This window comes from Delphinus delphis, chromosome 8 (genome assembly GCF_949987515.2).
Source record: "Delphinus delphis chromosome 8, mDelDel1.2, whole genome shotgun sequence".
Lineage (NCBI taxonomy): Eukaryota > Metazoa > Chordata > Mammalia > Artiodactyla > Delphinidae > Delphinus > Delphinus delphis.
The window spans coordinates 56,447,950-56,736,307 of record NC_082690.1 but is presented as its reverse complement, the minus strand read 5'-3'; the positions used below and the strand labels follow the sequence as shown (position 1 = coordinate 56,736,307).

At 43.8% G+C, this 288,358-nt stretch overlaps 3 protein-coding genes and 1 long non-coding RNA gene across 15 annotated transcripts; 2 read left to right on the top strand and 2 right to left on the bottom strand.

Annotated features, from left to right (window-relative positions):
* Window positions 1–64,907: 64,907 nt before the first annotated feature.
* Window positions 64,908–73,551, bottom strand: LOC132429056 (uncharacterized). The gene is made up of 3 exons (XR_009520277.1): window positions 73,414–73,551; window positions 66,159–66,360; window positions 64,908–64,948 (listed from the first exon to the last, which is right to left on the bottom strand). It is a non-coding gene; the product is annotated as an uncharacterized lncRNA (long non-coding RNA).
* Window positions 73,552–77,860: 4,309 nt separating this feature from the next.
* Window positions 77,861–104,406, bottom strand: THAP12 (THAP domain containing 12). Its single transcript, XM_060018252.1, has 5 exons — window positions 104,018–104,406; window positions 90,656–90,776; window positions 86,911–87,018; window positions 82,534–82,570; window positions 77,861–81,026 (listed from the first exon to the last, which is right to left on the bottom strand). The coding sequence occupies exons 1-5, from the start codon at window positions 104,104–104,106 to the stop codon at window positions 79,093–79,095; spliced, it is 2,289 nt and encodes a 762-aa protein (XP_059874235.1). The 5' UTR covers window positions 104,107–104,406; the 3' UTR covers window positions 77,861–79,092.
* Window positions 104,407–104,600: 194 nt separating this feature from the next.
* On the top strand, window positions 104,601–135,096 carry GVQW3 (GVQW motif containing 3). The gene is made up of 3 exons (XM_060018250.1): window positions 104,601–104,654; window positions 104,834–106,179; window positions 134,605–135,096. Exon 2 carries the CDS (start codon window positions 105,102–105,104, stop codon window positions 105,729–105,731), a length of 630 nt encoding a protein of 209 aa, XP_059874233.1. The 5' UTR covers window positions 104,601–104,654; window positions 104,834–105,101; the 3' UTR covers window positions 105,732–106,179; window positions 134,605–135,096.
* A 15,073-nt stretch (window positions 135,097–150,169) lies between these two features.
* EMSY (EMSY transcriptional repressor, BRCA2 interacting) lies at window positions 150,170–230,780 on the top strand. 12 transcript variants are annotated; one of them, XM_060018249.1, is made up of 22 exons: window positions 150,170–150,255; window positions 151,968–152,076; window positions 157,324–157,423; window positions 158,906–158,980; window positions 160,317–160,358; window positions 163,824–163,999; window positions 165,616–165,765; window positions 167,703–167,962; window positions 176,416–176,692; window positions 185,020–185,274; window positions 193,222–193,371; window positions 196,422–196,592; window positions 202,563–202,699; window positions 205,166–205,339; window positions 207,287–207,485; window positions 215,405–215,569; window positions 217,293–217,448; window positions 218,526–218,567; window positions 221,242–221,393; window positions 223,372–223,935; window positions 224,903–225,403; window positions 229,162–230,780. In XM_060018249.1, the coding sequence occupies exons 2-22, from the start codon at window positions 152,007–152,009 to the stop codon at window positions 229,354–229,356; spliced, it is 4,011 nt and encodes a 1,336-aa protein (XP_059874232.1). In that variant the 5' UTR covers window positions 150,170–150,255; window positions 151,968–152,006; the 3' UTR covers window positions 229,357–230,780. The 12 variants fall into 12 exon arrangements, with proteins under 12 accessions (XP_059874232.1, XP_059874225.1, XP_059874228.1 ...); XM_060018242.1 differs by having other exon boundaries at window positions 165,613–165,765; XM_060018245.1 differs by lacking the exon at window positions 160,317–160,358.
* The last annotated feature ends 57,578 nt before the right edge of the window (window positions 230,781–288,358 follow it).

The following is a 288,358-nucleotide window of genomic DNA, read 5'->3' as shown; positions in this document are numbered from 1 at the left end:
AGCTGCAGGGAGACAGAAAAGGTGGGGTAGAGACACCTCTGGACCAATTCCTTACTGTGTGACCTAGAGGAAGACAGTCAACCTCTCTGAGAGGTGGCTGAAATGACCACATGAATACCTGTGAGAAGGCACACGTGACAGATGGCCAGGTGACCAGTACAGTCCCTTCCAAGGCCCAGTCAATTACTATGCTTTGTCTTTAATGTGTATGGATGCCTTTGGCCCACACTATGCTTTGGTTAAAAAGTGAACGCACTTTAGTCCTGCTCTCAAGGAAACTGCAGGCCTGGGGTCTAAGTCCTAGATGAGTAAACTGAGCCTCAGAGAGGAAAGGCACACTCAGCAAGGGAGTTGGCAGGGGGACGGGCTGGGCACTCCACCAAGTGCTCTACAGATGAGGAAACAGAGGCTCAGGCAGTTACACGAATGTCCCAGATTTATTGTCAGGGGGTGTGTGCAGGGTGGGGATGGAGACCCAAGAAAGGCTTAACCAGACGTCTTATCTGTCCTCTTCCCTGGCGGGCCTGAGATCAACGTCCTCAGTGCGGCTCGTGGCCTCAGCCCAGCTTTGTCCCCGGGCACCTGGTTTTCCTGCCCTTACCTCTGAATCACGTCAGGTCACCAGAGCTTCTCAGAGAGCCCCGCACTGTTCAAGCCCCTGAATGCTCACATTCGGAGAAAGCCTAGAACATGATAAGCCACAAGCTACCCACCAGCTGACTGTTCACCTAAAATTATTATGCCCTTGCTGCCATGAAACTGGAGGTCAGAAAGGCTGAGGGCCTTGTCCAGAATCGCACGTTACGGCATCATCAGAGTTGGGGTCAGACTCAGGTCTGCCTGTCACCAGAGCCTTCCTCCCAACACTGAGACGTCAGGGTCTTGTGTAGGGCAGGAGCCCCAGCTGCGAGGGCCACAGCCTTCCCTGCTTCTACTGCTGTGTGACTGTACAGAGAGTTTTCATGGTGTCTTAAACCACAAACATTTATTTCTCACAGTTCTGGAGGCTGGGAAGTTCAAGATCAAGACACTGGAGGACTTGGTGTCTGGTGAGGGTGCTCTTCCTGGTTTGCAGATGGACAGCTACTTCCTGTGTCCTCACATAGTAGACAGAAATCATCTCTCTCGTGTCTCTTCTTGTAAGGGCACTAATCCCATTGAGGAGGCTCCACCCTCATCACCTCATCACCTCCCAAAGGCCCCACCTCCAAAAACCATCACCCTGGGGATTAGGGCTTCAATGCATGAACTTTGAGGGGACGCAAACATTCAGTCCGTGGCACATGGATACCACAGGCAGTGGACTCTTGCGTCCAACCTGATGTTTTTGGCAGCACCTTGATGGAGATTCTAGGATTCCAAATGCAAAGATTCCATGTGGTAAAAGGAATCTCTGGCTTTAATGTAATATAATACTAAGATATCATTAGTGTGGCTTTCTGATTCAACAGTTCTTGAATTCTAGCATTACATTAGTCTAAGCTTCCATTATCCTGTGATTCTAAGATCCTACAATTCTAGGTTCCCCTGAAAGCTTAGGCTCTGAGGAATAGGAAAATCCAGCTGGTGGTACCAGGGTGGGTAAAGACGCAGCTTTTCCATCCTATGGACTTTTCTAACAACGATGAGCAATGTGCTGTTTGGTTTTCATTGCATTCAAAGGAAAGCTTGGCCAAGCCACATCAGACTGTGAGTTCACGCACCCTGGGCAGGACAGCCCATGGAGCCAGAGGTGAAGGAGGAGGACAGGAGGAAAGAGAAGGGGAGAAGGGGAGGACAGGGGGAGAGGGAAGAGGCAGCATCAACCTACCAGGCTGGAGGTGGCCAGTGCTCCATGCCCTTCAGTGAGGGTCTGAGTTCTGTGTAGCGCTGTGCTGGACACCAGAATCCTGTGTCACTCTTCTCTGGTCCTCACGCACCAAGCTGGGAGTGGCCAGCCAAGAGCAGGGACAGATAAGCAGACAGGAACAGATGAGAACAGGAGCAGGGGGTGCGAAGGCAGTCAGGGAGGGCTTCCCAGAGGAGGTAATATCTGCATCAGGAGTCGAAGGCAGTAGATCAGTAAGGGAAGGGTGCCCAAGAGTCTGGGGAGTGACAGCTGGTTCCATGTGGCTGGAGCCTAAAAGGAGAAGGCAGGAAGTAGTAAGAGCTGGGGTTGTAGAGTCACCAGGGGTCAGTCCATGCAGGGCCTTGACTGCCATAATAACCTTGGACTCCACTCTGAGGGCAGTAGGGAATCAGGACATTTTTTGTGGGTGGAATGGGGTCACTGGGCACCCTGAGAATGTCACAGCTGAGGGGCCTAAGATCATGGGGTCCAAACTTAACTGTACCTTCAGTTAGGAGGTGAGGACCAGAGAGCAGAATGGCTCACAGTCACCCAGCGCATCAGCCCCTTATGGTCTCACCCATGTTGCCAGGTTCCTTCCCCCATCCAGTTTTCCTGGCAATAGAGGATCTCACAGACTCTGAGCCTGTGGTTCTCCATACCCAGCTGCCCATTATGCTTTGGGTCGTGGAAACCACCCTGCAAGCTCAGCACAGCTACCAAAGCCTCCTTAGGACAGGACGGAGCCAAACCTGGGTTTTCTGGCATATTCCACCTGCAGGAAGGGGTGGCTTTACCTGTCCTCAGTCCCTTGCCAGATGTCATGGTGCTGGAGGAGGTAACCCCAGACCCCTTGGCTACCTAGGAAGACCCTTGGGATGAATCGAGTGACCAGCAATGGGAGAATGGCACTGTCAGCCAGCATATGTGACAGAGCCCAGTGGAGTCCCGCTGTTTTCCACCCCTTAACCTGAATGTCCTTAATAAGGGATAGAACCCAAGAGACAATACACTTGGCCAAACTTCAGGCAGCCAGTGGTCTTAGCACTGGATACTCTGGCCAACAAACGGTCCCATCTTCACATTTATTATAAACTCTTGGGCCATTATCTAAAAATTGTCCACTTCAAGATAGAGAACTCTGGGAATCTCTTGCCTCACAGATACTCACAGTATAAATCAAAATCACACAGATCTCAATACAAGACCTTGTCAGGCCTCTCCTTATTCACTTCCAAGTTACAGACTTACTGGTAATAACCAAGATACACGTTTCCACTTCTCAAAATACACAATTCTGGGCCCTTGGAAGAGACATTTAAGAGAACTTTCACATCCCTGTAAGGTCCCAGATAGCTAGTTTAACTGAGAGGCATAATGGCCTCCTCAGACAAATTCTTTTAAAATTCCAATTCAGCAAATAAACTCCTAAATGAGTCTCTGTCTTGCCCCAGGCCTTAACCTATCTTTGTAAATTTTCAATCTTGTCCCCATCCCAGCTGGAAGCCAAACCAAGGGTGCATACTCCCCTGGGGCCCTTTAACCATAGATTGTCCCACAGGCCTGGCAGCTACTCATTTGATATGGGACTCCTGTGAACCTAAACTTCCACTAAAATCAAAAACCTGTCAGGTGCAGTTGTACACCATTCTGGTGACTGTGGTCTTCTTGCTATCAGTCTGGGAGTGTTCATTGATTTATAATCTAGAGGCCCAAACCCTCCAAATAAGTCATGGTTTCAACCAAACATGGCAATGTTGAGGCCCACATCAGCTAGCAGGTCCCCAGTTGGAAAGGATACCCCAGTCCCACATCCCAGATGACATTGCCCTGGCCCAGAAGCTCACTGCTGGAGATGACATTGCCTCAGAAACTCAATCGCTCTAAAAATTAAAATCCTGCAGGTAATGACTGTGACATCCTGCCACCCATATCCTGCTTCTAACCTGACTCTGTCTGTCCATTCTGGGTTGGTCCGCATTGGCTTCTGATCTCTGTACTGGCCATACCCTCTCTGGGCAGCTTCTGGCCACCCAATGGGGCTCTTAGTCTTCTGCAAATGCTTCGTGTCTGTCTAGATGCCACACAGCTGGGCCTCCCAGAGCCCACCTCTCTGACTCCCAGACCTGGGTCACCAGACCTGCTGGGGCCCAAAGCAGTTGTGGCCACAGAATCGTTTGGCCAGGTCTGTTCTGCATGGGAGGTGGTGTTCTTGCCTGCAAGAAGATGGGGCTGAGCTTATAAGACAGGACTTCACCCAGGTCTGAAGGAACTGCTCATCTGTCCCAGACCATCTGCCTTCCTGGAAGCCACTGAACTTGACCCAACCATATAGCAATGTTGTAAAGGCCCTAGTGTCTGATAGTGGGTAATCCTGTCCCAGTCAACCTGCTCTTCTAGAGGACTTACTGGGGACAAAGTCACACCCTGGGGAAGCAGCTCTCAGGGTAGAATTTTAGGCCTGGATAGGCCAGAGGAGATGATACTTTTAGGTTACAGAGTCACCAATGCCCCTGAAATCACACAATAGCAAAATGTCAGTCATGGGCAGAACTTCAAAGCACATCTCCACCTACAATCTCACTGAAATCTTCCAACACTTTTTAACAAGGGCAAGAATGAATTTTCTCATCTCATGGAACCCTTGATGCAGGGAAGTGTAGTGACTTGTGCAGCATCTTGCAACAAATATAGACTGGAGCTGGACACTGAAAAGCCATGGGCTGTGGGCAGACAGATCCTTGTCAAAATCATAGGCCAGGGTGACTCTGAACTGGTTACTTCACCTCTCTGGATCTCAATCTCTTCATTCATAATATGAGGCTAATAATCCCTATTTCGCAGGACTGTTGGGGGATCAAATCAGCATATGTCTGTAAAATGCCTGGTTCATTTCCTGGTGGCTCACCTTGTAACTGGTGTCATTCTTAGAACTCAGCTCCCTCACAGCATCCATACTTGCTACTCAGGGAGCCAGCCAGAGGGCTTGGGCACTGAAAGAGGCTTGTGCCTCTCCAGCTCCACTGATGGGCCCCTAGCAGCCTACCAGTGATGTCGTGATGTCAGATGCCCTCCTCTCAAACTCAGAGTGGCTGGGCCCCAGGACTGGGTTCTGTGCCCAGTGTGAAGCAGTATCCTCTAAGGACTGACTTGATATCTCCACGGTTGGATATAAGATTCCCGTGCCAGCTGACACCATACTCCAGCTTAAAGTACCTTCAGAATGTGGCACAGGCTCCTCCCATGGGTCCCTGGGTATGGGTCCTGGATCTGTTGTGGGATCCAGGACAAGCTGTTAAAATTCTCTGAGCCCCAGTTACCTTGTCATTAACATAGGAAATATAAAACCTAGCTTGAAGGTGGTTGTGAGATCGAAATGCAAGAAGGCATGGACAGCAATTGGCTCAGCACCTGGAACGTGGTAAGTGTGAACTTTGATGATGGGCGCTCAGTAGTTTCATTGACTGGATGAGCATCCTTCCCTCTGCCCATTTTACAGAAGAGGAAAACAGAGGTCTGGACGAGGGAAATGACTGGCTCACTCTGGTGGCTAGTATCTAGAGTGCTCAGAAGTCAAAGCTCTGGCCACTTCCTTCCCAGTCTTTATTCCTTCTAAGAAGGCCCTTTCTGATTGGATTTGGGGAAAACCTTTGGTGTCTCTGCCCATCTGGCAAATCCCAGAGTGGCTGGATCCACCCACATAGCTGCAAGTGGACAGGCCTGGGGAAGGGGAAAGGAGACACGAATCCTGGTCTCTCTCCAGCTCATCCCCAAGTCTGGACTTTCCGGAAGCCACACCCTGTCCCCAAGTCCCTCTGGAAGGCTTGGCAGCCTTATCTGCAAAGGGGAGGAGAAGGGGTTCTGAAGTCTGCCAGGGCATGTTAGAGGGAGGAGAAAAGCAGGTCAGAGAGGGACACAGAACACCCCACGTGACCCCAGCCATGCTCACAAGCACTTGCTGTCCTCCCAGACTGTGGACAGCCAGCAAGAACTGGCTCCCAGCCCTGACTCTGTCTTGAATTTTACGGTGACCTTGGGTGAAAAACCATTTCTCCCTTCTAGGCCTTGGTTTCCCCATCTATGAAATGGAAAGCTGAAATTGAGCAGGGGGTCCTCAGCCCACTAGTGGGGAGCAGAGTTTCCAGAACGAGGCCTGTGACCTCCCTGCTCACAGGCCCCACACCCACCCTCAAGGGTCCAAGAATTTGGCTGTGGTATTTCATTTGTCATCCTTGCGGTTTGCAGGTACCATGGCTGGCAGGCTGATTACTCAACAGGCTTATTACACTCCTCTGTGACTAATAGATTCTTTTTCTGTTTGTGTTTTAAAGCCATAGCAATAACATTGGCTCTCAGGGACACCGCTGAAATCACCATTATTCAGCCGGACCCTACCTACACAATAAACAGACCAGCAGAAACATCCCTTCTAGAAAAAGAGAGCCTCTGCTTCCCTCACGGTGGGAGCAGGTTCTTTGAGAAGCTGGTATATGTCGGGGTGGAGGGTGGATTTATGAAGTGTTGAGAATCATAGGATTAGGTCAGTTCTCTGGTCCCTTCCAGCTCTGACCTGCACATTGGACCTCATCAAAGTGAGGAGCTGAACAGATACCATCTTCCTTTTGAAAGTCTGAGTGTGGGAGCCTGGCTGGGAGTCAGCACGGCTTGTGGTCCCGGCTCCACCAACTGCTGACTGGGTGACCTTGGGCAAGTCCTGTCCGCTCTCTGAGCTGGTCTTCTTATCGGAAAAATGGGGGAAAAACAATGACCTGTCATGGGAGGTGGAGAGGGCAGAATACCAGGAAGTCATGCGTGAGAAGCACTTAGCACAGGGCTTGGCGTGCAGTAGGAGCTCACAAGCTGGGCATTGTTACCATTAAATGTGGAGCCCCGAGTAGTGGGCTGGAGCGCAACAGGATGGGGGAAGGTTACGGCCAACCCCACGGGGGACTTCATGAAGGGTCCAAACCCCCAGGAAGGCAAGTCAAGGGCTGGTCACTGTCAAGGTCGCCTGGCCTCTCCTTTTCCGACCAGTTCTGTCAAAACTGCAATGGACAGAATAGCCCAGCACAACACAGCAGCCCCAGCGTCTGTCATGCCAAATTACTGAATTCTTCAGAGGGAGGAAGCAGCGGCTGCCTATGGTCTGGCTCCTACCTCCCTGGAGCGGGTGGGGAGAGAAGAACCTTCTATGGTTGCCTGACACCCCCTCAACTCCTCCTCACAAGTATTCAAAGCTCCCTGGCTTCTTCAGGAGCCTGCTTCTCACTTGCCGTGGGCAGGAGGTCCTTACTGACAACCATCACAGGCCCATCTCCCTCCGTCTGTGGGTCTCCATCCCACGGGGCCCAATGTCCCCTTTATTATGTTGAAATAGTATCATGAAATGGTCTTCATTGATAACATAGCCTGCCTCCACACACAATGAAAAAGCCAGTGTAACCAGTGGTGGGCTGATAAATGTTTAACAATCAAATCTCTGAAGGAAGAAAATTAAATGATTTATACGGGCATACCTTGTTTTACTGCGCTTCACAAATATTGCGTTTTTTACAAACTGAAGGTTTGTGGCAACACTGCGTGCAGCAAATCTATCGGCGCCATTTTCCCAACAGCCTTTGCTCCCTTCACGTCTCTGCGTCCCATTTTGGTAATTCTCGCGATATTTCAAATCCTCCACCAGCAAAAAGATTATGACTCCCTGAAGGTTCAGATGATGTTTAGCATTTTTTAGCAATGAAAAGTACTTTTTGTTTTGCGGTACGCAGGCTTCTCACGTTGCGGAGCACAGGATCCAGACGCGCAGGCTCAGCGGCCACGGCTCACGGGCCCAGCCGCTCCGCGGCATGTGGGATCCTCCCGTACCGGGGCACGAATTCGCGTCCCCTGCATCGGCAGTCGGACTCTCAACCACTGCGCCACCAGGGAAACCCACAATAAAAGTATTTTTAATTAAGGTACATACATTGTTTTTGTAGACATCATGCTATTGCACACTTAACAGACTACAGTATAGTGTAAACATAACTTTTATATGCACAGGGAAACCAAAAAATTCGTGTGACTTGCTTTATTGCGATATTTGCTTTATTGTGGTGGTCTGGAACCGAACCCACAACATCTCAAGGTAGGTCTGTATCTTTTGCCAATTTCCATGGTGTGAATACTTCCACAATGGCTGATTTCAGACTACCAGTATGATGACACTGAATGCAGAGTTAGAAAGAAACACACACCCCATCTGCTCTCATGTGACTTGGCTCCAGCACACCACTGAATAAAAGTGAAATGAAATAAATGGAAAGTAATTTATAATAAAAATACATATTTCACTAATTTTCGTGCCCAGGGCTGGCTACTCTAAGAAGACATAACAGAAGGATCTAACTGTGGGCTCACTGTGATTGAAACTGCTGTGCCTACAGACGTGCCAGGTCACTCAAACATCGTGAGAAGTACTGCCATCAGTGATGTAATTTTTCCGAAATGGTGAATGGTGAACCAGTCTTAACAATGTTTTTTTTTTTTTTTTTTCTTAACGATGTTTTGAACAAAGGACAGCCTTCCCTCAATTTACAAGGTAATTGTATTTCTGGAAAATTCAGGTGTATTCAGGGTGTATTAGAATCATGTAAAAAATACTTTGTGCTTATACATAGAATAGAGGTAGGTTTGAGGCACAGATGATTCCGAACAGGATTTTCATTCACACAAATGTCCCACAAGACTTTCCAATGTCCTCATTCGCAAAGTGTCAGTGGAGATCCCCAATCACTGTGACATTGAAAAATCACTCCACAGATTTCCAGTACAGTCCGTTGGTTTCGTACTTGGCATCTGTCGAGATCCAGTGTCCCAAACACATACCCCTTCACCCCGGCAGGCCACTCTCCAAGACCCCTACCACACTAGCTTTGTTAATTTGATCATGTACTATCTTCCAAATTGTGACTAGAGTTTATCCATCCATCCATCCATCCATCTCCTCGGTGCCAGGCCCAGTACTGAGACATAAGGATCCAGGATGAAGCCAACCTGACCCCTAACCTCAGGGATCTTCCAGGTAAGCGGGGAGACAGACACACAGAGAGACATCACAGAAAATGACAGCACAGTGTGCCAAACGAGATGACAGAGGTGAGTGTCTTTGGCAGGTGTAGTTTACAGGCACGAGCAGCAGCTTTGGTCTTAACACCTGAGCATGAACCCTACCTGGGCAGGTAGTCACTGTGTGACCTCAGCAGAGTGATCACAGTCTCTGGGCTTCAGGTTTTTTCCGCTATAAATTGGGGAGGTAAAAAGTCTGATTTCCCCTTCTCCCACCTCAGGGCTGCTGTGCAGATCAACTGATAAAGTTCATGATGGGCCCACATGCCCTGTCAGAGGCCTCACAGAATCAGAAATGACCAGTCAATGGTCTTTCCTAGTGGACCTGTGTAGCTGGCCGCCAACCCCTGAGGTAAGAAGGCTATTCTCTGGAGACCAGATTGGGTGGATTTCCGCTGATGGGATAGTTAGGAGGTCGTCCTGGGCTTCCCAGACCAAGAGTCACAGTGACGTTAACTTCCAGGGTTGCCCCAGTGCCCTCACTGTGCCCTTGTCTGACAGGGCTGGGTAGCTGGGTGAGGGCCCACCACTCTGGGCCAGCCCTGATGTCCACTGACCATGTGGAAATCAAGAGAAGCCAGACAGTCCTAATGCCAGGGACACCTCACGCCCCGCCCCCAGTCAGTGGGGAAGGCAAACACCTCACGGGGTCATCGGCCCCTCCCCATCTTTTTGGCTTGTCTATGTCCCTCGCCAGCGACCTCCATGTTATCGGTGGCTAACGGCCACGTCTCAGTCCCTGTCATCCACAACGTCCCAGCTGTCACTGGGCCTGTGGCCTTCCTCCTCCTTGGCCCCTGTGACAGACCCCACACTTTCCTGAGGCCGGGGTGCCTCCCTCAGAGCCGGTGTCCCGGCTCTGGCCCAGCTCTCCTCTGCTGCATGACGCCACCTGGGGGAGAAGGAAATTGCCCCACTTCTCTGTCTTCCCCCAGCCCCGTGGCCTGCAAAATAGCAAACAGCTGCTGTGACCATGGGCTGCCCAGACCCCAGGGGCCCGGGGGGAAGCTGGCCAAGGGGAACTTGGAGAGAAAGCTCTTAATAACATACCTTCCCCAAGCTGCTTCCAAAGAAACTTCTCCTCACAAATCATTCCATAAACACTTAGCAGGCTCTCAGGAAAGCGTGCACGGCTCTCACCCGGCTATTAGGAGGCTCCTCACAAGTAAATTGAGACCAGGCAGCAGCGGCCTGTGCCAAATCCCCCTTCCTGCCCTCTTCCCACACGGCCCCCCTCCACCACCCCGGGCCCTTCAGCTCCAAGGGCCGGGGTCTCCTCCCTTGCTGCTCTGGCCTCTCTTCAGCCTCCGGCCCCCTCTCCCTGCTGGGCAGAGGGTAACCTGTTTCCCTGGAAACCAGCCCCCTACCACCCCCAGCTGCCGGGTTTCCAAGGGGCTGGTGTGTAGGCCTAAACCCCACTAAGACTCCTGAGGGCCACACCAGCAGGCCAGGCCTGGACAGACGGGGCCGGCCCACTCCCCACGCTGTCCCAGCCGTCCTCAGCTGAGGCTGCTGGTGCCTCTCAGGCTGGAGCTCCTCAATCGGGAAATAGCTCTGGGTTCATCCAAGTCACGAGCTGGAAAATCCCTCCCATCCAACAACTCCCCTCCAGGGAGAGTGTTGTGCAACTCAGCTGGCCAATATCCAGTGCTCGGCTAATATCCCACACGGATCGGGAATCACTTGATTGTTCGTTAAGTTGACGCATTTGCTCACAGGTTAGCAGCTTGCTCGTGTAATGACTGCCATTAGGGTCTCTGAGAACAATAGCAGGGGCTGGCACCCCGTATCGTCCTCCATTTTCCAGCATTGGCTCTGGAAAATGCTTCAGGACTGACTTCCCCTTTTTCTAGGTTTGCCCGATATCATTTTGGAGAACAAAAAGCTCTATTGCAAACAAAAATCATCAGTGAAATAAATAAAACGTTTGGATGAAAATAAACATGCAGATTTGTGGGCACTGAAATTAGCATTAGATGGGCTTTGAGAGACAGGCCCCAGTCACAGATCTTGGGTCAAGCTCAGCCCCTCACTTACAGGAAGGCTGATCTTGAGCAAGCCTCTGTAAACCTCAGTTTATTCAACTCTAAAATGGGGATAAATCCTACCTACTTCAGAGAGCTGCCAGGAGAAGCTCACCTCACTCCGCCATCCTTTACGAGTGGTCGGTGGTTCCTCCCGGGGAACTTGGAGTCTGGGGTCCTTGCCCATGACCCTGAGTACTGCTGTCTGTTCACTCTGAGAGTTCAATCACCGGTCATTCATTCAGTCTCTCTTTCAGCAAATATTTGGGGAGCTCTTTTATACAACAGGCACTAAGCAAGACACAGACCAAAGCAGACACAGGCCCACCCTGTGAGGAATGAGCAGAACAGGAGAGACAAACACAAAAGGATTAGTAATGAATCACAATTGTGGTGAGAGTTACAATGTCCCTGAGTCAAAGGACTGAATATTTCCTTACGGCAGGGTAAGAATAAGACAAACCCAAAGCTGTAGGGAAACAGAAATCCAGGCCCAAAAGGCACCAGGGAGAGGAATCAGTCTGCAGGTCTGTTGTCTGCATGGGGAGAAAGAATGGAAGGAGGAATGGGTTCAGACATGTAATAACAATAATAGTGATGATGTTGAGGATAATAATAGCTACCATCCTTAGGGTGCCTACTCTGTGGCAAGCTTCGTGCTTTACTCTCATTATTGCGAATCCTCATCGCACTCTATAACTTGCAGATGGGACACCAAAGTTCAGGAAGGTGAAGTGTGTTGCCCAAAGTCACATGTTTTAGAAGCAGAAGGGCCAAAACGCAAGCCCAGGGCTGTCAACTTTGAGGTAGGATGATAGCAGAGCCCTTCCCAGATCTGAAACAGCGGGGTCACCACTGGAACCTGAGCAAAGTGGCATCACTCCACAGTGTGTGATCTAGGGGAGTCAAGACAGACCCTCCTGCCTCTTCCAAATCCCATCTTCTCAGACATCAGGGGCCTAATTTCCACCCGTGGTACCCTGCCTCAACCTCTGCACCTGTCCTTAGTGGGTCCTAAGTCGCCCGTCCCTCTCCACCACACCTGCCCCTTCCACCTCCAGGCTTTTTCTCATGTGTTATTTTCCCCCCTGAAATATCCTTCCCAACTTCTTCTATTGGAATCTTACCCATTCTTCAAGGGCCAGCTCAAATTCCACTTTTTCTGACTCTTCACCTTCTGGGAAGGGGAGAAAAAGCATAAGTTTTCATCTTAGGAAATCTGTCCCTGGCACGTAAATAACGTGCCACCATGAACAAATGAAATCAAATCAGGCTCAGTTTTCTTATCTAAAAATAGGTGCATAATCTTGATGTTACGAGCTTAGCGTGATTATCACATAGAATCGTGGCTATAAAAGTTCTTTGTAAATGGGAGAGTACTGTAAGGATATTATTTATAATCACAATCCCATTGCCATACAACAGTCCCATTGCCCAAAAATTGGCTTAAGCAAAAATTAAAAAAAAAAAAAAAAAGTCTTGACCCATGTCACCAAAAAATCCAAGGGTATGAGAATTTCAGACATGGCTTTTTTCAAGGGATCAAATTCTGTCCCCAAGACCTGCTTGCCCCATCTCTAGATTCTCCTAGTTTCCATGCTGGCTTCATTCTTAGGCTCTATGTGGAGGAAAGATAACTGGAGTTATCTTCCAGGTTCAGATCCAGCTCTAAAAAAAGAGTACTCCTTTCTCAGCAGTCCCAGCAAGTATTGCAATAGTTCACCTTTTTGGTTCTGAGGTCACGTGTCCATCCCTGAACAAGACCTTGTGGTTAGGAACATGTGGTGCTCTGATCGGTCAGGCCTGAGTCTCTAGAGTTGGAGGGTGGAGGAGAGTGGATGAGAGGAATGATTACCCTCAAGCAAAATCAGAGTGTTGTTACCAGAGTAAAAGGGGAAAGGATGTTGCTGGCAAAAAGAATAACTGCCCCACACAGTTCACCCCTTTGATGGACTAACATCCACACACGCCCTTATTCACATACAAGATACCTTCCCATCTCCTCCTCTCCCCCAAATGGAAGACAAATCAAAGACTCCCATATTTACTGAGTTCCAAATCTCCAGGTGACTTACATTCTTTTACTAAAGAATTACATGTGTTCTCAAGGTCCTGTAAACTGTGGCCTGAATGATAACCTCCCCAGCATGCCATTGCTCCACAATGGCCAAGAGAGAATAGAGTAACTGCAATCACAACTCCTATCTGAAAGAGGAAAGAAAGGAAACAGCACACAGGGCCCCTCGTCTACAGCATCAGTCAGTTCCTGATGAACAGGAATAGCATAGTCTCCCTGTCCTGATGGAGGAAACAGTTACTTGGACAGAGCAATAGGCAGAATAATGGTCCCCCAAAGGGGTCCACATCGTAACCCTCTGAACCTATGAATATGTTATATTACATGACAAAGGGAATTAAGATTGTAGATGGAATTAGGGTTGTGAATCAGCTGATCTTAAATAGGGAGGTTAGCCTGGATTACCCGGATGAGCCCACTGTAATTGCAAAAGTCCCTGAAAGTGGAAGAGGGAGGCAGAAGAAGAGTCAATGTCAGGGCAATGGGACGTGAGGAAACGCAATCAGCCACGGCTGGCTTTGAAGAGAGAAGGTACCATGCGCCAAGGAATGCAGGCAGCTTCTAGAAGCTGGAGCGTGGATTCTCCCCAGAGCCCCCAGAAAGGAACGCAGACTTGAAGACAACTTGCTTTTAGCTCAGTGAGACCTGTTTTGGATGTCTGGCCTACACCATTGTAAGATCAAGCTGTGTTGTTCTATGCCACTAAATTTGTGCTATTTTGTTACGGGAGCCATAGAAAATGAATAGAGAGCAAAACAACAAAGCCCACTCCCCCAGGACTTCTCTGGATCCTATTTTTATGCCTCTGGCTGGGCATTTAACAGATACCGCCACTTTCACTCCCCTCGCCATCTTGGGAGATGGGTGTGACCATCCTTACATCACAGCTGAGGAAGCTGAGACTCTGGTAACAGCCCACTTGTCCAGAATCAACCAGCTAATAGAAGAGGGAGCCAAAATTCAAACTCTCGTCTGTCTGGCCTTGAGCCTGGCTGGGTCCCCATAAAACTTCTTTGTCCAGTGGGCCTCTCATCTCTGCCCGAACCCTCCAGTGATGGGGGCTCACGCCCTGCAAAGCCGCCTTCCTGCCCCAGGACTCCCGGCTCCTTCTTGGCTTCACTCCCTGCCCGGTCCTGATGTGCGAGACGGCCCAGTGGATGGCGGCTAGAATGTCGGACTCCGGGCCAGCCAGTGGGCAATAAATCCAGGACGGAGTTGCCTGGATAGCGGGACTGCGGCTGAGCTTTCCCATCCCCGGGGGAGCAAGTTCTTTTTATCAGAATCTAGATTTCTGCTCTCCTCTCTCCTCTCCAGCCTCCAGCCTCCCTCAGCTGTAGGGAGAAGGGCCTGGAATGCACCACTTTGTATCAAACGGAGGAAAAGTGGAGCTCTGTCTTGCAGGATTTATTCTTCTCTCTGTTGTCACCTTCACTCTGTTCTGACCCAAGAATGTCCCAGGAGTGGCTGAGGTGAGGAAGGGCAGATCTGGTTCCTCCAGTTTCTCCCTGACAAATGTGAAATGGGTCGGGGGCCTCAGGGGAGGTAAACAGATTCCTAAAAGCGCCTTGTGTGTAATTTGGGGCTGAAAGTTCACGCAGAGATAGAACTCCGTGTGTGCATCCCCAGGGCCTGGCCCAGCTGACTGCCAGCTCCCATACCCCAACACACACAACCCATGCAGAGGCCAGGCCTAGCCCCCCAGTGACTGAGTGGAAACACTCAAGGGCTCCCCGCTTCAGACCACAGCACCTAAACACAGACTCCAAAGGATCAGATGAGACCCAGTGAGCTTCTAATTTGATTCCTTCATTGGCCCAGAGAAGGGAGGTGATTTTCCTAAAGTCCCATAGCAAAGCCAGGGCTCGTGCCTCCTCAAGCCTCAGTTTCCCCAGGGGTAACGTGCAGGCCTGTGGTGAACTCAGATGAGGCAGAAATTGCCAAGTGTCTGAATGGGAGAGGGAAATAATAACAGCCCCCCATGGACTGAGCACACTCTGTGTACCAAGCACCACGCTAAATGCCTGACAAGCTTCATCTCATTTTGTCTTTGTAACATTCTATGGAGCTATTGCTTCCCCATTTTGCAGATGAAGAAACTGAGACTCAACAAGGAAACCTTCTTGGGGGATAAAAATCTGTATCTTAATTCAGGTGGTGGTTACACAGGTATATACATCTGGAGATGTATACTTAAAATTGGTGTACTTTATTCTCTGTCAATGACGCTTCCATTTAAAAGTGCTGTGATGAAAAAAGAATAAACTGAGGCTCGGAGAGGTTAAGCGACTTTCTCAAACTCATCCAGCTGGCAGGCAGCAAAGCTGGGTGGGCCTTGAACTGGATCTGTCTGACCACAGAGGCCACAGTCTCTACCCTTGCCATATTGTTGTGTCACATATCTGCCTCACAGTGACTCTCCCCATACCTCAAGTCTGCAGCCCTGTTCCAATTTGCTGAACCCAGACTCAAGAGAGTGACTGGGGGGCCTGAGAGGCTCTGAAGAGAGGTCTGAGTCTGGACAAAGGGCAAGGGCAGGGCTGCTGCTGCCCCATGTAGTGGTGCCTCAGTGCAAATTAGGACAATCTTCTTTCCCCTGACAGTGCAGCCTCACACCAGGGTGCAGGAGCATGGTATGGACTATAGCCCCCAGCCCCTCAGTTCTTTGTGCAGTGCACAACCTGAACCATTGTACATGGCCCTGGCAGGGTGCCTCACGCTGTGGGCGTTGGCCTTGGGGGACTGACCTTCCTTACCCACTGCACTCTCCCACCTAGCCATTTCTGATGTCCCCCCATCTGTCTGGGGCTTGAGGGCCCTCTCTTTTGAGTTCAGGCCCTAACAAAGGTCTTCAGCTGCAGGGCACATGGGAGGAGGGGTGGTGGCAGCACAGGGGTGTCACTCAGTCACTTGGCAAATGCTTGGCAAGGGTCCTTTCTGTACTAGGCTCTGGACAGAGATGATCAGACCTAGTCCCTGCCTCGGAGCAGTCCCGTGCAAGTTCAGGAGATGCAGGAAGAGATAATGACGAAAGGAGAGCTAGCACCTTCACACGTATATGAAAGGTGTCTTTTCCTCAAAGCAGAAAAGCGTCTTAATAAATATACAGATCCCTGGGGCTTCCCTGGTGGCGCAGTGGATAAGAATCTTCCTGCCAATGCAGGAGACACAGGTTTGATCCCTGGTCTGGGAAGGTCCCACATGCCGCGGAGCAACTAAGCCCATGCGCCACAGCTACTGAGCCTGTGCTCTAGAGCCCACGAGCCACAACTACTGAAGCCTGCGTGCCTAGAGCCCGTGCTCCGCAACAAGAGAAGCCACCGCAATGAGAAGCCTGCGCACCACAACAAAGAGTAGCCCCTGCGCGCCGCAACTAGAGAAAGCCCGCATGCAGCAACGAAGACACGATGCAGCCAAAAATAAATGAATAAAGAAATAAAAATTTAAAAACAGTTTTTTAATTAAAAAGAAAAAGAAATATACAAATCCCAGATGACAGTAATGCAAAGGATGGCCCCCAGAGTGGTACAGGGCCAGCCTGCCTAGCTGTATAGCCCTCCTGCACCCCATACCTCCAAGCCAAAATCTGACCTGAGGTCTGTCTGACTCCAAAGCTGTACTTGCCCAGCAGCGTGTCCCCAGCTTCTCTCCCTGCAGCGCACATGCTTTCCTGCACTTGCTTCTCCCTGACCTAGGCTGGTAGCTTCCTGACCAGGCCCCTGTACCTCCACTGCACGAGCAGGGTCTGGATGAGGGATCCCCAAGGCCCCCGCCTGCCTGGGATGGTCTGGGTTCTCTGTGTGGGAGAGTGTGCAGACCTGGCCCTCAAGCCAGGGTAATGGTCCTTGAAGCACCCGAGAGCATTCCTCTTCAATGTGACGTGACCACAGGGGTCACTAGGAAAGGGCAGGAGAAATGGGTCATGCGAGAGCGAGCGAACATAACGGGAGCCCCTCCCATCCACACAGGCTGTGCAAAGCCGATTTCCACACCTTGGTTCACTGAACCTGCAAAAGAATGGGTGAGGCAACAGAGACTCAGAGAGCTCCAGTAACTTGCTCAAGGTCACACAGCCATGCTGCAGCCCAGCTGAGCCAGGAATGCCAGCCTGCCTCTCTGTTCCAGGCCTCCTTCACCACCCATGGCCCCTCTCTGGCTCGCACGGGTGGGCTCAGGGACGCAGGGGACTGAGCCTGGGGCCTGGGCCCCACCAAACGCACTGAGGCATTGGAGCTGGCGATGATGACAGAGCTACAGTCTGCTGGGAGGAGGTCACGGTCTGTAGATGCCACGGTCTGTTGGCTTTGCGAGCAGGATGAACTGGTGAGGCCCACCTGGGGCTAGGCAGGCCTGGGCCAGGGGCTCTTACCCCAGGTTGGCCGGGGGGCTCTCGGCAGAGCCAGGGGAGACAGCAGCACCGCCTAGGCCCTCCTGCTTCCCCTCTCCTGTTGGGGGAGGGGGTGGCCACAAATAACCCCTCAAAGCCTCCTTTGCTGGGGCAGCTGGATGGGTGGCGGGCTGGGCAGGGGATGGGTGGAAGTGGACTGGAGAGGACCAGGGGGACCTCAGGCCCAGGGCAGCTTTCCCCAGCACCCTTGGGGGGCCAGCAGGCAAGCTCCAAGTAGGTTCCAACTAGTGAGGACAGAATAGCTAAGCCCGAGGGCTCTCTAGCTACACTCCTAGGTTCAAATCCCAGCCACCTCTGTGTGACCTTGGGCAAGCCACTTCACCTGTCTGTGTCTCAGCTGATATACAATATCTTGAGAGCTGATATCAGTGTTTACCTCATAAAGTTGTTAAGACGATTAACTCCTAACCCTCACAACTTGCAAGTCAGGGCCAGGGCTGCTACTTCCCTCTCAAAAACAAAAGTGTGGCAAAGTCTTCCTCTCTGCGTATGGATTGACAAAGATTACAGTGTGTTGGGGCCAGATAAATGTAGGTTCCCAGCCCACTTCCACTTAATGCTGTGTGACTTTGGGTAAGACACTCAACCTCTCTGTGTGTCCATTTCCTTGTCTGTAAAATGAGAATAATATCCCCTTGCTCACAGAGAAATGACACATGGGAGAGCTCTCAAACCAGAGTTGGTGCTCAGAAGACAATGGTTGCTTTCCCTCCTCTTGGTGATTCAGTCCAACCACCTTGATGCCCCCTAAAATGAGCTAGGCCCAGGTGTAGGCTGCGTACCCATATAGACCAGCCTCAGTCCCTGCTTTCCAGGAGCTCAAAGGACCCTGAGGAGGCCAACGCTGTGGCCAAAATGTTGGGATGAGTGAAGGCTTCCTGCTGGAGGTGGAGGTGACTGGATGTTTCCTCATAATTGTTGAAGTTGGGTGATCAGTACATAGAAGTTCATTATCCTATTCTAATTGTGTGTATGTTTAAAATTTTTCCATAATTAAAGTTTGTAAAGCTTTTTCATTAATCACCTAAAATTATCTCAAGTACCACCAGCTATATGTAAAGTCTTTAAGAAAAACTAGACAATCTCTCTCTTCCCCAGTTCACTGCCATTATCCTTGAATCCAGGGGTTATCAATCCATGAGCCATGAGCCAAATCCTAGCTTGCTGCCTGTTTCTGTAAATAAAGTTTTATTGGAACACAGCCAGCCCATTCATTTGCATTTTGCCTGTGGCTGCTTTTGCCCTAAAGGCAGAGTTGAGTAGTTGCAACAGAGGCCCTATAAGACCCGGGCTGCCAAACCTAAAATGTTTACCATCTTCCTTTTAGAGAAAAGTTTGCCAACCCCTGTTCTAATCTCCCACCCATCCTCCATTATTCACAGACAACTCTGCTATCAGGATTGCAATCGTGCTCTCCAGCCCTGGGGTGATCCTGGGTGATTTCCAGGACCAAGGAGATGATGATCCACCCCCCGGCCCCTCAGTCCTTCCCACTGTTGTCTCCACTCCCTTTCTCCACCCCCTCCAGCCTTCATTCCCACAGTCTTACCTCAGACCTTGCCACCACCCACTATGGCTCCACCTTCAAAGCACTGATTTAAACCCCGACTCTTCCTTCCCGTTCATCTGTGCTGTCAGTGCCCTAGTTAATGGTTCTCTGACCTCACAGCGCCTTTCCATCAGTTGATCTCTCTACTTCCTCCCAGTCCATAAGCTTTCTCCTTTCTTTGCTTTCCTCCTGATCCACAGTCCATCATTTCAATAACACCCTTGCTAATACCCCAGCCCTGTTCCCTTTTCTCTTTGCACCAAATCTAAAATAAATCCAGTGGTGGATGAACCCAGCTATCCCCTTTTTAATGCCTAGACCCAAGCAACTGTTGAAGAAGAAACCACACAGGGGCAGAAATTGTTTTCACTAGTTTCATACCACACTCCAAACAGTCAACAATGACTCAAACTCCAAATAGAATGACCTAGTTAACTCATTTCCCCTCTATCCACAGTGCCTATTTCAAGCCTTCTCCAGTCTCTGGTGATGGGATTTTTAACAGGCTGAGATGGAGTGCAAAGGGCATTGCAAGTGAAGGGAACAGCAAGAGAAAGGACCAGGAGGTGCCCAGAAGAGATGGAGCTGGGTGTGGCCAGAGTGAGGATGGAGAGGGAGGCCAGGCCCAGGAGACAGCTGCATCCTATAGATTTAGAAAAATGCTGTGGGCACTGGAGAGCCACAGAAGGCTCTGGAGCAGGCAGTGGTCAGATGGGAGATGGGTTTCAGCAGGGGCAGGGGTGGGGAATCAGGGAAGAGGTGTGGGGGGAAGGGGTGCTCATCCACCTCCCACTCTGCATTCATCTGACAGGTTGCAACTTCCTTCTGAGGAGAGAGTACGCTTCCAGGCACCCCCAATGCAGAACTGCTGCCCATCCCCAGGGAGGCCCAGCCCATCTGCAGCACACAGCTTCCATGTCCCTCAGTCAGGGAGCACCAGCGGCAATGTCCTCTGGAGGGAGAGCCTGGCCCAGCGGCTGGGCGTCCTAAAACAGATCATCAAACCTAAGAGTTTTATAAAGCAGGAATGATGACATTTTCACGTACCAGCTTTTCTGTGGGGTAGGGTAGGCATTCCAGAGCACCTACTGTGTGCTGCGCCCCATCTCATAGACTGTCCCACGGCCACGAGAGGTAAGCATGAGCACACCCACGTTACAGATCAGGAAACTGAAGCTCAGCAGGACGGGGGACCAGCGTCCAATCCCACAGTCCATGATGGCGCCAGACCTGGAGGCCACGGGTTAGGCTCCCTTGCAGCGCTTTCCCTGCAACCAGCTGCCCCGTGGGACTCACCAACTGTGAGGATTCAATACGCTGAGGCAGGAATTCACATCCATCGCCTTGCATGGCTTCCATGGAGGGAGGTCAGCCTCCCAGGGCCCCTTCCCACTGTGAGCTGGCTCCATCCAGGAGAATGTCATTTATCACGTGGAGCTGTGATATGACACGCTAGGGAGTCCCAGTTCATCCAGAGAGAGACAGCTGGCAAGGGTGGCCTCCCACCCTCTCCTCCAAGACTGCCCTTCTCCAGGCGGGCACCCCTGCCGTCTCAGCCACATTTCACAGGATACACTTGAGGACCTAGCCAACATTTTGTCTCCTCTGAACAAGCTCCAGTGTGTCCGCGGAGCCCAGAGGGGGCAGTTTTCCAGAGCAGGACATCCCCTCTTGTGGTCCTGGTCCCTACGCCTCTGGTGATGGAGCCAGAGGTTACTGGCATCCTTTGCAGCCTCACACTGTTGGCTTGTGGCCACCCTCCCCTCTGCCCCCATCCTGGGTGGCCTGCAGATGCGCTGAGCCACAGGCAGCAAATATTTGCTGACCGAGGGAATGCACTGTCACTGAAGCCACTCAGCAGGTGTCTGCCTGCGTAGGAGGTGAAACAGGGAGCAGTGGCTGGGGAAGGAATTGCCCAAAAACTCACACCTGTGGGGAGGTCCAGACAGTATGTGACCCACCTCCAACCCCAGTCAAGTTCAAAGACTGAGGGAGAAGACCGGGCCAGATGGGACCCTTAAGCAACGGGGTACGAGTGAAGATGACATCAAAGGCCAGGATGACAGCTCCACAGCTGCGTCTGAGCAGGGAAGAGCTGGGCATGAGAAGACAGCTCCAGATCAGAGGGAAGGGCACCAGCAGCCCCCTGGGAAAGCCTGGATATCCAGAGACCCCAGGGGTGCTGAGCACAAGGGGCCGGAGGGAACAGGACATATCAGTGTCCGCCTGGGGAAGGGCTGTGGCTGCGCTGTGTGCTGGACAAAGTGTCCCATAGACGCCGCATTCCACCCCGCACATCTGTTCCGCCTCAGCCAGGACACTCCCCCTCTCTGAGGTCCTCCTCCCCTACAAGGTCATCCGACCAGAGGTGACGAGGGAAATGCAGCGGGTGTTCAGTAGAGAGGAGCTTCTCTAAATCAGGCCCAGCCTTCACCTCTGGGGCTGCACCTGAGTGAAGCTGGCCTGTTTACCACTTGTTTAAAAATATTCATAATCTTAGTAGCTACATCCAGTAAGCGCCACCGCTCGTTAAGTGCTTGGCAAGCCCTCACACTGGATCCTCAAGGCAAGGTCATCAAGTAGGCGCTGCTATTACCATCCCTTTAAAGACAAGGATCCCGAGACTGGGAGCTGGTGGGACTTGCCGCGGTGCAAAGCCAGCCTGTGACAAGGGACTCTGGGGCCTGTCATGCTGCAGGACCCTGTCCATCCTGTAGCAGTTCGCCCCCTGCAGCTGGCCACCTGGGTCACTCGTCTGCCCCAGAACCACCTACCACCATAGAACAATTCAGAAGTGGTGTCCTGGGTTTCCCACTGGTCCTGTGGGCAGAGACTCTGTCCACTCCCCCGCCCCGCCGCTCTCCCACTCTCGACGGGGAGAAACTGGGCGGCCTCGCGTCTCTGTGGAGAGATGAGGGCCTGGGTGTGGGAGGTCATGGCTGGGGAGGGGTCTGCAGAGCAGCCAAGAGTCCAAGACTCAGAGAGGAGCTCCCACAGCTGCGCGTCCGGGGACGGGTGAGGACCTGGCCTCCTGCCCGCAGCTAGCTTCCAGCCGCGCCCAGGGAAGGAGAGGCAGGGAGGAGGGCCAGCCAGGTCTTCAGCAGTGGGACCGAGGCCCCTGCATGGAACCTCCCCTGCTCAGCATCTGGGTTGGATGCAGAGGAAAGGGTGCCAGGCGTAGGTCTCGGACCCTGGGACCGGTGAGGTGGCCTTGGCAAGCCCTGCCCCCTCTCAGAGCCTCAGTTTCTGCCCGCTGACGCTTTGAGCTGCAGAAGTGTCCAGAGAGACAATGTGTGTGAATGCCCCTGGGGGGATGGGGGAGCGCCCTCTCTGTTTTCTTACTGTCATTGTTGTTGATACGTAACCTCAGGGCACTCTTGAGTCTGTCCGGGCAGGGCTCAGATGGGGGGCAGAGGTATGCTCTGCTCAGATAAGGGGTCCCCTGGCTCCCTGACCAGATGACAGGGGCACCACCGTGTGATTATAGGGGCCGTCAGAACAGTCAGGTGAGCGAGGAAAATAATAACACGGCCTGCTCCTTCCTGCCGCCAGAGATCGCAGCTGGGAGAGAGCAGGGTGGGACCGCGTGGCACGGCGGGAGTGGGGTGTGCCGGTGAGGGCCACTTGCCCTTGTGCCTGCCTGTTCCATAGGTGGATATCCATGGGGAAAGCCCCAGCCCAGGGCTGGTCTCAGCTAATTGTGCCTCCCGCCTCCCACCCCCAGGATGGGCCCCAGTGCGTGAGAGGGGGCTGGGCTGAGCTGGGCTGGACTAGGATAGACCCCTGTCTCTGGAGGGACCTTGGAGGTCCTCGGCCCTCTCTGGACATTAGGGTTCCCACCTGTAGATGAAGGATTTCTTTCTGACTACTTCTCCAAGATGGGTGATCCTGACAGAGGCTGAGGGTTGATGTTTGCAGGGCCCTGCGCTGGGAATAGGCTGAGGTGGCGAGTTAGGGCCGCCCGTTCAGGCCTCTGCAGATCACTCCAGCCCCACGTCTGTGGCCTGTTCCTTAATGCCCCTCATCTGGACTTTGCCACATCGTCCCCCAGAGTCCCTGTCTCCCTGCACCTGCCTCACCCCCTCCAGGGTGTGCAGACCTCACCCCCATGCAACAAAAAGTGCTCCTCAAGGGCAGGTCTCTGGCAGGTGCCTGGCACGGAGGACGTACTGGGAGATGTTTGCTGAAGGACCAACTCCAGGCAGAGAGAACAGCACGGGAAGTGCTCAGAGCCGGAGGAGACCTGGCCCACTTGGGCCCCAGCATGTCCCTGGTACAGTTCAGGGACCGAGATGGGCTGGGCACAGAAGTGGGAGAAGAAGGAGCTAGAGTGGGCATTTGGAGTAGACTGAGAGGGCCTTGAATGCTGGGCTGAGACCTGGTGTCGGGGAGGCCGCTGCACAGGACACATTTGTTCTAGGAAGGAGCCCCGTGTCCACAGTGTGGAGCCCACAGCACGGAGCCAGGAAATGAGGGAGAGACCAGGGGCAGTGGGCCTGGAGAGTATGGCGGGCGTGGGAGAGATTCCAGAGCCTTCACAGAAGTGCTAGGATGGTCACAGAATTGGTGCCCACCCCGCTGGATGGGGGCCTTGCTGGGCCCTGGGGTCTCCCACCTCAGGGCAGAGACAGGAATGGTGTTGGGGTTCAGTAGCTTCGGTGCCTGGAGCCCGATGCAGCCCTGGGGGGGGGCTTAGTCTAGGGAAGACCACCTGGGGTGGCCTGGGGCAAGGGCAGTCACCAGCCACCCCAAGACAAGCTTGGCCAGTGTGGGGTTGGGGTTCCCTGGGCTGAGGGCTTCTGCTTCAGCTGGAGACTGACACAGCCCCTGTCCCATCCCTCTCTGACACCCAGAGCCTCCTGCCCACCAGCGCCTCCCCCCCGATCTCCCCAGAACTCATCTCCATGCTTCAAGGCTGGGAATAATGATATTTCTTCCAGGCAGCCTCCCTTGAGCCTTCCCTGCTCTGGGTTCCCAGGATTCCTGGGCTTCCAGCTCTGTCATACTGTGTTGGCAACATCTGAGTCTTTTTAAAAATTAATTAATTAATTGTTTTAATCATTCATTATTAAATTAATTATTAATTTTAATAAATAATTGATTAATTATTTTTGGCTGCATTGGGTCTTCATTGCTGTGCAGGGGCTTTCTCTAACTGTGGCAAGCAGGGGCTACTCTTCGTAGTGATGCGTGGGCTTCTCGTTGCAGTGGCTTCTCTTGTGGTGGAGCACGAGCCCTGGAGCACGTGGGCTCAGTAGTTGCGGCACATGGGCTTAGTTGCTCCGCGGCATGTGGGATCTTCCCGGACCAGGGCTCGAACCCGTGTCCCCTGCATCTGCAGGCAGATTCTTAACCACTGCGCCACCAGGGAAGTCCAAAATCTGAGTCTTTGTCCTTTGCCCTGTGCTCCCAGGATCACCCTGAAGTCTGGGACTCCTGGGTGTGACTGAATCAGGGGTGTGTGTTCCCAAGGTACTGGGTGACTGTGGGTAATTCGTGCGTCTCTGAGCCTTAGTTTCTCAGTCTGTAAAGTAGTGTGATGGTCATCCTCAGGCCCATCGCACAGGCTGCCCAGGGCCTGTGCAGACTGTAGGTGAGAGCGTTTCTGGGTGTTCTAAGTATCCTGCCCAAGGAGCCATGTCATCACCAAGCATCCCCTGGGGTGCAGGTGCTACATGTGCCTGGCACCCACTGGGACCAGAAGAAGGGAGGCTGCTCCCTGTCTGGTCTGTGGTTTCATCTGAGCCACCCGCACCCTGAGGGCTCTGCCCAGCTCGTGCCCTGCCCTGTCTGTCCCAGAAGCTGCCCCCCACCCAGGCCCCCATTGTCCTCAGGGCCCTTCCACCTGGGATCCTGCTCTCAGTCTGGAGCTCTGGAGAAAACACTCAATCCAAGGATTCCATAGCCCCTACCTCTGCCCTCAGCCTCCTTCAAAGAGGGCACTGGAACTGGGGTCCTCTTCACAGAGGTGCCAGGCCGCATGCCCCTCCCACGCCCCTCAGGCTTTACCAGCTCAGCTGCTTCTGAAGTTCTTCCAGGGGTGCTGAGGAGGGGCCCGTGCTGCGGAGGGTGCAGCTAGGGAAGCCTGGCTGGGATGGTGGAGCTCAAGCCAGGCCCAGAGCTCGGGCAGCCCCAGTGAAGCCACTGCGCTCTTGGGAACTCAGTTTCCCTGAGATTTACAGAAATAAAGCCTGTCAGAGACAGCAGGGCGTGGTGGTCCCAAGGTTCAGCTTCAGCTTCGCAGTCAGATGCCTCGGGCCCTGATCCTGGCTTTGACCGGTGCAGGTCGTGAGGCCTCTGTATGCCTCAGTTTCCTCCTTCATCAAATGCGGATGGTACCAGCACCTACCTCACAGGTGGCTGTGTGGTTTAGATGAGTGATGTAGACACGCCACCCAGCTCAGGGCCTGGTCTGGTGAGCGAAAAGGGGAACAGCCATCCCTAAGGGGCCTTACAAAAGTACCCCTCACCCGTGTCACCTCCTGCCACTCTTTGCTCCCCATCGCGGACTGTCCATGCGGTCCTGCCCTGTGCCTTTCCCCACACTGTCCCCCTGCCTAGCATCCTTTTCCCCTCTACAGCATTTGTCTCCCCAGAGCCTTGCTGGCCCTGCCCATCCCACCCTGACCTCTCCCACGTCGACCTCCCCGTCTCTTCATTGAGCCCCATGGACCTAGCACAGTACACACCACACACACACACACACCAGGACACATACCCCCTCCAGCACACCTCCTTGACCGGAATCCTGGCTGACAGAGACATTCTCTGCTTTACAATTCAGCTCTCCTGCTGAGCTCCTCTCCTGGAGCTGCCCTCAGGTTCCTCCCTGCTGGGAAGGAAGGGGAGTTGGGAGGTCTGTTGGGAAGACAGGCACGTGACACCTTCTGAAACACGATGATCTGAGCATGTGGGAGGCCAGGAGCTCCCCAAGGAGGGGCCTTAACTCTGTCCCGGGAGGGGATGATCAAAGAAGGCTTCTCAGAGGAGGCGGTGCTGAGCTCGATTTTGAGTGGTGAGCACGACTCTTCAGGCAGACAAGGGGTGAGGGGTCCTGCCTCACAGTGGGAGAACACAAGCAATGCCCCAAAGCCTGAAGCCACAGGGAGGGCTGAGGTGCACAGGGTGGAAGGGCTGGGAGAAGGGGGAGGTCTGGGGAGGCAGTGGAGGCTGGATCGAAAAGGGGGGCATGGGACAGGCTCAGGCACTGGGGAGCGGCTGGACAGATGTGATTGGCTGCTGGCAGCATATGGGTCGGAAGGGGTGAGACTGGAGGCCCGAGGGGGGGCAGGGGCCCAGCCCAAGTCCCACTGTGGAGGGAATAAGGGAGCTTAAATAAGGGAGGAAATAAGAAGCATTCATGGGAGCTTCTCAGGCTCTGGGCTGAGCCTCTTCTAGACTCTCCTGGCACTTCTCCTCCTGGGCAATCTCATCCCCACCCCTCACCTGGACCTGCAAAATCCTCCTCACTCGTCCCTCTGCCCCTGCAGGCTGCTCTACCCAGGAGTCCAGGTGAATTTTTTTAAGTCTCTTTTCCAAGCCTCAGTGTCCCATCCAGGCTGGCGAAGCCTTGGGGCAGGGCTGGGGCATCACCTTCGTGCCCATCTGGGCAGTGGCAGCGAAGATGCAGTCACAGAAAAAGCCTCCAGTGATTCCGACGCCACCTAGGATGGCGCCCCGCCTCTGGCGCCTCTCCCCAGGCTCCGCTCTCCAGCTGTGCCGGCCTTGAACTTGCACTGCCTGCTCCTTCTTCTTCAGCCTCCACAGGCTTTTGTGAGGTTAGATGACGGCTCCCTCCAGGGTGTAAGTCCCACCGGGGCAGAGAGCAGTACAGCTTGGGCCACAGAGCAAGTTAGACAGAGCGGGGAGCTGAGCCTCACACTCCTAGGCCCTTGCTCAGGGATGTTTCCAGAGCCCCTCTCAGCCTCCACGGGCTGCACTGGGCAGGGTCCTCCTGGTGGGCCTCACAAAGACACTCGGGCAGAGGCGGGACTGAACCCAGGCCAGCCCAGGGCCATACGGCCACCTTCCTGCCCCTAGTTCTCCCTGAGGCCTGAGGCTTTCCACCCACACTGCCGGGAGGGCCACATCCCCACCTTCTCCTGTGACATCTCCTTTTCCCACCAAGACCCAACTCAGATGGTACCCTCTCCCTGAAGCTGTTGCCGACCTCCAGGCAGGGTTGGCCACCCCTGCCTCAGGACACCCCTGTGTCATTCATTAGCTGTCTACCAGTCAGCCTCTCCTCCCCATATGAGGTCTGGGGCCTCTTGACGGCAGGGCCTGAGCCTGCCTCTGTCTCCGAGTTCCCCACTCCCAGCCAGGGGACCTCAGTTGGGTTTAGTGTTGACTGTGGTTGGATGGGGGAAGGCGGACGGATGAGTGGGGTGACAGAAGGAACACACCCATCTCCAAATGGCCTCCAGCCAGTCCTCCCGGCCCCTCCCGGTGAGTGGGCCTCATCCTGCCCTTGCTGGCCTGATGTGTGGGGGTCCCTGAGGTGGTGAAAGGAGCCTGGGCCCCCTTCCCCTTCCTGCTTGGCCCACATGCACCTCTTGGAGGCTCTGAGACAGAGAACCTCCTCGGAGGAGGCATCTCTCAACAGCGTCAGGAAAGGGACACGGTCAGCTCAGTCAGCCCATTTGTCATCCCCCTGGTCGACACCTGCCTGGCCCTGGCCTCCCTCTGTGGCCTGTTTCCCTTGGAGCCCTTTCCCAGAGCTGTCTGCTGCCCATGAACAAAACCCACTCATTTCCTTCTGAAAATACAAACCACTTCCTGGCTTTGCAGAGAACTGCCCGGGTGAAATGGGCCATGGTCTCAGAATAGTCTGTGCGCCCCTCTCCACTGCCCAGCTGGTCAGGGATGTGACCTGGCCCTTTTCTCTCCTCTCCCCATCACCCCCTCCCATCCCCCATCCCGGCTCATATACCTCCCCACAGGCATACACACTCAGCCCCTCCCCAGTCTCGACCCCAGGCCTCCCAAGTGTCCAGCCCTACACAGAGGACTGGGACAGGTGCAGAGTGTTCTTTTATTCAATAGACTCTCACCAAGCATCTTTTCCATGCCAGGGCCTGGGCTGGGCACTGGGGTGTCAGGTGGGCATGCCCTGGCCCTGCCCTAAGGCTCTGTCAGTCTGGATGGGAACACTGAGGTATGGAGAAAAGTCAGATCCTGTAACCCCACATCTGGGTTTGCATCCTGACTTGGCCACTCACAGGGCTGTGTGGCCAGGACAAATCCCAGGACCTTGTCCCTGAGTGCCGATGGCACAGGGCTGGGCTGTGTGGAGGAGCAGAGGCGGTGAGCAGATGCCACAAGGTGTTCTCAGGGGGGCTTGTACCCCGTACAACCTACACAGTCCTTAGTTACTGAGCAGGCTACAAGGCGACAAGTACTCGGGGCTGAGGGAACAATTCACTCTAGGAAGTACGGAAGAGTTTCCCAAGTGGGTGAGATTGCCCAGAACCCCCGGAGGTGGGAGCCTGGAGTCTGCTTCTCACTCCCTCCAGGAGGGCCCGCAGCCCAGGCCTCCCATTGGACAGAAGGGAGAACTGAGGTTCAGAGAGGAGCGGGAACTTGTCTCAGTAGATTGTGGTTCAGAGCGGCTGGGGCAGGAGGGGCACTGAACCCGGGTTCACTGTAGGTGTCCCCACAATGCCAGGTGAGGCGGAAGAGGAGGGTGAGAAAGGAGGGGGAGATCTGCAGAGGAATCGGTGGCAGGGTGGCCGCACCGGCATGGAGTCCAGGGGGCTGATGAAAAGTCTAACAGCCCCTGGACATCCCACAGGCCCTGCAGACCCAACCTGTCCAAAACCCTCACCACCCACCCTCAGCCCCGCTCTCCCGGGGTTCTCTCTCTCTCGGCAGGGTGATCCTACCCTCCCGAAGCCCAGCCAGAGTTCAGCCATTCCCTGAATATACTGCCTCTCCCTCCCACCCCACAGTGAGGCTGGTGGCTCCGCCTCCTGAAAACCTCTGGATGGTGAAGGTGGGAGCACCCGTAACTCTCACTCGCTGCTGGAGGAGCAGGAACTGGCACAAGCACTTTGGAAAACAGTGCTGCCATTCAAGATGAATATTGTGAGTTACGGCTCCTGTGAGCCAGCACTGGGGATGGACCCAGCGAAGGGCTGGTAAATGTTGACCAGCCAGCTCTTTTTAAAAAGCCCCAATCTGTAGCATTTGCTAATTCCTATGGTGTAAATATTTCCCCAGGGTCCGTTTTGAACTATGTACCAAGGTGATGTCACCGAATGCAGAGTTGGGGAGAGAAGCACATAACGGGCCCTAGTGCTGGCACCACGAGATACATCCCACACAAAGGACTAGAATATTCACACAGCACTACTCCTAATAGCCCCAAACTCACGCTACCACATGCCCACCTGCAGTAGAAACAGTAAATAAACTGTGGTCTGTTCACACAATGGAATATCATGCAGCCACGCGAGGGGACAAGCCACTGGGGCTACGTGCAGCATCCTGGGTGACCGCCACTTGTTCTGTGTTGAACAAGAGCAGCCGGACACAAATGGGTACACACTGTGCTAAGAAGCCCCAACACGGACAAAATAAACCTGCAGTGACAGAGGGCAGGATATCGGTCACCCTGGAAGGAGGTCCTGCTGGGACAGGGCACAGGACGCTGTCCTGTTTCTGGACCTGCTTGGTGGTTACTCAGGTGTGTTCACTTTTGATAATTTGCTGAGCCCTGTATCTATGATTTGTGCACTTTCCTGTATCATGTTATACTTCAGTAACGAGTTTTCGTGAAAACACCACCACCACCCAACCCCCTCGGCTGCCCCAGGCCACCCACGCTCTAGCTCCACCAAACTTCTTTTTTTCCTCATAGCATATCAATGGACAGAGCTTTTATCCATTTTTTTTCTTTTTTTATATTGAGATATAATTGGCATATGACAGTATATTAGTTTCAGGTGTACATAATCATTCACTACTTGTATCTATTGTGAAACGATCACCACAGTAAGTGGAGTTAGCATCTGTCACCATATACTGTTACAAAATTTTTTTTCTTGTGATCAGAACTTTTTTTTTTTTTTTGCAGTATGCAGGCCTCTCACTGCTGTGGCCTCTCCCGTTGCAGAGCACAGGCTCCGGATGCGCAGGCTCAGTGGCCATGGCTCACGGGCCCAGCCGCTCCGCGGCATGTGGGATCTTCCTGGACCGGGGCACGAACCCGTGTCCCCTGCATCGGCAGGCGGACTCTCAGCAACTGCGCCGTCAGGGAAGCCCGTGATCAGAACTTTTAAGATCTACTCTCTTAGCCACTTTCAAATATACAATACAGAATTTTTAACTATAGTAGCACCAAATTTCTTAACATTCATTCAAGAGATAGTCACTGAGTGCTTACCATGCGCCAGGCCCTCTTCTCCAGCCGCGCTGTGCCCTCTTAAGGACTGTCATTTTGCACACGCTGTTCCTCTGTCGTAAGGGCCTTCCATAGCTCAGCTGCCTGAGAACTCATCTTCAAACTTCAGGCCAGGCTTCATCTCTCCATCCTCCCACGGAACTCCCTGACCCCAGGTTGTGTTAAGGGCCCCCCTGAGCTTCCCTTTGTCCCAGCACTGAGCACCCCGGTTTGTCATTGTCATTGCCTGTGTCCACACCTGTCTCCCCACCAGACTGTGACCTCATCCTGGACAAAGGCCAGGTCTGACTCATCTTGCGGTCCCCAGCCCCACCTCAGGGCCTGGAGTGGAGCTGGCATCAGGAAAGGTGTGTGGAGGGACTTCCCTGGCAATCCAGTAGTTAAGACTCTGAGCTTCCACTGCAGGGGGCCTGGGTTTGATCCCTGGTCGGGGAACTAAGATCCCACATGGTGCATGGCGTGGCCAAAAAAACAAATAAACTGTGTGGAGTGAGTGGAGGAATCGGGTGATAAATGAGCCAAGGGAGCAGAGTCCTGGAGTTTTCTAGGCAGTTCTGATTTCACAGTTTCTTTCCAGTTGTCCCCATAAGAACTCAGCTATTGGCAGACCATGTGTCTCTACTGATGTTTCGGAAAGCACCGTCCCCATCTCCAGGTGGGCGCAGGGCCTGGGGTCGTGGGGTACACAGTGGGCTGTGTGGCTTGAGTTGAGGTTTGAGCTCTGGTTCTGCCTCAGTGGGTCCCCATTCCCTCCACTCCCCAAAACTTCAGTCCCCGATCTGTGATTGGAGACCAGAAAGTGTCTGAGGGTCCTTGCCAGGCAGCCATTTCTGCCCTTGCCATGTCTTCTCCAAGCTGCCCTTGGGCCTCACGCTCCAGCGCCTGTGGCTCTGGGAGGTGAGACCGACAGCAGCAGAGGTGGAACCCCTGGCGCATTAATGGCGCTTGTGTTTACCCAGGCTGGGCCCATAAAATGTCTCAAGCGGAACTGAGCTTGGCTTGGAGCTATCTGGCATTGTCCGTTCCAGCTCTTGAACCTTGGAATGGACCACCTGGGTGGACATCTCATTCCCTAGACACCTTGAAAAACTCCAGAGGGAAGCCTGGCAAGGCCTTGGAGCAGAGGAGTAGACAAGGTTGGGTTTGCAGGACTTGGGGACCTGAGAGGTCAACTTGTCCAGCCCCCGGTCCCATGCAAGGATCCCCTGCAGGCTGCATTATGGCCTAAGGGAAGAAGGACCTGTCCTGCGTGCTGCCTCTCAGCAGAGCCCTGCACTAGTACCCAGGAGGCATGGCTCTCTGACACGCCACCTCTACCCAGTCTGTGGCTTCTTTCCGTACTGAGTTGCTGAGTTCCTGAGGTCAGGAACTTGAGTCTCCTTATCCCTCTGTCCCCAGCCTGGCCCTTTTCTAAGTTCCTCCTCTGTGCCCTGCCCTGTGCTGAGCTCTTTGGACCGAGGAAGCATCAGACTCAGTCTTTCCTTTGGGTCACTTATGTCTAGGAGGAAAAGCACCTGGGTACCCAATGCATCAGAGGATAAGTCAGGAGTCCATCCCTCCATCCATCCACCCACCCACCCTCCATCCCTCCATCTACCCATCCATCCATCCATCCAACCATCTATCCATCCATCTCTTGACAATAGTCCCATCAGCTTCTGGGGAGCAAAGCTATAAGCACAGGCTTTGGGGTCACGTGGTTCTGAGTTCAGAACTGTCCCCCATTGCATGACCTCACTGGGCCTCAGTTTCCTCCTCATTGAAAAACCTACCTCAGAGGGTAGTTATGAGATTCCCTGAGACAAGACAGGCGAACTGATGAGAACAGTGCCTGCACTGAGGCAGACTTACCTGGAAGGTAATGAAATCTGCGTTTAGGGGCCCTTTGCTTACACTTGTCTCTTCTCTGGAGGATACTCTCGAAATGTGTTCTCATGGTCATATATTTTTATAAAATTTTGTAAGAAGTAAGAGTTTTTAGCCACCAACGGTTGATGGTACTTTTTCTTCCTGAATCCCCCTCCGTCTTCCTTTCCTGTTGAGTAGTGTTGAGTGGCAGAGGCATTTAGGGATCCGGCTAATGGGAAGTTGAGTTGAGGGTATATTTACTGTATTGGGGGATTAGTGGCGTATACGTATATGCTTTGCAGTCACTTACGGGTATAGTTATTGTTAGCCGTCCTAGCATAGGAACAGCTTCCGGCATGAAGAACCCTGCTGCGCACCGTGCAGACTCATTTAGCGTTGGAACTGCAAGCGGCCCTGGAAGCATGTGGATGGTGGGAGAGAAACAAGGTTTGACACGAATGCACCCAGAGGTTAGTCTGTGGAATATTCTTTCAAGCATCGGTTGTGCCAAACTGTAGGCGAATAATTTGGGCCTTATCAAAATAGAAACTCTCTCCTGTCAGTAATGGCACTGTGGCCTGAATAATTAGAAATGATAAATGTATCTTTTTTTTCTTGCTGGGAATCACGTGGAATAGAACTGATTAGAAGTTCTGTGTTTGCAGAGCACCATCTGTAGCAGTATACAAACAGCAAGTACCTTTGTGTCTAAAGTTGCTTATTTTATGAACCCCAACTGTTATTATGAGGAGGCAGAGAAAGAGTACGCAGTCCAAAATTACAAGAAAAAAGTGTTATGAAGGTATTTCTGACACTTAATTTTTAAAAAAGATTGTATTACTTTTCTGAATTTGTTGATGTTTGTGGTATTCAGCCGCTTTAAAAAATTTGTAATTAATTATGACTTCTTTTCTCATTCTGATTATTTACTTTTTTTTTTTTTTTTTGTGGTACGCGGGCCTCTCACTGTTGTGGCTTCCCCGTTGCGGAGCACAGGCTCCCGATGCGCAGGCTCAGTGGCCATGGCTCACGGGCCCAGCCGCTCCGCGGCATGTGGGATCCTCCCGGACCGGGGCACGAACCCATGTCCCCTGCATCAGCAGGCAGACCCCCAACCACTGCACCACCAGGGAAGCCCTGATTATTTACTTTTGTACTTGGTTGTTTTTGGTTTTTTTTTTTTTTTTTTTGGTATTTTCTTCTTAAAGAGGGCTCCCCAAATCGTATAAGTTTCGGGTCCCTGAAAACTTGATCAGGCCCTGCCTAGCACATAGTAAGTGCTCAGTAGTGCTGGAAATTTCTGACTTGGTCCTCTTGCTCTAGCCAGGAGGCCAGTCAAGGTCTTCCCCCTCCTCCCACCATTGAACCCAACGCCCCCTACCCACGTTGCAATTATAAACAGATACATGGCAGCAGATTTCAGGGCAGATGCAGTGTCAATGCTGGCACAGCCAGCCAATATCCCTGTCACACATCTGTCTCTCCCACCAGAAGGGAGGCTCCCAGGCAAAGACGTGTCTGACTCCTTTGGGTCCCCAGTGCCCAGCACAAGCCTGGCAGGGATGAGGTCCTTGATCTCACAGGAGGGATCTGTCTTGGACTCAGTGTCAGCCACAGCTGGGTGCCCCTAGCTTCCTTCACTTTTCACCTGATGGAAAGAGAAGAGTGTAGCTTGGTGGTGTTAAACTGAGCCCTCGGGACCCTCAGAGGGGCCCCAGGAGCGGCCAAGAGGGTGGAGGGAAGGCTGAGGGGTTAGGGTTCTAAGACCCCCTCACCTTCTTTCAACCAGAGCACCTTCCCTTTTGTTGGATGCATTGGCTGGGTCATAGCGTTACGGGTCACATAAGCGTTCATCTGGAAAATGTGTTGCAATGTGAGAAACAGGATGGAAAAGCACTGGTGTGCTCCTCCCTCCTGTGCACTGTAGGAAGCACAGAGCTGTGCTCCAGGCTCGTGCTTGGTAAGTAGAGAGACACTCCCAGCAGGCATTTTGTGAGTTGACCTCACCCCTTGCATCCTTGTATTTTTTTCTTCCCTTTTGGTCCCTTGTTCCTTTAAAAACTGGTTAAATTCTGTATGTCTGCAGTCCACCTCCTTTTGAAATGAGGTGGGCTAGAAATAAATTCATCTAAAGGTTTAACAAAAGTGTGTTGAATGAAGGATCCTCCAAACACATGTCCTCTTGCCCAGCCCAGTCCTCTTCACAATTCTCGTTCCCTCCCTCCCCGCTTCATGGGATTTTCAGCTCCCTGTCTGCTTTCCCCACTGGATGATGAGCAGGGGCCGTATGTACCCATCTAGCACTCTCCCCAGACAGGGCAAGTTCTCACTACATGATTATGGAAAGAAGGAGGGGAGGGAGGAAAGGATGGCCTATGTCACAACCCGTCACGCAGGGTGTGTGTCAGAGCACTCTCGGGCTCTGGACTGACACACACCCAGGTTCGAATCTTGCCTCCACAGCCTGCCAACTATGAAACTATGGGCAGGGACTTCCCTGGCGGTCCAGTGGTTAAGACTCCGTGCTCCCAATGCAGGGGTTCCGGGTTCAATCCCTGGCCAGGGAACTAGATCCCACATACCGTAAAAAAATCCCGCAGGTGGCAACAAAGATCCCGCGTGCCACAACTAAGACCCGGTGCAGCCAAATAAATAAATATTAAAAAAAAAAGAAACTATGGGCAAATCACTTTCCCTCTCTGAGCCTCGTCTCTAAAACAGGAATAATAGGTGCTCAGGAAAGGGCTGGAGAATGAACTGAACTGGCTTGGAAAGGGACGGAGCCTCTGCATGCAGAGCCTGTCCCAAGCTGGGGCCTCCCCTCTCCCACGAGTTCCTCAGCCCCGCAGGCTCCAAGTCCAGTGGGGCAGAACCTTTTAATTGGGCCAGGCCCGGAGGGTGAGTGGAGGCAATCAAGCCTGCCCAGGCTTGGCAGGCGGCCTGGTCCCCCGAAGCCTGCCCGTGTGGCTGCCAGCATCCAACAACAGGGCATTCCAAGGCCTGTCTGCCACTGGCCACGCAGCCTGCATGGAGTTCTTGAGGCTTGGTGTACATGGTTAGGAGCCCAATGTGACAGGATGGACACAGAGTGGGTACCAAGCCAATGCCAGGTGAGTTGAATAGTTACATTCTATGGGCACATAGATACATCTGGCCCTAAATGGGAAAAGTGAAATAATACAATACCAGCCATTTATTGAGTGCCTACAATAACGAGACATATTTGTATTATTTAACACTCTCTCTGAGTACTATTCCCATTTTACAGGTGGAGAAACTGAGGCTCGGGGAGGTTAAAATTTGCTCAAGGTCACAGAGAAGGCATGTACTGTGGTCAGGGTTTGAGCCCCACCACGTACTCCTCAAGTGTGCGCTGTTGCCCTTCCAGGGCCACCCAGCTCTCAGTGCACATCCATGTTAACGAAACCCTCCTCTGCCCAACCTGGTGCTGGGGCTGGAGGTACAAGATAAACCTGCAGGGCTCTGCCAGGGAAGGTTAGCCTCATACACAGACAATGCTAAGAGGAGGTAGCCACTCCCAGAGAAGGAACTGGAAGAATCTGAACTGGGGGCATTAGAGGGCTAGAGGTGGCCTTTGTGCAGAGCTTCGAGGGCCGGGGAGAGAGGATGACCCCTCAGGACCATCTGCTTTGGATCACCCGTTATACAGAAGAGAGACATACATGCCCCACAGAGGGATGCAGGGAGCTGGAGCAGAGCAGCACCTGTAACCCCAGCCCTCACATCCCGCCTAGGGGCCTGGCCTGTGCTTCGCCTGCAGCTTCCTCTGGGCCTTTGATAACTGTTCAGAGGTGCAGCCAGGGGGCAAGAAGCTGGGGCAGAGAAAGAACTGACCGTTGACACTGGGGGCAGCCTCAAGAGGGCCCAGTCGGGGTGCTCATATCCCAGAGGGGCCGACTGGGCAAAGGGGATGGCAGACACAGGCGCTACCCACACTAGGCTCATAATTATTTGCTGAAGGACTTACCTGGTGGTCCAGTGGCTAAGATTCCATGTTCCCAAAGCAGGGGGCCCAGGTTCGATCCCTGGCCAGGGAACTAGATCTCATGTGCCACAACTAAAGATCCCACGTGCCACAACTAAAGATCCCGCATGCCGCAACGAAGGTCGAAGATCCCGCGTGTGGCAACTAAGACCGGGCACAGCCAAATAAATACATAAATATTGAAAAAAAAAGTATTTGCTGAATAAATGAACGAATGAATGAGTGAGTGGGGTCCCAGTGGGCAAAGTGAGGGCCAATAGATAGGTGGCACAGAGAGGTAAATGTCTGAACCAGTGTCTGCAAGGACCTTCTCCCAGGAGAGCGGTCCCACACGAGGGCGCTGCCCCGGGAGGAGTGAGCTCCCCATCAGGCGACAGAGGGAAAGTCACTCTGCGAAGGGCCCGTGGTCAGGACTGCTAGAGCCAGGGTTCTGGCTCCTGAGGAAATGGTATCTCTGGTTCTGAGATTCTTTCCACCTTGCTGCTGGGGACAAGAGCCAGTTCCCACGAGGAGGACGAAAGTGCTGGCAGGCTGGAGATCCAGCCAGCTGAAAGGTGACCCCGCTGAAGGTCCGGGAGAGGCGGGAGCCTGCTGAGAGCTTGAGGCCTCCATGCCAGACAGCCTCCAGCTCACTGTGTGGCTTCCTGTAAGTCTCGACCCCTCAGGGCCCTCATCTGCCCTGTAGGCTCTCAGGGCTATTCTGAGGCCAAAACAATTCCTATTTCCCTCCACACTTTGCAACATAAAAACATGTTTACATTATTCCATTTATATAGAGTGGGGAAAAAAAAACCACAACTCAGCTTTGGGTACAATTTCTTAGGTACAAGAATCTCCCACTATAGTTGGGGGTGGAGTGGGAAGCGGCCCCCAGAATAGGCCCGTTCTCATCCTCATCGTCCCCAGAGCCATCTCACTATTCAAGTCCCTTCACCTCTCTGAACATCAGTTTCATCTTCTGTGAAATGAGACTATAAACTATTTTACAAAATCAAAACAAACCACAAAAAGTTCTTAAGAAAGGGATGGGGACTTCCTTGGTGGCACAGTGGTTAAGAATCTGCCTGTCAGTGCAGGGGACACGGGTTTGATCCCTGTTCCAGGAAGATTCCCACATGCCACGGAGCAACTAAGCCCGTACGCCGCAACTACTGAGCCTGCGCTCTAGAGCCCGCGAGCCACAACTACTGAGCCCGGGTGCCACAACTACTGAGCCTGCGCTCTAGAGCCCGTGAGCCACAGCTACTGGGCCCATGAGCCACAACTACTGAGCCTGGGTGCCACAACTACTGAAGCCTGCACGCCTATAGCCCGTGCTGTACAAGAGAAGCCACCACAATGAGAAGCCCGCGCACCACAACAAAGAGTAGCCCCCGCTCGCCGCAACTAGAGAAAGCCCATGCACAGCAACAGCAACAAAGACCCAACGCAGCCAAAAATAAAATAAATAAATTTATTTAAAAAAAAAAAAGGAAAGGGATGCTCTGGGGACTTTGAGGGCTGACAAGTTGCCTGGAAGACGCCCACCCTGGGCCTGGCTGCCGTGGACACCCCCTGTGCCCCCGGGTTAGGCGCCAGCAGGAGTAGCCCCACCAAGTGACGCTTCTGAAGCTGTTTGCTTCTCTCACTTTGGCCCTGGGCTGGGAAGACATGGAAATTCTGAGAGCCTCAGACTCCATGTGTTTTATGGGCCCTGAGAACACAGCAGCCCCATAAAGTCACTTCAGATGGCTTACAAGCCCCAAGACCATCCAGGATCGCCTGACCCAGGGAATCCTGAGCTCACCGGGGAGCGACTGGGCCCCAAAACCAAAGGACGAGACTCCGGGGCCGATGGGACTGGACCACCAAGATAAATCTTCCGCCTGCCTCGCGGCCCCTGTGGCCTGACGGACTTGGGGAGTGGCTCTCAAACCAGCCAGACTCGACTGAGAAGGTGCTGCAAGACTGCTCACCTGTGTGCTGGGTGAGCTAAAGGATGGCCTTTGTCCCCAAACCCAGGCTGAGCCTGTGTGGCTCTTGGAGACCTATTATAGAGAGGGAGCCGGAGAGGCTCAGGCTTTACGGTGAGCCCCGGGTTTGATCCTGCTTCTGCCGTTAGCCCTGTGACCTTAAGGCACCAGCAAGCCAGCTCCCAATTTTCTCATCCCTTCAGTGATAATGACCAGGGCAGCTATTTCTACCTCACGTGGTGTGTGGGAGTCAAACAAGGTACCCAACTGGGGCTATTATTTGGTCCCGGCTTTCCCCTCCAGGTAAGAGGGCGCCAACCGCTGACTCAACGGATGGGCACGTCCTGTCCTCACCATGGTTGCTTCTCTCTGCGACTTACCCCACTCTCACTGACGGTCTTCTTTTTCCTGGATTGCCAAGATCTTCCAACAGAAACCTTGGCTCCAGTGTCCTCTACCCATACCCAGTAGCCCCCCCTCAAACTCTCTAACCTGACTTTCAGGGTTGTCCTCCACCCAGCCCATGTAGACCTATCATTGCCCTCCAGTTCCCCCAACCAGAAGGACCCAACGTGCTTCACTCACACAGGTCATGTTACTACTATTACTAATATTAGTAATAATAATAACTAGCATTTATGGAGTGCTCACTCCCTGTATATTACATGTGACCTATCACTGAGTTACATGAACCAATGCAATTAATCCTCACAACCACCTTATGTGGTAAGTACCCAAATTATCCCATATTACAGATGAGGTCACTGAGGCACAGAGAGAAGTAACTTGCCCAAAGGTCACACAACTAAGAGGGAGCAGAGCTGGGTTTCGAGCTGGTGAAGTCTGGCTCCAGAGCCCCAGAATGACCATTCTTAGCTCATGCTATTGTGTTCCTTCATGAGACTGGAGGGCACAGAGAACATGGGGATGAGGGGTGATGTCTGGCCTGGGCATTCTGGAGCTGCCCCGTCGTTTGCAAAGTTATTCTCACCACAAAGTCATCAAGGTGAGGGTGGTGTTTCCCAGGACGTGCTCTCTGGACCACCTACCTGCACCGGAGCCTCCCAGGTGCTTATGAAAATGCAGAATCCTTTGCCCCACTCCTGATCTGAATCAGAGTTTTGGGGAGTTGAGCTTGAAGGTCAAAAAAACAAAACCCACTAGACTAGAAAGTTCTGCCCAGGGAATTTCCTGGTGGTCCAGTGGTTAGGACTCAGCACTTTCACTGCCGTGGTCCCGGTTCAATCCCTGGTGAGGGAACTAAGATCCCACAAGCCGTGTGGCACTGCCCCCCCCCCCCAAAAAAAAGTTCTGCCCAGACACTGGAATCCATTCAAATCCTGAATCAAGGGCCCCTGGGCAAGTCACTGATTTTCTCTGAACCTCCATTTTCTCATCTGTATTAGGGAATGAGAAATTGACCCCAGGGATGGCTGTGAGAGCCAATGAAATAATGGATGCATAACTGGCATGTGGAACAGGCTAAATTCTGTGGTGTGCAAGTGAAGAAAACTTAATTTTTCACCCCTGTCTCTCAAACCTGCCCTGTGGGCTCTCCCTCTCCAGCCCTAACTGGGATTTAGGGTGGACCCCAGCCTTCCTGCTCTAGGTTAGGGATAAAGTGACAGTCTCATTCCCAGGTGGTGACAGATGCACCCAGTCTGACCTCACTAGGTCACTCTCATATCTGATTCAAAATTCCTCCTCCCCCTACTCAGGCCCATTTCCAGATTTAGCTGCTGGGAGAGGGAAGGGGCTTGGGGGCTTCTTCTATTTCCTCACCTCCCTCCACTCTGTGTCGTCCGCTGCCTTCAGAACTAGGTCTGGATGCGGGGGACAGTGTGGAGGGGGGAGTGGGAGGGTAGACGCAAAATGATGACAGTAGGACTGGCCTAAGGCTGCCGGGACCTGGCTTGGGGACTCACTCCTTTTGCAGCGGCAATGACCCAAACCCAGCTTTCTCTCTTTGGGGTATATTGTGGATTTTTCAATGACCCCCACCCTTGCTAAGAAAAATTTACTGACATGGGTAATGCCCCCTCTTCCAGTTGATGTCTCCCACTCTCCCCTCAATCCCAGGCAGACACCTTCAGTTTGGGTCACATGACACTGGCAGGCAGCAGACCCTCAACTGGACCTTGCTACATGATTCGTGTCCCGATTCATTCCAGAGCGCCCACTTGGGCCCACAGGAATCTTGTTTCTTTGTCTGCAAACCCTAGCAGGGCGTGCTTGACCCTGCAGTCCCCTGTCCTCTCTCTCCAGCCTCAAGGCTTCAGACGGTGTTTCAGGCGAGAATCAGACACACAGCCCTCTGCCCGCGAACTCCAGGACCTACACGAGGAAGGGACAGTCCTTGCACACCAAGTTTGTCCTTCCAGCCCCTAGTTGGGCTGGAAGCGGGTGCCAGACACAGAATTGGTTTGGGGCCATTCCTTTTTCTTGTCCTGCACAGATGCTTTGAAATGTGGGGTGCTGGGGATTGTGGTATGCAATCTGGGGCCTCAGCACCTAACTCAGAGAAGGTGTCCATAAAGAATTCCAGGCCCTTCTCTTCCTGAAACAAGGGGAGCTGGGGATTCAAGGAAGGAAGCAGAAGAGCCAAAAGCAGGGCTACACAAAGCATCAGGCAGCGCGGAGCCTGCCACAGGCTCCCAGAGATGCATGTAAAACCAAGGATTGGGAGGGATTCGTTTTTAATTAAAAAGCAATCGAGGCCCAGATATAAAGTATCATGACACTAATGGTCCAGGAAATCTGGAACCTTAAATCACAGCAACTTCTCCCCAGAGGGCAGGCCTGGGACCCCAGGATTAGATAGGGGGCTTGGCGTGTGCCAAGGCAGGTAATGCGGAAGGTGAGTGCAGATTCCTCCCTGCGAAAGCATTCAGATAGACGGCAGGTGAGAGCTCAGAGGCCTCTGGGTCCAGTTTGGCGCCATCACTTCAGAGATGGGGAAACTGAGGCCCAGAGAGTGGTAGGTTCTGCTGAGGGTCACACAGAGAACGGGAGCAAAGCCAGAACCAGAACCTGAGCTGGAGGCCCTGTCCCTGTACCAGCTTTGTGATCACATCCCAGGATGGACGCTTTCCCTGCCAGGGCCTTCCAGTGAGGCCTGGGGTCTGGGGATCTGCCGGGGTCACTGAGGCCAGAGATGTTTAGAATTTCCGCACGGCTCTTGGGTGGTGGTGGTGAATGGGGTTAACCTGGAAGCCTCGCAAATAGGGTGAGCCAGCTGTCAGCCCCAGGTCAGGGGCCACCTGCGCTTACATCATCCAATGTGGTCCTCACCACCTGCCTGAATTGCCTTGCATCAGGGACTCACTGAGTGACTCTAGGAAACCTGGCCAGCCTCCCTCTATCCAGCCTTGGTTTCACCATCTCTATGATGAGGAGGTTGAACTGGACCCTCTGTAGAGGCCCCTCAGTGCTGACAACCTGTGAGTCCATAAGTCTTTTAAGCCTGCTGTCCCATCCCCCAAAGAGGGGTATTGTGAAGACAGCAAGCAGCAGGGTGGGGTGATCACGAATGGGGAGACAGGAAGCATTTTGAGCTCCCAAGGAAAGCCTGCAACACAGCCCCCAACTGCAGGGATCCTTCTGCACCCCCTAATTCTCTGGATTTCCCTCCTGAGGGCTGGCCTGAGCCAAAAGTCAGACACTTCATTCATTCATCCCACAAGGATTTATCACTTCCCTGGAATGCTCTGCGCTTCTACAAATCTTGAGATGTCTGAGAGCATCTAGCCAAAGTGGGTGGGTCTCCCTGCTGCACCTGAGTGAAAGGCAGGCTGCCAAATAACCACTGACTTCTTTGGCCATATCAGTAGAGATGGTGCCAAATCCAAGGAGGTGATTTTCTCAATCTACTCCGTACTGACAACATTCCTAGAGAGTGATGACCAGTGTGGGAGTAGAACTTTGTGACCAGAGGAGGTGATCAGGGAGGTGAGAGTTCTAGAACCTGGAGAAAAGAAAACTCAGGGGACAAAGGTACTAGTCCCACACCTCTACGAGGATGTGGGGGATAGATGGCCGTACGTGTTTGGTGGCATTACAGACCTGAGAACTAGACGACTTCAGAGATTTCTGGTTCAAGCTCTCTTCCCATAGCCTCCCTGACTGATGATAAACTGATAAACTCTAATGCAGGGCACACACCTCCTGTGACACGGAGTTTAATCCCCACCTGGCAGCTGTTTCCATGGTAAGAAGACTCTGGAGGATAGAAAGCTCTGCTTACTGGTGGTGCCCCCTCTGGCTACCTCTGCGCTGACCCGGGTGGCATGCTTTACCTACCTTCTTTTATTTAATTCCCACAGCCTCGAGAAGTTAGAATTATATCCCTTTCTCTACAAACTGCTAGGCTCAGACAAATCAAACAACCCTGTAAGTCTCACAGCTAGTAACAGCAGAGCTGGGATCTGATCTTGGGTCTCTCTGGTTCCAGAGCTATTTACACCAGAAAGCAGTCACCTCTTTCCTGATTCAGCCACACAGAACTTTGTGTCCCTGTCCAAACCCACGATGTTCTTTCATGAGTCACTGTCTTTGCCTTGTGCTCCTTCTGCCAGGAATTGCCCTCCCTCCACATGCATTTGAAAACTTCTGTTCTCAGGGTTATGTCTCTCTTCATCTCTGTTTAACACACACACACACATCATCGTCATCATCATCTAGTTTGTTTTAAGACATACAGTAGGCACTCCATGTTTATCTAATCAATACACAAATGCACCAATAAGTCCAGTCCTCGGGACTTCCCTGGTGGTGCAGCGGTTAAGAATCCACCCGCCAATGCAGGGCACACCCGTTCAAGCCCTGGTCTGGGAAGATCCCACATGCCACAGAGCAACTAAGCCGGTGAGCCACAACTACTGAGCCTGTGCTCTAGAGCCTGCGAGCCACAACTACTGAAGCCCGTGCACCTACAGCCCGTGCTCCGCAACAAGAGAAGCCACTGCAATGAGAAGCCTACACACCACAACGAAGAGTAGCCCCTGCTCACCACAACTAGAGAAAGCCCATGCGCAGCAACGAAGACCCAACGCAGCCAAAAATAAATAAATACATAAATTTATTTTAAAAAATAACAATAATATTGAAAAAATAATAATAATTCCAGTCCTCAACAAAACTCTTCATCCTTGCCTCCTGCCTCCAGATGAGCCAGCTAGCTCTGGGCTCCCTCAGCCCCATTCCCTGGCCCCCCGCCTCCCCTCGATACACTAACAGGCCCCTGGCATCTCTCTAGACCCCAGCATTGGCAGAGGAGGGAGTCAGAAAGGAATGTGCAATGCAGTGGAACGTGAGATCCCTAATAATAATACAGATGACCTTTCTGATCTAACCTCCTATTGGTACAGAAAAGGAACCTGAGGCCCGGAGAAGGCAGAGTGGGGAAGGTGGGATTCCAGGCTCTGAGTCCCCGTCCATTGGCTGTCCTGACCAGAGAAACGTGGAGAGGAGGCCTGTAGAGGCAGAGGGCCGGAGCTGGCCCCAGGCATCCCCACATATCAGCCCATCCCGCAGCTCAGCTAGCCAGGCCTGGGTGAGCCGAGGGTCAGGGGAGTTACTCAGGCTCTGGCCTCCCCACAGATGCCTTTCATTTTCCAGGCCAAGGGCCTGCTCCCGCTGGCTGGAGGAAAGACCCCCGCCATGGGTGCTGAGTGTGGGGCCGAGGTTCAGAGGCTGCCTGCGGTAGGCGCCGACCCTCAGCTTCCCCCGCAAATTCACAACCCCCAAAAGGCCCAGCGTTTTCCGACGGGAGTGGGGTGGGGAGGGAGAGTTTTTCCGTGATTGGCCCCATGGCCCTACAGAGTCAACGACTTGTTGGAAAGCCTGAGGGAGATAAAGAGCTTTGTCCATGCTGGGCCTGGGGGGTGGGGTTGGCCCCAGGGACCCCATGTGGAGGAGTTGCAAAGCAGGCTTATCGCCTGAGCCCCCATCTGACCAAGCCATTTCCTGCCTGGCATGGACTCCCACATTTCTAAGGTGACATTCAAGCTCTTTTATCTGGATTCAAAAAACAGAGGGTTGGGCTGGGGGAGAGGGGAAGTTGACTCCTTACCCCCGGGCTCTCTGGTGGGCTCTCTGGGGCTCAGAGCCCTGCAGGCCTGGCCAAAGCTCCCAGTCCTGCAGATGGCAGCCAGGACCCCAAAGGGGAGTGTCCCTGGCAGAAGCAGTGCCAGGGACCAAGCACAATGAGCAATTTGAGAAACATCTGTGGAGAGAGCCCTGCCTCTGCAGGAGAAGACAGGCAGTAGGCCCAGGTCCTGGGAAATCCCTCATGCTGCCTGTGGGCTGGGACTGAGCCCCGAGGACCCACCTCTGCCATGCTCAGCTGCAAAGCATCCGCACTGGCCTCTACTTGGTGCAGTAAGACCTACACCAGAAACTGCTGCAATCCCCGATAACCAGATACAGGACACTGAGTCCCACGTTTTGCAGAATGGGAAACCAAAAGGGGCAGGAAGTAACTTGTCTCAGGCCAGTGGCTAAGCTGAGTCATGAATGAGGCCCTTGGTTCTTCACCCCATGTGGCCCGTGCAGCTCAGTGATCTCCCGGTGCCTGGACTAGAACCGTGACAAGAGTCATGGCATTAGCGCTGCAGGAGAGAGTCAAGACTATCTAACCTTCCTCGATGCTACCTCTGTGCCAGGCCTTTCCTGGCCCTGAGGCCACGGGGGTGATCAGATCTGCCCCTGCCTTCCATTTCCCGGAGAGACAGATCACCACATCCAGGGTGTTGGGAAAGGATCAGGTGCTGTCTAGGGAAAGTGGGGGGAAAAGACATCCTGGACCAGGAAACCACAAGTACAAAGGCCCAGGGGGTGTTGGGAAAGCTCACCAGCCAGAGAACCACAGGTGGATTCAGGGCATCTACAGTGTCTGGTGGGGTGGAAGGAAGAGGGTCAGGGGCTGGATCCGGAGGGCTCTGTGAGCCTGTTAAGGAGGTGGGCTTCATCCTGAGCCCAAAGGGGTTCAAATATGCTTGACGTTCACACAGCAAGTTGCCTACAGAGCCCAGACTGAGACCCACGTGCCCAGCCCTCTCTTGCACCCACCCACTTACCACAGAGAGCCACATGTCCCCTTGCCTGGTGTAGTGAGGACAGAGGCTTGGCCATGGGTGAGGACCTCTCCAAGTGACCCCTTCAAGGTTTCCCCCTTAGACCTTGGGAATCGGGCCTTAGCCAGACCTGCCAGTCCTTACCTTCTCTAACCAGGAATTCGCTTCCTGAAGTCTTTGTTTAATGAGGGTCATTTTCTCCCGACCTGCACATCAGACTGAAAACAAAAACAAAACCACAATCCTGGCCTCTCCCTCTGCAGCTCCAGCACTGCTTTCCCACCAAGGAAGGAGCAGCCCTCACAGCCATCTGCCCGCTGCCTTCCAGATCTCCCAGCGTGGGCTGGGCCCAGGGGAGGAGGTGCGGTGCCTCAGGCCTGCCCCTCCACCGAGGGAGGGGCCCAGAGCATAGAGTCCATATAAATTAATTTAATTGGGCCCTATTATCACTTTGTTCCAAGCCTGCAAGTATAATCTAGCATTGAAGTAATTCATTGAGTGTGAATGTTCTGGAGCCAAGACTTCCCTCTGTTCTCGGAACAAAACTCTCCATGCTTGGCCCAGGCTCCGGGCCACTGCAGCCTGGCTCAGCAGAGGGGCTGTGTGGGGAGCAGGGCGAGCAGGGGAGGCCTTAAAATAGCTCTTTGCTTTGGCTGCGTCCCCTGACTTTCCCAGAACGAGGCCCCGGTCCACACCTCCAACACACACGCAGTCAGCCACACAGGCACACATTGGGGTGACACTCGGGCCTTGCAGATCCCAAAGATGGCTGAAGAGGTCCCAGGAGACCTGGGTGAACCCCCAATGACTACAAGAGCTTGCACAAGTCTTTCTCTCCCTTCTGTGCCTTAGTTTCCCATCCTACCAAATTTCCTGACTTCTCACTTTAGCAGCTGTGTGACCTCAGGCAAGTTATGAAACCCCTCTGAGACTCAGCTTCCTCATCTGTGAAATCCAGTAATGCTTATCTCATTGGGTTAGTAGGGGGATTAAATGAGTTAACATATGTAAAATGATTAGAACTCTGCCTGACAAACTGTACGCGCTCCATCAATGTTCTCCCATTAGAGCTGTGAGATTCCGATGGGATAGGGGCAGGGAGCCCTTTGTGCTACTGTAATTGCTGAGGCCAAGGTACGCATCATAGTTATAATTTCAGAAAAGTAGGAGGGAGCTGGGTGGTGCAGTTCCCACGGAAGTTTTATCCCGGGAGCAGGGCACCCCGAGAGCTGAGAGAATGCGAGTTGCCCAGCTCAGTGTTGTTATGATTAGATTTACATAATTTATGGTGCAATTATTCATACCCTGATGCCAAGCTCATTAAGCAATCAGGCACCATGAACAGGGTTAGCCCCAATCTAAAGGAGAGACATGGCCTTGGGGGCCCCTGGGGCCCTGGTCTGAGGGCAGAAGCAGCATACTCATGCATGAATGCAAGCTCGCACACCACACACTCACAGGGGGCCCAAGCCCTGCAAAGGGACCTCTCAGGGAGAGGCAAGGGACACAGGCCCTAAAGGGGGTGGGGTAGCTGAGGATTTACGGGTCTGCCTGCTCCTTCCCTTAACCACCCTGAAATACCAACCAACCTTTGTAGGGCCCCCCTGTGCTCCGGGCCCTGGGCCTGCGCTAACCCCTGAGCCATATAGCATCCAGAAAGCAGAGTTTATTAGCGCTACTCCTAGTATTAATACTGATTTAACAGATGGGGAAAATAATGGTTGGCAGGTCCAACCAAAATCTCTCCCCAGCAAAAACAAAGTCAAACCAAAGGTTCCTGCCCACGGATATTTGCTCCCTAATTCAGGGATTATACGAGATGGGAGTTGTGTTTTGGGGCAGTAACTAGTAAAAGAGAGAACCTTGGGCTGGGAGTTAGGTCATCTGAGTAAGTCCCTTCACGTCTCTGTACCTCAATCTCTCCATCAGAGCAATGGGAGTGATACTCTCTCTCCCACTGGGCCCTTGTGTGGACTGGATAAGACCGCTGATTACAAACCTCCATGTAGGGCTCAGCACGCGTTAAGTACATGCAGATAAAGCAGCATGTGAGCACGGCCCCAGAGCTGCCAAGTTAGGACAATACTCAGGTTGACCTGACAAGTTCCAGCCTCTGGTAAGAAGAGGTTTCTTGATACTAAATCCCTGCCTCCTACATCTAGCCCTAGAAGGAGAATCTCCACCCAGGGCTGGGACGCGGGAAATCAGGCCCCCAGCCTCCTTACCCAGGATGGAACTTTCCTTGTTCTGTAGCTAATGGCCCTGCTGGTGGGGGGAGGGGGTCTACTCCCCCTTAGTCTCTTCCCCCAACACCCAGGACTCAGCAGAAGCAGAAGAAAGTTCAGACAAGGTTCATCTAGGGCTCTGTGGCTGAGGCAGCTTTAACCTGTCCCACCTCAACACACCTCCAGGCATGGACTCAAGATGGCCTGGCCAGGCCTGGCCTTGTGGGTCTTCCTCTCCACCCTCCCAGAGGGCTGCCAGGGCTCCAGGAAAGTGGCGGTGGCTCAAGTCAGGGACTCCCTCCTGGCTCCCACTCCTACTCTCCATTCTGAATTCTCTTCCTCCCGTCCGGGTTCCTACTGCCCACCATTTATTCACTGGACACCGCTGTGCAAGTCACTGCAGCTCTCCAAGCCTCAGTTTCTTCATCTTTAAAATGGGCTAATAAATCGTACCTCCTCACAGAGTTGTGAGAACTACCTGCAGTGTATACAGAGCTCAGGTAAAGCACTTGACAAATACTTCTAGATGGCTGGTGAGTTGGGTGTTTTGTTTGTTTTGCTTTGTTGTTTATCCTGTCTAACCCATGATCCTGGGAATGGCAGGGCCCAGCTCTGGCTCACCTGTCTTTCCGCTAAAACATATACTTACCTCACCTGCTGGCTCTCAGCCGGTACCCAGGTACAGACAAGTTGCTGAGGCCCAGAGAGAGGAAGAGCCAGGCCTGGTTCCCAGTCTAGAGTTTTTTTTCCACAAGCAGCTTCTCCATTTCTACAGGCACCTTCAGGAATACTGGGCAACAGTTATCTTCCTGAAACAGATAAAGAAATGAGCCCCAGAAGAAACCACTCACTTGCCCAAATTCACACCTTCAGGCAGATCTGGGTATTGAAGTAAACCAGTTTGGAGTTTAAGACTTGATTTCAGATTCCCAGCTGGGCCACTGGTCACTCAGTGCTAAGGGCCAGTCTGGCCCCTCCCTCTGCAGGTCCCACCTTCCTCACAGAGAGGCTGGCTCCCAGGTTGCAGGGAGGGGCACAGGCCTGGTGACCTGCCGAGCATTGCAGACACCATCGATCCTGGGAGTGGATTTCAGGACCTGTCCCCAGCAAGCCCTGGCTGCTGTCAATGGGTCCGCTGGCCAAGCAGGCTTGCTCAGGGTGGAGCATTTCTGAGGTGAGGCGAGGTGAGGCAGCATGGGGCTAAAGCAACTTGATGGGTCCTTCCCGCACCCTGCCTCGTGGAGCTCAGGGCTGAGGGGACAAGGAGGGGGCAGGGAGTAGGGGGCAGCTTCATGCTGAGCACGCACCTGTGCACGCAGCCCTGCCCTCACTCCCAGTTCCTGAGGGGTGGCTGGAGGGTCCCATCACCCCAGTGGACAGATGGGAGATTTGAAACCGGAGTGGAACAGGGCTCTGCCCCACATCACCTGGCAGCTGGTGGTAGAACTGAGGCCCAAGGCTTGCCAACTGGGGAGACTTTCGCTGCCTGTTTCTTTTATCCATCCATTCTTTCGTTCATTCATTCATTTATTCACTCATTCAACAACCTTCCTTCCTGACTGTGTCACGGGAGCTGCAGACTCAGAGAGGAATCAGTCAAGGCCTGCCCTCAGGGAACTCCCAGTCTGATGGGCAAACAACCACATAACTAGTCAATGACAACATGGAACTTTTGTGACAACAGTTCACAAGGCTGGGGAGCAGAGAGCAAAGCCCAGTCCAGGCTTGGGAACAAAGAGGCTTCCTGGAGTAGGTCGAGACTATGGGAGAGGAGGGGCCCCCAGGGGTATATTCCCAGCTGAGTGAGGGCACAGAGGTAGGAGAGCCACACGAAAGGGCAAGATACGGGAGCCCACAGAGGGGAAACCCCACTGTTAATTCAGTCCCCACGCAAATCCTGGTTCTCGGACTTGCTTTGCTTACCCCTCAATGGTGGAGGGCGAGAGAGAGGAACTGACACCCCAGCCAGATGTGAGGGACAAAGGTGGTTCTGCTCTCAGGGTCCCAAGGGGCAGCCCCCTCCCTGAGTGGGGACTGAACACCATTAAGGGCAGGTCCTCTCATCCAGCCCCCCATCCCTGAGAGCTAGTTCATTCACTCACTCCTTCCCTCAACAAATACTTCTTGAGCCCCTACTAGGTGCTAGCTGAAATATATATTTATTCTCACTAGTTCCAATCATTTTAAGAAACAGCAATAATGGTCTTTCCCTATACACGAATGGAGACAGCTTCTGATTCTGTAAGGATTTGGAGAGACTTAATTAAAGTCCTGGTTCCCCCGCTTAATGGCTTGGAAATTTGGGGTCTCACCTGGTCATTGGGAGTGGTGACACCCATACCACATAGAGTGGCTACAAGGACTGCCAGAGAAGGCCTTCACACCAAGCACGAGCAGGAGCTCGGTAACTGCTTCTCCCCTGTCCCCTGACCATCAGGGCGAGCACCTTCAGTGCGCCCTTCCCCGGGAAGGAAGAGGATGTTTCAGGGATGAGGCAGGGCCTGAGGAAGAGCCAGGAGGCCAGAAGCAGAGGCTCTGGGGCGTGTTGAGACTCGCCTGATTTCCTCACTTGGGGGGGGATGATGCTTTTCCCCTCAAGTCCCCCAAGGGGAGCTGGTGGCATCATCCCAGTGGCTGATCAGACATTTCCCCCCCAGGAAACCAGCAAGGATTCTCTCTGCAGCCCACAGCTGGGGAGCAGTGACCAGAAACCCTGTCATCCAGAAATGGATGGCTGGAAGAGGTGCCCCACCCTGAGATTGATGACCCAGGGGAAGAGTTGCCTTCTAGAAGTGGCAGGGCCCCTCGCTGAGCCTGGGAGAAGACTTGAGTGGGACCCCATGGGAGGCCCCGGGAGCAAACTTCCCAGAGAGCGGATGACCTCACCAAGCTGAGCGATGCCATTGGGTGGGCATGTGTCAGCCTGAGCTAGGCAGACACCCCTCTCCTCACCAGCAACTGCTCAAACACATCCCCAAGCAGACTGACTGCAGCTAGAGAGGGCAGGGGTAGCCTCAAGGAGGTTCTCCAGCACTGTCTGGAGTGGATTTAGGCCAGGAAGGCATTCTGAACACTATTTCCTAGAGAGTAAGGATTAAGTCCAGCCACAGGGGCTGTACCAAATGACCCCCAGAAGGTTCCCCCAAAGAATCTGAGCACAAGTCTTAGAAGAACAGGAGGGAATGTGCTTAGAGTCATCACCAAACCAGACTGGGAATCGGGAGACCTGGGTTCTGGGCCTGCCTTGTGGGACTGGGCAGGCGCAGTCCCTCTCTACACCTCAGTTTCTCCTTCAGACAACACAGGGCCCAGGATTAGACACCGAGGGCCCTTCTATCTCTGACTTCTGCATAGCTTCAAGACTGGGCACCAGACACAGGGGTCCCCGGGCGGACTCCAGGCTAGAAGTTTCCTCACTGGTACCTAGACCAAGCCAAGGTCGCACAGCAAGCTGAGGACACTCCCATCATTGATACTGTGACCCAGAAGCCTGAGACACTCTGTGGGCCCCTCCTTTTGCCCATCCCCAGCCCTGGGATTCTCTGCAGCAAATATTTGCAGCTCGTTACCACGTCCTGCCCGTCCTGCCCGCCTGTCTTCTGTGGGCAGCCTTACCTCTGGCTTCCTGGCATCTGGCCTTCTCACCACAGGGCTCCTTGGAAAATCTTGGTATTTTGGCCTGGCCTGATCTCAGACCATGAGCTGCCTGCCCCTCCCTGGATCACCAGGTCAGCCTCTTCCCCGGCCTTGGCCACTGATCTCTGCCTCATAGCCGCCACGTGAACATGTCTGGTACTCAGGCCTTAGGTCCTTGCCTGACTCAGAACGGCAGGGGGCTCCCCAAGCGCCAGGAAGGGAGCTCACTTTTGAGGACCGTCCACCCCAGGCACCCTGAGTGGCCGCCTGATAGCCCCACACTAGCCTTACTCAGACCACCGGGTACTTGTGGCTCCCGCTACCCTTCAGCTGTGGCCCGAGGCCTTGCCCTGCCCGCAGCCTGCTGAGCCCTGTTCCACTTACTCACTGCCTGACCTTCTGCACTTCTGTTTCCTGTTCTGCAAAACCGGGATAATAACTGCAGCCTCTGACCCATCCGGCTTGTGGTGTGGACAGAGAGGCTGTGAGCGTGCAAAAGCGCCTAGCATGGCGCCTGGCTCGCAGCGCGCACTGACCTGGTAACGCTCCTCCCAGAGCGTTCCTATTGGTCGTTCGGTCACCCGGAGAGGCTGCACTGAACTCCAGCTGGGGGTCCCCGCCTGGAGGCCCTCTGGGTCACCCGGCAGAGGAGCCGGGCACAGGGGCGCCCAGTCACACGGTGCAGTCACAGCCACGGGAGCCCAGGAGGGGTACCTAAACCTCCACGTCTCAGAAGCCCCACGAGACAGGGTGGGTGAAGGTTGGATCTGTGTGTGAGAAGAATCCTTGGATGGGTGCGGGCTGAGTGGGGCAGGGAGGGGCACAGGCAGGCACGGAAGAGACCACCGTGCAGGGACCTGTGAGGAGACTGGGACAGTGATCCAGGGCAGGCAGATGGTCGAGGACTGAGTGGAAAAGAGGCAGTGGGGATGGCAAGGCGGAGGCGAACTGGTGAGAGATGCAGGAAGAGGAAGGGACAGGAATACTTCCCGCGGCTGGCACACAGGAACAACCCCGGAGCTACTAACCCACGCAGGGGCTCCAGCAAGCCCCTCCCTCTCTGGACCTTAGTTACCCTACCTGTGAAATGGACCCGAGGAGCCCTGGAGGCCCTCCCTGCTTACAGGTCCTGTGGTTCTGTAAAGCAAAGCAAGTGGCCCTCTTTACTCTTGGAGGAGGGGGAGTAAAGCCCAGCCCCACCTCACCCTTTCACGGGGCCTCATCAGCAGAGATAGTGCCCATCAGCAGAAATAGGGCCCAAGCAGGGCTAGGGGGTCTCACCGCCTAGGTGAGGAGCAGGTAGCACCGCCCATGAGGCTGGATGCACAGGGATGCAGCGCCACCTACTGTCCATGTGGGAAGAGGCCACCAGTCCCAGGAGCCTGGCTCTGACCTAAACAAGTCCCAGGGGACTGAAGCATAGGCAGGGGTTCCTAATGGGCCCTCTGCCCCAGTTCCCCTTCCCCCAGGCCTCTCCAGGTGGCTTACCAAACACAGAATGTTCCCTTCTCTAATGGATTCTGACCACATCGTTCTCTTGCTCAGAAACATTTCATGGCTCCCCATTGCCCTGGGGTTCCGTGCACACTCAGCCTAACATTCAAGGCCCTTCCCATTCCCACCCCTCCTGACTACTACAGCCTCATTTCCTAAACAGCAAAACACTCACCAGCTCCCTAAACACTTCATATTTTCCCCTCCCCCATGGCTTTGCATATGTTCTTGCCTTTGCTTAAAATATACTTCTCTGACTTCTTGGCTTAGAAAACTCGTGCATAGCCATCAAAGACCACTGCAGATGTCACCGCCTCGGTGAAGCCTTCCTTAACATGCCTTTTATCCCAAGTTCACCACTGAGCCCCAAGCCTGCCCCACAGCAGAGATTCAAGCCTGTCTTCTTCTGGGTACCCCCTGCCAGTCCATGGGCCGCCCTTTATCTCTGCATAAGCCAGGAATGTTTCTGTGTACATCTTTTGGTCTTCCCAGGCTCTGAGCTCCTTGATGAAACAGAGAGTGGGTGTGACCCATTGCTTCCCAGCATAGGGTCTGGTGTTCAATTAAGTAGCATTTATTAAGCATCTACTCAGTGCCATTGGACTAGATGCTTTCCCATGCCTTATCCCATTACAGTGACTCAGTTCACCTGTGTTGAACACAGAAGGCTTTACCACTTTGTTCCTGCCAGTAGCCTGCTGCATGACCATGGTGGCTCACTTAGTTTTCATTTGGGCAAAGAGAAGGGTGTGATAACACCACTGCTATGGCTCCTTCAGCTGGGACCTACCCAAATCCTATGGCTTTGCTCACATATGTCTCATCCTGCTGTTCCCAAGATGCCTACCTCCCATGCCCTGATACCTGCTGCAGCTGCTCCGAGCCAGGCCCTTGCTAGTTTGTCCTCTTGGAACTGCAGCTCTGGGCTTGTGTTCCAAGTGCCTTGGTCTCCCAAGGAATCCCAGGCCCAATCCCACTAGACCCCAAACCCTGCTGGAGGACCAGCCCCAGCTCTGGTCTCTAGAGGTCTGTAGGAGGGGGATACTTTTGCTTCCCCATTAGGATGGCTGTAGGGGGAAGCCAGACCCACAGGCCGGGGGGAGGTCATGGCAGCCTGGGAATGAGCACCGCTAAGCCCTCAGTGCTCAGGGCTTTCTGGGAGCTACGGAACTCCACTGGAAACTGGATGGCCGAGGGGCAGCAGCGGGGACTCCAGGTGCCATCTTAACCACTCCCTGTTGTCCAAGGTGGGTAAGGGGGCCCTGACTTGCCTGAAGTCCCATGGGAAGTCCAAGCAGGGCCTCGTGCCTTCCAATCCCAGCCTTAAAATCTTTCTATTACCCCACTCTGTCACTTCTATCCAAAAGCTCCAGAAAAGAAGTTTCAGGAGATACTCTAGAGACCTTTGTTTGGTTTTCCAGGCTGACCAACTTTAGTGGAAAGGAAAGCTCGCTCACTGAGCACACGCCATATGCCTGGCACATAGAATCCTTCAAGGGAGGGATTCTTAGCCCCACTGTATGGATGAAGAAAGCAAGGCTCAGAGAGAATAAATGACTTTCCCAGGTTACAGAGCAGGACTGCTAGGATCCTAATGTGATCTTAACCACTATGCTGAGCTCCCTTGAAGGCTGATGCACACACATTAATTCCAGAACAATGCAAGACAGCATTTAACCAAACACAAGTTTTGACGTTCTGAAATCCATAAAGGAGCAGGGAATGCTTCCTGGAGGTGGAGGGGTCAGGCACTGAATGGATCCAAGCTTGGATCCAAGCTGGATGGATAGAGAAGGAGGGACACACTGTGGGAGGAAGAACCCTGCTCCCCCTTGCTTCCTACTTGGGAAAGGCTGGGCCATCCACCCATCATCTCATCCAGTTTATCACTGAGTCCTACCCATAACACTCAGAATTCTCCATCCCCTTTTTTCCATTCCCACTGTAGCTACTTTGGCCAGGCACCATGACCTCTGTCTACAGATTCCTCACTCATGTCCTGCAACCCCTCTATTCCACCTCCCACACCAAGCCAGAGTGGTCTTTCTCTCCTTTTTTTTTTTTTCTTCCCTCAGTACGCGGGCCTCTCACTGCTGTGGCCTCTCCCGTTGCGGAGCACAGGCTCCGGACGTGCAGGCTCAGCAGCCATGGCTCATGGGCCTAACCGCTCCATGGCATGTGGGATCTTCCCGAACCGGGGCACGAACCCGTGTCCCCTGCATCGGCAGGTGGACTCTCAACCACTGCACCACCAGGGAAGCCCCAGAGTGGTCTTTCTTAAAAGCAAATAATCTGGCCGAAGCACAGGTCCTGCTTAGAATCCTACCGTGCTTGCCCTGCACTGTTTACAAGGCCCGGCTTGGATTGGTCCCTGCCTCTCTCTCCAGTCCTGCCTTGTGACATTTCACCTTAACTCAATACTTCATTAACACAATATACCTGTAATTTCCCCAACTGCCACCCTCTTGGCCTTTGCATATTCTATTCCCTCTGTCCATCGCATGCGTTCACCTTTCAGAGCTTATCTTAAATATCCCCAGGAAGCCTGTCGGGTGCAGAGCCCTCCTGCAGATTTCCATGGTGCGTCTGTTTGCCTCCGCTGCCCAGGTCCCGCACTTGGGCAGCACCGGCGAGCTGGGGCGCGGGAGCTAATCCGCTGACCAGTCCCGGGTCGCACATGCGCCCCTCAGGCTTCGCGGGCCGGAGATTCGAAGACTCGAGTCCAGGCTTCTCCTCCCATGGTTCGCGCGGGGGGAAGGTGGGCCAGGGCCAGAAGGGGGGATGGAAAGTCCGTTTCCGCCCCCTCCGGACCCACGGAATATTTATGGGCTGCTGCAGGGGTGGACAGAGGGAGGCGGCCTCGGCTGCCCGGGCCGGCGGGGAGCGCCATGCCCTCGGGTCCCGGCGGGGGGCCGGCGCATGCAGAATGGGGACCCCGAGACCCCAACCTCAGGGCGCGTCAGTAGTCGATTAGAGGCGACCGCAGCCTGGAAGCAAAGAGCCCCCAGCTGTTTCCTTCCACTTGGGGCGGGGCGAAGCGGATGAAGGCGGGAAGGAGCCTGGGGAGGGAGGGAGGTGTGGAGCGTGCCTGTGCTACTGGGGCGAGCAGCCCGCGGCACGTCGGCCCTCGGAGTCTCGCGTGACTCGCCCACTTAGAAGGCGGGAAACAGAGGTGGTCCCTAGACAGAGACAAGAAGGGCAGTGCTGATTCCAGGGTCCCCGCTCTGCCCACTGCGCTGTTCAGCATCACTGTGGGCCCAGGGCGGTTCACTCTTAGGTGAGCACAAGAATCACAAGGACAGTTGTTAAAATGCGGGTTCCAGGGCCCCATCTTCTACTGATTAGGTATGTCTAGGGTGGGACCCAATAACCGGCTTTTAAAAACAGTCAGGCGGGTCATACACACACACATTGTGAAACAATGGTGAAGAGATATTTCGGAATAGGAAGTCTCCCCTCAACTGATGGCCAGGATGAAGCAAGAGTGAACAGGGTGGGAGAAGCAGGGAACCTAGAATTGGAAGGGATGGATTTGAATCCTGAAACCAACATTTTCTGCTGGGTTACCAGGAGCTGGTGCCTTCATTTTCTCTGTGCCTTCATTTTCCTCTTGCCGAAAATGGAAATAACATTCAGCCCACAGAGTTCTGTAATATCAAAGAGATCTGTATAAAAATGCTTTGCACGCTAAACCACCACCATCATTATTATTCGCTGTCGCTGCCAATCCTCTAGGCAAGGAGAGAAGCCAGCCTGAGGTGGTGGTGGTGATGAGCTCAGATGCCACCTCCTATGTAAAGCCCACCCTGATTCAGTCACTTGGGATGAAGCCCTCCTTCCTCTGGACTGCACACCACTCAACTTCTTTATCCCTATTTGGTACTCCTTTTCTGTGCCTGGGGCTGACTTTGCAGTACATGTGCCAATTTTTTTTTCACCAGAATGTGAGCCCCTCCTTTGAGGAGCCCCTGAGTTAGGGATAATGTCAGAGGGCCTGGGTAGTGGAGACAGGAGTTCAGTCCTGTCACTCATTAGTCATGGGATCTTGATCTATGGATCCACCTCTCTGAGCCTCTATAGCTATAAAGTATAAAGGTTTAAGTGGAAAAATGTCTGTAAGGTTCTGTAATATCTATCACTCAGTAAGTCCAACTTGGGTAAAACAAGATACAAGCTTGGGAGACTGAGAAAGGCATCACAAAGAGTGGCTTTTGACCTGGGCTTTTAAAGCCAGGAAAGATCTTTTTTTTTTTTTTTTAAGCCGGGAAAGATCTTAACAGGTAAAGAACTGGTGGGGAAGGCCCCTGCAGGCCCTCTTCCATATTCTGGTTACACTCTATTTACTTCTGTAAATTGGAAGCAGAGAATTCCTGCTTTGAAATATGTTGCTGTTCATTTAAAAATTGAAATGGGATAAAGATAACAAGTTGAACACACACTGTGGTCTTTCCTCAAACCAACTAAAACAACAGTAAAGGGATTTATCAAAATATTGGAAACCAGACACAGCCAACAAAGAATGGTAACTGACTGAATCCTAAACAGGCAATAAAGAAAGTTGAGGAGCAGCCCAGTTTACACTGTGAAACCCCCATATAGTTTAGGAATTGGCTGTCCCAGGTATTTCTGGAAATTGGGTGGGTAGGGAGGCTTAAAAACAGGAAAATTGTTTGAAAATATATTTAAGAAGCAATCAGACTCCAGATACCCTCCCCACCTGGTCGAATACTGAAGGTCTATTCTCAGAAGAGGTTAACAGAGGATCTCTATTCTGGGGGCACTCTGACAACAGGAATAAAGTGAACACTTTGTACTCAATATTGAGGCCTCTAGCCTTCTTTCTCCATTAGGCTACCCAAACTCTGGCTGCCAGGAGAGTACCCTCCAGGCAGGAGATTGGAAGAGATTTTCTCTTGACCAGCTCAACAAAAAAAGACATGGAATGGCCCAACAGATCCCTGTACACAGCCCCAGTCATGATCATCATGTATCAAGTCTTTTAGTGTCCCATTCTTAAATATAAGAAGACAGCAAAGGATGAATAAACATTTGAGGGAAGCCTCTAATAAGAAAGAGGTTAAGGGACTTCCCACGTGGTGCAGTGGTTAAGAATCCACCTGCCAATGTAGGGGACACAGGTTCGAGCCCTGGTCCGGGAGGATCCCACATGCCACAGAGCAACTAAACCCATGTGCCACAACTACTGAGCCTGTGCTCTAGAGCCCGCGAGCCACAACTGCTGAAGCCCTCATGCCTAGAGCCTGTGCTCTGCAACAGGAGAAGCCACCACAGTGAGAGGCCCATGCACCGCAGCAAAGAGTGGCCCCCGCTGACCGCAACTAGAGAAAGCCCGCGCAAGCAACAATGACCCAACGCAGCCAAAAATAAATAAATAAATTTATAAGAAAACGAATGAGGTTAAAACAAACATCAGGGGGAAAAGAAAAGGAACGTGAAAGATAGGGACTATGCAAAAAGCAGAAGACTTAAAAGAGAAAAATGTCATTAACGTTCTAAGAGATAAGATATTGCATCCATGAACAAGAATGGAATGCTACAGGGAAAAAAAAAAAGAAGAAGAACTCTTGGAAAACTTCAACAGCAGAAAATGAAAAACTAAAAAAATACAAAGTGGTTGGAATATAAATTTGAGAAAATAGAGCAAAAAGGCTAAGAGATGGAAAACAGAAAAGACATGATAGTTTGAGGGCTAGTCAAGGGAACTCAACATCTGAATAACAGGAATTTTAGAAAGATGGATTAGAGAAAATGTCCTAGAATTGAAATACATCAGTTTCAGATTGAAATGCCCCGTTGAGGATTTAGCACAATTGATGAAAGCAGACTGACACCAAGACATCAAAATTACAGAACCCTGAGAACAAAAACATCACAAAAGCTTCCAGATAGAAGAAAAAATAAGCAGGCTTCAAACAAAGCTTTAAGAATCACACTGACATTGGATTTCTCAATAGTAAGGTGGGAACTAGGAGACAATGTGCCTTCAAAATTCTGAGGGAAATTATTTCCATCCCAGCCAAATAATCATCAAGGGTACAGATAAAGACATATTTAGTCACGTAAGGTCTCTTTGCACATTTTGTCAGGAAGCTACTAGAGAATGTGCTTCAACAGAAATGAGTGAGTAAACCAAGAAAGAGGAGGACATGGCATCGAAGGAAGAGAAGATGCCACAAAGCAGGAGGCAGAGGAATCCCCAGGCCAATGGTAGTGATGTAGAAAGTAACTAATCCTGACTGGAGCAGGTTGAAAGACTCCAGAAGATGAAACTGGTAGACTATCCAAAGAATTTAAGCATATCGAGAGGAGATTACATAACTGTAATTGTTATGCAGGAAAGGAAAAGTAATCAGCGCGTATTACATGGCTCACTTGTCAACAGCATTTATATTGCCTAATAATGCAAACAGTGAATACTGTTCCAACCACACTTGTGATGTAATTATACTGGGAGGATGACAGGGAACACAAAATGGACATGTGGGTGTGGAGAGAGCAAGGAGAAAGGTGGTGGGTGGGTGGGAGAAAGGTACTTAAAACTAAAAAGAAATCAAGAAGTAGCATCATGAGGAAATAATTCAGAACTGAAAGCAATTGCCTCTGCAGAGTGAGAAGTGGTCTGTCTGTATGTGTTGAATGGGGGACTACTATTTTCCACTACAAGCCTTATAGACTTTCTAAACTATGTGCATGTACAACTAAAGTTTTTAAACATTGAGTGAGTTACAAAAAGCCCCTAAGCCAAGGTCACTAGTGTCAGGAGGGCAGTTGTTTTCAGCAGAAGGCTTAGGCTAACACTGACCAACTCTGAAATGCGAGCAGGAGAGGAACATTCTGGGGGACTCAGGGGAGCTAAGCTGAGTAGGTGGAATACAATTCATCTGTCGAGGGCAAATTCAAATACCACGCCTTCCTGAAGCCTCCTGTGGCCCCTGCAACCTCATGGATTCTTCCTTCTCCCTCATCCCTTAACCCATTGTCATTACTGTGATCACTGCCTGTCTTCAGCTGTAGATATTCTGTCTGTCCCACCAGGCTGTGAACTCCCTAAGGACAGTGACTTCAGCCAAGTGACACAGAGAAGCTGCTCGATACATACTTGCTGTGTGCATGAATGGTCAGCACCTAGTGAGGCCTGGGGACATCCTTATTGAACAGAATAATAATTAACTGAACAGAAAGCTCTTCTTCCTTAGAATCACTTTCACCTGTGTTTTTAGTACAAAGCAAGTCCTTGATAGATGTGCTCAGTGGAGCGAATATGGCCTCCTGGACTCCCAGCCTGCTGTATGATTTTAACAAATGTCTTAACCTTTCAGAAAGATGCCAGGATTTCCCCATAGATCAATAAAGAGAAAAAAAGAGGTCGAGAATGATTTTCTGGGTCTGGGGAGAGAGGAGGTGGCAATGATGGTGCACAAAAGAGCCCCTGGGGATTCTTAGGTGTCCAGGAGGGCGGGTGGGTAGAAGGGAAGAGTTATAGCTAATGAAAAGCAGCTAGAGAGAGGCCTGGATGGGAGGAATGATGCATCCCCGGCATCTCCTGCCCAAAGCCACTCCTCCTCACCGTCCCTTGGTCCTGGCTTCCAGCAGCCAGCAGTGCTGAGTCCCGCATCTGGAGGGACATTTGTCCAGATCCTCCCTATCCCCTAGGACTGGGCGGTGGAACCCCAGGCCAGGCCTGCTTCCCTCTGGTTGGAGCATCTCCAAAGATGCCAGTTCTAGGGACTCAGGTAGAACCACAGAGTGCTCACACTACACGGGACATGAGATCATCTAGCCAAATTTTAAGTCTTACAGATGAGTAAATTTTAAATAAAGAGGGGGGAGACCAGGGTAAAGTTGCCAACATTTTATTTTGCTCGGTAAAGAAAATTAAAAAAAAGAATTACCACAACCTTCTGTTTCTTAATCTGAGTGGTGGTTACAGAGTTTGTTCACTTAGTGGAAATGCATCAGTCTGGACACTTGTGAGTGTGACTACTCTATATGTTAGAATTTGTAAAAAGTTTACACAAAGAACTATCATGGGGACTTCCCTGGTGGTCCAGGGTTTAACAATCCACCTTCCAATGCAGGGGACGCGGGTTCGATCCATGGTTGGGGAAGTAAGATCCCACATGCCACAGGGCAACTAAGCCCATGTGCCAAAACTACAGAGCCTGCGTGCCACGACTAGAGAGAAGCCTGTGCACCGCAATGAAGACCTGATGCAGCCATAAATAAATATTAACCAAAACAATAAATAAAAAGAATATCATGTACTATCACACCATTATTCATCTTAAAAGACATTTTAATGCTATAAAATGGGTCAGTCCTTCTAAAAAGGGGCAGTGGTAAATTTACAATAGCATAGTTTGCATGTATGACAGTAAAACAAATTCCAGGGGAGAAACAAAACTTTATATTACCGTATTACTCATTCATCGGTTTTGTCAATTTAGGAGTCTATATCTAGCTTGTTCTTAAGCTTTATCATGGTTCTTGAGAAAAACCCTGTTTCATTTTGGTTATCTTGTGGGAAAGGGAAGCCATACCCAACGTGGTTCCACTGAATTTGGAATGTTCCACCAGAGCTGAGAGAGGCTGAGGACCAAGAGAGCAACCACCAGCCCCTCCTCCCCCTACTGCTTGAGGGGGCAGGTGGCCAGGTGGTGGGACTCAGAGCCAGCGGGCACCCTGATCACCCAGCACAGCGTAGCAAGACGTTTACCTGAAAGGGATGCTGCAGACCAAGGAGACTTTTGTTAGAGACCCTGGCCCATCAGTGCATCTGCAGGCTTTTGGAAACCACCCTTCTATCAGACTCCTTTATGTGAACACTGAGGCCCAGAGAGAGGAGGTGGTTTACCCAAAGTCACACAGAAAATCAGTGAAGAGCTGGGGCTAGAACCTGGGTCTCTGGCCTGTCAGCTCCATATTCTCGCCACCCCTCTGGGCTCTGGGGCTCCCGGTAGTCTCCTTTCCTGACCCTGAAAGAGGCTCACAGGTCCTGCCATGTTGCCATAAACTCTTCAGGGTTCCAGCTCTGGAGGCCAGAGATAGGCTGCTGCTGGGCTGCAGAGGATCAAGTTACCTGCTTGGAGTGGGTCCCTCCCAGGAGCCAGCCGCTCTCCAGCTTGGCAGGAGGACAGTTAGGCGAGGCTGTGCTCATGGAAGATGCCAGAGCTTCTACAATGGAGGGCTTCAGCGATCCAACACCTCCTTTGGGGCTACTGTCACCAAATCCAAGCTGACACCCTGGCTCTGGGCAAAGGATGGCGGGGGTGGGTAGGGGGGTGGGGTCTGGTTGTTCAGAAGGGTCTGCCAGGTATGGGAGGGAAGGGGGTGGGAGGGCTTGGCCTCTGCAAGGCAGCTTCTTTCCCTCCTCCTCGAGGGCTTTGCTTAGGCTATGCCTTTTTCCTGCTTCTGTTTCCTCTTAGACACGCCTGCCTCCACAAAGCCTCTTTGACTGGGGACCTGAGGTCTGGTCTACATTTAGGGCCTCCGTCACCTAATCTGTGAAATGGACAGTTGTGAGCATGGGAATATATCTAAGGGTCCTGTCAGCACAGACGTTGAGCCTCTCAGGTCAGTTCCGTGGTGGGTGCACTCCCAGATGAGGACGTGGACCCTTGGCAGCCCAGATGGCTGATTCCTACCCTGAGCGGAAGAGTAGCTACCCTTAATTTTTCTACCTTATGTCAGTGCCTCAAATCAGGAAGAAAATCCTGTTAACCATATGTTCCAGGCACCTGGAAGGTCTCAATAAATATTTGTCGAATGGATGAAAGAATATTAAGGTTTAGCATAAGGTTATTTTTAAGAAAGGTGCCACTTTAAAAAAGAGAATCAGGGCTTCCCTGGTGGCGCAGTGGTTGAGAGTCCACCTGCCGATGCAGGGAGCACGGGTTTGTGCCCCGGTCTGGGAGGATCCCACATGCCGCGGAGCGGCTAGGCCCGTGAGCCATGGCCGCTGAGCCTGCGCACCCGGAGCCTGTGCTCCGCAACGGGAGAGGCCACAACAGTGAGAGGCCCGCGTACCGCAAAAAAAAAAAAAAAAAAAAGAGAATCAAAGACCTAGTCCAGCTGTGCTCATCTGACAAAAAGGAAATAGTCCTGATGAAGGTCCTTTCTTGTTAAAGGTCACACAGAGAATATACATGGGGCCAGGCAGGTGCCCTGAGCCCAGCTCTTTGAGTGCTGCTCTTCTGATGGGTGAGAGCCCATCGAGGGTCAGGGCTGAATGAACAACCCCACTACTCCACCCTCAAATCTGTAGCTTCCAGGGACACTCTCAGTCTTCAGTGGGCACCCTGAGCTTCTTGAAAATTCCCTGTCATTCCTTGGGCTAGCTTGCTCCACTCTACACCCCCTTCTTTTGAATTTCCCCCAAGTTCCCCATCTTCTGCTGTAAGCTGTGTGACCTTGAGGAAGTTGCTCAGCTTCTCTGAGCTTGCATCATTAAATTGAGAGAAACATTACTGATCCTGAAGGGTTGCTGTGAGGTTCACAAGCTCTAGCAGAGAGAGTGCATGATAAAGTCAACATTTATGGGACACCCCCCCTTACTCTTTGCCAGACACATGTGAGACACAGGATCATTTCTTGCACAAAGCAGGGTAGGGGTTAAGCAGAAATTAGATTCACAGGCAGGCAGGGCCGACCTGAGTTAGAATTCTGGCCCTACCACCGACTCACTATGTGACCCTGGCAAGTCACGTAGCCTTTCTAGGACTCTCTTTTCTCATCTGTAAAATGGAGATATTAATAACTACCTTGCTGGGTAGTTGAGAGGATTAAACATGAACACTATAAACACCCAGTGTTTGGCATATGGTGCTCAGTGAAGGGCAGCCTTCATGCATTTCTTTCTCCATGAAGTGCCCACTGGGCCAGTGCTGTACTCCTACCCTTCCCCCACGCCCTGCACACTCCCGCCTCCCAGGTCCTCAGGTAAGCACTTGCTCCTTGTGTGTAGTAAGTCCTCAGTTCAAGGCTGTGGAATCCTACTTGGGTCTAATAAGGAGCACCAAAATAAAGGGAAATGAGGAGGCCCCAAGATGCGGAGCTTGGAGTGAGGGTGCTGTGCTTGGCTGGCAGCCAGCAGGCCTGGCCCTGAGCCCCCGGCAATCACCTTTCTAAATCATATCCTTCCCTCCAAGCAAGCAAGCCGGCCCTGGTGGAGGCCCTGGCCAAGCACAGCAGAACCTTTGTGAGCTCTTGGCTCTCCCTACAGCTCCCCGCCTCATCCTGTCATCACCTGCAAGGAGCCCTGGGGCGGGGCTCCAGGCAGGGGAGCAGAGCAGTTCCCAGGCTCCCTGGGCCCCATCACCTCCAACAATCGCTAACTGCCTGAGCCTGGCATTCAAGGCTCGAGGGTCTGGCCTCAGCCCGCCCTCCAGTCACATCTCCCTTCAGGGTCCCTCCTCCCCTCCCGGGCTGCCACCTGGTCTTTGATTCTCTGGAGAGGTGTTCACAGGGCCAGGGCTGTGGAGAGGCAGGAAGAGGCCGTCACTCCAGGAGAGGTCAGCATTGTGTCCCCATCCTCTGCTGCTCTTAGAACACCACACTTCATCGCCACCCTGGCCAGTCCTAACCACTCAGCCCTCAGTTTAAGTCTCCACTGGCTGGATGGCTGCAGGCCCGAGAGTCTCTTTCTTCCCTTGTACAGAGAGAGGAAACCCCTGCCTAGAGCAGGGCCTAGTGGAGCAGCTTTCTGTCCACTCAGGGACGCGAGGAGACCCCTTAGACTCTATCCTGGCCCCCCCACCACAACCCAGGAATGGCTGTGCCAGGTGCCTCATCACCACCCAAGGACAGCTTGGGCTCCAGAAACCTGACTCTGAAACCTCCGTCTCTCTGAGGTTTAGGCTTGTATGAGTCACTGCTCAGAACTCTCCCCCTGCAGCTTGGACCCTGGGTAGTCCCTCTTCATTCATCAGGTCCAGCTGCGGAGGTGCCCCTGTGACATTCTCGCTGAACACTGCCCTACTGCCCATCACTGCCACCGTGGCAGAGCCTCTGCCCATCTCCTTCACCACTGGATTCCCAGGGCCTAGAAGAAGGTAGGGGCTCAAAAACAAGAACAGCCTGCCTGGCCCAGGATCTCCACCCCCTTTGTTGTCAGCATCCAAACCCACCTTCACGTCACTGATAAGTAAGCGTTTCAACATGAAAAAAAATCATAAAGTCAGACAAATGACAAATGGAGAAAACATACACAAGCCAGAATGCTAATTCCCTTAACATTTTATAAAGTGATAGGAAAAATACCTTTGTTCATATTTTTTTATCCAATTGGAAAGAAGTAAAACCTACAAAAAAGAGAAAAGTAAACATTTATACCTGTGAAAAGATGCTTAACCTCACTCAAAACAAAAGAAAAATCAACTAAAAATAACAGTGAAATGTACTTTTTGAGCTGTGGCCCTCAGACTGGCTTAGATGAAATAGGATGCTATTTATGAGATCTACTTGCATGTGTTTGCAATAATGGATAAGGATATTCATTGCAGTATTTTTTAGAACAATAATGGACCAGATAGTAACCATTTTAGGCTTGAGGACCATACGGGCTCATTGCTACAAGAATAGGCAGTGGGCCAGATTTAGTCAGCAGGCCACAGTTTGCCAACCCCTGGTTCAGATTAATAAAAGATTAGAAATGATCTCCATGTCCATCAGTAGAAGAATGGCTAAACACACATGACATATCCCTAGGATGGAACATGCCTGCAGAAGAAATGTGCTCATCAGTTGTCTCCAACTACGTTGTGAAAGGAACACATCCTGTGTAACCTAGAACTCCCTAGGAAAATACAGAAGAGCCACAAATAACTTCCTCTGGAAGGAGGAAACTGGGAGTCCAAGGGAGCAAGTGTGGGAGGAAAGCTTTGCAAAGCATACCCCATTGCTCAGTTTGAAATGTACGCATACTGTAAACACACATTAACTTAAAAACAGAATTAGTCCCCTAGTCCCCCAAACAAAAATGTTCCCTGAAATAAACGGCCCTGTGGTGAAATAAGTTCGGTCCATACAGGGTTAAGCAAAGTTAAAGTGTCTTTGCGCAGGACTTGGGGCAGGGGTGTGGGGGTGTGTGTGGCCTTTAATATGCTGCTGCGCCTTGTGACTCCCAAGGAAGACACTATATGTGGCACTTCCTACGCTTATTGTGGTACCATGTTTCCACAGAGCATCTCTGGGGTCTACTATTCTGTGACTAGACCTCTAAGAGCAAGCACAAATGCCTTCACCCTCACTATATTCTCTCTCCCTCCCTCCCTCCCTCCTCCCTCCCCCTCTCTCCCCCTCTCCCTCTCTCCCTCTCTCCCTCTCTCTCTCTCTCTCTCTCACACACACACACACACACACACACACACTCACACACGCTCACACACACATAAGGTACCAAAGAACTTCCTTAAGGGCATTCCTCAGGTGACTGATCTCATGAGATGCTCTGTGGTCACATATTCTTGGGAAACGCTGTTCTGCCAATGCAGATGATAAATTATCGCTTACACTTCTCACAGATTTTACAGCTTCTCTGCCTTTGCTCACACCATCCCTTCCATCTGGACTGCTCTTTGTTTTAACCCACTTCTTCCTGCCAAGTTCCAGCTTATCTGTCGAGGCTTGGGTCTCATGCTTTCTGCACCATGATGAAGACTTCTTGGATCCTGGCAAAATCCTAGAGATGCCTGACAAGGGTCCCAGACCCTTGCTGAAAGAAAGAAAGAAATTACTGAGTGCAATAGAGGAATGCCTGAGGGAGGGAGGAGAAAGGGACAGAGGGCTGGATGGGTGGAGGGTTAGACTGCTGTGGGTGACTGTGATTGGGTTAATGAGTGGGGATGCAGTAGCTTGTTATACCTGTGTCCACAGATCTGTTCATCGTGGATGGCACCGGCAGAACTTCAGCTCTGTAGATCTGACTGATTGCCCCAAAGCAGCTTGTTGGCCTGTTCTTGGGCAGTCCCAGGAAGAGGGGAGAGGTCCCTCTCTCCCAAGCCTCTCCCCTGGGCCCTCATCCCTATCCAAAGCCCCACCAAGAAAAATGCCCACCTTTGGATGTGGATCTGGGGATGTCTTGCCACATTATGTGTTCCTGCCCTTGTCTGCATGGGCACTCCCTAGGAAGTGGGCATCCCCTGAGTTGTTTTGAACAGAGAACCTGTGGGGGTCTGTAGAAACTGAGGTTTCCTCACTCCCCACCCGACTCTGCAGCCTGCTAGACAGCCCAACACTGTGCCTCTAGGGGGCCCTATGAGAGTAGACCGGCACAGGGATCCAAAATGGAGAGGCCAATTCACCTGCTTATCTTTAAGCAAGCTTCCTCATAAGCAATTTCCTCTGGAACCTTCAGCAAAGTGCCTAACTCTTTGAACCCTATTTTCCCCTCACTCCACAATGGGCATGTCTACCTCATTGACTACTTATGAATATAAGTTAAACAAAGTAGATGAAAGTATCTGGCACATAGTAGGGTTTTTGCAGCAGTTTCTCTCTCCCTTTTTCCCCAGTGTGGATTCTGAGCTGCTAGAGACTGCTTCTTCGTTTTCCATTGTGTGGTGTCAGGACACTGAAAGAAGGATAAATTGGGACGGATGGGAGAAGGCAGCTGTGGCCCAGTCTGTGCCAAGTACAGGTAGGCAAATTTCAAAAGCAGCCTCAGCCCCAGGGAAGGCTTCCCTGAGCCTTTCCCTTCAAGGGCTGCTTTGATCATTCGGCTTGTGACCAGCTGGTTTTCTCGTCAGTCTCCCCTCTCACCCCCACCCACCTTCCGCAGATGTAGATTCCCCTCAGATCAGGTGCTGGGGATGACTCACCTCTAGGTCCCCAAGCCCCCCTCAGTGCTTGGCACAGAGCAGGCTCACCAGACGGAGTAGTGGAAAAGGCTAGTCTCTTCAGTTGTCACTGAAGGTCCCTTAAAGAACAGTTTTACTTGCTGCCGAGAGGGTGCCAAGCTCTCGGCAAGAGAGAGCAGGCGCTGGTAGCCCAGGCAAGGAGAAGGGATGAGGTTGTGAGAGGCAGGGATAGACAGAGCTGGATGAGGGACAAGCTACTTTGTGATCTGCCCTTGGGCATTCATTCATTCAACACAATGAACAAATATTAAGTGCCTAGTGTTCACCAGGCTCTCTGCACGTTCTGGCTTGTGATACTGCAGGGTATTGGTCAAGAGTGATGTGGATCTGGCTCTATGCGTTCTCGGGCAAGTTGCTTAACGTCTCTGAGCCTCAGTGATAGCATCAGCAGTAAGGTCAATGTTTCACAAGGTTGTTCTGAGAATAATATCAGTTTATTTATGTAAATTGCTTGACACAGTTCCTGCTAGATTACTGTTTACAGATATAATTGTTAAAGATAATAATAATCCTGACTCAGTCCTGTGTGGGTAGAGCCAGGGCCCCAACAAGCCTTGGAGTCCAGGCCAGCGATCCAGTTCCTTCATCTGAGAGCTGAAAAAACTGGGACCAGAGAAGACAGAGGAGGAACAGGAACAGATCCCTGGCCAGGGGCTTTCAGGGCACTCTCTCCATCTGAGCTGTTGTTTTTCCCTAAGCTTAGAGCCTGCAGAGCAGGCATGCATGCCGATTCGCCAAGTACTCCTCTGGGGAAAGTGGTATGTAAAGCTGGGGCGCAGCTTGCACATAACAGTGCAATAAAGGCAACTTCCGGGATTCACAGCTGAGGATGTACTTAAGATGCAATCCACTGCTGGGCCTGCGATATTCTGCTCTGAGCACCTCCTCTCTCTGGCTGTCCCTTCTGCTGAATTACAGCCTGGCCCAGGAGAGTTTATTACTTCAGCCCCAGAACATTCTCTTACTGGAGTCTGAGGCAATAATAATGATACAAGTGTATTTGTAAGATTTTCCAGATTCCATCGTGCTGTCATATCCTTAATTTCATCTGACCTCCACAACATTTTTTAACAGATGGAGAAACTGAGGCACAAGGAGTTAAGTAACTTACCTGAGGTCCTGGTACCAGGCAAGGTATTTTCACAAACTCTAGCGTTTATTCAATGACTTAAAATAAAAGCGGATACTCAATAGGTGCCTCATGGAAGCCAGTCTCCATTCGAAATGCTCTACCAACATTAAGTCCCGGTAACCCTCACAAGCACCCTCTGTGGCAGAAACTTACTATTCTTTCCCAGATGACAGAGGACAAGTAACTGACCCAAGGATACACAGCTCTAGCAGGTGGCAGAGCTAGGGTTCAAATCCAGATAGGTGGGCTCCATAATCCCCATTCTTAATCTCTACGTCAGGGTTTCTCAGCCTTGTGCTACGGACATTTGGGGCCAGAAAATCCTCTGTTCTGGGGGCCTATTCTGTGCGATGTAGGATGTTCAGCAGCATCTCTAGGCTCTACACACTACACGCCAGTAGCTTCCCCACCACCACTACCACCATAGTGGTGACAACCAAAAATGCCTCCAAACATTGCCAAATGTCACTTGGGAGATAAAATCGCCTCTGGCTGAAAACTACTGCTCTGTTATGCTATTCTAAAATGATAATATGTACAGTTTTTTTTTTAATATAGCAACCTCTGATTTCAGACAAAATATGTTCTGTAGACCTCTTTCCAAAATGAATCAACATTCAGATTCAAACAACCTTAACTGCTCACCTCCTATGCCCAGGCAATTTATAGACCATTTAAAAAATGAATTGATGCTTAGGAAAATCAAGCAACCTGCCCAGAATAACAAAGCTGGTATGTCGCAGAACAAGAACACGAACATCAGTCTCAAGGTCCACATGACAAACTTTTCTGGTAGTATTCATTCTAAAGTGACATATTCTGTATCTTCTCAATTCTAAGATACATTTTCTCCCCACAATTTAATAGTTTGGAAATGAGATGCAACTAAAACCAATATTTGTTTACATAGAAAATTTTTTATTCTCCCCAAAGCTGCTATTTAATTAAAATTGTGTCTCATAACTAATAGCCTCTTAGAATTGAGAATTGAGGGCAGGAGCTGTGAATGTGGGAGATGCTGATGGAGTCAGATGGGAAGGAAAGACAGAGCAGTAGCCCTTCCTGTACTGGGATGTTGCCTGGTCCTCTACGCCAGCTGTTCCACCAAAACCCTGCCTCCTTCCCTGCTGACCCCTATCCAGCCTTTGTAACCTAGCTCATACCACACTCCTCCGAGAAGTCTTTCCAGGTCCTTTGGCATGAAGCTCACCCTTTCTAATTTCATCTACAGACTTTTTTTCTTTCAGAGCATTTCAGGGACATGATGGAACATATAGCTGACTAAACACTTTCTCCTTAATCATGGGTGATACTAGCATCCTTGCTTTACAGATGAGAAGACTGAGGCCCAGAGAGGGGCAGCAACTTGCCTAGCCTCTCTCTCAAGGGCAGGGAAGAGAAGTGAGTCTCCAGGTCCTTCATATCAGTACTCAAGCTTGTTCTGGGATAGTTAACCATAACCAGCTGGTTAGCAGTCAGGTTAGCAGAGACTTTCCCTTGGAGAAAGCATTATTCCATGCTGCAGTGAGGTTTGACCACGACTGTACAATAAACGCCGTGGTATCTGTGCTCAGAGTGGTGAAGTGGTTTGCCTAAGGCCCCACAACTCCCAAGTAGCAGCCTTCAGACTGGGTCTCCTCACCCCAAACCTCTGCTCTTTCCCCTGTTCCTTACTGCTGGCTTGTCCAACCTTCTCTCACTCCGATGCTTCCAGCTCCTGGGCAGGCCTGCATCCACTCTCACAAGCAGGAAAAGGACAGCAGCTCTTCCAGGCCTCCCTCAGAGAACGAGCACCCACATCCCTGCTCTCATGATGTCACAGGGGTTGTGGTCTGGCCCCTCCAGCATTGCCCACCAATGATCTAACTCTTCTAGAGCTGGATTCGAATCCTGCATCCAGCACAGTGACGAGCACAGGACCCTGCCCAAGCCCCAGACTCCAAACCAGAGAGCAACAGGGCTGCAGGAGGTGCCCGTGATGGTGCATTTTCACAAGTCAGTTGGGGACGACCCTGCCAACCCTACAGGCTGTTATGAAGACTGAAATGACGATGCCTGTGAAGACCCTTTATGCACTGTCAAGTGCTGTGGCAGGGCTGGGGCTGGCTGTGCAGTGTATGCAAGGACACAGGCTCTGGCTTTAGACAGACGTGGACTGCGTGACGGCGGGCAAATAATTTCTTTGAAATTCAGTTCTCTCATGGGGATAATATATCAACCTCATCAAAATATGAGTCTTAAATGAGAATATACGCATAAAGCATCTCACACAGTGCCTGGCATACAGGAGGCACTCAATAAATATTCAATTCCTCCCTAAGTATAAGCAGCATTACATGAAGCACAGCAGAAATCAATACTTCAATTCTATTATTTAAGCACACTGACAAATCTCATGCTGTGGGTAGCGACGCTAACCTCAAATGAGCACTGAGATTACCAATGACTTTAAAGCACCAGCAACCACCTTTGTGTTTAGTCATCTATCTTCCAGGGGGACTGCAAAGCTGGAAAAGGAACTGCAGTCCAGAGGAAAACGCCACTATGTAATGGAGGTAAATTAACAATGTACATCTCCCTCTCCACACTGTTTCAGGTCTGCTCCGCTTCCCTATAAAAAGGCTGGAGCTGAGACACAAGAAGGTTCTAAAGAGGGCAATGAAAATTATATGGGCTGTGGTTTGAGAAGGGAAGGAAGAGAAGAAAAAAACAAGGCAGAAATTACTTGACATAGAAAGGAAGGGGTAAGACAGGTGATAAATAGAAGGGTATTATATGGCAGGGGAGGGTGGTGAGTCACATGCCAAGGTTGTTATTGTGGCAGGGCCTGGGGGGACCAAAGGGAACATGTCTCAAGACCTGGAACACTTTGGAAGAAAGATTATACAAATCACAGACATTACTAATTATGATTAACAGTGACCAATGTGGGGTTTGCTTTTTTAGTTCAACCATGTTCTCTCATTTTCTAAACATGCCCAGAAGCTGCAGGCCAGACTTCACCACACACCTCACCTTTGAAAGGCTCTATTCCTATGGCCAGTTCACACAGACAAGGGGTTGAGGTTCAGCATTTCTTGGAAGATTCCCCTGACCAGAGGGTGATGGCCAACTCCTGAGTGGGAATTTCAAGGGTTTTCATGGATTGGCCCCTAACTACCTTTACATCTTTATCTCCAGTTGCTTTCCCCTTCCCTCAATCTTCCAGCCACTCTGAATTTCCCATTGGTCCTGGAACACATCATGTGTCCATTCATTCAACAAATATGGAGCACCAGCTACCTGCCAACACTATTAAAGGCAATGGGATACAACCACAGCAAACATTACAAGGTCCCGGCCCTTGTAGAACTTATATACTAGTGCAGGAAGTCAACTTATTTTTAGAAAAGATAAGCTAGTTTCAAAAGCATCATCAGAGAAAGCTGCTCTTTGGAGATAATGTTTAAGCAAAGATCTGAATGATGTGAAAAATGAGCTAGGAACTAATTGGGCTAACAGCTGTCATGGCACAGCAAGTGTAAAGGTCGTGAACAAGCTTCTCTGAATGTGCCTGGTGAGTGGGAGAAACAAAAAAGACCATAGTAGCTGGGCAGAGTGAACAGGAATCAGACTAGGAGATGTGGCCAGGGGTAGGCATGGACTAGATTGCGTAGGGCCTTAGGGTCATGGTCGGAGTTTGGATTCTGGCCTAAGACCACTGGAAGGGTCTGAGAAAAGGAGGTTCATGATAACTCTGCCTGTTACATGGAAAACAGACTTGGAGAAAAAGACAAAGTGAGAGGTGATAGTGGTTTGAACTGAGGTGGTAACAGCAGAGGTGGTAAGAAGCAACTGGGCACAGGTGATGGGGATGCACTGGCGACAGACACTTGAGCTGGGCCTTGAAGAATCAGTAGCCTAACAACTTGCCATCAGGGCCAATGACTTATCTTTGTAGCCCAAACACTTGGAATAATGCTTGGCATGATGTGTGTTAAATGGAACTGGAAAAGTGGCAACAAATCTTTTGGAAGAAAAATATTTTCATGTAACTAATCTTGAGTTTTCCATTTCAGAATGCTATACAATCCTTCTGAAAATGAGAAAAATAAATACATTGTAGAAAATAAGGAAAAGTTTTAATCCCCCATACTCCCACCACCTACCTAGAGACGAACATTAGTATTTTGGTGTACTTCCTCCCACCCCAGTCTTTTCACACAGATTTTTCTTTAAAGGCGAGGATTTCCACTCTGAGGAGCAGCCTGCTCTACCAGCGATAGTTGGCCGGGTTGACTGCCACTCCACAGCTGCATGGCCTTTTACAAGTCACTTTCAGACCCATAAAATGAGGATAGTAACACCTACTGCCTCAGGTTACTGTGAGCCTAAATAAAATGATTCATACAAAGTACCTAATATGATGCTTGGAGCATAGTAAGTGCTCAGTACATAGTAGCTGCTATTAATAAAAGGAAGTCCAAATCCCACAAGGCACAATTATAAGGAAAGCTTTCAACATCTCATTTTTTAGGAAAAAGGCTTTGAAAACCCACACTGTAACCACATGTATCCTTCCAAAGAAAAATAATCATACCAAGAATAGGAATTTGCCAAATAAGATGTAGCAATATCAAATATTTTTAAAACCAAAATTTTACGGTATGCAAAACAGCAGTGTGCCAAGAACTAACCCCAGACCCTGGCCTGTTTAATAAACCTCTCTCCTATAAAGCTGACATACTTATGGGATTACTGTTTACATTAATAAGTTTGAAGGGTGGACACTGCTCACCTGCCAAGAAATGATTCTTTCAGGCTTTCCATCTTCAGTTTCGTCTGTGTGCTAGGACAGAGCACAGCACTGTTGGGACACTTTGGTTCTCCCCTGGCCTCTGCCACCACCGAGTGGTGTGATCCTGAGCAAGCTGTCCTGTCTAGTCCTCTGTAAAATGAAGCGTCATCTGTGTAACTCTACTGCTCTAAACTCTACCATGCAGATTTTAATTTAATATGTATAATACTGGTTTAAGGAAGAAATATCACAACTCAATCCGGTATCTTGAAAGCCTTAAATAGCAGGTGATGACTGGAGACAAGAGCGTGTCTCACACTTTTCTAGGTCTAGCTAGGGCATCACCTCCTCTAGTCACTCAGGGCCCTCCCTTCACACCGTGGGTTTTCCGCCAGCTAGGGTGACCATACGTCCTGGTTTGTTCCAGACAGTCCTGCTTTATCTGTTGTTCTGGCATAACTAATAATCGTACCCTTACACTATCAAAAGTGTCCCGGTTGGGATGATCAGTGATAGGATTACCCTACCCTTAGCCCTGCTCCTGGCAGCTCCTGGCTTGCATGTCTGGCTCCCCCATGTGACTGAGCTCACTGAGGGTATGGGCTCAGTCTTACCTTTGCATCCAGGGCATGGGATTCATCTCATTCATCTTTGTATCCATGACCCTAGCCTCATGCCTGAGGCTAAATTTAGATTAAGCACCACAGGCATTCAATACAATATTTGAAATAAGAATGAAAAGCAAATATGAGACAAGGAATTAGATTTGCAAATCTTTACATCACGTTAGAATCACGGTTCCACCTTTCACTAGCTGTGTGGCCTTCTAATCGTTAGGTTTTCACCTGAAAAAAATATGGACAATATTACCTTTTTCATAGGGTGAAAAAGTTTAAATGAGATAATTCAGGTAAAGTGCTTGAGCACAGCACTGGAATACAGCGAGCACTCTTCCCTAGCAGCAGCTGCTACCAGACAATGATGAACACTCCTCCTGCTGCCGCAACTCTGCTCTAAGAAATGTAAACCAACACCTAACAAGCATCCAGTAGGCACTCAATAAGTGTGCACTAAACGAATACTTGGTCTTATGCTAGACCAAGCTGGCAGCAGACCAGATTCTTGGATTACAAAATGCATTAATCAAAGTTATAATTTAGTGGGACTTCCCTGGCGGTCCAGTGGTCAAGACTCCGTGCTTTCACTGCAGGGGGCACGGGTTTATTCCCTGGTAGGGGAACTAAGATCCCACATGCTGCGGCCAAAAATAAAAAGAAAAAAATTACAATTTATAAGTCAAAAGGTTTGACTCTTCTAAGTCCAGTTTAAGTAATAACAAAAGAAAACCGCACCTCATATCCACAAGAACAGAACATACAACACAGCAGCACTACCTGGCCATATCCTAGACATGTTAATTAACAGCATTTAAACTTCATCCTTGTTATAACTATGACCTCTTTTAAAAGTTCTTTTTCTACAAGCATGCCAACTTGGATATTTTGGTCCATCTCTTCTCTTTTTGAACTGTCAGCCTCTCAAGTTTTATGTGATTAATGTATATAGAGAAAATTAGAAAAGGCTTCAGATTGAGTCAACAGTAGTTTTCTTTATCCCTCAATTACAATATCCTCTTTGCAGTGTATCCTTCTTGAACATTTGGAATGAATTAAGACTTTAAACTTCCAGATGTTTAAACTACTACTGTAAATTCAAACTCATTAAAAAGGGCAGATTTACTACCTCTACTTAATTTTGAAGTCTGTTGTTCACCCTGTCCGAATAATTTATGAAACCAAATACAGTGGCAGGTAGTGTATTCTATTTATATAGTATTCACAGTGAGAAATAAGGGGCATTTTAAAAGGTCTGGAAATTAACTGCCATTTTAGCCAACCTATAGATCACACTTGTTTCTAAGCTAGTAATTGTTTCCTGAAACTGATCTAGTAGAGATTTTTATGCTAATCTGTACTAAAAATTACTTTGCTTTTTCTGGCCACAAAAAGCTGGCTACAGAGGAACATTTGATTACAGCAAGAAGACAGCTGCAGCCACTCTAGTGAAGTAAATGGACCTGGATCTACAGCCCTTTGTGGTAGTGTCTTGGCAGCCAAACAAAGGTGGCAGCATTTCTACACCTAGTTTGCAAAGTCTCAGAAGTTTCAGGCTTGTTTTTTTGTTTTGCAAGGAACCCACGTTGACTATAATGAGCACATTTTAGAGATGCTGTGCTGAAAGTTGGCAATGGATAAAGCAAGAACATAAAAGAAGCCTATTCCTAAAGCAAATATTTCTCTTACAAACCTTAAGAATGAAGTGGCTTTCATAATCAGTTTTAAGATTGAAGGATTGGATTGAAGTACCTGGCTCTGGCACTTAATAGCTATAATTCGGGGCAATTCATTTACCTCTGTGAGCTTGAACTTCTCAACTGAAAAATGGGGATAATTCTTGCCTGAATTTTTCTTAGAACTTGAATGATACAATCAAGGTGCTTTGTAAGCTCTAGAGTATCGTATAAATATTAATAAACACTGCAAGTACAATTTTCCTGTTTTATGAATTACTCACTTTAAATAGCATTTAAAAAGTGGCTGTCCCTAATATGAAACAAAAACCAGATCCAACGAAGTTACTGCAGAGGAAATGGCCACAAGAGGAGTGGGCAGTGGGGGGGTCTCTTTCAACTCAATCAACTACTATTTACTTCAAGGGGCCATTGTTAAGAATTAAATAAAAATTACATAAAATTATTAATAACGCATTTGTTCTCATCAATTTACAGGTAACAAATTCTATGTTAGGCTTCAGCTTTTTTTCCCCCAAAATGAGAGTGGATATGTCAAAAGCAAAAATTCCTCCAATTATATATATTAAATCTTGAATGTATTTCCTAGTATCTTTTGAAAACTGTTTAGATATGATACAGAAAATTTTTAATATTTATTTGGCTGTGCCGGGTCTTAGTTGCTGCACGCGGGGTCTTCATTGCCATGTGTGAGATCTTTAGTTGCGGCATGTGGAATCTAACTGCCCGACCAGGGATCAAACCCGGGCCCCCTGCATTGGAAGTGCAGACTCTTAACCACTGGACCACCAGGGAAGTCCCCAGAATTTTTTTTTAAATCGCACAAGGCTTTTATAGATACCCTAATGTGTTATTTTCTTTTCATTTCAATAATCTGATCCACTTAACTATAAGGTATGTGTGTTTGTGTGTGTGTGGTTATAAATAAGTACAACTGTAGTCCTATGGGCCAACCCTAGGCTGTAAGCTCTGTAAGAAAGTGCATGTTATTGCCAGCACTTAACCCAGGAAGAAGCCTGGCACACAGTAAGCATTCAACTAATATTTGAGGAACAAACAGTCACTACATCAACCTCTTTCTGACTATCTAACTTGCAAAAACGATAATCTCTGTTTCATCTATGGGGAGACTACCATTGACTCAATCTATCTTCAAAGACCAGAGTTTGTGAAGATGCTTCTTAACAAATTAGGGTTTTCAAGCTTTCAATAAATTCGCAAATTAACTTTGAGAACATACAGAGATTATAAAAACAAGTGGTGGGCACCTTTAAAGCTTAACCAATGCTTGCAGCATGAATGTTTTGGATAAATTAGTATAGTAGACTGAAAACAGGGCCCTATTTTATAGCTCCGCCCATCAAGACAAGGTGTCTATTATCCTTACCCCTTCTGGGCCAGCCTCATGACTTGCTTTGACCAAAAGATGTGGTGAAAGTGACGTTCTGTGAGTTCTTGAGCCCAGGCTTTGAAGCTATTGCCTTTGCCTTCTTGGTACTCTGAGACCACCGTGCCATAAGCCCAAGATGAAAGACCACATGACAGGCCCAGCTGTCCCATCTAGGCCCCCAGCCAATCTACCAGCTGAATGCAGAGTCCAGATGAGACCAGCAAAAGAACCACTCAACTAAACCACAAAACTGTAAACTTTTTTTCTAAGCCACTAGGTTTTGAGGCACCAATTAAGTAGTAATAGATAATTGATAATAAATTACCTTAACCCTCATAGCACAAGCTTAAGTGTGGTTTTATAGTTGAGGAAATATACCCAGATTATATAATCTGCCAAGGTCACACCACTATTAAGTGTCCTAAGAACTGTATGCAGCGATTAAAAGGCCAGCTCTGTGTCTCTTTTTCGGTCATCCTGCCATCATGAACCCATCAGTTCTTTCTGTCAAGGACAGAGGCACCTCTTAGAGCTCTGGATATAAGATAAACTCTGTTATCTTTTTTACAGCCTGCATGGGAAATGTGTCCTGATTTGACACATCTGCCAGGTTTGTCCACAACAGGGAAATGCACTGCTATCAGTAAGACCCAGCACTCCGCAAATATACCCCCATCCTGTTTTCTGAAACTCAAATAACACTAACTTATCCCAACATAAAATAATGCAATGACATCTTTGCAATATTCATTCATTTACATTTTAGCCAGCAACAATTACGCAAACACTAACAATTTATATCAGGGGTCATACAGCATATAATACTTAAAACGTTAGATAAATCTTACATTTAATAATTTCACAATTAAAATGGCTTTTTTTATTCCCCCAAGTAGTAAACCATACACCAAAAGAAAAAAAAAAAGACCTGATCTTCAATTGTGAAGGTGAGAAATATTTTTGAAAAGAGAATTTACCACAAGAATCTGTTTTGTCCCCATCAAAAACAATGTACCTGAACTTTAAACAAAATTCACATTTTATTTAGGTTGAAATAAACTATACAAAATTGATTTTCTTCACCAAAAATAACAGCAATATTTTCTATATTATTCCTAGATAAACCACAAAACACTTATTTTTGTAGGTTTTCTAGGTTTTGTTTGTAAATCAAGATGAGGCAGTAGATATAGTCATGGAAAAAGACAGAAGAAAACAGACAAATCAGTTGTCAGTATCCATGGTCTCTGATCCTGTCTTGACCATGAAACAGAAGTGTTCAACATATACCTGTCAAAAAGCTTATGAAGATGTAGGCTCAATAAAGGAATGTAAACAGCAACAATCAGATGTGGAACAACAATGGCAGGCTCTTCCATTCAAACTTTAACTATAACCTGTTCCTTCAACTTCATTTGATAAAGGCAAAATCTACACTGAAATCCCTGTTTGGTGAGCTCACACGTTTCTCTTACAGTCTGATCATTTTAACGGTCCCTTACAGATTTTTAACAGCATACTTAAAACTCCTACTATTCAAAGGTCAGTCATGAGCTTCACTGTAATGTTTTATAAAATGTATTCCTATCTCCCATACCTCCTCAAAATTTATTTCTTCAAAGAAATGATACCTAAGTACCTGACAACTGGATCCACAGTGACAAATGTTATATCTAAAATGACTTAACTAATACAATTTCAAAGTGCCATTAGCAGAGATCACACAGAGTGTAACATGGTACTTTCAATGCTATCTTCTGGAAGAACAGTTAGGTCTCCAAAGCATGGGCCTTCAAACGGGCCATTTAAACAGGCAGATTATCAATGACTAATGTACTCAAAGGGAGGCCTACAGGTCAAGATATTCAGTGATTAAGTGGCCTACGTACACCTTACAACTTTTCTGTAAGATATTTTCAAATTTCTTACAGATTTTTTCAAATATCAAATATAAGAGAAAGCCTATGTTAAAAGTCTCTTAGGTATTTTTAATGGTTTCTGAATTATCTGTAGGAAGTTCTGACTTACTTGTATAGAGTTTGATATATGTATCCACCATTAAATCCAAATCGTGTTTTATATCAAAATTTATGTTAAGCAAAGCCAAGTTACTTGACCTTTGGTCTGTCAAAGTGTTCCTCAGGTATGCTTTGAGACGCTTTCGTCCATTTTCATAGCGTTCATTCTCAACCTTCATCACAGGAAGAATACACAGGACCTTCAGCAATGCATAAACATTAGGAAAAAACTTGATGTCTGGCAGATGAAGGGCTTCATAAATAGTGGATGGAAGTTCTATATCTTTCCCTCTGTGTTTCCACTTGATTCTCCAACAATGCAGCTCAGCAGAGAGTGTGTCAGGATTAGGTAAATCACTTCTGTACATGTCAGCATGATGCTCCTCTGATGTATTGAATTTAAGCTGTCCCATGACTGAGGGTACGAGAGATAAGCATTTAAGAGCTTTGAGGTGTTGTTCTGAGAATATATCTTTCAGTTCCTGAATAATGTGTTCCACTGTTGGAACACTTAGAGTTTCTTTATAGTAACTCTCAGAGGTTAGCTGAGATTCCAGGTTACTGTGCTGAGCTCTGCGAAATTTCCCTGGGAGTTTCATCTGAATATCAAGTTTGGCTGCCAAATTTGTGGCTTCCTCAAACCAAAATTCATGATAAACTTCGATATTTTCCATCACTTCATTTAGTGAATGCAGCACTGCAGTCAAACTACTGGCTGCAAAGAAGACATCAGAAGTTTGCCCCTGAAGATTTTTCCCAAAGGCTCTTGTAAAAGATAGAACATTTTTAAGAACAACAATGGTAACGATGAAATCAAAATCTGTTACTGCACTACAGAGTACAAATGCTCGGCCAGCTATACAGTTATTCCATCTAACATTTGTGTCACTATTTATACCATCTAAACATAAAACAAGTGCTTGTAGGAGGTCCACTAAGATTTCAAAAGCATCATGCCTGCCTGTCCACTGAGAATGGCAAATTTCCTTCAGTTCTTTGCCCCTTTCTTCATTGTTCTGAAATAGGACAGAAATTACATTGTCAAGTTCTAAAAGCAGTTGTGGTGATCGATGGAAAAAAGAACAAACTTCCTCAATTGTTCCTAACGCGACAGATACTCCCATAACAGGCACTGATTTTGCCAACCACGTATTTAAGGCACAGGAAGAGCAGAGTGTGTAGATAGCTTGGGGATATTTCTCTAAAAGTCTAGAAGCAACAACTTTCATTTTGGAAGAAAATCCACTGGACACAATGTAAGCCTGGCCACGACAGTACTCCATGTTTAATCCCCACTTCTCAGTTATCGTAGTGTGAAATTTCACAGCCAAAATTTCTGCATCAGCTTCATAAGGCAGGAAGCCCACAAATTCCTCTCTCAGGTTGTGAGCTTCGTCAACAAACCTCACCAACACAGGCAGGTGCTCTTCCCCTGCTATGTCCACCACGTCGTCAGTGACGATGGAAAAGAAGTGAGAGTCTCTCACTTCCCTGAGGGTTTCTTCCCGGATGCAGCTCTCACAGATCTCTAGCATCTGTTTCTGCTGTGTTTTTGAACAGAACAATGTGTTAACTGCTGTTGTCTCAAAGCGCTTTCTCAGAACCTCTTCACCAGAATTGATCCGGCACTCCAGCAGTGCTTGAAAGTTATCAGGAGTAAAGAGACCTTCTGGGATTTCATCAGCTTCATGTCCATCCAGAGGTATGTTCTGTTTTCCCATAAGAATCAAAATTTCAAATAAAGATTTTAAGTATTCTTTGTTTTCCTTCTCTTCAAGGGTTAAAGGTAAAATGTCTTCATCCTGCTCTTCACCCCCTTCTTCTGCACTGGGGTTCTGAGCATTGCTGTTGTTTATTTCCTTATGTTTTGGTTCCTGTTCAGAAGTTTCATCAACTGGAAAACAAAGAATTAATTTTATAAACAGGCTCATAAGGAATCATACAAACAAAAAAATTACATTTTTGATTGGTTAAATATTTAAAACCCACAAATTCATTCATTCAACACTCATTGGGTACCTACTGGACCACAGACTAGGATACACAGGTTAAGATACACTCTAGTGGAGGAGACAAACACTGTGAATGGATATATTTTAATCCTGTATGTCAATGCTATCATGAGAGGAACAATTTCTTATAAACTTAATAAGGCACATCATATATACAGAGTAATAAAAGATAGTCCACGTCCTCACAAAAAGGAAGGGGAAGAGAACTAATATGTACTGAGGCACTGCGTTGGCATTTTATACGTAGCACACTGCTCCCTGTACAGGCACGTGGTATCAACCCCATTTGACAAATGAGGACAATAAATAATTGTCCAAGGTCACAGATGGAGGTGAAATTCAAATCCAAGCTTCTCTAGCTCCAAGGTACCTGCTGACATTGTTTCTATCAAACCATTAATCTACGCTTTTCTATGGGAGATGAGACAATACAATATAAAGCATATTCATGCAATTTTTAGGGCTATATTAGAATATTAGAAATCTTAGCCTAATCTCTTCATATTTGGATGGGAAAACTGCAGCCCTGAGGTTAATAAGGCTCCTGACCATAGTCATACACACAACCCTGAAAGTCCTGACCCCTGTGGTCCCTTTAGGTTTATTTTTTAACCATCACGGGTTATTAGACACTCCAACAACAAAATGTGTGTAGTTTCCCAAATCTGGCATCCTGTTTCAAGGCACTGCACAGACTATCTTTCCCTCCTTTCTTTGCCTGAGTCCATGTCTCATCATCTATAAAGGGGGAAAATAATAGTACTTTCCTCAGGGCTACTATGAGAATTACATGAATTAATATAAGTAAAGCACTTATAATAATGACTTGGCACACAGTAAGCACTCAATAAAAAAAGTTATGTTAATAATAATAGTAGTAGGAGGAGGAGATAGGAAAGGAAGAGTAATGGTAATAACTGACAAGAACAGAAAAACCTTCCAGTCCTCATTCTTTAGTGACACAGCTCAGGCATCAGTACCTGGAGAACAGCTATTGTGACTCCTACTCTCTGTGAGCCCAAGTGTCTCAACAGCATTTATTCCTTAAATATCTACCAAGAACTTAGTATGCACTACACATTGGGTGGACAGAGATTCTGCTCCTTTCTTTCCCTACACTAGGACACTCTGCCTGTGTGCCTGCCATCCTTATCACACTGGGAGCACCTAGTGGAGAGAGAGAAGGCCAAGTCATGCCATAGTGGCACTCAATAAAGACAAACTAAGACTTTATCTCACAGACAATTCAGACCACAGGACAATGCCTATCACACTCTTACATCATTCTCACAGCAGGTTTTTGGACATAAAACATATTTATTTGTCCTTACCAGGTCAAGGCCTTTTAAAAAGGCATTCAGAAGTTGAGTCATTAACACTATCACTTACTTTTTTTCTGTTTCAGTGTCCTGATTTCATCTTCACTCTAAATGACAAGAAAAAAATATCTTTGAGAAAACTGAACTCTAGTATTATCATCACAGACTCACAAGTAAAAAGTATATTATGAGTCAAATTTAATTCTTTTTTTTTTTTTTTGGCATGCGGGATCTTAGTTCCCTAACCAGGGATCAAACCCGTGCCCCCTGCAGTGGAAGCGCGGGGTCTTAACCACTGGACCAACAGGGAAGTCCCAAATTTAGCTCTTTTAAGAGCATGAATTCTTCATAAAGAATACATTCTTCAAACAGACAGATGACAGGAAAACTGGAACAATAATTTGTTAATGACTCCAAGTTTATAATAAAATACTAGAGGGTAAAGAATACATCATTTAACTTACTTTTATACCTATATCATCATAATTTGGGGTTACAAGTGTGTATTGGCTAATATTAATAAAAGGCATGAAAGTATATGATGGCATTTGAGGTCAAATCCAAGGGGCCATAAACCATGCCCCCCGCCCAATCTAACCCCTGGGATTGCCATGTAAAAGGGAGTTGCTGGATCCCAGAACCTAATACAAAAGCTATGAGAAACCTCTGGGAAGCAGAAAGTGACAGTGTCAATATGGAAGAGAAATGGATACATATAGCATAGAGAGCCAAGTGACATATACAGGGTTATTAGACTGAGGAAGAACTTTTCAATTATGTCCTTTTCTCTCCCTCTAACCCACTAGAATTCTTAGATCATAACCCATTCCATTACTATTGTGGGGCATGAAAGCAGCAGTACCAGTGACAGCTGGAGACGTCAAGGTGCCTGCTGGGTAGCACGGGACATGATATTGATAACAAGAATGTCAGCAGGTTAGCCAATCTGGAACATTCCCTCCTTATCCTATGGGCTGTGGAGTTACAAGGATGGCATATCTGGAAGAGTGTGCCTGCTGTAAGATATCTGAGGTTCCTTGAGGGGCAGAGCAGGGAAATGGTAGCTACAGGATGGGAAGTCGTTGAGCTCTTCACCCCTGGTTCATATGACTAAGAAAAAAGCTGAGGTGGAAGACTGTTGTGTAGTGTCAGCATTCAACTATAAGAAATCCCAGAAAAAAACAAATAAATAGAGGAGAAGAAATGCATGAAGAAATAAAAACTGAAGATTTCTCAGAACTTTAAGATGTACATCTGGATAAGAAAAAAACCTCCCATCTAGATACAGTTTAGTGAAATTTGAAATATCAAATATAAAGAAAAATGCTGAAGGCTGTGAAGGAGAAAAACGCAATCACCTAAAAAGGAACAAGAATCAGGCTGGCATCAGATTTCAATACCAATGATGGATGCAAAAAAACTAGAAAGAATATCACATAGACTATACATACCCTCTATGCATCAGTTAACAACATTTGGGGGAAAAAAGTTTTAAAAAATAAACCCATGTCTAGAAACTAAGAACAAAAATAATCTTATACTAAAGAAATAGGGGAAATTACAAAATACTCACAGATGAACAATAAAAGCACTACATGTCTAAAATTGTAGGATATAGCTAAAATATATTTAGACATTTATAGCTTTGAATATACATAAATGAGTTAAACATTCAAGAAGCTAAAAAAGAGCCAAAAAGTAAATCCTTCAAATCAAGAAGAAACCAATAAAACAGCTCATAAGTAAGGCAATCAGTGATAAAACTCACTACTGTTTCTTCGAAAAGACTACTAAAGTAATTTTAGGAGCAGAGAAAGGCAAGCGTCCTAAAATCCTAGATGAAGTTCATAAACTTTTGGAAACATATAGAACACAAGAAGAAAGAGAAACTACTAATAAACAAACAGAAATGGTAATCAAAATATTCCCTCATCCACCCAAAGCGCTAATGGTTTTACCAAAGTTCAACCTAACTTTCAAGAGCAGACAATAGCTACCTTATACAAGTTTTTCTGGAAAAATTAGGAGAGGGAAAAAAGAAAAGCTATCTAAATTATTTTATGAGGCTAACAGAACCTTGATATCATAACTGGATAAAAGGAATACATGAAAAGAAATTATAGGCCAACACTTATAAATGCAAAACCGTAGATAAAATACTGACCAACTGAATCAAACAGTGTATGAAAATGAAGGGAGATATACTGCAATCAATTAGGGTTCATCATAGGAATGCAAAGATGGTTCAACAACAGAAAATCCATCAATGTTATTCACAGCATTAAAGAACAAAAAAAATGAGAACTCAACAGATGCAATGAAAGTATTGATAAGTTCAACAAGTTATGATAAAAACTGTGAATGTGAGGACTAGAAGGAAATGAAGGGAATTTCTTTAACTTGATAAAAATTATCTAACAATACCAACAAAACTATCATACTTAATGGAATAAGGCAAGTGTACCAGCAGTGACATTACTGGGACTACTCAATACAGTACTAGAGGTGATCTTGACTAAACAATAAGACAGGCTACAGAAAAAATTAAAATTGGAAGAACTGAAAGAAGAGGCAAATTTGTCCTTATTTGTAGATGATACAATCAACTACATAGAAAACTCAGTAGACTATTAGAATTAATAAAAAGGGATCTTCAAAATTGGTGGAAACAATCTCTCAACCAGAAATACATTATCTATATCAACAAAAACCATAAGGTATTTAGGAAGTAATTAATCTAAGGTAATTGGGAGATTGGGATTGACATATATACACTACTATGTATAAAACAGATAACTAATAAGAACCTGCTGTATAAAAATTAAATTAAATTAAAAAAAATTAATCTAAGGAAGGATGTACACGTTCTCTTCTAAAGAACTGCAACAGGGCTTCCCTGGTGGCACAGTGGTTGAGGGTCCACCTGCCGATGCAGGGGACACGGGTTCATGCCCCGGTCCAGAAGGATCCCACATGCCGCGGAGCGGCTAGGCCCGTGAGCCATGGCTGCTGAGCCTGCACATCTAGAGCCTGTGCTCCGCAACGGGAGAGGCCACAACAGTGAGAGGCCCAAGTACCGCAAAAAAAAAAAAAAGAACTGCAACAAAAACCCTGAATTTTTTTCAAATTTTTTACTTTTTGCACTCCTGAAAGTGTTTTAATAGTCTTTTCAAAGAACCAGTAGTTTTGTCAATGATTGCTACTACTTGATAGCTATTCTATTGGGTTTTTTTTTTCAGTTTATGGATAAGACTAATTAACATTGTAAAAATATTAATTCAAAGTACTTATAATGAAAATCTCAACAGAATTTCTAGAACATGACAAAAGGATTCTCAAATTCACATGGACAAATAAAGGTCTACAAATAGCTAAGACAATTTTGAAAAAGAAGAATTAAGAAATCATCCTTTTTGAAAATAAGATATAATATAAAGCGATGGTAATTTTTAAAAGTGTGGTATAGCTGTAAACAAACAAATCTTCCAGTGGAACATAACAGAGTTCCGAGAAACAGCCTTGCATATATGTAAACTTGGTATACGACAGAGGTGGCACCTTACACCAGACGGATTAACAGACCATGTTGGGAAAACTTGATCTCTATTAAGAGAAAAATAAAATTAGGTCTCTACTGGACACCACACATACAAATTTAAATGGATCACAGATCTAAATATGAAAGGTAAACAGAGAAGAAAATGAGGAAAATTGGACAGTTATATTAAAAAAGCGCATAGTCGGTGGACTGAAATGACATATTAAGTGCACTAGCATGGATACAAAAGGGAGGGGAGGAAAGGAAATGGTAATAATGGAAGAAGGAAAGAAAATAAACAAACAAGGGACTTCCTGGTGGCAATGATGACAGAAAGCAATGGTCTGAGGAGTCTGAGTAATTTAATTCTGTTCATTTGAGGTCAACAAAAAACAGACAGGTTTCAAGGTTATCAAAGGTTTGTAAAAACATGCAAAAAGATGCCACATACAGAGATTTAAAAGCTTTTTGTAAACCCTGTCAGTACTTAATAGTGATAGAATCCTTATTTCTAGTAAAACTACCCATGTCTTAACTTTCACTTATCCCTTTGTGCTTAATTCTGGATATATACCTCAGCCCCATTTTCTTTAGTACAAAAGAAAAGGTGGGTTTTTTTTTTTCTTCTTCCCTGGAAGAGAATGAGTTAGGAGCCTGTAATTAACAGCATACTTTGGCTCAAGTCAACGAGTATCAATTGGCTAAATTTGAAGAAGATTTTCCAACGTAAATACTAAAACAAACTAATCATCTTATGTCCACACTACTTCAACAATAACCATAGCATTAATTTCCCATAATGCTACCTCTGGAGTAGATAGTAACTTGGTCCCATTTTTACATGAATGCATCTATATTTGATTTCATAATATTATAGAGGATAGGAAATCTGGAAGCACACTGACATACCAATTCTTTTATTCGTTTTCTGTGTCTACTGTGTGGATTATTCAAATGGCTGGTAAGATCAAATATTGTTGGTATTGCATTATCTCGAAGAACTGTCCTATAAGGGCTCTGAAAAAGAAAAATGTGTTAATTCAGAGACTGTCCTTAAGAATGTATCACACATAAATAAAATTCTAGTGTTAATGATTTCCCCAGTACTCCTTCAACTCTAATTCTAAAATGTAGAGACTTGTAGAATGGATGATGTCAGTCCAGATCCACTTATTATTTCTAACTCTTTTTGCATTTGCCCTTCTAGCAATCTTTCTACTATAAATGAAGGAACTGAATTGATGGTAGGCATAAAAAATAAAATGTATTTGCACTTTACATATATTTTTCTGATTCAATCTCCCAGCTACTTTCCTGTTCTTCTATGAGCCCACAAAACACAGCAGGCACAAAAGTTTCTCAAATAATCTATCCGCCTGTATGTTTTATAATAATTCTTCCCTCCTTTACCTGCTGTCCACTCCACCTTTGCTACTATTACTGAGAAGCATCAAGGCACCATGAAATAATATTGGACTAGGACACAGGAGACTTAGGGGCTAGTCCAAATCCTACCAGTGACTCACTCTCAGACCCTGACTAAATTCTTTCCCTTTCTAGACTCAGTTTCCTCTTCTTAATAAAACTCAGGTACTGAATTAGATCAGTATTTCCCAAAATGAAGTTATTCACATACTAATGATCATCATGTTTGCCATTTCAGTTACACAACCATCTATACTTTTTCATAATCCACTCACTTTTTTAGTTAACATTATCTTAAGCAATAAAAACTATACAATAATCATTTGATGAGCTAGTTATACTTTTAACACATATTACAACACTTCTAAAATAAAAATTGGTTCATGTGCCACCTGAAATCACTCATATACCACAAGTGATATACATAATCACACTTCTGCAAACACTGAACTAGGTATTTCTAAATTCCCTTCTAATTCTAATGTTCTTATCATTGAAGGATGACCATTCTCTATCTTAATTCCTCTTAACCTAATCCAACCTGGCTAGAAGTTAGATGCATACTTAGGTGGTGACAGTCTTCCACAGCCAGACCAGAGGAGGTCAGGTAGGGATAAGAAGTTTATTAAGAGGTAGAGTAACAGATGAATAACTGCTACTACATTTCCCTAGCTAGTCCAAAGAAACAGTGCCTTTAATTTCTTCCCAAATTTGCACTGAAATTTATTCCCAAATTTGCACTGATAAAAACAAAATACACTTCAGTTTAAAAAGCTTTTGTAGGAGCAGTGATTGTCTCAAAGATGACTAATAGGGCTTCCCTGGTGGCGCAGTGGTTGAGAGTCCGCCTGCCGATGCAGGGGACACGGGTTCGTGCCCCGGTCCAGGCGGATCCCACGTGCCGCGGAGCAGCTGGGCTCGTGAGCCATGGCCGATGAGCCTGTGCGTCCGGAGCCTGTGCTCCACAACGGGAGAGGCCACAACAGTGAGAGGCCCATGTACAGCAAAAAAAAAAAATACAAAAAAAAAAAAAAAAGATGACTAATAAAGCGTATTCAAAGTATATGCCAAACAAAAATAACAATTCCTATGTTTTTGTACCCAAGGAAAGGTTAGGAAAATATGATGGAAAAATATATAATTAAAGGGAACACACTATCTTAGGTTTCATCTGAAGAGTTGTTAAACACATTTGGGAAGAATTTCTATTTACAGTCAATGTTTTCTAGTTCAATCCCAAGCCTCATAGAAAACACAAAGAAGAAAATCTATTTCTTAAGGATGTTCAGCTTCTAGTGTTGGGCCAAATATCCTGAGTCTACTACGGAGTTTGAATCAGGGATTGATTTTGGACACAATCAGTGAAGGGAACAAAAACTATACTATACCCCAAGTGTCTCATCTTTCCTACTTAGCAAACATCTCAAAAGCAAAGATATCCACATACACAGTAAATTCTTGATATTTTACCAATTAAATAAAGAGAGGAGGGATAAAACATTGTAAAGACTTTAAAAATTCAAATAAAATTAATTTGCTACCAAGGAAAGATATTATAGACCAGAAAACAATATATGAATAAAAAACATGCAATTTTTTACATCTATTTATAAGTACACATGCCAATAAGGGTTATATTCAATTCGTGTGCATGATAATTTTTATTCAGTATCAAGATTTAATCTTTATTAAGCTGATTTAAGGTTTGAGCATAAAGTAATGATCTTACTCTAGCATCAAAGATAATATCTGGCTCTCGTTGAACTAGCCACAAATGTTTACTGAGGAGATCTTAAATGCCAAACTAATGAAGTCAAAACTCTTAAAACATCTGGGTATAAGTATTAGATAATCCAGATTTAACAGCAATATCTTCTACATGTGTTGAAAGAAAATATCTCACATTTGCATTAATTGATCCAAGATTAAAGAATTATGTGGAAATTTAAAAAGCGAAAATAGTTCTGTTCTATCCTCTAACTATAAGCAAGAATATGAGTGAACTATATTTTATATTTCTCACATTAGTCTTATTGGAATTAACTAATTAAGAGACCATATTTATTAATAAAATAAAAATGTAAAAATGCATACGGCTTGTGTATTTAAAATAATTTGGGATATTTTTACTTAATGTCAAGAACATAAAGTTTGCCTTTTAAACATATGAAATCTCTTATTTTGATCATTATTACCCTCTTAACAAAGCAAGGCAAAAATATCCCTCAAATATTTGTGATTAAACTGTTGAACCGGAATTGGCTCACCTCCCAATGACTTCACAAGTATCTGCTTCAATTAATTTTGAGAAATAAAATAACCCAATCATTCTTTAGTTTTCTGATGCCTCTGCAAAATGTATCTGAAAAAAATATCAAAATAAATTGCTGCATAACAATATATAGTGTACCTTCAAATCAAGTTTATGTCTATCCCAATAACTGAGATGATACATGTTTTAATACCTAAACAAGAATATATTATTTGTTTAACAAAACTGTCTTCCTAACTAGTTAAGTGTTTCAAGTCTGCTTCATTTCAATCAAATCTGTCCTATTTGTGCCTTTTATGAATCATAGCAATAACAGAATCACAGAGGGTTAAAAGTCTTAGACCTCAAGAATTATCTGATCTAATTTCTTCATTAGAAATTGGGGCTCAGAGAGGGGAAGTGACTTGGCCAAAAATCACAGTTAACAGTAGCCAGGCTGAGAGAGTCAGGTTTTGATATGAAATTGCAAATTACTGATGGAAACGTTTTTTCACATTAATTGCATGATTTGCTTCCTGTTGTGTCCAGCAAATAAAATTAAGGGTTGGTTCTAACAGTACATACAAAACTTTGAAAACAAAGAGCTCTATTCCTTGATGAAGATTTCACTCATAAAAAAGCTCTAGAGAAGCTGATCCAAATAAAAATGCCAACTTTACTTTAAATATACACATTTATACTCATCTAAAATTTTCTGAAGGCTACAAAAGAAGTTTAAAAGTGGCTACCTCTGGTGAGTAGGAATGGGGCATCAGAAACAGAAGGGTTTAGAAAATAAAAACAGGTTTTTAAGAACAAAATAGATACTATTAAGCTCCAAATTTGTCTTCATCTTAAAAAAAAAAAGTGGCAGGCTGTAAGGATACTCTCCAACATTAATATATAAAGCTTTACATTCCAACCAAATAGTAAGTGAGAGGATACGAAACAAAAAAAACAAGCCCTCTGGTTACTTACAGTTCTACAGATCATAGAAGTCTCAAAGTGTTTGGCACACAATCGATAATGTTTATTTAGTTGATCAGGTGTTTTATCTTCTAAGTCTGCTCTCCTACAGTTCTCCACCCACTTCTGGCATCTATAAAAGTAAAACCAAAATACAATAATGGAATATGAGCTCAACACTTAAATTTCAGCATTCAATTTTAAGGTAAATATCTATTATGGACAATGGATTCCTGCTCCCCTATAACCAAAGAACATAACATAATTTGGAGAAGCTGATTAATAACAAAACGAGAGCTGGAAGAAACCTCAGAAATCATTTAGTACGTTCAATTAAAGACAAGGTTAAGAAGTAACTCACTCAGAGTCATGTACAAAATCAGCAGCAAAACTAGAACCTAAACCTGAATCTTTCAACTCCCAGGACATCCTAGCATCAGAGAGGACTCAATCATCAGCAATACAAGCAAAAAACTGCGCAACCATGAGGCCAATGGCTTAACATTCCCCTCAGGATTTCAACTTAAACAAGCATATGAAAAGACAGGGTCATTGTAGAAAATTAGTAAGTAGATGTTCTATAAATAACTAGTTGATTATGGAAGCATGATGGCTGTATTCATCTGCTTTATTATAAACATGATTATCTACAATGATGTACAAACTAGATTGCAAGCTCCATGAATGCATGGATTGTGTCTACACAATCTAGTACACAGACAATGTTAAAGATAGTGAATGAGACAAAGTCCACGTCCTCTTGGTGCTTAAATATCTGCAAAAAAACATCATCATCATCTTCTTCTTCATCATCATGCTTCTTCTTCTTTTTCATCATCATGCTTCTTCTTCTTTTTCTTCATCATCATACTTCTTCTTCTTTTTCTTCATCATCATCATCATCACAATGCTTATTAAGCACTTATTAAGAGCCAGACACTATTCTAAATTATTTCCAAAGGGGATAGAAATGTTCTATGTACCTAAAAAGGCAAAAATAAGCTCTACTGGTAGAAATTTCAGGAAAACAAAATTGAATATAAGTTGATTAAAAAAAAAGAAACAAAAACAAAGGGAGTACTATTATTATTATCCCCCTTGTGCAGATGAAGAAACGAAGGCACAGAAATGTTAAGTAATTTGTTAAAGGTTACAACTAGATCTTTCCTTCATTCTTCAAGCTTCTAAGAATAAAAGTCCACCATGAATATATAGTGTCACAAACTTGAAAACATATTTATTTTATAATTACATCATAGTATATTTTCTTATGTCTTAACATTACAAATTTACCCCTAAACACACACAACACTCTGACACTTAATTTGCTCCACTCTCAATATGTAAAACCATGGTGAAATGTCGATTACCTAACCTAAAATAAAACCACACCTAAATTGTTCAGCATCTCATTTGACCAAGAAGTAATACTATACACAGTAATGATGACTAAGATGTCCATATTTTAATCATAGTTTTACACAGCTGTACAATATGATTATAAATATTTCATGTTTCAACATCTAAATTATTTGGTATAAAAACTCTTACCATAAAATAATTTGCCATATTGCTAGAGTTAAGTTTGTTTTTTAATACTTAAATCTCTGAAGACCTTCTACACAGAACACTACGGTCTGTATTATTTCTGAACTAAGTTGAAGTAGCTTTCTGGTAAAAAGAACACTCAGATTCAATCAAGAAAGGTTGAGCATCACTTTGTTATAAAGCAGAAACTAACACACCATTGTAAAGCAATTATACTCCAATAAAGATATTTTAAAAAAAGAGAAAGGTTGAGCAGAGAGGCCAATTAACTACACCTACATGTTCCATATCAAATACCTAGAAATAAACCTAGTGAAAGATGTGTAAGACCTCTAACAGAAAAAAATTTTTTAAATAGCTTAAATAAATGGAGGGATATACAAGTTCATGGATTGGTACACTGAATCCTAAAGATACTTCCCTCGTGGCGCAGTGGTTAAGAATCCACCTGCCACTGCAGGGGACATGGGTTCAATCCCTGGTCCAGGAAGATCCCACATGCTGCGGAGCAACTAAGCCCGTGCACCACAACTACTGAGCCTGCGCTCTAGAGCCCATGTGCTGCAACTACTGAGCCCTCGTGCTGCAACTACTGAAGCCCGCAGGCCTAGAGCCCATGCTTCACAAGAGAAGCCACCCAATGAGAAGCCCACGCACCACAACGAAGAGTAGCCCCCACTTGACGCAACTACAGAAAGCCCGTGTGCAGCAATGAAGACCCCAAAGCAGCAAGAAAAAAAAAAAAGATATCAATTCTCCTCCAAATGATTTACTGATTTAATACAATCACAACAAGTTCTTTTGGGCATGTCTCTGTGTGTGTGTGTGTGTGTGTGTGTGTGTGTGTGTGTGCGTGTGTGTGAGAGTCAGAGAGAGAGAGACAGAGAGAGATACAGAGAGAAATGACAAAGATCATTCTAAAACTTTACACAGAAATTCAAAGGACCAAGCATAGTCAAGACAATCTTGGGGAAAAAAAGTTGAAAGACTTATACTACCAGACAGTAAGACTTATTATAAAGGTTATTAAGACAGTGTGGTTGGTATTGGCACAAGGATAAAACAATGGAACAAAATCAAGAGCTGTGGATGCTTAAGACAAAGGTAACACTGCACAGCAGTGAAGTCAAATTTTTTCAATAGTGCTGAATGGGATATCCATATGAAAAACAATGAATCTTGACCTGTATTGTTACACCATATACAAAAAAATAAATTCCAAGTGAATTGTAGATCTAAATATAAAAGGTAAAACAAAGTTCCTAAAAGATAACACACTAGACCATCTTCATCACCTTGGCACAAAGATCTCTTAAAAAGGCAACAGAAAACATAAACTCTAGAGGAAAAGATGAATACATCAGGCTACTTTAGAGTTAATAACTTTTCTTCATTAAAAGAAGTCACTTAAGAGTGAAACGGCAACCCACAAAATGGAAGAAGGTATCTGCAATACACAAATCCAACAACGAATTCATATCCAAAATATATATGAAGAACTCCTACAAATAAATCAGACAACCCAATATAAAAATGGGCAAGAGACTTGAACAGGCAATTAACAATAAAAAGCTGGCCAATACACATGAAAAAAATGCTCAGTAAAAAAAAAAAAAAATAATAGGACGTCCCTGGTGGAGCGGTGGTTAAGAATCCACCTGCCAATGCAGGAGACACGGATTCAAGCCCTGGTCAGGGAAGATCCCACATGCTGCGAAGCAACTAAGCCCATGCGCCACAACTACTGAGCCTGCGCTCTAGAGCGTGTGAGCCACAACTACTGAACCCACGTGCCACAACTACTGAAGCCCGTGTGCCTAGAGCCCATGCTCCGCAACAAGAGAAGCCACCACAATGAGAAGCCCCTGCTCACCGCAACTAAAGAAAGTCCTCATGCAGCAATGAAGACCCAACACAGCCAAAAATAAGATATAAATAAATAAATTTAAAAAAAATAATAAACAATTTTTTCAAAAGCTCAATCTCATTAGTCATGAGGAAAATACTAATTAAAACTGTAAATATTACTACATACTCATATGAATGACTATGATATAAAAGAAATAATACCAAATGTTGATGAGAAGGTGAAACAACTTGGCCCATCAAGGGTGGAAAGGATAAACTGTGGTATACTATTATATATAGACTACTATGGCAATGGGAATGAATGAACTAGCTAGATCTCACAAACATAATGTTGAGCACAATAAGCCAGGAGTACACACTATGTGATTCCTTTCATATTAAGTTCAAGAGTAGGCAAAACTCATCTATGGTGATTGTGCAGAAAAAGAGTTAACACAGCAGGCCTGAGACTGCTATCCTCAGAAAGGCTTGTTTTTAAGGCTGGTCTTTTGGCTGATGTCTGGGAACTTGGCTGGTAAACAGTTTCCTACACTGACATAAAACTTCTTCTAACTGATAAGGTGACTTATGGCGCCTAGACTGTGCAAACAGTATGACCTTTAATGAGCACCTGCCTTCCTTCTGGGAGTCTGGAATTTTAGCATATGCTAAGCAGAGTGTGTCTAAATGACCAGACCTCAATAAAAACTTTGGGCACTGGGTCTCTAACGGGCTTCTCTGGGCAGAAACATGGCACACATGTTGCATTTTCATTGGTGGGGAAAGTGGGATCTGAGTGACCCCTCAAGGGAGGGAGAGAGCATAAGGAAGCCTACACATGGATCCTTCCATACTCTACCTGTGTCTTTTTCCGCTCATGATCCAGATGTGTGTTCTTATTACATTGCTGTAATAAATCTTAGCTGTGAGTACAATTAAACACTGAGTTCCATGAGTCCTGGTAAATCTCTGGATATGGGGGTGGCTTGGAGACCCCCAAAACAGTAATGATAGTGAGAACAGTGGATACATTTGGGGAGAGGTAATGACTAGGAGTGGGCACAAAGGAGGCTTCTGAGGTGCTCGTAATGTTCTATATCTCGAATGTAACCTGGGTATATTCATTTTGTAAAAATTCATCAAGTTCTAGACTACCATTTTTGCACTTTTTCCTATGTATGTCATATACCAATAAAACAGCTCCCCATCACTCTTCCCCTTCTCCTCAATAACCAACTAATCTAATGTGTGTGAAGTCAAACAGCGTCTATTATGGGGGAGAGTAGGGCCACAGGGGAGAGGAAGTTTGGGATGTTAGTAACATTCCATTTTTTTTAAATCTGGGTAAAAGTTTCATGGACATGTTACTCTGAAAATCTAACAAGCCATACACTTATGATTTGTGATCTTCTGTATATATATGTTTTACATCAATAAGTTATAAAAATTACATATAACCACAAGCCTTTTTTACATGCATACATGTATTTGTTTTGTTTTGTTTTAGTAGTAGTTATGAGACTTGTGGCTACATCTTGGGGTTTTTTTTCATACATGTATTTGTGTATGTGTTAAGATGTATACACACACTTACAGTTATCTCTCAATTATTTTTTTTAACCAATGTCTTCCCTGTCCTAGCTCTCCTTGTCGCTGTTCTGTGCCCTGTACTCCAGATTCTGTAGACTTTTTTTTTCCCTTGGCAGAGTGTAATGACTCCCCAAATCCATCTACTTCCAAACTAGTCTTCCCTTTCTCTCACCCCTTGTCCAAGTGTAAAATGCTTTTAAAAAGCCAATTTGAGAATATCTTTCCCTGCTTAAGATCCTTTAGTGACTTCCCGTTACCCTTAGGATAAAGAACCTCACGTCTCATAAGATTCTGTACAATCTAGATCTTGTCGACCTTTCCCTCTTCATATCGCCACCCACCCTTACACTCTGCCCCCTCACATGCCTTACTTCAGTTTCATGAATGCACTGTGATCCCTTTTATCCTAGAGCTGTTCCCCATGCTGTTTATTCAACCTAGAATCCTCTTCATTGCTTTTCACTTCCTTTCCAAAGCCTTTGCAAACATCAGCCGTCAGATCTTAGCTCAAACGTCACTTATTGAGGAAAACTTTTCAGATTTGAAGAGTATGTACCCCCACACACACACCCAGATAGGTAAAACTCCTCTACCTCTCTGTACAGTAGTCTCCCCCTTATCCGTGGGGATATATTCCAAGACCCTCAGGGGACGCCTGAAACCACGTATAGTACCAAACCCTATATATACTATGTTTTTCCAATACTAATGGGTGGGTAGTGTATACAGTGTGGATGTGCTGGACGAAGGGATGATTCACATTCTGGGCAGGACAGAGTGGGACGGTGCAAGATTTCATCATGGCTACCCAGGACAGCTAAAAGTTATGAATTTCATCCTGCCAAATCCAATGGTCACTTTCTATCCTCACTTTCACTCTTTCAGTACTATTCAACCATCATTGACCACTCCTTTTTAAGTTTTGTTTGTAATATTTTCCTTCAATGGTCTTCAACTTATGCAGAATTTCCAAACCATATTCCAAGGAACACTAGTCAAAGAACTGTTCCAATAAAAAAAAAAAAAAGAAGGTTTCACGGTCAAGTAAGTTTGGATAATATTACATACTTTATCCTACATTTGGGGTTTTAGATATTCCTGTAGGACCTTGAATAAGTTAGCTAACCTCTCTGTGTCTGCTTTGCTCATCTGAAAGTGTTCCCAGTGAATTTAAGGTTCTTGCCTCCTCGCAAAAGAATGTGAAGATGATGTGATAGGTAAGAAGTAGATTTACTGGACTTCCATGGTGGTGCAGTGGTTAAGAACCCGCCTGCCAATGCAGGGGACACGGGTTCGAGCCCTGGTCCAGGAAGATCCCACAAGCTGCGGAGCAACTAAGCCCGTGCAACACAACTACTGAGCCTGTGCTTTACAGCCCTGCAAGCCACAACTACTGAAGCCCGGGTGCCTAGAGCCTGTGCTCCACAACAAGAGAAGCCACTGCAATGAGAAGCCCACGCACTGCAACAAAGAGTAGCCCCTGCTCGCCGCAACTAGAGAAAAGCCTGTGTGCAACAACAAAAGACCCAATGCAGCCAAAAATAAATAACTAAATAAATTTTTAAAAAGAATGGGATTTATTTAGAGAGAAACACACTCTACAGTGTGGGCCATCTCAGAAGGCGAGAGGCCTTGGGAAACACACTCCGTAGACAGAGTGTGGGCCATCTCAGAAGGCAACAGAACCTCAAAATACGGCATCGTTAGTTTTTATGGGCTGGGTAATTTCATAGGCTAATAAGTGGGAGGATTATTCCAACTATTTGGGGGGGGCGGGGAGGGGGCGGGGATTTCCAGAAATTAGGCCACCTCCCACTTTCGGGCCTTTTATGGTTGGCCTCAGAACTGTCATGGCGCTGGTGGGTGTGTCATTTAGCTAATATAGTACAATGAGCATATAATGAGGCTCAAGGTCTACTGGAAGTTGAATCTTCCGCCATCTTGGATCTAGTTGGTTCTAACCAGTTTTTGTCATGTCCTATGGCTAGCTGGTTCTAATAAGTTTTTGTCATGTCCTATGGCTATGTCATTCTTTTAAAGGTTGTGCCCTGCCCCCTTCCCTCCTGTTTCAAACTATCTCAAAATTTATTGCAAGGGTTAATTGAAATAGTGTACATAAAACACATAGAATAGTACCTGGCACACAGAATAAAGTATTCTCTAAGTATTATTGTTATTATTACAACTCACAGCATTGTTTGGAGGATTAAATGAGAGCATATGAAAGTACTTTAAGACTGTACCTTACAGAAGTGATTCTCAAACTTCGTAATCTCAGGACCCCTTTACCTCTTAAATTATTAACTATCTAAAGAACTTTTGTTTATGTGCATTTTACCTAACAATGTTCATAATTATAGAAACTAAAACTTAGAATTTTAAAAAATATTAATTCATTAAAAATAGCAATCCCATTACATGTTAACATAGAAAACATTTTAATAAAATAACTATTTTTCCAAAACAAAAAACATTTAGTGAAAAGAATGGCACTGTTCACCATCTTTGCAAATCTCTTTAATGTCTAACTTAACAGAAGATACCTAGATTCTCACATCTGCTTTTGTATTTAATCTGTTGCCAAATGTTATTCTGGTTGACTTCAACCAAAGACAATGACTCCTCAATGCCATGTAGTTTCAAAGGTTATTACAATATTCCTCTGTTTCCCATTTAGTTGTGGATGTTCTTTGATAGGACACTGGAAGTCCACAAGTGGTGGTTTCTTAAAGATTAGCTGCAATGTGGAATCTGAAACCAGACCAATGAGCCTTTTCACACTGTTTCATTAAAATCCATTAGTCTAACTTGCACTTTGAATAGAACTTTTATCCATGCATGTCTTTGTAAAATCATGAATTTATCAGTTTGAGTTAGGCAGACCATCGGAATGGTAACACATTTCACTATACAATATATTAAAAGTCACATTTATCAATATCACCACTGATCGCATCAGAAAAGTCTAAATATTAGAGAGCTGTCAAGCTCAAAGTGATGAATATAAATTTTCCAAAATTCTAATTTTTCCTTGAATGCTTGGCTGTCAGTTGCTTTCCTTGAAGTGGCAGGCTTATTTTTGTTCATTTCCAAGAAAATATCTACCAAACACCTGCATCTGAATAATCACAGTTAGAAAATTTTATAGAACACAAAATGTAATTTATCTGAGCAGTGATTTCACAATGTTACGTAGCCCCTAAAAAACTCCACTGTGCACTCCTGAGAGAATGAGCATGAAAAAAGCAAATAATATCAGTGTTATTATGAAGTAGTTTTTACCTTGTAGACTCCTTGAAAGGGTCTTGGAGACCCTCACAAGTGCCTGGGAAACCACCGTTTTACATTTTACATCTTAGAGCACATCAACTCTCAATTAACTTTGATTAAATTACCAAAGAAACTTGGAAGACCTCACTAGCTCAGGGATGAGTCAGTACTAACTGCCTGAGGAGGAAGGAGAGCCCTTTAACTGCCCAACTCTCTCTAATAATAAGAGCAATTCATTAGCTCTACCTTTACCTGGTCTGGGGATGAGTTCCACTGTAACCTGCCCCCAGGTTCCTGCCAAGCTTGGGCATTAGTCAAGCCATCCTGGGGCAATCATGATTCAGGCGTTTTTCTTTTTAAACTTTAACTTTGGGTAATCTATCTCCCTGCCACTGCCCTAAGGTGAGTTGATTCTATTATTTTATATTTTTTTAAAAAGTACATTAATGCCACTTTTTCTAAACCAATGAGATATTAGAGTATGAAATTCCACATAGTGCCGTTTATTGATTACACTCTTGAATTTTTTTTTTTTTTTTGCGGTACGCGGGCCTCTCACTGTTGTGACCTCTCCCGTTGTGGGGCACAGGCTCCGGATGCGCAGGCTCGGCGGCCATGGCTCACGGGCCCAGCCGCTCCGCGGCATGTGGGATCCTCTCGGACCGGGGCACGAACCCGTGTCCCCTGCATCGGCAGGCGGACTCCCAACCACTGCGCCACCAGGGAAGCCCTACACTCTTGAATTTTAAGTTACCTCTAAATAGATGTTTCTAAAAGTGTGCAAGGCATTTATAAATATGAATGGGAAATGTACTATTTAATAGCATTAAATATACTTATCTTTATTGTTAGTTAACAATGTGAGTTAACTTTTGAATAATAGGTAGGCTGGCAATGTCACCTTTTATCAATCCTCCCTACAACCCATTTACAGAAAAAAAACTAGTTATAATCACTAACCCTAAGAATACTGTTATTAATTCAATAAACAACTCTGGAAACTATGTACTCCTTTATTATAATTAACTCTGGGCACAGTGGAAAAAAACTGTCAAATTCAGTAGAATTTGAAATCCTATAGTATTGACCTTTGGTTCAGAAAAAAGTTAAGACCTTTAATACACTGTTAAGTAAAATAAGCCAGACACAAAAGGACTATTATTGTATGATTCCACTCACAGTATGAGTAGAAAGTACCTAAAACAGACAAATTCATGGAGACTGAAAAGTTGACTGGGATATGAGGAGTTATTGCTTAATGGTTAGAGTTTTTGCTCAGGGTAATGAAAAAGCTGTGGAAATAGAGAGTGGTGATGATTGCAGAACACAGTGAATGTAACTAATGCCACTGAATTATACACTCAAAAATAGTTTTAAAAAAATGGTTAAAATGGCAAATTTTATGTTTTTTTTTTTTTTTTTTTTTTTTTTGCGGTACGCGGGCCTCTCACTGTTGTGGCCTCTCCCGTTGCGGAGCACAGGCTCCGGACGCGCAGGCTCAGCGGCCACGGCTCACGGGCCCAGCTGCTCCGCAGCATGTGGGATCTTCCGGGACCGGGGCACGAACCCGTGTCCCCTGCATCGGCAGGCGGACTCTCAACCACTGCGCCACCAGGGAAGCCCACTACTGCCATTTTATATAAGGGACTTGAGCATCCATGGATTTTGGTATCCGCGGTGGTGGGGGGGGTCCTGGAATTAGTCCCCTGCAGATACCAAGGGACAACAGTATATTTTTATCAAAAAATTTAAAAATTAATAATGTAACATACCAAAAGCCACTGAATTGCACACTTTAAGTGGGTGAATTGTACGGTATGTGAATATCTCAATAAAGATTTTTTTTAAATAAATTTACTTATTTTATTTATTTATTTTAGGCTGCATTGGGTCTTCATTGCTGGGCACGGGCTTTCTCTAGTTGCAGAGTGGGGGCTACTCTTCGTTGCGGTGCACGGGCTTCTCATTGTGGTGGCTTCTCTTGTTGCGGAGCACAGGCTCTAGGCGTGGGCTTCAGTAGTTGTGGCTCACGGGATCTATAGCACAGGCTCAGTAGTTGTGGCGCACGGGATTAGTTGCTCCGTGGCATGTGGGATCTTCCTGGACCAGGGCTCGAACCCGTGTCCCCTGCATTGGCAGGCGTATTCTTAACCACTGTGCCACCAGGGAAGCCCAATAAAGATGTTTTCTTAAAAAAATTAAGAAATTTGGTCTTGAAATACTCAAGGGGCTCTTACATAATTTGGTCTTGAAATACTCAAGGGGCTCTTACATAAAAAGGGTACCAGGGACCTCCTTGGCGGTCCAGTGGTTAAAACTCCACACTTCCACTCTAGGGGGCACGGGTTTGATCCCTAGTTGGGGAACTAAGATCCCGCATGCCGCACGGCAAGGCCAAAAATAAATTAAATAAAATAATAAAATTTAAAAATAAAATAAAACAGGGAACAGCTTTGTTCATTGTCACCCTAAGAACAAAACTAGGACCTCCCAAACATAAATTATAGGGAGGCACATTTCCACTCAATAAAAGGAAGAAACAATAGCCAATGCTGTCCAGAATCCTCAAGTATCCCCTCACAAAGCAGAGAAACTGGTACTGGGGGTGTTTTAGCAAAGGCTCACCTGTCAGAAATGCGCAGGATCCCTAAAGGGTCCATAAAAAATTTGACATGAAATTGTGTCGATGTCTTCTCTCAACGGTCCTTACATTAGATTCCCAAAGGGGACAGAGACCCAAAAAAGGTTTAAAAGCCACTATTCTTGAGGGAATTCTGACACTTCAAAGGATACCGCACTAGATCTAAAAACTCCTTCCAAATCTGAGACTGTAAGCCCCTAAAGGACATACTCCCTGACTAAGAAGTATAATGAAAAGAGTATCCACTACCTATGAACATGAACAACCTGTGGTCCAGAATTGACTAGTGGTGTCCTCATTACACAAGTGAAATATACTCCCAATTTGTCTCAAAGGAAGATAATGCTGAATGGAGTGAGGCTCAGGCAGATTAAGATGCTCCTCTTCTCTGCTCCCACAGAACCCAACAGCTTTTCCTCACTCTCTTGAGCTAGTTCCTCCTCATCTCCCGGAATTTTAAACACTAGGAACACCCCAGGGATCAATCCTCATACCTACTCTGCTTTATTTACCTGGTTCCACGGTTTTAAATACCCTCTATAAATTGAGAACACCCATATTTACAATCTCCAGTCTGGAAGTCTCTAAATTCCTGACTTGTATATCTTTTTATGGTTTTAGCTCTTAAATATTTAGATCATTGATCTAAATATGGACCATTTTGAGTTCACTGATGTATATAGTATGAAGACATCTATTCTTGAATGTCTATCAGGCCTCTCAAACTTCACATGTCCTAAACCAAACTTTTAATATTCCTCCACCAAACCTGCTCCTCCCTGTCTTCCATAGCTCAATAAAGGCTCAGATTAAAAATCTTAGAGTCATTCTTGACTTCAGTTTTTCTCTTACAACCTACATCTACACCATTAACAAATCCTGTTGGTTTCACCTTCCAAAATATATCTCAAATGCAACTACTTACCACCTCCTCCTCTATTAACCTGGATTATCGCAATTGCCTTTAACTGGCCTTTCTGCTCCCACCTCTGCCTCCCTACAATGTATTTAACAAGTACCCAGTGATCCTGTTTAAAGTATACGTCTCTCCCCTCTAAACCCTTCCACGACTTCCTATTTCACTCAGTATAAATGCCATAGTGCTTTCCACCGCCTACAATGGCCTACACAATTTGCCCCTACCACATACACACACACATTTTTCTGGTCTCATCTTTTCCTCTCCCTCCTTCCTTAAACCAGCTTTAGCAGTCCAACCAGACTTCTGGTTGACCTCTAACAAGCATGCCCTGCCTATGCATTTACTGTTTCCAGAGACTGAAATGCTCTTCCCCTAGATACCTCCATGGCTGACCCCCTAACCTACTTCTGGTCTTTGCTCAAATACACCCTCTTACTGAAGCCTTCTCTGATAATCCGATTTAAAATAGCAATCGTGCCTCCCCTGCTACTCCTATTCCCCTACCCTATCTCCCATCAAACACTTGCTTTTTCTCCATAGTATTTATCACCGTCTGACACAAGGTATATTTACTTATTTCACCCCACTAGAACGTAAACTCCATGACAGCAGGGACTTCGATTTATTTATCTGTACCCTCCCAGTGCTCAGAATAATGCCTAGTACCTAGTAGGCCTTCGATAGATATTTGTAGAACTAATAAACAGCATGCTATATTATAATCGCTTGCTTACATATCTGCCTCCTTAATGGACTGTAAGCTTTCTGCAGGCAGCACCGCTACCTCGTTCACTGTGAATTTCCAGTACCTCTAATGTTAGTGCCCTAGCACACAGTAGGTGTTGATCTGAAATGAATGAATCAACAAGGGATGCCAAGGAAAAAATCCTCAGCCTTTCAAACACAGTCCCTACTCTACCACTCTCTAAATACAAGTCAGAGCGTGTGGGTTACCTCAGAGAAGAGGTTTCAATACCAACTCCCATGCCCTCTTGCGTACCCCGCCCCCGCCCCACCCCCCCGTTATCCCCACATTAACCAAGTGAGATAATGAGTAACGGTCAGAGCCAGAATATGAACCATGAACAAGTCCGAAGGAGGGAGTAGTTGTGACCTGACTTGAGATCAAAGGTGGCCGGACTCCAAAAAGAAACACTGTCCCGGGGGTAGAAGGGCCCCGGTGACCACAACCATAGAATCCAAGTCCGTCTTTTGACAGCTGGGGAAACTAAAGCCCAGGGAGGACAGAGACTTGTCCGAGGTCACACGAGCTCATCAGGGCGAGAACCCACCTTACCCCGCCCTCGCCGCCCCAGTTGCCTCTAATTTCGGGTGGAGCCCTACGCGCCGAGCCCCCGCGGGCGCACGTGCTCCAAGGCCCTAGAGCGCCACCCCGCCCACGGCTAGAGACCCGCTCCCCACCTCGGAGCCGGACTGGGGTCGACAACTGTGCCCCCCCAGCCCCTCTTAGCCCCGGAGCCTGCCCGGGGTCGGCGGTTGGCAGCGCGCATCGCGGAGGAGGGCCCGGGCTGCCAGCTCCGCGCCCACCGCTCACCTGGCTGGATCCCGCGGGAACCTGAAAAAGGCCAGGTCCGACTGCGTGCTCTTCCGCGTGCAGTTGGGGGCCGCGCAGAAGTTCGGCATCGTTGTCTGCCCGCCGGCCGGCCCAGCCCTCCCCTCCCCGCCTCCTCAGGGCAGCCCGCCCGCCCGTCGGGGCCGGGGAGGGGAGCCAGGCCGGCCGGCCGGCTCGTTAGGGCCGGCGCGCCGGGGGGAGGGGCGGGCGGGAGAGAAGCCGCGAGGGGCAGGAGGGGCGCCGCGGTCCGAGGCCGGGCTGGGGATGCGGCTCGACAGTGCTGTGAGCGGCCGGGAGGATTTACCGCCGCCGCCGCCGCTGGTGCACCTCCCGCCCGCCCGGGACGCTGCCGCCTCCTTCCCACAATGCACCCTGGCGCCCGTGGGTGCCCTCTCTTCCCTCAGCCTTCCTCCCCGTCCCCTCCTTTCCGCCGACTTCTCCGTAGGCGGGCACGCGCAAGGAAGCGCGCCTGCTCGGGCGTGGCGAGGCGGAGGCGGAGGCGGGGCCTGGCCCAGTTTGCCGCAGTGCGCCTGCGCACGGCCTACCCCGAGAGTGGAGGGAATGGCGCGTGCGGGCGTGTCTCCTGGCCTCTAGAGCCTCGGATCCCGGGGCAGCTCCGGTAGGTTTCGCGTGCGCGGGTTTCTGCAGGTCTGGGGCGAGCTTGCACGTTACATCACCGGTGCATCGCTTCTTGCTTGCTTAAATTAACACCACATAGGCTTTTATTGCGGAAATCGCCATAGACTCTTAAGGGCCGCGGAACGGGACGGCCTCAGTAACTGGTTTTCACACCCCCAGCAGATCTCCGTGCCGCGGAGTTGGACGCAGACGTGGGTTCTAGGAGCTTTCATTTTCCCCAGCTTTGCAGCTACTCTTTGGCCCCGTTAGCTTCTAGATTGGAAGCCGAGGGTCTGAAACTCAGAAAAGCAATTACTCTTCCCTGATGAGTCTTCAGAGGAGCAAGAATAGCGACATGATTCCACCTGCAGCCCTATAGAGATTGGTCCCTCTGTCTTCCCCTCACACTCGTCGCATTTTAACGTTCCTGTGTTATTTGAGTGCCAAAATGAGTGACCGATATCTAGAACAAAGGATTAGTATCAAATTCTGCGTGAAATTGAACAAGTCTGCAAGTGAAACTCACCATCTTTTAAAAGAAGCTTATAGGGATGAAGTCATGTCAAGGGCCAGAGTTTTCGACTGGCATAAAAGGTTTAAAGAAGGGCGGGAAGACATTCGAGATGATGCCCGAAGTGGTCGTCCAGTCACCCACCGGACGGATGAAAATATCCAGAAGGTCAAGGACTTGGTTTGTTCGAATAGGCAGTTAACTGTGAGGATGATGGCTGAAGAGTTAAATTTAGATAAAGAAACCGTTAGGCTCATTCTGAAAGAAAACTTGAATATGAGGAAGGTATCTGCAAAAGTTATATCGGGTATTTTGAAGGATGAGCCTAAACCTCGAAAACTTGACTTTCGGTCTGATCATTCAAAGGAAACTAGGAAAAATAGCTCATGTGTGAGGGAAAAAGTAACAAATTCTGAACCATGGAGTCATCTCCAGTGCGAAGCTGGTGGGGAAATGCCTCTGCCTGTATCCCATCCCAAAATCCCTCCTGCCAGCCAGCTGCTGCAGACTTCATCTTCAACAAGCCTTCCCAGCAGGGCGGCTCAGGATTGGTTCACACCGTGGTGAAAGGAATCTGGGGTAGCTGAACCCAAACTAGAAAGCTGCCTCAAGGTTAGGCACCTTCATTTGCCGCTCATCTATTTTCAGCTTCTTTATGACTCCTCTCTACATGTCATGGCCCTGCAACTTACTCTTTGCTGGACTCTTGGGTCATCTTCCTTGCTGTTCTCCACAACTTTGAAGAACTTCTGGCTGTTGGCTTCTGGTACTTGCTTGTGCTTGACTTTTCTTTTTTTTTTCCTTACCAAGTTTTTTCTTCACTGTCCAGACCTTAGCTTGTTGTGACTGTCCTCTTCCTTTGTTCTCAGTATTCTGCCTCAGGGGATCATACGAATGAAAAGTGGGAGCAGGACCTCTTGGAGTCTCTCTCTCTGTGCCCAGGGAGGCATACTCTGCTGGGAGGACCCCAAAAGAAGGCCTACAGCTCCAGCCTGCTTCACAGTCAGGGCCTGAGGTATGGTACAGGAGGCAGTGGCATACTGACATAGTGAGCAATGCTAAGGGCCGATCCCTCCCAAATGACTCAGTGGGAGCCCCTCAGAACTCAGGGGTTGGCCACCCATCCTGACCTTCTCACAGACCTACCCCTCACAGAAATGCTGGGTTTGTTTCATTCTAGTCTTGTGCTTTGGAACCCCGCCCCCCCCCCATTTGGGTGTATCCCCTCTGATGGAGGAGGAGGATCTGGTCCTGGAAAATAGAAACCAGGGCACTAAGGTCCAGGCTGTGATATGTGAGGAGGAAGACAAGGTGACACTCTAGACCTTGAATTAAGGGAGTCTGCTGCCTACGTGCTGATTCCCACACCGCAGCCTGTTTCTAGTAACTAATATCAACCTTGTTGGTTTTTTTTTTTTTTTAAGCACCTTCAGTGTTTAGAACACTGCTGAGCATTGACAGTGTGATATTATGAAATAAGGTCACCAAGGGCTGGGTGGACTCCATGGATGAGGTAGTTCCTGGACTGGATCCGTAAGGAAGGATGGGACAAGGAGGCTAGGAAATGAGGGCATGCTTCCCAGGCGGGTAGAACAGCATGAGGCTCCGAACCTCCGTCAGTAGGACAATGAGGGCACTATTGGCTGAAATAGCAAAGTCCAAAGAGGAAGATAATGGTGTTATACAGAAGATAAATAATTTGGGATGACTTGCTTCCTCTCTCTGCCCCCAACTCTATGCTAGTAGTTTATAAATTGCTTCCCCTGAGTCTGTGGGTAGGTTTATATAATAGCCTACTTATTTGATTATCTAAGTTTCTCATCAAACCTTCAAAAAAGCAGTCTTTCCTAGTTGAGACTCCTTTATCTCTTTCTGGCTCTCTGCCAGGATTTATGGAATGGAACGTTTCCCAATTGGGTTCCAAGTAATACCACATAGACTGGAAACATCTCAGAATGGCTGGTGGAGGAGTGTGTGTGTGTGTGTGTGTGTGTGTGTGTGTGTTGGGTGGGGGGAATGGTTAGTAACAGCATTTCACAGGATTGGCCAATGTCTATGTTTTAACCCAAGGATTCTTACATTCCTATTATTTAACTGGTAAGTTAGTAAACAGTATTGGTTGATAGTAGAGGCCCAACATTTATTCAACACAGCTGTTTTTAGTTCTTTTCACTGTCACCTTCAAAAAATTACAAGTTTCCCACTAATACCTGTCAGCTTTGAGGCACTCTGAAACTTAGACCTTATCTCACAAATAAAAGATATTGTTCAGGAAAGCTCTCAAACCAAGCAACAGCTCACAGACGTCTGCCTGCTTAGCAATTTCTAGACATTCCATCTCAGGACCATTACATCTTCCTACATCGGATAAGGCCCTGGGCTCCCCATAAGGCCTTTGCAACAGGGACACTGCACTTCTGGAAGAAAGCCGCCACAGCTGGCCACTTGGTGACTGAACCAATATTAATCCTTGCTCAGCCCAGGGGGTAATTGTTGCAGAATTGTATGCCCCTATGCCTAGGCCAGGTTCCCACAACAGTACCTACAGGCATTATTTCCAATCTGTGATAACACAGAGGTCCTGAGAGAACTTATTTCTGGATTTATCCCTGTCCTGTAAACAGGGCTGGAGTGACCCTGCCAAAGGTGCTGGACCACGACCATGTTGGAGAGTAGGATACTGGAAGCCATGTTGTCCCAGACAGGGTTTGGACGCAAAGCAACCAGAAGCAGGTAATCAGGAGGGTGAATTCAAATTGTTACAAGTAGCTGTAATGAAAAGGACTTACCTTATAACCTTAGATCATCTCCTGGACGGTAGTCAGGTTGAACTGCACTACCTGAACCCATTGCCCGTTTGCAAGGCTTCTCAGAAAATATTCAATAAGATGATAATACACCCTAGGAAGCCTCGAGTTTGGAGGGAAGTAAAAATATTCACGCAGAGCAAACCATTCACACATGGCTGCTCAGAATCTCTACACACCAGTTTAGAGCATAATCTCAAAAGACTGTCCTCACACAAGAGAGTTCTCATGTAACAGTACCCCTTATCTGTCCACCTGCCGAATCTGTTTTATTTCTGACATGAATTTTGCCCAGCCTGCACCTTGCTGCCTAGGCCTCTTGAGCTTTTTGATCCTATAATCTCAGGGTTCCACCCATCATGCCCTAGGCCCTTGTCCTTGACTTTTCTCAGATATCACTCAGTTTATTCTCCAGTTTGCTCTTGCTCTTCTGTTTCCCTGGGCTTTGTTTTCTGGTTCTGGACCGCACCCTCCAATAGCTGCTTTTGGCCACTTTGGTATGCTTACCTTGAATTCCCCTTTTGGTCATGGTTTTCCACTCAACTGCAACTTTTCTCTCTTCTGATTTTTAGATCCCTCTTCCAGCTCCCCACTTCAGCCCTATAGTCTTTTGTTTTGTTTGTTTTGTGGGGGGTTTTTTTGGCAGTGCCACGCAGCTTGTGGGATCTTAGTTCCCCAACTAGGGACTGAACCCAGGCCTTCAGCAGTGAGAGCACAGAGCCCTAACCACTGGACCGCCAGGGAATTCCCAGCCCTATAGTCTTGAGTAAAGAAATTGCTCCATCCCTGGCCCCAGATTGCCTTCATATATAAGGGGCACACTGGGAAGGAACAAAAAAGCTCCCTCTCACCCTTAGCCACGAGGGGTTCCACTCCCCAGAGGCAACCAGTATTACCAGTTTCTTGAGGCAATTTGGTTACCTCTAGTACTCAGGAGTTATGAAAGTTTTTCAGAGATATAATATGCAAATCGCACTCTCCCAGCAACTGTATTTTCCCTGGCAGGAGAAGCTCCATCTAACCATAAGAGATGAAGCCTGGCTCTCTGTAGGTTGTCAGGAAGAGAGCTGGCCATCTGCAAACCTTGACCATAATTCTCAAGCTAAACACACAGTCAAGGAATCTCTCTGGGTTTCAGGCTGAACTTCCCCTTCCCCATTCTGGTTCAAAATCCACATGGAATGTTATACACTACAGCTGGAAGTCTGGGAGGAATAAACACTTTCCAGGGCAGATCATTTCATCATTGAGTTTATCCAGTCCGTTCTCCACCCATCATCCCACCTTCCACCTGTCCCACTGGTAATGATCAAAAACAGAAAGAATAAAGTATTCACCAATCTTTGATTTCGAAAAACGTGGGTAGTTCTGCAGTCTTCTGAATTCTGCCCCTGGCTCTGAGTTCTCACTGAAATGTTATTGTTTGGGAAGAATGTGTACATGGGGCCTGCTTTCCAGAGTCTTCCTTTCAGATCCATTTCTTAGAGTTCAGACTTTGGAGGTGCCCGGATAAATCTGGATGCTAAATGACTTGAGGATATCTAGTACAGGAGTGGGGTACTATTGGGAACTGTTGCTGTATCACATCTACTGATCAGCCAGCCTGCCGTTTACAGACCTCATTGCCAGCAAGTCTCACTAGGCTCCTTGGGATTGGTCACCAGGGTCCTATGTGGCTCAATAAGAGTCTTCTTTGCTGCTGGGATTGTATATGTAACCCTGTGTTCTCTAACTCCTTAGTTGGATCAGACCCCTCAGATTCTGCCAGGCTTTGACATCCTATTTGAGGCAACACTCATATTTATCTTCTCTAGTCTCTGTCTTATCAGATCCTTGCAAATACTGTCCCAGTTGCATCACCCTTCTCCCAGTATTAATATCCAGAAACAAAAAATCTGTAGTGGGAAACTTCAGTACTTCTTAGGTCCCACTTGCATTTAGTGAAGAGGTCAGCAAACTTCTTCTGTAAAGGAAATGTCTTAGGCTGTGTGGGCCATACAGTGGCTATTGTAATTTCTCAACATTTTAATGCAAAACCAGACATAGCTAATATGGAAACAGATGAGCATGGCTGTGTCCTAATGAGACTTCATTTATGGATACGGGGATTTAAATTTCATATAGTTTTCACAGGTCACAAAATATTTTTTTCAAACCACTGAGAATATTAAAAAAATTCTTAGCTTGCAGTAAGTTCATAGAAAACCAGATGGTGGGCCAGATTTGGTCCATGGGCCATAGTTTGCTGACCCCTGGTCTAATGTATATAAAATGTGTATATAAAAATGACAGATGATTGATCCATCAGTAACATTGTTAATGCCAAACTGATCTGGCAATGTCTGACAATTTACTACTATAGAAATTGTGGAATATTGAAGGTAGTCTTTATGGTGCCAGGAGCATGAACTAGAGCTGAATGATTGACTGTATTACCTTGACCATATTCTGATTCACAAAATAAGTTTTGTGCTGTTCTCGGCTAAAAATTATAGTACACAAACTACTACCTATATTTTGCCCTTGTAATATTTCCAAAAAAAATTGGCAATACTGAAAATGGTGCCAAGTTACAACCAGTGATAACAGAATGAACTGAAGGTAATTCCAAAATTGCCTTGACCATGAGCAGCATTTGAATAAGTTTGTTATCATCTATGAAAGGGACTACTATGGAGGTGACAAAACTCATTGAATTATATTTTTTTGCATGCTTGTAAAAAAATTATATATATATATATTGGCAACTGGTACCAAGCTATGTTCTTTTAGATATGTTTACTTGTTTTTCTCCTAAAGAGTGCCATATTGTGTCACCTTCACTTAAACTGATTTTCCAAAGTTGAAATAGAATCTCAGGATTGAACAGACCTTTGCAAGGATGTTTAATCCAGCCAGTCATGTTTCCTTTGAATCCAGGAGTGGCTAAATCCTACAGCTGCTGAAAAACTGCATCTGAAAGGAGATTCTGTGTTAATTCAGCAAATTTTTATCGAGTGGCTCTATGTGCCAGGCACTGTCCTATGTGCTAGGGTACAGCAACAGACAAAGCAGACACAAGCCTTAGATTTGAGTCTGAAATCTAATTATATTGCTGTTCACTCTTGCAAAACTTCTGTTCCATGTGCTCACACTAACTCATTGTTAATTGCATACCTGGAAAAAGGTATGACGTTTGCCACAGGCCTCTCTGCTGTGGTCATGATGCCTCTCCAGCTGCATTAATAATTTAAGGACTATATGTTCCACTTAAATTTTATTATTCTTTAGACCAATCTGTATTGGTAGAAAAACACGCTGGCAATGTTGGAAGTGTAAATTGGCAACAGCTTTCTGAAAAGCAATTTGGCAGTATCTATCAGGAGCTTTAAAAATGTTTATAACTTCTGATCCTCTAATTTTACTTCTGGGAATCTGTCCTAAAGAAATAGTCTGGGGCTTCCCTGGTGGCGCAGTGGTTGAGAGTCCGCCTGCCGATGCAGGGGACACGGGTTTGTGCCCCGGTCCGGGAAGATCCCACATGCCGCGGAGCAGCTGGGCCCGTGAGCCATGGCCGCTGAGCCTGCGCTTCCGGAGCCTGTGCTCCGCAACGGGAGAGGCCACAACAGTGAGAGGCCCGCGTACCGCAAAAAAAGAAAAAAGAAAAAGAAATGGTCTGAAATGTGGGCAGAGTTTATGCTTTAACAATCCAGAAGTCCAACAGTAGAAAATTGGTTAAGTAAATTACACTATGATGATATAGTAGACTATTATGCAGTCATTATAATTAATGTTTGTGAAGTGTTAAAACAGCATGGCAAAATACTTATAAGTGAAAAGAGTGACATACAAAATTATATACATAAATCCAAAAATATTTTTCTAAAATATTAATACTTTTATTATCAGAATAAAACAATAGCACCAAAAGTTGGCAATGGAGAGAATGGTTTGGACCATTGTTCCTGGACCATTAGTTTGGTCCAGGAACAATTAACTGGCTGGGTCCACATGGAGACTGTATGATACTATTGTATTGGTAGCAGGAGTGGGACAGAAGGGAAAGGGGCCTTCCCCGAAGGAGAAGGGGACCAGAATCCCTACAAAAATCCCGAGTGATATGAGAAGACACCACAAACGGCATGTTCCTGTTATGTGGTCCTAGGGAGGTAAAGGAGCACATATGGATCAAATATATTCTGACAAATGGAAAGGATTTGAAGTATTCTCCTGGGTAAAATTAACCTCATTCTTCCATTCTCTCATACAAAATGAATATTCTTGAGATGGATTTTATTACAACTGATTCTCTGAAGAATCCTTGAGCTTCCCATATAATTTCTTTAGGATAGGAATGGCTTTTGATGTGCCGAGTCTACCTCTTCCCATGCTGGGACACTCAACACGGATGTACATGGGAGTATTTGATATTCCACACTGAGAATACCGCATGAATATCAATAGTCATCTTAATGATGTAACTTAGGAAACTCGAAGGTTTGCAAATGTTTTTGTTGGTGTCCAGAATTACTGTGCTTTTATTTATATCTGAAGAGTAATTATTCACAGGATTTTCAGGTATGAAATGATGTAGATAATTCCTGTCTATATCCATAGATGAAATTGTTCTGTTGGGAAAATGTGTCTTTCATTGTTATTTTAGCAAAATGTTTACCATTAAAATGCCAAATATATCTCCTCGGTGAAATTTCAGATTTTCAAATGAGTACCCAAAGTAAATACATGTTTTATAGGCATCTAGGCTACAGATTTGTCAAGCTGGAAAAGTTTTTCAAGGTCTAAGTCTCTTGGTCTATAGAAAGAACAAAGGAGTGAGACTGGGGTTTGTCCTGCTCCTTAACAAGCCATGGGACTTTGGGCAGTTCATTTGCACCACTGGAGCACTTGAGGTTACTCATCCATAAAAGGAGAATAATAAAACCTGTCTCATGGAGATGTTCACTTTGTTCATTCAACAAATATTTATTGATTGTTTATATGTATCTGACCCTGTTGTAGACACTGAGGATACAGCAGTGAACAAGACAAAAAAAATGTTTCTTCTTATGAGCTTACATTTAAGTGGGGGAGACAGACAAGAAATAAGATAAATGAGTGAAAATATAGTATGTTAGATAGTTATTGTTAGATGTGAGGCTTACATTAAAATAATGTATATGGGGTGCCCAGCACAATATCTGGCATGTAGTAAGTACTCAACAGAGAGTAATTTCCTTTGCTTCTTCAGTCTTCCGAACAGTTCCTGAATTAGTCTACAGCATGGTAGTAATCAGCGGAAGGCCTGACCCATTGCCTTCTACCTCTTTCAAGTTAATACGGCCTAAACCTATTTTGCTTAAGAAGACAAAAGAATGCTTACAGATGTGCTTTGTACTTCCTGTATGGCAGATTAATCAAGGTGGTGCCTAAACACTGTTGATAAATGGCCTTTTCTGAAGCCAGTTGGCAGGGGTCCTTGCTTGGAGCTAGACGGCATTTGTCCACAAAGACAAATGCATTGTTTCTTTGCTGTTTAAGCAAAATGAACTAGGAAACTGTACTAGCTGTTTCTCTTAAAAGATGTGTGACCTTTGTCCTGTTCCAAACATCGGAGAACTGGACATAATTTACATTATTTATGGGAAACCAGGGCATTGACTAAAAGCCTGGAAAAAGAGGGTTTAATACTTGTGGTTTCTATATATTTTTGCCCATTGTAGAAAATTTGGGAAGTTCAGAAATGTTTAAAGAAGTAGCCAAAAGTTCACCCCTAGGATTCAGTTATTTCACCAGACCCATCTCTCTGCCTCAGCTTGCTCCTTCAAAAACATCCAGTGAATAGTCATTTACTGAATTCCTTCTTTAGGCCTGGGCCTGTACTAGGCATAGAGGGTATAGCCCTTGCCCTTAGGCAGTACCAGCCTTGGGGGGGTAGGGAAAGGGCCAGAGGTGGAGAGACCACTGGGAATGGGCTCCTACCTTAGACTGTCAGTCTCTCCCAGAGCACAGCTCTAAGGAACAAGCTTTTGTAAAGAATTTGGAACAAAAGTTGTTATCATCACAGTTAGGGTGATTGTAGGAATGAGAAAGTGGAGTATAAAGAGGCAAAACACACAAAGCATTGGTAAAGCATTGGTAACTGGCCTGCTGGCCTTGCCATCCCCGGCTCCTCTTATGTAAAAGGGCCCTCAGTTCTGTCCTGCAGTATCACCTTTCAGAAGAAACTAGACATTAGGCTGTGAGCCAGTACCCCTGTATCTTGCTTTAAGAATCTAATAAGTGAAAATTCAGAGGTACAACCCAGATTAGATGAGGAAATTGGCCCAGGGAGATTGAGTGAATTTTCTCTAATCACACATCTAGTTGGTGGCAGAGCCAGGATAATAATGAAGGACCTTGAATTTCTCTTGGTCCAGTGAGGTTTTTTTCCATTACTCCATTGGTAATAATATCCTTTACTAAAGTGTACATTCTTAAGATAACTTTAAAATAATTGTCACCCTTGCATTTGATAAATATGATTTACCAACAACTGATTTACATGCAGTTTGTGGGGAACATATTTATGACAGAGAAGGTGGTGCAAAGGTTTTTCCAAGTTTTCCTGGGGTGTCCAGGCCCCCTGGTCCTTCTCCCAGACTGTGTATTCACAAGTAAATGTTGGCATTCTGTCATTCATTTTTTCCAGATGTTCTTCCCTAGTGTGTTATGTTTTGTGTTTTTAATATTTCTCATATACATTTTTAAAAATCTGGGCACATAAATTCTAATAAAGTTCTCAACTATCTCTTCTATGCTGTCTCAAATTTTCGGGTGTGTTTATATTTATGACACAGTGTCTGAAGGCATGAACGCTATCACATCGTTAGGGCTTATATTCCTAAACCCTAGACTTGCGTTTCTAGATGTTCTGAAAATTCTTTACATTTCACTTGTAAATGCCACTATACTATGCCATGACATTTCCAGAGTAACATATATTTCAAACAGGAAAACAGAGGAAGCCCAAAGAAAAGGGAAGTAGGTTTCAAATATAAATACAAAAAGAAAAAAATCATTAAAAAATAGTAGAATACATAAGATGGGGGGGAGTGTAAATTCTAGTTTCACGTCCCCTGAGAACAGAATGTCCTGCAGACCCACTTTAGGGACTGGCAGTTTCCACTACCAACAAAGTAGCCCAATCTTGGCATCATACTTCCTTTGACTCTCACATGCAGTCAAGTCCAGGTCATTCCCCTAACATGTCTTAGCGTCACCTACTGCAACCGGACAGGGTGGTCACCCACCTCTCACGTCACTGTCCTGAAGTCCATCCTCTGCGCTGCTGCACACGTGCTATTTAGTTTGGAGTTTGCTGAAAACCGGAGGCTTTTTGATGCCAGCTTTTTGAGCCTGCTCAGGTCACACCCGCTGTCTCAAATCCATCCTTGCTGCCATCCACCTAGAAAACTCCTACTCAGCACTCAAGCCTCAGCCTTACCGTTGCTATTCTCTACCCCTCACTTCGTGGCAAAGCAGTCCCCACAGTGTACAATGCCCATTCTTAAGTGAAGGAAACCCTAACACTTAATTGCACTTAATTGTCTGCAGAATGTTTTTCCTCCCCTACCAACCCATGAACTTGAAAGCCAAGACCACATCTGATTTCTCTGTATTGCCTGCATCCGGAATAAAGCTTCCCTGGAGCTGTTCAATAAATGTCTGATAGATGAATGAAAGAATAGACTTATGGAAATTGCTTCTTTAAATTTCTGATTAAACTCACCATTTTAGCCATTTTAAAGTGTACATTTCAGTGGCATTTAGCACATTCACAGTGTTGTGCAATCATCACCGCTATCTAGTTCCAGAACACTCCAAAAGGAAACGTTGTATCCATTGAACAGTCACTCCCCATTCACCCCCTTTCCCCTAGCCCCTGGCAACCACTAATCAACTTCCTGTCTCTGTGGATTGGCCTGTTCTGGACATTTCAAATAAATGGAGTCATGCAATATGTGACCACTGTGTCTGGCTTTTTTCACTTAGCATAATGTTTTCAAGATTCATCCATGTTGTAGCGTGCATCAGAACTTCATTACATTTTAGGGCTGAGTAACAGGCTGTTGTATTGATATACCACTTCTTGTTTATCTGTTGATGTTTAAATGTCTGATGGATATTTAGGTTGTTTCCACCTTTTGACTCTTATAAATGGTGCTACTATGAACATGTGTGTACAAGTTTTTGTTTAAACACCTGTTTTTCTGTTTTTTTCCTAATAAATTTATTTATTTATTTTTAACTGCCTTGGGTCTTCGTTGCTACATGCGGGCTTTCTCTAGTTGCAACAAGTGGGGGCAACTCTGTTTTTTTTGTTTGTTTTTTTGGGTTTTTTTGCGTACGCGGGCCTCTCACTGTTGTGACCTCTCCCGTTGCGGAGCACAGGCTCCGGACGCGCAGGCTCAGCGGCCATGGCTCACGGGCCCGGCCGCTCCGCGGCATGTGGGATCCTCCCAGACCGGGCACGAACCCGCGTCCCCTGCATCGGCAGGCGGACTCTCAACCACTGCGCCACCAGGGAAGCCCGAATGCATTCTTGTAACCAACATACAGCTGGATTTTTAAGAATCCAATCTGAGAATCTTTGTCTTTTCTTAAGCGTGTTTACATTTCTTCTACTTATGACCTATTGTGGATATTTTCCCCCTTTGTTTTGTCCTTTGCCATGTGTTTTATTTGCTTTATTCTCTTACCCTGCCCTCTTTTACTTTGGTTGTTTTCTTTACTCCCTTTTTTGCCTCACTAGTGGTTTGGAAGTTATACATTCTAATTATATTCCTTCAGTGGGTGTTCTTATGTTATCAATGTGCATACTCAACCTAACATTGTTAAGTTAATCACTATCTTTAGCACACTGTGAAAATTTCAGGAACTTTAGAGTTCTTTAATTCTGTTCTCCACCCCCTCTATCTTCCACTTAATTTGGTTTTTAGTATTTTAGTTCCAACTGACTTTTAACCACTCACCCCCCCATTAGATGTTTTAACAACCAGAATTTATTTATATTTACAAACATGCATACCAATTTCTCTGCCTACCTTTCTTTAGTCCTTTCTTTTCATTGAAATATAGTTTGTGTACAATAAAATTCATCATTTTAAAGATACAATTCAATAGTTTTTAGCATATTCACAAAATTGTGCAACCATCACCACTATCTAATTTTAGAACATTTTCATTATCCCCAAAAGAAATCTCCCCATTCCTCCTATCCCTAACCCCTGGCAACCATTAATCTACTTTCTGTCTCCATGGATTTACCTATTCTGGGTGTTTCATATAAATGGAATCATGTAATATATGGCTTTTTGTGTCTGGCTTCTTTCACTTAGCACAATGTTTTCAATGTTCATCCATGTGGGAACATGTATCAGTCCTTCATTCCTTCTTATGCCTGAATAATATTCCCTTTTATGGATAAACCATATTTTATTTATCTATTCATTAGTTGGTGGACTTTTGAATTAGCTCCACTTTTTGGTATTATACATAAGGCTGCTACGTACATTTGTGTACAAGTGTTTTTGTGGACATATGTTTTCAGTTCTCTTGGATATATACCTAGCAGTGTAAACCATTATTTCTTATGTTCAGTGGTGTTTAGATGTTTAACAACCAGTTCTCATGTAGTAGGAGTAAGGGAGCCCTGACTTGTAGCATTTGTTGAGCTCTGAGGTGCAAATACTCAAGTTTCCAATGTGACATCACTGAAATATAGAGAAGGAAAAAGATGCACAGCAGCACACCATTCTATAGTATTTCTACCATATAGATGTGGGAGATAATAACCTCAAGTGCATAGATAATAGAAAAATTGTAGTAAAATAATTAAGAAGTGATGCACTGTGAGGATTTTTTACCTTTATTTTGAAAGTAATTCGTTTAATTGCAAGTTTGTATAATTTAATTTTTAGCAATGACTGTGTTTTACAACCAGTTCTCAAAATTCCTTAAAATTTAACAGTCGCTCTTTGGGCTGATAAGAGCTGACTCTAGCACCTCACTTGCATCCCCCTCCTTACATCTAACTTATTTTTCTAGATTGAATTTTCTTCTTCCTTTTTTAAAAATAATTAATTAAAGAAACAAGTTTTGGCTGAGTTGGGTCTTCACTGCTGTGCACGGACTTTCTCTCATTGCGGTGAGCAGGGGCTACTCTTCGTTGCGGTGTGATTGTGGTGGCTTCCCTTGTTGCGGAGCACAGCCTCTAGGCACGTGGGCTTCAGTAGTTGTGGCACACAGTAGTTGTGGCTCGCGGGCTCCAGAGCACAGGCTCAGTAGTTGTGGCGCACGGGCTTAGTTGCTCCGTGGCATGTGGGATCTTCCTGGACCAGGGCTCGAACCCGTGTCCCCTGCATTGGCAGGTGGATTCTTAACCACTGCACCACCAGGGAAGTCCCCACAGTCTTTATTTATTTATTTATTTATTTATTTATTTATTTATTTATTTATTTATTTATTTATTTATAGTTGAATAGAAAAGAGGTTTAATTTAATTTTTTTATATCTTTATTGGAGTATAATTGCTTTATGATGTTGTGTTAGTTTCTGCCGTATAACAAAGTGAATCAGCTATATGTATACATATATCCACATATCCCCTCCCTCTTGACACTCCCTCCCACCCACAGTCTCTTTTAAATGGTTCTATTTTAACCCTTCTTCTCTCTAGTTTGTTGTGTTGGTTGACTCTCCATTTTGCTCATTTCTTTCCTCATGTGGTTTGATACTTTTCAGGAGCAGCTTCATCAGGGATTGTTTTTTCTAGTAGATTCTGCAAGCCCTGGATTGGTAAACATCCCTGCAGAGCTATTTTGAATTCACTTCAGCCTAAACCTAAGAATTTTAATAGGTCTTACTTCAGCCCTAACCTAAGAATTTTAAGGTCTGGACCAATGTTTCTGTTAATTTATCTCACTAGCTGTCTGCACATACAGGTAGAGTAAATTTAAACCTCCATATGCATTTGGCACCGATTGGGATTTCTGTTTCTCTTGAGTGCCATTTCTTCCCTTCCCAAGGCCTCTTCAGACATCAAGGTTCCTTGAACTTCTCTAACCTTGGGGTAGAGTTTTTCCAGTCTCCTTTTCATGGAAGGGGACAAAGCTTCCAATGTCAGAGCTGTATGCAAGGGGCTCAGTTCCAGCTTTCTCACCTGCCCAGGACTGGAGCCCCATCTCCTACTCCTTAGTGTTCGGTGGAACCCTGGCCTGCAGATCTCAGGAACTATAGCTAAGTGTGAAATCCTTGTGGCAGCTAAGGCACGTCACCTATGACCTGTTCTGGCTTTGAGCTTTTCATTTCTTTTTCATTTTTGATATCTGGGGATTTCTCTTTATTTTTTTCAAATTTGGCAATAAAAATATAACGTCTGTTATAGTTCATCCAGCATCTCTACGTGTCTGTAGCAGGGGGTGGGATGGGAAACCCATCTATATTAGGATAGTTGATCATGTTTCTGGAAGTTCCCAGATCAGAAGGAATCATTCTGTGAGAAAGACATTTATTGTCTTCATTTTTTAGATAAGAAAATGGAAACTCAGAATGGTTGTCCAAATTGCCAAAGCCATAAAACTTTAAATGGGGAAATGGGTTTTGTGTCCAGTCTGTTTGCAAAATCCCATGCAAGATATCTAGGCATCTTAAAGTTGACTTGGTACCTCTGGCTTCTCTCCATTATTAGCCTTTATGGATAATTCACCCCTGGCATTTTGCTGACTTAGACATTCCATTTCTAGGAATCTTTCTTAGGGAAATAGTCAAAGATGCAGACAAAGATTTATGTATACAGTTATTGATTTTATTTGTAAGACAGTAAAAAGAAGTAACTGGTCCAAATGTCCCACAATGAGGAAATTGTCAGGTAAACTGTGGTATACTCATTAAATGAAAATAATGCAGCCATTTAAAATGATGTTTTTGAAGAACTGTCAATGACGTGTTTATGTTCACAATGGAATAGATGCTAAAGCCAGACTATAAAACCAGATGCATTACATAGTCCATTTTTACTTTCTGTATGCTAAAAAAAGACTCAAGATATACTCAAAATGGTGCCAGTGGTTTTATCGGGGTGATGAAATTGATAAGTGATTTAAAATTTTCTTCATTATACTTTTATATATACAATTTTTTATCATTATATCTATAAATATTACTTTCATAATTAGAAAAATATGTATGATGAAAACTACTTTTTAAGAAAAAAAGAAATGTGTTTTACTAGAGAGAAGAGATCTGTCCCCAAGGTGCTGATGGTTTGATGAAGGAAATGAGACACATACGCAAATAAATTCATTACAAGGTAATAAGGGCTATAATGGAGGGAAGGATTAGCTCTACCTGGAGTTGAAGTTGGGTGAAAAGAGGTAACATTTGTGCAGGGTCTTGAAGGATGAACAGGAGTTCTCTAGGGCTTTGTAAATTGTTAAGCACTATGTAAGTGTAAGTTAGTTTTTGGCCTTTATTATGACTGTCAAAGCTTACCTCATATAAAGCTCTCTTTCTTGTCTCTTTCTCATGCTCCCTGAGGCCCAGGATCCCTGGGACAGGAAGCAGCGGCAGTTAAACAGTCACACATCAGTGCTCCAGCAAGTGAACTGAGGTGCATCCAACTAAGAAGCAGATCCAGGACCAGAGGACATAAAATTACCTGGGAGCAGGGCCAGGAAGGTGCTGGCGGGTAAACAACTTCCCCCTTATTTGCCATCCTGTGGAAAGGCTGCCTTTGCTTGGGGCCTCCACCCTGAGTTATAGGGCCATCTCCACCTGGGGGATGGTAAAAACTGAGAACAAGCATCACATATCAGTCCATGATTTACACTGGCAGGAAATGGTGTGTCAGATGTCCTTACAGCCTCCAGACAGAGTGGAGTAGAAAGGAGGAGTGTGAGTGAGGAGACCCGGAAGGTTGGCAAGAGCTGATTTGTTTGGGAGAAAGTCTTAGAAGCTCAAGGTTGGAAGAGATTGAAAAGTTATCTTACTTAGTCCTCCTGATCCCCTCCCAACATCCCCATCACATTGTCATCCTTCTTGGCCTTCAGGGAGCAGCTCAGAGGCCACCTCTTCTGTTATCTCCCACCTCAATTCCTCCAGCCTATGCCTTAGGTATTCCTTGTTGTTCAATTTTATGAGAAAAAAATTCAATGCCCGCTGTGCACCAGGCTGTGTGCTTATGGTTCTTTGATTGCAGTAGGCCCTCCTGTGCCTCCTGTTGTTTATTTATTTATTCAGGCAACAAACATGTATTGAACACCTACACTATGCTAGGCAGTGTCCTAGACATTGTGATAGAGTGGAGAGAAAGACAGCCAAGATCTTGTGTTCTCTTGGACCTGTCATTCTAGTCAGGGAGACATAAAATAAACAAAGGAATGAATAAGAAAATACCAGGTTGGGCTTCCCTAGTGGCGCTGTGGTTGAGAGTCCGCCTGCCGATGCAGGGGACACGGGTTCGTGCCCCGGTCCAGGAAGATCCCACATGCCGCGGAGCAGCTAGGCCCGTGAAGCCATGGCCGCTGAGCCTGCACGTCCGGAGCCTGTGCGCTGCAACGGGAGAGGCCACAACAGTGAGAGGCCCGCGTACCACAAAAAAAAAAAAAGAAAGAAAATACCAGGTTATAAATGTCAAGAAGTCCCCTTTGGGGAAATTTAGGGGAAGAACTTTCCATACAAAGAAAGCAGCTAACTCCAAAATCTCAGGGGATAACCACTGCTTGTTCTAGAAACAAAAAGAACACTGTGGTATTGCGCATGGAATACCCTTTTGTGCTTTATCTACAAACAAAAATCTTCTCATTTTTTAGGACTTAGCTCAAGCATCGCCTCTTCAGGCAAATCTATCCTATTTATTTTCCCTGAGTAAAAGTGACCACTGTCTCCTTTCCTCCCCACTGGCTCAGAGCAGACTTCTGTCAGCACACATGTAACGACTTGCCATTCTTACCATACTATAGCATTGCTACTCCCTAGTGGATCTCAGTCTTGTCAATGGCAGAACTTCATGTCTAAATCCCTAATGCCCGTCACAGAGCCTGGCACAGAGTCTGTAATTGGTAAACATTTGTTCCTTGAATACATGAACTGTCATATAGCACTTTCTCAGAACCTCCCTGGTACCGCTTATTCAGAATTAGCAACCGTTTACTGGTCGGTGCCAGGTCCTGCACTGTGTTCTTTCAACTCTGCTACCTCTTATAAGCCTCATGGCAGCCAGGTGCAGTGTTATTATCCTATCCTGTAGTTAAAACCCAGAGGATCGGAGTGACTTCCATGGTGACTCAGAAATAAGAATCAGGGCTGAGATTTGAACCCAAGTCCTCTTGATGGCAAATCTCAATGCTTCATTTTCTGTGATGCACCCATCATGCATCAGTTCATTTGTGTACCCATCCTCTCCTTTCTCCTAGATAACCTTTTCCCTTAGGGAAGGATCTGTACTTGACACCATTCCATTCTGTATTCTCCATGACACCAGAACAGTGCTATGTATTTAGGACACACTCAACACAAATCTCTAAGGATGGAAAAGAAAGAATGAATGTGTAAATGAATACTTCACCCAAAACGGATCAACGACTGATATCAGTTCATGGGACGGTGATGCGCTGGAGGAAGAGATGTTTCTGAGCGAGGGACCTTCCCAGATACCTCTGCGCCCATCTGGGAAAGCTGAGGGTACCATCTCCATGCTACAGCACTCATTCCTTAGAAATCACACCTTTCACTCAGTTGTACATCTCAGCAGGAAGCCAGGGGCACAAAGGGGAACATGCATGGCTTCCAATGAGTTGGGAAAATGAGGTTAGGTTTCGATTCAGATAGTTAATTTTTGTTTTCTGGGTCTGCACGGTCAATAAATTTTCAACGAGCAGTGATTCTGTTCCTCATCTTTCATTGCTTTATGGGACTTCAGGGAATGAAAGCATAACATCCTGCTTTCCCATAAGTTCTCTGGCCGCTAGCCTGGCACCAATTAAAGACATGTCCATGCAATTAATCAAAACCAATTTGGAAGCTCTCTGGCACTGCTCCTCTGACGTGCTGCCTGCTCCACATACAGTAGTTCCTCAGCTGCAGCGATGGAGCCAGGCATATAGGAGCTTTTGATGAACTGGTCATGCCAGCCCCAAGTGTTAACTGTGTCATCTGACATGACTAATGAGGTTCCCAACTTGATCTGTGTGAGCGGAGCAGTCCTGCTGTCTGAAGGAAGCTCGGTTTCCAAAGCCAGCCTGGGAAGAGGCTGCAACGTGCAGGGTACACACTCCATCATGTCAGCTAGAGTCCTGGAGGCCTCTAGTGTTGGAGCTGAGAGTCGTCCATGGGGAGGCTGATGGAAACTGTGGGCCAGGCTCTGTGCTGGGCGCTGGTGGGAATGTGACCCGACTTAAACTTCTAGCTCAGCCTCCTCATTTTATAGACATGGAAGCCAAGAGCCAGCAAAAGTGAGGCGCCTGCCAAAGGCCTGAGCTGTGGGGAGAGAAATAAAGGAGAAGGCATGATCCTACCTTTGAGGAGCTAAACCCCTAGATGAGCAAACAAACATGTGTGAGGATAACAAGTGGGGTCTGATGCAGGTACACCTCCTCAAGGGTTAAACTGTTGGTTTCCTTCCTTCATTCTGCAAACATTTATCAAGAGGAAGAGTCTGTGTTTTTGTCGCCTCTGCAATCCCAAGAGCATATGATTTGAAGTCAACAGGTCTGGGTCTGAGTCCCAGCTCTCCTTTGAGTTGATGTAATCTTGAGCAAATCACTTCATTTTTCTGAGCCTTGGGTTCCTCAGCTATAACACTGGGACAAGCCAAATATTGCCTACCCAGCCTACATCCTACAGTCCTTGTGAGACCCAGCAGAGTTAATGGGTGTAAAAGTATAAGAGTCCCTGCACACGTTAGTTATTATTCATATTACTACCCTCTCCAAGGACCCCTGGCTGAAATCTCTGCAATATGGATCCGCAGATAGCTTTAACTCTCTTCCTCTTCCAGCCCCTTTCAAAATGCACAGGAAAGAAAGGGATATAAAACCAATTGATCATCTGCCCACAATCTCAACAGCTTTCCCAGAGAATCCATGACACAGGAAGACAAAGAACTCAGCCCTTGTAATTTAATGTCATTCCACACTTTGATTGAGCACCTACCATATAGCAGGCGTTGGCCACGCTGTGTGGGGAATCAGAGTTGGATAAGACATGCTCCTTGGCCACATTGAGGAGCTCGCCATTCAGTGGGAGAAACAGACATGGACACAAATAACTATAACATACTGCAGAAAAATACAATTGCCATAGGAAAGATACAAATCAAGTTCTGTGTGAGTCAGAGGAGGGAATGATTCATTCCCCAAAAGGAGATCGGGAAAAGTTTCATCAAGGACGTGGTATTAAAGGATAAGCAGGGTTTAGCTCTGTCAGGAAGCACCAGAAAGGGTGCTCTAGACTGAAGGAACAGCGTGGGCAAGTGCATGAAATCATGATAGGAATGGTGATCTAGAGGACAGAGTAAAACTGAGTGAGATAGGGAGTGTGAGCATGAACAAAAGAAGACTCGCTGGGCCCCAGCTCTGAAACCCAAGCATGGATGTTGCTGTTTCACTGTTCTCTTTGCTGGCTGAGGTTACCTTGGCCTCTGTCCCTCAATCAGAGAGAATCCTGTACTGGCTCTTCCTCCAGCAAGGCCAAACTCAAGCCCCAGGTGGGAGAGCCAACAACAAAAATGAATGGGGAACAGCAACGACCATCAGTTACAAAGTGGCCTGGACTGGGAAGCTCTGGTCACAACCATACATCCCTGGCCCAGGTGAGAAGGTCACATAGATGCAGCCATGACACCAACATCTGAAGCATGATGGCAAGGACCTGAGGCCTCTTGGCATGGGTCACACACTACATTTCTCTCCTTTCCTCCTTTGTTCAGAAGAAGCCAACTTCTTCTTTATGTGTGTTGCTGTCAGAATGGTTTTGGAAGGCCAGGAGCTGCAGCTGGGCTCCAGGCATGGCCATGGGCCACCCCAGCGACTCATATTTTCTCCATGTTTCCATTTTTCATTGTAAATTGGTGTTTTTTGTTTTTTAATATTTATTTATTTATTTATTTCTGGCTGCATTGGGTCCCCATCGCTGCACACAGGCTTTCTCTAGTTGTAGTGAGCGGGGGCTACTCTTCATTGCAGTGCACGGGCTTCTCATTGCGCTGGCTTCTCTTCTTGTGGAGCATGGGCTCTAGGCACATGGGCTTCAGCAGTCGTGGCTCTCAGGCTCTAGAGCACAGGCTCAGTAGCCGTGGTGCACGGGCCCAGCCGCTCCACAGCATGTGGGACCCTCCCGGACCAGGGCTCGAACCCGCGTCCCCCGCATTAGCAGTCAAACTCCTAACCACTGCGCCACCAGGGAAGCCCCGTAAATTGTTTTTTTATTGTGCACATAATACAGTGATAAGAACAGAAACCTCAAAACTAGGAGAAAGAGATAACCCATTCACACATTATCTGTTTCCATTTCTTTTTGCCCCTTCCTGCTGTTGACTGTGAGCACAATTTTGGGGGGCAGCTTTGATCACTGATACAATTACATATTCTTATTGCTCAGCTTTGTAAGCAATAAGAATATGTCATCATACAGCTTTTTCCATTTTGCTACTTACCGCCAATCTCTGGTGTCCACACAGTCTTGGCCCTGTTACCCCAAGATTGAAGAAAGATGCCAGGGCCATGTAAAAAGGGATGCCCCATAGATAACGTGGTGGTTGTTGACACTTGCCGTCATGGTGCAGAGGAAAGCACTGACTGCTCTGCCATCACATAGACTTGGGGTGGAATCTACGTCGAAGCTAGATAGCCCTGGGCAGATCGCTCCATTCCTTTGAGCCTCAGGTCCTTGTCTGTAAAATCGGGTTGGTATTAGTACCACCCTCATAAGATTGCTATTGCTGTGAGGATTAAAAGAGATACCAAAAGGCAAATGCCCCATAATGGTGGCTGCCTTGCCTGTGCCCTTGCTGGGACTGGCCTTGGGTCCACTCTGCTTCCACCCTTCTTCTCCTGCCCACATTGGACCTTCTCCTCTCCCCTGAGCCCAGCAGGCCTCCTGGGTGAGTTCACCTAAATTCTGACAAGCACTCCAGTCTGTGTATTTTTTATTATTATTATTATTATTATTATTATTATTATTTTGGCTGTGTTGGGTCTTCGTTGCTGTGCGCGGGCTTTCTCTAGTTGCGGTGAGTGGGGGCTACTCTTCGTTGCGGTGTGCGGGCTTCTCACTGCGGTGGCTTCTCTTGTTGCGGAGCACAGGCTCTAGACGTGTGGGCTCAGTAGTTGTGGCTCGCAGGCTCTAGAGCACAGGCTCAATAGTTGTAGTGCACGGGCTTAGGTGCTCCGCGGCATGTGGGATCTTCCCGGACCAGGGCTCGAACCCGTATCCGTTGCATTGGCAGGCGGATTCTTAACCACTGTGCCACCAGGGAAGCCCTGTGTTTATTATTCATTGGATGAATGTGCCATCTTTTACTTAGGTAGTCTCCTCTGATGGAAATGTTGGTTGTTTTCCAATTTTTTATTGTTTCCAATATTGATGTAATAAGTATCTTAATGTATATTGCTTACTCCATCCTTTAAAAAAAGTATTCCTTAAGAACAATCCCCAGGAAAAGGATCACTAGAACAGAGGTTAGAAACATCTGAACAGCTTCTGATGTATATTTCCAAGTTGATTTTCCAGAAGGTTTGTACCTGTTATTCCGCCACCAGCTCGAGAGAGAGGACCACTTGGACTACATTACAGGCTCTTGGATTCTGGCCACAGACTCTCGTTACTGCTCATTTTTCACCATTTTCTTCCCCAACGTCTTTCTTTCTTTCTCGCCTCCCACACTGCAGCCACACAGGACAACTCAATATCTTCCCTCCAAAATAATGCTTCCATGCTTTTGTGCCTTTGTACTTCCTATTATTTCCCATCACCCTTGCCTGAGAATATCCTTCCCTTAACATACCCTCTCACCACAGAGCTCATCTTTTGTGGAACCGGGAACTTCTATACTATCTTTAAGACCCAGCTCAAATACCCCTTCTTTGTGAACTAGTTCCAATCCTCCTAAGCGGAGTAAGTCACTCTTGCCTTATGTGGTGATTGGAGGGACCCTTGGCATCCAAGTGCTCACCAAGAAACTGTCATCCTCTAATCCCAGCTTACACGCCCAAATCTGTGTGAGTCTCCTCCCTCTCCCCCTCTCTCACTCTTTGCACCAGGCAATTACCAAGTTATGCTAATTCATATCCTAATTATAATTTTGCATCCACTTATCTCTCTCATTGCCATCACCATTGACCATCACCTCTCATCAGGATTCCTGGAATAGTCTCCTAAAAGAAAAAAAAAGTAATATGTACATGGTTCAAAAGTCAAATTTTCTTTAAAGCTTATGATAGAAAACAGTAGATTCTTGTCTCATCTCTCCCACACCAAGCCCTTCTTCTCAGAGACAACTAGACACTTTCAACTCTTCCAGCTGTTTCTTTTGGTATTTACTTCTGTTTTCCAAATAATATAGCTCTACTGTTATTTCTTGATTTTTAAGTTCAGACATTATATATTGACTTTGAACAATGGAAGATTTCTCTAACACCACTTCCCTGCCTATCTTCCAATATAATTATATCACAATTTTGGGTTACATCATTCTGTGGTATTTACATATTATGACCAGGAGTACCATTAAAAATATTTGCCATCTGAGATGCCAGCATTCCCTCCAGGACTGCTATCTCTCGGGGGTGAGGTCTGAGCCTGCTGGGGGAAGGCGGAACATTCAGGAATGGGGGTTGATATGTGGGAGGTGGGGCAGGCTGGCCACTGGCTAGTAGCCGGGTGTCTCTGGATGGTTCCTATGCAGGGCTCCCTGGGCCCCGGTAGGTGTAACAAGCAGTGCTGAGTTAAGCCTTCTGGGGAAACCAAAGGCAGTGCCCAGGAGGGGCTGTAGGCTGCTGACTGACACGGACACTTGACGGATCCAAAGAGATGCTGGCCTTTCCAGCAGGGTCTAGAGCCCCAGTCTGTGCCAGGTATTGTCTCTGTAGTTGTGGATCCTGAGAAGGTTCAAGGAGTTTTAAGATGGGGGGCAAGGGCAGCTGGAGCAGTGGCAGTGGGGTACTCAGGGAGCTTGGGGTAACTACTATTGATATTTACTAACCAGTATAGAAAGTGTCAAAACGTTAACAACTTATGAAGTCTAATATAACTAATACAGTTCTGTTGACCCTGATTACAGCTATGTAAATATTATTCATAGTCAAGCTGTGCAGGGCTGTGTGATAGCATTTCCATTTTTGCCAAGATTTTTCCTGGAGTTTTTCCAAGAGTTAATAATTGCCTTGTTTTCTTTTGCTTAGTTTCAATATACCCATCACTAATAAATCTTCTCCCAAACTCTTTGGTAGAACAATATGATTACCAAATCCATCAAGTAATTTCTCACTTTCAGCTATATCCCAGGCACTGTGCTAGGCACTGGGAACTCAACTGTGAACAAGAAAGACATGGTCCCTGCTTTCATTGAGTTTAAGTCCAGCAAGGGATCAGATATAAGTAATTACAGTAATTTTAAGTGTCACAATGGGAGAAGTATGGGTTCCTCTTAGAACACATAGCAGAAATACCTCACCCAGCTAGAGAGACAGGAAAGATTTCAGACCTTAAGAATGGATGGAAACTATTCATTTAGACAGTATATATTTACTGAGGGCCTCTTACATGCCGGCCACTGTTCTAAATGCTGAGAACACAGTATCAAACAAGACAGACAAAGCCCCTGCCTTCCAATGGCTTACATTCTAGTGAGAGGAGACATAGTAAACACAGAAGATAATTTTCAATTGAAACAAGGACTATAAAATAAACAGGATGGGCTTCCCTGGTGGCGCAGTGGTTGAGAGTCCGCCTGCTGATGCAGGGGACACATGTTCGTGCCCCAGTCCAGGAGGATCCCACATGCCGCAGAGCGGCTGGGCCCCTGAGCCCCACTGAGCCTGCACGTCCGGAGCCTGTTCTCCGCAGCGGGAGAGGCCACGGCAGTGAGAGGCCCGCGTACCGCAAAAAAAAATAAATAAATAAATAAAATAAACAGGATGACTTGATGGCTGGGGCAGGAGGTAGGAGAGCTGAGGCTAGTTTAGACAGATTGGCAAGGTCATGGAAAGTCTCTCTGAGGAAGTGATATCGGACCTATATCTGAAGGATGAGAATAGCCAGCTATGTGAAGAGCAAGGGAGAGCGTGTTCCAGGCAGAAGGAACAGTATGTGCAGGATCTGAGGAGGAGCAATATCATAAGGTTTCAGGGCAGAACTGAAAGCAGTGCCATGTAGCTGGAACATAAAGGGCAGGGGGCAGTTGCTAGAGATAAAGGAATGGATGTGAGCTACAGGGTGGGATTCCTGGCGTCTCCTAATAATATTATTATTATTGATAAAACCCCTACTCTGCAGTTATTTGTCTGTTTGCTGTAAGATACATTTCCCCCCATCCTTTGCTCTCTTTAGTACTACAAGAAGTATAGGAACTCACAAATTATTTTTTAAGCCTCTCTTGCCAGATGGAAGGTATTGGCAGGAGACTGAAAGGCAGGAGGAAGGAAGAAGGCATCGTTTTGTCCTGCTTTTTGGTGGTGCCCCCAGCAGCGACACCCCTAATAGATCAGTTACCTACTGTGGGCTGGCTTCTCCCAGGGTGGCGGCACCCTCTTCATGTCCCTTTTTCTCTTCTAACCCTCCTAAGCCCTTTCTTCCTTGGTTTACTCCCATATGCTTAACAATTTCCTGTTTTAAATCCCTTTCTGCTTGAAATGATCTGGAGCAGTGCTGTCCCATAGAATGTTCTGTGATGATAGGAATGTCCTAATTGCGCTGACCAGTACAGTATCGACTAGGCGTATGTAGCTACTTGAAATGCGGCTAGTGTGACTGAGGAACTAACTTTTTAATTACTTTTGATTTTAATAATTTAAATGTAAATAACCACATGCGGTTAATGGCTACAGTACTGGACAGCACAGACCTAGAAGGATTTGTTTTTCTGACTGGAAAAACACTGGCTGATACAGTAGTTGATATGGAAAGTGGTTGGGAAACTGACCCTCAGAGATGGGACTCTGGGATTGTTATATGACCTGATTGGGCTTGAATTCAGCTATAAGGTCTTTGTCAGTGGAAAATGGGATACTGGTCAGGGAAGAACCCCAACCTCATGGAAGATGGCAAGCAGTAACAAGACTCCAAGTTGGCTTGCTACACTCCAGAGGTCCCCAAAGTAGACAAGTTCAGTGGATCAGAGAAAGACTGTATTTCACAGCACTGCAAAGAGCAGGAACAACAGCATGGTACAGCTGGTTTCCTTGCCCTCAATTCCCATGAGGCAATGCAATGGGCCCAGATGGCAGCTACACATGCAATGGGGTTGCACTGTCACTGAGGAGCCCTGGACAAGGACTCAGAACCTTTTACAACAAGCAACCAACAAGCCAGTCTCCTTCCCCAAGGGAGTGAGTGAATGGTTGTACAACAGTCATGCTGTGGTCACCTTGGTCTACTTAATTGCCTTTGAGAGTAGTTACAGAAATGACCCAGGGTCCAAGCATGGTTAGGCCTTGCAGTTTGGCACGCTCAACAAGGGTGTACAGTGGGCTTCCCTGGTGGTGCAGTGGTTAAGAATCTGCCTGGCAATGCAGGGGTCACGGGTTCAAGCCCTGGTCCGGGAAGATCCCACATGCCGCGGAGCAACTAAGCCCCGGCACCACAACTACCGAGCCTGCGCTCTATAGCCCGCGAGCCACAGCTACTGAGCCCGCAGGCCTAGAGCCCGTGCTCCACAACAAGAGAAGCCAGTGCAGTGAGAAGCCCGAGCACCGCAACGAAGAGTAGCCCTTGCTCGCCATAACTAGAGAAAGCCTGCACACAGCAATGAAGACCCAACGAAGACCCAACACAGCCAAAAATAAATAAATAAAAAACAAGGATGTACAGGGACCCTTGGGGCCCGTGGTGGACTGCCTCTTCCAGTAATTAGTAATCCATGACATGTAACAGCAAGAGTTACTTAAACTATCACCTGTGAAATTAAACAAAAAAATGAAAAAAAATGATTACCCGTGAATACCTGGGATGAAATGCCTATTCAAGGCCAGTCTTTGGGAGACCAAATTTCTGCTGAAATGACTATTGTGGTGGGAATTGTGACTACAAGGATTTTGAGACAGGTTGGCTGCTTCTGACGGCACCAGAAGGCTTATTGGAAGAAAATCACAAGCTCAGAGTTCTACACTCTCAGTTCTAGGCACATTAAGAGAAATGGAGAGCTTCTACTATGGCTTGAAAATATTTTTTTTACCTATTACAACTTCAGGACTAATATAATTGAAAATCAGACTCAAACTTTGATCCTGTGGCTGCCCAGTTATAATGTTAGTGGAAGTCACAGGTTCCCCGGGTTTCTTTGATGAAAGTTAGGGCATGAATGAGAAGGAATGGAATCCTGAGACATGGAATGGAGACATTTGGTTTCATTCAGACAAATAGGAGAATCTAAAATGCCTAAATCCTCCTGAGATCCAGAAAAATAAAAAAGCTTATGGGTCTCTTTTCTATCGATCTAATTTCTTGGGTAAGTATGAGAAAGTGATCAAGTTTTTTTAAAAAATCAATCCTTACATATAGATGTGTGTGTGTGTGTGTGTGTGTGTGTGTGTGTGTGTCATGAGACAGAAAGAGAGGGAGAGCAGAGAGAGAGCACACGTGTGCATAAAGGCATCTGTACCCCCCTAAGACCATCTAGGATCCCTGTGTTTGAAGATGGAATGTAGAAACTCAAAGCTGTTTCCAAGTCAGAAGAATCTAGGTCTCCTCTCCTCAAATCACTTTCACTCCAGCCCTGCCTGTTAGCATAATAGAGGCAGGCAAGGTCCACGTGGAAACACAAAATTCCCAATCATAAATCTATCAGACTTAGAAGCATTCACAGCCTCTTGCCAAGTCTGATTTCAATCCTCCTCTTGAGGGCCTACATTTTCCCTCTCCCATTTGTTCTACGCTTTTATTGTTTGTTTATTGAAATGCTCCACTTGCTGGAAGGCTCCCAAGGAAGTAAGTCATCATGCTATATTTTGTGGTTGGGATTCTGGGGGTGAAGAGGGAGGGAAGGTGAATGTGGTGCTATGTCGGGCTCCACACAACACCCATGGCAACTTCAGTGGAAACTGCAGAGCTCCCCTTCACTGATAAGACTTCAGTGCAGTGATAACACTTCAACACGCTACTCATCAGAGGGTAGAGCAATGAATAAGTTGGGGAACCCTACCCTCAACTAATGGTCTTACAATCTCATGGTAAAGATTGAGAAGAAAAAGACAGTTACAAGTTATCAATCCAGGGAGATCAGTGCAATGATAGAAGTAAGTGCAAGGTGCTTCCGGATCACTTGAGTTGTGAGTAGGAAGTAGAGAAAGAGGGGGTGCTTTCCTGAACCTCATCCTGAAGGATGAGGAGGGGTTTTCCAGGCAAGCCTGAGAGTGGGGTTGGCATTGATTCCGGCAGAGGAAGTAGCATGTGCAAAGGCTTGGAGAGGAGAGACAGTGTGTCTGTTCAGGGACGGCAGGTCATCACAAGAGACCAGCGACCAGAATTTGAAGGGAAAGTGATGAAAGATGAGGCTGCGCAGGTGAGCAGGGACACCTGTTCTGAAGGAGTTTTAGGTGTATGAGTGACACGGTCAGCTTTCTCTGTCAGAAATGTCATTGGAGAATGGCATGGGGGCCAGAGAGACCAGTCGAGAGGCTGCTGCATTACTCCAGGCCGCATTACTCAGAGAGATGTTGGAGGCTTGAAACAGGGTGGTGGTAGTGGGAAGAGAGAAGCATGTAACGACTTCAGCGTTATTTAAAAGGTAGAATTGACAGACATTAGTAACCTATTAGACATGAAGAGTGAAAGAGAGGGAAGGGTGGAGGGTGAGCCCAGGTTTATGGCCTGGCTAACTGGACGTACTCATAAGTGTGAACCAATGGAAGGTTCAAGCAAGTGCTCTCAGAACTCAGAGGCTAAAGAGACCGCTGTGGGGAAGGATGTGGAACGTGTGGTTAGTGAGGGTCACTGCCTTCAAATGAGCAGGGTAAGAGGGAAAGATGGGTCAGTGGAAGAGTATGGGGCTTTGGCATCAGAGATACATGGGTTCAAATCCCTGCTCTGCCATTAACTTGCTTTGAGATCCAGACTAAGTTCTTATTCTCTGAGCCTCAGTATCATCATGTGTAAAAATTAGGCCAAGGCTAATTTCTACCTCTACTGGGAAAATTTAGTTTGTAAAAGTATAAGCATTGGACTTGGGTTAATTATCACTGTCTTCAAGTGCATATGTGCACGAATTCACCTTCTGTAGTCAATCAGCAAACAGTTATTGAGTACTTACAAGAACACAGGCACCATTTATTAAGCTTCACCCAATTGGACAAGCATTATGTACAGCTACCATCTAATTTAATCTTTACCATAACTCTAATGGATATTACATGATCATCCCCATTCTACAGATGAGGAAAATGATACTCAAAGAGAAATAAAGAGTTCTGCCTAAGGTCACACTGCTAGTAAGTGATAGAGCTGGGATGGGAATCTGGATCCGACAAAGCTATAGTCCTAAGTGCCGTGGAGAAGATGATTCTTGCCCATCAAGCTCCCCTCCTAAGCTGAGGACTCAAGGCCAAAAAGTGAGATCTACTCTTGGTGGTAAATGGGTTGTTAATCTTAGGCCATCAAACCCTTGAGTAGGGGAGGCCTCTAGTGCCCTCTAGGGGCAAGGGCACCAGCACAGTGGGTCACTTAGCAGAATCATTGTCTTACCGGGTCTCCTGACACAAAGGCATACATAACTGTTCCTGAAGGATTAGGGCTGGCAAATTAACATGCACAATCACAACTATAGAACATTAAATTTGAACTGGTTCTAGTGCTCTAGTGAGGTCATCCCAGGAACCTTTGTTGAAGATGGTCAGCCTGCTGCCCAAGTCCTCTGGCAATAATTATGTACCACTACAATAAACAGCTACATTTACTAAGCACCTAAGGCTTTACATATGCCATCTCATTTAATTTTATAACCATCCAACAAACTAGAAACTTGGCACTCTAGGAGATATGTGACTTGAATAAGTTTGCACAGCTAATAATAATAAATAACAACAATAGCTAACATATATTTAATGCTTACCATGTGCCAGATTCCATGTGGTAACAGACACTGTTGGCTGTCTACATAACAACCATCCCACTCCTTCTCTGCTCACAGAATCCTAGTTTTGTCCAGATATCCATCCCTAAGGAAAGGGGACTCTATCTCCAGTATGACTGGCCAAGCCAATCATGGTGATTCTATCCCTTTTGTCAGTGATTGGATTAAAGGTAGGCTTGTGACCCAGCTCCAGCCAAAGATGTGAGAGGAAGTAGCATATATAGACTTCGAGGAGAGAGACAGTGTGTTCTGTGATAACACCAGGGAAAGGTTTTCTTACTCTTAAAAAGAAAACACAAAAGAGATGATCCTCTTCTACTTTTGCATATTGTAGTGGATGTGATGTCTGGAACTGTGGCGGTCATCTTATGTTCATGAGGAAGGCCAGCCTAGGAAAGCCTACAAGCTGAGGTTGGAAGAGCATAAAGACGGAACAAATCTGAGTCCTTGAAGAATAAACCAATCCTGGAACTTTCCTACTTCTAGACTTCTTGTTTTGTGAGATAATACATTTTCCTAATTGTTTCAGCAATTTTGAGTTTTTATTTGTTACTTGCAGCTGAAGACATTCTAGCTGATACACATGTACTTTATCATTTGTCACCAAAAATCAATGAGGCTGGTGTTATTGTCCCTATTTTACGTATTAGAAAATGAAGGCTCAGAGAAGTTGAGTAATTTGTCCTTAGTCACAGAGATGGGAAATGGTAGAATAGTATCTGAACCTAGTTCTGCCTAACTCCAGAGCCAGAGTTCTTAACCACATCATACTATGCAAGACAATGAAAACCCAACGTGGTCTGGCTGGCTCCAAAGACCAGGATTGTTCCTCCACATTTCATTGCTTCCCAGTCTCTGGGATGAAATTCTCAGAAACTTGAATCCATGATGTGTGGTGCTTAAGATATGCTGGCACCCATTAGGAAGAGGAGGGGCAGCCACAGGATGCAAGGCAGTATGGTTGCAATTGAAAGGGACCCAGACACATGTATTGGTTTGGTCTGAGTCCCCTGTTACCAGCAGACTGGGCCTTTTCTGCCACTGTGGCTTGAGAACATCTGTTGTAAGGGATAGCCTGGCCTCCAATAAGACACAACTGGGCTAACTCTAATGCTTTTGTATATAAAATCTCTCTCTTGCCCCAGGTTTAGTTCTACCTGGATGGACCTAACCACTTTCCAACTCCCCCAACAGGAAATTACCTTGCATCGTCCCCTGGCAGTGAAGCCGGGATGTCACAAAGAGATTCTTATCATCAAATTCAGGATTAGACAAAATAACAGCTAAGGTCCATTCCTTTGCTGAAGCGTCTAGGATTACCTGAGAGGTACCAAGAAGCCTAGAAAAACATTTGGGGTCATCCTGAGAAAGTTCCAGCATGCCAGGGCAGATGACTTGGTTGGAATTTGGAAGGAAATGAGCCAATGAAGGCTTTTGATCAGAAACATAACATCCTCATGGGAATACCCTAGTGGTCCAGTGGTTAGGACTCCATGCCCTCAGTGCCGAGGGCGAGGGTTCGATCCCTGGTCGGCGAACTAAGATCCCACAAGCCACGTTGCATGGCCAAACAAACAAACAAACAATACCACACAGGAGCATGCTCAGCATTAGGCTTTAGTGTAAGTTAATTCAGCAGGTACAAGCAGAATTGATGTGGGAAAAGATGGGGAATCGGGGAGATCAATTTGAAGATTTAAGGGATCCCTTCTCCCTTACCACCTAATGAAGGCACTCCTTTCCTACTAGCAGAGACCAAGTGTCTTGCATACCACGGAAAGGCAGCTTCAATGGCCTGGGAAGAAACTCACACTTCGCTCTGAGCGTTCCCTCCCAGCTCAAGGCTCACACACGTCACGGTGCACTCAGCAGAGGTGCTGACAGAGCCAGAGGACCAGGATCAGTTACACAGGGAGAGGAGGTAAGACTGCCAGAGCCAAGCTGCAGAGAATTATCACTGAAGACAGGAGGTCTCAAAGGAGCTCAAGGCAGCTTCTCAGCCAGCTGTGAGGAGCCCAGAGGAGGAGTTCCAGGCTCTGGGAAAGCTGGAGGCCTTAGATAGTACTTGGAAGTGCAGCGCCGTCAGTCCCAGGATGTGAGGACTAGGGGGGTTTCTGAAGGATCCAGTAACCCTGTTACTGAGAAGCTGGGCCAGTTCTGCATGATTACTGGGAGCAGCTTGGTTTTCTGGCCCTGGATCTGGAAGCAGGGGTTGCACAGCATTTCCTCCACGCTGTCACCAGCTGCAGAGAACCCCTGCCATTAGCTGCCTCTGGGCCATGGACAAGCCCTTTTCTGGGCCCTCTCAATCTCTTCCTACTTGATTCATCACCTATTTGAGGCTCTGAAAGTCAGTGCTGGCTTCTCTTCGACAGGCTCTGGCCAGACATGCACATGTCTCCTACACCTTCTTTAAGACTAGCACTCCTGGCACATTCCTTCTTGATGGCCTGTGAACATTGCAAAGTTTTATGAAAAGTAAGGCAGCCCCATGAAGTCATCGCTCCTTATATAGCAAACCCTGCAGGTAACATAAATGAGTGAGGGACCCGGGTTTAAGAGAAAGTTGCAGTTCTCCAACAGATACACATTTCTTCACCTCCACAAAGAAACATGCTATTCCTCGTTGCTTTTTTTTTTTTTATTGCCTGCCCCTTGTGATCTAACCTCCATTTCCCCACTTTTCACAGAGACATGGGTACTAAGAAATATTTCTTCCCTTAAAGAAAAACAAGAGTGCAAGTGTGATGATAAAAGGGTGTGGTAGAGACTTGCAAGTTATAAAACACCCCTGGCATCTAAGAAGGACAAACAATACTCAGCTAACGTGAGAATGAGAGCCTGGTGTGGCCAGATCTTCTGATTTTTCAACAGAAGCTGGAAATCCAGGATTTTATGTGAAATCTCTGAATTTTAAAACATTGGCTCATTTCCCTCCACTTCCCAACTGTGCTTCCAAGCCCTTCCCACCACACCAACCCGCCTGCAGCCCCCCCAGAACTTGATCTCTCCTGTCTTCACACCTCTGCATTGTTGGTCTCAGTCTGCAATGCATGTCCTCCCTTTTCTCTGCCTGGGAATTTCTTAAGCAATTTCTTAAGACCCAGATCAAACTATACTTCCTTCTAACAGCTACCCTTCTCTTTGTAAGATTAGGTGCTCGTCATTCTCTCTCTGCTCCCACAGTACCCTGCGCATACTTCAACCAGACCTCTTACTACACTGTCCCGGAATTGCTGGTTTCCTTGTCTTTTGTTCGCCAGCCTGAGAACTCCTTGAGGGCAGGAACTTTTGTAGTCTTTGACCTGAGAATCTAGGGTTCGGAGGGTGAGAAATATGTCAAGAAAGTAGAAATAGTTTAATCAGAGGGGAAAACAAGATAGAGAGCCAAAGCCCTGAACATTTCAAGTAAAAGTCCAAGAGGTGATTGCAGGTAGTAAAGAGAAGACAAGCCCAGGAGCTAGGAATCGGGATGATTAAAACAGGCTGGGAAGTGGAATGGTTTAAGATAGAAGCTATGGATGAAGTAAGGGTATCTGGAGCCTGTTTTTACAGTGTGCTGAGAGCATGATAGGGACAGAGAAGGGTACACTTCCTTAATGTCTTTGTGCCGGACTCCACTATTAGCTTGACAGTCTGATGAGTTTCTCTTCTCCATTTCAAGGATTCATTCTCAGCAAGCATCTGTGGAGCATCTATTCTGTGCCAGGTTCTGTTAGGTACCATAACTATAGAGCAGAATCAGATATGATCCCCGTGCTTGAGCTTGTGGTCTGGTGGAGGAAATGGAGGCATAAATAGATAATGACAAGAAAGTGAAGTAAATGCTACAACAGAGAGAAGCAGAGAGCTATGGTAGCACAGAGCAAGGGCTCCTGATCCATTCAGGTCCAGAAATGTAATTTACCTGAGAACAAACAGCTAGGGAGGATTAGAACTCAGGTCCTGTTAGACTTAAAAGGACACTCTTTTTCCATTGTAGAAAATTGGGAAAAGACAGAAATGACTTTGTGATGATGGAGGCAATTTATGTGTGTCCGCTTGCTTAAGCTGCAACTGTATGATTCTAGGTTAAACTTGGTTTAAAAAGAACAGTTGCTTGAGATTTGGGAAGCAGAAGTGAATCAGCAGCCATTGCTCTCTGAAGTCATGGGTCTGACAGCAGACATGGAGGTGCCGGCAGGTGCCAGCTTGTCTTCACTCTCCTCCACTCCACATCCAGCTCCTCCCACTGCTGACTCTGCTGGCCCATCATAGCTCCAAGCCCACCACCAGACACTTGGCTGAGCACCCACAGACTTCCCCCTTAGACTTCTCCAGGAGCTCCCCCATCACAGCCCCATTCTGCAGCTGGGTGTGCTTGCTTTCTTCTGGTTGGTGACTTCACTGATCCCCACCCCCCTCTACTTTCAGAGCTACACTGCCCCAGCTTCTCCCACAATTGTGCAAGTTCCAATTCCTATAATAAACCCCTTATCCCATAATTCATAAGAGTTCTGCTTCCTTAGGTGAACACTGACTGAAATACTGTGTTTTTCCCAAGGATGAAAATAATTGAGTGAATAGAAGAACAGACTAAGGTTAAAAGTCTATCTTCACCATTATCTCCATAAATCCAATGCCCTTGCACTTAGCAGTTCAGTAAATATTTGTTGAATTGGACTCAATTTTTAGGTTGCTTCCAGTTCACTGGTATAGATATCACTGCAAAGAATAGCTTCTGGGGAAGAGATTTTTAAATTTTTTTGCTTTTGCTTCTGTTTAATTCTTTTCCTAGGATCAGTGCAAAGGTATGGAGTCCTTTATGGCTCAGGCTCTGAAGTTTTGACCCAGGACAGTATCTGATGTGTTGATTGTATGTGTTCATCTCCTGGGTTACAACAGATTTTCCTCTGGCTTCAATTTTCCTCTTTCTCCCTCACCTTCTATCCCTTGTGAAAAAGAAGAAAACCTCACTCTTGTGCATTTTCTCCAAAGAAAATATTTCACACTCTAATCAGATCAGCAAAAAAAAAAAAAAAAACAACAAACAACCACCATATATTGAGTTACCCTTATGGGAATGCTCCTCTGGCCGGGCTGAGTTGGAAGTGAGAGAAACAAAGACATCTGGAAGTGGAGGCTCTGCTCACTTGGGCTGGATGGACAGCAATCAACTCTGAACCACTTAATTGCAGGGGAATTTCCTCCTTGCTACTTAGACCATTCAACGCTGGTTGAGAGAAGACATGTTACATGCTCACTTTGCCTCCTGGAAAGCTGGGTTAAATGTTGTTTCAATTAGATAACCATTTATGAAATGTCTGTCCTAAGCTAGTCCCTAATGTAGTTGCTGGAGATACTGCCCTTGAGGCATTTTCAGCGAAAGTGGGAGGGAAACACAATGAGTTACAGCACACGTCAGTTTATACTAAGTGCTAGAAAACAGGCATAAACAAAGCACTACAGAACAGAGGAGGGAGCAGTTATTCTTGATGAGGGAGTTGGGGTTGGGGAGGGGGAAGAAGTCTAATGGAAACCTAAAGAATGTATGGGCAGCGGGACCTAACATTTTTAAAGAACTGAGCTGGGTTTCAGAGAGCTAACACTTACTGATAATCTATCCTGTGCTGGTCACTGACCCAGGCACCGTACATACGTTTTCACATTAAATCTTCCCCAAAGCCCATCTGGAGGAAACAGAGGCACAAGGACATGAGGTAACTTGTTCAAGAATTTGAATGAGGTAGAACTGGATTCAAACCCAAATCTTTCTGACTTTCAAGAACATGCCCTGCTCCTATCTGTGCTTGGAGAATTATTTTCAAAAGACATTTTGAGATGGACTATAAAGAATAAGAAGGATTTTGATAGGCTTCAAAAGGCAAGGGGGTGGATGAAGGGACAGGGTAAAAGCATTCCAGGCAGAGGAAGAATGGAAGGAGAACAGCCCTAGGGCAGAGCATGAAGGTGTAACGCCTGCCTGGGGAAACTTAGGCAGTCTGGGTGACTGTGGGAAGACATTGCCACATGCCCACACCACTGTACTTTTGGGTTCAACACACCATTCAGTAATTCAGTCAACAGTGCTGGGGACTCAGAAGCCAAAAACCTCAGTCCTTGCTCTCAAGGAGTCTCCAATCTAATGAGAGTCTGGTGAGATAACTGTTATCAGCACTGATTGCCTTGTACACTTCAGCTCAGGGTGCGCGCGCGCGCGCGTGTGTGTGTGTGTGTGTGTGTGTGCGCGCACATGAGCACACTCACACAAGCGTTGTTTGGACCATTTCCTTCCCACAATCATTTCTCAACACATATATTCCTCAGGCTCTTCATAAGCATGTGTTCCTTTATTATCTCTCTGCCTTTAGCAAGGCTTGGATTTGAACTGCTGGCCTTGATGTGGTTAAGTTTGTGGGGTTTTTTTCATGTGATAAGTTTAAAGTCCATAGCATCTCAATAAGTGCCCTTTCACCCATGAGAGACCTGACTTGGTCTTCCACTAGCTCACCTAGAAAATAATGATCAATCCTAGGGTTACAGGAAAAAAACCTTCACTGGAACTGACAAGAAAGCAGACATTTTCTACCATTTCTCTGAAGACTTCACAAGTGCTCAACACTTTTTGAAAGAGACTATGGCTCCAAGGCTTTCATTCTGCTGGCTGGAGCAGAGTTTTAAAAAATGCATTTCATCTCTGGCAAATCACAGCAAATGTCATAAACAGCTGGAAACTCTCTGAGGTGAAGACAAGTTGAATATTATGTTTGGATTTATAGCCCCCTCCCCCATGATAGCTGATTTCCATTTCCGACAGGGTTATTATTTCCATCTTCATGAAATATTTTGGATCTCACCTTGGATAATCACTGATTATAATCAGCTCCTCACCTGAGGCACCTTAGCACTTGGGTGAACCTGAATTTTTTTTTTCAAAAATGAACTAGGGAAAACTTAATGTGTGAGATTATGTCTTTATTTCTATTTTCATTTGCAATTCCCTTTGGCTTTCTAATGATCAAGTCATTAATCAGTGTCAAATCACCATCCAGAGCAGACAGTATTTTTGCCACTTGGGTTCCAACGAGGATTAAATGGCAATAACTTGTGTTATTAGGTCTGGTGCTCTCTTGTGAGGTACTGTGGTAATTATTTAGGGTACGGACAAGATCTCAGTGGCCACCTAAGGCTTTTAGCCAAGAGTGTACATCACAATCTTCTGAAATTTGATAGAGCTCCCCAAGTTGTTCTGACAGGTACTCCCAGTTGAGGACCACTAAGAATCCAATATCTCTCATTTCATTTCTATGTGTCCTTTTATGCTTCCATGCCTTTGCTTCTCCTATTTTCTCTGCCATGACACCCTTGATACCCTCTCCTTACTTCTCTGCCTGGTAAAATCCTGTTACTTTGTGAGGCCCAGCTCAAATGCTACCTCTCCTTAGAAGCCTTCTGTGATGGAAACAATCTTTTTCTCCCTGATCCCATAGCACTCCTTAAATGCTTCTGTGAACGTTCTGTGTTACCACAGTCTCCTATGGTATATAGAGCTATCTGCATGTGTCTAACTTCCCCACTCAACTGTGAACTCCAGGAGGATAACTGTTGTATCTTATTCATCTTCATAATTTCATGGCCTGACATTCATTGAATGAATAAGTTGATACCCAAAAGAAGTAAACATTGGCCCATTAAATTTAGCCAGATCTGGGCTTCCTTTGCATTTATTCACTAAGTTGTTTACAAAGAAAGAGTGCAAGGATGTGAAAGGGAAGGACCTAAAGAGCCATGATGTTAGTTTTTAATATTCTTTTAAGAACACCACTTTCCCAACAAACACGGTAACTGCTTTAATTTGAATTAGGAAGGCTAGATATCAACTTGAACTTGAGGATGGGTTTTCAGAAAAGCAGACAATCTCACCAAAATCCAAATCTTAATTGATTGGGTCAATCTACCTCTCTGGGTCTCAGACACCTCTCCTGTAAAATGGGGGGGGGGGGTTTAAACTGAATACCTCTGAGGTTTCTTCTAACTCTGAGGATCTATGACCTTAACCACAATCACTAGCCAACTGATGTAGCAGTTTGTTTATTCTGGCTCTACTCCATACTTAAGAGAAAGAAATATTCTTGGTAAGACACTAAGGAGTTTTACAAAATACATTAAATCATAACAATAATATAAATACTAAAAGAAGACTTGGAAATACAGTGAAGGGAAAAGGATCGTCCATGGTTCTACCACTCTAGTATGCTATTGTTTTGGCGTGTTTTTCTTCCATTATTTTTTTGATGTTTATATGTACATGGTTTTACCACTTATCATAAGCATATTCCTTGATGTTAATTATTTGTAATTTTCATCTTAAATGACTACATACTGAAACAGATGTATGGGGTATGTAAATACTCTCCTATTGTAAGACAATTAAGTTGTCAATCTTTTTAGATAGCATTGAAATTAAAATCTTTGTATATGTAAGTGTTCCCATATTTTGGATTATTCCCACAGATGGGAATCCTATATCTAAGGGTAGGAACATTTTTATGACTCTTATCACATTGCCATCTTTTACTTTAGTAAGCATCTGTGATTTTGCTGTGCGGCATTCTTTTATTTTCCTCTGATTATAGTACTCTAACTTTCCTAAGGGAAACCAAGCCCACGCTCACACCCACTCCCTGTGCTTTGGGAATAACTGACTTTACCCACACCCTTCCTCCTTTCCCAGAGAGTAACATGTGGTTCAGGCCTGGCAAATCAGAGCATTACATTCCCCTGGCCACAGTTCAGGGATTGGCATGTGACTCAGATGGAGTCAACAGCAACAGAGCAAGAAGACTTTTGTTAAGACTGCTGGAAGAAATGACATGTGCTCTTTTCTTCTGAGCCTATAAGCAGGCGGAACATATTAGCTTGGAACTGCTGGGAGCCAACACATGTAGCCTGAGAATGAAGCCAACACAGTAGAAGACAGAGCTGAGGGATGGAGAGATACTAAGACTGGCCCTGTTAGAATCCTAGATTCAGTAATGCCTGAAGCCAGAACTACCCCAGCACTCACTTTTAAGTGAACCAAAAATTTCCATTGTTCCTTAAATCATTTTACTCACTCACTCATTCACCCATCCATATATTCATTCATCTATCATTTGTCTCTCTCTCTCTCTCTCTCTCTCTCTCTCTCACACTCACACACACACACACACACACACACACACACACACACACACACACGGCCCCTAACTGGCACAGATAGGTTTTTTTCAATCCTTTTAACTTACGGCTTTTTAAAAAATTTATTATTAATTAATTATTTTTTAGAGCAGTTTTATGTTCACAGCAAAATTGAGTGGAAAATTCTCATTTGCCTCCTAACCTCCCTCACTATCAACATCCCACACCAGAGTGGTACATTTGTTACAATCGATGAAACTACACATCGATTATGATATGATAATGATACATCATTATCACCCAAAGTCCACAGTTTACATTAGGGTTCACTCTTTGTGTTGTACATTCCACAGGTTTTGACAAATGTGTAATGGCTTGTACCTACCACTGTAGTGCCCTTTTACTTTTTATTGAGGTATAATCTACAGAAAGGACACAATTTACATGTGCACTTGGTAAACATGTACAGCTTGGTAAACTTTTACATGTGCATATCTATTTATATAATTCCTACCCAGATCAAGATATAGAACATTTATAGCACCCTGGTACATTCCTACAAGCTCCATTCAAGTAGTTGCTCCGCTAAAGGTATTTATTCTTCAACTTCTATAACTACAGATTTTATTGCTTTTGAACTTTATATAAATGGAATTTCACAGTATGACTGCAACCTCCTAGTCTCTGAACAGCCCAGGTCTGCTGTCATAATGGGAAGAGACTTTGGGTTTTGCAGGGAAGGAATGAGTGTGTTTTGCATGTGAGAGGGATTATTGTGGACAGAGGACATTTTCCAAAAATGGCCACAGCAACATTTCTGTTCCCACATGTTCTTTCAGAACTCTACCACTCTTCTATCTAGCAATGGAATCTATTTCCCTTCCCCTTGAACCCGGGTGGGCTTGACTGTTCCAATCAGGAGTATGGCAGAAATAATGCTATGACTTCCATAGCTTGATTATAAAGATGATATAGTTTCCTTCTCTCAAGTCACTCACCCTTGGAATCTGGCCACATGTTGTAAGGAAGCCTAGGCCACATGGATATGCCACATACAGATGTTCCCGTTGATAATCCCAGCAAAGATTCCAGGCAACAGCCGACATCAATTGCTAATCATATGAACGAATGAGCACTCAGATGATTCCAGCTCTTAGTCTTCAAGTTGCCCAGAGGAGTAGAGATGAGCTGTCCCCACTAAACCCTACCCAAACTGGAGATTTGAGAGCAAAATAAGTCGTTTAAGCCACAGCAATGGTTTGTTATGCAACAATAGATAACTAGGACTCTGTAGTATCTGTGTGTTCTTGGGAAGTCTTCTGGTGATATCAGACTTTGGATAATTTCTTCTCTCTAGGCCTTGGTTTCCTCAGTTGTAAAATGGAACAATAATTACTACATCATGGGAATGTTGTGAGGTTTAAATGAGATAATACACACAAGGTGCTCTTTTTATAATGGGACTTAAACAAATGCTACCTAATATTATTTCAACTTACTTCTGTCAAGTTGTTCTAGATTTACTGCTTTGTACAAATTCCCTTTCATGGTATGTGTCATATACACACAAATATAAAACCTGATTTTGTATATACACACACAGGCACATCACAATACCGCAGTTTCTACATTGCTCTCTTGGAACACTTGTTCTAGGGGACGCCAGCTACCATTTCATAAGGATGCTCAAGCCGCCTTATAAGGAGATCCATATAGTGAGAAACAGACCTCTTGACTCACTAACTTGCCAACCATGTGAGTGACCTACCTGGAAGCTGATCCTCTAGCCCTAGTCAGCCTTCAGATGACTGCAACCTTTTAGAGATCCCAAGCCAGAACCACCCTCCTAAGCCACTCTTGATTCCCATAGAAACTGCAAAACCTGTATGAAATTAAAAAAAAAAAATTATTGGTTTACGTCACTAAGGTTTGGGATAACGTATTATGCACTAATAGTTAACTAATAGATCAGTCATCATGAGGAGGGATGCAGGGAAGAAACTGATTCAAGGTTGAGGGCTGTTTCAAGGTCAATGTGGAAGGGCAGAGATGGCTGAATGGACTTGAAAGTGTTGATGAGACTGAGTTTGAAATAAATCATCATGGAGTCCAGGGTAGAAAGGGAAGAAAGCAAAACCAGATGAGGGAACAGATTTGGAACTGGGAGACTGTAAACTGCAGATTTCACTGAAGCTGAAGAGCAGGTTTGGTGAGGGTAAAGGAGTAAGAATATGCAAAAAAAGGAAGTTTTGTTTTGAATGTGGAATACCTTGCTTACTGATTCAAAGGTGGAACGGGACTTCCCTGGTGGCGCAGTGGTTAAGAATCCACCTGCCAATGCAGGGGACATGGGTTCGAGCCCTGGTCCTGGAAGATCCCACATGCCGTGGAGCAACTAAGCCCTTGCACCACAACTACTAAGCCTGCCCTCTAGGGCCTGCGAGCCACAACTACTGAAGCCCACGCGCCTAGCCACAACTACTGAAGCCCACGCGCCTAGAGCCCGTGCTCTGCAACAAGAGAAGCTACTGCAATAAGCCCGCGCACCGCAACCAAGAGTAGCCCCTGCTCACCACAACTAGAGAAAGCCCGCACACAGCACTGAAGACCCAACGCAGCCAAAATAAATAAATTTATTAAAAAAAAAACTTCTCCTTAAGATCCTTTCATCCCTAGAGTGATGGAATGAGGGTGAAAGGGAGTTTGAATGGCTTAATGGTGAAAGCCATAAAACAGGGGTAGACGACCTTAATACAGATGTAGTGACAAGTTAGGAGGATGCCAGCCTTTATTTCTGGTTCAGGATATTGAAGATGGGGGGGAGAAGGAAGAACTCCATTTGAAAGGGCTTCAAGGGAAGCAGTGAACTTAAGGAAAACATTAGATTTTAGACTAGATTAAAAGGTGACAGCAGTGCTCTAGGAAAAGGTTAGATGTGTAAGGATGTTTCTTTGAATTAGCATGGGTTTGCTTATAAAAAAGCTAAAACTTTACTCTGTTAGCATCTGGGAGCCTCCCAAGTTTTATGCAGGGGACTGACAAGTGCTTTGAAGTTCAGAAAACTCACCCTGACAGTAGTGGCAGTATGGTAGATGTACTGGCAAGGAGTATAGAGAGGTTCCTTTGGAGAAAAACTGTTGGTATAAAGGGCCATCTCACACAGGTGATGAGGCCTCATCATCAGCCTACTAAAACAATGGGGTCAGCTACCTAGGAAGTAGAGACTAGAGAACTGAATGGACAGTGGGGGAGAGTAAGGGACACATTGGACAAGGCAGTGGCCAGATCTTTTACCTTTCTGAACCTGTTCTAGATTGTTCCAAGCACTTTTAATCCTCTATTGAGCCTGGATATGTAATTGCCAGTTATTTCCAGTTTACTTTCCTTCTTTCTTTTCTGTCCCCCAAATCCACTATTTGATATTCTACTTGTATATTTTTAAAAAATTTTGGTCTTGCTATTCCCTTTTAGTACACCTTCTGGCTATACCAGTGTGGTAATAAAACTTTCTGATGGTAAGAATCTAACGGCAGTGTGATACAGTGGAAAGAGCAGCAGCCTATAAGTCAAAAGGGCTGCTTCCCAGTCCCAATCCTGCCATGAAATTCTTGTATGACTTTGGTTAACTCATTTCTTCTTTGGACCTCACTTTTTTTAATTTAGAAAATGAATCTCTAAGGTCTTATCCATTTCAATTTGCCTACCTGTACAATACCATAGGAGCTATTTTCAGATATTTTCATGATAATGGTGAAATCCACCTTCTCCAACAGAGTACTACAAAATTAGAATGGTGGATGGTAGGCATCTTGAAGTTTGTTCCAAGAAACCTGCTTAATCTGCTTTGTGAATAGAGGAATAAAGTTTGAGATAGGTACTATATTCCAATGCATTTTCTCAGACCAGAGGTAGAGGAGAGTGGTTCTTACTTTATTTACCATACATTTCCTGGAGTCAAAGTGCCTTCACTTGAATTCATGGCTCTGCTACTTACTAGCTTGTTACACTGGGCAAACTACTTGAAATCTCTGTGCCTTAGTTTCTTCATCCATAAAATGGGGGTCATAATATATCTCATAAGGCTATTGTGGAGATTAAACAAGTTTATTAGGTGTGTAAAAGCATCTGGAACAGAGAAAGCCGTCGATAAGTATTAGCTATTATTCTTATGTGCTAGGCACAAGAGTGTACAGACTCTTGTGCCTCCTTAAAGAGCTCACTGCCTGGTCAGAAATATTTTCAAGCAAATGACCATAACTCAGTGTTCTGAGTTCTGTAACAAGATGTATAATAAGTGGTGTAGGAGCAGAGGCAAGAATGCCTGTCTCATCCCAGAGAGAAAGGCAGGGGCAGGACAATATTCTTGAGGGTAAAGTTTGAGTCTGATTCTTAAAGAAGAGAATTCAATGTTGGGAACATTTGGGAATATGGAGCAGTAACCGACAGCATGGGGAAGGCAGTTTCTTGCTGCAAAAGACAAATATGGTTCCAAGGAAAGGGAGGATGTGTGGTAGATCAGAGGTAGTAGTTGATGCCAGAGCATCAGCAGTTGACAGCTTGATAGAAATACAGGCTCTTAGGCGCTACCCAGACCTACTCAATTAAAATTTGTATTTTAACAAGACATTCAGGTGATTCTTTGAACACTGAAATTTAAGAACCACTAGTCCAGAGCACACACTGGAGCCAAGCTGCTTAGGTTTCAATCCTGGCTTTACCATTTACTTATTATCATTATTATTATCATTACTTGGTCGTGTCACTACAGCATGGGGGATCTTAGTTTCTCGACCAGGGATGGAACCCATGCCCCCTGCAGCAGAAGCAAGGAGTCTTAACCACTGGATCACCAGGGAAGTCCCACCACTTACTTATTTACTTATTTAAACATCTTTATTGGAGTATAACCACCATTTACTTATAATGTGTAACTTTAGGCAAGCTATTTCACCTCCTTCCTATGCCTCAGTTTCCTCATTTGTAATTAGATAATAGTTTCTACCTCATAAAGTTGTTTTAAGGATGGAATAAATATTTTAAATGCTTAGAACAGTACTTGGCACCTACCAAGGCCAAGCATAAGCGGAAGGACTATAAGATATTCGGGGGACTACAAGAAGAGAATTCAGCCAAACCTATAGGACTTGGGTGAATTCCAGTCGAACATCTGGAGTTATAAAGCCCAACTCCCTTCAATTGGGTGAGTTCTTGAATATCTGTTTTTCTCACTCCTAGTAGGGGGTAATCTTAATTATACCTGCCTCACTAAGATACTCAAATCAAAAAATATATGTTCAACTACAAAATCTTCTATTAAAGTTTCATTTATCATCTTTCCAAGAGTTAAGTATCTGGCCAGAAAGCGGTGGTACCTCAATTCAGTAGGAAATAGATGGAAAAGAATGCATTGGAAGATCAGGGAGGGAGTGGTGGGAAAGCCGGGAGACTATTTGTCCCACTTCCTGACTTTCTGAAGGGGCAGACTTGGGTTTCAACAATAATTTTCCTGGGCCTCAGAGAGGATTTTTAGCTAATGGGCAAATAGTACACAAATGCCGTTATTTATTTTTTCTTCCTAACCTAACCTACAATGGAGATTCAAGAACATGAACAATCTCACACGTTTGTATAGTGGTCCAAAATTTACAAATAACTTTTCTCTACTTTGTGTATCACAACATCCCTATAGGGTAATATTAACCTAACATTTTATAAGAAAACTTTGTTAATATCATAAAGCACATTAAAAACTCCTTTCCATTTGAGTATTTTTACCATATCCGATGTCTCCCAAAGTACAAAATTTAAAAGGGAGAGCAATCACAAAACTTGATTGGATCTTCAACAGTAGCAGTTACTGGCTTCGATCTTATGGCCGCGATTATTTGTATATTGGGCCCCTTTTCTCATCCGTAAAACAGGGGCAACAATACCCTCTTCACACAACTGTTTTGTGATTAAACACGAACAAAGGCTGAAGGGTGAACCTACCACGTCGCAGGGCCTCAAACACACCCCTTCTCCTTCTTGCCTTTGACAGATATAGCACTATCATTCCTACTTCACACGCGGAGAAACCCAAAGTCGAGAACGCTCGGGTTCCTCTTCTCTACTTGCAACTCCGCAACCCCCAGATCGGGTACGCGCAACTGCGACGTCCACTGTGTCAGGTGTCGTAGCGTGTATTCTCTCTCCTCGAGCTGCGTCTGACGGGGCTGGAGGCCGCTGATAATTGCTCCCAAGACTCTCGAGGAATCCGATCCTAATCCTCAACGGCGCTTCAGCGACTAACGTGCTTTCCCACCGTCCCTCACCCCGCCCCGCAGAATAAAGGTCGCGGGGAACCTTCAGCTCCAGCTACCAACGCCATCTTGACCACTACGTGTGACGCCGCACGTAGCGGAGAGCGCAGCCCATTGGCTGGGAGGCTGCAGGCGGAGGCGAGGCGCGCGAAGCCGGAGAGGAAGGTGTGGAGGACAAGCCAAGGAAACTACAATCCCAGCCTTCCTTGCGCGTGCACACCAAGAGCGAAAGAGGAGGGAGTTTGGGTTCGGACCACAACTCCCAGCACCCCTCGCGATGTCTCTCCTTTCCTTTCAAAACGTGCAGGAAAAGAGGGACAGAAGAATGGAGGCCTTCTGGTGTCCGTTCTCCGAAAGGCGGGAAAGGCGAACTACACCTCCCGACTGGCAGCGCGCGGCTGCGCCTGCGCCTTGATACCTGTCGCCATCTTGCCCCTTCTGAGGCACAGCAAACAAACCCAATTCCTGGTGTCCCCTAGTCTTGGCGGAGGAGCCTTTTAGATGAGCCCAGAAAGGCCGGGCAGGTGGGTGATTCTTAGACAGGGTGCTGGGAAGAACTGGCAGGATAGCCAGTCTGGAAGAGCGCCGGGCCAAGCATTCGGAGCCCGGCTTGGGGCGCCCAACCCCATCCTCCGTTGTCTCCTAACGGGATCGTGGGGCTCCCGAGGTGGGCTGAGGGGGACTCTGGCAGGCCTGGTACTGAGATTGCTGGGGTCCAGCTCTGGGGGCCTCCCAGTGAGTCTCGGTCGTCTGCCTGGCTGACCGAGCGTCTACTCTTTCTCTCCGTTGTCCTCTCCGCTGAGGAGGGAGAGAATCGCTGATGCCTGCCGGAGCCCCTGACTCCGGCTACTGTTCTTGAGAGGGCTTGGGTCGTGAGCTTGACATTGGGGTGAGCGCTGAGCGGCACCGGTGAGGAGGGTGGGCGGGCTGCTCTTGTTGTGGTGCTGCGAGAGAGTGCGTGTTTGGGGAGGGGGCGGGGCGGGCTTGCCTCCTTGACACTTGAGTGGGGGAAGGATTAGACAGGATTCCGGTTCTCGGAGCGGGCTCCGGCAACCTCTGCCCAGGTTTCCAGTGCGATGCGGCCCCGCAATGGGGTCCGCCGGCGGGGACGCGTCGGGATGCTGTGACGTGGTGCTTGATTCCGGCTGCCGCCGGCCGCCTCCAAGATCCTGTCGGGAGGCGGGGACTGGCTTGTGGAGGGAGCGGATTCCTTTGGCTCTGCCCCTTCTTCCTCCCCACCCCTTTTCTTTATGTCATTCTGCCGGCTGGGGCGCGCACTCCAGTTCTCCTTGCTCTGGGTTGGTTCTTAGATGAGAGGACTATGGGAAGTAGGGGGAGGGGGCTCAACTTCAGGCGTGGAGTTGGAGTTAGCAGTCCCAGCTCTTGGAACGGGAGATAGCAGTTATTACGGGTCGATGCCTGACTCCTAGACGAGACACTGAGCTCGCTTATTCATACGTTCACTCGCTCATTCATTCATTCATTCATATTACTTGCTCTTCTCAGTCATTCATCTGTTTATTTAACAGATATTTACAGCGGATCTGCTGTGTGCTAAGCAGGTATAGTGCAAGGGCCCAGCGCTGTTGTCTTTTTCTCTAGACCAGGGAATTCCCAGTACCAAGTTCCTGACATCTAAACTTTTGGTAAATGTTTTTTTGAGGACTGCTGGGTGTAAATTCATGTTTCATTGTTAAGACTCGAGGAGAAAGTACTATATTAAGTTCCATTAACCCACTTAACGTCCTAGGAACTTTACGTATTTTATTTCATGTAGCTCATAATGAGAAAGCCGGCAGAAGTCAAGTGACTTGCCCAAGGTTACACAGGTAGTGGCATCTATTTATGAAATAATGTGTCAGCCACTAGGATAAGAACTTCACATACACTGTTATTTAATCCTCATAACAAACTGATTCATAAAATCTCTGTTTCACAGATGTGTAAAGTTTATGTTCAGATAGGCCAATCTACCCAGGATCACACAGCCAGTAAGTTGAAAGATTGAATTAGAACCTATATGTGTCCAACGCCTATGCTCTTTCCACTATGATAGGCTGGAATAGTAAGCTCGCATATGGTTAAATTCTTCATTTGTCAGAAGTTGGAAAGCATGGAGGTGAAATAGGATTGTGAGATATTCTTACTGGTTTTGCTTCTTAGCGTGTGGATCTCCACGTGAGTGGGCTTTTGAATGTACTTTTGTAATTTGAGTTTTTGGTTTTTGTTTTGGTAGGGAAGACAAGCTCTTTGGGGCTACCAAAAAGAAGCAGCAATGCCTGTTGTGTGGCCAACGCTTTTGGATCTCAGCAGGGATGAATGCAAAAGGATTCTTCGAAAATTGGGTATGATTTTCATTTTTGATGTTTCATGCCTCCCTGTGATCCTTTTCCCTTTCTGTTTGGGTCATGGCTGTTTGCATGGATATCATATTTCATGATGGTTAGAAATTCTTTAGAGGTATAGTTCTTGTCTTACTCTGTTATTTCTCTACTGCTTTGTATAGTGCTTTGTACACAGTAGATGCATGAATCATATTAATAATAATAGCAGCTAAAAGTTCTTCAGGGCTACTGGGCTATTCTGAGTCCTTTACATTCAGCACCTCATTTAATCCTCATTCAAACCAAAAAGATAGGTATGTTTCTTCTTTTGTCCCCGTTTTACAGATGACAGACCTGAAGCTTAGAACCCGAAGTAATGCTGATAGTAAGTCATGGGGTCAGAATTTCAACCCAGGGAATAGGATTCCAGTCTCATGTTAACATACTTTTAACCTTCATGAATGTATGTGTGAATTACATACTGTTTCTGAATTCTAAGTTAATGTAAGCTATGCTGACTTTAACAAATTATATTTTACTTTCAGTAATAAAACACCATTTACGCCTGTAACGAATTATTTAGTGCTTCTTTTCCTTTAGAGCAGCCTTTCTCAACTAGCATTTAGGGAGAGAATTAAGCCCTAATACTAAGTTATCCATTGTATGTAATGAACTAACTTTTTTCATGCATCTAGAATGGTATGTATTATCCTTGGGAAAATTTAGAAGAAAAGAGTTATGCAAATCATTTTCTTTATTCTGTGGTTTACATGAGTATCCTTGGTTGAGAAATGCAGCCTTAGACTGTAAGGTCCAAGAAGGAACCTTTTTGTCTTATTTACCACTGTAGTCTCAGGCCAGCACATAGTAGGGACTCAGTAAATGAAAAAGTAATTTGAAAAAGAATATTAGATGTTTTGGCAGTGGATAGGAATTATTTAGATATCTCTGACTTTGAAAGGGAAAGTGTGGACCTTGAATTCAGATAGACCTGGGGTCTTGGTCCTGTTACTAATGACCGACATGATCCAAGGACAAGTTGTTTAATCTCCCTAAATTTATTGACACTTTTGTAAATGAAGGACAATAATATCTGCCTCATAAGTTTAAGTGGATTAAGTGTATATAAAAAGGGCCTATCACAGTACCTGACATATGAGTATATAGCGTTTTAAAGCAGTTGCTTTCAGACATTTATTTATTTGCAGGTGAATCTTTTCTTCAAAGGAAATCTTTGTTGGGAATTCCTATGCATAAATCTGAATCATAGCAAATATGGCCCTGCCTGCTAATAACCTTTGCCCTTTTATTTCCCCTTAGGCCACTATGAGGATTTCTATATTTTAAACTACTTCTTAGCATTGTATTTTGGCACCTCTAGAGAGGTTTTTTGTTTTGTTTTGGGGTGGGTTTTTTTTTGGGGGGTCAATTATTCTTTTTTTTTTTTAACCTTATATCCAAACTTTTAGTAATTCGAGGGTGATTTTCTACACACTTATATGCAATTGCTCTAACTTGCTAGCTACCAGTTATAAAGTTGGATTTTTATTTATTTCATAGCTGAAATAATTGCAGATCACAACTGAAGTTGATTGCATTAGAGTTTCTGGGCTTTTGGGACCTTGAATCAAGAGATTATGTTTGAATATAAAAATTGTAACCTTTAAGTCTAAATTTATCCTTAATTTTAGTCAGAGTTGTGTGGGTAATATTGCTGAAGAGCTGCTTCTATACAAAAGAAAACAGCCTTCCTAGAGGGTAACATCATCATCTTTTGGGAGGTGAGCCTTGAGAGTGATTTGCGGAAAGACTTCCTCCCCACCCGTTGGCTCATTATCATAACAGTGAAACCTTTGAATAGCTTTCAAACACTAGCTCTAGGTCCGAAGTTTAGAGAAGGTACTGCATTTAAAAATTAGCTTAAAATATTTTAAGAATTAGCTTTAAGGGGCTTCCCTGGCGGTGCAGTGGTTGAGAGTCCTCCTGCCGATGCAGGGGACATGGGTTCGTGCCCCGGTCCGGGAAGATCCCACATGCCGTGGAGCGGCTGGGCCCGTGAGCCATGGCTGCTGAGCCTGTGCGTCCGGAGCCTGTGCTCCGCAACGGGAGAGGCCACAACGGTGAGAGGCCCGCGTACCGCAAAAAAAAAAAAAAAAAAAAAAAAAAAAAGAATTCATTTTAAAACAATTCTTTTTAAAAATGTTATAAATTATTTTAACATCAGATGCTAAACATTACATTTTACTTAAGTGTAGAGAAATTGGGATAGAGAATTTCTTTATGACACACTGAACATACCAGTGATAGATAAATGCTTCCTTCCTTCTATCCTGCCTCTCGCCTGCCCTATTTTTTTATGACCACTCCTGAACTGTAACTCTTACATGAGGCTTTATGAACTGTAGTATAATTGAATGGCTGGTTTTTTTAAATGGAACGGGTTGAGGGCTTTATAAAAATAGTTTGGCAAATCTTTTGTTTTCTGTGTTTTTTCGTGTGTTATTTTGTTATACTTATGCGTCATTAGAGTTAACACTGTAATAGAATGGTACCAAAAATAATACCAGAAATTCAACTGAGTTTGATATTTGTCAGAATCTTAGGATTCTCATCAAATGAAATCCACAAATGTGAATGAGGTTGGGAAGCTAGTAAAAGTTCTTTACAATGAGTGAGTTTCTCATTGAATGAAGGGAGGAGGTATGCATTGGATTGTGTAGCTATGAGAACTGTGTTCTGAGTTACAGTTTTGTGTGAGGTTGCCACCTCTTTTGTGCATGACTTTTTAGTTGGACTTGGAATGAGACTTGAGATGTCAAGAATCTTTGTCTTTCTTTAGTTAATTTCACTTTTTTTGAAATATTGTGAAATAGTGAAATTTTGATCATCATAAATTCCACAGGCCAAAAGTGAAGATTTTCCTCAAACCACTTCCTCTCTCTGACCTCTCCATTTCTTTTTATGGTATTGCCATTCTACTAAATATCTTGGAAACTGAAAAACCTGATTCTTTTCCTTCTGCCATTCCTTCCACATTTAATCAGTCACTGAGTTCTATCAAAAACTTTTTAGACTGGAAATGGTGGCTTTTCTTAGTCTGGCCCCAAACAGTTTTTCCATTTTTATCCTTGTTGGATTTTAATCACCTTGAGGATAAGGACTTTGTTTTGTTCATATAAAGATTCTCCATGGTACCTCGTAGTAGTAGTGTTCAATTAGTAGTTTGGTTTGAATTAGCAACTAACCAAGTATGGACATATTTTTACTTTCCCTAGTGTAAAACTCTCAAAATAGTCACTATTACTGGAAGTTTAATGTCTCTGTGAAACATTATATGCTCTTTTACTCTCTCTGTTCCTTTTGCACATTTGCATTTCCCCCACTGGCTGCCTAGAGCACAGTTCTCTTTCTGATTAAAGCTTATGCTTCCAGACTAGATGATGTGTTTTTCTTCTGTGCCTTTACCACTGTATTAGAATTGTCTGATGACTTGTTTCACTGTAGCTTTATTCTAGAGTTAACTTCTTAAGGGCAGGATTTAGCATACTATCTGGTATATATAATAGGACTCAATACTGATTTGTTGAATAAAATATTCCATAAATGGGGCATAAACATTTAGATATAGTGGTTTCTTAGTTATCCCCAGTGTCTTTCTGAACTCTACTTTAGGTCCTAATAAAAGCTGAAATATGTGTTTCCTGGAACAAAGTATTTCCTTCACTACTCCAGAGAAGCAGAGTTTGGCCTTCCAGAGAGACCACATGAAACATCTACGTAATATCCAGCCTAGATTGAACATGCAGGATGTTTACACATGGGATAATTCAGTTGGACCAGACATTTCTATTTAAGCTCACTCTTCTATATAAAGTCTTTTCTTTTGATAGAACTGTGAATAATATGAACTGAATGAGGCTGCTGTTTTATTGTTGGTGTAGTACCTTGGATGCAGGTATGCATGCCTTAATTATTTGGCTAATATTCAGTATCTGTTGTATGTAAGGCGTTGGCAAATACGGTAGCAACTTGAATTGAGTAAGAAGATAACTGTAGTCTGGACACTTATTTCCCATCATTTTGTTTTGCTCAGGTATACTTGTCTCATAGTGTTAATGGTTTGAAACAACTATTTTATTATTTCTCATGATTCTATGGGTTACTTGTCTTGCCTGAGCTCTCTCATGTGGCTCTATTCAGCTGGTAGCTTAGCTGGTTAATTGGGCTCAGCTGAGGTGGCTGGGCCTCTCTCTCCATGTGACCTTTCATCCTGGGCTTCTTCATAGCTTGGTGATCTCAAGCTTACAAGAGAGCAAGGTCCTGTGTCCACGGTTGCTATTTGCCTCATGTATGCTGATGTTCCATTGGCCAAATCAAGTCACATGCCAAGCCCAGAGTCAGTGTGGGAGGGACTATTGGAAGGTGGTACACGAGGAAGTACACTGAGAGGCAGGCATGGTTCATTGGGAGCCATTGAGGGCTTTTTGGTTTTATATTTTAACCACTACTAGGGACTGACAGTTTCATTAAATAACAGTTGTTGCTGTGGAAAGTTAGTGAAATGAAACTGTCTGGCATTAGGGTTCAGTGTATTATGTCCTGATTGCTGTAAGAGCAATTCATGTGTGCTAATCTGCCTTAGTCATTTTGCTGGTGGTTTTTATAGATGCAGAGGATCATAGAAATGGAAGGTACCTTCAAAGTGTCTTCTAGATAAAGAAACTGAGGATCAGAGATGAGAAAGGACTTGTCCAAAGTCACACAACTAGTGTCAGTGCTGGAGCCAGAATCTGGTCATTTGACTCTTGATCCAGTAGTTTTTCACTTGCACACTATTCACAGATAGAATATAGGTCAAATTCTTAGGCAAGCCTAAGGAATTATTTCAAAGTTTGTCCAGTAAAGGTACCTATCGATAATGCTAAAAACTTCTCTCATCAGCCTTATTATATCACTTGGAACCTGTTCCCAGGTGTTGGTAGCATCTGAGTTGAATGTTCTTCAGGATGATGCATAAGACGAAATATTTACCATTAGATTTTTCTACCTAAACTTTTTATATACATGACTTCTGTGAGGCAGTAAAAAAGAAAATAAGATTATAAAAGCCACATTTTAACCTATGGTTTTAGATAAAATTTTTGAGAGGACATTAATGAAATATTTGCATATTGATTTTTAGGTTTCCTGCCCTGAAGTTTCACTCTATGTAGCCATAGTACTTAAATATTGATGGCCTATCTTGATAAAATAATTTTCTTCTTCTAGAATTGGAGGCATATGCTGGAGTTATCAGTGCACTTCGGGCACAGGGAGATCTCACCAAGGAAAAGAAAGATCTTCTTGGAGAACTCTCAAAAGTTCTTAGGTAAATTATCATAAAAGTTTGTGAGAGATGAGTCTAGAAATTTCATTTTGAGGTGTTTCAATACTTTTCACTCTTAAGGTGAAGACAGAGGTGTCAAGTTGTTGGTGTTTAGAGATCCCATCCCAGTTGTGTGCTTTGTTACAGAAAATTTTGTAATTTACCATTTATTATGAAATCTAATCAGAAAAGGTTTAAGGCAGGTTATCTTAGGTTTGGGCCGCTTGGAAAAGGGAGGTATTTTTGACCTGGGTGAAGGAAAGAAGAGCTGGCAGCGACTGGATAGGAAGATCTAGAGTGGCCCAGTGGCATTTGTTAGGGGGTAGAAGGAGACACTAGGAAGTTGTTGTCTTAATTTATAGAAATGGGTGGTGATTAATAGTCATAGCCTTAGGGATAGTTTATCCCTTCAGCTTCCCACTAGAGTTAAAAAAATTCATTAAAAAAATTCTGGTGAAAGGGATTCTTTGATAGTTTGCCTTGATCCATTCTTAACATCTTACATCAGTAAATTCAGTTCTGTTTTAACTGAAGTTTCCTTTCTACATTTAAGACCATTTTGTCCTATTCTTTTTTTAAGTGAAAATAGGGAAGAGATTTTTTTCCTGCATTTAATTAACATTAAAATAGGGATGTTATTAAGCCAAATCATCAGTCTTATTGCCTCCATACTTAACAATTTATATTTTTTGTTTGTTGTTTACATTGCCTCGTAAATTTCTGCTTTCCAGCCCCTTAAATATTTTAGTCCGTGATATAGATTTAACTTAGCAATAAAGATTACACTTTTAAGGGTGCTATTCATTTTATTGAGTATTTATGAATGGAATGGGTATAGCCTTTTTTCAGTTGTTTAGATTTAACTTTACATGTATTTAATCAGGATCAACATAAGTACATTTTTACTATAGTGGTAACATACAATGTAGAAGACACACAGCTCAAGTGTTGAGTAATAAAGGAGTAATATCCTAGTGTCAAGTTTCATAGCATATATCTACAGGAAACATTATCTTGCCACTTTCATTTCTTTATTATATTCACTAAACATAAAATTATAGACTCTTAAGCTTTAGAAAGGACTTTAGAAGACTTTCTTCCAAGTGCCAAAATCCTCTTCTCAGTAACCATGTTAGGGGTCATTCAGTGGCTTTTTACATTTAGATAACAGGAACCTCTGCTAATCTTGAACATGGTCTGATATTTCTGAGTTTTGGATGTAATGACTTGATATCAAGCTGAATTTGTCTTCCTGTGATTTCTAATTTGTAACTAATTCCCTCTGCAATTACACAGAATCATTCTGAATCCTTTTCTATGACTTTAATTAAAGCATTTGAAGATATATATTAGGCCCCTATCTATATCTTTTTACAAATCAATTTTGCCCCCCCCACAAGCAAAATGTTGACTTAAACATTAATAAAAGTATAGAAAAGAGCTGCCTGCTTGGCAGAGTTCTATAATGGCTATTTTTTTTCATAGCATCTCAACAGAGCGCCACCGTGCTGAAGTTCGGAGAGCAGTAAACGATGAACGGTTAACAACAATTGCACATAAGTAAGCCATTAGTCATACCACCCCTGATTTTTCATGACGTAGTATACCGTAGTTTTGAAAGTCTTCCTATTGTGTAGCAGATTCCTGAGTCTTTTATCTTGATAGTAATATCTCTGTACTCAGGGATCCTGACCATAGCTGTGTTAACTATTTATTCAATTGGTTATGTTTTTGCATTTGGTTAGGCAAGCTTTAAGTACTCAGGTCAAATCCTGTTGCAGTGTAATCTCTGTATAACTAAAGGCCTCCACAGTTTAGCAGATGATTCCTTTACTCGAAGCAAAGTTCAAGAAGAAAGTAGTGTGCTCCCCAAATTTGACAGCCCCTTAGAGTTACTTTGTAATAGTATTTGATATGTATATTGCTTTATAAATAGGCATTATAAATTTTTTAACTGACTAATATTTCATGTATTTTGAGATTCAGCAAAAAGATTGTAAAATATATGTTCTGCTTTTAAGAAATATGACTACAGTATACCTTAATTTACTTTGAAAAGCCAAAAAAATAAAATTGTAAAGGATTCTTATCAAACTGTTTTCAGATCATTATAACTATTTGATAGATGGGGTGGAGGGTGGTGGAAGACACAGACTGAGCATTAACAGTATGTATGGAGACAGTGCCTCCTGAAAAACAGAAAAGAACAGAAATTATCCTTTAAATGTTAATGCAAGATGGTAGGAACATTTTATAAAATAAGGTATGTTATAGAATATTCATCTGTTTTTTATTTTTATGTTTTAATGTGAAATAATACTAAAGGAAAAAATTCAGTACATTTCCATAATGTAATAAATAATGCTTTTAACCCAATTGGCAGTATCGTATTGACCCTGAAGATCCATTAGCTTCATGTGGTGCTTTAATGTTACTGATTTTACTTGACTGATAAAATGGGGTGCTACCTTTTTAACTGTGTAGTTTGAAAGTTAAGCTGTTTGAATTTGGAGATTTTTCAGTGGTTGGTATGTATGCACTGTAGAAATTTGAAAATTTTCCTCTAGCATCATTAAGTATTTACTTGTTAGGCCAACATGGCTAAAACATTCACATATTGTGTTCCTTCTTTAAATGCTCTAAACTTTTAAATTGGGATACTCTAAAAATAGTAACTGAGCCTAGATTCTAATTTGAGAACTTGTAATAGGAAACTTATGTGCTAGGTAATAAAGAAGTAGATAATAGTTTGCATTCAGAGGCACTTAGAGACAAAATTAGTACCTTAAAAGCATTGGAACAGTATTGTGGGGCAGTTAGTTGTAAGTTGATGCATCAGTTTCATACTTAAAGATAACACTTATTTAGTCTCCTTTTCCTTTTTTCCCCTTTAAAGAATGAATTTATCCTTATATTTGGGTGAAAGACCAAGTTACAGGTATGCAAATAGGTTATTATTATTTCAGGCTTTTTCTTGTATTTATTTCAAAATTGAAGCTCTCAATTATTCAGGGGCACATATTCCATTTATGAATTAACTGTGCCCCTTGCTTTTACTTCTCTTCCCCTCCTCCCCTTCCTTCCTAATACTGCCCACCCTTTAGCTATTTTGCTGCTTGAAAGTACCTCTAGTCAGAGGGTGGGAAGGGAGAGGAGGTGAAAATTTTAATTACTCATTTTACTACTTGTTAGTTGTCCTGGGAGAGGTTTGATGGAAGAACTTACAAGTATTTGCCAAAGTATTTTTGGATAATATGTTAGTTTCTTTGATCTGTTTGACCTCTCCCTTTCCCTCCTCTCTCTGTTAGCATGGATAATTGAGAGTTGGCTTCTATCTACCTGTTTCCTCTTTTTTTCTCTCCTTTCTGATTTCTTTAACACATAAATTTAATTTTTTGAAAACCGTTTACTTCAGTGTATAATTTTAAGCTACTTAGGTCTTTCTATACTCCTGTTTTAATATTTTATATTGTGGTTTTAGTTCGACCAGACGTCGTATTTACTTGTTGAGCCCAAGGGTCAATGAGTGGGGAATGGTGAGGAAGACATAGATCCCTCATTCTGTCCGTCTCCTCTGCCCTCTTTCCCTCAGAAGTAGTAACAGAACCTAGTTCTAAAGATTATCTATAGGAGGGCTTCAAACTCTGAGCCTGAAAAAAGTAACTTGAGCCAAGGAGGAATGCATCTGAACTGACTGCATTCCCTTTCTCCTCTCCCTTCCCTCCCCCACTCAAAACAGCAGCTTAGGCCAGAAGGAATGTGGTCGAAAGGTAAAGAGAAAGCCAAGAAGGTTGAGCACAAAGGAGATGGAAACAAAAGGAGTGGAGTGTCTGGGATCAAAGAAAGGCCTTGCTTGAACCATAACACGTGTTTATTATTTGGCATGAGACCATTTATTAAGTTTGATACTCTAATTCAGTTTTGAAACATGTCAGAATATTATAGTATTAAAGCCTGGAATGTCAAGGGGCTTCACAGTTTTTAATTGGGCCACTCTTGCCAGCATTGTATCTAAATAAAGTGGCTATCCAGAATTACTATTCTCTTAACTCCTTTTCCATCAGCCAGACATTCATGGGATGCTGTTTAAGTTTCTATGTGAGGATGAGGATTTCATGCTGGTGCGCTGCATACCAAAGGATGAGAGGGCCAAGGTAGTTCCACTTCTCAGAAAAGGGGCTGGAGCCAGGTTTCCACCCTCCCTTGCTATATTTAGTATAAATAGAGAGGAGTTCTTTGAAACTTAGGAATCTCAGGAAAGCCCTGGAATAAGATGTTTACAGAAACCTGTAAAATTCTATCTAGATGATTTGTGCAACTAATGCATATATACACCCTCATTAGTAAGCAAAATAGGAATTTTGATCTAATTCTAACATGATGTTTAATTTTTCATTCACTTAAAAAAAGTTTGAATATGTTTGCCTGAGTAGAAATTTGGAAGATTTATAGATCTTTCTAAAAGTTGCAGTTGTATCTTTTGCACTGCAAATTCTGTCCTTTCAATAGCATATATATTCATGTATTTTAAATTATTAATCTTCCATAATTTCTGCCACCATTTAACAATGTACCAGGTAAGTGTAGACATCACTTTATTTGTATGGTAAACTCTCACCAAGCAAATTTAGTAGTGATATTCTAATAAAATGATAGCAAACTAGGAGTAAGCCAAGAAAATGCTGAATAGCTTTTAGAATTTTTTCCTTTGACAATTAGCAATAGGTCTGTTTCTGTCTCTCTTTCTTGTTTGTACGAATTTTGTTTCAGAACTAGCATCAATTGGAGATTATGTGATAACAAATTTGTGAAGGTTATTGGGGTAAGAATCCCTCTTTCCCATGTCTTAGGTAGGACTATGTTATACCATGAAGGAATTTGCAGATTTCCCACTGTAACTCTATTGAATTCATCAACTCCTAGAAATTCCTTTCTTGACTGAGTGTAAATTCTTCTCAAGTTGTAAAGTAATTTATTTGTTCCATTCAGTGAAAGTTACTAGTGATTAGACAGCAGTGCCCACTTAGTATAATTCAAAGGCAAAAGTTAGACAAAACACATCTGAAAATTTTTATACCTTCCACTTGTGATGTGGCAGTTGTTTTCAGTAGCATGATGTATGCTTGTTGAAGGAGACATTTAGTAGCTGTGTGACCATAAGCAAGTTATTTAACCTCTTGGTAATTCAGTTTTCCCATCTTAAAAATGGAGATAATAATATTACCAATTTCATAAGATTGAAAGAATTGTATGAGTTAATACATGTAAAATGTTTAGAACAATGCCCCACATATACTAAGTGCTAATTGATGTTAATTTTCATCATTACCATCATCATCATTATTCCACTATCCACTAACAAGGGCTTTTGTGTACTCTATCTAAATTTGAAGAATCAGTGGACCTACAGAATCTTAAACTCTAGGTTGGGTTGTAGAATCTTTGGTTTTGAAAAAGATGCAGAAATACTTCTGACTTAGTGAAGAGGTTGATTGATTGATTGATTCTGGGTGAATTTTAAACCTCGACACTAATCATTAGTCAGGAAAAATGATACCACTACCTTTTGTGGAGCCAAGCCAAGGGAAGTGAACAACTGTCTTTTCATATTTCAACCTCTGTTTGGATTCCTAGGATAAAATTTGCTCAAGAAATTGAGTAAAACTGATAATAATGTCTGCTTAGGGGTAGAGTTCAATTGCCTCAAACATTCCTTAGAGTGAAGAATGGTATAAATAAGTAAAATTAAAGTAGTGGCAGGTTTCTTGCAGTGTCCTCACATCTAGTATACTTTTTTTAACAGGAAGGATAGTAATATAACACACTGTCAGTGACACATGCAGTGATATATACAGCTCCCTTCTATCCCCCAGTACCTAGTCTCCCTCGTTTACTGCCTCAGTTTCCCTTGTTTGAAAGCCTTAGAACCTCTGGCCATGCAGGCAGTTAGGATAATTTTACAAAAGTTCAATGAATTCCATCCTTAATTATTCAGGAAAATCTGATTTTTGAAATAATGAGTACTTTTTACCTTTTTAGCTTAATTATAACATTAAGTTCTAAAAGTTAGTAGAAATACTAGTTTTCATTAGCAATACCAGATTTAAACTAATGAAAATAATGTTGATATTTATTTAAAAGGCATGGGACAGTTTTTCATAGTTTCAATTATGTTCATTATAAGATTCAGATTATGGAATAAAATGTGTAAAAATCTAAGTGTGTGTGAAATTCCTTGAATTCTGATTATTATTCATAATTTTGATCTTGCTTGCTTAAAATAAAGCCTCTCCTGTTCACTCAGGGCACTTTTTCTAATTTAAAAAGTTATATTTGAGTGTATATATTTGCTTCATTTTTAGCAATTGAGAACTCTTGTAGCAGTGTTTTCTTTTTTGTTTAGTATGTCTGGACCTAATAGCTCTTCAGAATGGTCCATTGAAGGTCGTCGATTGGTACCCCTGATGCCTCGGCTGGTTCCCCAAACTGCCTTCACTGTAACAGCTAATGCTGTTGCCAATGCAGCTATCCAGCACAATGCATCTCTTCCAGTGCCTGCAGAAACAGGAAGCAAGGAAGGTGAGTAGAGAAATAGTTCTGTGTGTAGAAATGACTTTTCTCAGATTCTTCAAGAAAAGTTGTCTTATTTTTCATCTGTTTTTGTCCAGTGTTTAAAAGTTGTGAAACATAATGAGCAACACTTGTTCTGAAACGAGAAACTGCCAAGTTTTTAGTCTCAGCCAAAATTAAATATCCCTTTTGTTCAAAGTGTGAATTATATTAATCACAAAATTGCAGAAAACCTTCTTGGAATGAATTTTTTCATATGAGCGTGTCTTGTTAGAAGTGGATAAGAGGCCTTAACAGGTGACATGGAAAATTAATAAGATGATAGAAGTCATTTATCTGCTGAAGAAAGATGCTGAACTGATTCTTTAGAAAATAAAGCTCTGTTTTTGTCTTCTGGAATCAGTGGTATATGCTGCTTCTCTGTTCCAGTCAATGTGCTGAATCTGTTAGGGGTTACGTGGCCGATGGGGATGGCTTTCTTATTGTTATTTAATCTAATAATTGATACATGCTTTAAAAATCCTTGGAGTCTCCTGAGGTCACCAAGAGTAATATTAAATTTGAGAGCGCATGTTTGGGTTGACTTCGGTAGCTTAGTTTGGTGTTACATGAAAATGACCCTGAAAATAATGCAGTTGTCAGATTACTTTGCAGAATTGTCTTTTCTTGACTAGCAATGGGTTGTGGAGCAGAAGAGACATTCCTTTCATACGTGCCAGACTCTGTTTTACACGGAAGGAAGCTATATTTAGGGAGAGACAGTTATCAGTGTGCAAACTTGGCCTCCACTGAGTTCCTGTTTTCTTTGTTGCAGGAGAGCTATCTTTCTTCTCTTCCGACTTTTGTCTTTTCTGTTTACCACCTCTCTGGTTCACTGGAAAGAATATAGAATTTTCAATAGTCTAATCTATGTTTGAATCCTAGTTTGCCATTTCTTTGCTTTGTGACCTCCAGCAAGTCTTTTTAGCTTCTGTGAGCCTTGGGTTCCTCATCTTTAAAATGAGGATGTAGTGTTGTGAGAATTAGTGATAATATATGGAAAGGATTTAGCATAATGTATGGTACTCAGTAAATAGTGCCTATGAGCTACTTCTGCTTGTTGTTATTCAATAAATTGAAATATGATGTTGTCATTACCTTAGTTATTATTGCACTGCTTAGATGGCAAGTGACTAGTGAGTTGTTTATGATAAAAGAAACTTACCTTGTTTCTCTCCAGGAGCCAAGTTGGAAATTGCTATGGTTAGGGAAAAATTATCCATCACTCCATCACTGATGCTGCTATTAGTATTAAAAAAGAATACAAGTATATGCTTTTTGTCCAACTCCTGCCATGAAGGAAAAATGATTTTCATTTTTCTCAGTTTTAAACTTGGTTTCTTTGTAACTGTCCTCTTCTCCATTGTCAGTGTCACCTGTAGACAGCTGCGAAATACTTGGGGGAAACCTAGTTAAGTGATGATTTTCAGGAAAGCTTATTAATACGTTTTAACCTAGTACTGGCCTCTAACTTCTGATTATAAAAAAGTGTTAAAATTGGCCTGCAGAAAAAAAATAATTTTACTGTATGCATGGACAGTTTTGGTGAAAGTTAACAGCAGACTTTTTTATCGTTCCTTCAGTAGTGGTTTGCTATTCCTACACAAGTACCACGTCAACCCCAACCTCTACCCCTGTTCCAAGTGGCAGCATAGCAACGGTTAAGTCTCCAAGACCTGCCAGTCCTGCCTCCAATGTAGTTGTCTTGCCAAGTGGAAGTACTGTTTATGTCAAAAGTAAGTGATACTCTCGGTGTTATCAGGGCCATCTTGACTAAAAGCTGCAGCATAGGCTCTGATTAGATCTGCCTTCCTGATTAATTCATTGGTCCACTGGCTATTAGCAGTGGTTAGTTTTTGAAGGTTGTAAAGAATTCCTTTCTTTACATGTAACTAGGTATATATTGCTTTTTAATCAGTTCTGGGGGTTGAGAAATTACTTCTTTTTTGTTTTCTGTGGGGAATCTGCCTTGAACAGTGCTATACTCTAAGATTCACTTGCTTTGGTTTTCATGGAATAGAAGTGTGAATAGAAACTAAAGGAATGTGCTTATGTCATTTATGTAGTGTTTACTCCTATAATGTAATCTTTGTAGTGTTTTAAAAAATTATTTATGTACCATATCATTCAACTGTTAAATTCAGTGAAGCATTCTAGAGAGTCCTTTCATATTTCTAGTTGACTGTAATTTTTTGAAATTTATTTGCAATTTTTAACCCCTTTGATTCTACGCTGTGAAGCAGTTTAATGTCCAGTTCATTTTTGTTTTTTAATGTCTGTTATGTCAGTATTGATTTGCTTTTGGTATCAACTGGAGATCATTAATATTTGACTTTCATTTTTCTCAGTATAGTTATAAACTTGATTTCTTTGTAGCTTTTAGAGATGGACTTAGCTGTTTTAGACAAATGATTTTAGGTCATTTTCAGTCTTGCTTAGGGTTTAAAAATTGAGGGTATAAGGAGTTATGTTTTATTACCAATTCCATGAGTCATTTTTTAAATGTCTGCTTTATAGAGATTTCCTATGTATATTGCAAGGTTTTATGTTTCTCACTTGATTTTTTAAAAAAGTACAAAAACAGTTGAGGCTTTAGTGCATTAAGAAAAAACTAAGAATCTGGGAATATTAAGTTTATATCAGATTTCTGTGGATTTAGCCAAGATGATCTTTTAAAATAACCATAGAGGTCTATTTTTTAATTGTTTTTTTAAATGTTGAAAGTGAATTCCAAACATGAAGAAACCATTTCACACAATATATAGTTTGAAGTAACAGGAAGTTTATTGTTTCATTCTCAGAAGTCATACAGGCAACATTAGTTTGAGATATAATTATACATTCACCTAACTTCATATGTGCAAGACACTATACCAGGGAAACAAACCGATAAGACTTAGTCGTTGTCCTTTGGGAGCCCCTTAATAACAGGAGATGTGCAGACTGACAGCCACATTACCATGGGGTAAGTGATACAGAAGAGAATGTACAAAGTGCTTTATAAGCTCAGAGGAGACATGAATTCGCTTTGCTTAGAGGAGTAAGGGAAAGCTTCACCGAGGAGATGGCTTGCAGGATCATGATTGCTGGATGATGAAGAGGTCATTGAATGTATGTGGTGTTCCCCAAAGAACAGTAGTATATAGAGACTCCAGATGGATAGAATATGTGATAAGGTGGCTTTGGGGAATGGTGAGCAGTTTAGTGTGCCAGGATAAGGTGGGTGGAATAGGGTATTGTGTTCTTAGAAAGATATGGGACCTTGAATGATAAAGAAATGATTTTTGTGCCTCATCTTGTAGGGAGATAAAAACTACTAAAGGATTTGAGGCAGGGCATTGGCTTTATTAGATGTGTGAGATTTTTATAGCTGGTAGTAGGATGAAGGGTAGAATGGAAGTGGAGAGATTAGAAGCACGTACACCTTTTAGGAGGTTGTCGCTAAAATACAGGCAGAAGATAAGAAGGCCTGACATGGCCATAGGGTTAAAGAAAAAAGGGAAGGCATTCAGAGACAGCTTCCCTGAGGGAGGATTGATAGAACTTACTGTCTGATTGGGCATGAGGCAAAGGGAGAGGTCAAGGATGACTGATGATGCAATGATTTAAAAATAAAGTATAAAATACAAGGTTATATTGCTATAAATGTAGCAATATTGTCACTGCCTTACAGGTGTTAGCTGTTCAGATGAAGATGAAAAACCCAGAAAACGAAGGCGAACAAACTCTTCTAGCTCCTCCCCCGTTGTCCTAAAGGAAGTTCCAAAGGCTGTTGTTCCGGTCTCAAAGACGATCACTGTACCTGTGAGTGGCAGTCCTAAGATGAGCAACATCATGCAGAGCATTGCCAACTCCTTACCACCCCACATGTCTCCTGTGAAAATAACCTTCACCAAGCCATCAACACAGACAACAAACACAACAACACAGAAGGTACGTGGTGGAGGGAGTCTGTCTGCCAATTGCTGTTTTTATCTCTTTCAGTCAATATGATTCAGATTTAACAAACATGCACTGAGTGCTTACTATGTGCTTGGCATTATGGTGGGAATGTTCACATCTCTTTCTTTAATTCTGCACATAAAGCTTTGGGTTAGGTATTATTATTTCACTTTTTGTGTATATTTTTGTATATGAGGCTCAGAGATGCCAAATGACTTGCCTAATATGACACAGCTAGCAGATCTTCTAAGACTTTCATTATATTTTACCATTGTGATTCCATTTGGGAAATAATTAAAATATAAAGGATTCTTTCAGCCTGTATTTGGATAACTTTACCTTTAGGAACTTAGTTCTTATATTGCCAGACTAATGAAGTTGTCAGAGTTAGGTGTTTCATAGACGAAAGGAAGGATATGATTAAGTGAATAATTGTTATCTTCTTTTTAATTCTTAAATGCTATCATTAATTCATTTCTAAACTCTTCTGTCAGTATGTTCAAATCATCAGTATTCTGTCAATTTTGTTATTAGAGCCCTCTACTTGCCACACTGATCTGGATGCTGATGGTACCCTAGGCTTGTTATATACCTCTGTGTCCGAGATCTCCCTTCACTTTCATTCTGATCTTCCTCTTTCTTGGTTTATTTACTGATTTACTGGAGCATATCTTCCAGTAGCTTCTTGGTATATGGGTGGGATGGAAAGTAAAGTTTTTAAGACCTTGTATGGTAGACTGAAAATTTCTTTATTCTACCCTCCTACTGTTTTGATATAAGTTTAACTAGGTAAGTATTCTAGGTGAGAAGTCATTTTCCTTGAGAATTTTGAAGGTATTGCTTCATGGGCTGTTGGCTTCCAGTATTGCTTTTGAGAAGCCCAGTAATGCCATTCTAATTCCAGATCCTCTTTTTCTCTTGGAAGAAGTCAGAGTTCTGAAAGTTCAAGGTAATTTTCCTTGGTGTGGGTCTTTATTTTATCCATTGGGTTACATACTCAGTGGCCCCTGTTATTCTAGAATACTCATATCCTTCCATTCTGGGAAATTTCTTGAATTATTTCTTTGATTTTTCTCTGTCCTCTCTTTTTGGATCACCTGTTATTCTGGATGTTGAATGCCTAGATTCATCCTTTAATTTTTCAGTCTTTCTCACCCCCAATTTCCATTTGTTTGCTTTTTCTACTGTAGTATAGTAGTTAAAAGCCTGGATTTTAGAACTAGACTTCCTGAATTTGAATCCCATTTTATGCTACTTACTAGCTATGTGACTTTGGGAAAACTAAACTCTAGACCTAAGTTTTTCTCTTGTAAAATAGGGAAAATAATATATCTATTTTATAGGGTTTTGGGGTGTAAATAAATGAGATAATAAATACAAACCAGTAGAACAGAGCCTAGCACATAGTAAATGCTCTGTAAGTATTATTTTCTTTATCTTTTAACTTTATCCTTCATTACTTCTCTGGAATTTTTCATTTTTGCTATCCTATTTTAAATTTCTAGTAACTCTGTCTGGTTTTCTGAAAGTTTCTTTCTTTCTTTTTTTTTAAAATAGCATCCTGCTCTTTCATAGTCACTATGTTCTCTTTTCTGATGATATTCATGATAATTTTTTTTGATGTTTTCTTCTTTCATGTTTTCTCTCTTACCTGTAAATTTCTTTTATTTTTTCATTTTATCTCTTCCATTTCAGTTTCCTTAAATGCTGGTTGTGGAAACGGACACTAAAAGCTGACAGAAGGCTCTGTGTGTAGGGTGGGACATGCTAACTTTCATTGTAGGTTGAGCTAGCTGGGCTGTTTTGTTGATGAACACCCGCCACCCCTTTACCTCCACCAGTTGTCATTCTCTTTAGGGCTTTTTCATGGACTGGACAGTTTCCTCAGAGAAGAATCTTCCAGTCTTTTGCCTACAGTAGTAAGCCTGTCTGCTAGTATTTTGGGAGTAAAGGCAAGGAGTGGGCTGGATAGTCTCATCATTCAGTATATAGACTTTACCTAACCTCTCTGTTTTCAGCATAGCACCTACCTGCCTCTGCCTGGTATCATCAGATTCCTTTGGATTCAATCTCTCCCTCAAGAGAATAAGTTTTAAATCTTCCTTGAGGATAAGGGAGGATAGCTGGGGATCTTAATGCTGCTTAAACAGATTTTCAACTAATTTACATCTTTTTAGTCCCACTTTTATCCCCACTTCAGAAGTATCTGGTGTTCTCAAATTACTGAGTCTTTCTGTGGTTCTCTGAAAGCTGTCTTGTTTTTTCTTCTGTTTGCTGTCTTAGGTTTCCACTTTCTTGAGTATGCTTGATCAGTTACTACTTGTCTGTTTGTTTTCCACTTTCCAGAAGTTGATAGCTATTGTCTCCTTTCCATTTTGACCTTATGGGTTTATGTGCCTCTTCTAAAAAATCCCTTCATACTGTTTTAGAGGGATTTTGGGGAAGGAGTAGAGATGAATTCTTATTTTCAATAGACGGTCTTTCCTACTTTTAAATCTTCAGGTTCATGATAATTTTCATTTAAAGAAACTCCTTGAGTTTCTTGGAAATATGTCATTATATAATATATAAAAAATTACAATTTTCTTAACAAACTAGAAATGACAGTGAGTTGATCTGTGTAATATAATTCTAGCTTCAGTCTTAGGACGAGGCATTATAGTTTAGTGTTAAAATCAAGTAAGAATTTTTGTAGTCAAAGAGGCCTGGATTAGAACCCCAGTTCTTCCAGTATGACCTGAGATAAATTAGTCTTTCTAAATCTGTTTACCCATCTGTGAGATGAGAGTAACGCCAATTTTATAAGGCTGTCGTGAGGATTAAATGGGATTGGGTATTTTAAAGTACAGCATAATGTATGTACTCAGAAAATGTTAGGTCCCTTCCCTTGCAGGTATTTTATGGAAAGCAGTGTTACCTAACTTTATGAACTTTCCAGTCTTCTTTGGTAGACCTATATGAAAATATTTTAATAGAAGGGGTAAACCTATAAGTGAAGTCAGTGAACTTTAAAAATAAAAATTAATTGCAGTGTTGAGAATGTGCTGTTCCAAATAATGAATTTATCAGTTCACTGAAGCTTACCCCTTAATATATAGAAATTGACTATTTTTGGTGGTTTCTTAAATGTTACACTGAACATAATTTTTGTATTTAATGGCTCCAAGGTAATCTTTCTGAATATCAATTTTTATATATTATTATAATATTGCTTTCTGGGCAAGCTGTATATTAGGTGTCTTCAGCCTGCTATACTCTAAGAATTTTTAAATCTACTTTTGTAATTTTTTACTACCTTCTTTGTTGGATCTATTTTATCAGTAATTCTTCTCTCTTCTCCCCCTTCTCATCTTCTCTTTTAATTTGATATTTGAGAAAATAATGCAGCAAAGTTATAGCTAAAAGAGTACCCATCTCAAATCCATGTCCTTTTATTTCCTTATTCTGTTTTGCTTATAACTAGTTGACATTATATTTATTTATTTCCCATTTCTCCCATAGAGTATAAGTTACTGAAGGTAGAGACTTTGTCTTATTTATTACTATTCCGTAATGTTTAGAACAGTGCCTGACATGCAATAGGTGTTGACTAATATTTGTTGAATGAATGAATGAATAAATGAATAAGTATATCTGGTTCCAGTACTGGCTCTCCACCTCTCTTGAGCCTCAGCTTCCTTATAAAACAAAGATAATAATAGTGCTTACTAGATAATTAAATGAGATGATTCATGGAAAGTGCTTAACATAGTGCTTATGATGAGTGTTCAGTAAATGTCACCTAACATTATTAACTTTCCAATCTTCTTAGTTGACCTATGTAAAAATACTTGTAGTGGATGGGGGCTCACCTGTAAGTGAAATTGATGAACTTTTTTTTTTGATTCACTGACGTTACCATATTTTAATTTTTTCTTTTCTTCTGAATTGTCAGTTGAGAGTGGATGGTTGAGATTGTCAGACTTGTAATGCTCATAAGAGGACATATTTATCTCCGAAGTCATATATGAGTCATACCATGAGATTCCAGGCTCAGAACCTTAGATTTGTCCTACTGTGTTTAAAAAATAAACATTTAAAACAAATTAAATTAAAAATAAGACTCATTCAGGGCTTCCCTGGTGGCGCAGTGGTTGAGAGTCCACCTGCCGATGCAGGGGACACGGGTTCGTGCCCCGGTCCGGGAAGATCCCACATGCCGCGGAGCGGCTGGGCCCGTGAGCCATGGCCGCTGAGCCTGCGCATCCGGAGCCTGTGCTCCACAACGGGAGAGGCCACAACAGTGAGAGGCCCGCATACCGCAAAAAAAAAAAAAAAAAAAGACTCATTCATTCCACAAATATTTGCTAAGTATCTATTATGTTCTAGATGTAAAACTGTACTCTTACTTCATGTGTACTCAGTGCCATTACTTTTGTTATTTCTTGGACAAACTGAGTGTGGGTAGGACTAATAGATATTCTTTGGGATTTTTTTTGTGTTTTTTGTTTTCCTTTTGCTGGATAATTGGATTTTTTTTGAAATCTCTGTAAGGCTGTTGCCATTATACATTCACCTTGGATTTCTCACAAATCATATGGAAGTCAACTTAGGAAATTACTTTAGTTAAAGTTACTTTTACATTAAGTATAATTACTTATGAATTTGTGGACTTGATTCAAATTCAAGTAGGTCATATATTTTCAGGGTAGACAAATTTCCACCTGTGTTAATGTGGTGCCTTCATTTTGAGTATAACATTGGTACAACACTTATATAAACAAAGCAACAGAATATAGCTTTATGCTTTCACATGCTTGATTGATATTTTTCATTTTATCCTTAGGGTGCAAGTCCCAGCACTCTTAAGGAGTTTTTGTGAGTGCTAGAAGGTCAGTAATTTGAATTATGGCCTGAATAAACACTGTTTGGTTCACTTGGTTTCAAAATCCCTTTGTTTCCCTTGTTGTAACATGTAACTAAAGTGCAAGTAAATTTTCTTCAAGGTGGATCTCTAATTTTGGATAACCCCTTTTCAGATCAGAAATTAGTTTGTAGACTGAAATCTCAAAATATGTTTTATCATTTGTACCTGTAACCTAAAACATGCTCTCAAAGACTCTAGATTTATTTTGCTGAAGTTATTGTCTTAATGTTAGAAGTCTACATGCATACTCTAGTTCTAAAATTGCAAATGTTTGACCCAAGTGTGAATGCTTCCCCTTCCCTACCCATGACAGAGATTGTTTATTAACTGTGGCCTACTTTCCTGCCAAGCCTTGGTGAATCCTCAGCTGTGTCACAGAGTCCTTATAAAAACTGTACTCTAGGAAGGCACTACTATTAGTTCAGAATTGGCAAATATGAAACCTACTTGCTATTACTACTCTTAATTGGCTTGGCTGTGCTAGTAACTGTGAGCTCTTTGGATTCTCAAGGGTATCAGAATTTGGGAAAAATATAAAAAATTTTTTAATGAAACAAAAATAGAGTACATTAAAATAAATTTCCAGTTTGATTTGATCTATAACACCTTTACTGATATCCTTCTAACATTTATTAAGTAGTAATAACAAGATACTAATAAGTACCATTTGTGAACTGCCAAATATTGACCACCTGCTATGTGCCTAGCACTATGTTAGATGCTTCACATCATTATCTCATTTAATCCTTATAATGATTTGCAAGGTAGGTATTATTATCCCTATTTTATAGATGAAAATTGGAACCCAGAGATTTTAACATGTCCAGGGCCCTGCCATTTGTTAGTGGCAGAGGCAGGATTCAGCTCAAGTTCATTTGACTCTTAACTTCTGGTCTTTTTGCCATATTAGTCTACTTCTCGGTTTATATGATGGCTGATGGTTGTGTTTGTAATAGTGCTATATATGTGTTTACTGGTTGAGTCTATGTAGAAGTATGCTGGTCAACTCTATAGAGGTGTTTGCTGGTCAAGACTTGTATGTCTCTCTTGACTCCTCAGATAATCAACAAACTCCTTAAAGTAATGGACACATACTTAGAATTCTCTAACACTGAAATATATAATTATGATGATATAATCAAAGCTTCTTTGAGATGTCAATACTGAGTACAGACATACTCAGTAAGTTTGACTGACTGATTTAATTTCAGAACTTCTTTAGGACTGGTACAAAAATGCAAAAGAATTTCCCCCTTAAATTGTTTGGATTTTTCAAAACAATTTTCTCTCCTAGGTAGGTGAAAATAATTTTGGTGAAAGAGGAAGAAGACACTCTGTGTTGTTTGGGGGTATCATTAAACTACCATTATACTTGCCCAGAATAAAACTGATACTACAGATTTATAAGTAATTTTTGTGTTCTCAGCTGTAAAATGGGGATAATAATAGTATCTCTGTCATAGGATTGTTGGGAGATTTAAATAGGCCAATGTGTATTAGCTCTAGGAGCTAATCTTGTTTCTGTTCTTTTCCTCAACCCTGCCATTTCCATACATCAAGTCCTGTTGACTCTACCTCTTAAGATAATCTGAATCTGATCACTTCTCTTTATTTTGACTACTAACACCCCAGTCCAACCAGCCTCTACCATTTCTTGCCTAGTCTACTGCAGTGGCTTCTTTACTAGTTTCACTGCTTCTGCTCTTACCTCTTACCACATAGCAGCTAGAATGATCTTTTAAAATATAAATCAAGTTTTGTTGTTTCCTTACTTAAAATCCTCTCATGGCTTCCCATTATACTTAGTATAAAACTTAGATTCTTTACTCTGGTTTGCAAATTTGATCTGGACTCTGCTTACTTTTGCAACCCCTCTTTACCCTATATGCTTTTGCTATACTGGTTCTCTTTTCTGTTTTTAAATATATCAAGCTAATTCCTACCTTAGGTCCTTTGCCCCATCCTGTTCTCTCCGTCTGAAATGCTTTGTCCCGTATCATCTACACTTTTCTAGTCATACTGGCTAACCTTGAAGTCTCTTTCCTGCCGCTTTTTTCCTCCATTCTGTGTATCTATGAGCAAATCCTGTTGGTTTTACCTTTAAATATATTCAGAGTCTGTTCACTTTTCATCAGTTCTACCACAAACATTTTGGTCATTGAAAGAGCCTCCTAATTTGTCTGCCTGTTTCTACTGTCTCTGCCCTGGTGTACTTTTCACCTAGCAGATCAAGTAATGCTTTTTTAAAAGTACTTTATTTTTTAGAACAGTTTTGGATTTATAGGAAAATTGAAAAGATAGTACAGAGAGTTCTCATATACCCTGTATTCAGTGTCCCCTGTTCTAAACAATTTATATTAGTATGGTACATTTGTTACAATTAATGAACCGATATTGATGCATTAATATTAACTAAAGTCCATGGTTTATTCAGATTTGTTTAGTTTTTACCTATTGTCTTTCTCTGTTCCAGGATACCACATTATATTTTCTCGTCATGTCTCCTTAGGCTCCTCTTGGCTGTGAAAGTTTCTCAAACTTCCTTGTGTTTGATGACCTTGACAGTTTTGAGGATTACTAGTCAAGTATTTTGTAGGATGCCCCACTACTGCAATTTATCTCATGTTTTTCTCATGATTAGACTAAGGTTATAGGTTTTTGGAAGGAAGACCACAGAGATAAAGTGCCATTTTCGTCATAACATGTTGATATGCTATCAACAAGATCTTACACCACCTAGTCCCCCATTACTTTGCTAAATCTGTCTCCTACTGCTCTCTACCTTATAAATTTCAATCCCGTTCATTAGGGTCCTAGAGGTTTCTTGAACATACCAAGCTTGCTTCTGCCTCAGGGGCTTTGTATTTGCTACTCCTGCTTCCATTGGATGCTCTTCCTCTAGGTAGCAACATGGATCAACCCCTACTTCTAGTTTCTGCTTAGTTGTCACCTTATCAGAGAGATCTTCATTGAATGTTTTATAAAAAATCATGCACCACTTCCATTTTCTTTTATTTCCTGCCCTGCTTTATTGTTTCTTCCATTTATCTCTACATGACATATATTTACTTTTTTATTTGTTTATTGTTTTTCTCCCCTTACTGGAATGTAGCTCCATGAAAATAAGAACTTTGTCTGTTTTGTTCATTCCACTATCCTCAGCCTCTAGAACCATGCCTGGCACATAGTAGATGCTCAACAAATATTTATAAATGAATGACTATCCAAATTATTTTCTAGAAAAATTGTGCCAATTTATACTCCCTAAGCAGTATATTGAAATGCTTACTTTACTTGATCTTGTACAGCATTGAATATTGTCTATTAAAATGTTTGGTTGGTAAAAATTGTTTCTTTTAAATACATTTTGATGATTACTAGTAAAGGAGAGCTTTTGTATATTTTTAGTTGTAAATTTCTTTTTCTTGAATTGCTTCATCACGTTTCATAAGCTATTTTTAAATTGTATGTAACTGTGAGTCTAGATACATTAGTAGTATGGTAGGTACATGAAAATAACTTATTTTATCTTCCTTAGGTTATTATAGTGACCACATCACCAAGTTCAACCTTCGTGCCCAACATTCTCTCCAAATCCCATAACTATGCAGCAGTCACTAAGCTTGTACCAACATCAGTCATTGCTTCCACAACTCAGAAGCCGCCAGTGGTTATAACTGCTTCACAGTCTTCTCTGGTCAGTAGTAGCAGCAGTGGCAGCAGCAGTTCTACACCATCACCTATTCCTAATACAGTTGCAGTAACAGCTGTGGTTTCTTCCACACCATCTGTGGTCATGTCAACAGTAGCACAAGGTAAGTGGTAATTCATCAGGTAATTCTGTCCCTGTGTTTATGGGAATTTCTTTCTTTTTAAATATTTTAATTTTATTGGAGTATAGTTGATTTACAGTGTTGTGTTAGTTTCAGGTATAGGGCAAAGTGATTCAGTTATACATATGCATATATTCATTCATTTTTAGATTCTTTTCTCATATAGGTTATCACAGAATATCACAGAGTTCCCTGTGCTATACAGTAGGTCCTTGCTGGTTACCTATTTTATATATAGTAGTGTGTGTATGTTCATCCCAAGCTCCTGATTTATCCCTCCCCGCAACGTTTCCCCTTCGGTAACCATAAGTTTGTTTTCGGTATCTGTAAGTCTCTTTCTGTTTTGTAAATAAGTTCATTTGTTTTTTTTTTTTTTAAATTAGATTCCACATGAGTGATATCATATGATATTTGTCTTTCTCTGCCTGACTTACTTCACTCAGTATGAAAATCTCTAGATCCATCCATGTTGCTGCAAATGGCATTATTTCATTCTTCTTTATGGCTGAGTAATATTCCATTGTATATATGTACCACATCTTCTTTATCCATTCCTCTGTTGACGAATTTAGGTTGCATTTAGGTTGCTTCCATGTCTTGGCTATTGTAAACAATGCTGCAATGAACATTAGGGTGTGGGAATTTTGAAGAAGACTTTGTGGGTGTGTTTGTATGCTTTGGGTGTGAAGGTACCATCTGTTATATCAGAGATTACCACTTTCCCTCCCCTAGTTTGAGAATGTCAAGATAGTGGGTTACTCAGTTTCCTTACATTAATATCCTTACTTTGAGTTTTTTTTTTCAAATGCACAGTACCTAGTCACCTAGGCAATTATGTAGGTTAAATCTTGTCACCACAAATTTCAAAGGCATATACAAATATCTGTAATATAATGAAAATTTTAAGTGAGGAACTTGAAATTATTTTACTATAGGTTTTTTCAGAAGAAACATTAAATATACAACCTACAACCTCTTCAAAGTAAGTTACCCAATGATAAGAAGTAGGGGGAAGAGGATGATTTCAAGGACATGCCATTCACCTTTTCTTCAGGCTTCTAAATTTTTCTGTATGGGAGGATGATGGAAAGTATTGAGAGGAACTGAGGCTGAACTGAAGGACAATTGCTGCTTAATAGCAGAGGAAAGGAAATGTGGAAACCTCAGTTCCATGTTAGCTTAAATCACTTGAGCTCTCTTCCAAATCTTTGTTTTCCTCTCATATAAAGAGCAGATAGCACACTGTCAGAATTTTCTTTTTATAGTGTTGGTAAGTCTTAAGATGGGAATCAGAGGGAGCCATTTATAATACAGAATTCATAGCCATGGTTGTAGTCTTTCAAAGGGAGCACAGAAGCAATATAGAACAGTATTTAGTGTTTGTTTTCATTGAATTTTACTTGCACAATATATAGCTTAAGATAGGCTGAGACTTGGAAATATCCTAGTTTATGAACTAGTGGTGATGCAGGCACTCAAATAGGCAAACAGTGTTTTTCATAATTGCTTTAGTAATTTTAGTGTGTTCCATATAACTGTTAGCAAGGAAGAGGTTACATAGATGCAGATGCAGTCAGTATTCATTCATTCTGCAGGTCTAACTGGTAGAATGTGAGAGCATCTGTCCTTTTCTGTCTCCAATACCCATTTAATGTCTCAGTCAATGATAGGAAATAGTAGGCTTGAAATTTTCTTTTATTTGTTACCTTAAGTAATTTAAATAAACCATTCCAGCCTTTCTGTTTGTACAGCAGTAAACTACAACATAGTATTATTAAAAATAGAAATAATTTTTATATAGAAAATCTGTATAAATGTTGGTTGCAAACATGATCCAAATTCACCATTTCAAAATTTCAAGGTGATGAGAGAAGGAAAGACCACCTGTTTCCTCACCTGACTGACCCCTGTATCAAAGTTGTCATCCATTGATAGTTGTTCCCTTCTAGTGCTCATCACACAGTTTGCCAAAGTGTTGCTGTAGTAGAAGGATTACTGTTCTTCCAAGGAAATTGTTATTATTTGAGATAAGAGGGGTATCTCTCTTAGTTACTATCGAAATATTTTTAAGCAAAATGAATATTCCATGCTTCTGTTTTTCATTCTTATATTTCTCCAACTATCTTCTGAATCTCTTGGGAACTTATGACTTCCCTATTTTCTCCTTTTTTTCTTAGCATCCTATATCTCTTTGAGTCCTACGTCATTTTAGGGGAGCTAGACATCTCAAAGATTTCTCATAAATTCAATACAGCATGAAAGATGTAAAAGTAAACTATCTGAATGTAGATACTCAAGGAAACTATATGATTATTTTGGGGTTTTGTTTGAGATATTTAATTTAGATATAAGTGCTAAGGAAATTAAACCTTAATTAAGCCTCTCTGGTTAGTCTTATAGGGGCAGCTGGTCATAGAGGGGGAAGAGTCTTAGTAGCAATAACTTCGTGGCTAACTCCATGTTTATAAGTGTAGAGATGGTTCCAGAGGTAGGGAGTAGGGGGATTGTGTATGGTTGGCTCATACAGGAAGTCTTAAATTCTACCAATTAGAATGCTTATTCTGAATTGGTCATCCACGAAACAGGATAACTGAAATTTTCTTTTTTATTATGGAAAATTCCAAATACATAAGTGGATAGAATAGTAAAATGAACCCTCATTGTACCCATTACCCAGCTTCAAGGATGAGCAGCACATCATCAGTCTTGTTTCATCTGTACCTGCTATTTTCCTCTATACATCAGTGACCCGGAATATTTTGAAGCAAATCCCAAATATCATATAATTTCAGTTATAAATACTTCAGTATGTATCAAAACTCACAATACCACTATCACATCTAGAATTTTTAACAGTTTCTTCATATAATAAAATATTTAGTTAGTATCCAAATTTCTTTGATTATGTCATAAAAGAATTTTTTAAAAGTAAGATCTAAATAAGGTCCACACATTGATATGGTTATATCTTTTTTAACTCATGGGTCCCTCTTCTGTTTTTTTCTTTTCTTTTCAAATTATTTGTTGAAGAAATCAGTCATTTTTCCTGAGAGTTTCCCGTAGTCTGGGTTTTGCTGATTTTAATTCCCATGGTTTAACAGGTTCTCCTATTTATTATTTTTTTATTAAATTTGTTTATTTTATTTTATTTATTTTATTTTTGGCTGCATTGGGTCTTTGTTGCTGCACACGGGCTTTTCTCTGGTTGTGGCGAGCAGGGGCTACTCTTCCTTGAGGTGCGCAGGCTTCTCTTGTTGTGGAGCACGGGCTCTAGGCATGTGGGCTTCAGTAGTTGTGGCTCACGGGCTCTAGAGCGCAGGCTCAGTAGTTGTGGCGCACGGGCTTAGTTGCTCCACGGCATGTGGGATCTTCCCGGACCAGGGCTCAAACCCATGTCCCCTGTATTGGCAGACGGATTCTTAACCGCTGTGCTACCAGGGAAGCCCCTCTCCTGTTTATATTTCCATAAAACTGGCAGTTAAATCAAGAAACTTGATCAGATTCAAGTCTGATTGTTTTTGGAGATATGGGGAATGAACGTTCGATAAGTGGTATTCCTGATGTGTACCTATAAGTGTATTTAAGTGTACTTCCTGTGCATCATTTTAGGAGGCACATGTCTGGTCTCTAATGATATTAACATTAATCGGTAGATATAAGTATTACCAAATGTTTTTATAGCTATTGGTAATCTTTCCCTAGATCATTATTTTATTGGTAGTTGCAAAATGAATTTTATCTTCATTTTCTTCATTTATTAGCTGGAATTCTTAAAGAACTTTAACTTACTACCATGGGTTATCCTGAGGTACAGTTCATACAGGAATTATTTCTGTTTATTTATATGTTTTCAGATAATGAGATGGTTCAGTGACCAATAAGATTTTTGTTCCCCGTATCATTAAGATTTCTGATGTCTGTCAATCCATCACAAATATTCTTTTGGTGCTCAAATTGTCCAATCTGTTGCAGTGGGAGCCTCTTCAAGTTGGCTTCTAAATTCTTTTGACACAACCACAAAAGACAAATTGATCAAATTTTCCTTTTTTGGGCGGCGTCTATTTGTAGTATCAGTTATTGAGAGGAGTGTAAAAACCTCCAGCTGTAATTGTGGGTTTGTACATTTTTCCCTTTGTCGGTTGTTGTCACATGTATTTTGAGCTCTGTTATTAGGTGTATGCACGTTTAGGATTGTTGTATATTCTTGATGAGTTGACTTCCTTTTTATTATGAAACATTGTATATTCTTGATGAATTGACTTCCTGTTTATTATGAAACATTGCTCTTTTTCTCTCAGTACTCCTTATTTTGGTGTTTACCTTTTCTGATATTAATGTAGCTACTCCAACTTTCTCGTAATTAGGGTTTGCATCATATTTTTCATCTGTTTACTTTTAACCCATCTGTGCCTTTGTATTTAAAATACACCTCTTATGAACATTGTATAGTCAGGGCTTACTTTTTTATCCATTCTGACCATCTTTGCCTTTTAATTGAAGTGTTTAGTCCATTTATATTCGATATAATTATCAATATGATTGAGTTTAGGTCTACTATCTTAATAATTGTTTTTTATTTGTTTTCTGTATTCTTTGCTTTCTTTTCTCCCATTTTACTGTCTTCTTTTGGATTTATTGAGTTTTTTAAGAAAAAGGATTCTATTTTATCTCTTACACATTGGCTTATTAGCTCTACTTTTTTTAATAATTGCTTAGGGTAGGGTTCTCAACCTCCACATATGGACATTTTGGACCAGATAATTTTTTGTTATGAGGGGCTGACTTGTGCATTATAGGATGTTCAGCAGCATTCCTGGCTTTTACCTACTAGATACCAGTAGCACACCCTCCTGTCATAACAATAAAAAATGTCTCTAGTGATTACCAAATATCCAGGGGCAAAAGGGAGAGCACAATTGCCCTGGTTAAGAACTCAGCTCTAGAGCTTACATTATACATTGTAAATTGTAACAGTCTGTCTTCAACTTCCCATATTGTATTTGAATCTTCGAATAATACACTTCTATTTCTATTTCTGCTCTCTCATCCTTGCACTCTGGTTATCATACATTTTAATTATATATATCATAAACCCCACATTGCATTGTTACTACTTTTGCTTTAAACAGTCAATTTTCTTTTAAAGAAATTACGGAAAGGTGGGGGGGGAGTCTTTTATATTCACCAACCTCATGTACTTTTCCTACCCTAGTCCTTGGTTTAGCCATTTCTCTAAGGAGCCCTGATTCATTTTAGTGGAAAGTGATAATTAGAAGAAAATTTTGGTGCTAGATATGCTCATTGCTAAGGGGTGTGTGTGTGTGTGTGTGTGTGTGTGTGTGTGTGTGTCTGCATGTAGATTTATACACACACGTATATACATCTATATTTATTTCTATATGTTGAAAACTTTGGGTCCATACTGATATGTCCAATTTCAAACTCTGCTTGTTAATTCTAGTTTTCTCCCTTCTTCAAAAACCTAGCTTCCATTATCTTTCATATACTTACTTATTTTATCAGTTCCCCACTCTATAACCAATCTGTCATTGTTGCTGCTGTTGCCTCTACCTTCATGCAGATACCTTCCTCATTCCACTCAGGTTCTAACATCTTGCAGACTTCTACTTCACTCCACCTGAGTTCTGACACTTTCCCCATGTCACCCTTTTGCATGATGTCTTTCTCACCCTGCTCAATTTTGACACCTGTGCCAGGCCACCCTCCTACCCAGAAGTCTTCTTCACCCAGTTTGGACTCTGATCCCACCCCTTCCTGTGGACATCCTGCTCAAGCTTTGAGAACCTGTGCTAGGTGGCTCACATTCATGGAACCCCTGTTTATCCTACTTGAGTTCTAACTCTATATGTGGCACTGTACCCTGAGCTCCCACAGCATGTACTCCCTCCTCAACCTACTTGGACTCTGACTCCCATGCTCAGTCAGTCTCTGCAGTGGGTTCTAACACCCCATGCTTAGCCATTATTCTGCTTAGCCATCTAGTTGTTCATCGTGCTTTGCAGCATCTGATGGCTTTAGCACTAAATTTTTGTGAATCGAAGAGCAAAAGGAAGAGGAAGGGGGCTTTTTATTTGTTAAAACAAAAATAATATTTATTACAATTTGTAATGATAGATTTGTGTGATCATTTGATTGTCTTCTCTAACCTTCCTGAAGGTAGGGACTGTTTCATGGATACAAAAGAGTTTCCCAAGGATATAGCATAAAGTATATGCTCAGTAAGTTTTTATTGAATGAATAAATATCTAAAGGAATTAAATACTTTAATAAGATCACACAGCTATTATGAGTTTATGTGTTGAAGACATAATTTTTTTTTTTTTTTGCGGTACGCGGGCCTCTCACTGTTGCGGCCTCTCCCATTGCGGAGCACAGGCTCTGGACGTGCAGGCTCAGCGGCCATGGCTCACGGGCCTAGCCGCTCCGCGGCATGTGGGATCTTCCCGGACCAGGGCACGAACCCATGTCCCTTGCATCGGCAGGTGGACTCTCAACCACTGCGCCGCCAGGGAAGCCCTGAAGACATAATTTGAACACAGTTCTCTGATTCTGAAGTCACCCTGACTGCCTTTACATTAGATACTTTTCCTATATAATAGGATATAGAGAACGTAGATTAGTTAGGGAGTTACTCATGTGCACAGTTTACCTCAATTAATACAAGAGTTCATTATGAATGCAATATAAAGGTTAAAGTTTTCACATCGTTTAAAAATAGTGTGTTTTACTTGAATAGCACTTTATATTCATTAAGTTATAAAATGTTGGTACTGAAAAGGGCTCCAGAGATAATCTAGTTCAGTACAACTAAGCAGTATAACATACACATGTCACCAAGATCCTAGCATTCAGGGAGGGATGGGAGTGGGCAAGGCAGGAGAATGTGTAAGTAATGTGAGTCAGCCCTCCAGGTGATTCTGACTACATCTTTCTTTTGTCTTCTCTCAAACTATTCCTCAATCTATGATTTTTACCTGATCCATATAGCAACCCTTAGAGAATTATAGGGCAAGGAAAATTCAACATATGGGGAACCTGAGAGGGTCAGAGTGACTTCTCAAGGCTTCTTCTTCATTTTTATTATTCTCCAGAAACATTTTACATAAAAATGTGATATTATTTAAATTTTTTTCTGTAATACAATGTAAATGTCATAGTGGGGCTGTGGTGGAGGAAGGAGTGAAATAGCCTGTTTGATAATTGGAACTTGGTAATTAGGCCATCAAATTATCAGTTTCTTTTCATTGTTTTATCAGTGCTCAAAAAGTTGATACGGAGAGTTATATTCTATCTAGGTTCTTTCTGTGAGGAGTATTAATTTACTTACAGATAATAGTCCTATTGTGTTGTTGATGAATTATAAGATTACTGATGAAAAATCTTGGAGAGGGAAGAATTTCTGTCAGACTCACACATCTTTACTGAAAATTGTTGGTATTTGCTACCTACGCATGGTTGCTAATATTAGTATTGCATTGAAAAGAAGTGTCTTAAAACCTTGTATCACGAGAATTTTTTTGCTGTGGATATATTGAGTAGTATGCCCACTTGTAACTTTTCACATGATTATGTAATGACCCAGTTCTCAAGAAATGATTTTATTTATAGATAATTGGAAATGAGACATAGAAAAGCTGTTGTACTTTGCCATGCTGAATAATTCGAAAGGTGAATGTTTCAGTGTGAATTATTTTGTCTAATGCTATGTTTAAATTGACTCATTAGAACCTGAAAAATAATATTCGAAAAACTGTACTACAAATAAGATTCAAAACCTAGTTTGCTTTGTCCTTTTTTTTTTTAAAAACATCTTTATTGGAGTATAATTGCTTTACATTGTTGTTAGTTGCTGCTGTGTAACAAGATGAATCAGCTATACGTATACATATATCCCCATATCCCCTCCCTCTTGCGTCTCCCTCCCACCCTCCCTGTCCGACCCGTGTTCTTTTATTCACATTGAGAACCTGTGTTTTTTAAGAGAAAAACCTATTGAGAAACATGTGTGAGAACATCCTGCCTGATACTTTGTTTCTTTTGTTTTGACTCTTCACCAAGGGAAAATCAGTTAGTTTCTTGAGTGTTAGAGCAATGATGCTTCCCTTGCAAAGTTTGAGGACTAGGTATAAAATATGTAAAATACCATAGACATTATATCTGACACTAGGTGCTTAATAATCATTATTTTTGTTGATTTACCTAGTTTTAAGCTATTACTTCCTACAATAACCAGAAGTAGCTTTAATTATGTTTTACTATTAAATGTTCTAATCCTTACTCTTCTATAGGTGTATCTACATCAGCAATCAAAATGGCATCAACCAGACTTCCTTCTCCCAAAAGCTTAGTGGGTGCCCCAACTCAGATTCTTGCACAGTTTCCTAAACAGCATCAACAGTCTCCTAAGCAGCAGTTACATCAAGTACAGCAACAGACACAGCAACAGGTGGCCCAGCCTTCTCCGGTATCTCATCAGCAACAGCCTCAGCAGTCTCCTTTGCCACCTGGTATCAAGCCTACCATTCAAATCAAACAGGAGTCAGGTAAATGGAAAATGTTTCAGGAGATGGTAATTCTTCCCCAGTCACCAGTTCTCTGAAGATTGCAATATATATGGATTCACTTCCACATACAGTTTCCTCAAGCATTAGAGTTTTAATTCCAAAATATATTTTGAGACCCTCCTGTTGGAAATACTTACATAGAGAGAACTGGTGCTTGGGAATAGAGAAGGGAGAAAAAAGCTGTTTGCACAGCAGGAAGAGGTTTTTTTCAGTGAACTCTCAGAAGAGATAAAGGAAGCCGAGGAAACAAACCCAGACTTTAGAACTATACTTTGGAGCCCACTGGGGTTATGGGAAGTGAGCAGTGGAAAAATTAGTCTGGAGAGTCTTGTGTTAGAGGCCGTATTGTGAATCTGGCGTAAATTTGTCATGGGCAGAGGTGCTAAGATTAAAAGACATTGTGTACAGTGAAGAAGTTTGTGGTATAACAATTTAGCAGTTTATTGAAAGCATCTCTAGCACAGTGGGAACGCAGGGGTAGGAGGCAATTACTGTTAAGTTATCGAATCATAAAAGTATTGAATAGAAAGGCAGGTAGGATGGAGGCTTAGATACAGGGAGACGAAGAAGCATCTTAACGTACTTAATATCTTTAAGAAAAGAAAATGGATTTTTTTTCCTCCACTGAAGCTGGATTTTATTTGGTGGTAGAAAAGGACTTTGGGAGATGCTGACATTTTCAGTTTTTTGTTTGTTTTATCTTATTTTATTTTATTTATTTATTTATGGCTGCGTTGGATCTTTGTTGCTGTGCGCAGGCTTTCTCTAGTTGCGTCGAGTGGGGTCTGCTCTTTGTTGTGGTGTGTGGGCTTCTCATTGCAGTGGCTGCTTTTTGTTGTGGAGCATGGGCTCTAGGTGCACGGGCTTCAGTAGTTGTGGCATGTGGGCTCAGTAGTTGTGGCACACAGGCTTAGTTGCTCCACGGAATGTGGGAGCTTCCTGGACCAGGGATCGAACCCATGTCCCCTGCGTTGGTAGGTGGATTCTTAACCACTGCACCACTAAGGAAGTCCCTTGTTTTATTTTTTGATAGGAACATTTTATTATTATTTTTTGAGATGTAATTGACACATAACTTTGTATTAGTTTTAGGTGTAACATAATGATTTGATATATGTATCTATTGCAAAATGACTATCACAATAGGTTAGCATCTATTACCACACATGTTACAATTTTTTTTCTTGTGATGAGAACTTTTAAGATTTACTCTCTTAGCAACTTTCAAATATACAATGCAGTATTGTTAAGTCATCATGCTGTACATTATTATATCCCCAGCACTTATTTATCTCATAACTGGAAGTTTGTACCATTTCACCTCTGCCTCATACCTAGTATGAGGTATGGATAGTAATGCATTGATAGACATAGGGAAATTGGTCTGTAGTTTTCTCTTTGCCTGCAGTCTCTGTCAGGCTTTAGTTTCAATGATATGTGTGCTTCCAAGAAAGAATTGTAAAGTTTTCCTTTTTAAAATGCTCTGGAACTTTTTCTATTAAAGGACAGCTTTATTGAGATATAATTCACATACCATTCAATTAACTGATTTAAAGTGTACAGTTCAGTGGTAGGTAGTATATTCACAGATATGTGCAACTATCACTACCGTTGATTTTAGAACATTTTCATCAGTTCCAAAAGAAACCCTGTACCATTTAGCTATCACTCCCTACTCACCGTGACAACCTCTCCAGCCCTAAGCAACCACTAATCTACTTTCTGTCTATAGATTTCTATATTCTGGATTTTTATGTGAATGGAATCATATAATATGTGATCTTTTGTGACTGGCTTCTTTTACTTAACAATGTTTAAGGTTCATCCATGAAGTAGCATGTATTAGTACTTCATTCCTCCTTATGGCCAAATAATAATTCACATTTTGTTTATCCACTTGTCCATTGATAACACTTGCTAGTCTGTGACTTTTTGGTTCTAGCCATCCCAGTTTGTGTGAAGTGGTATTTCATTGTGGTTTTGATTTGCATTTCTCTGATGACTAATGGTGTTGACCATCTTTTCATAATGCTTATTGGCCCTTTATATACCTTCCTTGGAGAAATACCTATTTATATCCTTTGCCACTTTTTAATTGAGTTATTTGTCTTTTTATCATTGAATTGTATGAGTTTTTTTTTTTTTACTATACATATTTTAGATATTAAACCTTTATCAGGTACATGAATTACAAATATTTCCTCCCATTCTGTGGGTTGTCTTTTCACTTTCTTGATGATGTCCTTTGAAACACAAACATGTTTAATTTTGGTAATGTACAGTTTATTTTTTCTTTTGTTGCTTGTGCTTTTGGTATTGTATTTAAGAATCTTTTGCCAAATCCCAGGTTATAAAGATTTATCCTTATTTTTTCCCCTAAGAGATTGATAATTTTGCCTCTTAAATTTAGGTCTTTGATCTATTTTGATTAATTTTGTTAAGGTGTGAAATAAGGATCCCACTTCATTCTTTCATGCATGGCTCTTCGATTGTCCCAATACCATTTGTTAAAAAGACTGTCTTCCCCCCCATTGAATGGTCTCAACACCCTTGTTGAAAATCCACTGAGCACATGTATGACTTTATTTCTGGATTCTCAATTCTGTTCCATTATATGTCTATTTGTATGCTGATTTGATTACATTGATTTACATTGTTTTGATGAGGAAGTGTGAGTATTCCTGTTTTGTTCTTTTTTAAAAGATAGTTTTGGCTATTCTGGGTCCCTTGCAATTCTGTATGAATTTTGGAATCAGCTTGTCAATTTCTACAAAGAAATCAGCCGAGAATCTCATGGGGTTTGCATTGAATCTGTAGATCAATTGAAGAGTATTACCATCTTTATAATGTTAAATCTTCTGATCCATGAACATGGGATGTTTTTGTGTTTATTTAGATCTTTAATTTCTTTCAACGTGTTGAAATGTGTGGTTCTTAGTGTATAAATTTTACACTTCTTTTGTTAATTTATTTCTAAGTATTTTATTTTTGTAGCTGTTGTAAGTGGAACTGTTAACTTCATCTTTTGGATTACTCATTGCTAATGTATAGAGATGCAAGTGATTTTTTGTTGATTTTGTACCTGCAACTTAGCTGAACTCACTTTTTAGTTCTAGTAGTTTATAGTGAATTCCTTAGGATTTTCTATATAAAAGATCAAATCATCTGCAAAGAGATAATTTCTGTTACAGTCTGGATGCCTTGTATTTCTTTTTCTTGCCTTATTTCCCTAACTAGAACCTCTGGTAAAATGTTGAATATAGCTGGCAAGAGTGGATATCATTGTTTTGTTTCTTGTTCCTTCTATTCATAGAACTTCCTTGAGTGTCTGTTGTAAGGTGGTCTGCTAGCAACAAACTCTCTCCGTTTTTGTTTATCTGGTAAAGACTATTTCATCTGCATTTTTTGAAAGATAGCTTTGCTGGATATCAAATTCTTGGTTGACAGGTTTTCTTTGAGCACTTTGAATACGTTATTCTGCTGCCTACTGGTCTCCATTGTTTCCACTGAAAAGTCAGTTGCTAACCTTAATGAAATCCCATTGTAAATGGAAATTGTTGTTCTCTTGATGGTCTCAGGATTTTCTCCTTGTCTTTGACTTTCAGCATTTTTAGTGTGATGTGCCTGTTTGTGGTTCTCTTTATATTTATCTTCTTCAGTGTTTGTCTAGCTTCCTGGATGTGTAAGTTATTGCTTTTCAATAAATATGGAACATTTTCAGCCATTACTTCTTTGAATACTTCTTTTTCTCTTTTCTCTCTATTCCTTCCTTTTTGTAGTTACATTGCATATGTTGTGCACTTAATGGTGTTCCACATTTCTGTTCATTTTCTTCATTCTTTTTTCTTTCCATTCTTCAGCTTGCATAATCTCTAATTGATCTGTCTTTAAATTTGCTAATTCTTTCTTCTGCCAGTTCAAATCTATTCTTGAGCCCTTCTAGTGAATTTTTTATTTCAGTTATTGTACTTTTCAACTCTGCATTTTCCATTTGGTTCTTTCTTCTAATTTCTATTGCTTAATTAATATTCTCTATTTGATGCAACTTTGTCATCATACCCTCTTTTACTTTTGTAATCATGCTTCCCTCTACTTCTGTGAACGTATGTGTAATGGCTATTTTGAAGTGTTTTTGTTGTTGTTAAGTCTGACATCTGGTTGCTCTCACAGTTTCTGTTGCCTGCTTTTTTTCCACTGTGTGGGTCATACTTTCATGTTTCTTTGCAAGTTTTTGTTGGAAACTGGACATTTTAGATATTTACATTGATATTTTAGATATTAGATATATAGATATTAGACATTATATATTGTAACTGGGTACTGATCTTCCCCTACCCCCACCCCTGATTTATTATTGTTATTGGCATGGTTCTTTGTTGTTTAGTGACTAGATCAATTATGTTGCTGAAGTTAAGTCTCTGCTGTTGTTCCTCAGGGAGGTACAGCTCTGGGTATGCCCAGTCATTCTGAGGTGACAGTGATATTGGTATGGCTTTTTCCTCTTTTCCTGACCACACCCAGCTGTTAAACTCCACTAACTGATTGCTCTATTTTTTTCAACAATTCCTGGAGCATAAGTTGCTCTGTGAACTCATCCAAATTGTGGCTTCTTTGAAGGAATAATCTCAAAGGTCCATTTTTGATATTTGTTCTGACCATAGGAGCGTTCCTCTCAGCTTCCTTACTATTCAGTTCTGTCCTGCAAACTGGCCTATAGTCTAAAAGGTATCTTAATTAAATCCATGATTCTCCTTCTAGTTGCCTTTCATTCACATCCTCCACTGTTTTTGAGAGCACCCTTAGGCTTGAACTTCTTCATGCTCTGTTACATATGAAGTCAGTTCCTCTGGGAAGAGGCTAGGAGCTATATGTTTTAGGACATGTTTTTATCCTCAGGCAGCTCTGGAGCTCTGGGGGTAGGGTCAATGGCAGACTTCTCTCTGAATGATACCCCTGCTCTAGGAGCTGAGCACTCAGTGAAGGCAAGTGTGGGAGGTTGGGCAAGCAGCCTGAGATCCTCTCAGCTTGCTTCCCCTGGTTGGTGGAGCCACTCCCTCACAAGCCAGGGCAGTGGTGGTCAGGACCCCAGTATTCTCAGTGGCTCTGTGCCCAAGATAGAGCCTTTGTTCCATGAACTGGGGGCTGGGCAGAAGCAGGGAGTACCCACCTATTGACTGCAGTTGCCTGGGACTTAAAACAGGTGCCTGGGAGCAGAAAGAGATAAGCTGAAGTCCTTCTGCTCCTCAGAAGAAAGCCCGCCAACTGGGAGCTGGGGTAGGAGGAAACCCTGTGTTCTTGACTGCAGCAGTCTGGAGAGCAGTCCTTGCTTCACCTATAGGGAGGGAGGAGGAACAGGTGTTAGTTTAAATGTCATAGATTTCACTGTTCTTAGCAAATATTTCTGTGTTTTCTTTTTTAAAAATTTTTATTTATTTATTTATTTATGTTTGGCTGTGTTGGGTCTTCATATCTGTGCGTGGGCTTTCTCTAGTTGCAGCGAGCGGGGGCCACTCTTCATTGTGGTATGCAGGCCTCTCACTGTCACGGCCTATCTTGTCACAGAGCACAAGCTCCAGACGCGCAGGCTCAGTAGTTGTGGCTCACGGGCCTAGTTGCTCCACGGCATGTGGGATCCTCCCAGACCAGGGCTCAAACCCACGTCCCCCGCATCGACAGGCAGACCCTCAACCACTGCGCCACCAGGGAAGCCCTTTGTGTATTCTTGAATAGATGTTTCTTCATTTGGTCTTAGGACCGTTTCCAGAGCTTTTCATTGGTTGTTTTTTTAAACCATTTTTGCCAGTTTCATTGGGTTAGCAGGTTAGCAGAGCTCCTTATGCTCTCTTGTCAGAAATCACTCTCTGGAATGGTTTTTGTTGTTGGTTTATTTTAAGTGGAGATATAATTCACATATAACATTGTATTAGTTTGAGGTGTACAGCATAATGATTTGATATATGCGTATATTATGAAATGATTACCCCAATAAGTTTAATTAATATCCATCACCACATAGTTAACATATTTTTTTTCTTGTGATGAGAGGAATGGTTTTAAATACATTGGAGTTATTTTCTTTTTAAAGGACCATAGAATTGTCCTGTGAAACTATCTGGGCCTGCTATGTTGGGGGGAAAGGGGGAGGAGCTCTTAAAATTTTGTTTCAAGGAAACTTGTCTATTTATATATCTTTTTTGAGGTCAATTTTTGATAAATACTGTTTTTCTAGAAAATTATCCATTTGATCCAAATTTTCAACTTGTTTGTGTAGGACTAAGCAAAGTAGTGTCTTATGATTTCCTTAATTTTTATCTCTGTGGTTATTTCTTTGGGGGTTTCTTTTTATGTACCTTAAGCATTATTGTAATTCATTAATAAGATAATATTAGAAATCATTTTTTCCCTACAACTTCACAGTTTATGATTTATTGTAATCAGAATTTATTTATACAATAATAATACTTTATTTATTGAACTCTTGCTATGTATTAGGCACTTCACAACTGTGATGTAATTAATCTTCACATAGCCCTAGAAGGTATATACTAATAGTATCTTTATTTTATAAATGAGAAAACTGAGTCATAGAGATTATTAAGTAATTTGCCTAATTATGCCTGGATGTCATAATTTTAACTTCTTTGTTGGTTACAAGTATTTTGAAATTATTTAAGGCTATTAAATAAATAAATTTGTTTGCTTCCTAATGTCTTAACCTAAATCACCATCCAAAAAAGTAATAAAAATTTTAGTTGTCTGTTGAAATGTATTCTATCCCATGAATTATTTCAGTGAAGTTTAGTGGGGAAAAAGTGTTACCAAAAATTTCCTTCCTTAATTAACAATTATTAGTACTTAAATTTGTAGTTAACATGAGAGATTTCTTTTAAATGGACATCTTACATTTGAAAAGGCAGTGTAACACTTATAACATTTAAATTAAAAAGTTGAAAAATGTAAAAACTACCATAACATCACCACCCTAACATTTTAATTTTATTTTTATATACTGCCTTCAAGTTCTTGTCCACATGCATATTTTATGTAGGTGCAATAATAGTGCGTTCTTTACTTTTGACAAAGTGAGCTATTTAAATACTTTTAAAAGAAGTCAATTTAAAAATAAATGTTCAAAAACAAAATGTTCTTGCTCTTTACAGTCTTAAGAGGTTAGAGAAATCTTTGGTAGAGTTGAGAATATATAAAAGCTACATTAAATTTTTTTATTGGAGTATAATTGCTTCATAATATTGTGTTAGTTTCTGCTATACAACGAAGTGAATCAGCTATATGTATACATATATCCCCTCCCTTTTGGACCTCCTTCCCACCCCTCACCCCCACCCCCCAATCCTGCCCACCTAGGTCATCACAGAGCACCCAGCTGAGCTCCCTGTGCTATACAGCAGGTTCCCACCGGCTATCTGTTTTACACATGGTAGTGTATATATGTCAATCCTAACCTCCCAATTCATCCCACCCTCCCCTTCCCACCCTGTGTCCACACGTCCGTTCTCTATGTCTGCATCAGTATTCCTGCCCTGCTTTTATTTTTGACTTCTTATCCTAGTCCTTTCGTCCCAAGTATTTGCATGGAACACAGATTGTTTGTAAAAGTTCAGATCAATGGCTAATTTGGTTTGAAAGCTCTTATATGATGTGATCATAGACAAAAGAAAAATTGTTTTTCATTAAAACTTGTTAATAGCTTTTGTGGTATTTTAATTATATTTCTGAATGAGAGAAATTTGGGAAGATAGGAATTTGAGGAATAAAAGTTAAAAGAATATCTTTCATCAGTATGAACAAAAGCCTCTTTTTAGGCAAGACTCAGTAAATGTGTGTAACTGCTGCCCTCTTGGGTTGATACAAAGCACATGTTATTAAAAATAATTTGTACTGAGATTTATCTTTCTTCTTTCAAAGGTGTTAAAATCATCACACAACAAGTTCAACCAAGTAAAATCTTACCCAAACCAGTGACAGCAACTCTGCCCACCAGTAGCAATTCCCCTATTATGGTGGTTAGCAGTAATGGTGCAATTATGACAACTAAACTTGTAACCACTCCTACTGGTAAGTTTTCTTGAGCGTCAGTCCATTCATTCATCATACTTATTGAGTAATTTCTCTGTACTAGCAATACACTTGACATTGGGAATATAGAAATTAATGAGACAGTTCTTCAAAGAGGTCTTTCTTGACTCTTTCCTCCTCCCAACTGAAATTAGCTCTCTGCTATTGTCATGGTCCTCTTCTTTTCCTTTATAACACATACTATAATTTCTAATTACTTAGCTACTTTTTGTCGATTTGTTTAATGTTATTCACCTTATTAGACCATGAGCTCCATGAGGATAAGGGACCTTGCCTGTTTTATTCACCATATATATGTAGAGCTAGTCGGTAAGTAGGTGTTTAGTCAGGATTTGTTGAGTGAATGAAAACACAGTCCCCGCCTGCAAGGATCTCACACTGATGAGGTTGAGAATCTATATAACATTACAGTGTAGTAAGCATTACTCAGACTGAGAAAAGCATAGGATGCCATTTTATCCAGTTATGAGAGCATCCAGGCTATGCCCAAGGAAGTGACAGTATAGAACATTTTAAATAGTACCACCTTTTGTGACCTTGAGCAGTTTACTTTAATTCCTCTCAGTCTTTTCCATTGTCTATTTCAATGTGATCATAAAGTTATTGTAAGTGTTAAATCAGGTATGGAAAGTCCCCAGCAGAGTGCTCAATAGCCATTACGATTAATTAATGTTAGAATTAGCCAGTACCATTATTTTAAATTTGTATAACTCTTACCAGACTTTTTGAAGAGGGCCAGATTTAGATAATAGAATCTAGAGTGTAAAATGATTCCTTTCTCAAGTTTATAAGCTATCATCTATTGGGCATTATATAAAAGTATGTATAAGCATTACCCTTAATCTCCCTTAGGCTTTAATATCTTCATTCTCAGAGACAAAACAGAGGCTTATGTTGAGCAATATGCACAAGGCCACACAGCCAATAAAAGACAAGACTGGGATTTGAATCCAGATCTGTTTGACTCCCAAAACTGCTTTAAAAAAAAAAAAACTGTGGTAAAATGTAGATAACATGAAATTTACCATTTTCACCATTTTTAAGTGTACAGTTCATTGGCATTAAGTACATTCACATTGTTTTACAACCATTACAACCATCTAGCTCCAGAACTTTTTTTTTTTTTTTTTTTTTTTTTTGCGGCACGTGGGCCTCTCATTGTTGTGGCCTCTCCCGTTGTGGAGCACAGGCTCTGGACGCGCAGGCTCAGCGGCCATGGCTCACGGGCCTAGCCGCTCTGCGGCATGTGGGATCTTCCTGGACCAGGGCACTAACCCGTGTCCCCTGCATCGGCAGGCGGACTCTGAACCACTGCGCCACCAGGAAAGCCCACTCCAGAACTTTTTACATCTTCCCAAACTGAAACTCTGTGCCCATTAAACAATAACTCTGCATTCCCACCTTTCCCCAGTCCCTGGTAACTGCCATTCTAACTTTCTGTCTCTTTGCAAAGCCTATGCTTTAAAAACACTGTTATTCTTGCATTAAATCTATCATTCTTCACCCAAAACTTTTCTCCATTTAGTACAAAGATAGTAGTGTTATGTAGATATGATTCCTCATGTTAGGGAAAGGTAGTGAAAAATAATATTGTGTCTTTGCTTATGTATATATATTAGAATAAGTGTTTCTAATTTTAAAACAAAAGCTTAAGTTGAAATATTTTCCAGCTATAATTAACTAATTCTAACTATGTATCTTCATAGCATAATTATTTTGCACTAGATTTTTTTTCTGATTTAGATGTATGTTTGTAATCAATTTAAAGTAATTCTACTTAATGTTCTTCCACTTCTCCCTTTTTTGGGTAGTGATTATATTTTAAAACGGTAAATACTAACTGAGTAAAACCATTTTTGGTAGGGGGTTGTTGAAATAGTTATCACAGTGACCCCTGAATCTAATTATCATGAAAAAATTTTTTTCAGTTGAAGAATGTGTTTATCTGAGTTATCTTCATTCTCCCCAAAACTAACGGCTCTTAGGAACAGTGTTAGGAATTTAGGAACAGTGCTTAGGAATAGTGTTTCTGAGTTACCAGATTTGTGACAAACTACAACAGGCTTATCTGGTTAATTTTTAATTCCTGTTTGGGGAAAGGAAAAAGTTCTAGAAATAGTGGGGAAGAATGTAAAGTCCTTTGAGAGATATGAAGAAAAATATTCTAATGGGTCAGTTAAGAGGAAATATGTAAATAGTGAACTTTTTAGGCTAAGAAGAAATATTCCTGGTAACTCTTGGCAGCTTCAATTTTAATCTCTAGTAAAATGATGGAATATCTCTTTAAAAGATTGAAATATATTTAGAGGGTAGCAGAGTACAAAACAGTAAAAATTTATAAAATTTTTTTTTTTTTTTTGCGGTACGCGGGCCTCTCACTGCCGGGGCCCCTCCCGCCGCGGAGCACAGGCCCCGGACGCGTAGGCCCAGCGGCCACGGCTCACGGGCCCAGCCGCTCCGCGGCATGCGGGATCCTCCCGGACCGGGGCACGAACCCGCGTCCCCTGCATCGGCAGGCGGACCCCCAACCACTGTGCCACCAGGGAAGCCCTAAAAATTTATAAAATTTTAGTCAAACAATATACTGCCTTATTTGCTGAGTGCTGCCGTTGGGTTTGGCACTGAGACGGCATAAAACAGATGCAGAGACCTTGAAATCTGTAACAGAAATATCTAAAATGCTCTGGCAGGAAAGATGATTAAATTTAAGTTTCTTTTGGCATCAAACTAGTGGAAGAAGGGTAGTGGAAGAAGGGAACAGACTTGGTTATACTTTTTCTTGGGGTTAGTAATTTGATGCAACACATTACAAAATTTTACATGTAAAATTAATTCAAATTGAGTTGGCTATAGTTCTTGCTATGTGCATTGAAAACTGGCTATAAATTGTTACTTAATGGCTTGACACCTTGAAATTCCATTTTCAAGTTAAAGCAATGTAGATTATGTTGAATTATAGTTAAACTGTATAAATCGTCATTCTTCTAAAAGTTATGACAAGTTTTTCTCTTGGCTTTTCCCTTTTATAGGCACACAGGCAACCTATACTCGGCCAACAGTGAGCCCATCTATAGGTCGGATGGCTGCAACCCCTGGAGCTGCAACCTACGTGAAAACTACCAGTGGTAGCATTATTACAGTAGTACCCAAATCATTAGCTACCTTGGGGGGCAAGATAATTAGCAGTAATATAGTTTCTGGTAGGTATATCTGAAGTACATTAAAGGTATAGGTGACCAATAAGAGGAAAAAACATTTCACTGTTGGAAGGATTCTGTTTGATCGCAGTTTTCTGCTTAGAAATCTAGAGCTTTGTTTTTAGTCCTGATGTTTTAGTGATTAAGTATAGTTTTTTAGTTCTAGTATTAAATCTTCATATGTTAAACTTTTGAGAGTTTTAGAACATTTAGTTGCATTTAATCAGAATGGAAGGATTATGGTTTACATTTGCGTAGAGATTTTTCATTTACAAAGTATTGCCCCATTTATCAATTCATACCTCATAACTCTGAAATAGTTGGTATCAGCCCCAGTCTACAGGTACAGACATATTTAAGTTTAGAGGATGAACTTGACCTGTCCAAAACCATACAAGCTAGATAGAGGAAGAACTAGTATTTATTAGTCTAAATATGTTTGAGGGATCATATCTCATAATTTCAATTACTAATGTCACTTTAGCATATTAAAAATAAAAATACTTGAATATTTTTATTTGCTTTTCACCATTTATATTGGCTATTCACTTTTTAAAAATGTTTTACTCAGATAGTGAAGGCTAATATTTATTGGTATTTTGGAACCTTACCTGGTTTTTATTGGCTCATTTATTCCTGCAATATTTGCGTTGTGTATCCTGAACTGGAATGTTAACATGGTATCCATTTTCATTGATTATTATTTTTTAATTAAAATGATGTGAATAATCTCTGACCAAGCAAGCCCTGTGGACTTTAACTGTCTACCATTTTTGTAGACTAGCCATATTTTGTATGCCCCAGGTGAATTGTTCTAACATTTTAAAGTGAAGGGATTGAAGTTCCTGGCAGTAATATGATGTTGCTGATAACTCAAGGAGTGAAAAAAAAAGCAGGGCATGGTATTGGCATAAAGCACTACATTTAAAGCTGGTAAATTTGGCTCTACTTTTTAAGTGTAAGTTGCAATGTTTGCCAAACTGAGGAGGGTGAAATCGGTAGGGAAAGAATCATCATACTCCAGCTTTTAAGAGGATATTTTAAATAACACAGTTAAAACTCAAATTATAATTTATTACCTGACAATACCTTTAAATAGTATAGAGCGCATACTTAAACATTTTTCAAAAAGTAATCATGTTTCTTATTAGTGTATAGCTTTTTATGACCATAAGGGTTTTTCTTTACTTACATATGAATTCTTAATACCATATAGCTTGGAGGAATGTCTACATGTCATAAAGCCTCTGTTTTCAAACCTTACTTATGATTTAGCTGCTTTGTATGAGGTTAGAGCAATACAGGCAAGCACATTGCCCTAGAAGCAAAGAGGCGGTGAGATACATACCCTACACATGTATACATTTCATCCACCTTTGTTTTTAAATATGAAGTAACTCATGGTTAGTCACTATTTCAAGTGTATGGGTGTACAGAGGAAGAGTTCTTAAACTTTTTCAGCACTATAGGATGTACTGGGCTCACAGCTGAAATAGCTTTATTCATTGCATGGAGCTCATTTTGCCTCAACCTTTGCTTCACTATTTGACACTTTAATTCTAAAGAACTTCTTTCATTTCTGACTGCTTTAAACTGATCCTTACGTTACATATCAGTATTCTTTATAAAGATAGTTTTCTTATTTTATAATACTCTTGTTGCTCTATGATACTGGGATTATCGGTTAGTTTATTAGTAGTTTTCAATCCCTGTCTTTTCACAGTAAACCGATAAGCCTGGTTGGATGAATTTAGATAGTTTTCTGCCTTCATCCATGATCAGATGCTGGATACTAGAGTCCATGCCCCCACCAACCCACAACCATAAAGAAATGCTTTTCTTAAAATATACTCAAACACCTGGTTGTAAGCATAGAAGGCTTTAAAAAAATGATATTTTCCCCTTTATTGTGGGGAATTTGGAAAATACAGAAAGGTATACAAAGAAAATTAAAAACCTGTAATTTTCGCCATCTAGAGAAATATGTTAAAATTTAAGTGTATATATTTCTGTTTATTCCTTTTTCTTTTTAGATTTTTGTATAAATGTTTTTGTGTATATATGTATATTTTTAAAATTAAATTTAGATCTAATACTATCAGTTTTAATCTTTTTTCATATAATAATATCATTTTCCCATTCCATTAAATGTATTTTGACACCCCACCCCCTCCCCAGATTAATTACTATACAGTGTTCTCTCATACGATGCACCATGATTTAACTGTTTATTCATTGTTGAATGTTTTAGGTTACTTAACAATTTTTTTTGTCATAAATAATCCTGTGACAAACATCATTATACATAAATTATTATGTGAAGTTCTTATTTTCTTTGTATAATATCTTGGAAGGCAAGTTCATGCTTTCAAAGTGCTTTCTAGAAAGGTCAAGTTTTTATTAGAATAAGCAATTAAGTGGAAGGCATGACTATTTTTGCAGTTATTTAATTCATGTCTTATGGAATCAAATATTTACTTATATGTGTATATATAGAGAGAACTATTAGATATGTAAGTCTTTTGGAGAGCTTTGTTGAAAAATCATGCCTATTTTATGCAGAAGATGGGTTCCTTCAGAACCCAGAGGTAAACTCATTATCTTGACTCTAAGGACATTATGAGAACCTTTGACAATGGCAGGACTTGATTTTGATTCCCTTGATCTTTAGTACAACGTCCAGGCAAGGCTTGCGTCTATATACTTGTCCATTTGTTCATTCATTTGCTCATTCTTTGAGCAAAGTAACACATAAAACATTATCCAAAAAACCAAGATTGTCAGAGTGATTTAAGAATCTGTGAATAGTAAAATCTGGGCCAATAAATTTGTGTTCGTTAAGCCTACCTACCATAATGCTCAAACTTTTACAGGCATCTTATTTTTGAATAGGAATCTCTGGAATGCGTCAGTATCATGGCCCATGATCCAAATGTGATTCACATTTACTTGCACCCATTGTATCTTGACTCCTTATAAGTAAAGACTATGTATAGGTGAGTTCTCTAATACGCTATGAACTAGATATGTGGTCAGATGCTGTGATACACCGTGATGTACATGAGGTGCATTCTCTGCCCTAAAGAATGCTAAACAGGTGAACTTGTATAGTCTCTTGTAACATGAGAACTATACACTGAATACTGTGAAAACATAGAGGAAGACTTTATTTATTTATTTATTTGTTTATTTTTGGCTGTGTTGGGTCTTTGTTGCTGCGTGTGGGCTTTCTCTAGTTGGGGTGAGCAGGGACTACTCTTCGTTGCAGTGCACGGGCTTCTCATTGCAGTGGCTCCTCTTGTTGTGGAGCGCGGGCTCTAGGCATGTGGGCTTCAGTAGTTGTGGCACATGGGCTCAGTAGTTGTGGCTTGCGGGGTCTAGAGCACAGGCTCAGTAGTTGTGGTACATGAGCTCAGGTGCTCCGCGGCATGTAGGATCCTCCTGGACCAGGAATTGAACCCATGTCCCCTGCATTGGTAGGCTAATTCTTAACTGCTGTGCCACCAGGGAAGTCCGAGGAAGACTTTTTTTTAAATGAGTAATACTTCTTTCTTCAATATAATGTAGATGTCACCTGAGATATAGAAACATGCTATTGAAATTTTAAACTTTTATAATTTGATAATTCTAGTCATAAATTGTATTCTTAATTTATTCATAATTGTAATATAATGCTGTACTTGCTTTTCCTTATGCTATGCCTTTTTCTTCTGTTTTCTAACATTGCCCCCACCTCCCATTTTGTTAAGCTGGTGAACTTGGTTTGCAACTGTCTCATAAATTGACACACCCATAATGGAAAGGATTTGACATTTTCATAGTTATAAATATAATTCATTTGTTAAGCAAGTTTTGTCAAAAAAGTGATCCTTGTACTTTGGTATGGAGTTAAATCTTGGTTTACATTTCCTTGAGATAGTTCTTAATGCTTACTTTCTAAGAACACTTTTTTATTAACCAATTATTTGGTGAGGGAGCATTGTCAGAGGAGGCATCATAATCACATATGAGGGACTGGAGTTAATTAAGAGTTAAAGTTGATGTAAGTGGATAAGAGGCAGCTTGGTTTTTGTGGCTCTTAACAGTTCACTATTCAGAGACTGCAGGTAAAGGGAAAAACATTTGTGAAACTGGCCCACGGATAAAAGTGCTTTTTTATATTACCTGAGCATGTTACCTTGGACTGATGAGGCATTAGATGATGGCAAGTGTATTATAAAGATATTGTAACAAGATGGCCCAAAACTGACATATAACTAGAATATTCTTATTCTTGTGCAATCTTATTTCTAAAACTAGTAAGGAATGCTAAGGTTTCTCAGTAGAAAAGATTAAATTTTAACTTTTATTCTTGAGAGTATATTAATCAGTTGTGTTTTTAATGTGTACCCATTCTGTGCTTAGTCATTTGATAAATGATATGCAGGCCTATAGCAGAAAAATATGACTTGCCTGTTTTCATAGGCAGAGAAAATTATAGGTGCAGAAGTAGCACTGGGATTGGTGTGCTCAAGGACCAGTGTGGAAACCAGCACATTGAAGGAGAGGTATATATTGGATAATCCTGAAAATTAAGGTCTGATGGAACCTGGAGGGCTAAGCAGAGCAGTTTGGTCTTTGTGTGGTAGGTAATAGGAAGCCATAGTAAAAGGAGTTACTTGTTAAACTAGAGTTTATGGTGTGTATTTTGGAGTAGGAACAAATAAGATCTAATTGGTGGATTTAAGGCCAGATTATAAAGGATTCTGAAACCCAAGACAGGAAGTTGGAACTAAATACAATGGGGATTTGGAAGGTTTTTGACCAATTTCACATGTTGTTGGTTCTTGATATGGTGAAATGAGTTGTTTTTGTTTTTTTAGGATGTTTGCTATGGCAGGATGCATCAGAGCTATTTGAATGATAGAGAAACTTGAAATAGGGAGAAAATATGGGAAGCCAAAAGAGATGTGGGCCTGTCTATTGAGCTGGCATTGATAACATTTTGAAAGAAGACATATGTTGGTGACAAATTTAGTTCATTCACATACTCGTTGAATGATTACTTGAGTAATTGCCGTACAGTGTGTGCTAAGCACTGAGGACTCAGTGGTGTGAAAAGATACAGTGTGGAGCCAAGGGGCTTTCATTTTGTTAGAGGGTACAGGGAATGAAGACAAGGCAAGAAGCAAAGATTGACACCAGGATTTCCAACTTGAACAATCAGAAGAATATAGGGTATAAATTTGATAGGTAGATAGATTTGATAGGTGGAAGAGAAGCAGTTTGTGGAAGGATGTGGGGGAGAGGGTAAGATAATAATATGTTTGGATCAGTAGATATAGATCTACTACATAGATGTTAATGATGGAAAATATAAGTTTATATATATAAGTATATAAATTAGGGTTTCATCCTCTGACTTTTCAGAGTGTTGCAGGTGATGAGTATACGTTTCATCTGACTTGGTCTGTGACTGTGTTTATTTTGTGTTTTTCTTGTCACATAAAAATAAATGACATTTCATCAATTTTCTCTATAGTCTAGTGTTACATGAGAATTTTGATACATATTTACCTCTTTTCTATGTTATTTTTTGAAGAGTTTTCCTATCACACTAGTCACACAGGTAATACCATTGAGTTTGGGAGAAATGTTTGTCATGGAATAGAGCTTCTAATTTGTTTCAGTTAACTAGTCAGGAGAGGAATATTGATGGGGAAGCAGATAGTGATATTTTTAGATTCTGAGTTTGGTGTGTAGGCCCTCAGATTCCAAAAAGATGAATGCTGTAAGAGTCAATTCTTAATATTCTCTCATTCTAGGACAACTTGTAATTTATTATTCCAGGCCTTCATTTTCATCCTCATGACAGCTTTCACGTCATCTAGGGATGACATCAACTACATGTATTAATTGTATACAACATAAACAGAAGTAACCAAATATCACTAGTCCTTAACTCGGGCCTCCTTTTCTCCCCCCTTCTCTAAGGAACGACTACCAAAATCACTACAATCCCAATGACTTCCAAGCCCAATGTGATTGTTGTGCAAAAGACTACAGGAAAAGGAACCACCATTCAAGGCCTCCCGGGCAAAAACGTTGTCACAACATTGCTAAATGCTGGAGTAAGTAAGAGCTTGAACTGCAGACTCAGCAATCCACTAAGGATTTTAAAGACCAGCTATACAAATATTTGTCTAAGGACTTCAGAACCCACAATGGCCAGAATGGCTTGATTTACCCCTGCTGTGATGTAATAACTGTTAAAAAACACCACCTACTGATGCCATTTTTTATAGTAATTTCTAAAACATGTTGTTCATAGCTAAGTTGCTTATGACCATGATTTAGATGCTTAGCTTGGTCCAGATGGAAGATTCCACTGGGTTAACTACAGAGGGACTTCTGTCAGAGGACAGTTTATTCCTGCTTTTGGCCAATAGATACCAGTCTAGTATTTCGCCTAGGCTAGGCAAAGAGAAATATTTGGGACTAAGACTAAATTAATGACAATGATTTGTTACTTTCATTTTTACGTCTTTGAGCTAGTGAAAAAAAATCAAATAAATAACAGATTCATTTATAGTTCTGAAGGCAGTTGTTAAGAGGTTAAGAGATTTGGAGTTAGCCAAACCTAGGCTTTGTCTCTGAGTATCATAATTGTTTGACTTTGGCTAACTTATTCGACTTCTCTCATCCTTAATTTCCTCATTTGTACGTTGGGGATGATGATCTCTACCAGTGAATTTGTTGAGTAACTAACTGGTAGCTGTTGAAAGTGCTTAGAACAGTGCCTGGCACATAGGAAGTCCTCAATAATTTTTTTTTCTTACTGTTATTACTCTTTGTACTTAACTATCTAGGTTTGGTAGTGTCCCTACTTTGCTAGAAAAAAAATGCTATACTTCATTGTAGTTGATCTCTAGTAGCTTCCTAGGCATCACAGTCTTTACAATGTTGGTAGGGGTCTAGTATTAGATTTTTTCATCACGTGGGAAAACATAGATTGTTCCTTGCCTTAGTTCACATAGTAAGCCAAAAGTAAAGCCAGGATTAGAATTCAGATTTTCAGAATGCTTTATCTTTTGGTTTGTAATTTCATGGAACTTGATATTAAAAGAGGGGAGTGCCATGTACTCTAGGTCCTATGGTCACATAGATCTAAGAATAGTGTGTGTGAGTACTAGCTGCTATATACATCTAATAGCAACAGTTTGACACAGGAAATGATAGTCAAACAAGCAGATCAGAGTATAAGACCATCAGCTTAACCACATATGTACATGTACCTGTACTCATAACTTGCTTACCTGTGTATGCGTAAACACACACACACACACACCAGAAGAGCTTTTTCAAAAAATAGCCTGCTAGTTGGTTTTGATTGGTTTTGAATGGTCTTTAATTATACTTGGACAGGCCCCATTGAGCTACTTAATAGAAGGGCATGCCCACTTGCAAACTAGCAGCTCTTGGCAAATGAACTAGAGCTCTTTCCAGAGATGCTGCTGTGAAGGGTGTACATGTATTAAAATAAGTAATCACATGATTGGCAGACACTCCATGTTTCCCTTAGATAACTGCGGCAGATATTTAAACATGTGAATTTTGTAATCATTTAGCTCTAAATTCACAGAGTGATTACCTTTTTGCCAGCTCACCTGGGTGCTTTGTTTTTACTGGCTGCTAAGTTTAGATGGCCACACATTTAGGTGATGATGACTAAAAAGAAAAACTGATAAGGTGAAAAAATTTCAGATCCTTTGCTTTTTATGGATTTTAATTTTTAAAATTTTAATAGTTTAGTAAAATGACTGTATTTGAATTTAATTTAGTTAAGCTCAAGTATTGACTCCATAACTGACCAGAAAATGGTACTTAAGAATAAAGCAGATGAAAATGGTGAAAAGTTAATGGGCTTAAACTATCTAGTTAATAGACTAAAGTGATATTAGTAACATGCTGACGTGGGAGAAGTCCTATGTTTTTTCTTTGTATTTTCCCATGTAACCTCAGAAAGAATGTTAATATCTCTGCTGATTTCATCTTTTGCCCATACTGTTTCACAGAGGCCTTCTGCTATATATCCTTATAATTTCATGTTTGGGGAACTGAGGTAGTTTATTTTGTATGTGAACATTTAGCTATTGGTAAAATGCACAGTAATTTTTTTATTACACATATGTTCATTTCAGATAAACGTCAATAAAGATGAATGTTGGGGGGACAAGACCTATAGTCCCAACACTTAGAGATAACCATTGTTAGCATTTTAGTATATATTCTTCTATAATTTTTGACTCTTATTTTATGTACATATTCTATGAATGAGACAGTATAATAAGTATTCTTACATAAGGTGATTTTTTAAATTCACTCACCAAGAAGTATTTAATGCCTTCATAGGACAGAAGGTTGGTCAGAGGACTTCTGAGATCATTTCAACTAGATCTAAGATTTTTGATCACCTGGAAACATTGTACTTTGTTGCAGAGTTTACAGCCCTTTGCCCATCATCCTGGTAAAACCTTTCTGTGATTTTCAGTGAAAAAATGCATATAAATCTCATATATTTACTGACTTCAATTTAGGGAGAAAAGACTATTCAGACGGTACCAACAGGAGCAAAGCCAGCTATTATCACTGCTACAAGACCCATCACCAAAATGATTGTAACTCAGCCAAAAGGAATAGGTTCCACAGTTCAACCAGCAGCTAAAATCATCCCAACAAAAATTGTTTATGGGCAGCAAGGGAAAACACAGGTATGCTAAGATATGGTGATTTTTCTTGACTCTGGTATATTTCAAATTCCTAGAAAAGATCAGTAATATTTAAAGAATCAGATTATTAAAAGTTATGATTGAATGTGTATAATCATCTGTTTTCAAAATAGTACTTTTCAGTACTTAAAAAAATATACATCTTAAATATTTGTGTAATGTCATGAGCAAAGCTTAGAGAACAGAATCCCCTTGGAGGACTTCCCTGGTGGCGCGGTGGATGAGAATCCGCCTGCCAACGCAGGGGACACGGGTTTGATCCCTGGTCTGGGAAGATCCCACAGGCCGCAGAGCAACTAAGCCCGTGTGCCACAACTACTGAGCCTGCGCTCTAGAGCCCGTGAGCCACAACTACTGAAGCCGGTGCCCCACAATAAGAGAAGCCATTGCAAGTAGAAGCCCACGCACCATAACGAGAGTGGCCTCCGCTCACCACAACTAGAGAAAGCCTGTGCACAACGAAGACGCAACACAGCCAAAAAAATAAATAAAATTAAATCTTTGAAAAAAAAAAAAAAAGAATCCCCTTGGAATGAAATTTGCTGAAGGTATATATTGTTTTTTGAGAAGAAGATGGTTGAGGGATGATGGTTATTCATAATCTCTCAAAAGTATTTTTTATAAGCTTATATGGCCTTTGAAAGCACTTTGGATATTATAAAATTTGATTTACTTGAAACCTAAATAATGGAGAAGCTGAAGATCCATTCATTTTTCAACAAGTAAACGATAAGGGAGCTTTTCTGGAGATTTGTCTGGGAAACTGAGGCTCAGGATTTAATCCTGTGTTGCTGGGCTACTGTTTATTTTGCAGGTACTTTATTACTTTTCTGAGAATATCAAAGGAATCGATGTCAGCTTTGGTTGAGAAATGCTATCCTAGAATTTTTGTAAAAGCTACTAATTTACCTATAAACTAATAATTTGCCTTTAGAATCAGTTCCCTCAGTATTATAGCCAAATAGTTTACATATCTAAACAATAAGTTTTGTGATTTTCTAATAAGTTCAAATTGCCTTTAAATTTCAACTGTAACAGTTTCATTTGCTCTATCATCTAAGTCATAACCCATGTTTTCATTCTTGAATTTTTGGAAATGGTGACTTAAAGAGTCTGAAAAGGTTTAGAAACTTATATATGGGAGAAATAAAAAATAATTGTGGTGAAATAATATTTTTATTCCATGTACCCAATTGAAGTTAACTCCCAGAGTCCAGATTTTGAAGTGGAATGGTTCACTGTGAAACTTTTCTCCCATTTCACTTGTTGTAGTGTCTGTGGTTTTGACCTTTGCCAAGAGTTGATCTATCACATGTTCCTTATCGATTGTAATAGTTGTCTAAATTAGTGTTCCTCTGGGGATTTCTTCAAAGATGACTTAGGTCCTTAGCAATTTTACTTTGTGCAGTTGTGTTAATTAGGAATTTCATTTGGTTGCTAAAGAAAAGAAACCTGAAGAACAGTGGCTTAAACAAATTAGGGTTTTATTTTTATTATGTTGATAAATATTCAGAGGAAGGAAATCCTGGACTGTTATTGTGACTCAAAAATTCCCCTGGGAATCTAGGCTCCTTGTGTCTTTCTGTTCTGCCATCCTTAGTTTGTGACTATCTTTCTACTGTATAGCCTACAGACTGTAAAATGACTCCTGAAGTCATTACAGGCAAGAAAAAACAGGGTCAAAGGCTCTTGTTAGAATCATAGCTGTTGTAATGTAGCATGTACCGCTTGAAATTTTGTATGTGGCCTGCTATAATTTGTTCATAGATTGAATTAGTCTTTGATGAACAGTGCTGTGCCCAAAGTATAATAAATGTACAGAGCACTGTTTTCTGTGTCAGGAAAATATTTGTTTCATCATGACCTAGAAGTTAAGCATTTTTTAAATGCTCTAAATTTATACTGGTTGTATTTTTGCTTGTGTTCTAGGTTCTTATTAAACCTAAACCAGTGACGTTTCAAGCTACAGTTGTTAGTGAACAAACAAGGCAGCTGGTCACGGAAACATTACAGCAAGCATCCAGGGTGGCAGAGGCTGGTAATTCATCTATTCAGGAGGGAAAAGAAGAACCACAGAGTTATACAGATAGTAGTTCCTCTTCTACGGAGTCCTCCCAAAGTTCCCAAGGTAAGATCCATTTTACTTCTGATTTATGTAATTGCTGCTGACATAGTGCCCTAGTCCTAAAATAGTTGAATCTAGGGATCTCAAATAAACATGTATGCTTTGACTTGTTAGTTCTTTTGATTTTATTGTCTTTTGTTTGATATGTAATCAGTGAGCTGAAGTTTTGTTTTTGGTAAGGCTTATTACCATTCTTTCCTGCCTGGCATATGTTCATCAAGTAATTGGTAAATTTTAGATGATGATTTTGGCAGGTAGGTATTATCAAACTGGATAGAGCTGTGATTCCTTCTGTTTGCTTTGAGTAAGTAGGAGAAGTATGCAAGAAAGTGAATATACCTTTTGAAATGGTTGTTGCTGAATCTTGAGAAAGGATCAAGGTGGTCAGAGATGGGGCCATAAGTGGGCTGTAAGTGGGTGATCATACATTGCAGTTTGCATGGGACAAGTCTTAGTTTATTTCTGTTCTAGAATAATTATTAATAGCATTCGCTTTCACTCTCAAAAGTGTTCCAGTTTAGTGATAATTATATGGTTGTCCTAATTATAAGGAAGGTGCTATGAAGCCAGACTCCATAATAGGGAAAATCATTATCCTTAGTGCTATTTTAATTATGTTGTTCTAGTAAGTCATTTGAAATAGACTCATGATCATAAGCTTTGAGACTTTCTACAAATCTAGTACCCATGTCTGTCAGTTACCTTAACCACCCATATTGTCAGGTAGTATATTTATACCTGTACTTAGAAGCTCTGATATATCCAAACAAAACTGTTTATCTTCTCTTGATCATTCCTCACTCACTCCATTTCCTCTCCTCACCTCTCCATTATTGTCTCTGGAATGCTTTCTTGGCACCTTCACTTTTCTAATACAGCTTCTTCATATTGTGCAGGAATTATTATTTTAACTCTTCAGTGGAATCTTCCTAGATTAGTCTTACTAATGGTTCACATTGCTGATTATTCCATTAATTCAATTTGACATTTATTTATTAGTTTATATTATGTATTAAACTTCATGAGAAAGCTTCATGAAGGAGGTAGCATTTGAAATGGTCTTTGAAAACTCATCAGTTAAAAATTAAAATGTTGATTTTAACAAACAGACAATATGGCACTCATTTTAGAAAATGGATAATTTTCTTCTGCATATTATCAATAATAGTAGTATTTTCTGAATCAATTTGCTAAGATTTAATTTATTATTTCTGTATTGATTATGAATCAGTTTATGTCTAGTTATAGTAAGATGATGCTTATTCTCTATTTCTTTTAGACTTACTGATTTGATATGTATAGATTCCATTCTTAGTTTAACTCATCAGATGTTTTTTTCCCTCTTTTATTTTTAAGTCTGTAGTTATTTGAATAATACCAGCCTTTTTTTTCCCTTGAGAAATATTTTCATAGTGGGCCAGTAAAATGTTTAGGTTATGAATTGGTGCTGAAATGGGGACCTGAACAGTAGATGTCTGTGTATACATAATCTCAGGTTATCTTTTGAAATTGCTAGTTTTTTCCCAAGAGAGCTATAAGCCAATCATTACTTCCCTAACATGCCATTTCATTAGTGAGCCTTCAATTTTCATTCTAAGAAAGGGACAAAAATTTGGCTATTTTTGGAACTGATTGAGTGTAAAGTTTTCTGCTCTTTGATCTGTTATTATATGGGGCCTCATTTATTTTTGTTGTTTATCTTTCATTGCATATTACTTCTTTTTAAAATATTCTGTAATACAGAAAAAATTCACCATTCAAAGTAGGTATATGTAATATAGTTGCCTATAAAGCCAGTTTTTATAGTCTGCATTTACTCCTCTCACCATATCCTTGTATAGTTCCTTAGTACATTCTCACAAAGACAAGGGACTGGGAATACATATGCTATGATTTAAGAGAAAGGGATAAAGGGCTTTTTTGGGTTTTTGGGGGGTTTTTTTGGCCACAACTCAGGGCATGTGGGATCTTAGCTCCTCGACCAGGGATCAAACCCACGCCCCCTGCCGTGGAAATGCAGAATCTTAACCACTGGACCGCCAGGGAAAGGGATAAAGGTTTTGATCAGTCTAAGACTTATGTTTGGTTTTCAAGGTATAAGAGGGTCATACTTAACGGGGAATAGAAGCACTATATAAGAGTCCATTCTTTCTTTATATCGCTTTTGTAGTTTTTAGTGCACCTCTTTTTAGTAAATTTTAATGTAATTTCAAACTTACAAAAAGTTGCAAGAAGATTAAAAAGAACTCCTGTGGGCTTCCCTGGTGGCGCAGTGGTTGAGAGTCCGCCTGCCAATGCAAGGGACACGGGTTCGTGCCCCGATCTGGGAGGATCCCACATGCCGCGGAGCGGCTGGGCCCGTGAGCCATGGCCGCTGAGCCTGTGCGTCTGGAGCCTGTGCTCCGCAATGGGAGAGGCCACAACAGTGAGAGGCCCATGTACCGAAAAAAAAAAAAAAAAACTCCTGTGTATATTCTTTACCTAGATTCACCACTTATTTATATTTTGCCCTATTTGCTTTGTTGTTGATTCTCTTTCTGTCCTCCCTGTGTCTATAATTTTTAAATTTTTTAACCATTTGAGAGCAAGTTGTAGATATTATGTCCTTTACCTCTAAATACTTACATTTGTAGGTTTATATTTCTTAAGGGTTAGTCTGTTCATAACTAAAATACAGTTATCAAAATCAAGACATATGAAGTTACAGTTCTGTAATCTACAATCCACTCAAATGTCATCAGCTGTCCAATCATGTTCTTTGAAGTTTTACCACCACCCGCCCCCCCCCACCAGTCCACAATCCAAATTAGGATCATGCATTACATTTAGTTGCATTTAATTGTCATGGCTCTTTTTTCCCCTTAAATTTGGATAATCCTCCAGCCTTTCTTTGTGTTTCTTGATCTTGACATTTTTGAAGGAAATAATCAGTTACTTTGTAGAATAGTCTTCAATTTGGTATTGTCTGATGTTTCTTTATCGTTTGATTCAGCAGGAATTCTACAGATGTGATATATCCTTAGCTTTGTCTTATCGGGAGGCACTGATGTCAGTTTGTCCCAATATTGATGACGTTAATGTCGATCTCTTGGTTAATTAAGATGATGTCTTCCCGTTTTTTTTGCATTATGAAGTTACCATATTTCCCTCTGAGATTAATGGTAATTTATGGGAGATGCTTTGCGACTATATAAATATCATATTCCTCATAAAACATTTATCTACTAGTTTAAGCATCCATTGATAATTTTCTAAAGCCCATTATTTGTTAGATAGTTGGCATTCTACTGTAATAATGAATCAACTTTGCTTGACTTCATATCCTTTTTCTGGTGACTTCCTTTACACAAGTCTTAGAATAAGGATGTCTTTTATGCCAAGGAATTTCTTGATTCTACTTGTGGTTTCGAAACTTTCCCCACCATTCCCCACCCGCAAGGAGGAGCAATTTAGGCCTTATACCTTATTTCTTTCTTCTTTTTTTTTTATACCTTATTTCTGAACTATCTCCTCACAGTCTAGAATAGAGACCTTCACCTTCACCTTGTTGTGGCACTTTCCTTGATCACCCTAGGAGGGTTCATCACTCCTTCTATATACTACGCTTCCGAAGTTGCTTTGTACTACCAGCTATTTTATCATTGATCATTTTATTTTGTACTTTTTTTTGTTTGTTTAATATAATTATTTTCCTTTCCACTAGGCTACTAGCTTCTCAAAGGCAAGGATCATATTCATCTCTATATATTCAATAATTAGCGAAGAGGTTAGCTAGCTCTAAGTAGACACCCAGTAAAAGTCCCTGAATGAACAAACAGCAGAACAGCAACCATAATAACTGTGATACGGAGTTAAACTTCAGCCTTATAAACTAATTTCTGTTGCCTGAGTCCAAAACATTTTTTCCTTTTTGGCGTTTCCCCTAACCTAGTGGGTGGGCCTTTTAAGCTGTATACCCCTGAAGTATTTTTACATACTGATAGCTAGATGACCAACCCTAATAGTTCAAGGTCATACTTGCCTAGATCACTTACTGAAGATTGGACCGTATGCCTTCCACAGCGCCTGAGCTTTCCTTCCTATTTGGATCTTCTTATTTTCCCTTTCTCACTTGGGAATAGGGTTATTGGGCTTATTGGGTTATAGATTTTTTTTAAAAAAGAAAGAAAAAATGTTAAAAGTTTTCTTTATTTATATTCTCTTTATTTCCAAAAGGTTTTAAGGTAGATTAGCTAGAATATAAGATTATGTGAAGTAAAATGGAAGAGAAAAAGGAGACAAAACCAAGAGTAAGGATTTAAGATGGAACATGGCATGAGGCAAATATAAAAATGCATCCTGTAAAGACATTGCTTTAAGTAGGCCACAACTTGGTTTCTAGGATGGTTTTTCCAGAAGCTTCATGATCTTGGTAGGTCATGGTGAGGGTGAGGAATAAATCGAGGTTAAGCAAAACATACTTATTGCAGAACTTTTCAGAGCCATTATATGCTAATATATGTTGTGAAAGATGAAGGATATAATGTAAAATGCCCCCAACTTTTTTGGCCATGGAACCCTTCTTTTGCAGAACATCTTTTTAAAAAAAAATTATTTATTTACTTTTGGCTGTGTTGGGTCTGTTGCTGCTCACGGGCTTTCTCTAGTTGCGATGAGTGGGAGCTACTCTTCATTGTGGTGCGCACGCTTCTCATCGTAGTGGCTTTTCTTGTGGCGGAGTACGGGCTGTAGGCATGCGGATTCAGTAGTTGTGGCTTGTGGGCTCTAGAGCACAGGGTCAGCAGTTGTGGCGCAGGGGCTTAGTTGCTCTGCGGCATGTGGGATCTTCCCGGACCAGGGCTCGAACCCGTGTCCCCTGCATCGGCAGGCAGATTCTTAACCACTGCGCCACCAGGGAAGTCCCTTTTGCAGAACATCTTGAGGAATTAATGTTCTCTGGAACATGTGGGGCAAAGCTGTATAAGCAGTTAAATACTGTGAAGACCTTGGGCTTTATGACAGTACTTCAGAGGGAAGGTACCTATTATATCATGGAAGGGATATAGACATCTTGGGTTTAGTTTAGAAGAGATGGTTTAGATGCATAAGGCATCTGGGAATCATTTTATATGAAGAATGGTAGGTGGAGAAAGGACATTTATCATGGAGAAGAGAAGATGAAAATTGGGTGGGGTTGTGGGGGACATGGAACTGTTGTCAGTTATCTTGAGGACTGTGACATGGAAGAGGGAAAAGAATTGGTCTTTGGTAGGTACATGGACAGAACTAGAACCATTGAGTAGCGATCAGAAGACCTGTTTCCACTCTATATAAGAAAATTTTCTAATTGTCCTAACAGTGCAAAGATGGAAAGAAACTGTCTTAGAAAACAGTGAGTTCTGTGGTGTGGGATTCCTAGATTGTTAGGGATATTTTGAAGATTTTAGCTTAGGATTGATGATAGTATTACTTGATGATAGTTGATGATATCATCCTCTATCAATGATCATACTATCATTGATGATAGTATACTTTTAGATTGTCTTTTCTAGCTGAGAGATCTTATGATTCTTTGCAAATGTGATATAGGCTTTTTATTGTAAAGACATAGGAGACATTCTTCCATAGAGATGCCTGAATCTGCCTTTGAATATAGCAATACAGTGTTTATCTCTAGTACCTAACATGTAGTAGATGCCCAATAAATATTTGTTAAATGACCTGTGGGGAAAGATATCTGAGGGTCAGTAGGCCATCATCCTCAAGAGACATAGGAAAGTCTAGATGGATGCACACTGCATAATCAAATGGAACTGTTAGATCAGGCTCCTGGTGTCTCAGTCATTGCACTCTGACCCCAGCATCAGATTTGGTAGGCAGTAGATTTATCTAGTCTAAGCATAAGCCAAAAGTAGAGAGGAAAATCACTCAAGGAATGTTTTTCACATTTAGGTTCACACCCTCATTCTGTGTCACAGCATTTGGGGTTGCTGCATTGGTGCTTTGTATGGTCAGCTACACTTTCTGAGTATGGGCAGAAAGAGAAAGACCAATCTCCCCAGTCCCTATGGGATGATGTTATGTGGGGTGATGTCTCTGACAGGTGGTCCCATGTGGAAATTTGTTCTCCTTTTCCAGTCTTATTCTACATTATCTCTCTACCCGTGCAGTTTTTGCTTTCTTCTGGGTATTCAGTGTGTGTATTTTACAGAGTTGGGTTGCAAAGTCATTCTTTGCCTATAGGTCCTCTCACCTAGCCAGGGGTACTTATAGCATCATGAGAAATTCTTAAAATTGAGAACTTAGTTTATATAAAACTAATGATTCCCTAATATAATCAGTTCTCTTAAGTTTAAATTCTATATATCAACTTAGAATGAGTAAAGAAAAACTGTTACATGCCTCATGTGGCATTTGATATTACTACGGGATATTGTCCTTCAGTCATCTAGATTTTTTTTAAGTTTAATGGAAATTATACATCCCTGGTGTGGTATATATTCTACCTAGTGTTTAGAGGCTAGGGTGGGGAGCGGAAATACAATTTGTTAATGGTAAATAAAAATTCCAGATATTTTGTATATTGATTTTGTTTTCTTTAGGAAGACAGTTTTTTTGTTTTTGTTTTTTTAAGAGTCATCCCCCCCCCCCCCCCGCTTTACCTTTTTGGACAACTTTGTGGTTTTTGAAAATACAAAGTTCATAGAAGGTTGAACTTAAGTTGTTTATTCTTGGTTTTAGGGCTGCATGAATTCTTTTCTGTGATGCTTTCACTGACCATTCCAATTCACAATAGTCTTTTTCTTTCTATATAGTTGCCCTATTTGCCCTAATCATTTGACTTTATCCCAAAATACAAAGCTATATGTATATCTTTATTTTATGTCTCCTCCATTATAATCTAAACTTGCGAGTAAGAGTCATGCTTCTATAGCCTGTATAATTTCCTGTGTGGTATCTTGGACCAAGGAGTGTAGGAACTTAACAATAGTCTAATACAACCTACTTATTCTGTAGACGGAAAACTCAATAAATAATTTGTTGTTTGATTTGATGTGTATTTAGTATTTACATGCATACTTATATAGCATGAATATAATACGCCTTGAGTTAGGGCTATAATTTATTTGGAAACTAACAAAAAGGCTTAGAACTTTTCAACCCACAACAACAAAATAAAACACTTCTATTGTCCTTCATAGTTTATAAAGCTCTTTTATGTATGTCATTTCATTATATCCTTAGAAATCCTGTGAGGTAGAGAGGTAATTTTAGTGTTGCCATTTTAGAAATAATGATACTGAGACCCAGAGAATTAACTTGCTGATAATTGATAGAGCTAGGACTGTAACGTAAGCCTTTGAACTCCAAATGTTATACGTGTCATATCATGCTACTTCTAGATCATTTATCCATTCTTGTTGTCATGGACAGGATTTCCTTTCAGTAACTCAGCCATCCAATAAGTGTTCACTGAATGCTCAGGTTATAATACAGAACACATTTTTAGGTGCAGTGGGGAAAACAAGACTCATACAGCGTTTTGTTCTTACTGTACACAAACATGCACCCACCCACGCAAACGCACACCTATTTATTATAGCAATTATAACATTGAATTGTAATTTGTCTCTTTACATGTCTGTCTCTCCAACCAGATTGTGTGCTTCTTGAGCATCCTTTGATTATTCTGTGAGCTCCTTTATATCCTCAGTGCCAAATGTTGACTCAGGCACATGGGTGCCTAGTCTGTTGAATCAGTGAGTGAATGAATAAGTGAATACAGACATGAAAGACATTATGCCCTCTGGGGGCTTACAGTCTTCTTGGGGAGATAAAGCATGAAGTTTATAGTAAAACAAAGATTAAAAAAAAAACAAATTGTTTTTTTTTAAGAGAAACTTTGTTTATAGGGTTTTTTTTTTTTAACTAATATAAAACAGATTCCCAGCCTGTAGTTCATGTAATTGCTTCCCGGCGTCAGGATTGGTCAGAACATGAGATTGCAATGGAGACTAGCCCCACCATAATTTATCAGGATGTATCCAGTGAATCACAATCAGCTACTTCAACAATCAAAGCTCTGTTAGAACTCCAACAGACAACAGGTATGAATTCACATGCTCAATTGAATGAAGCATGTTTTCTCTAGAGATGGGTTGTGCTAAAATACTACTACTGTTATATTTTCTTTGTTATTATTTGAGCACATTTCCCCCCTCTGGACTTGTCTATAATCATTGGTGCAGTCTGTTTACTTGTCAGTTCATTAGGATGTTCACAGGAGTACTGAAGGATAGACAGACTATAATCAGTAGAAAGAAGAAAAAAATGGCAGAGCTCTTTCTTCTCTGTCTCCTGCTTAAAATGGACAATCCTGTTGCCTTTTGTCACCAGAAAGGAGTAGGTCTATGAGTTCTAAGCACGGAGATAAATGCAGTACAGTTGCCAGTTCTATTCAAGAATAGTAGGAGGCAGATTGGAGGGCCCCTGCCATCCTCCTTGATATTGATGGGGCAGTTTTGTGGTCCTAAAACACCATTAATGGCCTTGCTAGCATTCTAATTTGTTTTTTTATCTTCATACTTCTTTGTGTAATTTAACAACTTGAGCTTCCATGCAAAGCTATTCTTATTTAACAAGATCCAATCAGTATTTCTAGTTACTAAATATCTTTGATAAGCTCTAGGCAAAACTGTGTTAGTTATACTGACTTTTATTATAATAGGTCAAATATTGTCAGAGTATTTAAGGGACCTTAGCGATGATCTCATCCAACCCTTTCATTATGGATAAATAAACCGAGACCTAGAGAGGTTACCCAGTTGGTTAGTGGCAGAGTGAGAGTCCATGTCTTTTGATTCCTAGTTCAATGTCCTCTCTATTTGTGGGGTGACTTTTGTATTCCTTTGGTTTTGTTTTGCTTTCTTTGTTTAAATGATTATCTTGATTTTGTTACATTATATGCTTGGTGAGAATAATCTGAATGATCATTCAGTGTACTTAATTACTGGTTACTATTTGTTTGTAACATCCACTCAACACTACCCAAAGAATACTAGCTTTTATTGTAAGTCTTTGGTTAATCTTTCTATTGGTGTTATTTTTGGCTTTAGGCATTTCCTCAGCTCCTTATCTTTTACATACTCAGCTATTTCCATTAAAGCCTTATAGAGGGTAGAAACCAAATGATTTTGTAGAAAAAGTGATAATATAGAAAGTTATTCTATCCATGGAAACCATTCTTGACTCCAGACCATTCCATTGACATTTTTGCAGTAACAGAGAGGCCATATTTTCCTGACACTGAAAATTTTTATTCTTTAAGAGTCACTAAAAATATTGTAACATTTCTTTGGAGATTATCTTGAATTTTTAATAGATCAAATTAAACTGGTCACTATTCACTGTGTTGTGCTCTTCTGGGCAGGTGTGCCCTAGAGCAAATCATGCTGTGTACTGCTTACTCACCCTTTGTTTTCAGGTTGGTGAACTCCACAATACCAGGTACCGCCTTGAAGAAGGGTGAAGGAAATGTTCTAAGGGGAGTATGTACAGGGGAAACAGATGCAATTGTTTGGCCTAGTGATAATAGGGGCGGATTTTAGTCTGATTGCATATGAGTTCTTGCTAGGCTACTGGGTATGGTTGCACAAGTTGTGCACTCTACAGCCATACATAGCAGTCTGCTTTTTTGTTTTCAATTCACTGACTCCTTAGTTACTGCCCATGTGGCACCCCAGAGGTCTTGTTCATTATTCCCGAGAACAACTCTGGTTTTAGTACTTGTTTGTAATAAAAGTTAATTTTTCCCCTGACTTTTTTATACAGTAAAGGAAAAATTGGAATCTAAACCAAGACAACCCACTATTGACTTGAGTCAAATGGCAGTGCCTATTCAGATGACCCAGGAAAAGAGACATTCTCCTGAGAGTCCATCAATTGCTGTGGTAGAGTCCGAACTAGTTGCTGAATACATCACTACTGGTAGGTGTCCTCTTAAAAAGCAGTATTAAGGTAGGAGAGCTACATATCTGGATTTCATGAGATGGTTGTTTTGGGGAGAATATATTTTTTATATTTCTAGATCTCTTCCAGTTTTCTCTGAGAGCAAATTCACATTGTCCTTGGGCTTTACCCTGTCTTTAATGACCAGGGGGAAAAAATCAATAGGTTGTTAGAAAGTTTGCTAGTAACATAAAACTGCAAGTTGGCCATAAATAACATCTGTGAACATAGGGCAATAGTTGCAGTGAGAGGATAGAATATCTTTTATATAAGAATAAATATTCATATGCATCTGGATTTTTTAGTTTTGGGGAAGGGGAGGTGGGTCAAGGGAGAAATAAGGTATAAAAGCCTCTTTCTTTTTTTAAATGTAAAGAAAATGTAAAGAAAAAAATGTGGAAAATTAAAATAATTTTTTTAAAATATAAAGAAAAAAATGTGGAAAATTTTAAATCCCTGTAAATACTTAGGAGTTCTGGTGGAAAGCACATTAGGTATTTGTTTAAAATGTGGTCTGGCAGCAAAACACTATTGAGGTTTTTGGATGGCATATGTAGAGAAGTGGAGCAAGAAGGATAATAGATTCTTTCATATTCTGGTGAGACCACACCTGGAATACTGCTTTCTGTTTTGGACACTTCATTACCTTGAGATTTGAAATAGTTCAGAGAGTAGCAATGTGAATAATTAGGGGTTAGGAGAGATAATTTATGAGGCAGTATGTAAAGAACACCTGTCTTACGTTTTCTTTAGCAGTGATTAAAAAAGAACATAAAGTTACAAATATTTGAAGGATGTAAATAACAAAGTGGAAAAGGAATTCTTTGGTATCATTTTAGGAGATATTGTTAAGATTAATGGGTTAAAATTGCCTAAAGGGAAAATCCAATTAAAGATTATGGAAAGCCATCTAGTATCTTTCTTTAGAGCTATTTAGCAAAAAGCAGAGCATAGTATGTTGGGGAAATCAATAATAACCTCTGGGGATAGACTAGATTATCAAACAGTAAATAGATGAAAAGACCTATGATTTCTTCCCTTACTTATCCTTTTCAGAACGCACTGATGAGGGGACAGAGGTTGCTTTTCCCCTTCTAGGTAAGTGGTGTGCATCCATTTGTAGTATAACCTAAGGTAAAATATGATTGTTTGAGGGGGAACCACTTAAATGGATGCGCTCTACTCTGATCTGGTAGAGGAAAGGTAAGCTCTACTCAGTGAAAGGGAGAGAGACTTTCCTTTTGCAGAATACTAGGATTCTTTCTCAGAAATGAGCAGTTTGACATTGGAAAAATGAGTTGTTTAAAGAAATAAGTGACTGTTTTATGGTGTTTACATGGCCCAGTTAAGGTCACTTCAGCTGTTTTCCAAGTATGCACTCTGTGACCTCCCTTCCATAATCTCCTCCCATCATATATATCCTCAGCCTCACTGAGTTTTTTCTTTGACTTCAAAGCCAGCTTCCTGGCCCTGGCCTCTTGTATCATCCTGCAGTGGATATTATTTTTCTCTAACTTTTCTGCACTCTGGGGAATTACTATGAAGAGATTTATAGTGTCTTGAATGAGGATTATTTTTAAATGGTTTTAGCTGATCATCTATTAAATCCATTTCATTTCTTAATAAATTTAATGTAATAATTATGAAGATTAGTGTGGGCAACAGAAATCTGCCATATAATCTGATAATTTCATCAGAAATTATATTTATGTACTATTTATTTTTCAAATGTCATTCATTTCTGATGATGCTTACATCAGTAAAAAACTTCATTAATTTGCTTGCTTAATTTTAATATTATTAGTATGATTTGTTTTTTCTCTTTTTCAGTTATATTATAAATGATTCAATACTTATTTTAATATAAACCTTTTTTCAGTTTGATTGAACACATATGAAAGATTTTATTAACACATATAATTTAAAATGTACATATAAAGCATATTGTGAAATACAGTAAGATACTGTAGTACATTTATAAAAGAATACTGCTGGTGCTACCTATAACCTCATATCACATGTAGGCATATGTATAGCAACAATAGAAAAACTGCAGTTGTGAATTTAGATAGAATATGTTATAAAAATAAAGCTTGTTTATATTTCACTGGCTAGTTTTAAAGTTCTGTACTGTAACACATAAATGGCACTTTTACACTGATTTTTGTAGTGTTCACCTTACCCTGGGTCACTCCACTATGACTTTTTAAAGTATGGAACCACTACTACTTGAAATTGTAGATCAAGATATATGAGAATTAGAACCACGGATTATTGAGAGAGTTTTGATACTCTCAAAATCCTTAGCTAATTTTACAGATTTGTTTTAATCTGTTCCTGATTCAAAAAGTTGGTTTCCTAGTGACCATAAGCATTTTTAAAGGTCTGTAGAATAAGAAGTGATAATTGTTTATACTGTTTAAAAAGTTGAAATTGAGAAGACTTCCCTGGTGGCACAGTGGTTGAGAATCCGCCTGCCAATGCAGGGGACACGGGTTCGAGCCCTGGACCAGGAAGATCCCACGTCGTGGAGCAACTAAGGCCATGCGCCAGAACTACTGAGCCCGCACGCCACAACTACTGAAGCCTGCGTGCCTAGAGCCCGTGCTCCGTGACGAGAGAAGCCATAGCAATGAGAAGCCCACGCACTTCAACAGAGTAGCCCCCGCTCGTCACAACTAGAGAAAGCCTGCATACAGCAACCAAGACCCAACGCAGCCAAAAATAAATACATTTAAAAAAGAAAAAAAAAGTTGAAATTGAGGCTGATTAAAAATGGTAGTTTGGCATCAACATAGATGTATCGTTTTACATCTGTATATAAATGTAAATATAAATGTATAGTTTGCTCCATGGGACCTTGTAGCAAGAGACTAAGAGGTGGGGTTGTTTCCTAAACTATACTCTCACTCATTTGTGTCAGATGAGCTAAATTTGAATAGATGAAAGAAAGAACACTGACTTTTCTGTTATTTTGTTAACTTTATATTTTAGTACTTAACAATTTAAGGACCATTTTCAATTCATTACTTCATTTGGTCCTCTTCTAAAAAATAAGTTTTTATCCCAATAAAAAAACAAAAATAAAACAAACACAAATAAAACCTCTAAATTTTAGAGGTTAATAACATAGAGTTTAAGTGACCTCTTCAAATTCACATAGCTGGTTGGTGGCAGAGCGGGACAGAATCCAGTTGTGACTCTTGGTCCAGTTCTCTTTCTGCAGTATCACCTTGACCTCTTACATCTTTAGGATATGAGACAGTGTCACTTTATATATAAAGGAGTGAATGCTTCTGGTTTTTGTATTGCATCTGGAACGGGGACCAAGAGATTAAAGAACTTGTACTGTCTCACTGTCCTTAAAGATATTAGTCTGGGATTTGATTGCAGAAACTGATTGTTGTTTTGTTACCTTAATGGGGTAAAGGTCACTGGAGAAAGAGTACAACTCACAAGAGGATATAACTTTAAGGGATTTGTTCCTCCTTTGTGATAATAGTTTTCACAGTGCTTCCACATACATTTCTCATCTCATCCTTCTAATAGCTCTGTTATTCCCGTTTTACAGATGAGGACACAGAGTCTCAGAGAAGCTAAGTGACTTTTTCAGAGTCACACAGCTCATAAGTGGGCAGACTCTGGTCTTCTGCCTCCTAGTACCACACTTTCTCTCTGTGATGCAATCTCACAGACGTTTGTTTCAAATGACTGCTGGTTACAGATGCTGTGGTGATTTCTAGAGAAATATCATCACCTTCTCTATTTTCAGTCAGCCATCGCTCCCAGCCCCAGCAGCCCTCCCAGCCTCAGCGGACCCTCCTCCAACACGTGGCTCAGTCACAGACTGCAACACAGACTTCGGTGGTGGTGAAGTCCATCCCAGCATCTTCCCCTGGAGCAATCACCCACATCATGCAGCAGGTTGTATCTCTTCTTTTTCCTCCTACCTTCTGTAACTGCCTCCTTCCTGAAATAAGGTTTAGTTTCATCTCCTTTTATAAGAGGGGAAATAACTGAGTTGAGGAGTGTTTGTATATAGTTCTTTCATCTGTGAGGAGTGAGTAAGGGAAATGAACTGAGAGTCTTAACACCAGAAAGTAATTAAGAAATAGTATTCTTGGATCTTCTGTGAACTCTTAACATTTCAAAAGGGTGAGGCTATCTAGATGAATCTATGACATCAGAATTGGTCACTGTTTCTATGTATTTTATTGTTATGGAAGGATTTATCACTGAGGTAAGATTTTCAGATGAAACAGAATTTGGCTTGTTTAGCTGTTTGTTGCTGTTGCTGGGTTTTTCATTTGTTTTACTCTTTGCTTTTATAATGAATCCTTATGGAAACATTAAGTAGGTAAATAAATATTTGACTTCTTTCATTTTTTAACATATTTATTGAATATTTTACTTCTTTTACTGTATGTGATCAGTTGAGGAAGAGACTCACAGGAAGGAGAATGAATTAGTATGAAACAGAAAATCTGGTACCAAGGGTAATGGGGAAAAGGAAAAAATATATTGATGACATTGATTTTGTGCCAGATACTGTGCTTTGAGCTTTAAATACTTTAACTTGTTTAATTCTTGGTATGATCCTGCAAGGTGGGTGAATTATCTCTCTTACAAATGAGGAAACTCATGCTCATAGAAATTAAATAACCTATTCTGGGTGGCAGAGCCAGGATTTAAACCCAAAGCATCCTGCCTCTATTATAAAGTTATATCATAAATATCAGATTTAAGCATGACTTATTATTAGTAGCCACATAAATTATCATTACTCAGCTGGTAGAGGTTGACCCTAATTACAGGCAAACTACCAGAAAGGCAGTGAAGAAATTGTTGAATTAAAAACCTATATGCGTAAGGTCATTATGAGATAGGGCAGGGTTTCAGTTGAATCTCAAAGTTTTAAAGTTTAGAGTAGATGTGTAGCCTTTGACAAGGCAGTGGGAAGGATGGGGTTGGGGTGGATCTTCTGTCAGTGAGGGAAGCCAGATGGCCAGAGGTTTTGCTGGGTGTCCGCTCTCAGCCTGGAGTCTGGCCCTCGTCTGGCTGTCCTGACATTGACCTTCCTCAAGACACCCAGAGAGGTCGGACAGCTGACCCTAACCATGTCACTCAAGATCGCTGCCTCCTCCCAATGCTATTATAACTGACACCAGGCCATCTCCCTTTCTACTGATAGGAACACTCTTGTCCCCTCCCCGGTCTCCTTCCCTCCTGGGAGCCAGGTCTCTGGGGAGCCATTGCCTGGTGGGCCTAGAACCCAAGCAAAGAGCGAGGAGGGCTGGGGCAGCGAGCAGTTCATGCAGACCTTGGCGTGAAGCCTGACGAACCATCTCCACTCGGAGCCGAGAGGCCCTCTGTGGGGACTGGGATGGGCATGGCCTTCAGATAACGCCTACCTCTGGACCGTGCTGGATGGATGGGCACACGGCCAAAGTGGGCTTCTCTGAACCTTGGCTTTTCTCTGGCTGCCTCACTCCTGGGTTGCTGCGTTCTTCCTTTGGACAGGTGAAGAGCTCTGATGACCAGGCTGGAGAGCTGTGTCCTGAGCCAGGGAGCCTTTTCTTTTTCTGTGTCGTGCTGTGCTTGCAGGGCATCCTTATTTCTCTTACCTATAAGTTCTGGGCCCTCTAGGACTTTGCTTATTGCAGTGAGTTTGGCCAGTTTTTGCAGTACTTAATGTTGAAGTACTAAGAGTTGAAATTATAAGAGTCTCAATCTAAGGCCCCCTTTAGGTTTAGAAACCTTGGGGTTTTTTGGTCTTTTTAGGTTCTCCCTTCTGAAATTTTTTTGAATGATTCTTGTAATCAAGTCTTTTCCAATTTGAGGAAAATGTAGCAATATAGGTGTTTTTCTTATTTCATTCTTACTTTGTGCCTTTTTTACTTAGGCATTAAGCAGTCACACTGCTTTTACCAAACACAGCGAGGAACTTGGAACTGAGGAGGGCGAGGTTGAAGAGATGGACACTTTAGACCCTCAGACAGGTCTGTTTTATCGATCTGCCCTGACTCAGTCACAGTCAGCTAAACAGCAGAAACTTAGCCAGCCACAGCTGGAACAGACTCAGCTGCAAGTGAAAACTCTGCAGTGCTTCCAGACTAAACAGAAGCAGACCATCCACCTGCAGGCAGACCAGCTCCAGCACAAACTCCCGCAAATGCCCCAGCTTTCCATCAGGCATCAAAAACTCACCCCTCTCCAGCAAGAACAAGCACAGCCCAAGCCAGATGTACAGCACACACAGCATCCCATGGTGGCCAAAGACAGGCAGCTTCCTACCTTAATGGCACAGCCCCCACAAACTGTAGTACAGGTGCTTGCAGTGAAAACCACGCAGCAGCTCCCCAAACTGCAGCAGGCTCCGAACCAACCAAAAATCTACGTGCAGCCCCAAACCCCCCAGAGCCAAATGCCGCTCCCAGCCTCGTCAGAGAAACAGCCGGCAAGCCAGGTAACGGAATATTGATAGCATGCAAAGTTAAACTTCTCTGTTCACGGAAAAAATGAGAACATCACGGCCCTATCGTGATTAGCAGTGCATTCTCCTGGCAAGAGGAAACTCAAAAGCCTCATTACACTGGTATTACTTTACCCCATCAGAAGGTTGACATTAGGGAAGAAATGCACGCGTTAATATAGGAAGAAAAAAAAGCATAGCTCTCAGAACTTGATTTTCCAGGCAGTTTTTAATGAAATAACTTCAGCATTGATCAACAGTGCCTAGAAGCGATATCCCTAAATTATTTTAATTTTTAGGTATAAAATATTTATTTCCATGCCTGTAAACTCTATTTCTGTGGCAATAATGCTAAGTAAAATATAGTCTTTTAAGGAGCTTCATTGACCATCTTCCTTTGTAGTTTTACATCATCACGATTTGGTTAATAAATTTATCTTCTAGATTTATCTTCTAGATTTTGGAGGAATTATCTGTGAATATTGAAAAAAAATTATATTATGGAAAATCAGTGGCTTTGAAGTGATGTATGTGTGTATTATAAATACATATATATAGAATATGTTTGTATAAATGTATTTTGAAGCAGAAGATTGAAAAAAAAACCCTACTTTTTATTTTAAAAAGCTGAAGATTATATGAAATAACTTGAGATCGGTTGAAGGTATACTGTGTGGGGATGTAAATCCCAAAGGAAAACAAGGCTGCTGTGACTTTTTTTTCCTTTACTGTTATGAACCTTGGCTGGCTGAACAAAGGTTCTTTTGACCCCTCCTCTTTTACTAGGTTTCTGACAAGTAATCAGATACTTTCCCATCAGCCCTCTTCTTAAAACACCGAGCTTCAAAATATCTTCCTAGTATACCGCACGAATGTTTCTTTTGCCATATTGTCTGGGGTGTTTGATAGGTTTTCTCAAAGATATGTAGCTGTAACACACACAACCCCAATTTGTTTTCAGGTGGAGCAGCCAGTTATAACCCAAGGATCCTCTGTTACAAAGATAACTTTTGAGGGGCGCCAGCCTCCCACAGTTACAAAGATAACTGGTGGCAGTTCTGTGCCTAAGTTGACATCACCAGTTACAAGCATATCTCCCATTCAGGCCTCTGAGAAGACAGCAGTGTCAGACATTTTGAAAATGTCTTTGATGGAAGCTCAGATTGATACAAATGTAGAGCATATGGTAGTGGATCCCCCAAAGAAGGCTCTTGCCACTAGTATGCTCACTGGTGAAGCAGGATCATTACCCTCCACCCATGTGGTGGTGGCAGGGATGGCGAATTCCACTCCCCAGCAACAGAAATGTAGAGAGTCCTGTTCAAGTCCATCTGCTGTTGGCCCTCCCCTAACGACAAGGAAAATCGATGCACCAGGAGTGCCTACGACAGGCCAGTTCATGCGTATTCAGAATGTAGTCCAAAAGAAAGCTGAAGAGAGCCCAGCAGAAATTATCATCCAGGTAAGAATCGGAAGGAACACCAGAAATCTTGAGCATATTGGGGGTTGTGGGTTTGGTGTGTTTTGGGATGTCACAGGAAAAGTCAAGCCAAAATTGGAAAGAGATTTATCTTTGAGATGGCATATGACAAACTTGGTTTACTACCTGTTACAAATTTATACTTATTTTCTGAAACAAAGTCCTAGAAAATTGATGGATATTGTCACAACAGCACACCTTAGAGGCAGTCAAGGGCCCTGGGCCCATGTGTCTGCTTGATTCATAGATGCAAGCCACACTTGCCAGTGTTGACTCAGCAAGTCAACCTACAAGATCAGCAACTTCCCAGGTCAAACTTTGGGCTCCCCAGTCTTTGCCCAAAGAATATAAGTAGTTTGTACTTCTGGGATATAACTGGATTGTACTCCTATTTCAAGTTAGTTTCAGGGACCCTTTCCTTGCAGAAACACAGTTCTTGATCCAAATTTATGGTTTTCAGGACAATAAAACCTTAATTAACTGAAATGTCTGGAGAAACATGTTGTAAGAAAATGTTTCTTAGTAATTTAATTTTATGTCTAACCTGAGATTAACCGTAAAGCTTTGCTTTTTATTTCAATCATTGTGTTATTGAAAAATCTTATTATGGTTACTGTCCTGCCCTGGTAAGTACAGGCTAGTGAACATGATGGATTATTCATTGACAGTAGATCTAACTATGCCTCACATTCCCTTCATTTTAAAACTCATCTGTCATCTTGTATAACAGGTCCAGACTGAAAAGTTACACTGGGTCCAGAGTAGCTTTTAGAAGTTGTGTTTTATTTCCCTCTCTCCTTGCAAGGTATCAGGTTGTTCTCTTGACATTTATCGTTTTTGCTTGGAAGGTGTCAGAGCAGCACATTTTAGTTAATTGAGAATTTGGATGTATTGAAATGTGGATAGTCTAGTATTTACCGTAGACTCACTATTGTGTGACTTAGGTGTTCCTATAGTAAATTTTGCCTTTCCTGCGATGCCAAGCCATGAGAGAATGCAAATTGACCAATATTAATCCAAATATGATTTAACTTAATATGGGGGAAATGCTTAAATGCAAATAGATCTGGCCATTAAATTATTCAAATAATTTGTTCCTTCCTGTCAGAACAAATGTTAGTGAACTAAATAATCCTTGACCAAAGGATTTGTTACGTTTTCTTTCCACCTGCAGAGGTAGGGTTTGGTGAAAAACGAAGTTTCCTGGCTTTGCCATTCACTGTGTGACTTTGGGCAAGACTACTTAACCTCACTGTGCCTTCGTTTCCTCATCAGTAAAATGGGAGTAAGGAATGCCTACTTTACACGATTGACATAAGGATTACACAAAATTGAGATGAAGCACCTAGCACAGTACCTGGCTTGTAGTGATTGCCCAATAAATGGTAGCTATTACTATTTTTACTAAAATTTACTGTGGCTCCTGGGAGTTTAAATTGGTATACTCACTAAACTGAAAATAATTTTGAATAACTTATTTAGAAATTATTTTCTGTACTTTGTGAAAAGGGGTGAAAATGTAATTTGCTTCATGTATCAAGGATGACAGCTAATGAGTGGGTTCTCTACAAGAATATCAACTAACTTTTAGCATGTACCATATGCTGGGTTGCTGTGCCAGAGGGAAGAGCAGCATAGTGATTAAGAACCAAGCTTTTGGAGTCAGAAATGCCTAGATTTGAATCTCACCTGTACTCCTTAACCACATTGTGGCTTGGAGCAACAGAGTTAACCTCTGTCCCTGTGATGAAATGGAAACAATAACACTTAACTCACAGGGTTGTTTTGAGGATTGAGAAAATGTATATAAAGCAGCTGGTTAAGTGTCTGATACAGAGTAATACTCAATAAGGATAGCTTCTCTTATTATAATCATCACTAATATATGGTTAGAACATTTTCAGGTCTCACTAGTTATGCTTAGCTTTGACCCAAAGTATTGATTTTTACTGATTTAGTAAAGAACCTATTGACATGAGTGAAGGAAGTCTGCAGAAGTTCTTTGATTCCTTAAAAACTATTCTGTAAAAATTCAGCATGTTTAATATTAAACGCTTTGTAGACAGATAATCTGTATTTCATTTATTCATTCATTCATTCATTCCACATGTATTATTTAACCTCTGTCTTCCAGGCACTGTGCTAGTTGTGAGGATAGAGGAGTAAACAAAAGGAATGTATCTTCTGTTCTGAAGGAGTCTATATATGTGGAATTGATAGAATTTTAGAACTGCAATGATCTTTAGAGCATATCTTCTCTAATTATCTTATTTTACACAAGATTAAACTAAAGCTCAAGGAAGTGAAGTGACTTTTTCAGAGGTCCACAGCAAGTCAAAGCCAGAGCTGAACTAAAACTCTGACCCTACCTGAGACTTTTTCACAATGATTAGCTATATGGAACAGGGGCAGGAGGGTGAGGGAGGAAAAACAAAAAAACTTCAGCACCCTAGAATCAATGCCTAGGCATCTTACACTATTTCCTTGATAGTATTAAACTTAAATTTGCATCTTCCCTCAGTAGATGGTTGTTTTGGTTAGGTATATTTTCAAAGTGCTGATATTCAGCTTTGCTCTGGGGTTTTTATGTTAAAGATACATTATTCATTTGGAAAGTATTTATTGAGCATCTAATGTGTGCTGGGCCCTGTTTAAAGTTATGGGCATCTAACACTGAAAAAGATAGTCGAGTTCTGTGCTCTGGTCCGTACTGTCTTGGATCTTACATTCTAAGGGTGAGAAGAAAACAAAGAGATGATAAATGCAATGAAGAAAATGTAACAGAACATAATAGGAGTGGGGGGTGGGATCGAGCCAGTACTCTGGTTTCCTTTCATAGAAGAAAGGCTTTTCAAAGCCTTTTACTCTAACCATTTGAGCTAAGATGCAGATGACAAGATGGAACCAACCATGTAAGGATTTGGAGGAGGAGTATTCCAGGAAGAAGGGAAGAACTAGTGCAAACACCCTATGGTACCAGTGAGTTTGGCATAAGGCTGGAGCCATCCATGGTAAGGCTTTTGATTTCATAGCAAGTACAATAGGAAACAATTGTAGAGTTTTAAGTAGGGGTATGATATGAACTGATATACCTTTTAAGAAGGTATATAATAAAGTTGAGAAAAAAGAATCTGACAAGGCAATATGGCCTAATATGTGTTTATCTATTGGTATTTTTATTGTTCAAAAGAGAGTTTTGTCCTCCCTAGTCTTATTTTCAATAAAGATTGTTATTATGTGACCCAAACAAATAACTTCCCCTTTGAACTACCAAAGGGCTTAAAATATATTATGGTATCAGCAGATTAATCATTCATCTTACAGATAATAATAAGCAAAATCTGATTACATTTACATTTAAAATATGCTTAATGACCAAATAAAAATGTCCTTCAAAGTCTGTCTCTTGAATTAGGCCCAGACTTCAGCCTCCTTTGTTAGAAGAGGCACCATTAAGGAGTAGAAAGATCACTTTGAGTTGTAGAGGACTTGGGTTTGAATCATGGCATCCTGGCATTAACACTGACCAACTGTGTGACCTTGATTAAGTCGCTTACTATCTTAGTTTCCTCATTTGTAAAATGGGAATAATATTAAGCATCTAGCACAGTGCCTGGCATCTAGTAGTTGTCCAATTAATGTCAGTTTCCTTTTTTCCTTCCTTATTGTTGAGGAAATCCTTCTGTCACCTTTTTTTTTTTTTTTTAAACTGTAAAGCTCTCCTGTGTCTTCTCTTTCAGGCCATTCCCCAGTATGCTATTCCTTGCCACTCCAGCTCCAATGTGGTAGTAGAGCCCAGCGGGCTCCTTGAGCTAAACAACTTCACCAGTCAGCAGTTGGATGACGATGAGACGGCAATGGAGCAGGACATAGACAGTAGCACAGAAGAGGGAACCGAACCCAGCCCCTCTCAGAGTTCTGCTGAACGGTCCTAGTGTTTTGGACACAGGAGTGCACTTTAAAACCTACTTGGTTACCAAGTGTCCAGGGAAGCCCTTGTATTTTGATGTCTAAAGAGAGCACTTTGCCCATGCTTAGACTGTGGACCCTGAAACAGCAGTGTTTGAACAAGGATTGCTGCAGGAGTAGCATTTTAAAACAAGATAAAATTCACAGGGGAATGTACTTCTTTTTGAAAAAAGAAAAAGATGCACATCTACAGTGACGTGAGACATGATATTCTTTCTCTGTCGGACCATGGCTAATGGAAAAGTTTGTCTTGCAGTGGAAAGCGACTTTTCCTGTGAATGTTCCTCAGCTGGTTTCTACTGAGCAAAACACCATCAAAAAAGGAGAATGTGAATAGTTTGTATTTTGAAACAGTGTGTCAGGAACAGTTTTTTTTTAAATCTTGTATGTTTTTGCAAATCCCTGCAAGTGCTGAATTGGTTAACATTTTACATCTGCTCAGTTCATATTTTATAAAATAACTAGTTCTTTAATACTGGCATTAAAGAAACCTTGTTAGATGGTAGAAATCAGGTCCCTAACCCGTGGGAAATACTTTTTGGGTGGCTTGTACATTCTCACCAATTGTATGCTAATTTATTGTGTTGTTGTTCCTTTGTGCTCTAGGCAGCACACTTGCCTTCTATTTATTTAAATGTAAACATTTCAAAGCAGGCCATATTCCTTCTGACAAATTTCCTGTACGCTGGGATTGCCTACCTTTTCCATCTCCAAACCTCCCTCTTCTCCTTTAAGAAAACTTAATGAGAAAATGTTTCATTGTGAAACAGAGGAAAAGAAACATTTTCTGATCCAAAGGAAATGTTCAGTTATGTTCAGGAAAACAAATTATTCATATGATGCTATCTTAACATTGAAATTGCACATTCATGTTGGACTGAGACTTTGAAAATAACTTTTACATAATTTTGTTTACCCCCCTTTGAAATGTATAAAAAGTTCATTTACAGTTCTAAATGTAATGGTTTTAAACATTCTACCTTTTTAGGACACGATTTGTTAAAGCAATATGTTTGGTCTTGTGATCACTGTCTGTCACAAGTAGAGTGAGGGGTAAGAGGGTGGGAGGGTAAGAGTCAGTTTTGACAAGTTGTGGCAAAGGAAACTATACTTTTCATTTTTTTTAAATGTAAATAGAAAAATTTTTAACGGTTTTATATAGATTTCACTATAAATAAGCGTTTTAAGACTGACAAATGTTGAACTGTACATACATATATCAGCATAACTGCCCAATTTTTTGGTGCTGAAGTACTGTAAGTAGAATTCATCAATGGTCTCCGAATTTTTACATCTATATCTGGAAAAAAAAACTGTGACCCTGTAGTTAATAAATTCCCACTGAAGTGACACTGAAGATTTAAACACAAGCATTCACAAGATGCACTGATCTCTGGTAGTTGTCATTATTTCTGCTACGTGATAAGGACTTATACCCATAGATGGAGCTCTTGGTTATTATTTTGTTGTACAAATTCACGTTGAAAAGACTTTGTGACTGTTTCTAGTTAAGTAATTTTTTTTAACCTCTTGGGTCATAGACTTCTTTGAAAATCTAATTATACTATGAACTCTCTCACCAAAAAGATACACATGCCAATATACACGTTAGGTTTTGCATACATTTTTAGGGGTTCATGGGCCCCTAAGCCTATCCATGTATTCCAGGTTAAGCCCTCTGTTATGGTCAGTCCATTACTTACAGATGTAAGTTTTTATAAAATATCTTTTAAATATTCATGCATCAGGTAACACGAGCAAACTTGAATAAAGTCATTATGTTCTACTTCTACATATTCTGGCACCATAGCATACCTGTGTCCCTTTGAGAATTTAGCCTTAATATGTTTCAGCAACTGAAATGGCAAATGAAATTTCCATAGTCTTCATTTTTAAAAATTAGTATATATTTTAACAAACTATCAAGTGTGGGATATAATCTTTTTTCTTTTAAAGTTGTTAATTTCAAGGAGAGCATGAATTTCAGTTTATTCGACAAATATTAATTAAGCATCTTCTGTGTGCCAGGTGCCATTCTAAGCACCAGGAATATACCGTAGTGAATAAACAGAAAATCCTACCCTAATGGAGTTGATAAACAAGGTTACCTGCTGATGAAATGGATACGAAGGCTAAAGGAAAGAGGTAACAAGAGTGGCTCTTAGATTTCTTGATTAGGTAGGTGGGTGGTGATGCCATCTCCAGGCATACTTTTATTGAAAGTCTTAACATTAGATCTATTAGTATTTCATATGTTTAAGTCCATAAGTTAAATGTAAATTTAAGTCATCCACGTGAAAGATATTCAGAGATTACAATGCAAATGCTACAAAATTAATAAACCCTAACTGTTAAAGACAGTGATAAGAAAAATCCATTTGGTTTAAAGTAAACGTTGATAAATACTTTGTACTGCAGATGCAGTTTATGGTGAACTTAGAGAACTTAAAAAAAAAGTAGTTTTATTGAGATTAATTCACATGTCATACAATTCACCCATTTAAAGTATACAGTTCAGTGGTTTTTTAGTATATTCACAGAGTTCGGCAGTCATCACAACAGTCAATTTTAGAGCATTTGCGTAACCCCAAAAGAAACCCTGTACCCCTGAAACCACCACCACCCTAGCCCTAGGCATCCGCTAAACTAATTGCTGTCTCTATGGATTTGCCTATTCTGGACATTTCATATAAATGGAATCATACAATATGTGGTCTTTTGTGACTAGCTTCTTTCACTTAGTATAGTGTTTTCAAGGTTGGTGTTGTAGCATGTATCAGTGCTCCCTTACTTTTTGTGGCTCAGTAATAGTCCATTGTGTGGATATACCACATTTTATCCATTCATCAGTTGATGGGCATTTGGGTTGTTTCCATTTTTGCGCTCTTATGAATAATGCTGTTACGAACATTTGTGTACAAGTTTTACATAAATTTTCAGTTCTCTTGGGTAAATATCTAGGAGTGCAATTGCTGGGTCATATGGTAAGTATTTTTAACACTGTGAGGAACTGCCAAACTCTTTTCCACAGTGACTACACATTTTACATCCTTGCCAGCAGTGTAGGAGAGTTCCAATTTCTCTGCATCTTAACCAACACTTGCTATAATTTGCCTTTTTAATTATAGCCATGCTAGTGTATGAAGTGGTACCTCATTGTGGTTCTGATTTACATTTCCCTGATGGCTAATGATGAGCATTTTTTTCATGTGCTTATTGGCTGTTCATACATCTATGGAGAAATGTCCTTTGCCAATTTCTCAATTGAATTATTTTCTATTTTATTATTTAAATTGAGAGCTTTTGAAGTACAGAAATATTACTACTCTTAAAGAGAAAAGTAAGCTGTTTTCTGGAAATTAATTCATCACCCTTAAAATCTTAATCAGGTTCTCGTTCTTCCTCTAATGTAACAAATTGCTTAACATCCTTAAAACTGTACAGAGCTTTATAGTTGAAAATGCCTTTAAATATATTTCTTTGTGAGGTTCTGTCAATAGCCTGCTGGGCTAGGAGACCTCAGTAGCACCTGGGATAGTGCAAAGGAAATAGTGGTCAGGTGGTCTGTATTTGAGTCCCAGGCTCCTCTGTTTATTGGTCATGTGAACTTGAGGAAGTCACATTCCCCATAATACAAAGTGAATGTTTCTGACCCCATAGGATTATTGTGAAGACTAAATGAAATAGTTTATGTAAAATTTCAGGCATTTTTTAAAAAGCAGATTCATCTCAAAAAAATGCCAGGCACAGAGTTACGAGCTGTATTTTTTTAAGTCTAGTATTTATACCACTCCTCTATAAATAGAAAACTGAGGGCTTGGAGAAAAACGATGTACCAAAACTCACAAATTATGAGCTAATAGGTATGGTGCCAAGTCACACAAGTTGCTGCTTTCTCTAGAGGAGTGTGTGCCACCAGACACAGGACTGGCCTTTGGAAGGACAGAGGAACTTGGTGTTGGTCTATAACACGATCTTTTTGCCCCCCTTACTTGCCTTCACACAGAAGGACAGAGGAAGGACAGAAGCCTTTGGAAGGACAGAGGAACTTGGCGTTTGTCTATAACACTATCTTTTCACCAGCCTTACGTGCCTCAAACAGAGGTGCTCAATTCAGTTTGAGTTTAATTATGTGTCACAAGCTCCTGACAAGAGAAAGTGGAGTAAAAAAGCACCATATAAGCAAGGCCTTTCCAAGAAAGGAGAGTGAAAAAAGTCTTCTGCCTCTGCTTGCAGGTTTGTAAGCCTTTAAGTAAGTGAGGTTTGACGACCTATATATATATTGAAAAAAGAAACACTGTAGATTTTGTACTTGTGAGAAGGCTCACTCTGCCTTTTTCTCTCTTCCTTGCTTATGTATACACTGTAACTGAAAACATGTGCTTGCTTTGAAAACAAAACAAAAAACCCAACAAGCCTTGGTTTGAATCCTGACAAGCCATGTGAGTTTGGACAAGCTCTAAGAGGCTTAAAACAGCAGAAGATGGAATGAATTATAATTCCTACTTTTAAAAAAGACATGAGTAATATTCCTCCCAAGTGGTTCTTTCTGACTTTTCTTTCTCTTCCTTCAAATAAATAGTTACTGGGTACTTTCTTTGGGCTGACATCGGGGATACAATTGTCAGCCAGGGGGAGAAGCCCCTGTCCTCATGGAGCTTCAGCGTAGCAAAGGAGATATGTTCATCAAAGATCACACCTAAATGTATTCAGTGCTAAATGCCATGACAGGGAAATAGTGCCATGATAGCATATAAATGGGAAGTTGGGGAGTTTCCCTCAGGAAGGATTGTTTAAAGTGTAATCTTAAGGAAGAGGATTGAACTAGGCATAGAGGAGGGGGACAGCTGTCCAGTAGATGGACAGCAGATAAAAACCCTTGTGGTGGAAGGGGAACTTAGGCCAGTGTGACAGCAGCATGGAGAGCAAGGGCAGTGAGCGTGGTGGGAGCGGAAGGTGGAGACCAAACTATATGGATCTTGCAGCTTATTATAAAGGTTTGGGTCTTTTTTCTAAGAACAACGAGAAGTCATTAAGTTTTAAGCCATTAGAGCTGGTAAAATGAATTAACACATTTACAAAATATTTGGAGTTATGTTGGTCCATTGGAGCAGAAAAATATATTTAACATTTATTTTCTGATGCTAGTCGCATCTCCTTATGTCCTTTTTCTCTAACATCTTCAGTGGTTCCCCAGTACTGTAGTATGAAGCTGGCATTCAAGGGTCTTAGCCAAAGCTTCAACCTACATTTCTAGATTCTTAACTCATTTCACTACCCTGGCCTACTGCCTATCTCCCCCACCGCACACACATTATGCTCTGCATTAGAAAGTCTCACTCATTTCTCAAAGCCCAGCTTGAATTTCACCTCCTTCACTAGGACTGTCCAGATCTCTTCAAGGAGGATTCATTCCTCCCCCACCCCCTCCCCCACTGCTAGGTTCCTCTAGCATTTTGGGAGAAACGTGTTTACTAAGCACTTATTATTAGTTACCTACTGTAAACTATATTGCATAAGGATCTTTATAGGTTTTTTTTTTTTTTTTGGTCAGTACTTAACGCGTTGCCAGTTTTCCAATAACTGACTTTTGGCTTCATTGATTCTATTGTTTTTCTATTCTCTGTTTAATTTATCTCCATTCTATTCTTTATTATTTCCTTTCTTTTGCTAGCTTTGGTCTTAGCTTTTCTTCTTTTTCTAGTCCCTCAAGATGTAAAGTTAGGTTATTGATTTGAGAGCTTTCTTTTTAATGTAGGTATTTACAGCTATAAATTTCCCTGTGCATTGCTTTTGCTATATTCCCTACACTTTGGTATGTTGGGTTTTTTTTTTTTCATTAATTCAGATATTTTCTAGTTTTTCTTGTGATTTCTTCAACTGTTGGTTATATGAGTGTGTTGTTTAATTTCTACATATTTGTGAATTTTTCAGTTTTACTTCTTTTATTGATTTCTAGCTTCATTCCCATAGATGTTCTATCCATGATTGAAAGTGGTGTACTGAAGTCTCCACAAGTCTCTATTGTGGAACTATTTCTCCCTTCAGTTTTATTAATACTTGCCTCATGTATTCTGGAACTCTGTTTGGTGTATATATCCTTATAATTGTTTTGTGTTTTTGATGAATCAACCCTTTTATCAGTGTACATTGTGCTTCTTTGTCTCTTAACAGTTTTTACTTAAAGTCTATTTTGTCTGATATTTAGTTCAGTCACCTCAGCTCTCTTTTGGTCACCATTTGCATGGAGTATATTTTTCTATCCTTTCACTTACAATCTATTTGTGTCTTTGGATCTAAAATGAGTCTCTTGTGTATAGCAGATTTGATCTTTTTTAAATTCAATCTGCCAATATTTTTGAATGGAGAGTTTAATCCATTTACATTTAATGTAATTATTAATAAGGAAGGACTTACTTTTGCCATATGGTGTTTGTTTTCCATATGTCTTATACCTTTTTTATCCTCCATTTCCTCCATTACAGCCTTCTTTTGTGTTTAGTTCATTATTTGTAGTGAAATGTTTTGATTCCCTTCTCAATTCCTTTGAGTATATTTTTTAGATATTTAGATATTTCCTTTGTGGTTACCATGTGGTTACCATGGGGATTACATTGAATATCCTAAAATTATAGCAATCTAGTTTGAATTGATACTGACTTAACTTTGATAGCATACAAAACTCTGCCCCTATAAAACTTCATCCCTTCTTTATGTTGTAATCACAAATTACATCTTTATACATTGTGTGCTCAATAACATTTATAATTTTTTAATGCATTTGTCTTTTATGTAAGAAGTAAAAAGTAGAGTTGCAAACCAAAATTATAATAATAATAGCTTTTGTATTTGCCTATGTATATCTTTATCTTTATTTATTTATTTCTTCATATGGCTTCAAGTTACTGTTGAGAGGCCTTTTGTTTTAACCTGAAGGACTCCCTTTAGCATTTCTTTTAGGGAAGAACTAGTGGTAATTAAGTCCCTTAGCTTTTGTTTGTCTGGAAATGTCTTAATTTCTCCCTTATTTTTGACAGTTTTGCCAGATATTGAATTCCTGATTGACAGGTTTTTTTTTTTTTTTCTTTCAGCACTTTAAATATGTCATCCCACTGCCTTCTGGGCTCCATGGTTTCTGGTGAGAAATTGGCTGTTAATCTTATTGAAGAGTCTTTGTACATGACAAGTTGCTGCCCTCTTGCTTCTTTCAAGATTGTCTCTTTGTCTTTCGACAGTTTGATTATGATGTGTCTTAGTGTGGATCTGTAACTTTATCTACTTGGAGTTCATTGAACTTCTTGAATGTGTAGATTCATGTGTTTGTCATTAGACTTGGGGAGTTTTCAGTTATTATTTATTCAAATATTCTTTCTGCCCTTCCCTCTCTTTCTTCTCCTTCTGGGACTCCCATAATGCATATATTGATCTGTTTGCTAGTGTTCCACCAGCCTTTTAGGCTCTGCTCATTTTTCTTCATTCTTTTCTCTTTCTGCTCCTCAGACTGGATAATTTCAGTTGTCTTATCTTCAAGTTCACTGATTCCATCTTCTGCATTCTCAGATTCGCTGTTGAGCCCCTCTAGTGAAGTTTTAAAAAAACTTATTTACCAACATCTCCCCCATTTTCCTAGCCCCTGGCAACCACCATTCTACTCTGCTTTCATGAGTTCTCCTGTTTTAGATTCCACATATAAGTGAGATCATGCAATGTTTTTCTTTCTGTGTCTTATTTCACTTAGCATAATGTCCTCCAGATTCAACCATGTTGTTGAAAATGACAGAATTTCCTTATTTTTAAAAGCTGAATAATATTCCATTGTGTATATATATATATAACACACATACACACACATTTTCTTTATCCATTCATTTGTTGATGGACAAATGTCTTAGCTATTGGGAATAATGCTGCAATGAACATGGAGTACAAATATCTCTTAGAGATACTGATTTTATTCCCTTTGGATATATACCCAGAAGTGGGATTGCTGGACCATATGGTAGCTTTATTTTTATTTTTTTTTTATTTATTTATTTTTTTTATTTTTATTTTTTTTGCAGTACGCCGGCCTCTCACTGTTGCGGCCTCTCCCGTTGCAGAGCACAGGCTCCGGACGCGCAGGCTCAGCGGCCATGGCTCACGGGCCCAGCCGCTCCGCGGCATGTGGGATCTTCCCGGACCGGGGCACGAACCCGTGTCCCCCGCATCGGCAGGCGGACTCCCAACCACTGCGCCACCAGGGAAGCCCTATTTTTAATTTTTTAGGAACCTTTATACTTTTTCCATGACGTTTTCATTTTAATAATTGTATATTTCATCTCCAGAATTTCTGTTGGTTCCTTTTTCTAATTTGTCTTTATTGATATTCTCATTTTGTTTAGACATCACTTTCCTTATTTCTTTGTCCATGTTATCCTTAGTTCTTTGTCCATGTTATCCTTTAGCTCTTTGAGCATATTTAAGACAGTTATTTTATTTTTTTTTATGGTACGCGGGCCTCTCACTGCCGTGGCCCCTCCCACCATGGAGTACAGGCTCCGGATGCACAGGCTCAGCCGGCCATGGCTCACGGGCCCAGCCGCTCCGCAGCATGTGGGATCCTCCTGAACCGGAGCATGAACCCTTGTCCCCTGTATCGGCAGGCGGACTCTCAACCACTGCGCCACCAGGGAAGCCCAAGACAGTTATTTTAAAGGCTTTGTGTAGTAAGTCCAATGTCTGAGTTTTCTGGGTGGCTTTCAGTTAATTTTGTTTCTCTGAATGGGTTGTACTCTATTTTTTATTTGTATACTTTGTGTTTTTTTTGTTGAAAAGTGAAGATCTGAATATTATGATGTGGTAACTCTGGACATCAGATTTTCCCTTTCCCCCTGGGGTTTGCAGGGTTTTTTGTTTGTTTGTTTTGGTGTTTCTTTGTTTTTGATTTTGATTGTTAAAAGCTATCGTTCACTTGTCTAATGACTTCTCCTCACTATTTTTTTTTCAGAAACTGTTTTCCTTTTCATGTGTGGTCACTGAAATCTCTATTCCTCAGCATGTATTCAACTAGTGTTTGACAGAGATTTCCTTGGACCCCAGGAGCTAAGCAAACACACACACACACACATACACACACACACACACACACACACACACACACACACACACACACACACACACACACACACACACACACCCTTGTATTTGCAGATTGGCTTTGTGCTGTGGCCCTTCAACACTTACCCAGACTTCCACTGAGCTTAGAGACCATCCTGAGGTGAAAGCTTGAGGTCTTCTCAGTTTTTTTCCTAAGTATATGCATGGCTTTCTAAATTTCTCCTTATATATACAGGTGCTTTTGAATGCCCTAATTTCAAAAAAACAAGCCAACAACAACAAAAAAACACACCCCCAAAAAAACACTTCCCCAGCTTTTCTTCCCAGTCCTTAGGTGGTTTATTGATTTCTCAACCATAATCTTTTGCTTCAGGTGTCTACAGGTTGTTTGTCAGCCTTACCATGTTTTCAACCAATGTATGCTGCTTTTTCAGCCTGAGTGAGTTCTGATTTAAGTGAAACAGCAATGAGTGCCTTGTGTCGGTCCTTCAAATAGCCCTGAGGTAGGTTAGACCAGATGTACACAATAATTTGCAAATAAGATTTGCTGTGCTCCTTCCAGAACCAGGAACCAGGGTCCTACACTGATAACATGGACATCTTTGAGACTACTACCAAGCCCGGGAGAGGATAGGGTGAAGGCTAGTAAAATGCCATAAAGCTTTCCTATGTTTTTTTTCTGTCTCATTTTTTTTATTGTGGTAAAATATACATAACATAAAGTTTACCATTTTAAGTGCATAGTTCATTGGCATTATGTACACTCAGATTGTTGTGCAACCATTACCACTATCTGTCTCCAGAACTTTTTCCTCATCCCCAACTGAAACTCAGTACCCATTATATAATAACTTCTATTCCTGCCCCCCCCCCCCAGCCCCTAGTGACCATCCCGCACTTTTCAAGTTGCCTTTTGCTTGATTCAGCGTTTGGTTATTGCTGTAAACCTTTGTCTATATTCCAGAGTCTGACAAAGTTGGTTCTGACAGTTTCTGCTTGTTTTTCAATGTTTCTGTGGGACGATGGGAGCTTGGAGCTGACTACTCCACCATTTTGCTGGCATCATCATCAACACAAGATTTTGTCATGAGCTATTTGGAAGAGTAGAATAGCCATTAACTGAAGTAGGAAAGACTATGGGAAGATCTAATGTTTAAAAAATTAAGTTTTATTGGAGTATAGTTGCTTTACAATGTTGTGAAGATCTAATTTTGAAGGAGAATATCAAAGGCTCAGTTTAGGATAAACTAAATTCAAGATACCTGCTAGACGTCAAGTGGAAAAGTCAAGTAGATAGGTAGGGAAGAAAAGAGGTCCAAGGGCTGATCCCTGGGCAGTCCAGCACACAGGGGTCAGGAAGATGAGGCAGAACCAGAAAAGAGACTGAGAAGGAGTGGCCAGAAGGATGGGAGGTAAAGCTGGAGATTGAGGTGGTAGTTTCTTGGAAACAGCTGAAGAAAGCTGCTAAGTCAAATAAAATGAGAACTCACAGAGTTAGCCATGTGAAGTCATTGGTGACTTTGGGAAGAGCAGTTATGGCGGAGATAGGGATAAAAGCTAGAGGAGAATGTGAGGAGGAAACTGGTGACTGAGAATATAGATAATTCAATGAGTTGCTGTAAAGGAGCAATTTCTAGAAAGGCAAGTGGGGTCAAGAAGTTTGTTTTTTATTTTAGTTTTGTAACTTAAGGAAATGGGATTCCTGATGGGATTGATCCGATGGAGAGGAGAAAGTTTATAATGCAGGAGAGAGGAGAATTGCTCGTGCACTGTTCTTTATTGTTTTTTTATAATATAAATTTATTTATTTATTTATTTTTGGCTGCGTTGGGTCTAAGTTGCTGCGCGCAGGCTTTCTTATTTGCGGAGAGCGGGGGCTACCTTTCATTGCGGTGCGCGGGCTTCTCATTGCGGTGAGTGGGCTTTGTGTTGCGGTGAGCAGGCTTCGCGCTGCGGTGAGTGGGCTTTGCATTGCAGTGGCTTCTCTTGTTGCGGAGCACAGTCTCTAGACGCATGGGTTTCAGTAGTTGTGACTCGCGGGCTCTAGAGTGCAGGCTCAGTAGTTGTGGTGCACGGGCGTAGTTGCTCTGTGGCATGTGGGATCTTCCCAGACCAGGGCTTGAACCCGTGTCCCCAGCACTGGCAGGCAGATTCTTAACCACCGCACCACCATGGAAGCCCTCGTGCACTGTACTTGAATAGTGGGAAGGGAAGGGATTTGCGGACGTGCTGGGTTCATCCATTACAACAGAAGAGAAAGAAGATATTCAGGAACAGAAGCAGGTAGGTGGGTAGGTAACATTTGCTTCAATTTTTTGTTGCGTCTCAAATCCGTATTTACAATATTATCTCTTCCCTGAGCCAAAACCAACTGCCTTGAGACATCCTCAAGTGGATTTCCTATAAGTACTTCAGCCTCAAGTTGTCCCAAACCAAGAAAGATCAACTCCTTTTCTTCTAATTCTTGGTTTCATTAGCAACACCAGAGCTGATGCTGGAAGGAGGGTAGACATCTTCCATGGGCAAGAGGGTAGGAGAATGGAATAGGCAGGTAACCCAAAGATGGGGTGGGAAATTGGGCTTGAGTGTGGAGTGACTAGGGAGCAGTGAGCTCAGAGCAGTCCCCTGGAGGCTGTTACACACCCAGAGGCCAACAAAGCATTCTGTCAGGGTCTCATGGAGTTATCCATGGTTTGTTACATGATCGAAAGGACTATTTATCTTCAGTTTTTCTCCATAGCATTAGATTGTTATCCTGCTGGAAAAAGAACCCTGACAAGCTCTTCCACCTCCTGGGCCTTGTGTTCCTACTACACTGCACTTATCCCTGATTACTGACCAAATCCCTTCTCACCCTGCATCTCCAAGGTCACTTCCAGAGATACTTTCCCGAACCTTTTCCCCCTGAGCCTCTCATCTATATCTCCATTATAGCTCTTCTATATTTTCATTATGCCTCCCAATTTTTGCTCCATGAAAGTTTTGCTCTGGGAGTTGGATTCCGCTTCACGTCCCTAGCATAGGACCTGGCGTGGATGAGGCATCAACAAATTTGTTGATTGGCTGTATAAAAAAACCTCAGACCATTCTGGTCCTGGGGCTCTGCCCACAGTTGCACAAATGCTTATTAACATTAAAATGCACGAGCAAATCCCAGAAATAACATCCTTATTGCAGGCTGTTTTTGGATGAGGATGTTATTGTTGTGGGATATTTGTGTATCAGCCACTCTGGACTCAGAGCACAGTGCCCATCTCTGCTGTCATTTGTTCTGTCACTTCAAAGTGCAGGAAAACCATGGGTGGTGATTTTAGAATCTTATTCAGAACCCTCAGGGAATGAGTCATTTCATAGTGACGACTTTTCCGGATTGCCACAGTTCAAATAAATTAAGCAACAGGACATTGTTGTTGTTGTTGTTGTTAATTTTAACCTCTTTAGAACGTAAATTTCAGAAATACATTATCCTACCATCCTGAACATGATTCTGCCATCTCTTGTTTCTTCAGAATCATTATTATGAACATAGTTATAATTTTTCAGCTCCACAATGAGAATACACAGCCTTGCTAAAGGAGTAAGAGGGGGGCATAATTCAGGCTCAGTCTCTCCCTGGAGCAGATCCAAACCAGAGCCCAAAATCTAAGGTGGAGGCAGCTGAGCTGCCCCAGAAGTCAGAGGGGTAAGTGAGGGAACAGAGGCAGGCCCTGACCCGAGCACAGGACCAGTGAGTCTCCTGCTTCTTTGTGCATTTGAACTACGTGGGGATTTGTTAAAAAGCAGATTCTGATTCAGTAATTTGGGTTCAGTTCTGGGCTGGTATCTGAATTCTGCATTTTTAACAAGATCTCAGATGGTGCCAGTGCTGCTGAACCACAGACCACACTTTCAATATCAAGTCTTTTGTTGACCTACCAGAGGTTTGCTTGTGATTTTGTGTGGGTTTTCTTTAGCGAGTCTTTCTGTGGGGCGTCTTACAAGTACCAGGTGGCCTCTGGCAGTGTGTACACAGTGCTCTAAGTTTATGGAGCGCTCTCACTTGCCCTGTTTCCCTTCTTTCTCACAATAGTCCTGGGAGGTAAGTTAGCACCACTTTACTGACTGGGAAACCAGTTCCTGGCATCTCACAGATCACTAAAGGGAAGAACCAGGGCTCATGGCTCCACGTTTAGTGCTCTTTCCACTGCTTCTTGCTCCCTCCGCCACATCTGTGCTGTGTGCCTTACACAGCCCTATGGACTCCGCGCCGTGGGGGAGCTCTGAGGAAGATGGCTGCCTGTGCACACACACGTGTGTGCCTGTATTAGAATCAAGGGCTGATCAACAGCTGTAGCACCCGGGCCTGTGCAGTCTCACTTAGGGCACCCCAACTGAGAGTGACATTTCCTCATCCCTCCAATCTCCCCCTCAGACAATGACCTTGCCTCATATTGTATAGACTAAACCCTGGACTCACAAGCGGCAGTGACCGTCTGCAGCGTACGCTGAGATGCTGTTGGTGCCCCACTCATCGCCACTTTAAGCGTTTCCATTTCAGGGGCGGCTGGCTGGACTCCATCTCCCAGCTTTGGCCTCTCCGTCCGCCCAAGGGCTTTCTCTGGCACAGGGACCTGTTGTGCCCCATGCAGGTAGTGAAATGCTGGGAAATTTATGGCCCTCCAGTCAACCAGGGACCAATGGGAGCTGATAACGAAATAAGCCAGCTCTCTCACCTCTTAATTTGGGATAACTTGGAGGCATCTTCCCCACGCTAAGCTCCAGTTACCCACAGTGGTAACTTGCTTGGTCATGTTGCCTTTGTTTGCTGCTTTCCCCTGCCTGCCTCACTTCCCCACTCCTGTAATAGTGTTTCCAGGGATCCCCTCCTAAAGAATGACTTACACGCAACTCTTTGTCTCATGGTCTGCGGGCGGAACCCAAATTAAGACACTTTTCCCAACCACTATTCCTACTGATTTACTTACAGCTGGACCCACATGCCTGCCTTCCCTCTAGTCATAATGGAGAAAGTATTCCAGTTCCTTAGTAAGATCACACCCTCTCCCAGGGATCTGGATGACATCCTCCTGCTTCTTAAGGATTTCCCTCCTTCAATTATCTCCTTTCTCTGCAGCACCCTCTCTCTCTCTCCCTCTCTCCCTTTCCTAGATCATTCCAACCTACAAACGTGCCTCAATAGGACCCCTCAGGCCACGGTCTTCTGATTCTGGCCAAAATGGAATAACAGGGACTAGATTTCTCTTCTGCCTGAAAAAACAACAACCAAATGAAATACATGAAACAATGGTTTTCAAGACGCTAGACAACAAACACCAAAGGACAGTGATTCTTGAGAGGGGGGAACCTAACACAGGAGAGAGTTTCCAGACCCTAGAACAGGAGAACCCAGGAGGAGCTGGTGCTTGAGAAGGGAGAATTAAGAGTCCAGAGAGACTAAGGGAGATCGACCGTGCAGGACAAAGAACAGGGAAGGAGCGCGTCACAGAGAAACTCCTGGGATCTGCAGAGGGACACCTCATGTGTTCAGCAGAATGCTGATTGGCACATGTGTGTGAAGACACTATCAAAGGACTGGGGAAAGAACCACCTGGAAATATTAGAGGAAATAGTAGCTGGCACTCACACAAGGCCAGGAATAGTGTTGGTTCCCACCAGCCAGACTGAAAAGCTACATATTTCACAAGGCTTCAGGTAGAGTGCTCAAAAGAGTTTAGCCTTAGTCGTGGGGAATAATAAGCCCTGGACGAATTGCCGTTCTCATCCTGCCTAACAAACCTTAAAAGAAATACCCCAAGAGGATCAAACTGTTTCAAACTAATTTAAGTGCACCCCAGAACAAAGTTCAAGAATATTTATAGAAATATAAAAATATCCAACACTCAACAAGGTAATATTCACAATTACTTGCATCGAATAAAAATGATCAGAAATGCAAATAAGCAGGAAAATACAACCTACAATAAGAAAACTCAAATAATCAAAACAGGCCCAGGATTACCACAGATGTAAAAACTAACAGAGGGGAACGTTTTAAAATGTTTTTATAACTACATATATGTATTGAAATTTTAAATGGAGACATAGAAGATATAAAGAGCCAATTGAAACTTTTAGAGATGAAAACTGTAATATCTGAGCTATACGGTGAATGAGATTAGCAGCAGATTAGGCATTTCAGAAGAAAAATTAGGGTACTTCATGACAATAATAGAAATTATTCAAAGTGAAACACAGGGAGTAAGAAGAAAACTTTTAAAAATGAAAAGAGCATCAGTTAACTGTGAGACAACTTCAAGCAGTCTAATATGTGTGTAATTTGGTACCCTGGGGAAACAAAAGGGAGTAGGGGACAGAAAAATACCTGAAAATAATGGCCGTTTCCCCAAATTTGATGAAAGCTATAAACCCACATATCCAGGAAGCTCAATGAACTGCAAGTGCAAGAAACATGAAAGACTGTACCTAGACACTTCACAGTCAACTGCTCAAAATCAATGATGAAGAGAAAACCTTAGCACCAGCACGAGGAAAAAGACATACCGCAACACGAAGGAACAAAAATAAGGATAATAACAGATTTCTCTTCAGAAACAAGCAAGAAGAGAGTGGGACAATATTTTAAAGTACTGAAGGAACTATCAACCTAAAATTCTGAACCCACTGAAAATAAGTCTCAAAAATGAAGGTGATGATTTTTGACAACACACTATGGTTATGTGGGATGTTGTCCTTAAGGGAAGCTGTGTGAGCATACATGGGAACAAAGAGATAGATCTAATGGCAAGATGATAGATTTCACCCTAACCATACAAATAATCACATTAAATGTAAATTATATACCCTCAACTAAAAGGTATAAAGCATTAGATTAAATATAAAACCAAGACTCAACGTCGTGCTTCGTCCAAGAAACTCACTCGAAAAATAAAGTCATAAATAGGTTAAAAGTAAATGGACTGAGGTGCAAACTGCTATGTATAAAATAATACAAGATTATACGATCAATTCTACAGAACAGGGAATATGGCCAATATTTTATAATAACTTTAAATGAAGTATAATCTATAAAAAATATTGAATCACTATGTTGTACACCTGAAATTAATACAATATTGTAAATCAACTATACTTCAATTTTAAGGATTGAAAAATATATACCATACTATCAATAGTACAAAGAGAGTTCGAGTGACTATATTAATGTCAGATAAAGTAGATTTCAGAGCAAAGAATATAATCAGGGATAAAGAATATCATTTCCTAATGAGAAAGGAGTGAATTCATCAGAAGGACATAATTCTAAAAGCATATGCACCTAATAATTTGAAAATATATTATAGAAAAACTGCTAGCATTGCAAGGAAAAATAGACAAAATCATAATTATGTTCAGAGACTTCAACATGTCTTTCTTATTAATTAATAGACAGAAAAGAAGTAAAGGAAAAAGAAGTTTTTACACTAAGAAAGCCAAAAGAAAGAAAAAAGGGCCCAAAACAAAAATGCCAAGGGAAAGAAGCCAGTCACAAAACTCCACATATTGTATAATTCCATGTATATGAAATGTACAGAATAGGCAAATCCATACAGAAAGTAGATCATCCCTTGCCTAGAGCTTGGGGTTCGGGGTGAGAAGAAGTGACTGCTAATAGGTATGTGGTTTTCATCTTTTTTTTCATATTGATATGATGCAAATATTCTAAAGTTGTTTGTGGAGATGATTGTCCAACTCTGTGAATACAGTAAAAACAATTGAATTTTCACTTTAAAAAGGGGAATTCTGTGGCTTGTGAATTATACCTCAATTAAGCTGTTGTTAAAGAGTTGTTTTAAATTTTGTAACTAACCCTTGGGTTAAATATCAAACAAACAAACACCCTATGGCTTCTCACTGCACTTAGGATGACATCCCTCCCCCAACCCTGGTGCGACTGACCCTTGCCTACCTCTCTAGCCTCATCTCGTCCTTCTCCTCATTCATGTGCTCTAGCCACAGCAGCCTTCTCTCTGTTCCTAGACATGGCAAACTGATTCCTGTCTCAGGACCTTTGCACTTACTGTTAATTTTGTCTTGAAGTCTTTTCTACAGAACTGCTTCCTTCATCGTCAGACATGTTTCCCCTCAAGTATTATCTTCTCCGAAAGACCTTCCCACATTGTCCTGGCAAAAGCCTACTTCTGACTCCATGTTACCCTATTTTATCTATTCCATGGAACTTAGTACCTGAAACCACCTTCTTTGTTTATTGACATATGTGTCTGCCTGCACTAGAATATAATGTAAATTGGTTGAGGAAAAGTTTTCTTGTCTTGTTCCCTGCTATATCCACAGTTCGTAGAACAGTACCTGGCACATAGTTGTTAACTGCATAAGAGCTACCCAGGCCAAAGAGAATTGCCAGAAATGTGCACTGGTGGTAGAAATAGTAGCACTAGGGAGCAAGGCATGAAGTGTAGTGGGAGTGGGTGAAGGTCATGCCTAAGTGATACCAACCTTGCCTCTACCAGTGGCAGGGCCTGAGGGGGTAGGTTGACTGCTCTCTGCAGGTTAGCAGGCTAAAGTGCTAGCACTAGAAAGAGGCTAATGCAGTAGGAATAGATGGTTCTATACTCTTCATTAATAATTTTTAAAATTAGAAATATATAATCTATGCAGAAGAGCACATAACGTTTTTATACAGTTTAAAGGATAATTATAAATCAAACATTCGTGTAGAAGCCAACCAAGTTAAGAAATAGGACACTGCCAGCCACTCTCCAAGTCTGTGATTCTTCTTGTCACATTCCTCTTTTCTTCTCAAGACAAAACCACTCTCCTGGTTTTTATTATAGTCATGTCCTTGTTTTTGTTTTCTTTAATAGCTTATCATCTACTTGTGCATGACTAAATAATACATTTTTCAGTTTTTGAACTTTATATAAGTGAAGTTATACTGAATTTATCCTTCTATGATTTGCTTCTTTCACTCGACATTATGTTTGTAAGTTATTTCTATGTTGATGGATGTGGCTGTTCATTGTTACTGTTGTATAGTATTCCATTGAATGGACATAACACTATGTATTTTCCAGTCTAACAAAAGTGGATGGTTTTTAGTTTTTTGCTATGCTAGAAATATTTTTGTATATGTACAAGTTTTTCCAAGCCTAGTATGTGTGTGTGTGTATACATATACATTATTTTTTCACTCCCACCATCAGTGAATAAGAGTTCTGTTACTTCACATCCTCATCAGCATTTGGTATTGTCCAGTTTTTGGATTTTAGCCATTTTAATAATTGTGTAGTAGAATGTCATTGTTGTTTTAATTTGTGTTTCTCTAGTGACAAATTATTTTGAGTGAAATCTTATTTTTCATTTTCATTTTTCTGATTATTCTTAAAGTTGAGTTTATTTTCATATATTTATTGACCACTTGAATTTTCTCTTTATGAAGTGCTTGTTCAAGTTTTTTTGCTCATTTTTCAATTTGATTCTTATCTTTTTCTCATTATTTCCTAGAACTTCTTTATATATTCTGGGTGTAATTTCTTTTCTGGTGTAATGCATTGCACATGTTTTTCTTACTTTATGGCTTGCGTTTCACTCTTTATCATGCCTTTTGATGAACAGAAAACCTCTGTATTTGAACTAGAGCATTTACTCTATTTATATTTATTTAAATACAGATATATTGGATGTATATCATTTACTTATGCTTCTATTTATTCTATTTACTTTATTTCTTTTTCCCTCCTTTCTCACCTTCATTTGGGTTGATTATTTGGTGCCATTCCATATTCCCCTCTACTAGTCTCAAAGATATACGCTCTGAGCAACAGCCAGCTCTACCCACCACCAGTCCCTCCCATCAGGAAACTTGCACAAGCCTCTTAGATAGCCTCAACCACCAGAGGGCAGACAGCAGAAGCAAGAAGAACTACAATCCTGCAGCCTGTGGAACAAAAACCACATTTACAGAAAGATAGACAAGATGAAAAGGCAGAGGGCTATGTACCAGATGAAGGAACAAGATAAAACCCCAGAAAAACAACTAAATGAAGTGGAGATAGGCAACCTTGCAGAAGAAGAATTCAGAATAATGATAGTGAAGATCATCCAGGACCTCGGAAAAACAATGGAGGCAAAGATCAAGAAGATGCAAGAAATGTTTAACAAAGATCTAGAAGAATAAAAGAACAAACAAACAGAGATGAACAATACAATAACTGAAATGAAAACTACACGACAAGGAATCAATAGAAGAATAACTGAGGCAGAAGAATGGATAAGTGACCTGGAAGACAGAATGGTGGAATTCACTGCTGCAGAACAGAATAAAGAAAAAGAATGAAAATAAATGAAGACAGCCTAAGAGAACTCTGGGACAACATTAAACGCACCAACATTTGCATTATAGGGGTCCCAGAAGGAGAAGAGAGAGAGAAAGGACCCGAGACAATATTTGAAGATATTATAGTCGAAAACTTCCCTAACATGGGAAAGGAAATAGCCACCCAAGTCCAGGAAGTGCAGAGAGTCCCATACAGGATAAACCAAAGGAGAAACACACCGAGACACATAGTAATCAAATTGGCAAAAATTAAAGACAAAGAAAAATTACTGAAAGCAGCAAGGGAAAAATGACAAATAACATACACGGGAACTCCCATAAGGTTAACAGCTGATTTCTCAGCAGAAACTCTACAAGCCAGAAGGGAGTGGCATGATATACTTAAAGTGATGAAAGGGAAGAAGCTACAACCAAGATTACTCTACGCGGCAAGGATCTCATTCAGGTTCGATGGAGAAATCTAAAGCTTTACAGACAAGCAAAAGCTAAGAGAATTCAGCACCACCAAACCAGCTCTCCAACAAATGCTAAAGGAACTTCTCTAAGTGGGAAACACAAGAGAAGAAAAGGACCTACAAAAACAAACCCAAAACAATTAAGAAAATGGTCATAGGAACATACATATCGATAATTACCTTAAGCGTGAATGGATTAAATGCTCCAACCAAAAGACACAGGCTCAGTGAATGGATACAAAAACAAGACCCATATATATGCTGTCTACGAGAGACCCACTTCAGACCTAGGGACACATTCAGACTGAAAGTGAGGGGATGGAAAAAGATATTCCATGCAAATGGAAATCAAAAGAAAGCTGGAGTAGCAATTCTCATATCAGATAAAATAGACTTTAAAATAAAGAATGTTACAAGAGACAAGGAAGGACACTACATAATGATCAAGGGATCAAACCAAGAAGAAGATATAACAATTATAAATATATATGCACCCAACACAGGAGCACCTCATTACATAAGGCAACTGCTAACAGCTATAAAAGAGGAAATCGACAGTAACACAATAATAGTGGGGGACTTTAACACCTCACTTACATCAATGGACAGATCATCCAAACAGAAAATAAATAAGGAAACACAAGCTTTAAATGACACAATAGACCAGATAGATTTAATTGATATTTATGGGACATTCCATCAAAAAACAGCAGATTACACTTTCTTCTCAAGTGCGCACAGAATATTCTCCAGGATAGATCACATCTTGGGTCACAAATCAAGCCACAGTAAATTTAAGAAAATTGAAATCATATCAAGATATATGCTCTGTTTTTATCTTCTTAGTGGTTTCTTTAGACATTAAAAGAGCATCATGAATTTACCAAAATCCAATGTAGTTAATATCTTTACCCTCCTCTTTTTTTTTTTTTTTTTGCGGTACATGGGCCTCTCACTGTTACGGCCTCTCCTGTTGCGGAGCACAGGCTCCGTACGTGCAGGCTCAGCAGCCATGGCTCACGGGCCCCGCCGCTCTGCAGCATATGGGATCTTCGCAGACCGGGGCACGAACCCTTGTCCCCTGCATCGGCAGGCGGACTCCCAACGACTGCACCACCAGGGAAGCCCTACCCTCCTCTTGAACAATAAAAGGACCCTCACTCTTGCTCTCACTCTCTCTCCCCTTTCTGGGGCTCCAATTACACTTACGTTAGACTGTTTGATATTATCTCACAGCTCTTGAGTTCTCTGTTTTGCTTGTTTGTTTTTTGTCACTCTTGTTTTCTTTGTGTCTTAGTTTAGGTAATTTCTATTGATCTGTCTTCACTGAATCACCCCTCAGCCATTTTCAGTCTACTGACGAGCCACTGAAGGAATTTGTCATCTCTGATACTGTGATTTTTATTTCTAGGATTTCCACTAGACTCAATCTGAGTTTCCATCTCTTTGCTGAAATTCTTCCATCTGTTCTTGTGTGTTGTCCACCTTTTCCACTAGATTCTATAATATATTAATTTTAGGTATTTTAAAGTCCTCCTCTGATAGTCCCAACGTCTGGATCAGTGAGTGGGGAGATGTCCTCTTTGTCATGGGTCTGGCTGAGTCTTAGGCTGGACCTGTGTGCCTGGGCCTCAGAGGTGGGGCTTTCTCAGTGTTCCTGCCCCTCCTCCCCATGGAAGCCAATCTCTGCCTTACATTTGTGGTGAGTCTTGCACTGAATAGGATTTCCTGCCCTCCTCCGGCAGGAGGGGACCTCTAGCAGTGGTATTAGTTCAGGCTTCTGGGCCTGGGACAGTTCTCTGCCCTCTATCAGGGTAGAGGGAGTTTTCTTTTAGCCTTCTCTCATCAGCAGTGGGATCTTGCCTGTGCCCCTGGGGACAAAAATGTTCGCTACCTTTGCCCAAGTAGCTTAAGGGTTTTGTTCCAGATGAGAGTCCTGCACATCCTCACTCCCAAAGCTGCCTCTTTATAATCTTATCTGTAGTTTATCTGGCTTTTTCTTGTGAGGATGGGGGCACTTCTCCTTCCAGCTTTCTACATCTTGGGCAGTAGTGAAACCTCCCTCCTGTATTCTTAAGAAAGTAAATAGGTTTAACTTCTTTTGCCAAGTCCCTCCCCCTCCCTGCTGCCCTCTGATCTGGTTCCTCTCTGCTTTCCCTCCAACTCTGTTCTCCATTCCCAAAGTAAAAGATTCTACCTGGCACTGCAAGACCCTCCTTACAGGCGAGGATGGGCAGAAACTGAAGGGAAAATGTGGTCTTTTTAGTGGGCAGGGGTTAGGACAAGCTCTTGAATACTCATATGTTAATCATTTTTGTCCTGTCACAGCTTTAAATAATAGTAGTAATGGGAATGGGACAGGGGTCACTACACAGGATCCCATCCTGCCAAAGGGAATCCTATGAGGGATCCCGCAGTTTTTCCCTTTATTTTCCCTATTGCTGGACAAGGGGCCAAGTTAATCCGCTTAATAAAGTACTGGGGGTGAGGTGAGGGAAATGAGAAAGAGCTGAATAGTTTAGGGTTGGAGGCTTACAGGGCCTTTGAGGTGAGAGCAGCCAAACTAAGCAGAGGACAGAAGTGGACAGAAGAAAATGGATTCTGAGAGCATTGCACCGAGTGTTTTTAGATTCACTTTTCTTTTCAACAGAATCAAGTAAAGAATGGATGATTCTACCAAGATGGCAGCCACTGTGAAGAAGGTGGCTGCAGAAGATGTCAATGTTACTTTTGAAGACAAACAAAAGACACATTTGCACAGAAGACAAGTAGAATCCCAGAACTGAAGGAAGAAATAGAAGTAAAAAAGAAACAACTTCGAAATCTGGAAGATGCTTGTGGGGACATCATGCTTGCAGGTGATGACTGCTTAATGATATCAAAATGATTTAAAATTGGCGATGTTTTCATGAGCCATTCTCAACAATGAGCACAAGAAGTGTTAGAAGAAGCAAAGAAAAATTTACAAGAAGAAATTGATGCCTTAGAATCCAGACTGCAGTCAATTCAGTGAGTATTAGATTTGGAAGTTCAGTCATATGCAAAATTTGGGAGCAACATAAATCTTGAAGCTGATGAAAGTTGAACATCTTATAAGACCTTAAAAATTTGTTTAATAAACTTGAATAATTCTTTTGTTACCATAAAATATTGACTATATTCCCTGAGTTGTACAATATATCCTTGTAGCTTATTTTACACGTAATAGTTTAAACCTCTTAATCCCCTCCCCTCTTCCCTCTCCCCACTGGTAACCACTAGTTTGTCCTCTGTATTAAACTTGAATAATGTTTAAAATGACTTTTTTTTAAAAAAAAGAAGGATAAATTATTCTATTGGCTTTATCTGTTTAGGTGCACTTCTTAAATGCAATTCCAGTCTGAGAGTGAACCCTGAGTGTCTCTGGCTTCAGAAGGGCTCCGCTGCAGGCTTGCTGTGGATGTACCAGGCTGTGTTAAGGACTTTAAGGATGAAGAAACTGAGGGTCAGAGGTGGTGGGAGCCTCACCCCTAGTCACACAGCTAAGAAATGTCAGAGCTTGGACACAAATCCAGCTAGGTCTGGCTTTCTAGCCTGAGGTCTTTCAGTCTTGCGGCTCAGATGGCTCTCCTTTGATCAGCCACTGACCCCTAGCCTCATTCCTGCCCCCTCACACTTCCTGCCTCCGCACTCCCCCACCCCTGCCGCTCCGTCTGTCCTCCGTAGGGCCGAGTGTTGCCTCAGGGCCCGGCTGAGCCTGCACCCTATCCAGCTCCTGCCATATCAGCCTCTAGAGACATCTCCCCCTGCCCCCATCAGTAAGAAGGAGAGAAAGTTCTTTGCTTCCTGACACTCCCCAGACAGCCGGGCCCCAGGGCTTGCAGCCAAGTGGAACCCCTCCGGGTGCCCCCAGCCTGGGCTCCGGGTGCGCTCCCTGTCACAGCCCAGGAATGTGGGCATCCAAGCATCAGCAGCAGACACGCTGGCTGTCAGCCGAGCCAGGGCTCCTGATAACTGACAGGAGCTGAAAGAACCATTAGAGAGGAAGGCTGGCTCGAGGGGCATGTTTCAGGGTCGCCTGGGCTAGGCAGAACGGTGCAAGGCAGCCAGGATTGGCAGCCTCGGAGAAGCCACTGCCTGCGGGGCCTCGGTTTCCCCATCTGTAGAACAGGGATGGTGTTTCTTGCCCTGCCTGCCTCACCAGGCAGCTGTGAGAAAATGAACATGGTTGTCTGTACTACCCGGTTGAATTGCCTACTCCAGCCCATCTCAGAGAACCACAGGGGAAACTGAGGCCCCAAGAGCACAGATTACACCTTGAGCTGTTAACAGAGCCGGGATCAGACTCCAGGTCCCTGTCTTCCCAACCAGGGCTCTTCTACCCCAGTTTCAGTCCTTTCTGTCCTGAACATACTCAGTTAGGAAGGACAGCTTCCTGCATGGGAGGCCAGGATGAGGCAGAACTAGTCCAAGGACCTAGGATGAGGCCAGGAGTGCTGGGCTCTAGACTTAGGCTGTCACTGACTTGCTGTGGGAAACTGGGAGAGGATTTCTCCTCTCAAGGCCATGCTTTTGTTTTTTTTTTAAATAAATTTATTTAGTTATTTAGTTAGTTAATTAGTTTTGGCTGCATTGGGTCTTCGTTGCTGTGCTCGGGCTTTCTCTAGTTTCGGTGAGCGGGGTCTACTCTTTGTTGCGGTCTGCGGGCTTCTCATTGCGGTGGCTTCTCTTGTTGCAGAGCACGGGCTCTAGGCGCGTGGGCTTCAGTAGTTGTGGCACGTGGGTTCAGTAGTTATGGCTCGCGGGCTTAGTTGCTCCGCGGCATGTGGGATCTTCCCAGAACAGGGCTCGAACCCGTGCCCCCTGCACTGGCAGGTGGAATCTTAACCACTGCGCCACCAGGGAAGTCCCAAGGCCATTCTTTAGTGTAAAATGGGGTCAACGCCAAGAACAGTGCTTCTTAGACTTTCATGTGCTTGTGAATCACTGGGATCTTGCTAACAGGCAGATTCTGATTCAGCAGGTCGGGGGCGGGGCCTGAGAGACTGCGTTTCTAACAAGCTTCCAGAATCTGCTGATGCTGCTGGCCCTTGGGCCACCTTTTAAGAACAAGAGGCTGGAGGAGTCCTAAGGGCTTCCGGCTCTGGCCTTCGGTAAGTGGCTGGAGCTTCAAGATGCCTCCTTCCCTTCACCCCAGCACCCCGACCCCGGGCTGTCCAGAGGTTCCTGAAACTCCTCCTGGGGAGCGCTTCCTCCCTTCTCTGGGACTCTCCTCTCCACCCCCTCCTGCTTCACCTTCAGGATCAAGAAGTCTCAATTTGCTCCTCCCTCCCGCTGGGACTTGCCTCAGGAAGACCCTCCTCCAGCCTTTCATAGGAGACAGAGCCCCGTCTCTGCTGAGGACGTGAGGAGCTCGTTGCACAGCTTCCCAGCTCTATGGCGAAGGCCGGGAAGCATTATCAAGCAGGGCTCCTGGGAACCTCGTGTCCCGGGGCCTGGCGCCTGCCCCTGGTGTGGGCCCACCTGGACTTTCCTGCCCCCATGCCCGCCCAACAGCAGCAGCTGCTGGAGTGAGATTTATGTGATGCCATTGGGGTTTTGTTAAAAAAAAAAACAAAAAACAAAACAGAGGGTGTGTGTTCAGAAGGAAGGAAGAAACCCAACATTTATTAAGGTCCTATTGTGTGGCAGGCATATTTGCAAACATCTCTTCCTCCCAACCCTTGGCCCTGAAAGGCACACTTGCCTGAAGGTCATGGTGAGGATGAAATAAGGTGAAGCCTGTGAAACTCCTGGGTGACTTGTCAGCAGTTTGAAGAGTGGATAGAGGCCAGCCTGGTTTCAGAGCACAAAGAAAGAGGAGGCTGGGGCAGGCGGAGGAGGGGTGTCCAGCCTCGGTGTGGCCTGCGGACCTCGGATGGAGGGGGACTTTTTTCTATGAACAATGGGAGCTGGTAAGAACTGGGCAAATTTGGGACCAGATCAGATTGGCTCTCCAGAAGTACAGTGTGGTCGCTGAGTGGAGATGCGTGGATGGGGCACGGCTAAATGTGTGGAGGTCAGAGGAGGTCCAAGGAGCCTCCAGTGAGGTCCCTTCTACCTCTGGGATCTTGAGCTGGACAGGCTATGTGGCAGTCCTTTTGGTCTACTCCCTAAATATTTCTATGGCACGTTTGTACCCACAGTCTGAGTTCCCCTGTCAAAATCCCCAGGAGGGGGCAGTACAGGTCTCAGTCTCTCCTTTGGGAGATTAGGTGAAAGGAGTACCAAAGGCTTCCCCAAGACCACCATGGGATGAGTCACTGCGCAGGAATTGGAACCCAGGCTCCCATAAGCTGTGTTGCCGCCAGGAGTCTGGGGCTTGGGAGGGAGAGAGGCCGGAAGGCCGGGGCCCAGCGCGGGTCAGCCAGCGTCCATCACCAGGAGCATCACCAGGCTGGCCCGGCTCAAAATAGCTCTCCAGACGCAAGGAAATATTTTATCCTACTCTGTTTTCCCACCAAAAAAAATAAACATTCCCAGATCTCAATGGGGCCAGACTCCAAAGAGGGGGAAAGGGAACGAGAACAGGCCTGGCCGCCCACTGAGAAGTCGGGTTTCTCTCCTTTTAGCTCCTTTCTTAAGGGTCAAGACTTCGCTTCGTGACATGAGTGTAGAGACTCCCACAACTTTCCCAGCGGTGACTGGCTTTCTCTTGGTGTCAGACTGCCCTTTCCCAGGGGTCACTCACCCCAGACATGGTGACACTACTGGACGGCTGCAGAGACCATGCTAGGGGGATTTAAGTATATGACATGACTCTGCCTTCGATGGCTTACAAGCCACTGGGTGAATGGCGGGGCTTCCTCTCTCCTTGAGGAGTTCTTGGAACCTGGGCTAGAGAGCACTGATATTTACTGAGAGTCAACCATGGGCCTGGTACATAGCAGGAACTCCCACAAATGTCATGCCATTTGACCCTCACGACAAGCCTTTGAGGGGTATGTTGTCACTTCCCATTTTACAGATGAAGAAACTGAGGCTCAGAATGGGCATGACCAGTTCAAGGTTTCACGACCAGCAAACGGTAGACCTAAGACTGGATTGTACATTATGTGGCTCTAAGACCGTGCTTTGCGTCATGCTGGCTCTGGTAGGACCCACGGGGAGGCTGGTGGGTGGATTGCATGAGCTCCGGACTCACTCGTGCACAGAGCTCTCCCCTTCTTCCTCTGGCTGGGGGGCCCCCAGGCCCTGGGACACCAAGACCTGATGAGGAAGACAGAAATGAGGCTGGTATGGTTATGGGTTGAATTGTGTCCCCAAAAAAGATCTGTTGAAGTCGTAACCCTCATACCTGCCAATGTGACCTTATTTGGTAATAAGGTCTTAACAGATGTAAACAAGTCAAGATGAGGTAGTTAGGGTAGGCCCTAGTCCAATATGACTAGTGTCCCTGTAAGAAGAGGGAAGACTGCCACATGGAGACAAAGGCAGAGGTTGGAGTTATGCTGCCATAAGCCAAGGAATGCCTGGGGCTACCAGAAGCTGTGAGAGGCAAGGAAGGCTCCTCCTCTGGAGGCTTTGGAGGGACCATGACTGCCAGCACCTAGATTTTATAGTTCTAGTCTCTGGAACTGTGAGACAATACATTTCTCTTGTTTTAAGCCATCCAGTTTGAGGTCCTTTGTTATGGCGGCCCTGGTAGACTCTCCCATAGCTGAGGTCTGCCTGATGTCGCCCTTGGCCTCCTCAGGAAGCAGGCAGACTGGAACCTTGGGAGAGCAGAGCTCAAGTCTCAGCTCTACGAGGGGAAGAACTCCCAGCCAGAGTGAGTCTTCAGGAGGGGCTGCTTCCAAGGAGTGAGGGCCACATCATAGGGTGTATATGTGAAGGAGTGGATGGACATTCTGGGCAGATATTTGTCTCTTTCTTATTGCTTTTTGGGAAGTCATAAATGTTTATATAGATATAAAAATAGAAAGATTGGTTGGCCTACTGATAAATTTTTTATGCATTTTGCAAATATGTTTCCTAGTTAGAGGCTTAGTCTTTTCATATTCTTTATGGTATCTTTTAAAGAACAGAAGGTCTTAGTTTTAATGTTGTCAAATTTATCCACATGCATCTTTAACTCATTTAAAATTGATTTCTGTGTAGGGTGTGAGGTAGGGCACAAAACAAAACAGTTTTGTTTTTAAAATATAGATAAGCGACCGCTCAGCATCCTTTATGGCTCTGGAGTACTGTCTCTGTCTCTTATCTGCCTCTGCAGCAATATCTTACAGTCTTAATTGCTGGAGATTTAGGGTAAGTCTTAATATCTGGTAGAGCAAAACTTCCCCAGCCACATCTTCTTCTTCTGAAATGTCTTTGTCATGTTTTGGGGTACTGTTTAAAGGTCATTAAAAAAATTCTTAGCCCCACCCATTTGTATTAAAGCTCTCTTAAAATAATACTAGTATCACTATTAATCTGAATGATTTACTTTAAAATTTGTATAACAGAGAAATTTATATAGCTATTTGTATAGTGAGAGTTTGGGATATATCCTTATAAAAATTTTTAAGTGTAGATACCAACATACATACAATGTATTTGTCTGCATTATGATGGAATCATGCTTCATGTACTATTCTGCCATTTGACTTTTTCACTTAGAAATATGTCAAGTATATTTTCATATATACTTGAATATACTTTATATATTTCATAAATATAGAACGGACAACCAGCTGACTCCGGCAGAGGAAGGCCTGTGGCTGCAGTTGCTGCAGCCACGATTCCCCAGCAGGGGACCTGAACCCAGCAGTCATCGTCAGAATGGTAGACAAAGAACAAAAAATAGAACGGCCCCATTTAAAAACATGCCCACAGAGTACCCCATTTTCATCTAGAAGTACTCTAATCTAGTCAATCAATTCTTTGAGGTACATTGATGTTTTCAACAGATCATTAAAAAAAATTCTACTTCACTAAACAAATTACCCTCCAAGAGGATTAGAGCCATTTACAGTCTTACTAGCCCTGGGGCTCATCGACTGTGGGATCATAGTCACCAGCACAGGTGTTTTCAAAAAGAGAACTAGACAGATACGGTAAAAATAGAGCAAAGAACATAACAGACACTGTGGATCCACCACCCATCTTTGTCCCATATTTATTACATGAGTTTTTTATTACCTTTTCTTTGGAAATTAAAAAGAAATTAAGGACATTTCACACATATGTAAAAGTGGAATGAATGGTATAGTGAACCCTGACCACCTTCAACAATTATTCATGGTTCACTGTGGTTCACTGTGCTCCATCTAGACTCCCAACCCCAAGTTAATCTGAAGCAGCCACCGAACCTCATATAATTTCACCTGTAGATACTTCAGCAAGCCTTTCCAAAAGATAAACAGTTTCACACCTTAAAAATTAATGATTTTCTAATATAATCAAATATCTCATGAATAAGGATCCAAAATAAGATCCAGACATTGCCTTTGATTCTGTCTCTTATACTTTTCTTTTTAATTTTGAAACAATCAGGAACAGAAAAGTGGCAAGTATGTTACAAAGAACTTTCCTTCCCGTGAACGTTTGGAGAGTGAGTTGTGGACCTGGTTTCCCATCACCCCCCCCCCCCCCCCCCCGAGTCTGTAATGTTTTCTACAAACAAGGACCATCTCCTCCGTAGCTACAGTACAACCGTCAACGCCAGGAGGCTAACGGAGTCATTGCTACCGTTTACTCCTCAGACCTCATTCAAGTGACCAGTTGCCCCAATAGTGTCTTTTATAGCCGAGGGCCCAGCTCAGACACACGCGCTGTAGTTAGCTGTCATGTCTCTTTAGTCTCTTTCAGTCTGGAAAAGTTCCTCAACTTTTGACTTTTAAGACCTTGACATTTTGGGAGTGATTTTCTAGATCTCCCTCAGTAGGAATTTGTCTGACGTTTCCTTGCGATTATTCATCGTTAGCAGGAATAGCACGGAAGTGACACTGTAACCACAGTGTCATGGCGTCTTCAGATGGCGTGTGATTTTGACTGGCCCCTTTATAGATGAGGATTAAGGTGATGTCTGCCAGTCTTCTCCACGGTGAATTTATTCCTTTCTCCTTTGTGATTTTATAGAGAGATACTTTGAAACTGTGCAAATGTCTCATTCCTCATCAAACTTTCAATTTATTTGTTTGTTTATATCAGTATGCACTTATGGTTTTCTGTTTTATTCAATGGGCTATAATTCTTACTATCAGTATTTAGTTTCGTGCTCAAATTATCCCTAACTTGACCAGTCCCTTCAAGCTGGGTTGTGTATCCTTTTGAAAAGTCCCCGTCATTCTTGAATACTTCCGTACTTTCTGGCACAACAAGATCTTCCAGGCACATCTTGTACTTTTCCTGTCCCTATCCTGTAATCAGACATTTTCTAAGGAAATGCAAAACAGTGACATTCTAATTCTATTATTCTTTCTTTGTTTATTAGCTAGAATTCCTTTATTCTAAACAAAACTAAAAACTTCCTTTTCATCAGATACAGGAGTTCATTTCTTTGAGGTACAGTTTAAATAGCAAGTCAGGATAAATGAGTCTTTCCCTTTACTTGTCAGCTTTCATAATAATGAGTTTGTTTTCTAGCATCCTCCAAAGGTGATCAATAAGACTTTTTTTCTTCCAGTTTTATTGACATACAGTTCTTCTAAGGTTTAAGGTATATAGCATAATGTTTTGATTTACATATAGCATGAAGTGATTATCACCATAAGTTTAGTGAATAGTCGTCATCTCATATAGAAACCTAATTAAAGAAATAGAAAAAAATTTTTTTTCTTGTGATGAAAACTCTTAAGATTTACTCTAGTGAATTCCCTGGTGGTCCAATGGTTAGAACTTGGCACTTTCACTGCCGGGGCCTGGGTTTGATCCCTGGTTGGGAAACTAAGATACCACAAGCCTCGGGGTGAGGCCAAAAAAAGAGATTTACTGTGACAACATTCATATATAACATAGAGCAGTGTTAATTTTATTTATTGTGTTGTACATTACATCCCTGGTATTATTTATCCTGTAACTGGAAGTTTGTACGTTTTGACTGCCTTCATCCAACTCCTTCCCCCCCTATCCCCCACTTCTGGTTACCACAAATTTGATCTCTTTTTCTATGAGTTTGTTTGTTTGGTTTTGAAGTATAACTGAGCTACAACACTACGTTAGTTCCTGTTACACAACCTAGTGATTCAACATTTCTATACATTTCAAACTGATCTCCACGATAAGTCTAGTTATGATAAGTACAAGTATTATTATGAACTTATTGATCTTTATGTATTTCAATAGATGTGTCATTATTATGAGGTTCAGATGACCCCATATTTGGTCAGTGGGAGCCTGTCTTGGACCTTTATTTTTCTGTATGCATCTAATCATGAGGAAACAAGAAAATACAAGCAAATTGAGTTCTTTCCCAATGAAAAAGTTTACTGGGAATTTTGATTGGGATTGCATTGAATCTACAGGTCAATTTGGAGAGAACTGACATCTTCAAGATAGCGAGCCTTTTCATTTATGAATGTGGTGTACATCTCTGTTTATTTAAGTCTCTTCTAATGTCTTTCAATGAAGTTTTATTAAGTCTTGCACAACTTTTGTTAGATTTATTCCAAGATATTGCATATTTTCATTGTGAGTACAAGTCATATCCTTTTTAAACTGTATTTTCTAACTGAGAAAATGAAAAAATGGTAGTATATAAAAATGCAATTTACTTTTGTATATTGATTTTACATCAGACAAATTGCTAAACTCTCTTATTAAGTAATAATTTGACTCTAGATTTTTTTGTTTTTCTAGGTAGAAAATCATATTAAATCATAACACAGTTTTGTTTCTTCCTTTTTGATCCGTATAGTTTTGTCTTTTGTCTTATTGTGTTTTCTGGAACTTTTAGTGTAATGTTGAATAGAAACGGCAATAAGTCTCTTTTTTATCTTATTCCTGTTTTTAAAAGAAATACTTCTAATGTTTCAGAATTTAGTAAAATGTTTTCTGTAGGTTTCTTGGGTAGATATCAGGTTTAGAAAGTTTATGTTACTAACTGCTAGGAGTTTTATTTTAACCGTGAATGGATGTTGACTTTTATAAATGTTTTCTATATATTTAATTTATTGATATAATTCTAATTTTTCCTTTAATCTGTTAATAAAAGCAATTCATTTATAGATTTTTCTAGTGTTGAACACTGTGGTCAGAGAACACGGCTTATGTGATTCTTTGGACCTTATTGATACTTGTTTTATAGCCCAGTCTATTATCAGTAGGCAAAGGTGGTCTATATGTGCTTTAAAATTGGGTTTATTGTCCAGTCATTGGATGCAGGATTCTAAGTGCAAGCATTAGGTCACTAAAGTCTTACTGATGATTTTTTTTTACATGATCTAACAAATCCTGATAGATCTCCCAATATACATGTCTTTTTTGAAGCCATGTTTTTATGTGTGTATGAATTAAAGAGTTTTATATCTTCCTGGTTAATTGAAACTTCAATCATTTTGTGATGGCCCACTTTATCTCTTGTAATGTTTCTGTCTTGAAGTCTGTTTACTCAGATATTAATGTGGCTACACCAGATATCTTTTAGTTAATATTTGTCTCTTCCATCCTTTGAATTTTCTGTGTTCTTACAGCTATTGTTTTTTTAACTTACTTTAACAATCTTCATCTTGCTATTGTGATGACTGATGTAGTCGACTTATTTCTACCGTATAGCACATAGTAGGTGCTCAGGAAACCATCCATTGTCAACCTCAGGTCTCTCGAGGCCTGCTGGGGGTAGGGGACTGGGAAGGGAAATGAGGTCTCTTCTCGCTATTACCCCTCAGTCTGGGGGGCCTACAGGGCATGGTTTTTCCTGAGAAAAGCATGGCGTTTCCAGAAAGACTTGGCTGAGAAAACCCCACTAGTCTGGGGCCACATAACTGTTTCCTAGAAACTAGATGTGAGTGAAACTCGGCTGGTGCCCGAGTCACAGCATACGTTTCCTGTTTTTCATCCACGAGCTAATAAAGTTATTTCCTTCACATGCTGCTGAGCAGGAAGGCCCCACTGCCTCAAGGCTGGAGGCCGGCCCTTATCCACCACGCTCCAGGCGGAGGGAGGAAGTGGCCTGCGCTCCCCTGGGGGAGGGGCTTCCTCCCAGGCAGGGTTGTCAACTCTTCTCCCCACGCTCGCTCGACCCCTCATCTGCAAGGGGGCATCAGAGCCCGCTCTACCCCAACAGTCCCCAAGGCTCTGCCCCTGGCCTGGAGCCCTCCGTGGGTCTCCTGACCACGTCCTCTTTGAAGGCCCCCTGATGCCTGAACAGCACCTCAAATTCCATGTGTCCCACGCAGATCTCTTGCCTTGCCCGTGTTCTTCCTCGTGTTCCCCAGCTCTATGGTGCTGTCACCATCCACTGGCTGCTTAATCTTAATTAAGGGCATCACTGGGCCCCCTGCCCAATCCCTGTAGCCTGTCAGCCAGACAATTTGGTCTAGGCTTCCCGGCCCCAGCCCAGGCTCCACGCACAGCAGTGTTGGGAGGGCTCTGGGAGTTCCCCGGGGTGAGGATGGGCTGGGTTCCTCTCTGTGCTCCAGAGTCCGGCACAGTGTGGCTGGGGAGACTGCTCAGGAAAGTTTGTTGAACAAACTAGTGAATGAATGAATGGATGAATGGGCCCTCTGGAGTCTTCTCCAGGATCACACCCTGCCACCCCACCTCTTCTAATCATCCTCCCTCGTTGTGGTTTCACCTCAGCCTCCTGCCCTTCCTCCGAAGCTGCTCCAGGCCTCCACTTTCTCCCCCACATGGGGAACCCAGCTGCAGACACTGTCCTGGTCGCTCCTCTGGGGCAGGGCCCTGGCTCTGGCTCTGGGGGTGGTGTGGTCCCGCACAGACAGTATTGGCTGTAGGCGCCAGGAATATTGCACTGGGTCATTCATCCTTCATTCACTCAGACGTTTATGGAGCCCAGAGTACATGCCATACACTCAGGAAACGGCATGGCAAGGACGGACCAAGTCCCTCCCCTTGAGATTCATTCACCAGAGGGGGCAGTTAAGGGCCCAGCAGCACCCAGTCACCAGCAGTGTCCGTCCAGGTGAGCTGGGGCCTCTGCAGATGTGCTTGGTTAGTCCAGCCACACAGGAGGGCTGTGGGAAATTTGTGCAGGTAAAAGCCTGGACAGCAGGCCGAGCTGCACGGCTGAGTCCATCTCCCAGAATGAAGTGTGGCAGAAGGATGGAGGGCAGTGGCCCTCGGGGCCCACGGTCCACTGCAGGTGACCCAGACAGATGGGGAGTGAGAAGGTCAGGGTTTGGGTGTCAGGCAGCCCTGACACACTGAGGAAGCTGCTCTCTGAGCCCCAGTTTCCTTTTCTGTAGAATAGACGTTAATAATCCTCACCTCAGTAGAGGATGAAATCCATGCACATCAGGGAAGGCCCCCTGGCACATGGGAGCAGCCAAGCTGGGGCCGGGTGGGGGGCGCCCATAACCAGTCCTGGAACAGGGGACCGGAACCAGAGCTGCTCAAAGCCCCCTGCTGTCTTCTGCTCAGGGGGTCTCAAAGCTAAGACAGAAGATGCGGGTTAGGGTGAGGGGCAGAGGAGGGCGGAAAGATTCAGTTTAGAGTTGGGTGATGTACATGCATGAGTACAATGCTCTCAAGCCTCAGATGAAGCAGGTCTCACCCTGAGGAAATTGAGGCTCAGAGTGGAAATGACCTGCCACAGGGGAGGGGCAGAGCTGGGCTCAAATCTAGGTTTGCAGGCCCCTGTGCTCAGGCTCCGTGTCTTGCACTGAGGTTGGGGACCTCACCCCAGGCCTCATCTCCTTTCTCGGAGTCCTGGTCCTGGGGCCAACTGAGTGGTCCTCCCTGGCCTGGCTGTGTACTGCTGCATTTTTGAACATCTCGTTTACCCTGATGGGTTCATCTTTTGTTCCCAGCCCAGCCTGGAGGCCTGCAGATGCATGGTAGTCCCCATCCTGCCCCTGGCTGGGCTGCTCTGTGTCCTGGATTGGCCTCTGTGCTGAGCTCTTGGAGGGCTGGGCCTCATCCCTGTGTCACCCGCACCCAACCAGGGCCCCGGCACGGAGTGGAAAACCAGGAGAAGATTTGCTGAAGAGGGAAGGGGTAGAGCGCAGCCTGGGTTACCAGAGTGTCCTGAGTGGGTGAAATTTCCCCACCCTGCAGAAGGGAAAGGACCCCAAGTGTGGTGCCCCATGGACCCAGGTACAAACCCCACCTTGGCCATTTTTATTCAAATTGCAGTAAAATATACATAATATAGAATTTACCATTTTAACCCTTTTTAGCCACAACTCAGAGGCATTAAGTACATCCACACTGCTGTGCAGCCATCACCACCCTCCCTCTCCAGGACTTTTCAATCATCCCAAACTCCTGGCTGTTTTTTTCTTTTTCTTGGCCATGTGCCCCAGGAGCATAAATGCTCTGCCTCTGAGCTTCAGCTGCGCATTCACACACCAGGAAGCACGCTGTGTCTGCCTGCCTGCTGTGAGAGTAAAGGAGGTGGGTGTGGGTCACGCTTCCTGGGTCAAGTGGGGTGCACCCAGGAGTGGCTGGTATTGTTCCCACATTGGCACAGGCCAGCCCCTCAAGGACACTTCCTAAAGGGCTAGGTTGCATGTAATGATGACGATAATTATGGTACAACCGTGGCAACAAGGCATGAAGGAGAGGACGCCAGCCAACAGGGAGCCGGGAAACTGGACCCTGAAAATCCTCTGCCGTTGACTAGCTGTGGCCTTGGCCACGTCCCTGCCCCTCCTGGACTCCACTTCCTGCTTGTGCAAAAGGAGTGCACAGCAGGGCACTTTTTCTCGTGGTACCCCTTCTTCTCTGTTATCAACCTCTGGCCTCCCCTCACCTGGACCAGGAGGCTGGGTGAGCGGTTCCCTAGGTGTGCGGAGGGGGAAGCCAGTGCTTCCCAAGGTCCTCTGCTCCCTGAGCATCTTGTGCGCTTGTCCACCAGGCCACAGGCCCCTCGAGGACAGAGGTCTTAGCTTTCTCTCATCCATTCATCCATTCACTCCTGTGCTTAATGAACCTTTGTCTGTGCCGGGCCCTGTGCTGGGATGGCTGTGTGGAACCGGGTCCTCCTTCCGCAGGCTCCCAGTCTGGTGGGAGGTCAGAGCCAGGCCCAGACAGGGTGGTATAGTGCTGGGCCTGCAGGGACAGGATGGTATTCCTGGGGCCCTGTGCCCGGCAGAGGGTAGGGCGGGAGTGGCCTGCGGTATAGACATGCTGGGACAAGTGCCGCCTCCTACAAGTTCTGTCTCCTCATCTGCAAAGCAGCCGCCCCAGAAGGTTTTTGCGGCGAGCCAAGGAGGGGAGCGCACCTGGAAAGAAGAGCACAGCTGCTCAGCGAACAGGGTCTTGTGTAAACAGAGACCATGGTGGGGCGGCCCTGCCGGGAAATGCTGCTCCTATGTCCGTCTGTCCGTCCCTCAGCCAAACCCTCCCAGCACCTGTTGGAACAGTGTGTGGCAGACATCACACAAAATGGGCTGTCACTTCTGTGTGGTACTTCTTGAGAACCTATAGAGATGCTTATCTCCACGGAGCTGGGGTTCTCAGAAGGGACCTGCTGTTGGTGAGCATAAGCCTTCGGTCCAGGACACAGAAGCACAAGCCCCAGGCCCCTCCCTCTAGGTCCTCGGTCTTGTGGGGAGAAACCAGGTGTGAAACCACAAGCGACCTGCTCCTCGCAGGGTGGACAGTGGGACCCCAGGCCCATGTCCCCAGTGGGGGTGGGGCGGTGCTGAGCAGAGAGATGGACTCAACTCGTGGACAGAGGATAGGATTGAAACTAAGTAAAGGACTGTTTTGGTCAGTTCTGATGTTTCTTCTCACAATAGCACCACTACCACACACACACATACACACACACACACACACACACGATTTAGTTATTATATCTACAATCCCCATTTTACAGATGTGAAAGCTGAGGCTTAGAAAAGTTATCCACTCGTGAAAGATCACACTGCTGGTAGGTGGCGAGGCCGGGATTTGAATGCCACACCACGCCCTGTTGCCTCACACAGTCTTTCTCTCTCCCCTTCTGGGGGTCTGCCCTCCCCTCCTCCCCTTTCGCCATCCCCTGCTCTGACCTCCTCCAGGTTTCACCTTAAAATCACAAGGCCCGGAAGGCTCCATCTCCTTTCCTGTCACAGGCCTCCCAATAAGGACTTCCTGGGGGCAGTCGTCCAGAAAGCGGTAATTTTGTAATTCCCACTTCTCCCACAGCCAAGGTCTGGCTCACAGGCCCAGGTACACAGGCTCCACCCTGGGGTGTGGGCCGGAACAAAGCCTCTTTGTTCCATTGTCTGCCTCCACTGGCCCTGCCTGAGCAGCCCGGGTTTGGGGAGGGCTCTGGCAGCTACGCCAACCACACGTGGGTTTGTTGATAAGGCAGCGGGGCCACGGATCCACAGATTTAGTACACATCCCCCCTGCCCGTCAGCATCACCTGGGAGCTTATAAAAAAACCCCAGCCAGGGGCTCCCCTGGTGGCGCAGTGGTTGAGAGTCCGCCTGCCGATGCAGGGGACACGGGTTCGTGCCCCGGTCCGGGAGGATCCCACATGCCGCGGAGCTGCTGGGCCCGTGAGCCATGGCCACTGAGCCTGCGCGTCCGGAGCCTGTGCTCCGCAACGGGAGAGGCCACAGCGGTGAGAGGCCCGCGTACCACACACACACACACAAAATCCCCAGCCAGGACCCTACCCCAGACCAGTTATACCAGAATCTCCAGGTGTGGCCTAGGCATTGGCATTTTATGAAAACTCCTTATGGGAGTCCACGTGCAGCCGGGTCTGTCTCCGTGGGCTGTAATGTGGTCCTCATGGTCAGGCAGGGGGGCTTAGCCTGAACAGTAATTTGCATTGAGCTTCAAACCTCTCCTCCAACAAGTTTATATTATTATTATCTCATGGCATGGGTTGAATTTTGTCCCCCTCCACCGCCCCCCGCCTGCAAATTCATACGAAGCCTTAACCTCCAGGCTCTCAGAATATAACCTTATTTGGAGATACAGCCTTTACAGAGGTAGACAAGGTAAAATGAGGTCATTAGGGTGGGCCCTGATCCAGTATGACTGGTGTCCTTATATAAAGGGGAAATTTGGAAATAGAGCTGCATAGGGGAAACGCCATGTGAGGGTGAAGGCAGAGATCGGGGTGACGCTTCTACAAGCCAAGGGATGCCAAGGCTGCCAGCAAACCACCAGAAGCTGGGGGAGAGGCAAGGAGCAGATTCTCCCTCACAGCCCTCAGAAGGATCCAGTCCTGCCGCCACCTTGATCTCGGACTTCTGGCCTCCAGAACTGTGAGAGAATACACGTGTGTTGTTTAAGCCACTCAGTTTCTGGCACTTTGGTACAGCAGCCCCAGCAAACTAACCCATCTCTTTTTTACAGATGAGCAAAACCAAGATTACGAAGTGACTTTCCGGAGGTTACCTGGGTGCGGTGGACCTTGTTGACTGGTACTTATTTCTCTGCACCTCTTAAATGCCGATCCCCAATACAGCCCAGCCCTGAGCCCTCAGCCCTTCAGGAGTTTATCCATTCATGCATCTTTGAGGCACACAGTGTTCTAAGCACAGGGTCCCAGCAGAGAGACAAACAAATATACAAACAAACAGAGACAACCCCCTCTCTACCTCCACCCACCATGGGGAACAGACAGTAAACAAGGTAAGTGAAATATAAGTTGATAGTATGTTGCATGGTCTAAGGGCCAAGGGGAAAAATGAGGCAGGGAAGGGGCGTAGGAGGTGTGGAGGGGGGCGGTTTGAACGGGTCCTTGGGGAAGGCTCACCGGGAAGGTGACACTCCTGGCACCATTGCACCCACCCAGGCTGCAGCCCCCTCCAGAGAGATGCCTCTCAGATCCTTCCCAGTTCATGCTCCCTACTGGGCATCTCCCCTGCGACTCAAGCTGCCCGACCCAAGCTCAGCTTCCCTACCTTGTGCACTGCCGCAAGCACATCCCAGCAAAGGGCACCAACATCCACACTCAGCTGCTCAAGTCAGAAACCTCGAAGCCAACTACGTCTCCCCACCCTCTTGCCCCCTCACCCCATCTGACTCTGGGAGCTGGAGGTGCTCCCTCCACAGGTGCTGAAGTCACTGGCTCAGCTCCCCTTCAGCTTGGGCAGAACACCCCAGCTTAGGGAGGAGGGAAGTTGCTGCTAATGGTAGACTCAGTGCCAGTCTAATCACCTGTGCAGACACTGTACACCGCCATTGGTGGCTTCAACCTCAGAGCCCACGGTTGGGCCCTGAGCTCTGTAGATCTGCCTCCTCTTCTGTGCCCACCAAATGCTGCGTCCCTCTTGGTGGGGGCGGGGTGGGGGCTTCCATGACTTGTCCAGTGAGAGCTAGCGGGAGGCTGAGGACGGACTCCCAAGACCAACATCATGCAGCGATCAGGGAACCAAGTCCCTTCCCTTTCTGGGCCTCGGTCTCCCCATCTGTATAACGGGCACAAATCTCTGCAGAGTTTACCTCTCCGGTGATCTTGGCTGAACCAATGGATGTGAATAGCTTTGCTCTGAACGGTGTGTACCCATGGATAGGTCGGGGTGAGAAGAGGATGAGGTGGGAAGCTGTATGTACCGATGTGGACAAGCCAGAAGGTAACATCTGTGGCCCTGGCAGGAGCAGAGTGATCTGGGCTAACCCAATCCTCACACCATGCTCTCCCACCCTCAGTTTCCTCTCCAGGCCTCTCTCCTCCTACTGCCATCTGCAGGAAAGGTGCGGCAAATACACCCCCTGCCTCGGGGACACACTGTGCGGCGGGGAAGGTCTCTTCCCACGCGTGAATAATGAGGTGGGGTAGGATCAACCGATATCTTGGATCCTAGAATTTCCATGGACTTGGCAGGGATGCTGAAGGCTTGGTGGGACGTAAAAGGGACACGTTCCTCAAACTGCAACATTGGACCAAGCCTCCCTTTCTGAGGTCCAAGCCAGAGCAACAGAGGTCCTGGGGGATGGGAGGGAAGGGCAGACTGGCCAGATTCCATGTTTGGGACCCATACAGGGCTTGAAGCGGGCTGGATGCCCAGAAGACAGAAGCTATGTATCTGAGGTTGGGATCTTATGTGATTCTCTCACCGGGTGCCTCTGCTGAATGGAGCTGCGCACCTAGTCCCCTATTCAGGTCGAATGGCACCCTTTGCTCTGCCGTGTTCGTGCCTGTGTGTGTGCATGTGTGTAGGAGCGTGGAAAAAGAAGGAGAAAAGCCGCATCCTCGGTGGGCCCACCTGACACCACGCACAGCAGCCTTTGACAGGGCAAGATGAAGGAGAAAAAGCTGTTACAGCCCAACTGTCTCTTGGTTTCCCCACTTCCACATGAAGGAAGGGTGACCGAAGGGCTCTCCCTGGGTGTGCCTGTCCCTCACTTGGTGAGCCAGCGAGGTCAGTGAGTTCATCATTTCTGGGGTGGGGAGTCTTCCTTTGCTCTTCTGTGCCCCTGGGGTGGGGTGGGCTCCAACAGCCTCTCAGTTCTGAGGGGTGACTAAATCTCTATCCTGCCGTGTGACCTTGTGCGAGTCACTTGACTTCTCTGAGCTGGCTTCCTCATCTAGCTCACGAGGCTAATAGTACAAACTCACAGCGTTGTTGAGAGGATCAAATGGTACATAACCAGTACTTAGACTCTTATTGTTAGCTCTGGGTTTCCAGCCTGGCCGGTGCCTGGCACCATCCTTGGCCCTCTTCGCTCCTACGTGGAAAGCCAGCAACCTCAGATCATCCCTGGGCTCTATAACCATGCTCTCTACCTTGGTAGCCACTAGCCACCCGCAGCTATTCAGCATTTGAAATGATATTTTGCCTGAATCAAGATGTGCTGTATTTTATTATTATTTTACATTAAATTTCAAAGACAATATGAAAATGTAAATATATCATTAATGATGTTTACTTTTAATTAATTAATATTAACTACATGCTGAAATGACTAATAGTTTGGATATATTAGGTTAAACAAAATATATTATTATTAAAATTAAGTTCACTTGTTTCTTTTTACTTTCACAATGTGGCTACTAGAGAAATTTAATTACATATGTGGCTCGTGTTACATTTTATCGAGTGACGCTGCTCTACAACTTGGAAAGGCCATTTCCAGGGCATCTTCCTGGAGGCTCCCAGGAAAAGCAGCTTTTAGAATTCCCACTGAATTCCACTCAACCTCAGCCACTGAAGAATGTCTGCTTCCCAGGCAGTCCCTGGGTTCCAGAACCCACTCGGGGTGGCCTCACTCCCTTTTCCCCAATTCCCCACGCGTCATGCAGCCTCCCAGGCAGCTTCAACCCTGCCAACGAACCAAATGTGGCAACAAAGCCTGCAGCCCCTTCCTCCAAACCCCAGCTGTCTAGCTGCCTAGAACCTCGACGCTGTGTGGGAATTTGCCCGGCATCACTTTCTCCCTCCCGGCAGCCCCCAGGGATGTGGCTTCCTTGCCCCAGGCCCTGAGTCAGCTCCAAGGAATCCCCTCTCCCTTCCAGAGGATGAGGGTGAGAGGCAGGCTGTGTGATGGTCAAGAATATGGACTCAGGATTCAGAGGGAACTGGATGTGAATCAGGGCTCTGCCTCACACTGACCGCATGGCTGGGCAAGTCCCCTCTTCTCTACACCTCAGTTTTCTCATTTACAAAATGGGCACAATCATTGTACCTGTTTTATGAGGTCGTTGGGGATTAAATGACATTGTCAATGTGTGACCCTAGCACAGCGCCTGGGTTATCGTAAGTGGTAGTTGTTCAAGGACAGGAAAGGGTTAAGGATGTGGCTTTTGGCCACAGCTTCACTCAGCCAGCCATGAAGAGGAAGCAGGGCCAGGGGTGGGAAGGAGGCAGTGGGACTATAGTTCCTTTTAGACCTTGAGCTATAGGTAGCCTGACATAACAGTCCTGCTGACCCATTTTCAGATGAGGAAATCGAGGCTCACAGAGGTGAAGTGACTTGCCCAAGGACGGCACTTGGGGTTGTCATTGGGGCTGCCTGGCTCCAAGCCCATGCTCTCTCTCCTACACTGCATCCCAAAGTCTGAGAACAGTGTGTGGTGCAAGTGGATTCAAGATAGTTTGAGAAGAAACTTGAGCTGATATGGCCCCTTTCCCACTGGGTCTTTTAAAAGTGTCCAGAATTCCCATCCTAAACCAGGTTCCCCTAAAGTAGACTAGGAGTCAAGAACTCAGGTACAGGTAGTTCCTTCAGGAGGTGATGCCAGGAAACACAGTGAGGGACAGAGAAACAAGACCGGGGAGAGAGAGAGCCCAGGAAAGTGCATCTGGTGAGCAGGTCACTGCTGTGGGCACCTGAGCTCAATCCCACCGGGTGCCTTTTGAGCGGGTGTATAGAACACACACCAGAATTTTCAAATGGGGAGCTGAAGGCTGGGTGTTGATCCAGCTTCCACCCCTCACGATTGAGGGTGGGGGGTATGGAGTCTCTGGCATTTCCCTGCACAGGCTCCCTTGGCACTGGAGGAAGTCCTGGAGTAGAGAGAGGGGAGGAGAGAGACTGAAGCTGGGCTGATATGGGTGGGGAGTCCACACAGCCAGAGCCCCATGCCTGGAAATTCCTCTTGAGAAAAACTTTCAAACTATACCACGATGTTCATGAAAGTTAAAAAAAAAAAATAGAGAGATAGGTAGAGGGAGAGAGAGAGAGAGATGAATATTTAGAAATATATATTTAGATATAGATAGATATAGATATTTAGAAGTAACCTAAATGTCCAGCAAGAGGGGATTGGCTTAGTAAATTATGGTGCATTCACAAGATAGAATATTCTGCAGCCAAAAACAAAAACATGGTTGCAACATGGAAAAGCATTTGGGAAGGAATGTTACTTAAAAATGGTGCACGCACATCGTCTCCACCGTGGATGTTGCATCAGTCAGGGCTCCATCAGGGAAGCAGAACCGGTAGAAAACACACATTATGAGACTGATTGCTAGGCACTGGCTTATATAGAGTTTGGGGACTGGCTAAGCAACTTCGAAGGACTACGTCTAGGCTTGCCTGAGGCCACGGAGACTACACGCACCCAGCAGCATCAGGCTGATACCACTCCGGTCTGAGGCTTGATCCTTCCAGAGCCCCCACCTGTCCACCCCTTTCCCCTATCAGGAGATGTAAGGTGGCAGGAGGCGGGGACCACTTTCTCTCCTGTTTTTCGGCCTTGACCTCAGCATTCATCATCTCTGGGCTTAGTGCCTGACTGACATACCGCAGCCCTCTCCCCCTTACTGCCCAGGGCCTCCTGGAGCTGGGTGGGAAGGGCTGTGGTGGGACAGGGCCTGAACACATGGATCCCATCAGTGACCTCACTCTGACTGGCCATCGCCAGATTTTCCCTGGCCTGGCAGAGGGCCGGCTGAGGCTGCCCTCACCCCAGGTGTGGGATTTGTACAACCTCCAGCTCCCCAGGACAGACGAAGGCAAAGGAGGAAGTGAATCAGGCTATGATAGGCTGTGTTACCTTGGGCAAGTCCCTGTCCCCTCTCTGGGCTCTCTGGCCACCCCTAACTCTAACGTGGGACGTGTTTGATTAAGCCAGTGTTAGCCTCTGTGCATCTTGGGGTCAGTGTCCAGAGATGAACTCCTAAAGCAGGGCTGTGTAGCCATGGGGCTTGGGCCAAGTGGCATGAGCGATGGCCAGCGGACCTGGGGTAGGGGCATTTATGGCTGGAGTCTGATCTGCCCCTACTGGCCCCACCCCTTACACCTCAGTCCTGGGCTGAGCCCACCAGACCCAGGGATCCTGTAAGATCCACCTCTGAAGCATCAGTGCCCAGTCCAAGGTCGGTACAAAGCGGGGACTCAGAGGCAAGAAAGAGGAAGGAAGGAAGGGAGGGAGGGAAGAAGGGAGAGAGGGAAGGAGGAAGGGAAAGATAGCGGGGTAAAGGAGAGGCACTGGCAGAGAGGATGAGTGAATGAAAGAACGAGTGACCGAGTGACCGAGTGGGTGTGAGGCGAGGCCGTGTGGCGAGCAGTCCACCGCCTATGGAGCTCAGTTTTGCTACGGGCTCAGAACACAGAGCTGGATGGGCAAGCCCAGCCCTTTCTACAGATGAAAAAACTGAGGCACAGGGAGGGAGGGAGGGAGGACACAAGAGGTTGTGTGGTGAATAGTGGCAGGGACGGGACCAAGGCTCATGTTCCAGGGCTCTTCCCACCTCCTAAGACCGCCCTCAGAGGAGAAGGGGTTTCCTAGAGCCCAGTGGGAAAGTGACTTTGGTGGCAGGCCCTGGGCTCAGGAGGGAGGCCTTGGGGTCCTTGGATGGGTTGTACAGGGTAGGGACCGGGCTCTGAGAGGCCAGTGGGCAAGAGCCAACCTCTCCCAGCGTGACCATGGCTGCCCTGGGACCGGGGGGCATGGGCACCACCTGGGCTTGGGGGCCCCGGCTGCTCAGAAACGTTCCTCCTTCGAGCTGCCATCCTCACCAGCTCCCGTGTCCCGGCATTTTCTCAGCCTTGTTCTTTCGCCCCTTCCTGCCATCTTTCTCCTCCCCCTCTGCCCTTCTTTTCTCTCTTTCAGTCTCTCCTTCCTCTATGTTGGTCTCTCCTTGGATGTTGGTCTCTCTGCTGTCTCTGCCTCTCTCAGGTCCGTCTCTCGATGCCTTTCTCTCCCCTCCGGCTCTCTATCCCTGTCAGACCACCTGACTCTGTCTCCTGCTGTCACTTCCACCTCCGTCGGTCCCCGTCTGCTTTAATGCATTCCCTGTCTTGCCCTGCTCTGTCTTGGTGTCTCCCTCTGTCTCTCTCTGTCACCTCCAGTCTCTGATTTTCTCTCTGTCTCTATCTCACGCTCCCCCTTTTCAAGTCACCAAAGGCCCTGCTGGCTGCTCTGGGCAGTGCCACGCCCTGCAACCCAGTCTTACCCACCTCTGGTAACAGTTACCCTGGCTGGAATGGAATCCTCCAGTGCCCCAGAAAGACCTACAGGCATCACATGGGGACCAGATGGCGACAGATTCCTCAAGAAACTAACCACTTTGGGTAAGGGATCAGGAGCCCCTGGGGAGGTCACACCAGCCCAAGAGCAAAGACCCAGAGTCCTGCAGCTGCCAGACTGCTGCTTTGAGACATAGTGGGTTGTGCCAGGCGCCTAGGGCATAGACACCAGGAACAGCCAAAGGCAGAGGAGCCAGAGCTAGCATGAGAAAGGGTGTATTTGACCATATGTAAATTATGTGTTAATTTGAAAAATGGAACAGTGAGGCAAATCGGGTCATGTCACTGCTCTGCACAAACTTGTCCAGTGGCTCCCAGCTTACTCTTTACAATGCTCCGTAAGGCCCAATGTCAGTGTCTTTCAAACTGTGAGCTATGACCTTTTCAGTAAGTTGGGAAATCAATTTAAGGATCGTGACCAGCATTATTTTATAAATAATTTTATAATTTTTTTATATCTTATAAAATATATGAGTGCATATATATAGTAAAGGTATATTCTATGAAATGTTTACTTCAGTGGTATTTTTGTATATGTGTGTTTATACTGGATTGCAATATAAAATTTACTTCTTACTGTGGGTTATAATCAACAAAAAATAAAAGACTGCTCAGCGTGCTCTGCTCCCCAGCCCCTGTTACCCGCTTGCTTTCTCTCTTCCCTTTCTCCCTTGCTCACTCTGCTGCAGCCTCGCTGACTTTCTCGTTGTTCCTGCATCACTCCTGGCACGCTCCTGCCTCAGGGCCTTTGCACTGGCTGTTCTATCTGGAACATTCCTCCCCCAGAGTCCCCATGGCTCCCTCTCACTTCTTCCAGGTCTTAAATGTCAACTTCCAGAGAGAGGCCTTCCAGACCAGCCCGTAGTCCCCTTGCCTCATTTTATTTTCCCTCATAGCACTTATTCCCACTTACCCAGAATATCATATATTTATTTGTCTACTTCCCTCCACTAGAATGTCAGTTGCAAGAAGGCAGGGACTGTGTCAGTTTTACTCTCTGTTGTACCCCAGTGCCTGGAATGGTGCTTGGCACACAGTAGACATTTACTGAATAGATTCCATTGAATAATCAGCCTCCTTGCCCTGGTGGGACATAGAGTCTGGTTTAGATGGCTTCTTACAGTTCTCTTTAAATGATGAAGTTCCTGGAAGCTGCCTTCCTTCTCTACTGAAAGGAGAGTAGGCACACCTGAGAATTCATTGGGGTTCACCAACCTGGTGAGACCTAAACATCCTCTGGACTTTTCTTTGCCTCACTGGAATCCCAGCGAGAACTGGCTCCCTCGCTAAGTTCCGGAGCAGCTCTGCTGGGATTTCCTATGGTCCCGCCAGGATCCCGGTGGTCTGCACAGAGCCCCTCGGCCTGTGCCCTGCTGAAGTAAACAACGTGGAAATGCTGTGGTTGGGATGTTTCATTCCAGTTGACAAGACCTGTGGGCTGAGTGCTCCAGCTGAGACAAAACAGGGAAACCTGAACCAGATGGACGGGGAGAGGGAGGCCTCCTGGCGTGGGAGGCTGCCTTGCCACCTGCCCCATCCCACTGGCGGCAGCCGGAGAAGCCCCCTCGGGAGCCCACACCTGGCCTTGTGGCGGAGAGTGAGGAGTGGGGAGGAGGAGACCACACCTCCAGTAGCTCGAGGGTCAGAGCGAGTTCTCTCCACCAAATTGATCTGATTCCCCCAGGTGGTGAATCACAGGCTCAGAATGCTGGGATGGCCCTAGAGATCACGTAATACAACTTCAACATTTCACAAGCGGGGAAACTGAGGGCCAGAGAGAGGAGCCACACCCCTAAAATCACACAGCAAGCTGAGGCTAGAACCTGCATCTTCCAACCATCAGTCTGGGGGTTTTGAACCAGGCAGGTTACAGGCCAGGCAGGCTGGGGGGAGCAGGGGCAGAGAGCACTGAAGCGTAACCACTGCCCCTGAGCCCTTCCCAGGGCACCGGGGGAAGCTCGAGAACGCAGGTGGCACTCGAACTGACTCTTCACAGACTGACTGGACTTCAACAGCTAACGAAGGCGTTCCTGGGGGTGGGGTTGGACCGGGTTAAGCTGGGTTTCAGAGCTGAGGACCCATGAGGAACAGTGTGGCTAATGTCCAGGTTGGGTGTGTAGGGGTAGGGGGCGAGTGGTGGGAAGCGAGCTCAGGGCCTTGTCTTGGCTGTCAGCAGTTAGCCTTATGCCAAGGGGAAGAATTAGGGGCCGAGGACTTAGCACTCGGAAGAGAGGGAACACAGGAGTGTGCGACCTGGGTGTCCCCCACCTCCACTTGGCCCTGCCCTTCCTCCCCTCCCCAAGGCAGCACTGTCCCTACAGGTGGCCACCTCTCCTTGCCAAGTGCTAATGCTATTTCAGGATACGGAACCTACCAGTTGCTTGGGGACTGGGCTTGGGGCCCCACCTCCTGCAGGGATGCTGAAGGTCTGGGAAGCAGGAGCAGGGCCTGGGAAAACAGGCCATCAAAGCTGCCTTGGTAATTCCCTCTGGCCATGGAGAAGAGAGGGCTGCAGGGTCACAGCACACAGCTAAATATAGGGACACTCGGAGGTGGAAGTGGTTCCTGCCAGCTGCAGGGGGCCATCCAGTTCCTTCTCCCAGAAGCTGGGAGGAGGCCCTCGGGAGCAAGGTTTATGAGACAGTTCTGAGCGCCCGGCTCAGGCACTTGGAGGACCTCCATCTGGATCTGGTGTCAGATCTTCATCTATGGCAGGGGTCATGGCATTGATTACCCCCAGTCTTATTTGTTAATTCCAACCTTATCTATTGGGCCCCTACTCTGGGCTAGGACTTGTGCTCGAAGCTCAGGTTCAGAAGTCCCTGCTCTTAGGAATAGATGCTTTCCTGGGGAGGCAAACTTGTAAATGGCCAACTACCTGTGGGTAAATGGCATGGGGACTGAACCTCGAACATCATCGTCTACCCCACTAGAATGCGAATTCCCAGAGGGAGGGATTTTTGTCTGTTTGGTTCCCTGCTATATGCCCAGCAGCCCCTAGATCAGTGCCTGGCATACAGTACATGCCCAATAAATATTTGTTGAATAACTGAATGAATGACCGCCCAGAGAATCAGAATGCACTTTATGGAGCGGTGGCCTGTGGCTCTTGAACGAAGGATAGAATTTTGAGCCAGTCCACTGGGGATGGACATATCAGGCAAAAAGACTCGCAAAAAATATATGATGTACTAAGGAGCATTGGATCTAGTTCTATGTGGGAGTCAAGGTGGGAGGAAGATTGGAATAGATCCCGAGAGGCTGTGAACATGGCCAAGGACCCTGTTGTGCAGCCCAGAGGTGTCCAAAAAGGTGTCCACAAGGTGACCCATTCATGTAGACAGAACATTCTAGAACTTTTATTTATTTTTACCTTTAGAAAGAAGGAAGAAAAATTTAAGCTCTACTAACATTAACCAAATAGACTGACATTGGTGCCCTCACGTTGTCCACACCCTGTTAGGTCACATGTCCCGTATCCCAAGTCTCCTGAGTAAAGCAGTGTGTGGTCCACTGTGCAGGCTTGGCTGACAATGGTGCCCCACCCCCCTGTGATGCCTTCAGTTAACCTGCCACAGGATTCATCCAGGCACTTAATTTTATAAAAACAAAGTCTTTAAATCATAAAATCCTTACAAAACATCTTACTGACAAAGGCAGGGGTCATAAAAATCTTTTGTACCATACAGAAATCTGCTGGTTGTCTCAGAGCAAAGTCACTAAAAGAGTTACCGCCTTAAAGATGAGATATTTTCTTTTACAAAAAGACAGATGGGCTTCCCTGGTGGCACAGTGGTTGAGAGTCCGCCTGCCAATGCAGGGGACACGGGTTCGTGCCCTGGTCTGGGAAGATCCCACATGCCACGGAGCGGCTGGGCCCGTGAGCCATGGCCGCTGAGCCTGTGCGTCCGGAGCCTGTGCTCTGCAACCGGAGAGGCCACAACAGTGAGAGGCCCGCGTACTGCAAAAAAAAAAAAAAAAGACAGACGAATCAAATGTGCCGGCTCTTTGACGACAAGGGTATGCTATCCAGCAGATGCTAAAACAAGTAAATAGATAAGATGTTGTTTTAAGATTTAGAAAGTAACCACTTTTGGAAAGGAACTCACGCTACAGAGAGAGCACTTTGCAGACGGACATTTTGGAATGATTTTGTTGCTGAGTATCGTCTGTCTGTTGCATCTACACGTTTAAAATATAATAGAATTTTATAACCTACTTTAAATCTTCTAGGTGAAGAGTTTCAGTAGGTTTTGAACTCATAGGTCAAAAAAATTTTTTTAAATAACACCTTCTGTTTCGTTTCCAACAACAACTGATTGACACCATTTAAGCAAAATTGCAAAAAAAACCCAAAACCTTCTGCACAGAATTTTAAAAATCACGCCTTGTGATTTGGTAAGCACAGCCAGGAACGCTCCTCTTCCACGTGGAGCTACTGCTCTTTGTGAGGTATGTACATTTTTCAACTACAACAGGCATTAAACCAAGTGACAAAATAAATGGAGTTTAGTACCAGATTCTCAGTCAATCAGTGCACCACATCATTGAACCAAGATTTTATTTAAAATAAACCACACTTATTTATGTTTTTAATTGAAGTATAGTTGATTTACAATGTTGGGTTAATTTCTGTTAATTACAGCAAAGTGACACAATTGTGCACATATATTCTTTTTTATATTCTTTTCCATTATGGTTTATCTCAGGACATTGAACATAGTTCCCTGTGCTGTACAGTAGGACCTTGTCCATCCATTCTATATGTAATAGTTTGCATCTACTAACCCCAAACTCCCAGTCCATCCCCCCCACCTCCTTTCCCCCTTGGCAACCACAAGTCTGTTCTCTATGAAAAATGAACCACACTTAAGCACAATTTTTAGTAATAATATATTTAATCAGAGAAAGAAGCTTATTTTAGAGCATTAAAGAAAAAAGAAAACAAAACATAAAATGACTGGTTTACTCTTTCATTCTTTTTTCAGTTTCTATTTTTTGGTATATATTTTATAACATATCTAATATGTTTGTATGGTGGCATATGTATATAATTTACAAATAAATGCATACATATATTGGTTAGATTGCATGAACTTTGCTTTTACTGTTGGAAGGGTGAGGTTCATCTGTGGCTGTGATGGGGAAGCTAGGGAGGAATTCTGGAGGTAAAGGCTGGATTCACTGAGGCCACTTTGGGAATGTGAGGCCTGGCATCTAGATAGGAGGTTGGAGTGTGATCTAGACAGGGTTCAGGAGGGAGCCTGAGCTGGGCCTGGGGCTGAAGGCAGGGCGGATGGGGAGAGGAGAACGCCTGTGGTTATAGATGAGAAGAGGGGGTGACAGAACTCCAGAGGCACCCATGCTGCTGCCTGGTCCATGTGATGAGGTGAGCATGTGGGGTCCCTGCTGGAGAAATCAGAAGACCAAGGCCCTGGGAGAGAGAGAGACTCCACATCCTCGCTGCTCTCCCCGCAGGCTGAGCCAGCCCCAAAGGCCCAGACAGGGCTTCCTCCTGCCTCGTCCTGTACAGCCCAGCTGACCCAGGGAGGGCTGCACTGGAATTGCACATGAGCCCCAGGTCCCAGGCTACCAGGTCTGGAGGTCGCTCTGGCAACAGACTCTGTTGTGATGCTACACAGAATCAGGGGCCTGTTAGTCAGAGCCTTGCAGGAAGGTCCCCTCTGGCCCTGAAAGGCCTGGCAGGCCAAATCTGGACACTCCTGGGAGTGGTCCAACAACCAACCATTGTCTGGCTTGGCTCCTGCTGCCAGGCCAGGGGAAGAGCAGCCGGTCAAAGGGGAGAGCTGTGTCTAGCAGGGACTGGGGTTGAAAAGTCAGTCTGTCTATTTACAATCTGTGCTCAGATAGCAGGCAAATCAGGCCCTACCCTTGGTGTGGGGGGAAGGGTCCCTGTCTTCTCAGTGAGATGGAATATCAGGGGTGTCGCCACACAACTAGGATGCATCCTTCCAAATGCGCCTCGCTCCCTGGAACAGGCCCCTTGGGAGGTCACCGTGCTTATGCGAGTGGTGAGGTTGGGATGCTCACGTTTCAGGACCCCTCATGGGGTGGTTTCAGAGCCGCAGGGGAGAGGCAGCTCATTTCAGACCTGGGCTGGTATACTCTAATCTAGCCTGGGATACAGTCCCCTTTTCCCTGGACCTCAGTCTCCCCATGGGACGCCCTCAGACTGCCCAGGAGACCTGCCCCCATCTCACCACTCAGAGCCCGCCTCCCTCATCTGGTCCCTGCGAGCCCCCACTGCATCCACACCATGCTTGGCCCACCCCATCCGGGTCTCACTGCCATATTACTGACTCGCCTGCGGCACGTTGATCCAATTCACTGCTCCTGCTGCGGGGAAAGCAGTGTGAGACCCTGGGCCCAGCAACACCCGTCTTCGCCCCTCCCAAGGCTGGGGGAACCCACTGGGTTACTGTCCCCGGGCAGGGGTCCTTTCCCTGCTGTGCCCAACCCCCCACCCCCACTGTGCACACACAGATGCCCCTGGGGGTACGATTGGCCTCAGTGGAGCCACTTCCCTCCCTGAGTCTCAGTTTCCTCATCTGTGTATGAAGGGTAATGAGAGTGACCTCACAGGGAGGAGGCCTGGGCAGACTGAGCTCCCACACTTCTGATCACATTTAAGGAATTGTTATTTTTATTATCAACGTGGGCGTCTCTTGTTGGCTTTATGGGGCTGTTTGATGAATAATTCAGGCATGGGTCAGACCCCACTTCCCTTGACCCTCCTGTGGGTCAAGGGCCTGCGGGGGTCGAGCGTGGGAAGCCGCGCCCTCCAGGAACCTGCCCCTCAACGTGCGTACGTGTCAGGAAGCTGTGTCAAGAGCAGAGCAGACCTGAATCACGCGGCCCTCCCTGTCCCCGGGGAGCTCTGAGAATAGCTCCAGGAGCCCTTCCCAGAAGCAGCCCAGAGCCCCAGAGAGAATCCTGCCTCTGCGGGTGCCTCAGAGCCAGTCACCTGAGCTCCCCTCAGCATCCTCACCCCCACCTTCCCCTCGCTCTTCCCTCTGTGAATCTTACCTCCAAGTTGCAACCATCCCTGTGGACCCTGTGGCTTCCCGCTGTCCTACTCTTGCGCAAGTTGTTCCCTCTACCTGGACTACCTTCTTTCTTCTGAGCCACCGCCTCCAAGAAGTCTGCCCAGGTTCCCCCGCCTGGAAGGGATCTTTTCCTCAGCGCCTTGTAGGCGCCACTTTAAAGGCCCGGATAGGAGCTCTAACTCAGCACGGCAGCAGGAGCAGGGGCTGGGCCCTTCACAACGCAGCCTCTCATTTTCCTCTGTTTTACAAATGAAGAAACGGAGGCTCAGAGAGGTTGAATAACTTGCCCTGGATAACTTGCAGAGCTAGGCTCCAAAGCAGGGTGACAGCAGCAGCTTCTGCACATGACCATTTCCAGACCCTGCTTGTCTTCACTAGACAAATGCACATAATGTCCTGAAGGAAACCTGAGTTTAAAAAATTAAAAATTAACTCAAACCAACTCTCCAGTTAACCAGTGACTCTCCCAGATTCATTCCTCCAAACTACTGGCATTATAAACCTCTTTTTCCGGTAGAGATACGGTTCCTAACACTAAACATTCTCAGCGAATTCAAAGATCTGGGAGGGATCTGAGAGCCAGTTGTCTCCTCCTCATGAGTCTGGGTCCGCCTCCTCACAGGGACTCTAGGCACCTCCTTTGGGGCCTGGCTTCCCCAGCACCAAGGGCAGTAATATGAACATTCACGCTGGGCTAAGAGATCTTTGCCTGATTTTCTGCTCACAACTACCCAGCTATGTGGGTACTGTTAACCTCATGTCCTGGGGTTGGGGGAGACTGAGGCTCAGAGAGGTTGGAGGTAACCTGGACAGGTCTGCCTGGCCCTTAAGTTCACGTTGGTACCCTACCAAGTTGGGACCTCCCCTCCCTATGTTTCCCAGGACAGCCCCTCCCACTGTGGCCAGGGGTCCTCTGCCTGGGGAAGCGTTCGGTCTCTTGCCAGAGGATCTGCCTTGGGGATCCACAGAGCTTGGCGAACCCCCAGCACCTCCTGCTCTGGTCCTGCCCCTGTGGTCATGTGGACGGTGGTGCCCCCTTCGGGTATGGAAGAAAGAGTCCAGACTTAGAGTCAAGAGCCTGGGGTTCAAATCTTTGCTCTGCCAATTATTTGCTGCGCCATGACCTTGGATGAGTCACTCACTTCCCTAAGCCTCTGAGGGGTTGTCTTCCAGGTGAAATGAGGGCATGGAGGTGACGTGGGGAGGAGCGTAGTGGGCCTCCCTGGAAGTGAGCTGGGTCTGAGGTCAGGGTGGAGGGGCAGGCAGGAGGAAGCTTGGTCCAGGAGAGCAGGCCATCCCAGGTCTGGGTTGGGAAGCCAAGCAGGGAGGGAGGGAAGGTATGAGAGCGAGGATGTGCTTGTCCACAACTTCAGGGCTTGTTGCTCCCCTCCGTGGGTAGAAGGCAGGAAGAGCTTTCTCCCTTGGAATGTGCCCCTCCACCTCCTGCATGCCGCAAGACACAGACCTCCAGCATTTGGGCTGAATTAAGAGCGTCAGACGTCAGCTGCCTCTGAGTCACAGGCTGCTCGAGCCTGGGGAGAACATGGGATCGCATCTTCACACTGTCCGGCAGGCTCTGGGGGTCCTTGGGGGTGCCCAGGAGGAGGGGGCCTCTGGGTCCTACTCTGGCTTCTCTCACAGCAGCTCCCCTAACCTGAGTTATATATTGGGTTCCTCTTATTTCAAGTGAAGAGAGAGTTCTGCGTCCTCGTAGAGGAAGGGAGTAAACTGTGAGAGTATCCAAGGGTCTGGCTTTTGAGTTCTGAAGTCACACAGTCAGACAGTGTGAGGGTGGGATTAGAACTGTGTCTGCCAGGTTCATTCACTCAAGCACGCATGCTTTCTTCCACTAATTAATTCAATAAGCTGGTGTTGAAGCCCTTCCCTGTGCCCTCCCAGTGGTGACTGTGAGGATTTTGTGGAAGCCAGAATAGACAGGATTCCTGTCCTCAAGGAGTGGAAAGTCTAAGGAGATGACACTGATTAACAAGAGCTCATGCATTCAACCTTATCACCACCTGCCATGTACTTTACACATATCAACTCTCATGACAGCCCTATGAGGTAAGTAAATCCCCTATTTACAGATGAGGAAATTGAGGTACAGGAGGTGAAACAATACACCAGGCTGCCAGGAAGTGACAGAGCTGGGAGTAAAACCTCAGCTCTCTGGCTACAGAGTGTGTACTCATGACTGCAACATTAAACAGATAAATACAATTTATAACCTATGGTGTTTTCTCTGTGTTTTCTACACACACACAGACACACACACACACACACACACACACACACACACACACATATATATATATATACAGGGAACCTGGCTAAGCTGAGTTGGGTGGGAAGGGGTGTCAGCAAAGGCTTCTCTGAGGAAATGATGCTTGAGTTAAGATGAAGGGAGATATTTATAGGCAATCAATTTTTGACAGTGGTGCCGTGAGAGAAAGAATAGTCTTCTTAACACATGGTGCTGGGACAACTGGACATCTACACGCAAAAGAATGAAGTTGATCCCCTACCTCACACCACACACAAAAATGAACTCAAAATTGATCAAAATATAAAACTAAAGCTACAAAAGTCTTAGAAGAAAAAATAGTTATAAATCTTTGTGACCTTGAATTAAGTAGTGATTTCTTGGATATGACACCAAAAGCATAAGCAACTAAAAGAAAATTAGAAACACGGGATATCATCAAAATAAAAAAACTTGTATGCTTCAAAGAATACCATCAAGAATAGGAAAAAATTTTACAAAGCCTATATCTGATAAGGGACTTGTATCTAGAATATATAAAGGACTCTTATAACTCAATAATAAAAAGACAACCCAATTAAAAATGGGCAAAGGACCTGGATAGACATTTCTCCAAAGAAAATGTACAAATGGCCAAGAAGCTCATGAAAAGATGCTCTGACATCATTAGCCATCAGAGAAATGCAACTCAAAGCCACAATGAGATACCACTTCACATACACTACAATGGAGATATATATATATATATATATATATATATATATATATATCTTCATATACATATATGACAATAAAAAGTGTTGATGAGGATATGGAGAAATTGGAAATTGATGCGGCCTCTGAGGGAAATAGTCTGGCAGTTCCTTAAAAGGTTAAACATAGAGTTACCACATGATCCAGCAATTCCACTCCTAGGAATATATGCAAGAGAACTAAAAACATGTCCACACAAAATTTGTCCAAGAGTGGTCATAGTGGTATTACTCACAATAGCTAAAAAGTGGAAACAACCCAAATGTCCCTCAACTGATGAACGTGTATATAAAATGTGGCATCATCCATACGATGAAATATTGTTTTACAATAAAAAGGAATGAAGTACTAATATATGCACCAACATGGAAGAACCTTGAAAACATTATGCTAAGTGAAAGAAGCCAATCTCAAAAGACCACATATTAAATGATTCCACTTATATGAAATGTCCAGAATAGGAAAAGCCATAGATACAGAAATTAGATTAGTGGCTGCAAAATTTGGGGGAGGCAGGGTGGTGATGGTTAATAAGTACAGGGGTTTTGGGGGGAGTGATGCAAATGTTCTAAAATTGATTGTGATGATGGTTACCCAAATCTGTGGATATCCTGAAAACCATTGAATTATATACATTAAATAGGTGAATTGTATGATACATGAATTATGGCTCAATAAAACTGTTATTTAAAAAGGATAGAAGGATGAAGAGGCATTACATAGAAGGGGCTGGGGCTTGGAGTATGCCTTCTAAGCTAAGGGAAGTGCATGTGCAAAGGCCCTGTGGCTGGGAGCCTGGTATGTTTAAGAAAGCACAGAAAAGCACATGTCAGGAGCTTATAGGGCAAAGGAGGAAGAGGGGAGAGAAGAGGCTGGAGGGCCAGGCTGCCCAGGGCCTTGAGAGCCATGGCAAGGTCTCAAGTCCTTGTGGAGGCAGAGCTAGGAGGGTCAGGCTCTCAAGCAGTACAGGTGATGGCACGCGGCTCACCACGCTCAGGCTGTCCTGCTCTTCCCTCTTCCTGACCGCTCTCATCTGCCTGGGGGAACCCTAGGATAGGATGTGAGTTATGGAGGAACTTCGGCAATCATTGGAGTCAGAAGTCTCTTCAGAAGCTGGGCTTTGTGGCAGAGCCAAGATTTAATTCCCTGCTCTGCAGCTTGCTGGGTGACTCCGGGCAAGTTACTTCGTCTCTCTCAAAGCCTCAGTTTCTCCATCTGTAAAGTAACGGCTCTCCCTGTTCTACCTTCCCCAAAGGGCCAAGATGGGGCTGGGCGTGGGCGTGTGATGGAGTCCAGCACTTTTAAAGAAAGTCTAGAAACCCAGACGAAGGTCATTATCTATCCGCCGCCAGCTGCCTTCTTTCTGAATTCCAGGGTCTGCTGAGAGCAGGCAGGTCTGCCGCACCCCGGCTCTGGAAACACGGGGCTCTACTGAGGAGCTGGCCCTAATCCTGAGATTGGAGGGAAAGCCTCAGGCCTGCAGGCTGCTCCTCTCCAGCTCCAGGGCACTCGGGGGGGTCAGGGAGTGGGAGAGCTGGGAGCAGACGGTCTGTGTCCGTAGCCTAAGAGCTGACTAATTGAGGGCAGTGGGGCAGGCCTACTGGCCGGGGAGGAAGGGCTGAGCGTGGACTCCTGGGAGAGGAGCAAAATCTGGGGTCTTGGCAGCTGGAATGGGTTCGCTTGCTCTTTGAACAAACACCGAGGCCTTCTGTGCAAACTTAGAGATCATTTCAGCTTAGTACAGGCTCTGGATTAGAGGAGGCAGCTGAGGCCCTGAGTAGGGGCACGCCTTACATAAAGCCGCACGGTCAACGGGGGCAGAGGAAAACAAAGAAGTCGGGAAAAGTCAGAAAGGGAAGGGGCGTGGAGGTCTTCTGGTCCAGTCCTCACACTGCACACACAGGACAGCAGCCCATAAAGCTCAAATCATTCACAATTACAGGCAGAGGCCAGCCTTCAGAGAGAGATGGGCCAAGGGACCCATACTGCCCACGAGGATTCTGTTGTCCTGACCCCTGAAGCCTCCTCTCTGGACCCTCAAGAGGAAGACGCCATGGGCATCTTCCCAAAGTCCCATTCCTTGTCTTAGTCACCCCACCCTGCACTCCCCTGTAATGGCCTTCCCCCCAACCCCCAACCACCCCCCCCTAGCCCAGCCTCCCATTTTGATGCCTGACTTGGAGCTAGCATCCCCAGGTCAGAGGTGAGCCCAGGGTCCGGCCACCATACAACCGTGCTTTGTGAGTCCCAAGCAGAACCTGTCACTGGGCCCCGGTTCTACTGCCCACTAGTCTCTGTTAGTGATGGACACCATCGTCCATACAAGTGCCCAAGCCACCCAGGCCCCTGGGGTCACCTGCCTCCCCTTCCTTCTGACTAGTACACGTGTCCCAGGGCCATCCTTTCATTTCTGAAATAGAGCTTCCCTGCCCACTGCCTTTGTCTGCATCCCCAGACTTGCATTCCAGTGGCCTCCCAGCCTCCCACCCATCTTCCTACTCCAGTTCAATCTCCTCACGGTAGCCAGAGACACATTTTGGACACACAGGTCAGACGACGCCCCTCCTCTCCTCAAAACCCTCCCATGTCTCCCCAGAACCCTCAGGGGAAAGGCCAAGCTCCTCAGCCTTTGGTTCAGGCCCTTCTTCATGCTCTAATGGCTCCTGCTGCCCTCAAGAGCCCCTGTGCTCTGGCCATCCCCGCACAAGAGAGCCTCTGGGGCTCCCCGCTCCAGGCTTTGGTCCCAACTCCGTCTGCCCATAGCTCTTTCCTTCTTTTCCCTGTGGTCTGCCTGGCAAACACCCATTCCTCAAGGATCACATCCCCCAAAGATTTCCCCACAAGATGGCCCTGACCCTGCCCTCATACTATGCCCCCTCCTCCACCGTACCCTGTACAGACCTTGAAAGTCCCGGTGACACCAAGCATACCGCCCCCTGCTCAGCCTGGGAGCCCCCCAGCCCAGGGAAAAGGGTGGAAAGTAGGCAGGGAAGGAGGAGAAAAGAAGGAATTTATTTCAGGAGCTTGCTCAACGCCTCCTCCTCCAGGAAGGCCCCCAGACGGCAGCATCTCCCTGTCGTGGCCACCCAGGTCCCTTGCTTGCATCTCTGCGGATGCAGTCACAGTTACTCTCCTTCACACAGCATCTGGAATGTCGTGGAGCCCGAGGCCCTGGAAGGTCCTTTAGGCTACACCTCATTTTACAGGTGTCGAAAATGAGGCCCAGCGATGCAGAGCCAGGATGTAAACTCCGTCCCACCCTAAACCCAGTGCTCTCTCCCTGCTCCCACCGCCTGAGGTTGGCACCTCTGGACCCCAGGAGCATGTGGCTGTGAAGGGGCCTCACCAGGACTGGAAGCCCCCAGCCACAGGCCTCAGTGCAACGGGGCAGGCGGGGCGGGGCTGTGGGCGGGACGAGGGGGGAAGGGCGTGAGAGGAGGGCAGGGGGCTGAGCCTTGAGGGGCACCCACTCTGCGCTGACCCCATCCCTGTCTCTTCTCAGCTCATGGGCTCAGCCAGGAGAAACTATGATTGGAGCCCTCATACAGCCCTCAACACACTGTGCATGGGGCCAGGCTTCTGCGGCTTGAATCCCAGCTCTGGGAACTCGTGCATGTGCTCCACCTCCCTGTGCCTCGGCTTCCTCCTCTGTGAAACAGAGATATTCACAATCGTATACCATAGCGTTGTGTGGGAATTAAAAAGTTCATCCACGGACATCACTCAGAACAGTGCCTGGTGCATAGTAAGTGCTCAGAAACAAGCTTGTTATTAATTATTATTTATCCATCTTGCCCATTAGACAGTGAACCAGAAGGGCTGTGTTTTCTGGGTCCCACTTCACCTCAGCACCCATTCCTGTGCCTGGCCCACATGTCTGTGTGTGCAGGAAAGCCCGGGTGGCGTGTGAAGGCACGTCAGCCTGTGTACCCTGCGTCTCGCGTTATCCCGGCCGGGTGGCACTGTGCTGTGCCGTTGGCCAGCATGACCTTAACAGAGAGTCTTCCTTGA

Bases quoted from the DNA above. Each gene is read 5' to 3' on its own strand.
- EMSY (XM_060018237.1), top strand. From the start codon at position 152,007: ATGCCTGTTGTGTGGCCAACGCTTTTGGATCTCAGCAGGGATGAATGC. The intron at 176,693-185,019 runs GTAAGTGGTAAT...ACTCTTCTATAG, and splicing joins CATGTCAACAGTAGCACAAG to GTGTATCTACATCAGCAATC. The intron at 185,275-193,221 runs GTAAATGGAAAA...CTTCTTTCAAAG, and splicing joins TCAAATCAAACAGGAGTCAG to GTGTTAAAATCATCACACAA.
- THAP12 (XM_060018252.1), bottom strand. From the start codon at position 104,106: ATGCCGAACTTCTGCGCGGCCCCCAACTGCACGCGGAAGAGCACGCAG. The intron at 90,777-104,017 runs GTGAGCGGTGGG...TTACTTTTATAG, and splicing joins TTCCCGCGGGATCCAGCCAG to ATGCCAGAAGTGGGTGGAGA. The intron at 87,019-90,655 runs GTAAGTAACCAG...TTTCTTTTTCAG, and splicing joins CTTCTATGATCTGTAGAACT to AGCCCTTATAGGACAGTTCT.
- GVQW3 (XM_060018250.1), top strand. From the start codon at position 105,102: ATGAGTGACCGATATCTAGAACAAAGGATTAGTATCAAATTCTGCGTG.